Source organism: Papio anubis, chromosome 15 (assembly GCF_008728515.1).
Source record: "Papio anubis isolate 15944 chromosome 15, Panubis1.0, whole genome shotgun sequence".
Taxonomy (NCBI): Eukaryota; Metazoa; Chordata; class Mammalia; order Primates; family Cercopithecidae; genus Papio; species Papio anubis.
In genome coordinates, this window is record NC_044990.1 from 69,273,051 (window position 1) to 69,561,408 (window position 288,358).

The 288,358-nt window shown below is 36.5% G+C and overlaps 3 long non-coding RNA genes across 8 annotated transcripts; 1 reads left to right on the forward strand and 2 right to left on the reverse strand.

The window, feature by feature from the left end:
- Positions 1-12,308: 12,308 nt before the first annotated feature.
- LOC103879389 lies at positions 12,309-20,162 on the reverse strand. Of its 2 annotated transcripts, XR_639982.4 has the most exons (4): positions 19,586-20,162; positions 16,984-17,029; positions 13,776-13,853; positions 12,309-13,244 (listed from the first exon to the last, which is right to left on the reverse strand). It is a non-coding gene; the product is annotated as an uncharacterized LOC103879389 (long non-coding RNA). The 2 variants fall into 2 exon arrangements; XR_001897032.3 differs by lacking the exon at positions 16,984-17,029 and having other exon boundaries at positions 12,310-13,244; positions 19,586-20,161.
- A 1,019-nt stretch (positions 20,163-21,181) lies between these two features.
- Positions 21,182-242,746, reverse strand: LOC103879390. 5 transcript variants are annotated; one of them, XR_002518468.2, is made up of 10 exons: positions 241,124-242,746; positions 240,723-240,822; positions 212,231-212,297; positions 210,288-210,384; positions 203,080-203,214; positions 99,182-99,267; positions 35,336-35,434; positions 27,702-27,865; positions 27,471-27,583; positions 21,182-21,349 (listed from the first exon to the last, which is right to left on the reverse strand). It is a non-coding gene; the product is annotated as an uncharacterized LOC103879390 (long non-coding RNA). The 5 variants fall into 5 exon arrangements; XR_004178533.1 differs by having other exon boundaries at positions 26,940-27,583; XR_002518470.2 differs by lacking the exon at positions 35,336-35,434.
- Positions 112,198-128,118, forward strand: LOC108582948. The gene is made up of 2 exons (XR_001897037.3): positions 112,198-114,555; positions 127,474-128,118. It is a non-coding gene; the product is annotated as an uncharacterized LOC108582948 (long non-coding RNA).
- Positions 242,747-288,358: the final 45,612 nt, after the last annotated feature.

Below are 288,358 nucleotides of genomic sequence, written 5' to 3' on the forward strand. Positions count from 1 at the left end.
TCTCCACCAGACCTCAACCTTGACATGTGGGGATTATTACAATTCAAGGTGAGATTTGAGTGGGGACACAGCCAAACCATACCAACCATTGACTACAGAATTAATAATTAAGGCTTACCTTATAAATATTAACTATTATAAAGCACTTCATATTATTATCAGTAGAGACAGGCAATCTAGTTGAACAAAAATTTGGCACAATGAAACCATCTTCTTTTCAGTCCTATCCTTGGCATTAATTATCTGTGTGATCTTCAGTTGGGCTCTGTGATCTCTGCCTTGGGTTTGTCATGAGGATAATAATACTTAATCTACATGCTTCCTAGGAATGTTGTGAACAAAATAACCCTGGTAGCATAATTTGGAAATGTGGCAAATGATAAAATATAACATACATTATTGCTGGCATAATTTTACATAGTTAAGCAAATTTGATTATTTGAGTAATAATAGACAAACTTAAATATAGCTGCTTCTCTGCTGGATATGCAATTAAATTTGTGGTGAACATCTGAGAGTCTTTTTGCCCTTTTGGTACTTTGAAATTTCTTTCATACCTTAAAAATATGTAGAGCAGAAACTATTTTAAAAATTATTATTCATTATTTAAGAATTTAAGTTCTGAAGGTAATGTTGTTTTAACTTTAGTCTCAGGAAAACCTATTTATGATTGTTTGTCTCGACCTGCTAATGTCATTTAAGGTGCAAAGAATGAGCTGTGAGTTTGATTTTACATTAGTCATAAGAACATTACCTTGACATTTAAAGAGAAAGAAAACATTTTATGAGATTTCAGAGGAGCACTTAAAATATTGAAAGGTCTCCTTGATAGAAAAACAAAACGTTCTTCTTTTGTCTTTTGAAAATGCCCACATTTCTCTCCATAGAGACATATGTCAACGTATCCTACACAGATTGGGGTAAAGTAGCCCATAATTCTGCAGATTATCATTGGATTTTGCTGTGAACTCAAGTCATTCTTTATCTTGAGAGATAGACAAATAGGAAGTAATTTTCAAAATGGTCTGCTTTGAGAATAAGGAGATTAAACCGCTTTGAGGAAAAATGTAGATGAATCAACCTTTTTAAAGTGGAGTTAATTTACTTTAATGGGATTATAAATTTTGGGGGTGACTGACAGATATATTTGTCATCCTCACACAGTGGTTCATACGGTGTGAGCCATAGAGGAGTTCAAGTGGGAGGAAGATATTGCAATGAAGACAGGTGTCAGAAACGGTCTGAAAATCCATATGCATGACTATATACTGAATAGTTCGTTTTTCCAGTTTGTGCTGATACATATGTATATATGTCACTTTAAATATATATGAATTTGTATTCTATAAAATATATATGAAATACAAATTCATATGGCATTTATCACTATCAATTTTCTTAATCTGTGGCTACTAAAATCACTTACAGCAGCTGAAGGCCTACTTTTTTGAAGTTTAATGACTGTCAAAAACTAATGCTGATCTTAGCAACTGAGAGGATACAATACTTAACAAAGGAGTTGCCAATATCAATTTGTAAACAAAGATGAAATTATCATTCTTGAAACACATGAGGAAGACTATTCCCTTCAGTCTCCAAATCAGTGTTTTACATATTTAGTTTTAAAAGGAATAATCATTTACATATTCACTATGTTCACAGATACATAAAAAATGTAAACTAAATGTAAATACAACTATACACAAATGGGAAAATATTTTAAAATATTTAAAACATCAATATCAATAATGTTTTGGATGGTAAATTGTGTTCTTTTTCAGTTTCCTTTTAGAGTTTCCAATGATTTATATTAAAAAAAAAGTTGCTCTTATAACTAAAAAGAAAAATTGTAAGTAAGCCAAAGCACTCTACACAGTAAAAGGTGAATCTTTCTTTTCCCCATTTTGATTATTTTATCTTTCTTTAGATGGCCATAAGGACTTATACCAATACAATCCAAGCTAAGACTAGGAAATATTCAAATATTTATTTATTGAAGAATATTTATTGAGAAACAAATATCTGAAGCTATTGTTCTGGAGTATTTGGGATTAATTCAAGAATGCAATAATTGTGGTTCATTTACTTGCAGAATTTAAAGCCTAAAAGGATTATGGAAATTACAACAAACAACAGAATCAGAATGATAAAATCTAAAACTAAAGGAAAATAATGAACTATAATAAATATGATAGATATTTGATATGCTCTGTGTATAAAAATTTCCTAAACATTGATAACAAAATCACAGAAATTTCAGTCTTATAAATGGCCAGATTCAGGAATAGACAAAAACGTAGGTAATGAATGTGAACGAAGATGCCAATATTTAACTTTATTTTATGTGACTACAATGAAGCACAAATCTGTGCGTGTGTGTCTTTCTCATCTTCTTTCTCTCTCTGTCTTTTTCTTGCCCTCTTTTTCTCTCATTGGTCAAGATAAGGTTGACAAGACTGTGCTGGTTCCCTCACACAAGCTTTCCAGAATGCAATTTTATAATTTTTAAAATATATTAAAATGTTCGCTATAATATAAGAAAATAATTTTTCTAATGACCAAGTAAAAGTAGTCAGAAATTCAAACCAATATATTCAAGTCAAGATATTAATAATTATTTACACATATATAACACAGGTAATTTTATTTTTAAAATTAGTATACTCTTTTCCTATACAGTTTCATATACTGATCTTCTCCACGTTTTCCTGAGGCATTTATATACAGGGATGAGGAGGGTACAGGGGAGGAAGCTTTGAAAGACAGGGCATAAGGATTGTTAGAGCAGAGTTTATTATGTAACTTCCGGTATCCAAAACAGAATTTTTGAAGGTGCAGCAGAAAAATCTTTGAATGCCAGGCTTTGTGAAGGAAAATATAGTTTTTTAAATTCCTTAGGACATATCAAAAGTCAAGCATCATGGGAATAAAGGGACATTTTGTCACAGACCAGAGAAGAGCTCTCTTCTGCCCATGACTTAGCCATGAGGCCACAGGAGACAAGTGACAAAGTCCTGAAGTGATGCTGGTCACACCTTGTGGACCCATGCAGACCTTGAGAGACCCAGAATCTCTCCTGTGCCCTGTGAGGTCACACAGAATTACCAGCAGCTGAAGTCTAGAAGAAGGAAAAAGACACAAATGTCTGGTATGTGGTTTCCAACGACATGTACCAGAGTTTACCCCGAACTGCCAAGAGACCCTGTCATTCTTTAGTAATCATGAATCACATCCTAGACCAATTCTGTTATTTCACTAAAGAAACAATAGAGGGAGAACCCAAAAGATACCATGCAGATTTGAAGAATTATTTCCCAATTCAGTGAAAAACCATAAGCCCTGATTACAAATTCTTAGGCCATTGGAAGGCCTTGAAATGGACACTCATCAGTAACATTTACATTTGTTTCCAGGGAGTGATACCACAATCAACAATATTTTCTATCACTTTTTAGGCCACTCCTATTACTGGTTTGGGGATAATTCTTGATTGTACTTAGACCTTTTAGGGATTAGAGCTTCATCTAGAGAATTATCTTTTTATTTAAGGCAATATTGTACAGGTTTCCTTTTTACCTTTTTTTTCCTTTTGTAAGCTGTAGCAACCCATATTTTGTTTTACAGTAAAATGCAGGCAACCTTACCATGCTCTTTATTTTATGTAATTGTTAACATTCAAGTATGAGATACTTGAATACTTACTTTGGATGCATTTTTTTCCTATAACAGCAAGACATGATTCAGACACTTTATATTGCCTTCTCCAACAAAGATGTTAGTACTACTTAATTTGGAATTTAAATACCAGGATTTTAGCTTATGATGCTACAAGACTCTTCAGTCATGAATGTGTATATTGCTGTTAGATAGTAATGTTCAAATCTGCATTTGATCTCACAATTATATTACTCAAGCAAAACACATGCTTCCACATAAATATATTGTATCCTAACACACACATGAACTCATTCAAGTTCACCCAAAATTGCAGTATCATAATAAATTGACCAAAATGTTAAAATTTCATAAAGGAATAATGATGGAAAAGTCCATTTTAACTTCAGATGTGCCAACACTACTTTAGAGGGTATTTCTTATGCTGGTAAGTACTATACTTATCATCATGGTGCACAGGCTCTCTATTTTTATAAAAATCTTTGTATCTGTTAATGTCTTGGTTATTTTATAACATTTATATGTAAAGAAACAAACACTGGCAAAATATAAAATTTGATATCACTAATTATTATTAGGGTTACCACATGTAAGTTTTCATCTCTTTATAAGGTAAACCAAAGATGTGTCTTTAAATGATGAATTTGCCCCATTTCAGGAATGAAGTAGACAGTAGAGTCTGTCCTAGCATAGATTAATATCTGATGATTACAGAGCCCTTAGCCTTCTGCCTTGAGGGATGGACCTAATTTCCTCAAATTCACGCTTTGATTAAAAGGAAGATAAATGAAAATCATGTTCTTTTTTTCTTTCCTGCCCATTTCTAAACAGACATACACATCTAAAGTCCATTTATTTCTCTTACGTAAGTTCTCAGACATACCATGCCCACAACATACTGCCACCTTTCTTTCAGTCTACGGTAGCTCAGAACCAGTATAAAGAATGCACGAGCTTGTTCTGTTTCAAAATTAATTAGAAAAGGTGAGACTCAAAAACTTTCATTGAAGAATAAGCCAAAAAGAACTTGGATAAGAGAACAGTCTCAGGGGGTCCTAATTAAGAAAATAGGGATGGGTCAGAAACAGCTTGCTCTGTTTTTACATATGAAAAAGTTCTGGATTAGGAAGAGCCTAGGGACTTTGAATCGGAATACACTGGGTTTTATTTCAGTGCTGACACTGAGACGTGTGTCATCTCTGGCATGACTTGTAACCTCTCATTAACAGAGATATCTGACTCACAGGTTTTCAGGATTCCCTCAGACGATTAGCATAATAGGATTTTAAGAAACAGGATGTAGTACATTAGTGTAAGTCATCATTAAGTTAGAAAAGTTATGGCTCAATATTCACAGTGGATGGCTTATTTGCTTAGGTAATACTTTGGAGATAACTTGAAATTGCCTGTTATTACACTGTATTTTTGATAAATATATTCCTGTACATGTTCCTCTCCTCTGAGTTCATAGAAAATGATTGATTATACAAGTCAATTTACTTAACATTATTGACTGCTTACTGTATGTCAGGCATTTCGCTAAAAAAAAAAAATAATTTTTCTATGTAATACGATAACTAATTTTTTTCTCTATTTTACACATAGGAAACTGTGGCTTGGAGGAGTGAATCTCAGGGCACTATTTTTATATATTAAAGTGGTGTGTTTTCCCCTCACATATTTCTTGTTGCTTGGTAACTTTTTTCCCTATTCATCCACAGTTAGCGTATTTCATGCCCAACGCCTCAGGGATTTAAGACACCACGGAATTTTGTAATTTCTGATAATATCCATTTGTTTCTCAAACTGTAGTCTAAATACAAACTGTACTAAATATTATGTTAAACTCTTACAACATAAGAGAGTTGTAAAATATCTTAAATTATTTTATTTAATCCTCTGAAAAACACTGGGAGCCATAGGCTGTAATTATACATAATCTATAGATACCTTCCCCGCGACATTTTATAAAAATCTTATACAGACCTGAAATTTCTATCTCACCCAGGTCACTTGGATATTAAGAAATAAAGTGAAGTTTCAAACCTCTCTAACCAGCCTCACAACAAATGACATTGGAGACTAGAGGGAGTCTTCTCCTCTATACTCAAGCCTTTTAAATGAACCCAATTAAGGGTTAAAGATGAAAAAAACTCAGCATACTTGGAGATCCAGTGGTGAACCTGTGCACTTACAATGCCCTGGAGAAATTGCAAGAGCCCAGAGTTTCCTGAGCATGCTATCAAGCAGAGTAGAAAAAATGTTAATTTGGTACTTCTAGGCAGATAGATGGCCAAAATTTAACTTGTTGACATCATCCATTTGCTCCAGCATATCAAGTAAAAAATAGTATGATTTTTGCTGACCTAAAGGAAAACGTAGATCTGTGTAACATGCCACAATTCTGCTAAGTTTCAGAGCTCCGGGAGAGAACAAGATCTGCCAAAACTTCATAGTGCCTCTAAGGTCGGCGGAGAGGCAAAGGTGGGAATGGCAGAACAAATAAGAGATGTGGGAGGGGCAGAACCAGTCTGAGATTGCCACAGCGGTGACTTGAATGTACAGAAATCAGAAGACACAGTAGAACAACTCCAAAGACAGATTTTGTTGTTTGTTTGTTTGTTTGTTTTGAGACAGGGTCCCACTCTTAACCCTGACTGGAGTGCAGTGGCGTGATCTCGGCTCACCTCAACCTCCGCCTCCCAGGCTCAAGCAATTCTCCTGCCTCAGCCTCCCTAGTAGCTGGGGTTAAAGCACAAGCCACCGCACCCGGCTAATTTTTGTATTTTTAGTACAGATGGGGTTTCACCACGTTGGCCAGGCTAATCTTGAACTCCTGACCGCAAATGATCCACCCGCATCAGCCTTGCAAAGCGCTGAGATTATAGGCATGAGCCACCACACCTGGCCAGACAGGGTTTTCATGATGCTATTGAATCTTAGTTTCAGGGCTCCTAACTTGTCTAAATTACTCCAAGGACACAAGACGTGTTGAAATTAGCCCATTATTTTCCAATATCCTATAACTGAAGAATATGTGGTAAAAATATAATGTACATGTTTAAAGTGCACAACAAGTTCAGTGAATCTTGGCAAATGTGTATCCTCCTATAACCACCAATTCAGTTCTATGAAGCTATAGATCATGCCCATCACCCCAGGTAGTTCCATGGTGACCTCATCTAGTACATCCTACACTCAGAGGCAGTTACCTTTCCTATTTGTTCTTGTTTTTTCTAGATCGTTTTGACTATCCTACGTGTATGCATTTCCATATAAATTTTAGTAGCACCTTGATAATTTCTTCAAAAAGACTTTTACCTGGCAGGAATGAAACTCTACACTTTCTCTCCTTAGTAGTCAGTGCCTTGGCTATTTCTACTTGGCTCTGTCAGCCTTCAAGCTCTTGCTTTTTCTGAGAAGCTTGAAAGTCTTGCTCAATGTATGGACAGTTCAAAGACAGCCAAGAGTCCGAGAAGAGTTTGTGTCCAGATTTTTGACTCCCTCATTTATAACTCCCTCTTCTTTAATTTTTTTTCTCAATTTCTAGACCTTGAACTCTGGCCTCTGGCTTCTTATTCCATTATGATTCCACGATTTGCTTGAGCTCTATTTTATGGGAACTGTCTAGAAGGAAAAATGCTGGGTAGATCTAGGTTTCATGCAATCTCTCTCTCTCTTTTCTTTCTTTCTTTCTTCTTTCTTTCTTTCTCTCTCTCTCTCTCTCTCTCTCTCTTTCTTTCTTTCTTCTCTTGGAGAGAAAAAGGGTCTCACTAGGTTGTCCAGGCTGGCCTCAAACTTCTGGCCTCAAGCAATCTTCCCACCTCAGCCTCCTGAGGAGGCTGGTCCACCACTGCACCCAGTCTTTTTCTTCTTTCAAGCATCATGTACCCTTTGGTTTCTGCCTGGTTTGGATCACCCTACAGTGTCTTCAAACAGTTACTTTAAAAAAAAACAATAATAATTTGTCTGGAAAGCATCATTGTGTTTGGAAGAAGCTTTAATTTTCTATATAATATCCTAACATTTCCAGAAGCTAGACCTGTCATCTACTTTTTACAAATTCACAGAAATATTTTAGCTGCAATCGGTTAAGAACACTGCCTTTTTCCACACTGACTTCCTCTCTACCACACCTCCACTTGAGTAGGGTGGTATTAGAATGATTGCACGCATTTTAGGGACCTGGCAAAGAGAGTGAAATTGGCAATACATATAGTTTGAATTCACTGGCCTATATTTAGGTGATTCTTAAGTATACTATATTCTTGTTAGCCTTCTGTGAGTGAAAGACTTTCAGGAATATTTTTGCTACCCACTTCACTTTCTTAGCTGGTATAATAACCTGAGTGTATAGTGCCAGAGATTACCTAGCACTGGAAGTATATGGGTAAATAAGATTTGAAATGTGCAGAATCATAAGATATCATCTCTGTCAGAAGATTTTCTCTTCCAGTTGTACTTGATGGTGAAGTATATATACTTATTAATGTCATACATAAAGATAGATCTGTAAGAATCATACATATAGAATTTACCAGAACCCCTTTATTTGTAGGTGACAAACCTTTAGAACTCTAATGAACAGTGAGTTTTTCTTCTTGTGAAATCATATTTTGTGATCACAACTATCAATACAAAATATTAAACTTCCAGAGGAAAACACAAGTTACCATTTCCTCTGCATTAATTATATTTTAGAAATACTTGTTTTAAAAAGATAATGGGTTCCATTAAAACTGAGTCAAAATGGTAAACAACAAGAAGTGTAACAGAGTGAGTTGTTATTTCTCTGGAATGTATGCTATTCAAGCTGATACTGATCAGCTTCTTGACAGTTGTGAAATGCAATCATATATTTCTGCATTCTAAATATACATTTTCCCTTATATCTAATTTTATGCTCATAATTCTGTCTTATTTTAATTAAACCCTCCACCAAATGTACAATAATCAGTAGTTACAAAACCTGGATTCCCTCCCGGGTGACACAAATTTCGGTCTGTCTGCGTATGCAGTTGATATGATATGACAGCTGAGGATCCTCTCTCCCGCAAGCCTCTTACCTTGATACCACACAGATCTTCAGTGCTCAGAAATAACCATAAAAACCCTGCATTGCCAGGCACCGTGACTCATACCTGTAATCCCAGCACATTGGGAGGCAAAGGCAGGATAATTGATTGCTTGAGGCCAGGAGTATGAGACCAGCCTGGACAACATAGAGCAACCCATCTCTACAAAAGAAAAAAATAAAATAGTTGGGCACAGTGGGCGTGTGTCTATAGTCCCAGCTGCTAGGGAGACTGAGTTGGGAGGACCCTTTGAACCCAGCAGTTCCAGGCTACAGTGAGCTATGATCAGACCACTACACTGCAGTGTGGGTGACAAAGCAAGACTCTGTCTCAAGAAAAAACAAACAAAAAACCCTGTGTTAACAGAGTTCGGTTTTTAACACCCCATGGAATATTTATCATAAAATAAATTAACTTTAATTATAAAAAAGTAAACTTGCTTTTGGGCCTGAGATAAGTACTCATCACAGAGGCTTAACATCCACAGAACTAGTCAATAGTGGAGCCGAGTTTCATATTTAAGTCTTTGGGTTTCACACAGTCTTTAATATGGGAATAATGAAAATATAGATGTTGTGCCAACTACATTTGCCCTCTATTTGTATTCCTAAAGTCCTTTTGAATATAACAATATACACATGTGAGAATTCATAGTCTTGTGAGAGGAGATACTTTTGAGAAATGAAATTATAGCCTTTATTTTTTGTCTTATATAGCAAATACTTACCTGAGATACAAGCTATCTTTATGAGGTTTTTCGAAAGGTTAGTAAATCGTCTTTGTAACAATTTGATGAGCTAGGTATTGTTTTATTTTCTTTTGCAGTGTCAGGAGCTATGAAGCATTGGAGATTTTACCTTGCTTTCTAGTTAGCCTGTGCAGTTTCATAGATGCTGACAGAAAACACAAATATGAAGAGTCAGAGACAGAAAACTTCATTACTAATGGTGTAGCAGCTGCAAGAACTTCACGTTCACCTCAGTTTCGCTTGCTTTCCCCAACCCAAGTCCCATGAGGGAGATGGTTAGGCAGGGGCCAGGCAAACGCTGTACACACAGTGGGTTTGGATCAAAAATAAGTAGCACCAAGCTCAGTAAAACCTGTCTTATTAGGTTGGTGCAAAAGTTATTGCAGTTTTTGCCATCAAAAGTGCTGGCAAAAACCACAGTGATTTTTGTGACTGCAATCACACCTGCCCAAGGGTTTGGGAGGGAAGGGATCATGAATCTATGTTGTTCTAATCAGGAAACAAATCTGCCTTATGACCCACAGGGAGACTCTGTCGCTGTTTTGCAAGACTGTTTGCTTTCTAGGTATCCTTGAAAAGTTGCCAAGACAAAATCTGTCACTAGACGTGTGGGGGCGCCAGGAAGAATTGTCCCTTAACCTACAGATGAGGAAACAGAAGTTAGGTGAGTTTTCCATGATGTGATGCCTTCATTAGTAAGTAGTAGAATTGGGATTACAGACCTCGAAAGGCAGGTTCCAGAGCCCATGTTCTTAGTCCCTACTCCTCCTTCTTTTAGTACCTCTCCAAGTGTGAGCACGTGCATCTCTGAAGGCTGAACTGATTAATAAACTTGACTTTCTGTTACGTGTCAGTTACTAAAGGGTTTTTCTGGGGAGGGGGTTAGAGTAAAGGGTTCCCAAGGGAGATATTCTAAGCCTCCTTGTAAATCAGTAGGATTCTGTCACCTAAACACCTCTAGAAGATTTTCTCTTTTATTCCTCAAAATCCTAACAGATAGGGCTGCATCAGACTTACTTTCTTCTCTACCTAGGAGCATAGTCTTTGTGAAACTATTTTTCACACAAAGAGTGTTGGTTCTGCAAATAACACAAGCCTGTAATCCCAGCACTTTGGGAGGCCGAGACGGGCGGATCACGAGGTCAGGAGATCGAGAGCATCCTGGCTAACACAGTGAAACCGCGTCTCTACTAAAAAATACAAAAAACTAGTCGGGCAAGGTGGCAGGCGCCTGTAGTCCCAGCTACTCGGGAGGCTGAGGCAGGAGAACGGCGTAAACCCGGGGGGCGGAGCTTGCAGTGAGCCGAGATCCGGCCACTGCACTCCAGCCTGGGCGACAGAGAGAGACTCCATCTCAAAAAAATAAAAATAAAAATAAAATAAAATAAAATAAAAAATAAAATCTTGTTCTAAAAGGGGTCACTGGCTGTCCTTATAAATTAACAAGTAAACAACTAAAGACCAAAAGCAGTTGAATGAAATGCTCACAGCCATACATTTAGTAAGGAACAAAATCAGCATAAGAGAACTTCTGCTTTTTAACTTTAGTTCTGCATGCTTTCCCCCATACGGTGAAAATGAGCCTCAGACTTCTACATCTTATGTTGTTTTCTTTCCCCGAACTGTTTGAAGAGACAGTATCGCAAGTCTTGTTAAGCACTAAGGAGACACCCAAGAAAAAAATTAGAACTTGATAGATTTTTTTAAATCTAAGGACCAAGAGTATAAAAGTCCAGATGTAATTAATGGATTTTTAAATATCTCTAAGTTTTAACTGTACTCAAATTACTCACCAAGGCAAGAAACATTGTCTGGATCTAGTAAAGCAATTACAGAAACAAATACTTTCTCTTTAGTAAAATGAAAAAGTCCCAGGAAGAAGTCCTATTTATATTTATTTCCCTTGAGGCTTTCACCCCCCACCCCCTCTGGAAGTGAGTTTTAAGGAGAAATGAAATTTTGGGACTGGATGACTCAATTATGTAAATGCACTAATTATATATGGAACAGATCCTATTTCATATGTTTTCTTTTTTTTCTTCTCCTTCTAACTAGAAGAAGTGTTTTTAGATACATGTGTTGTCCAGGGTTCCCAGGGGGTGAATGTTCTACATATGTGCAACATTTAGAAATACAGTTCCATTAACTGTCCTCTATAGCTTTTCTAGGTATGGTTATTTCATAATAGGTAATACAGTTTTAGGACCAGTGAGATGCATTACTGAAAGTTTCCACAGACCTTCCACCTAATTTGAAAACACTACACTATTATAGCCTCATAAGTAGATTATTAGGTTTAAGTTTATGCTAGAGGAAGTTTAAAAGCTGGTATTCTTCCTCTACAGGGTCATGACTATCACCCTTCTTTAAAAACCAAACATGCGGCCGGGCGCGGTGGCTGTAATCCCAGCACTTTGGGAGGCCAAGGCGGGTAGATCACCTGAGGTTGGGAGTTCGAGACTAGCCTGACGAACATGGAGAAACCTCATCTCTACTAAAAATAAATTAGCCGGGAGTGGTGGCGCATACCTGTAGTCACAGCTACTCAGGAGGCTGAGGTGGGAGAATTGCTTGAACCCGGGAGGTAGAGGTTGCAGTGAGCTGAGATCGTGCCATTGCACTCCAGCCTGGGCAACAAGAGTGAAACTCCATCTCAAAACAAAAACAAAAACAAAAACAAAAAACCAAATGTGCTGCAATGAAGGTAAATTAATACCACTGTTTGAAGTATCATTTTTTAAATCAGGATACACTTGTGTATATATATCTATATCATATTAGATATTGATATATATCATAAATCTGTATCATATCTCTACCTCATATGTATGATTACATATGATAAAGCAGAACAGTAATGCCACTGTATGGTTATTTTTGAAATACTTAGTTTATATTTTAAAAGAATAGAAATATTCTTCTGAAAGAACTTTTGAAAGAGCGCCTAGGACTCGTTTCAAACGTTATTGTAAAGTAGAGGAAATTGGTTTTCAACGATCTCTATCTCAGTTCCTCCCTGTTCTTTATTCAATGGGCCCATGCTCTTCCTTTCACATTTTTCATTTCCTAAACTGAAACCTCCTCTAAGTTTCCTAACTGAATATGTTATAGCCAACTCGTATTTCAAGAATATGCATCACAGGAAGTTTTTATTTTGAAGGAAGAATAAAAAGCTTTAAATTGAAAGGACTACGGTCCAATATTTGTCTGTCCTGCAGGCCAAAATGTCCGCCCCTTCATGTTCTGCAAAAGTCTAGATAATGTTGGAAATTAAAAGTTTTTGCTTCAAGCTTTGATATAGTGTCAAATGACTTGGTTGGTTGTGGTCAACTTGGCACTATTGATAGACTTCTCAAAATCTAACCGCTTTTCTTAGAATTCCTCTCTTGTACTACAAATGGTAATTTGCTGATAAAAGAAGCCCATGAGAGATTTGCAAGATGGAAGTGAAACAAACGCCAGGATGTTCAGTGTCAGGGCAGAGGGATGTGGCATGCTGCCAGGGACTTCCGGCCATGGGGTTTGCAGCCTTCTTGAAGCTGTATCATTTCCTTCCTCCACTGCATGATGTCCTGCTATTGGAGTAAGCACGCTGTTACAGCACCTTATTCTGGCTGCAGTCTTCCTGGTTCTTCAGAATTTCAGCTCCCTCCACACTGGTGGAAAGCCTAATTCTACACAAAACTCCTTATTTGCATAATAGTTGTAGTGGTTTTGCTTTTCTAGTCAAATCCAGCCTGCAACAGCTTTCAGAGAAAAATTACAACATTCTTTGCATTACAACAAATACTGGTTTCATATTTCTAGGTGATACTAATGATTGAGACACATTCTGCAGAAAATATAAGTAATTTTCAAAAATATGTTTGGCTTTCCACATGATTTTGATTTGTAATAAGGAGCAAAACTAAAAACCCTTTTATTTAGGTGTTTAATTTCCTTTCCCATAAACATATAAAAATGAAGGAGTATAAATATGTTAAAAGACAGAAAATACTGTAAGCTTTCTTTTTTATGCAATGTATACAGATATTTTTAGATTTCAATATACAATTTGTATTAGTTCTATAAAACCTTCACATAAAAATGTTTTATTTTTTTACATAATTTCTAGATATTTTTTAATGTAATTACATGGAATTTACAGAATATATTTATACTTAGTTTCTAGATTTTTTCTAATGTATTCCTATGTATATTATATATATATAAACAGTATTGGATATATCAATATCATCTATTTCTTATTAAGCCAAAGCCAACAAAAATGTTATTACCTCACTAAGTGCTTTCAAACAAGAATTCTAATTTTACGTAACATCTCTTCTCTTCATTTTGCTGGAAGGAAATGATACCTAAAGAATTATTAAACTGGTGGTTAAGACGGTCATCACTGGTTAAGTTGAAGTGTGAATAAGAGAAAATGAAACAAACTTTATTTACTTCATAAAATACTAATTTAAAAGGTTTCTTACACATATTTTCTTAAGTATTTTATGCTTACCACCTTTTATCTTGTATCATGTTGTACACAAAGACAAGACAAATTAAGGACTGCATTTTGGAAACCTGTGCCCTTTCCAAAGAAACTGCCATTTGCAAAGACCATTTCATAATACATTTATCGGAAACCAGCAGGCATCAAGGATTTTCCTATTGTGGCAAACTGTGGGTCAAACTGACGCTTCAAAAAGGGCAGTCAGTATTGTATTCAAGCTGACCTTCTTTTGTTGCAATAAAGAATCTTGAAGCATTGTTAAATAAATAAATCCCACGTGCTGCTATTGACCACGAAGTACACTAGATAGAGTTCTCCTGATGGGAGAGCACATTATCAAAGTTCAGTACATTAAATTCAGAGCATTCCCCTTATGCTAAGGAACTAAGGGTGCAAACATGAAACTACTCTTTATGTTAAGTATCTAAGGCATCCTCACACAACAATGGTTTATCCAATAGACATTTTGCTGAAAGATGAATGTTTGCATGTCAAAATCAATATATTGGTTGCATATCAAAATCAATATATTGGTTAATATACCCATTTTCTAAAACCTAAGATAAAGAATACATAACATTTTGTCAAAAATTTTAATTCTACTTTTAATATTTAAAATGTTGGTCAAATTATAAAATCTTGACAATATGTCATGAAAAATTAAGTTCTTTATGCTGCCAGGTACTGACTCTGCTATCTACTCTCTACTATGCCTTTTATACTTGCACATCCAAATAGAAGTTGATCTGCAATTGGCTCATGATTTTGTAATATTTATCTCTAATTTTTTAATAGAAGAACATAATTCAAGTGAAAGTTTTTTCAGTAGCATGTTTTCTTGTTCATTGTTTGTTTTCTTTTTTGTTTCTGTTTTATAAAACCAGGTGCTTCTCTTAGTTACGCCTTTGTGAGCTCTCAAAAGCACTTCGTCTTCAACTACTAAAAACATTTGGTGTTTCAGCACTATCATTTCAACAAACTTGATGTAATCTTTGTCTTCCATATACTTAAAACTGTAAGGAATTGTTTTAGAACAAGTTTACTCTTGTTTTTTTTTAAAAAAAAATATTTTACACTTAATGTCTTTTTGAGAAATCTGTTGTTATGAAGTTTGATTTGCAAAAACAAAATATGTTGTTGGCATCTAATTTACTTTAACACTTCTTTTTTTTGTACTTTCTATGTTCTTCTTTAGACTGCATGGAAAATGACTTACCATACATATTAGGCAATTTTGAAGATCTTTCTCTTCAAAAAACTTTGGATGGCAGTTATTGTTTTAACTTTATTTCTTCCTCAAATAGGTGAAGAATTTTTAGTAGGACCTTCCTTGAAACACTCCTTGTCTACTTAAGATCAGTACAGTTTTTAAGTTATTTTTAAAATGTTAGGAATTAGAATATAATACATAAGCACTATAATTATTCATATTTTGCTTAATTTTTATAAACAATTTTTCATATAAAATATGTTCAGAATAAATTTAGCAGACATTATCTTTTAATTATGTAAAATAACTAGCAATCTATTATTCTAATTATTTAAATATTCTAAAATTTTTAATAGATGTTTTATTATTACAGATAATTATGAACAGAACCATAACTAAATATTATGTTATTTTATTCAAAATAGTTGTTATTACTTTAACAGACTAATAGAATTTCAAAACATAAAGCACATAAAGTGAATTTTTTACTGGAGAGTACATCTATAATTCTTACTTTTAAAAAGTGAATATTTTGTATTCAGGCCTTGTTTTTATTACTGACATTTTACTGATGACCTATGATGGTAGCCTGTGTGCTAACATGATCATTGATCACATACCAGCTCAGTAATGTCAGAAATGACAATAAAGTTGACATTTCCCTATTTTGTCTTCAAAAGGCTAAGGCTGAAATAGAAGCTAAATGGTAGATTTCAGGTGATTACCGTGGCCAGCGGCAAACGTGGCACATTTTATTATTCATATACACCTTCCACAAATGATCATAAGTGCTAGCATTCTGTGTGTAACATGTTAGTCTATATTCAGGAGTTACAGTAATAAACAAAACAGAGAAAAACTCATCCTTCATTCTGCATCTGGGGAAGAAGAGGCAAACAATAAGAAGTAAAGAATTAAATACCTAACATGGTCAGATTAAGTGTGAAGAAAAGTCAAGTGGACTGAGAGACTAGAATGAGAGGTGCTGTTTTAGAAATCATGGTCAGGAAGGTCTCTGAGGAAAGTATTACAGAGAAGATGAGGACTTAGTCATATAGGTCTCTCTCATATCACAGTTATAACGTTGCTAAAGAATGTCTGCCTCTATTTTTGAAGGAGACCCTGAGGGCCCCCAAAGTGATTTTATTTACCTACCCTCCAAATACAATGAAAATCTGTCTGGCTATTTCACAAAATGTAGACAGATTCGTGTGTTCATGGCTTAGACACTACGTTTCATTTATTGTGCTTTATATAATCTATTTAAATAAGCATAAAGCTATCGACTTTTTATGTTAGAATTTCTCTACTTAGGCAACTTTATTAATCTGAGGAAGCAAATTATAACCTGTCCATTTAAAGAAGAATTATTATGATGTGACTATGTTAGCTTTTAAGGAAACCAAATTACTATGAAGTGATGGGTAATGAATGCTGCATTTCCTTTCAGCCCTTAATGAGCCTGTGCAATGTTAGGTAAAAACTGGAATAGCAATGCATTTCATTTGCTATGAGAGAAAGAGGACTTCCACGTTTTCAAAACCATGAGAAAGGCTTTTCTTGCTTATTTCCCACAACCATTTCATCATAAAAATTTCTCCTAACTTGATCATCTCTCACTACCTCCATATCCAATCCATCTATAAATCCAGTATCGTATTCCTAAACACATTCCAAATCATTCCAGTTATCCATTTCGGAAATTACTTGCATTTCAGCCACCATCATTTTCTTCCTGAACTACTACATTATATTGAGTTGAGGGAGGCTTACTTACCATTCTGGGACTTGGACTAAAATCTGAAGTTGCAAACGGGAACAGTCTGGAACAAGTAATTATATGTAAAACCAGTGTGCATCATGCTATCATTGTTTCTCTCGTATTCCTATGCATTTCCTTTATCTTATGGTCACATATATAGCCAAGTCCAGATTTAGCTTAGTCAGGTGAATTGAGGGAAGAATCTGCCTAGGGCTTGGAGAAAACACCCACAGGGAAGAAAGACAATTGGTTTCAAAGGCTTGGTGAGTTCTGCAGCAGGAGCAGGAGCAGTTCCCAAAGAGGTGAATGAGTGCAATTTCCAGGACAGTTTTGTGGAGCACATAAGCATTGTTCAATAACATGTTGACATTTTTTAGGAGGGAAACCTAATAGAACAAACTTCAGACTTCACGTGGTTTAAAAAGTGGAAACTCTGAAAGTGTTTATAATTTAAAGAAAATGTTTATTTCTGTAATCAAAAGGCTAGTGAGGTTTGGGGACAGATTTATTAAGCAATATTCTAAATTTAGTGTTACTGTAAAGGGCAATCTGGGAATATTTAGTTCTTTCCAGCTATTGACAGAAATAGGCCACAATGAGAAATATTTATTTAAATGGGAGACCAAAGGAATTAGAGTATTCTATCAGTGCCTCTTTCATCTTCACCCACGAGTCTATTTCCTCAACAATTATATCCCAGATGATATGTCACCAGGCTCATTTTCCAGTCCCCTTGATTAAGCCAAGATACAACTCAGTGAGGCACATGGATTGAATTCTTTTATATCATTTGAGAGGAATAGCTTCAATTGGTCTCTCAGAGACCTATCAGCTAAATGCAGTGTCTTAGTGTCTTTGCCATGGGCCAACAGAACCTAAGTTTTAAACATAATTATAGAAGTTAGGCTTCAGATGTATACAAAATCCTAAAGAATTGGAATAATTTTGCTCTCAAGTATTTGAAAAATTTCATTTGATTGTATGTGATTTGTGGTTAAATTCTCTCCAGAATATTACTGCTTATTTTTTAAAAGTCTATTTTAGCATTCAACAGGAGTGCTCAATTAGGGAGGAAAATAATAAACAATAGTTACCTCAGCTATAGATTTTAAACCAAGGATGATGAATCACATAGTTTTAAAGATTGTAAAGTTTAATTTCCGTTGGTGATTAAGTATTACTCTTCAGGCAATTATATTATGCCAGTGATACACCATTCTACATCCTTAAAATAGAAATATCCTCTAACTTGATAAAACAGAATACATCTATATTTCTATAAACATGTTTTTTAAGAAAAGATATATGAAAGTAATAAGGATATTACCATTTGTACTAGGCAAAGGTGTGATAAATTATTTTGTTTTCTAAACACATGATAGTTTCTCTTTCTATAAACATAAAAATGGATAACCAGGCCAAAACATATAAAACTTAAATTTTGTGTTTTGAGTTCCAAAACCTCTATACTTAGATTACCTTTGTAGTTCAGATATATATTACAGACTTTTTAATAGGAAAGATGTGATAAACTACCCTCGGATTGTATGTGCTTGTAATGGCATTATTTCTATCTTGTTGACAAGTCTGCGCTCACCTTTCACAAAAGCGGAGAATGACTGTATGCATTTATCACAACTCCATAAAGTATATAACAGTTTCTACTTTGTTTCAATTAAGGGGGAAAAAGCAGACATATAAGTTTAGTAGGAAAAAAAAGCCCTCTATGTGTCCATGAATTCTAAGTTAGGGTGTCTGATTTTATAGGAAAACAATAATAATAATAGTAATAAAACAGCTTAACAGTAACAAAGATTCTCAGAGTTTTTTTTTTAAGATTGATGCTTAGTAAAAGAATTATAGCCAGAACAGCTGCAGGAAAATCTGGCACAAAGATAGTGCTCTGGTTAAGATATGCTCTATTGCTTTCTAAAACAGAAGGAATCACAGTGGCGTAAATGTACAAAAGATGAGAGGGTAAAGCACCTATATTACAGTCAATAACATAAAATGTCAATTCTTACTCAACCCTATTCAAACAACCATGCATGATTTCTCCTGAAATTACTACCAGGCTTGATGTTTTCTTCATTAGATTCCTATCACCACCTCTACATGGTGTTAAACCAGGGGTGAATAATAGTTGCCCTGCAGCATCATAAAGCGAAACCCCATGCTAACAATCTCTGTAACTACAGAGTGAGAACACTGATTAGCTGGATAGTGTTACTGTGAGGGAACTTAACTGGCAAACAATTTCTCTTCCATTTTCCCAAGCGATTAGAAGAAATAAAAAGTGATGCAGTTTTCACAGGGATTTTGTTGTTTAAAACATACATGAAACTTACTGTGGCCTTAAAGTTTATGGAAATATTTAAATGCTCTTCTGGGAAGCAAATAGAAGAAAGTCTTTAAAAGGAAAGCCAAGATTTACTTTGACCTTTAGCTGAAAGCTATTTCCCCAAAGCAATACTTTTGGAATGAAAAGGAAAATAATAATGATACTCTTGAGTTTTAGTTTCTGCTTCTGTTCAACTCGACCATAACAGTTATCTATTGCATGTAGAAAAAAAAATATCCCCAAATTTAGAGGTTTAAAACAGCAAACTTTCCTAACCTCCTCGTGTTCGTGTGAGAGCTATATGGCCACAGCTTAGCTGACTCTGAGTTCCTCATGAGGTTTTAGTTCAGCTGTTAGGCAGGACTGCAGGCATCTCCAGGCTAGTGTGCAGCTGAATAATACTCTTCTTCCAAGCGCAGACACATGAACAATGGTAGGTCCTGGTTTCTCACCACATAGAATTCTCCGTGGGCTGCCTGAGTGACCTCACAATGTGGCAGCTGGTGACGACAGAGAGAGCTCCAAGAACCACTCTCGACAGCAGCCACAGTCTTTTTGGAACCTGTTCTTAGAAATGACATCCCATCCCTTCTTCCATATTCCATTTTCAAGAAGTAAGTCTAGACCACATTTAACAGGAAACAATTACATAAAGGAAAGAATACCTGGAGGTCAAGATCATTGGAGGCCATCTTGGAGACTTCCTACAAGGTCTATGTTTCTTTGTTTACTTCTTTTGGCTTAAGAAGAATCAAGTTCGGCCAGGGGCAGCGGCACACGCCTGTAATCCCAGCACTTTGGGCGGCTGAGGCAGGCGGATCACCTGAGGTCAGGAGTTTAAGACCAGCCTGACCAACACGGAGAAAGCTCATCTCTCTACTAAAAATACAATATTAGCCAGGAATGGTGGTGCATGACTGTAATCCCAGCTACTACGGAGGCTGAGGCAGGAAAATCACGTGAACCTGGGAGGCGGAGGCTGCAGTGAACCGAGTTCACGCCACTGCAGACCAGCCTGGGCAACAAGAGCAAAACTCCGTCTCAAAAAAATTAAAAAAATAAATAAATTTTTCTTCTATCTAACGACAGGCAAAGAAACATCTTTTTAAAACTAGCACATCATGAATATAATATTCTTGTATTTAAGAGCACATGGCATAAAATGTTAAAGCAATCTTTAAAAATTCTCATTTTACTACTGTATAGAAAATATCCAAGTTATACTTTTTCTTTGCAGATATAAATAATAACTCTTTCAAGGAAATAATACATGTTCACATACACATAACTCATACAGGTTGTATCTGAAGCTTAGAAGGTAACTGAAGTTTGTTTATTTCAACTACGCCGTTGCTGGTTCTACGCTAGATTCTGTGAAAACTGTGGCAGTTGCTTCCCTGTGTACAACTATTGTCGGCATTGTGGTGAAACTTTAAAATAACATGCGTGACTAGGAAAAGGCAATAAGCCTCTTTAAAAAGGTAAATGTAAATTACAAAGATGTGTTGTTCTGGAAATAGTTCTGCAGAGACCTGTTATCTGCCACTTCCTACCTCTGACTGCCAGCAAGTTATGGAGCATTAAGTTAGTGCCCTCATTTCTAAAAAGAATGGCTTAGACTAGTAATTTTTAACTTTCTTTTCCCTTGTAAAATGTTGTAATTTTGTATCAAAATATACCAAAAGGTAAGAGAAAAGGCAATGATGTGAGGTTTGCTGAGCATCAAAAGATATGCTGACTCTTCGTTCTTTTTTAAAATTGTATTTTATTAAATATGGACAAATTATATTTGCATATACTTATGAGGCACGAAGTGATGCCATGATATCTATGCACACAATGTGGAATGATTGAGTCAAGCCAATTAATGTATTCACCATTTCAAATATTTATCATTTATTCCTCCTGTTTAACTGGAATGTTGTGCACTTGACACTGTACTTCCCACTCCCCAGCCTCTTGTAGCCATCATTCTACTTTATCTTCTATAAGTTTGATTGTCTTAGATTCCACAAACACATAACTGTCGATTCACCAAGGCTGAAATGAAGGAAAAAAATGTTAAGGGCAACCAGAGAGAAAGGTCAGGTTACCCACAGAGTGAAGCCTATCAGACTAACAATGGATCTCTCTACCAAAACCGTACAAGCCAGAACAGAGTGTAGCCCAATACTCAACATTCTTTTGTTTTTCTATTTTTTTTTTTTTTTTGAGACAGAGTCTGGTTCTGTCGCCCAGGTTGGAGTGCAGTGGCGCAATATCGGCTTACTGCAAGCTCCACCTCCCAGGTTCATGCCATTCTCCTGCCTCAGCCTCCTCAGTAGCTGGGACAACAGATGCCCACCACCATGCCTGGCAAATTTTTTGTATTTTTAGTAGAGATGGGACAAGAGAAGAATTTTCAACTCAGAATTCTATATCAGGCCACACTAAGCTTCATAAGTGAAGAAGAAATAAAACCCTTTACAGACAAGCAAATGCTGAGGCATTTTGTCACCACCAGGCCTACCTTACAAGAGCTCCTGAAGGAAGCTCTAAATTTGGAAAGGAAAACCTGGTATGAGCCACCATAAAAACAAACCAAAATGTAAAAACCATCAACACTATGAAAAAGCTGCATCGAGTAATGGGCAAAAATAACCAACTAGCATCATAATGACAGGATCAAATTTACACATCACAATATTAACCTTAAATGTAAATGGGCTAAGTGCCCTAATTAAAAGACACAGACAGGCAAATTGGATAGAGTCAAGACCCATCAGTGTGCTGTATTCAGGAGACCCATCTCACTTGCAAAGACACACAGAGGCTCAACGCAAAGGATAGAGGAAAATTTACCAAGCAAATGGAAAGCAAAATAAAGCAGGGGTTGCAATCCTGGTCTCTAATAAAACAGACTTTAAACCAACAAAGATCAAAATAGACATGAAGGGCATTACATAAATGGTAGAGGGGTCAATGCAGCAAGAAGAGCTAACTATACAAAATATACATGCACCCAAAATGGGAGCACCCAGATTCATAAAGCAAGTTCTTAGAGAGGAAAATGAGACGGAGGCTCACACACAATAATATTGGGAGACTTTAACAACCCATTGTCAATATTAGACAGATCAACAAGATAGAAAATTAACAAGGATATTCAGGTCTTCAACTCAACTCTAGACCAAGCAGACCTAATAGACATTTACAGAACTCTCCACTCAAAATAAACAGAATATACATTCTTCAAAGCACCACATAGCACTTATTCTAAAATTGGCCACATAAATGGAAGTAAAACACTCCTCAGCAAATGCAAAAGAACAGAAATCATAACAAACAGTCTCTCAGACCACAGTGCAATCAAATTGGAACTCAGGATTAAGAAATTCACTCAAAACCACACAACTACATGGAAACTGAATAACCTGCTCCTGAATGACTACTCAGTAAATAATAAAATTAAGGCAGAAATAAATGAGTTATTTGAAACCAATGAGGACAAAGACACAGTATACCACAATCTCTGTGACACAACTAAAGCAGTGTTTATAGGGAAATTTATAGTACTAAATGTCCACAGAAGAAAGTGGGAAAGATCTAAAATTGATGCCCTAACGTCACAATTAAAAGAACTAGAGAAGCAAGAGCAAACAAATTCAAAAGCTAGCAGAAGACAAGAAATAACTAAGATCAGAGCAGAACTGAAGGAGATAGAGATACAACAAGCCCTTCAAAAAAATCAATGAATCAAGGAGGTGGTTTTTTGAAAAGACACAAAATAGATAGACCACTACTAGCCAGAAGAATTAAGAAGAAAAGAGGGAAAATCAAACAGACACAGTAAAAAATGATAAAGGGGAGATCACCACTGATCCCACACAAATACAAACTGCCATCAGAGAATACTATAAACATCCCTACACAAATAAACTAGAAAATCTTAAAGAAATGCATAAATTCCCAGACACACACACCCTCCCAAGACTAAACCAGGAAGAAGTTGAATCTCTGATTAGACCAATTACAAGTTCTGAAATTGATGGAGTAATTAATAGCCTACCAAGCAAAAAAAGCCCAGAACCAGATGGATTCACAGCTGAATTCTACCAGAGGTACAAAGAAAAGCTGGTACAAATTTTTCTGAAACTGTTCAAAAAAAAATAGAAAAAGAGGGACACCTCCCTAACTCATTTTATGAGGCCAGCATCATCCTGATACCAACACCTGGCAGAGACACAACAAAAAAAGAAAATTTCAGGCCAATATCCTGATGAACATTGATTAGAAAATCCTCAATAAAATACTGGCAAACTGAATCCATCAGTACCTCAAAAAACTTACCCACCATGATCAAGATCGGGTTCATCCCTGGGATGCAAGGCTGATTCAACAAATGCAAATCAATAAACATAATGCATCACATAAACAGAACCAATGACAAAAACCACATGATTTTCTCAATAGATGCAGGAAAGGCCTTCGATAAAATTCAACACACCTTCGTGCTAAAAACACTCAATAAACTAGGTATTGATGGAATGTATCTCAAAATAATAAGAGCTATTTATGACAAACCCACAGCCAATATCATACTGAATGGGCAAAAGCTGGAAGCATTCCCTTTGAAAACCAGCACAAGACAAGGATGACATCTCTCACCACTCCTATTCAACATAGTATTGGAAATTCTGGCCAGGGCTATCAGGCAAGAGAAGGGTATTCAAATAGGAAGAGAGAGAGTCAAATTATATCTTGCATATGACATGACTATATATTTAGAAAACCCCATCATCTCAGACCAAAAACTCCTTAAGCTGAAGTCTCAGGATACAAAATCAATGTGCAAAAATCACAAGCATTCCTATACACCAATAACAGACAAACAGAGAGCCAAATCATGAGCAAACTCCCATTCACAATTACTACAAAGAGAATAAAATACCTAGGAATACAACTTACAAGGGGCGTGAAGGACCTCTTCCAGGAGAACTACAAACCAGTGCTGAAGGAAATAAGAAAGGACACAAACAAATGGAAAAACATTCCACGCTCATGAATAGAAAGAATCAATATCGTGAAAACGGCCATACTGCCCAAAGTAATTTGTAGATTAAATGTTATTCCCATCTAGCTACCACTGAATTTCTTCACAGAATAGAAAAATCAACTTTAAATTTCATGTGGAACCAAAAAAGAGCCCATATAGCCAAGATAATCGTAAGCAAAAAAAACAAAGCTGGCAGCGTCATGATACCTGACTTCAAACTACACTACAAGGCTATAGAAACCAAAACAGCTTGGTACGCGTAGCAAAACAGATATATAGACCAATGGAACAGATCAGAGGCCTCAGAAATAACACCACACATCTAAAATTATCTGTTCTTTGACAAACCTGACAAAAACAAGCGATGGGGAAAGAATTCCCTATTTAATAAATGGTGTTGGGAGAACTGGCTAACCATACAGAGAAAACTGAAACTGGACCCCTTCCTTACACTTTATAAAAAAATTAACTCAAGATGGATCAAAGACTTAAACATAAGACCTAAAACCATAAAAACCGTACAAGAAAACACAGGCAATACCATTCAGGATATAGGCATGGGCAAAGTCTTCATGACTGAAACACCAAAAGTAATGACAACAAAAGCCAAAATTGACAAATGGGATCTAATTAAACTAAAGAGTTTCTGCACAGCGGAAGAAACTATCAGCAGAGTGAACAGGCAACCTACAGAATGGGAGAAAATTTTTGCTATCTATCCATCTGACAAAGGGCTAATATCCAGAATATACAAGGAACTTGAACAAATTTACAAGAAACGAGCAACTCCATCAGAAAGTGGGCAAAGGATATGAACAGACACTTTGCAAAAGAAGACATTTATGCAGCCAAAAAACATATGAAAAAAAGCTCATCATCACTGGTCATTAGAGAAATGCAAATCAAAACCACAATGAGACAGCATCTCACGCCAGTTAGAGTGGCGATCATTAAAAAGTCAGAAAACAATAGCTGCTGGAGGGCATGTAGAGAAATAGGAACACTTTTACACTGTAGGTGGCTGTCGGTGGGAATGTAAACTAGTTCAACCATTGTGGAAGACTGTGTGGTGATTTCTCAAGGATCTAGAACTAGAAATACTATTTGACCCAGCAATCTCATTACTGGATATATACCCAAAGGATTATAAATCATTCTACTATAAAGACACATGCAAGCATATGTTTATCGCAGCACTATTCACAATAACAAAGACTTGGAACCAACCCAAATGCTCATCAATGTCAAACTGGATAAAGAAAATGTGGAACATATACAACATGGAATACTATGCAGCCATAAAAAAAAGAATTATTTCATGTCCTTCGCAGGGACATGGGTGAAGCTGGAAACCATCATTCTCAGCAAACTAACACAAGAACAGAAAATCAAATACCACATGTTCTTACTCTTAAGTGAGAGTTGAACAATGAGAACACATGGACACAAGGAGGGGAACATCACACACTAGGGCCTGTCATGAGATAGGGGAATAATGGAGAGATAGCATTAGGAGAAATACCTAATGTAGATGACTCGGGTTGATGTGTGCAGCAAACAATGTTGGCACATGTATACCTGTGTAACAAACCTGCACATTCTGCACATGTATCCCAGAACTCAAAGTATTAAATAAAAATATATGCTAATAAAGCAACTATTTAAAATTTTTAAAAATTGTTTATTGATGAATGTGCTCCTGTTTGTTTGTTTTTTTTTTTAGATTATAATCTGTGAACTGGTTAGTGAATCAGGGTATTACATTTGTAGTCAGGAACATTCGCCTGCCTCACTTGACCACTGGAGTGGTGGACAGACATCCCTTTCTCAGCACTGTCATCTAAATTGATGGACTGTTCTTTTAGTACTTCAGTTGTCTTAGGCAAGAAAACTAACCATTATGCCCAATGATTATCTGCATAGTATTTTAATAGCAAAATTTATGTCTGCTTTTCTCACTTTATAAAATTGAGTCTCTAGAAATTTTAATATTTTGATAGATGTCTTCTGCTCTGAATAAACTTGTTTTAAAGTGAATTTTGGAAGGCAATGGTAAATAAGAAATGCAGACCCTCTGTGTTTGAATGCCTTAAATATCTGTTTGGTGATTTGTTTCCTGCTTTTACATATGTATTTGCTTGTTTTTATTGCCTTGGTAAGGACTGAATTCTTTTAAGAGCTAAACGTAGGATAAAAGTTTGTTTCATTCTTTCCTAATATTAACCAAACTAAAATTTTCCATATTCTCATAAGCTATGAATCAAAACCCAAAACAAGCTCCCTGTCAGAAACCAAACAGTGCATTTTTATGTATGGTTGCCAAATAGTTGCTAATTCTATGAGTTTCTAAACCACTCTCCCTGGTTTGCTATCATTTATAAAGGGAAAAACAAGTACATGTGTTGTTTCCTTGAATATATTTGAAAACACATTAATGCTTTAGGGAGAGTAGTTTTTATATGTTGACATTTATTTCTTCTTTTGCAATTGTGTATTTGTAACTTGTCTTCTCTTATTTTTATTGTCTCACTAATCTTTCCCCGTAGCAGATCCTCTATACTTTATTAGAAATACTTGGCTTTTTCAGAAATGTACCTGTTATATCCCTGTGGAAGTAAATTGGCCTCAGTTGTCCTCTTAGCACATCAGCTTTCGGGGAATAAATTGGAGGCCCTAGAAGTGTTTCTTAACATGAATCTGATGCTTCAAAGAAATCTCTAGAAAACATACTATTTAGAAACAATCATGCTTAAATATTTGTAGTTAAAAAAATCCAGGCTTTCATTTCATATAAAAACTGGATTTTTATATTTCTGCAGTTAATCTGATTTTTCACTATATTCTAAATTAAATCTTTTTATGATTTACGCATGTAATTATACTTCTATACTCCTGAATATTTGAAAATAGTTGTAGTTTCCTCTGAGATAAGCATGGCATTGATTTACCTGAGAAATATATTACACATTACCCATTTTTGCCAAAATTTAAATGCCTTACAGTTGTGGAGACTCCTTTATGAATACACAAAGGTCATATTAGGTAATAACATTTGTTGACATTTTAGTTTCGCTCAGTATTATGTTATAATTACAGTCTTTCTAGAGTTGTGGGTGTTTAGCTAACCTATCTTTAGAGTAATTTTTCTTCAAGCTTTTGTAAATCTCTTTGTAGGTAGTGACCTCACTTCTAGATTTTCTTCTTATATCAGGAAATATTTCACCTCCCATAAATCATATCTAGAAAAATGGAAAACAAATAGTCATATTGGTTGGTGATTGTGAGTTTTCTACTAAATTTTATTAAATATCTGATCAATTATCTTTTTTAATGTAATCATTATAACATGTTACATACACCATGAGAATGAGAATGTGTTTAATTCTTTTTGGCGAGGAGAGTCTCTTTTTATATCCTCCTGGGATGCATAGAATTAAACATCTTTTAGACAAATTTCTCTCATTATGCTACTGTTTAATATTCTTATCCTTGGTTTTATGTAGGTTACAGTTCCTCTTCACCTAGAGAATAAATAATACCAAATTCTCAGTCACTGAAAACAACCTACAACCTGTATCCAAACCATCTTTTCTCCTGATTTTGTTTTTTAGTTTCTCTTTGTATATTTCATCATTCCTTACACAGAGTTAGCAAAATAAATTGGTTTAATAAATGAATTAATGAATCCTTTCAGGAATGAATAAATAACACTCACACTTAATCAGGTCAATATCAACATTCTAGAAAAATGAGTTCATCTGACATTTTCTAAGGAAGTCTTGCTTTTCCACTTCCCTCTCTCTGATCCTGCATCCCACAATCTCTACCTCTACATGATAGAATTCCAGTTGTTTTCCAGGTACAGCTCAAATGTCTTTCCTGATGTATCTTAGAAGCAATTTCCCCATTTCCTGAGTTCCACAGACCCTGCATTTCTCCCAAGAGGTGGCATTACGACTATAGTAAAGCCAGCTAGTGATTATCTGGCGCTTATTAGTTTCCATACATAGTTCTTTATTCATTGTTTTCAACCTCATGTAACCTTTACAAACTAAAAAAAAAGAGAGAAAGATACAAAGCTGAGGAAACTGGGGCAGAGAGTATTCATAAGGAATTGAATTTTGATTGGAACTCAAGAAGCTTGATCCACAGTATTATGATTATCTCTATATATAAAATTTATTTCTATGTTATATATATGATATACACATATATGCACGTGCGTGTGTGTGTGTATGTGTGTGTATATATATATATGCTCACAAAGGATCTTCAAATAGAATTGCACCACATGTATGATTTGAACTTGACCTGTGTGCTTCTTATGTATGGCCCGTCAATACTGTTGCAACACCAAGTAACTATCTCTTGGTTTTTCCAACATCTATCATGTTATTCAAGCCCAAAATATACCTAATTGTATGATGCCATTAGACCAATCTTGCTTCCTGTTTCTGAATAATTATCATTTTCTTCCTGACCTTTAATCTTTCTGAAATGAATAACTCTTCTGTCTGCAACTAACTTTAGATAAGTACATTCATAGAGGCCAATTTGTAAGATGAATGTGTTATAAACAAGTTGAAACGATAACAAATAGAAAGTTTAATTATATTACAACAGTATTTTAAAAATTATATTGCACATTTTATCTCACTATTATCAAAACTCTATTTCAAGAAGCTAATACATAGAGATAAACAGATAAATAGGCCTCTTACACTTGGAGAATTCCTGGTTTCCTCATCTAGGTTTCTATAGCTCATATTTCAATCACCTCACTTACCAAATTTTATTATATTATTTTTCATTTCGTGTGTATGTCTTTCTCCAGTCTGTGGGTTTCTTGAGGATGGTAGCTCTTTTAAATATAGATATTGACCCAGCATGGCATTTTCTTTTTTAAATTTTTTTTTTATTCTATTGGGTATATAACAGATGTATTTATGGGGCACATGAGAATTTTTATACAGGCATACAATGTGTAATAATCTTAACAGGGTAAATGGGGTATCTATCACCTCACTTACCATGTCTTTGTATTACAAAATTCCAATTATACTCTTAGTTATTTTAAAATATACAATAAATTAATGTTGACTGTAGTCACCCTGTTGTGCTATCAAATACTAGATCTTACTCATTCTTACTATATTTTTGTACCCATTAACCATTCTCACTCCTTCCACCCACAATACCCACCCACACGCTTTCCCAGCCTCTGGTAACTATCCTTCTACTCTCCATCTCCATAGCAGGACGTTTGCTGATGATCTAACCTAATAAAGCCTTCTCCCCTATCTCACTCTTTTCCTGCAAATTACTCTGTTATATTAATAGACCAAAATTACCTTGCTAATTTTTTTTTTGTCTCTTAATATTTTCTATATCCAATCTATCACCTCCTCCTTCTAACCTCCCATAAGAGCAGGAACTTGTCTTTCTCCACATTGAATTTCCTGGGCAGAGAAGTGGACCTGGCCCTCGGTAGGTGCTCAATATATACTTGTTTAATGAATAATGGATTCTCAGTAGTTCGTTTTGGAATTTCTGAGTGATGATTATAAAACCACAATATTTGGTTATAATATCAAGTAAACTTTAAAATCGCTTTCATGAAAGAAAAGTCAAATTGGGATCTGTTTTTTGCATCTTACATCTAACCTGATTTAGTTCTCTTCATATAGAAAGCTTCACAGAAATACTTGTTTAAATATTAAATTAGATAAATAAGTTTTTAAAAATCTAGTTGTCCCTGGTATTCACTAATATGGGTAAGTTTACATTTTCATCAATAAGAATTTGATTAGAAATGTTCCTAACATTAATAATTTGGTATCTTATCTCAATTGTTTTGTAATGAATGTTGTAGCTACTGTATCACTTATTTCCTCATTTGAATGGCATTTTCTGTAATAGTGGGGTTTTGTTTGTTTTATTTTCATAATTTTAGATCACAGACCACTTTGAGAGTCTGATGAAAGGGATGACATTTCTCTTCAGAAGAAATAAATATGTAATGATATACAGAAAACTTTCCATACAATTTCAGGTAGTCTCTGAGTTGCAGTAATACCTCTTTGCCAAACTGATAGCTTGTGTGGTTTTGATGGAAGATCAAGAAATAAAACATGCATATACCCATAGAACAGCAAGAAATAGTTCTATTGTAACATCATGGACTCTAGGGCGAAAACACACTCTAGAAAAAATATAAAATAAAATTGGACCAAGTCTCTGAGCTTCTCTAATCACTTACATCTCCCTCTGAGACCACCAAGACGACCAAGACTTCCAAACTTTAGGTTTGCCATGAGGAGGAACAGGGGAAGTACAGGAAGGGGTAGGATTTACTACCTGTATATTTTCTGTATTGCCCATTTCCTGGTTGGGTAGTCAAACTAAGTGAAAGTAACTGCAGCTGGATTCAAGAATTCCTTTTTGTCCTAAGCCTGGATCAATTCTGTGAGCCTGGTCTAACTCCTTTGGCATACTCCTAAGAATCTGTCTCATTGATTTTGTGATTTAATATGAGAGTGACTGGAGACAGTGTTAGGGATAAACTAACTTTTGGAACAGGAATTGCCTGTAAGAATTTTTGGCATTTGATGACCTGTAAGTGTTTACAGAAATAAACATGAAAGGTTAAAGTGTGGTTTGGGTTTTAGTTTCTTGTCACTCTTTATTACTCTGGAGGCTGAATGCTTCCATAGGAATGGTCTATAAAAGTGAATTTCATGTTTGAAGTAAACACATTGTAATTTAAAAGGACTCTTCTGAGCACCAGCACCAAGGATAATTCTCTTAGCTCATTCCCAGCCCTTGCTTGGACTCTGCCTGCAGTAGTACTGATGATAAGGAAGTGCAAACTAATAGGAAGAAGTTCAAGAAGATGAGAGACATACAGGAAACCAGTATTCCAGCCTAGTAAGGAAAAGAGCCTCTGATGAACAATCTTATAGGGAAATATTGAACTTGCACCAATTCCTGGACATTATCAGTGGGAATTAAAGAATGGTAGATTGTCAAGAAAAGTCTTGTATGCAATGAGTTTTACGGGTACTCATGATCTATTCTTGGCATTGGCGATACGTGTTTCCATTGTTGCTGATTAATAAACTCATTTCACCACCATGGATGTTCAGAATGTGACTTCATAACTGGAATTTCACCTCTTATCTTACCTTTAGGCAGAGGAAGTAATTGAGTGGTTGATGGACTTTTAAAACAGCAATGCAAAAACTGAAAGAGAAGGACTCTAATTTTGCTGGGACTTAATGAAAGATACTAATGTGAAGGAATAAACATGAGGGGTTTTGAACAACATTCTTCTAACTGCTATTAATTCTAGCTTCTTATTCCAATGGTTGCTACTATGGACATCACAAGGTTGTACCACTCTGCCCCACCTAAGAGAATGGTAGATTCAAGAGCAACAGCAAACAGTCTCCTTAACTGCAAAGCCATCTATTTCTACAATGCCTCATGTAAAGGTTTTCCTTTCTGGCTTTAACAACAAGACATTGTACCAGGGAGAAATGCGGACAAATTAATGTAGACTAACAGGAGAAGGCAGTGGTATAAAAAGAACAGAAACTTTCTAAGTAGTACACGAGCTCAACTGGTCTTTTTCTATAGTGTCTAGATAAAAATAAATCTTGTGAGGTCCCAGGTTGCTATTTCTGGCATGAGACCATATATCGTACCAGAAAAGTGGTCAGAGGGGATTGCAAAAGTCAGGGGGAAGCCTAGTTAACAAAAAGAGTGAGGACCACATCAGTTACATTCATGGACAAGCTTATCACAAGAGGTGTGCATTAGTTAGTTTTCACACTGCTGTAAAGATACCACCTGAGACTGGGTAATTTATAAAGGAAAGAAGTTTAATTGACTCACAGTCCTGCATGGCTAGGGAGGTCTCAGGAAGTTTAAAATCATGGCAGAAGGTGAAAGAGAAGCAAGCACCTTTTTCACAAGGTGTCCAGAGAGACAGCACAGGGGAAACTGCCACTTTTAAAATCATCAGATCTCATGAGAACTCACTCACTATCACTAGAACAGCATGGGAGAACCGCCTACATGATCCAATCATCTCCCACCTGGTCCCTCTCTCAACACATAGAAGTTGCAATTGAGATGAAATGTGGATGGGGACACAGAGCCAAACCATATCATTCCACCCCGACCCCTCCCAAATCTCATGTCCTTTTCACATTTCAAAACCAATCATGCCTTCCCAACAGTCCCCCAAAATTTTAACTTACTTCAGCATTAACCCAAAAGTCCAAGTCTAAAGTCTCATCTAAGACAAGGTGAATCCCTTCGACTTATGAGCCTATACATTCAAAAGCTGCTTAGTTACTTCCAAGGCACAATGCAGGTACAGGAATTGGGTAAATGTCCACATTCCAAATGGGAGAAATTGGCCAAAACAAAGGGGCTACAGGCCCATGGAAGTCCAAAACTCAGCCAGACAGTCATTAAATCCTAAAGTTCCAAAATCTCCTTTGACTCCATATCTAACATTCAGGGCACATTGATGCAAAGGGTGGGTTTCCACAGCCATGGGCAGCTCCATCCCTGTGGCTCTGCAGGGTAACTCCTAAGGCTGTTTTCATGGGCTGTGTCGAGTGCCTGCAGTTTTTTCTAGGCACATGGTGCATTCTGCCAGTGGATCTACCTTTCTGGGGTCCTTCATCTCACAGCTCCACTAGTCAGTGCCCTAGTGCGGACTCTGTGTAGGGGCTCCAACCCCACATGTCCCCTCTGCCCTGCACTAGCAGAGGTTCTCCATGAGGGCTCCACCCCTGAAGCTGAATCCTGCCTGGAAATCCAGGCATTTTTATACATCCTGTAAAATCTAGGCAGAAGTTCCCAAAGGTCAACTCTTGTCTTCTGTGCATCTGCAGGCCCAACAGCACATGGAATTTGCCAAAGCTTGGGGCTTGCACCCTCTGAAGCAATGGCCCAATCTATACCTTGGACTGTTTTAGCCGTGACTGGAGCTGGAGAAACTGGGATGCAGGGCATCAAGTCCCGAGGCTGCACAGAGCAGCAGGGCCCTGGGCCTGACCCAGGAAACAATTTTTCCCCTTTTAGTCCTCTGGGCCTGTGCTAAAAAGATACTACCTGAGACTGGGTAATTTATAAATGGAAGACATTTAATTGATCACAGTTCTGCATGGCTGAGGAGGCCTCAGGAAACTTACAATCATAGTAGAAGGCAAAGGAAAAGCAAGCACTTTTTTCACAAGGTGGCAGGAGAAAGAGAGACTGCAGGGGAAAGTGACACTTTTAAAACCATCAGATCTTGTGAGAACTCCCTCACTATCACGAGAACAGCATGGTGGAACTTCCCCCATGAGCTAATCACCTTCCACCAGGTCCCTCCCTTGACATGTGGGGATTACAATTTGAGATGAGATTTGGGTGGGGATGCAGAGCCAAACTGTATCAATGTGTGTAGTCCTACTAATATCCATCATATATTACACATATTGTAAGATACTGTCAGAATACAGATTAAGAGTTACACAGGTCAGATCGGCCTGGTTTTCATCACCATCCCAAGATGCATGACAACTTTAAATGCATCGATAGTGTTGAACCCCAACAAGTGAATCTTGACAAAATTCTCAAGAAATTGCTCAAAGAGATTAGGTCAAATAAACACAACTCCATACAGTGAAGAATGTGGGATGAATCCACTCATATTTCCTTTACTAGTTAAAAGTGTATTTCATTGTACCTAAGAGAAAAACCAAAATAACTACTAAATCATCTGGTAATTTAACAAGATAGAGGGTTATTTCTCTAACATAAAATCCATAGCTTTTCTGGTCCAGGAATGATACGATGTCCACTCTACAAAATCATCAGGAAACCTATGTCTCCTTCCAGCTCTCTGCTCTGCTATCCAAAAGGCTATAGCCCTCATCCTCATGGTCCAAGACCATGGCCAGTAACGATAACGGCTGGAGAACTGTCTTAGTTTGCTTGGGCTATCATATAAAGTATCATAGACTGACTGGTTTAAATAACAGAAGTTTGTGTTTTCACTGTTTTAGACCCAAAATTCTGAGATCAGGGTGCCAGCATGGTCAGGTTCTGACGAGAGCTCTCGTCCTAACTTGCAGAAGGCTGCCTTCTAAATGCATGGTGAAGTAGGGGGATGAGAAAAGAGCAAGCTCTCCTGGTCTCCTCTTACAAGAGCCTGACAGCATCATGAGAGCCCTACACTTAGGAGCTCTTCTAGACCTAATTACCTCTTAAAGGCCTCATGTCTAAATACCATCAAATTGAGGGTTAGGGCTTCAACATATTAATTTGTGGGGTTGGGAGTGGGTGAGGCACAATTCAGTCTATAGCAAGAATGCAGTTTCTGATTTGGGTGAATGTACTCACAGTCAAATAAAAAAATATAGAGAATAAAATTTTAGGGTACATCCTACAATCTCAGGAGCTAAAAAATGAACTACACTGATTCTGGAAGCACTGGCTTCCACACACAAGATGGCTAAAATCCTAACAGTTAAAGCCATGACCTTCCAACAAGCCTTTGATCTGATGTCAGTGGTCCCCAAACACAGTGGTCAGGAAAGTGTTGCCCATGACCAGATATGGCACATTGTTCACTTTTGTAAATGAAGTTTTAATGGAACATAGTCATGCTCATTTGTTCACTTATTGTCTGTGGCTTCTTGTGTACTACAGCATCAGTGTTGAATAGTGCAACTGAAACGCTTTGGCCCACAAAGTCAAAATTTGTCTAACCTTTAAAGAAATATTTTTCTACTCCTACCTTAAAGTATACTTTACAGGTTTGGGAATCTCAGGAGATGGCACAGAATGAGATTTGTGTGTGTATTTATTGTACAGTGTGGTCAAAATTTTTATCAAGTTCTCAAATTATATGTGACCTACTGATCACTAAAAAAGTTTGTAAAACCCCTATAAACCTTGAGGGAATACTGGATAAGAGATTCACTTACTTGTAAGAACATGCTGATATAGCCAGAAAAAAGACAACTGGCTTGTTAACTAATCAAGGAACTGTTTGGTGTCATGTAGATTAGTACCATAAAAGTAACCTATTATCAAAAAAAAAAAAAATTGAGTTAGAATGTCATGCGAGAACTTGGACTTCAGAGAGCCATTTGATGCCTTTGAAAATTTGTCTGCAAATACTGACATTTTACATTATTAACTAAAGCTGCAAGAAAACTCACTAGCAACTCTACTTCTGAAAGTATTTTCAATTGCTTTTGGATCACTTTAGCATTTCAAACATTCATGGAAAAATATGATATAAAAATACTTTCTTTGTGGTTACACTTATTTTAAATAATTTGCAACTAAGGCTGTTATCTATCCCCCATTCTTTTAATTTTGTTTTTAGTAACATAAATCTTTATTCACTGGACTTTCTGCTTGAATTTAAACAGCTTCATTTTTTCTATTAAGGCAAGATTCATATGACTGTTTCTTTAACAAGTGGCTTAAACTATTGAAATGAGAGATGCCAATATTGCCATTTCTTAGAAAATATGGTCTATGTCCTGATTATTTCAAAAGAAACATCAATTGTGCCCCAGAAAGGCATGTAGTGTGGTAATATTAAAGTTCAAGAAAGGAAGGTAAGGCAAGGTCAGGTTTACCTCTTTTTTAAAAAATTCATAGCCTTATTAAATGTATTTTAAGCTGGCATGAAGGGAGGTATTAATAGCTCAAAAAGATTAGGCCTTTGCCTGCTAAACATCTAAAGATCATTAACATAAAACTTACATAAAATTTATCATTTCTGTGGTATGATAGGCCAATCTTTCACTTTTATACAACAATCTCTTAACACCTTGAATTTGCATAACTTATAAAACTATTTTTAAAAGTGATTTCCCATCTATTAATTCACAGCAACCCCTGAGCATGGCAATTATGCTTGCTTTTTATGGGTTACATTTTTGAGGCCCAGAGAAGTTTGGTCTGATAGAAACGTGACTTGATGAACCAAACTTCCTAGTACTGTGCTCTTTTCCTCAACTATGCTCTTAGAAAATGCCTGTATGTCTGTATACAGAGTAACAAAATAATGGTCACAAGTTAAATAAATACATGCATTTGCCATCCTTAGGCAACAGAAAATACATTTATTCATTATAGACTCAGCCTTATAAACAAAGAAAAAGTTCAACTTACTGAAAGTGTTACTTACTGAATTCCAAGTTTCTTAACATTAACTTAACATTAACATTAAGTCCCAGTTATTAAACTAGCACAACTAACATATGATATCTGGGTCATTATGATTGAACAGATATATGAAGATTTTAAGTTCAAATAGTTATTTCTTCTAGTTTCTGTTTACTCTTAGTAAGCATCTCATTTTATTCTGTGTCTTCACTCTTCCAAGTATAACCATTGTTGATGGAAAGAATGAAAGTCACCAAATATAAACGTGATGATAGAACCACTAGGCTGAATATGTAAATCAGATCTATGTAAACAGAGGCTTTCCTTTAAGTAGTTGAGCTATGGTGACCTTGTTTTCTTTGTATTTAATTCCTCTTTCCAATTAAATTTAGTAAGTATATAAAATAGCATCTTTATGTATATTAGGAGAATAAGGTCAATTATATAATTAAGAACCAGTGAGGATTACGGAACCTTGACACTGCTTTTAGTAACTTTAACAATTTGGAATCAGTCTGAATTCAAATCAACAGTCTTATAAATAAGTCAGCTCTGTTCCATTTTCTCTTAGCATTTTTGTCATTATAATCATTGTTTGTTCCTACTAAGCCAATAACCAAAAATAATTCAGCTATTTGGTTTTCTGAGTAATTCAAAGATGTGTCAACTAATTAGGCTATTTGAAAATACAATTGTAATTAAAACAATATGTACTGAGAGGGAAATGTCGTGATGTTTATGGGTTTTAGGACACCTGTGAAGTCACTGGAAATCTGCAACACAATGGGATTCTGCATAATAAAAATGTTAGAATTTACAAAATGTCATCAAATGCTCGTGGCCCACTTCTATAAAAAACATGAATAATTCACAATACTATATATGGAATTAGATTTTGCTGCCCTGATTCCATTTAAATAAATGTGTTTATGAGTCACCAATTTCATTTGCCTCTACTTCTAAGTGGTGACCTTTCACTTATGAGCTGAAAAGCAGTCAACTCTGGGTATAGAATAAGAGAAAATAAAATACATTTAAATATTTATAGTAAACGTTTATGGTAGTATGTGCATTAATGATTCTAAACACATTTTTGTTTAGAGAAAAAAGATGTATAAAATCCCTTCACTCCACAAATATTTATTTAGAAGTTACCACGTGCCTATTCAAGCATGTTATGTGGTTTCAATGAAAATTAGACAATAAAATATGGGACAAAATATAGAAAATAAAATAATGTCCAAGGCACTTTAACTTCTTATATTTTTAAAGCATGCATTTACATAGAGAATGATAATTGAAAATATGTAGTGATTCTTCCAAATTTCTACCTACTATTTATTTGTGTATTCTACACAGTTATTAGCAAATATTTATTAGAATGATTTGACAAGACATATACTCAAAACAAGGGTAATTGTAAAAATAATTTTAAAATTCAAAATATAACTTATCTCTGACTGTATCTATTGTTTTTGTTCCCATATTTTATTTTCTTTGAATAACTATCTCAATTTCCTCCCAACTCCCTCTTTATCCCAATTTATTCTAGGGCTCATATCAAAAGCAACTCTGTATAATGCTCTGCAACTTTGCTGTTATATCCATCACAGAACTGATATCCCTATACCATGCATATTTACATGGCTGTTGTATGCTCCATAATATCAGAATAAACTTTTATTCCCTTGATCCATACAGTGCTTGAGCAATATTTTGTACATGATGGATATTCAATTAATGTATGTGAAGTCCCATGTACAAAAATCTGTGATGACTATCCACTGTCTACTGCATTTGACTTATCTAAGCAAACCAAACCCTCAGCAGCTTGGCCCCAGACAATCTTTCATGTTTCATCACAATCACTCCACTTCACAATTTCCTAAAATCCATGGACAGTATCAATTGCCTTACACTTTCTCACTTTGCTTCTCTCAAGCTGTTGTAATCTGTCTTGAATATCTGCTTTCCTATTTCATCGCCTGGCCAAATCCGTTCATACCTCAAGACCCAATCAGTCATCACCTGTTTTCTATAGCACTTATTGAAAGACACCCATGACCTAAAGTACCTCTCCTCTCAACATTTACAAGATACTGTGTGGAATCGGTGTGAAGACACAGCCTCATATGGTTAGTTAGATCCTGTCCTTCTCTCACTAGTTGTCACTCTTGGATACATTTTATAATATTGAAGAATTAGAGTTTCTTCATTTGCGAGTCATCTTTATAGCACAGGGTTATGGTGAAAGTTCAATAGTATTAAAATTATAAAGTGCCAATTTCAGTATTGACAGCAAGTAATCAAGTGTGCAATCAATTTTAGGTCCCATTTCACCAAAAGGGAGGCCTTTAGAGCTGATACAATGGTCACCTCTTCTTCTTATCATGTAAACATGGTTGAGAGCCAGTTCGGGGACCAGACTGCCTGGTGGCAGATCACAGCTCTGCCCTTGAAAAGTCAGACAATTCATTTAAGTTCTCCATGCCTTAAACTTTTGATATGGTTATTGTGAAGATTAAGCTAACATTTATAAAACCATTGGTAAAGCCCCTAATGTACAGTAATTGTGAAATATTAGCTATTATTGTTCTTATTAATTACTTAAACATAATATCATCTTATTAACTATTGTGTATTAGTCAACACTTTATATATGCGATTTTACAAAACAGTAACTCAGAATAACTTAGTGGAATGAAAAAGAGGGAAGAAGGATTCCTGGGCCTGGGAAAGACAGTGGGGGTGATGACAGGATGGAAGGGCCTCTGCTGATTCTACTGAGATTCAATGCCACCGTGATACAATGTGCACCATTTTCCATATACTTGCTTCTTTTTTGTTCATTTTATTTTTTCATCTAGTGTTACATCTTGCCTTTATTTCACCTATTGTGGACAAACCTCCAAGTATCAGGAAAAATATTTTAGGCAGCTATACTTTATTTCTGTCCAAGAAAAACAATTAAAGTTCTTTCGCTCAGGGTCCATATGCCAACACCAAAGAAGAGCTCATATTTCCACTTTCCAGATCAATCTCTGTTTGCTGAGGAATGAAATAGTCTGATTGTCCAGGTCCGATCATGGTGCTGAGTTCTGTTATTTTCAGTCCTTCCAGAACTATGTTTTTTTAAACAAAAAAAGGAAAAAGGGATCCTGTTTAGGCAAAAACAATAGATGTCTACTATATTTGCTTTCTATAACAGAGAGCAACCTGGAATGGAGAGAGCGCAAAGCCACCCTCACAATAAAGGTGGTAAGAGCCTTTTTATTCTCACTACCTTCATGCAGGGCAGTTTCTCCATGCAGAGCCAAAATGGTCATTGATCAATAGATACTGGTATAGGGTTCAAATACAGAAATTTCTGAGAGCATACTGTGATGGGTGTTATGCCAAGGAGGAGCCACTTGGCAACAGAATTGATGGTGGTATTAAAACAGGACAAGGAAACATATAAGGAAACTCATTGAAGGCTTCTGAATTTGATCACTTGCCAGTTGTGTTGGCTTCATTGTGGTGAAACACAAGTATATACCTGCAGCTCCACATTGTTTTAATATTTCTGATAAATTTGATCATAATCACATTTGTTCTGTCTAGAAGAAAATTCACATGGATAATATTCCTCGAAATTGAAGAATATTGAAAGAGGAACATCCTAGCCAGTATTAAAACATGTCACACAAAGAAGGAGGATATCCAACAAATATTGCATCAATAATGCCCAAAAAATGTTTTAACAGCACTGTGGGCTTTTTTTAAATATAGTAGATCACATGTTACTATATTTCTTAAAACAGGCACTCAATAAATGTGTTTTGTAAGGAGAATTTATTTAAGTTGGCTCTCAATATAGACAGAGCAGTTGAAAAATAGAATCCGATAATAAAATGGGTGGTAGGTATACCTGTAGAGATTCTGCTACATTTCACTAGTGTGAAATGTAATTTATTCTGCTGGAAGCATATCACATTAAACCAAAGGAAGTCTGGTATAACCTAGGTTGTAATTCCCTGTGAACATTTATTTGCTGCAGTAATTATCTCTGATTAGGAAAGCAACAATAAAAGTCCGCATGTTCTTATCAAGGATTCATGTTGATAGTTCTCCCAGTGGGAATGGCCATGACGGTGTTAAAATTATAACTGTTACTATGGACAGTGTAGGTATGTTTTATTTTAGAAAACACTAGAGTTAAAAGACTGTAATATACAGGAATTGTCCTAATTCTATCAACTTGTTCCCAGGGATCTCGTAACAAGGAACTAGTGTAAGTGCCAAAGACTGTTGCTGGTTGAGTAGTGGCTTTGGCTGCTGAACCTGGGCAGTTGTAGCCATCTGTTCCTCAAAATTGTTTTTAGAAAGATATATAAAACAATTAGCAAGTTGGAATTCTACAGACTAAGCCAAGAAAATGCAATTCTGCTGAATTGGGTGCAAAATAATTTCCATTTTAGATAAAAGAGAAAATAGAATGGAATTTATCAGAAGCTATTGTAGGTCAAAACAAACAAGTCAGTGGTAGAAAAAATTTGAAAGAGAGAGGCAGTGTTCTTAAAACCATGTAGGTAGTTAAAATACTTTGATACCTGTACCAAAAAAAAATAGAACATGGAACAATAAAAAAGAACAAGGCTAAAGATGTAAATAAGGCAGTTTCTGTAGTATTCACATTGTGTTCCCCAGAACACATTGCAATGAAAAGTCTTTATAAGAAGGTTCAGTAATGTCACTTGTGAGTCATACTTCATACTAAATAGGGAGACGAAATCATTGAAACAAGCTAATAAAATTCAGCCCATTTACAAACAAAGTATGACGTGTAATCCAATGTAAATCTGTGGGACAGAATGTACGTGGAGGCTGATACTAACTTTTATGTCATACAACACTTTGAATAATGAACTGCAAACTGAATGCTGAAGAAAAACCTTGAGGATACAATAATAAGTATCTTAAAATAAAAGAGAAAAAGAGAGTATGAGAGAGAGACTAGCTACCCAGCAGATATGTAGACAATATGGAAGGTACTATTAAGCAAAGGTGCATAAATCAAAGCCCAATGGACAGTAAACCCCAATGTGCCAAGAATCAGTAGCCTTGTACCTATATGGTATGGATGGATAGTTGGCTTATCAGGTTTCTCAGACACTGTAGTGTATGTAAAAATGCCATCACTGTAGCCTTTTCTGAAATCAGTTAACAAATTGTATTTAGGGTATTTCTTACTGTGAAAGATCTACTTCCTTAAAAGCAAAGCAAAGGAAAAAAAAAAAAAAAAGTATGTAAAGTCAGTTTCTCTAATGCCCAAGGAGTTATTTGGCTGGGCCCATCATTAGCAATAAAATGTAAAAGTATAGAAGTGGATTTCTTCTTATATGTTTATATGGTTAATTCTAGTAAATACGATAGATATAGCTAAAATACTTTTTAATAAATTGTATCATTGTTTTCTCTCTTACACTTCTCAGGAGCATTTCAAGATATTAACAAGTACCTTCTTTTTTTCCTTTTTTTTAACATTAAGATGACTGAATATGTTTTTCATTAATTGTGGCTGATGGACACAGTTGATCAAATCAACTCTTGCTATTTAAATAAAGGAACTATATAAAGGAACTTCCTATATAAAGGAACTAAAAATTTCTCAAGATCCTGGCACAACATTTATAGATGTCTGCCTATTCTGTATCTATGCCCTCAAATCATGTTTTAAAAGAATATGCTAAACTGAAAACAAATTGAATTGTATAGGTCCACATTATAACCACATTTTGAAAATTATACTTAAATCCTGAATAGGTTATCAGTGTGTTAACAGATAAAATCTGTTGGATGGTATATAACAATGATGACCTTAAAACACTTATTTTACATGTTTCTGCTACTTAGGACCGTATTTAGAATAACTAATCCTTAAATTCATGCAATTTTCTTGCTTCTGGATAAAGTCACCACTTATAGAGACTAAACCAAATTAGATAATGAAACAAACTTTTTTCACTTAGAAGTATTTAGCTTTTTATTTCTCTGGACACATATCTGTGTCTTCAAATCAAGATGAAGAAAAAAACATAAATTGTTACAGAATATATTCAACATTAAATATTTTAAGATTGTATTTAATGAGAATCTAAGGTTTCCTTATCAATTCCATGTTTGGGGTAAATATATTTTTAGGTAGCACCTTTATTTCTTCATTTTTTCTAATCTTTTTCCCATATTTTAGCCTGAGCATACTGCAACAATCTTAGAAAACACGATTTATTTCCTCAGTTGAGAGCTGACTACTCAAGAAGATTGAAGAAATATTTAAAATTTCATGGCTGTGGTGACATACATATTAAGAAGAATTTTTGCTTTGTCCTAAATGTATATGATAGTCATTGCATTAGTCTGTTTTCATGCTGCTGATAAACACATACCTGAGACTGGATAATTTATACAGGAAAAGGGGTTTATTGAACTTACAGTTCCTGGGGAGGCCTCACAATCATGGCAGAAGGCAAAAAGGAGCAAGTCACATCTTACATGGATGGTGGCAGGCAAAAAGAGAGCTTGTGCAGGAAACTCTGTTTTTAATTAATTAATTAATTAATTAATTAATTTTTGAGACAGAGTTTGGGTCTTGTTACCCAGTCTAGAGTGCAATGGTGTGATATTGGCTCACTGCAACCTCTGCCCCGCCCATTAATTATCCCACCTTCCCCCCATTCCCTCGCCACCTTTCCAGCCTCTGGTAAGCAGTCTTCTACTCTCTACCTTCATGAGTTCAACTGTTTTGATTTTTACATCCTACAAATAAGTGAGAATATGCAATGTTTGTCTTTCTGTGCCTGGCTTATTTCACTTAACATAATGACTTCCATTCCATCTATGTTGTTGCAAATGACAAGATCTCATTCATTTGATCACTGAATCGTACTTTGTGTGTATATGAACCACATTTTCTTTATCCGTTCATCTGCTGATAGACACGTAAGTTGCTTCCAAATCTTGGCTATCGTGACCTGTGCTGCAACAAACATGGGAGTTCAGCTGTCTCTTCAATATACACTCAGTAAATAGTTGTTGAATGAATCATTTAACATAGTAAATAAAACTGGAATTCAGGTGAAGTTCAATAGAAACTGTACAAATAATATATGAATTTTGAAAAACCAGGTAAAGAACACTGAAAAGAAGTGAAATGAGGATTTCAGGTGCAGGATTGCAGTCTCTCAACTTTTTTATGAAAATGCATAAAGGGAATAATACAAAAGGTCAATATGTTGGGAGACAATTACTTATAGGCTGTTTGCATTTTTGCAGTTCTTGTGGCAGCTTTTTTCTCCTAGACTCTCTTTTCTGAGATATTTGCATAGGTGTTGTCTTGAAAGATAGAGATAGTGTCTCTATTTGGAACCAAGAGCAGATTTGTTTGCTCTTTAGGATAATACAGATAATGTCTCCCTCCAAGGAAAAAGGTGGGCAGGTTTGCTAGAAGTTCCGTTTATAAGCATGGACACCTCCTAACCTTGAAATTCCTCATCTGTGGCACAAATTTTTATATGCAACAACCACCTAGGCCTTCACATTGACCCCCATGGGCTTGCAGGGGAAGGAGAATGATGCAAACCTGAGCTCATGCTGCCTTCAGGGCCGTAAGTAAGAAAGTTCACTATCTCTGACACAGGAATCTTGTGTCTTCTGCCAGTATATATAAAACTGTGGCAGTCTAACCTGTTGCCTTGCAAACTGAGTAAGTTTTCAGAATTTTCACAGTTCTTAACACAAGCATACACTAAGCTGATGTGCCCCCCAAAAAATTAAAAGTGACCATATAGTTATAAATCTAATGTAATTTACAATTAGTAATGCCACTGATTGAATGGTTTTTAAAACATAACACTGGGTTACACATTCCCCGTGTACTAAATCCAGTCAGCAACAACGACCCTCGCTTCTCCTATGTTCTGTTCTAATCTGAGTTTCAAAGGCTCTATTGATCTCCACATTCATACTGGAATTATTTCTGAGCACGTCAAAGCTCAAACTAGGATCCTTTCTTCCCCAGATTTCCCCACCAACTCTACCTTTTACAATTTGCTTTTAAAAATTCAAAAAAGAATTGTTATGAGTTAAATGTGTCAAATTTAGTAAAACTTTAAGAACCATGTCTAGAGCATTATACACACACACACACACACACACACACACACACGACTTAAATTTAAAATGAAGCATGTAACATTTTTTAAAGTAAAAACAGAATTTGGAAAGAATGAAAATTATGCAGTTGTTAAATTTTCTGAAGAAAATATTTGAAATCTGTAGGTATTTGTTAAATATCTACAAATTACATACCTCTGTCACACCATGCATTTGCTCTGCATAGAAATCTGAAGATTACCTAATTCTTAAACTGTCTTTGCTGTCATATAACAAATAGTTATTTACAGCCTTTCTGTGCTGAGTAGTGTTCTAGGTACTGGCCACTGGGCAATGTACAAAACAAATGCAAATATCTGCTCTCCAGTAGTTTAAATTCTAGTGAAGTGATGTAATATAGAGCAGGGGAAGGGACAGTAAGGGTCCCAGACAATTAACAAATACATGAAAAACGTGTAGTTTGCAAGAGGATGATAAGTGGTAGGGAACATTAGAAACATAGATGCAATTTTATAATGAATAGTCAGGAAAGCATCAGTGAGGTTCACTGGCTAATGAATGAAACAGAATTCTGTTTTTTGTTTTTTTTTTGGGGGGACAGACTTCAAAAAGAATAAGTGTAATAAATTTTCCAAAGTGCAGGATGACATCCCAGTTACGTTGTATTAGCTTACTAGGACTGTGATACAGTTCGGGTATTTGTCCCTGCCCAAATCTCACGTTGAATTGTAATCTCCAGTGCTGGAGATGGAGCATGGTGGGAAATGTTTGAATCATGGAGGCAGATCCCTCATGGCTTGGTACTGTCTTCCTGATAGTAAGTTGTTGTGAGATTTGGTAATTTAAGAGTGTGTGGCACCTTTCCCCTCACTCTCTCCCTTTCTTCCGCTTTCCACATGTGATGTGCCTGTTCTGCCTTTGCCTTCTGCCATGAATGAAAGCTCTCTGAGACTTCACCAGAAGCTGAGCATATGCTAGCGCCATGCTTCCCGTAAAGTCTGCAGAACATGAGCCAATTAAACCTCTTTTCTTCATAAATTATGAACTCCCAGGTATTTCTTTACAGCAATGCAAAAGCGACCTAACACAGGCTTCCGTAACAAAATATCACAGATGGGATGACTTTAACAACAGGAATTTCTTCTCTTACAATTTTGGAAGCTGGAAGTCCAAGATCAAGGTGCTGGCAGGGTTGATTTCTTTTTTCTTTTTCTTTTTTTTTTTTTTGAGACGGAGTCTTGCTCTATCGCCCAGGCTGGAGTGCAGTGGCCGGATCTCAGCTCACTGCAAGCTCCGCCTCCTGGGTTCACGCCATTCTCCTGCCTCAGCCTCCCGAGCAGCTGGGACTACAGGCACCCGCCACCTCGCCTGGCTAGTTTTTTGTATTTTTTTAGTAGAGACGGGGTTTCACCGTGTTAGCCAGGATGGTCTCGATCTCCTGACTTTGTGATCCGCCCGTCTTGGCCTCCCAAAGTGCTGGGATTACAGGCTTGAGCCACCGCACCCGGCCGGGTTTTCTTATAAGGCCTGGCTCCTTGGCTTGCCTATGGCCTCCTTCTCTTCCTGTCCTCACATGGTCTTTCCTTTGGGCAAATGCATCCCTGTTATCTCTCTGTGTATTTAACTTTATTCATCTGATAAAGGCTGGTCAGATTACACTAGGCCCATATTAAAGGCCTGTTTTTCACTTAATCATCTCTTTAAAGGCCCTGTTTCCAAATATAGTCATAGTCTGAGGTACTAGAGGTAAGAACTTCAATATATGACTTATGGCGGGGTTGGGGGGAGAGCACAGTCCATAACATCTCTCTTAAAATTTGAGAGAGATAGCTGGGAATTAAAACCCTGATTTTCTCTTCTTGCAGCACTACTCTCTGGAGCATAGTGAATTTATGTATCATAATTCCATGCTATGCTACATTACAGATAGTATCTGGTTTTCAGAATTGTTTATTGTGAACCCCTGAAGTGGCAGTTGCCCCAGGAGGGATGTGGCTTGACACATATTCCCAGTGAGGTTTGCTAACAAACATAATACGTGCTTGGTTAAGGGTAGGAGAGGTAGTTTCCCTCCCAGTCCCTGTCCAAAAGAGCACACCCAGTGCCTGGAGTGGTCTGGCAGCTGGCCTGAGATAGTCCAAGACCTCTCAATAGGACTGTTTGGCTACGAATGACAATGCTGCCTGCTTTCAGCCTTTCAAATCTAATTACAATGACTGATGGGACCCCATCAAGTCTTGTGGGTCTTTTTGTCGATTCCGATTTCCAAAGCAATTGATATTAAATTAGAGGCCAGTTAGAATGCAAAGTGGGAAGAGCAAGTCATAGCAACGAGTTTCAACAAACTGTTTTTGTATGCATTGCATACATGTTCAGCAAGCACAAAACTATCGTCTTTTCAAAGATGACAGAGGCAGTGACATTAATGAAGCATGAAAGTATTAAACTACAATGAACAGATTGGGAACTGCAAGGGTTTTAATGTAGATAAAACATAGTCAGGGGCACAGATCAAGAGATTAAGGAGGAAAATAGGGGTTGAGACCATCGAAGATTCTTTCAGGCTTACTAAGAACTTGTTTCCTACTTGGTAGTCATAGAATGTCAATTTAATTGAAATGCTTTGCACTAAAGAATTTGATGATTAAATGCATGTTTTTAAAAATGAATTCCGGCGGCCAAATGACAGATGACTTTAAGTGCTTACTTCTTTAGTACCCAGAGATCTTTCAAGATTCCGTTAAACCAAAGTACTAAAATCCAAAATATTTGTTTCATTGTGCCCTTTAGAGATAGGATGCTTACAAATGATTCAGTACAGGAAACAAGAGAATAAACATGAAATGTTAGTTCAAATGAGGTGTGCTTATCACATGAGGGCACTGGGCCTGAACCCTTGGTGTGCCTCCAATCTAGGGTAAATGAAGAGAGAGATTTTTCCGTGGGTGTATCAGGAGATGTATGCATGTTAAAGCATAGTGAAATTTGGGATCAATCAATTGTTCATCAATAGGAGAATGGATAAATATTTGTGAAGTGTTCATACACTTGAATCAGAGGTATAGAAATGTACAGGGAAGAGCTCAAAACACAGCATGGAATAAAAAATTAAGTTGCAAGAATAAGTTGCTTTGTACAGACTGACAGCATTTATATAACTTTGGAAAAACGTAATGAAACACATTACTTATAGAAACAGAATTTCAGCACAAACATGGTGTAATGGAACACTCATCAAATTCATCACATTGGTTTACTCAGAGTGGGAAGGTAGGGAAATGAACTTTGAGATACGAAAAAAAGGGATTCTATTTTATTTCTAAACTATTGCAAAAATGATAAAGTATAAATACAGTTAATCCTTCATCGTGAGTATGCACTTCTGTAAATCTCTGTACTTTTCTAAAATTGTTTGCACTTTTTCAAATCATCTTTCAAAGAGACTTTTTTTCTCACCTGTAATCCCTTATAATTATATTATAGTTTATATTTTTTCCCTGCACTTATTGCCTCATAACCTCCTTATGATTTAGATGGGAAAAAGTAAAGGTCTGTATTCTTAACTAAGTCTTAAAAAGATGAAGTGCCTTACCCCAGTGCTTCCTTATAATTATTTAAAAATGAGATAAAAGTTCAATCCCAGCATTTCTGACACCCAGGCAAGTGCCTCTCCTTCTCCTGCAAGGACTGTGAGAACTTCTACGGAACTCACCAGAATTGGTCAAAAAAAAAAAAAAAAAAAAAACTTAAATTTCAATGTGGCCCTTCTCTTTTCCATCTCTACAATTTGTTTTGTTCTAAGTATAATTGAGGGCCTGGGGCTCTTGAATTGAGGTGATATTTTATGATGCAGTAGATGAGGGTGAAAGCCCTGACTGGTAATGTCACCTCTGCCACATTCTAGCATCCTGGACATTGACAGGCTACTTATATATGCTCTGCCTCAGTTTTCTTGTAGATAATATTACAAAATAATAGTACCTTGGCATAAGATTATTGAGAATGAACTGGATAATCCATAAAATGCTTAGCATAGGTCCTATTAGAACTATCAATATTACAATTGTGGGAGAATAGATGAGCATTCTAGTGTCTAAATACAGCAGAATAATAAGGAGAAAGTCTTGAGCTTAATCTCTGGTTAAGCTAGTTTATGCTCTCTGTTAAAAGCTACCCACATAAGATGGAGCCAAACACACATTCAATAGATAGATTAGTAGAAACCCATACGCTGGTGCAATACAAAGCGCACATGTAAGTGAATGTGAACTTCATTTTGTATACATTTAAGAAAAAAATGACACTATGAAAAGAGGGAAGAAGAGGAGAGACAAGGGAAGTCACCCCACCTCTAAACAAAAGACAAAAGAAAAGAAATCTCATTAAGTATATTGGCCAGTTGATTTTTTTAAATGTTACAAATCTATCCTGTAGCATGTATCATAGAATGTATCCTAAAGACACATAAAGTCATATAAGGTGCAAACTCACCTTCACGTATAAATGTGGTACCTGAAAAAGCTGTGGCCATTGAAAAGAAAACAGGTTTTGAACCCTTTTAAATGTTTTAGGGACCATTATGTAAAAGGAAACAAGTATAAATAGCTCATTGCAGAACTGCAGAACTCATCCCAAATTCCTCATTAGAATTAGCAATGAAAATCCAAACTTGCAAATAAAAAAAAAATCAATGACATATTTTCACAGACGAAATCAATAGTATTTTTTTTTTATAAAAGAGGCTTTCCACATTGTTTTTAGTACCATTGTAGAAACAGTGTCACTTTTATCTCACTCTGATCTTCAAAAGCAGGTGACCTTGTTTGAATTTCAATAGAAAAATCTCTCATGAATTTACACGGCCATGTGAGCTGCATAGTGTTGATTGCAAAGATATAAAACCAAATAATGCCATAAAACAGCCCTTCAGGCACAATGACTTTTTAGACTATTTGAATAAAGATGGACTGCACATTGTTATGTACATGTAGTTAAACTCTCAAATTCAAAGAAAAGAATAAAGTCCTATTTAGGTTTCCAAGGCCCCAAAAATCATAACCTGTATAATAATCTCACAAAGCAAATTCAGCAAAGGAAGCAAAAATAAAGCACATCAAACTTGCTGAAAATTAGCATTTTTTTTGTTGTGTATGTATGCAACATTAAAACAAACACTTGTCACCTAAAATATCCCTTTTATGTAAGAAATATAGCAACAAATGTTTATTGACACACTGTGTTTGGGAAGAGTAAGCAAAAGTACTGCGATTTCTCAACTAGTTTTCTTCTAAGTCATGAAAATACAAGGTTAATAATAAGATAAAAATAAATGTTTTTAGCTCCCTTAGGAAAAGAAAAATATCACCATTCATGTGACTTCGTGATTTCTTCTGATATCTGTCATTTTTTAATTTTTGTCAGGTAAGTTCATATAATTGATGCTTCTTTGAAAGATTTGTGTGTTTTTAAATATGAATCATTGATGAGCTGTATTTTAATTACATTTATGTAATTAGAGTTTAATGTGTAATTCTAGTCAAAATTTTAGGATAGCTGAACTAAAGATGTGTCTGGATAATTCACATGCATTTCACCATCAGTATTACAAAACAATAACCACACAAATTATGTTGGTTTTCTTCCTTCCAAAATTTTTTGAAATAAGGGCTGTTTTGCTTCATACTCCTGGAGAATACACTGAATTGATTTTCTTTTACTCTGTAGCAACTGCAAAGAAAAGACATAAGAGATGTGCTGTTTCTTACAACTTCTTGTAAAACCAAAGGCTAATTTGCCTCTCTGGGATGCTTGTGTCTTTTTAAAAAAATAAGGGACTTGGTCTGTGGTAAGTGTTCAGTCTTTGATGCTCAATGGCACTAAAGTCCCTTCAGAGATGCTTTGAAGATGGGTCACTCTGGGAACAAAGGAAAAGCCAAGTCAAGTTGGTGGTATCCTGGAACCCCTGCCCACTTGAGCCAGAAGGGTTATGCTTGTAGTTCTTTTTTAAAAATGGATTTTATATCATTAGAATAAGTGATCCACCAGTAAAAAATTCTATTACCACTTTTCTTCATAATTGCTAAGCTCTTTCTAGCTGTAAGAATCTGTGAATTATTTTTTATAGTTGATGAATTTGTAAGTGAAGTACTAACAGCAATAAAAAGCTAATACATATAATACTTCTAAATGCAAGGAACTCTTCCAAGGGTTATAAAGAAGTTAATTCATTTAAGACTGACAGAAACTCTTTCAAAAACAGTTATATGAAGATATCCCTATGGAATATATCTGAAACCTTTCATGATATTTATTATCCATTCATATACAAAAGCTCATACAAATCTGTTAGAAACCTACCAAGACCATCTGAAACACTAACAAACTGACTCAAACTACATGAGCTTAATAATATGCAAATTTAAATTTAAACATATTAATTTACCAAATTAGCAAATATCAGAATGAGATAGTATCCCATTTCAATGACAAGTAGATAAAACAGTTTCTAGTTTCTGGTGAGAGTAGAAAGCAGTAAGTTTCTAGAAAGTAATTTGTCAATAAACATCAAGAACTTAAAAAATGTTATATATTGTAATACTTCTAGGAATTTCTGCAAAGGAGATAATCAGATTTATAACTATGTAAATGCATGGTTGTTTATTACAATGTGAAATGTAACCCCAAACTAATTTGAAAACAAATCTAAATAGGGAAATTGAAAGGTAAAATGTGCCTCATTTATTTTATAAAATAGTAAATTAAAATTAAGTTTGCTTCTAGGTTTTTAGGTTTTTTAGAATAAAATATAAGTGTCATGAAAATGAGGAGATATTTTGTATTTAGTAAGAAGGCCTCAGCTACATATAAGTGTACATCCATACACACACATTTGAAACAAAAATAAGTATGAGACTCCAAATTTACTGTTAACCACCTGTCAGCTGAGAGCCCACTGGAGATAAGATTAAATTTGGATTGAAAACCCAGTGTCGTGTCCTACACGAACTCACTGTCCCTCTCCACACAGCTTCTTTTTCAAATTTTGTACACTTCCTTCTCTCACACTTTACGTGTACTTCTGCTCCAAATATGCTGACACAGTTTTCACCTGCATCAAGTTAAACATGATGTTCAACACTCCTTCCCTCAAAAAACTTGCTTATAACATTCTGTGAGTGTATTTCCTTCACCAACATTTTGAAAGACCAGGGTGGAGTCATTTCATATTGTGCACAGATTTTACCCTTTCCCCTTCTATATTCCTTATCTCTTCTAAAACCCCTTCCAAAATGCCCTTTCTGAAATAACCCTTCACATATAGGTCGCTTCTGTTGGCTTGAGACCTCTGGAGGTTTCAACTTGACCTTAAGGGAGTTTGTTAAGAAATTTTGGGGGACAAATATAATAGTTTAGAATAGGAAACTTGACAGGTTTCCCAAAGAATATGCATTTCTTCACCTATTTTATTATTAATAGTAATAAACATTTTTCTTTAAACATTTTCTTTCTGTATTTAAATAGTAAATACAGCCTAATTTAAAGGAAAAATGTAAGATTGCTTCCTCCTATTGAAACTACTTCTGATTTTGATACTGCAAGCCATCTCTCCCGTTTGCATAGATTTATGTTACCTAAAAATGACATGTCTATCCTGGGGCTGCATGAACAGTTCTGGATCTCTGGGTATATGAGAGAATGAATTCTTACCCTCTACCCACCAACATTGCAATTCGAGTTCAAATTACTGAGCTCTCTTTGCTATACCCCAGATCCAGTCACTGTCGTTTTCTCTCTCTCTCTTTAACTAAGATCCAGATTGAATGATAGCATTTGTGTAGCTATGATGATAAATTTAAACTAGCAGAAAAGAAGAGCACCTTCATCCTTCTGTCGTTGGTCTTCCTCACTTCAGTATGTAGATCCCTTCAGCACCCAGCTATGATGACCTCACAATGGAATCTGCTACTCCCTGTTCTCTCTACCATTGTCTTCTATCCCCTCTTTTTTTTCTCTCTCTCTCTTCCTGTAAGAGCACAGCACCTACCTAAAATGCTATAACGTGTGCACATGCACGCACACACATCCGCACACATGCACACACACACGCCCCTACAAACAAACACTGCCTCTGGCATTTTGAAGGCTTCGGGTGGCCTAGCCATGCAGCACATTATTCTAGGATGTTAGTCTCTGTAGCCAGGTGAAGAAAGCTGATTCTCCATCCAAAGAGCTATTGCACCAAGATGTCAACGTTTGATAAATAACAGAGATGGATTATTTCCCTTAACATTTTTATTCTTGGATTCATACTTTACTCTTAGCATCTTATCACCTATGTCTACTTGGGTTGCCAGATAATGGGCCTGTAACAAGAGTTCATTCAGGATCCTCCTTCTCTGTTTTCTGACCTGAACTTAATTTCTAACCTCATCACTTTTCCTGTACTAACCAATTTGAGAAACATTTTTTTAAACACACAAGGACCAAATAATATACTATGTGCATGGGTTACTAGTCCTATCTAAACTATAAAAGATTAAATAAAGGACTAGGGATAGAGAACTTCTGGTCCGGGTATAAAAGCCCTGCATACAACCTCACCATAAGAGTGCCAGATTCTTCATCCCATAGTTAGGCTGCAATTTGCAGAAGAGACACTAGACTACCAGAGATAGCACATTAATAACTAGAAGAAAGGGTCTGAATCTCATTTTATTTAAAAGGAGAAGTAGTTGGAATGTTCTAGTTGATTTTCAGCAAAACTAGAAGGAAAAAGTAGGACCAAATGATACTTTGGGAAGGAAAGTATCCATACACCATGAACTAGAACTATTCTTACAAGAGTCATATTCAATCAAATCAGCGTCAACAAGGATATGACAGAAAAGGAAAGATCCCCCATTCTGTCACTTATCCCTTCCCCTCTCTATTCTTAGTAAGGGTGAAGAGAAATGCTAAGAAAATTTAAAAGGCAACTACATTCATATGGTGGTGAACCGTGTCTCGTGTTCTGATACTTACAGCTTTCATTCCCTTTTTTAACATCTCCAGATTCTCACTATGAATCCCTACCGTAAGCCCCTCTGAAAAGTCTCACTCTCTACTCACTCTCTAGTACTCCTCCTTTTAGAACCTGGTTTTCTTTCTAAGGAATCAATGCCTCAAGTTTGTCCCCAGTCCCATTATCTAACAGGTAGGAGGAAAGGAAACTCCACCTAGTTCCCTGTGGAACACGAATGTTGAGTGTTTAAAGTTAGCGTTTTGAGGCAGTATCATCCTGCGTCTGATGCTGAAGTCATCCAATGCTTTTAGTGTAGTACATCCACCAGGAGTCATCTATGTAAAGTAAGCCTGACACAGATAGAAAGGGAACATGACCACTGGGAGACATGCTTATTTCCCTGAGTTTGAAATAATAGATTTATAAAGAAACACAAGCATTTGGATGCTGGATTGTCTGATTTTTAAAATGGATGAATACGAAGAAAAAATGCTTGAGGGTTTCTGGCAAATTTTATCACAATAGATGACAGTGTTTAGACTAGACTATCTCTGTTTAGAGTAATTCTGTCAATACAAACCTGAACACCTCTAATCATTAGTCTTTCTACAATTGCAACTAACTGTTATCTCATTTGACTTTACAAGTACAGTTGATGCCAACTGCCAGTGTTTCTGAGGATTTATTTATCCAGAAAGGAAGTACTTTGATTCATAAAACCAATTTATATTTTAATTACTAACTTGGCAGGACACTTGGTCAAATTGCCAGCACTATAGCAAATAATATCAATAATTTAAATTACTGAAAAAATGGGAAGTCAGGAATTTATCAAATCACTAATTATTTATTGGTTGTTTATTTCAATTTTATTAAAATCATTAATAAAAAGTTCAAGTGCCATCAGAGCAGGCAAAAAAAAAAAAAAATGTGTTTTCTTGGCCAGGCACAGTGGCTCACGCCTGTAATCCCAGCACTTTGGGAGGCTGGAGATCGAGACCAAGGTCAGGAGATTGAGACCATCCGGCTAACTCGGTGAAACCCCGTCTCTACTAAAAATACAAAAAAAAAAAATTAGCCGGGCTTGGTGGCAGGCGCCTCTAGTTCCAGCTACTCGGGAGGCTGAGGCAGGAGAATGGCATGAACCCGGGAGGCGGAGCTTGCAGTGAGCCGAGATCGCACCACTGCACTCCAGCCTGGACGACAGAGCGAGACTCCGTCTCAAAAAAAAAAATTGTTTTCTTAAATAGTCTGGCATCCATCAGTGCCAACATTGAAGAGTAGAATTCAGTCTAAAAATACAACAACTCCAGACCATTTATGCTTGCTCTAGAGTAAGCAATGGAGTAAGCAAGTGAAATTGGTGCAGGTAACAGGTTCGGGTTTTGACATAACCATTAACTAATTCACACATTGTTTGATCTTCCATTAGGTATCAGGCACTATGTGATGCAAAGAGAGTACACAAATATATTTATGACAGAGTCATTTCTCTTGAGAAGCAAATGGCCAATTTCAGGTGAAATAGTCAATATAAGGTAATTATAATACTATGTGACCAGTTCAATAAAGGACATGTGACAAAAGGATTGTGAGGCCATCCAGGAATCTTGAGACCTCAATCTTGATACCATGTCTGAATTGTGAAAATCTAGGAATGGTCAGAAAGGAAAACATTAGCCTTGAAGAATTAGTAGGAATAAGAGAGAGAGGAGCACACCACAAAAATAAATGAAAATACAATCAAAGGAAAAAGGGTAAGGCATGGCATGAATTATTACTAAGCCCTCACACCATGGACACTCTTCAACAATAGAGGGATATTAGGAATCCTAGGAAGATGTCAAAAGTCCTCTGTGGACCTATTATCAATCCACTGACTTTGTTTTTCTTTTAAGATTATTAAATGGCTGTCAAGTATCTCTGAATAGCAAAAGAGGAAGAAATATGTTCAAAAGAGTAGATTCACAGCCCACAGCCTTAATACAACTCTTAGGATGTTTTCCCCAGTGATCTGGAAGAGGACAGATGTTCCACATGAAGCTGACTAATGTGCTAGAAGGGTATCCAAATTATCTCTAACACACAAACTTTGCATTAGTATCTTCAGCAAGAAAAGTTTTGAAGGATAAATTAAGTGCTTTTAAACAAGATGCATTCAGGAAGATAAACATCTGGTAAGTAGGAAAAAGACTTTTAGCCACATCACCATCAAAATAAAAATGAGAAAAGAACAAAAACAGGAAGAAGAGAGGAGGAAAAGGAATATGAAATATTAAAGTTGTATAATTTATAGTGTATATTTTTATATCTCATTTTATTATAAAAAATTCAGTAGGTGGACTTTTCAAATATAATCCCAAGATAGAATTGATAAGGAAATATAAGGTCAGAGATGTTAAATAATTTGTTCAAGGTCATACAGATTTTTTAAAGTGTCTGAAATAAGGCATCTACGAAAATCTCAACCAAATTATCTCCAATTTTCAAAACTGCTTCTTCACAAACATTTGTTCCTTCAGTTGCAGCAAAGATGAGACAAATGGTGTCAAATGTTTATGTCACAGAGAAATGGCTCCACACACATATCTTTCCATTTTTGTTTTCTCTAATGTAAATAATGTACAGAAATCCTAAGAACACAGAAAAAAAATCTTGAGTTAAATAAACCTGTATGGTTAGAAATGGACTCTCCAGTGCCCACCATTCTGTATGTGTCCTGCTGCAATGCAGCTGGGTCCTGGCAACAGTGTAGGGTTAAGAGATAGAATCTGGGGCCAGCTGGCCTTGGTTTGAACTTTAGCAAGTAAATTAAACACTCCACTTTCTCGTCTGCAAGTGGGAATATGTATAACACTATTCTTATAGGTTTTCTGTGAAATATAAATGTGTTACCTTATTTCAAGCTCTTAGAAAGAGTCGTTGCATTTGGTATGTACTATGTGGATTGGTTTTTTAATTATTTTTTTACTTTATTTCTAAATTTATCAATATAGGAAATAACACATTCTTACAGCTAAAGAGACTTCAGAGACTATGGAAAAAGTGACTATAGAAGCTTTTACTAGTGAATTGCTTATTCCAATTATATCTTTAATAGATGCCAATACGAAAAATAACTACAAGTAGAATCACTCTGGCTCAAGCAGACCAGATGTATTTTCCCCCAGAATGGCTCATCTTCAAGACCCTTCTGAAGAACTTTCAGGGGCCTTGAATATCAGATTGAAAACCATTACTCAAAACAAGACCAAGTCCTTTATTTAAAAAAAAAAAAAAAAGGATCGTCTCATAGAAATTGGCAAACTTGCCAAGCATCACAAAACAAGTTAGAATAACCTGTACCATAGTTCCCCACTTATCCATGGGTTTTTCTTTCCATGGTTTCAGTTACCTTTGGTTATCCACAGTCCAAAAATAGGTGAATACAGTACTAGAATTCAGGTTTCCTTGTGCTCAGTCTAACATCCCCTTTCCCACAGCATCCTATAGGTGTCTACACAAGCTCTGGTATAATAAGGTAACCATTATATATAGCAAAGGACTGATGAATGTAGATGTGTTACCACCTAAAGATGGATCCTGGGCCTGTATGTTTCCCTCCACTTCTATTAAATGTGGGAATTTAGTTATTATGACTAAAGCCACATTGTAAAATTAGGTGGAAAGTTTAACCCTTTTGGGGAAAAAAAGCCATTACATAAGCAATATTCTTTCTGTGAATAACATTACAAAACCAGTAAGTTAGAGATCATTCAGATATTCCTCTAGCATATTGAAACTACTCCATATAGACCATCTTTTAGTCACCTTTCTGATTTCTGAAGAGAACTTCTTAAGAATTGGATCACGGACATGGGTTTGCGAACCCACTCCTCTGAATCCCTTTAAAATTTTACCTTTATAAAAATTACCTTCATAAATTACAGGTGTGAGCCACCTCGCCCAGCCTCCCAAAATCCACTTTAAAAGAAGGTTACGGAGAACAAAGAATTAATAAATGTTTTAGGTAATGAATATGTTAATTACCCTAATTTAATCATTATACAACGTACAGATGTATGGAAATATCACATTCCACCCTATAGGTATGTACAATTATTATGTATCGCTTTAAAAATAAGTAAATACATGAAGTGAAGTGATGGAGGCTGGCTCTGCAAGGCTGAGCTCTACCGGGCCTCAGAAGAAGGAAAGTAGGACACACGTCTTTCTTTGCTTTTATGTGCAATTGCTTTCAGAACCACACACATTATGTCTATCGATAGTATGAAACTAAAAAAAGTTTTAGTGAGGAATTCATTCTTTTGCAATGCTAATTCTGTTTCAAGTAGCAAATCACTATGATTTTTCAGTAGAACTATAAAAGAAGAAAAGAAACTCTCCATTATAATAGAAGAGTGTATAATGTAAAGATAATTTTTTGTTATTTTTCTTACTAACAAAGGTATAAACTAAGTCAAGATCTGATAGAAATTTGCTTCACTGCATAATCTACAGGGCCATAACTCTTTTATCATTACCTATTGGTTTAATATTCAATATGTGGGATCACAGTTATTTTCTTCCCTCGTTGTTACAGCTCCATATTTTCTAGTTGTTTACCTGTTCTTAAAAAAATGACTTTGTCCAGCGACTATGAATGTCAACGTAGTTTTTCCTCAGTTATAAGTAGAGACACTGTGTTCTTTTTCTGTTTGTTTCAGCACTTTGCAGGGAAATCTAACTATTAAAAGTAAGAAAACCTATCAAATTTTCAACTTATAGAGGAGGGGTTAGAGATGCTTTAAAAAAAAAAGAAGTACTTCAAACATTATCAAAATTCCTGAATTATACTCTTTATACACAACAGAGTTGAATGGCTCTTCCTGAACAATAGGTTGACCTATGTGTTCTAGTCCTCATTTGTAATGCTATCAGAAACATATAAATGTGTTTTGTTTTCTATTGATTTGTTCCTCTTATCAAGAAAAGATTTATGCCTTGTTTTCTAAACAGCCTTGAAATACAAAGCGCTTTTTCTTTCCAGATATTTCAATAGCACCTTGTGTAAACCAAACGTCTTGGTTTCTTTAAGCTCATCACTAATATCAGTCCTTTTCAATGTCTTTCTGTTTATTTAATTTGTTTAATTTCCATTAAAGAAATTAAACAAATTAGCATACATCCACAAGCCAGAGACTTAAAAAAAAATCAGTCTAAACCTTAAGAAATTGGGCAACAAACTAAAAAGAACCAGGGAGATTGTGATGTATAAACTGCATCCGTACGGTCTCCCAAGAGTTGTTAGTGAATTGTGTGGAAAGTTGAATGTCCTTCTATTTTGAAAATATTTTTATAATGTTTATTTTCTATAAAAACATGAAAATGTTAAATAAACATATTTATAATTTGGCTTTATCAGAGTATACTAGGGAAACATTGATGTTCCAATTTGGGATGCCAACCACATTTTCCTCCCCTGGTGTATCCTCAGCTATGTGAGTAGCATGTTCCCTTCCTATGTGTGTGTGTGTATGTGTGTGTAGATGTGTGTATATATACACACACACACACACACATATATGTTCCCTTACTATGTGTGTGTATATATATACACACACACACGTGTATATATACATATTTTATATATAATATATAAATATATATAACAGAAACAATATAAATATATATTTTATATATATTTAAAGAGAGAGAATGTGTCAGAGTTGTTCAGAGAAACAATCAATAAGATGTAGAAAGAAATTTATTATAAGGAATTGACTCATATGATTACGGAGGCTGGCAAGTCCCAAGATCTGCTGGGTGAGTTGGAAAGCTGGAAACCCACAAGTGCCCATGGCTTAGTTTCAGTCCAGAGCAGGAAATAAGCTGATATCCCACTTTGAAGGCCTTCAGCTGGGAAGAAGTCTCTGTTACTAGGTAGAACTTATGCCATGTTGTTCTATTTAGGCCTTCAACTGATTGAATGAGGTCCACCCACATTAGAAAGGGCAGTCTACTCAGTCTGCCAATTCAAACATTAAACACTCAGAATTATATCTGACTAAATACCTGGACATCCCATGGCCCAGACAAGTTGATACAGAAAACTAACTGATACAATGTAAAAAACGAATAAATTAGAAGCAGAGGATCTTAGTGCATCCTTGTTCTCTTTTCGAGGGTATCTCTGTGTAGGGTTGTTGTTGTGGTCGTTGTACCTTTTCTTCATCAACACTTACTGCAGTGACATGCAGGGGTTGAAGGTGTGGATGCAGGGGTTGAGAGAGTGTGGAATGACATAAACAGGGTTTGCCACTAAACTTTAAAGAACTAAAGTTTAGTTCTTTAAGAAGTAAGAAGTATCATAAAACTTACATATTCTCAGGCTGATAGTCTTTCTTGCTGAATTAAATAAATAGAGCAAAGCTTCGAGGCAAATTTTTTTTTATTGTATTTTTTTCCAAATGATTCTGGTAATGAAAATATTACAGTTATAGGGCAAATAAACATTTAAACTGAAAACAAGCAGATGGGAAAGACCTCTACTTATTCTATGCCACAAGAGATTACTACTTATTCCCAAAGCTATGATCAACATGAAATGTGGGATTGGAGAGATTCTTCCAATGTAATTAGTGGTGCTCACAAAAGAATCACAACCTCCAAAAGAGAGAAACAAAGATAATAATCATGAAGTCATCATTTCTGTTGATCTCTCATATAAGCAAAAAGATTCTAATGTAATTTTCAAGGCATGGCTCCACACGGCCATAGTATCTTTTTATCACAAGTCTTGAAGTATCAGTTTCTAAAATGTTGAACACCCAAGGAAATGCATTAGCAGGAGTAGAAGAGTCCAGACCAGGGGTTGGCAATACACTGCTAGTAGGCTAGCCAGCTGTTTTTGTAAAAGAAGTTTTACTGGAACAGAACCATGCGTTTTCTTATATTGGCTATGCTACTTTCTCATGAAGACTGCAGTTGGGTAGTTGCTATACAATCTGTATGGCCAGCAAACGCAAAAATATTCACTCTCTGAGTCTTAAAAGGAAATGTGTTAGGGATGCAAATTATTAAACAAGTAATTTTTGAATGCTTTCTAGAAACTAGGTGCTAGAAATACAGAAATGGAGAAACAAAAAGACAAAGATCCTTGACGTTTTAGGGCTTACCTTCCATGTTCAGCTCATATCTATCATTCCAAAAGTTCAATATCCCCCAACTCCTCTCTTTTTGTTCAGCTTTACTGAGGTATAATTGACAAGTATTAATTGTATATATCTAAGATCTACAACTTGACCTTTTGATAAACATATACATTATGAAATGATCCCACAATCGAGCAAATTAACATATCTATCACTTGCATGGTTACTCTGTGTGTGTGTGTGTGTGTGCGATGAGAACACTTCAGATGTAAGCATATGTCAAGTACACATTACTGTATTGTTAGCTATAGTCACCACTCTGTGTCCATTAGATCTCCAAAGTTGATTCATCTTGCACAACTGAAACTTTGTTCTCTTCGACAAACAGCTCCCCACTTCCCCTTCCTCCATTCTTAGCAACCATTCTTCTACCCTGTTTCTATCCTTCCCGCCTTTTAAAAACACTTCATTGATTTTAGTGTTGCTCTTCATAATACAAAACTTCCTATCAGGCTGGACACGGTGGCTCATGCCTGTAATCCCAGGACTTTGGGAGGCCGAGGCAGGTGGACCACCTGAGGTCAGTTTGAGACTACCCTGGCCAACATGGCGAAACCACATCTCTACTAAAAATACAAAAATTAGCTGGGCATGGTGGCGGGCCTCAGTAATCCCAGCTACTTGGGAGGCTGAATTGTTTGAACCAGGACAGGGAGGTGGAGATTGCAGTGAGCCAAGATGGCGCCACTGCACTCCCACCTGGGTGACAGGGATAGACTCCATCTCGAAACAAAAACAAAAACAAAAAACTTCCCATCATGTGTTTTACTCCTCCTGTGAATTGGTTGCTACTCATGGAATCTTGTGAGACTTGAAAGCCTATAGTAGTGTTTTCTGAGAAATTTTTTTGTTAAGAAAGGGGAGACTAAATCAGAGGTGTGAGGTCAGCTTTACAACAAAAAGACTCGTGCACCACCTAGAGGCCGAACTGGGCGTCGGGATTAGTCAGTCCTCCATTGTTGACAGGGGAAATAATAGTGCTCAAAGGCCTGAAATGGAAGCTAATGGTCATACCCACTGCACCGAATGAGAATGATATAAGAGGGTGTGCAAAAATTATGAAGCACATCAACTGGTGCAAGGCAAAAGAAGCAACAAGTATTTGCCTTTAAAAAGGTCAAATAATGCATTATATTCAGATATATTTAAACTTAAGATAAATTCAGTCTTCTTTTCTGGTTTATCAAGATGCAAAACCCTATGTATTATTCAGAACTCCCATCATTTTGCTGTATGATTGTTTCTGTTTCACTCTCCACTTGGAAACTGTGAGCTGCTTGGGGGTATCAGAGAAGTTTAAAAACTTCTCTGGTTTTCAAAGCAATATTTGCGATGAAACCAGCACTCAAATTTTTTTTGAACCAAACCGAATAAACAGTGGCATTCCTGAAAAAGCAATGAATAGATGCTTAGTTGACTAGATATTTTCAAATGCTTTCAAATCCTATTTTATTGAAGGAACAAATAGGATTTTTTTTCTTTTTAAAGAAATGTTATAAAAATGTTTTTATAAACCAAAAGTCTAGTTTTGTGTGCTATGTGTCTGCCCATTTGAAATAGCATGTTGTCATTTGGAAATCCTGAGGGTCTTACAGATCTTAACCATTGCAATTACGTTGTTTGTCTTACAGTGTTTATGCAATCAGTGATATAGTTGGTTTTGCACAACTTAGAGAAGCACAACTTTGTCATAGTTGACTACCAACATGACATTCAGTAAAGAAAGTTTTTCACTAAGGAAAATGACATGCCCCAGAGAGTGTGGAGGCTGTACTTCTTTCTTTCAGGTTAGTGTGACCCATTAATATATTTCAGAGTTTCTGGTGCATTTAAAATTGGTTTATTAAATTCTTTTGCAAAGATAAAAAAATCTTCCAAAGTGTCATAATCCATTTTAAGGGAAAATTCTGAAAATTAGAGCAAGGGAGCCCCCTTGTGGACTGACTCTAATGCCATGTACAATAAATTATCAGTTAAAGCAATGATTTCATCAATATTTATAAGATAAATTTAATAGTGACTAAAATAGCAATACGGTTGACCATTGAACAATGCAGGGATTAGGGGCGCCACTTTTATGTAGTAAAAAATCTGTATCCATCTTTTGAGTTCCCCAAAACTTAGAACTAATAGACTACTGTTGACCAGAAGATATACTGGTCAATTTAACAAATACATAGTCAATTTAACAAATAAACTAGTATCTACACATGTTTTATGCATTAATGACATACCTAACTTTCTCTTAGTTTTCCGACTTTTTGGTTATGCAGTTCATCTGCGAGTTTTCTCAAATTGTCACAAATCTCCAAAAAGTTTCCAATATATGTATTGAAAAAACTGAATGTAAGTGGACCCATGCTGATCAAACCCATGTTGTTCAAGGGTAATTTATTTTCAGATGAACTTTATCAGAAATAAATTACAAATTATATTTTATTTGTCATATATTTATATGAGTATACTCAATATAATGCAAAGTAATTCCTAAAACCTGCCTGGATGAATCCTGAACTTGGAGAAAACAAACTGTCCTAGTGTTAAGTGATTACTCCAACAAAGCAGCCCAAAGGATTGATTCCAGAATCAATGACTGCTCATTCAAGAACTCAAAAGCGTAGTTGGCATTGGAAACCAAATATGTTTCTTTGCACGATTCTGAGTTTAAGCAAAAGTAGGTGAATTTATTGATGACTATAGTTTGTTTAACAAAACCAGTTATTTAAAAATGCAACTGCTTATATTTCTATCCAGAAAGCAGCTCTAAAGGATACATAAAAAATATATGCTCTTATCTTAGTAAAACTTTTCTCATCTGGAAAGTTGAGAATGGAAGAAAAGAAAAGTATAACTAGATTTATGAGCTGTGACATAGAAACAAATGCATTTCCTTTAGGCTAAGCTCTTCTATCTCACATCTCAGCTGCAGATCTTAAAAGCAAACTTCTTTAAAAAGTCTAGTTTTATATTTCCCCATCTATCTTTTTTCCCCATGTGCTATATTTGGACTGGAGAATAAAAATCAGTAAAAGTAAATAGTTACAAAAATTCCAGTCATTAAGTTATTAATTTTTTACATTTTAAGTACCAGTAAAAAATAGGTTTATTTATTATTATTATTATTATTTTGATACAAGGTTTTCTCTGTCACCCAGGCTGGAGTGCAGTGGCACAATCTTGGCTCACTGCATCCTCTACCTCCTGAGGCTCAAGCAATCTTCCCGCCTCAGCCTCTTGAGTAGCTGGGCCCACAGGTGTCTGCCACCATGCTCAGCTAGTTTTTGCATTTTTTGTAGAGATCAGGTTTTGCCATGTTACCCAGGCTGATCTTGAACTCCGGGGCTCAAGCAATCTGCCTACGTCAGCCTTCCAAAATACTAGGATTACGGGCATGAGTTACCTCTTCCAGCTAGTAAACAATCTTTATACACACTTAAAAACAAGAAGCCTGCATGCTCTAGTAATAGTTTATAAATTTATTGAATTCTTATTGCATTGGAAAATTGCCCAGATGTTAGTGGGTAGAAATAAAATATATGATTTATTCCATTTGAATGCAACTCCCGATCTCTATTACACACCTCCTTTGATGTTTTATTTCCTCAGGAAACTGCACTAGTTTTCTATGGGGTTTTATTTGCAACTTGTGATTGACATATAATAATTGTACATATTTATGGGGTACAACATGATGTTTTGATACATGTATAAATTATATAATTATCAAATCAGTCTAACTAGCATATCAATTCCCTTAAACATGTATAATTTATTTGTGATGAGAACATTCAGTAACTTCTCTTCTAGCTATTTTGAAATGTACAATACTCCATTGTTAATGCCAGTTATTTTACTATGCAATCGAACACCAGCATTTATTTTTCTTAACTAACTGTAACTTTGTATCCATTTACCAATCTTTCACCATCCCGCCTTCCCTTGTCCTTCTCCTTCTTCTGTTAACCAGGATTCTACCCTCTACTTCTATGAGAACAGCTTTTTAGATTCCATATATGAATGAAATCATGCCGTATTTGTCCTCTCTGCCTGGCTCATTTCACTTAACATGATGTCTCCCAAGTTTCTGCATGTTGCTGCAAATAACAAGATTTCATTTTTTGTATGGATGAATAGTACTCCAGTGTATATATATACCATATTTTCTGTATCCACTTATTCATTGATGGAAGTTTATGTTGATTTCATATCATGGCTATTATGAATAGTACTGTAATAAACATGAATATAGATATCTCATTGACAAACTGCTTTTATTTAATTTAGATGAGTAGCCAATGGTGGGGTTGCTGGATCATGTAGTAGTTCTGTTTTTCTTCTGAGTTTTTGATAATGGCTGTACTAATTTACATTCTCACCAGCAGTGTGTAAGTGTTCCCTTTTCTGCAGATCCTTGCTAGTGCTTGTTTGTGTACCTTTTGATTTTTTGATAGTACCCATTCTGACTGTAGTGATAAGATGTCTCATGGTAGTTTTGATTTGCACTTTGCTAATAATTAGTGATGTTGAGAACTTTTTCATATACCTCTTGGCCATTTGTATGTCTTCTTTTTTGCAAGAATTAATATTGTTTAAAATATCCATACTATCCAAAGCAAGCTACAGATTCAGTGCAATTCCTATCTAAATACCAACGGCATTCTTCATAGACATAAAAAAAATCCTAAAACTCATATGGAACCACAAAGCCCATTAATAGACAAAGAAATCCTGAGTAAAAAGAAGAAGGGTGGTGGCATCACACTTCTGACTTCAAAACATACTACAAAGTTTTAGTAACCAAAACAGCATGCTACTAGCATAAAAAATAGACACATAGGCTAGTGGAACGAAATAGGAGATCCAGAAATAAACCAATACATCTACAACCAGTGGATATTTGACAAGTGGATATTTGACATAATGTAGAAAGGGCAACCTCTTCAAAAAATGGTGCTGAGAAAACTGGGTATACACAGGCAGAACAAGAAAACTAGACCTTATCCTATTTCCTACCATATGCAAAAAGTAACTCATAATGGATTACAGACTTAAATGTGGGACCCCAAACTATGAAATTACTAGAAGAAAACATAGGGGAAAGCTTCATGACATTGGTCTAGACAAGGATTGTTTTAGATTAAACCTTAAAAGCACAGGCAACCAAAGTAAATATAGGTAAATGACATTACATCAAACAAAAAAGCTCTTAAATGGTAAAGGAAACAACAGAGCAAAGAGACAACCTGCAGAATAGGTGAATATTTTTTGCAAGCTGCATCTGATAAGGGTTTAATATCCAAAACATATAAGGAACTCAAACAACTCAACAACAGAAGAACTAAGGACCCTATTTTAAAATGGGCAATAGTTGCTTGTGGTTTTTTCCAGGTACAAAAATATGATGTTTAAAGCCACACAAATCCTCTGTGCACTACAATATTGTTATAATTTATTTCTGTTGTGGATTGATTTCTTTTTTCAAAAAAATATTTCTATGAGGGATAAGAGATAATATAATAGTGACAGAGTGACAGCTAAACTGTTCTGCATATGCAATTAATCTAAATTTGGAAGATTGAAAGCACTCTGAGGAACCGGGAGATACGAGCAGAGTACTGAGGGCTAGGAAGTAGATGCAATCAATCTGTAGTAGATAGGGGGAAATGCCTCTTAATATAAAATTCCTGGCTGTGGGGATGGATGGCCCAATACTCTTACGCACAATGGTGTCTAATTTTAATTAGTTATTTTTATTGTGTGATGGGCCACTTTTCCCACCACTAACGAAACCCCTGCAAAAGGTACCAAATCAAAAATGTTTTGTAGAAATGTTGTATTGAAGAAAGCATGGAAAGTGACCTGTTATACATGCAGTTTAGGGCAGAAAAGGACTCAGCAATGGGAAGTCCAATGCAACAGAACAAGAATCCAAAAGCAGTCAGAAATCCAATCCAAATATGACTATAAAAACATAAGCATTCAAAGGAATTATGGAGGATATACTGACTTCCTATAAGACATGGATACTTTCACAGGATAATCCAAGACGATAGTTGCATTCCACAATTACTGCAAGCTCCTATATGCTAGACTTGCCACAGCCTTATAATTTCTTTACCTACACTTCTCGCTCATTACCAAGCAAACATTATTTTAACCCACTAACTTAAAACGTGTCAGTAGCTTAAAACCACTCTTGAGATAAAGCCTCTGACTACACCTCTAGCTCCTTCACAACTGTGTCTCTGTAGTCTAGTCACTTTAACCTCTTAAGCTCTCTGTGTGCAAATTCCTTCATCCCTCAGAACCATGGTCTGTGCTATTATTCCAATGCTATCAGCTTTTGTTAATGCTTTTAAGCTGATGCTTTTAAGCCTTTTCCTTATACATCTCAGCTTTCTTTCCAAATAACAGGAAAGTTACTAAGAGCAAGGCATGTATGTCATAATTGGGCACGTTTTCAGTGACAGATCCATTTATTCCGTGTATCTCTGGCCCATTAAAGGATACATTCATTTTATGTATGTGCTCTCTCCTTTTCTTTTCTTTTCTTTCTTTTTATTTTTTTTCTTTTTGACAGAATCTCACTCTGTCACCAAGACTGGAATACAGCGGTATGATCAGAGCTCACTGCAGCCTTGAACTCATGGGCTCAAGTGATCCTTGCCATCACACCATCTACTTTTTTTTTTTTTCCCGAACTTTTTGTAGAGACTGGGGTCTATTTTACACAAGCTAGTCTTCAACTTCTGGGCTCAAGTAATCCTCCCACCTCAGCCTCCCAAAGTGCTGGTATTACAGATGTGAGCCACGATGTCCAGCTGTCTCTCTCATTTTAACAACATGAACAGAAGAGAAAAAAATTAATCTTCTGAAGGACTATCACTTATCATGTTTCTCTGGTGCTGCCACACCTTGTATATCTGCCTAGGAAAACAACATCACAGATGTCTTCACCTTACCAAGTGTTCCTTGTGAGATTGTCTTTCTTCCTCTCCATCCACAATCCAGGGTCCCAGGAGGCAGTAGTTTGTTCAGAAGCCCCATTTCATGAAGCCAGTTCAATCTACCTTGAATTGATAGATTGCCTCCCTTTAAACAATTTTCAAGACTAATTCCATCATGCCTTTTTGCCATGCATATCTGACTTCCAGAAACCAAAAATTCCCAGAGAATCTGTTGTATTTTACCACTTTACTCTTCTGTGTATATCTAACCTGAGCTCTGTAAAACTTTTCCACTGTTCCCTCTGAAATGCCTGTGGAATCACCAACAAGTCTCTATAATTTTCCTTCAAATATGTTTTAGTTTTTCTACCACCTTTTTACCTTAACTGACATCTAGCTCCCATGAGAATATCTTTTCCCTGCAGCCCTCTTGGGTGGAGTTGTGTTCATGCTTATACCCAAAATTGAGTTATGGCTTTAAGGATACATTTAGTAAGCATTGAAATGGAGGATATTGATTAGTATTGCCTCCAGGTGTCTTAAATATTTTCAGTATCTCTGATTTTTTAATGCCCCAAACACCAAATAAAATCAATGGGGACCCATAGTTGTTGTTGTTGTTGTTTTCCCCCTCAACTTCCTATGGTATGAAAAGGGAAGAAGATGTTGAATGCCTCCCAATCAATAATGCAATCTCTTAGTTTCTCTTCTACTCCACAATTATTTCTAAACTGAGTAGCGTTTTTGATGAGGTCTGGCATCTAGATGATGATGAATTTTTAGAGTAATATGTTTTTCTCCTCAAGTGGATAAAATTCAAGCAGTAACCTCAATAATTCCCCTTTTGGCATCCCAATACAGACTGCAGAAGAATAGCTTCCTTCACATTGGCACTGACTATACCAAATAAACAGTGGTTTCCACTTCAGATATAAGAAGGACACACTTACGTGGCACACCAAACACAACAATAGCAAAAGTCAGAAGAGTTAACACTTGAAAACTTCAGCAGCTAGCTGTTATTCAGAAGAAGATTGAAATGTACATGAAAACCAAAGAGGGATTATTAAAGAACTGAAATAATTAAGAAACACACCTATAGCAGCTGTCAGCACAGAGAACGACAGGTTAGCATGAAAGTTAGTTTGAAAACTGTAACTTTGAGTATGTAGTCAGGTAATATTAAATACCTACTATCTTCAAATTTGTTTAAATTTGCATCACCTGCCCTTAATTGAAAACTGGTTTCTGAGAGAATACTGTTTCCCTTCTGCCCCCTTAGGTAGAATCTAGACTTTCTTCTTACCTCTGTATGCCAGACCTTGAGGGTGGAAATATTGCCATGCTTGTTCCTATTGTGACTTCAAATCTTTTTCTTTGTCCTTTAAATCAGCGGACCCCAACCTTTTCGGCACCAGGGAACAATTTCATGGAAGACAATTTTCCACAGACCGGTGGGGGAGATTGGGTGGGGGAATGGTTTTGGGATGAAACTGTTCCACCTCAGATCATCAGGCATTAGTAACATTAGTATAGGGAGCACTCAACCTACATCCCTCACATACGCAGTTCATAATAGGATTCAAGGCCCTATGAGAATCTAATGGCACCGCTGCTCTGACAGTAGGCCAAGCTCAGGCGGGAATGCTCTCTGTCAGGCTGCTCACCTTCTGCTATGTGGCCCTGTTCCCAGCAGGCCCAGGGTTGGGGACCCATGCTTTAAATTACACATCGTCTTAAAGGACTTACTTTGGCTATAGCTCCCTGAAGCAATAATTAACAGACCTCCCAGTAACTCTTCTCTATTTGTTGAAAACATTAACTCCTCTTCATTCCTTTCTTTCTACCCATACTCATATCATCATTCTTGATAATATCAACAGGTGGGAAAAATTCAACAAATAATAATATCCAACACTTTTATCGTGCTTATAGACACTATTCTAAGAAGTTTATATAAATAAACTCATTTGATTGATACAAAAACCCTATACAGTAGGAGCTATTATCTCCATCATGTAAACAAAAGAACTGGGACACAGAGACACTCAGCAACTCACTTGTTTCCTTCAATAATAAGAAAAGGCAGGATTCGAACCCAAGGATCTGGCTCCAGAGTTTGTGCACTTAGACGTTAACATCCAGTTGATGGTCACAGCGATTTCTATTTGAATATAGTTGTCTTATATTTGCACACTTAGTCTCTCCAGGCAAAATAACATTTCCTTGTCCTATATTCTGCAAATTTAAGAATCCTCATATTTTGATTATTTCCATTTTAGATACTCAGTGCTTTCAATCTCCAAAAAATAGATCGTGCTATTTCCAGTGTGATAGAATCAAAGCAAACTAGAGTGAGGCAAATTTATCTGCTAATATGGACACTAATAATTACATTTACATAGCCTTAGCTTACAAGAACTTTCAACATCCATAGTGAAATAAACATAGGAATGCAAAATGCAGATTGCATTGAAGTTAATATACCAAATTTGAGCTATAACTCCCTAAATATTTGTTTAAGCTATGTCATAAATTTGCCTCTGTGATTTTTACCAGCCAGAATAAAGGGGTAATCAAAATATGCTACATGATTCACAGGTTCATAAGATTAAAGCAACTCATTTCTCAGGGGAGGCACAACCTTCAGTGAAAATGAGATGAGAAAGATGTTTCCCCAATGGTTCCAATTAAGAAAACACTCTGGATATCATAAACATCCACCTAACAGCAAAAATGCACAATCAAAGCACAGAGACTCACAGAGATAGTTTCTTAAAATATCCCTCCAAATATAGGGCAATGGGCTTGCACCAACATGCAAGTGAATAAAGTTCTCTAAGGGACTAATACAATGTAGTCTTTTAAAATGCTTTTGTTAATTAAATTGGTTTTATTAATTAAATGTATTTACAATTCTCAGGTCATAGTAAAACTCATGTTCGTTTTTTTAATTCAATATACCCTAGATATATTTCCTTCTCCATATATTCATTTCTGAAATCTAGATTTTGTGTGTTACATGAAAGACTAAGAAAGATTACTTCCAATTTGCAGAAGAGGAATAATTTTTTTGAGTCAGATAATGATTCTATTTCATTAAATACTGGATAGAATAAGAGACTTAAAGTCAGAGTACTATGTTTAAATAACAATGCACTACGTTGTAATTAAGACACTGGTCAGAGACCAAACTGGCTACGCTTAAACCCAAACTCTGACTGTTAATAGCTGAGTGAGTTTGGGCAGGTTTTCTTCTATATGTCACAACTTCCCCATTTACAAAACTGGGATAATATTAGTACATAACTTATATGGGAGTAATAAGAATTAAATGAGTTATGATATGTAAGGCACTTAGTATAGTGACTAGCAGAGGGAAAACTCTCTCAATATTAGTTTGCACTGAAAATGATAACTTTCACGAACAAGTTACCTCATTTTCCTAAATTTTCCCCATTTTCTCATTAGTATAATGGAGATAATATTACTCACATATAGACTTTTTAAAAATAAAAATTATAATAAATTACAATATAGAAGATGGCATATTAAAAGTGTGTATTTAGTTCACCCCCTGGTACATAAGAAGCTATTATTACTGTTATTGTCATTCGTTTTCAACAAATTTTATAACCTACTATTAACAAAGCACTTTACTAGTTCTAGAGCAAAGCAGGACATGAATCTTGGAGGATATTTTTTTCCAACTGATCTGTGGAGGAGGGCAGATAAGCAGGACTAGCAGAATTCTAGCAGCATGTAAAATGTTGGATGCTGGAAATAAACATCTGGGCTTTGCTTCGTATCTGGTCCTCAGGTGATTGCAGCTCAGAGTAAGGAAGCATATCATGGTCCTTCCCTGGGGTGTGGAGGCAGCTTTACTCTACAAGTCCAGTCAACTGGCTGTCTTGAGCATGCACAGGATGGTCTGGACAGCCCAATACCTGTTCTGGTGTGATCAAGGCTCCAGGTGGGTTCCAATTCAGGGAGGGGAAGGGTGGGTGGGGCAGAGTTCTTTTCTACCGGAACAAGCCATTTGAACAAAGCAGAGTCCTCTTGGTGTTGTCTCTGACTGAGTGGCTGGATGATCCGGAACTTTTGTTGACCACATTCACCCAGATTTTAAATCTCATCTGAGGCTCATTTGTGGAACATGAAGGAGTTTAAAAGCAACTGAATATAGCATGTTGGCACGTGCATGCATGTATTTGTGTGTGCCTGTGTGTGTCCATGTGCTTTTCAAAATGAAGTGCAGTTGGGAAGAGAATCCGGAGACAAGGGAGGCAGCCTCTGGTGTCAGCATCCTACTTTTATGCCATGCAGAAGAAATCAGTTTGAGGATGTAGCCTCTTGTTGCCAAGAATAACTGTGTTTGGAATCATCAGGGGATTCTAATTTTAAAATGACTATGGCTAGGCTCTAACAGTAAAGATTCATATTGAATAGACTTAGGAAGTGACTTGGTCATCAACTGTTTTTTTTTTTAATTTATTTTGTTTCCCATGTCTAATATGTAGCCAGTGTTGAAAATCAATGCTTCAGGCAACGAGATGCTGCACAAAGATAATAATTAGGAAGTAACATGATGTGATTTGCCTTTTTACAACGATCTGTCAGCAGTGTAGATTAGAAGGGGCACAATTGAACACAGCAGAATACAATTTATTAGAAACATCAAGTTGTTAGAAAACAATCTAAAACCAACAACCAGAAAACAGTTAATTGAGAGGAAATATACCTCCCACTCCATTTCTGCGTTATTCTTTATTGACTGGATAAACTGAATTGCTCACATGTCAAAGAAGACAGTTTATTTGTGTTTTGAATTATGTGACTCCTAAGGTCTCAACCCACTATGAAACACAGTGAATTTTAGTTCCTAGATATAGATATATGTGTGTTTCCTGTTGAACGTTAGGCTACATGTGCATTAAGTTTTATGTACTTAGATTTCCACACAATATATAAAATTATATTTTCATCCTTTTGAAACTGTTTATATGTTTATTAACTAATCACAGGAAATACATTTTTTTAAATCACAAGTAGCAAGAAGGATATCTATTTAGATGCAACCTGAACATGTTGATATTGTTGAATTATGGTATATTGAAAGGGTTCAAGAATTATATGGAGAGAAAGTTCCAGCACCAGCTTAATTATGGGAGGGTATTATATAAAATACCCATTATCTAAAGCCATACCTACTTTGATACATATACTTATTGATGTTTGGAAAGGGTATCTTTTCTCAATTTTTATTCTTTCCTAACCTAGCATTGAGAGCTGAAAATTTACCATTCATTCATTTGGATGAAAGAACTGTTTCAAATTCAATTGAATAAAATGTCAAGAAAGGAAGTGTGTTAGATACTAAAACCCTATTATTAACTGATTATGTATAAAATTACACCCAAAAGTAAGTAGGTCACTTTATGGGTTACACATTCAAGAGATAAGTTGAATGCACAAAGGGAAAGGTTAGAGAGGGCTATTGAAATAAACAATAAATAATTACAGGGAACATCTTGAGAGCAGAGAGAAAGGTGAGGCTGAAAAAGAAAACGAAATTAAACCCAAATTAAGAGGGTTCTAAAATCAAATGAGAGCTGTGAAGTTTTAGAACTAGAAAAACACATTAGGAATTATCTACACAATTAGTACAATTAGTCGGAATCAGTGGTGGGACTCGGACTTACAGCCTTTTCCATCCAGATTCAAAGGTCTTTTCTACTACTTGTGCCGCCTTTCCTGTGTATAAAATACTTTTTCTTGAAATATATGAACTCTTTCTCTCCTGACTCCCTGGGCTTGTGTCAGGTCAATATTGGTTATAAAGCTTTGAATTTTAGCAGAAAAATTTTCAGGGCTTCTCTGTCAAATAGATTCATGTCCAAACAATAAAAATGTGATGATCCAGTCTGTGTAATAGGAAAAACTATTCTACCTCAAGGCAAGATTTCCATCTTTGCCTATAAAGTAGGCATTCCTTCCCTTCAGAATTACAAGGTGCTGGTGAGGAGCTTCTGTTTCCAGAGCGTCTCACCTCTGTCTGCACATAACTGCTACCATTTAAGAAGTGCTTAAAAATGCCAAAGTTGGTTATGCTCCCAAATATTCTGATTTAAGTGGTTGAACCGTGTTTGAAAACCATTGCATGGGTGCACTTGAGAGAACAGATAGATAAGTCCCTCTGTCTATTCACCTGCACACAATCATCTCTTCCCACCTTGGGCTGAATGATCAAAATCTGCCCTTGTCTATCCTAAGAGCCTGATAAGGCTTCACAGGATCCTCCCAAGGCCTGGATTTAGAGGGTTGTGCTGGAAAACATTTGGCCACAGATCAAAGAATGATGTTAAATTTATTTACTTCTGGTGTGATTCATTCTTAATTTATCAGCTGAATTAGGACCCATTGGAAGGAAAACAGAGTAGTCAATGATTGTCTTTAAAGTCCATTTTTTAAGGTCTAAGATATAAGAGAAAAATATTTCGTATAATTGCTAAATAAGATGTCATTGTGTTTAACAATAGTTCATGTTCTTTAAGTTTGTATATCTAAGTCAAATATAGATGAAATTTCAGCCAGAAATAAGAATCTTTATCTTACATCAAATTTATGTATTTTTATACTAATAGACCTTAAAGCCATCTCTTTAAAAAAAGTCAAAATATATAAATGTAGTCTCTCTCACTACATATATGTACATATACATGCATATACGTATGTGTGCATATACGTATATACATATATGCACGCACGTATACATATATGTATATGCACACATATGTGTATACGCACACGTATACATATATACACACATATACACATATATACACACATATACATATAGGTATATACACACATACATATATGTATATACACACATACATATATACACACATACATATATGTATATATACACATATACGTATATGCGTATATACACATATACATATATATGTGTATATAGGTACATGTACATATATACAGATATACATATGTGTACATGTACGTATATACATATGTACATATATACACATATATGTACATGCACACATGCATGTACATGTGCGTATATACACACATACATATATGTACCTGTGCGTGCATACATATATACATGTATGTACATGTGCATATATACATGCATATATGTACATGCGTGCATATACACACATATATGTACATGTGCGCATATACACGCATATATGTACATGTGCGCATGTACAAACATATATGTACATGTGCGTGTATACATGCATATATGTGCATGTGCGTATATATGTACATATATGTACGTGTGCATATATACATGTACACATATATGTACATGTGCGTATATGCATATATACATATATATGTAGCGAGAGACTGAATGTCTTATTTCTCAATTAATAGCATATAAATGATATTAATATATCTAAGTTGGGCCTTCCAAAAACACTCGTTTCCCAAATAATCAAAATGAGCAACGGTATTATAACTAGCAAGAAATTATATAGAGAGCATTCAGAAATGGAAATTCGAATAAACCTATGTGTTGGTTTGTTGCGAGAAATCAGGTACCCCAAATGGAGGGACCAGCTGAAGCTGCTACAGAAGAACATAAATTGTGAAGATTTCATGGACATTTATTAGTTCTCCAAATTAATACTTTTATAATTTCTTAACACCTGTCTTTACTGTAATCTCTGAACATAAATTGTAAAGATTTCATGGACATTTGTCACTTCCCCAATCAATACCCCTGTGATTTCCTATGCCTGTCTTTAATCTCTTAATCCCATCATCTTCTTTGTAACCTGAGCAGGATGAATGTCGCCTCAGGACCCTGTGATTGTATCAACTGCACACATTATTTGTAGAGCATGTGTGTTTGAACAATATGTAATCTGGGCATCTTAAAAAAAGAACAGGATAGCAGCGATGTTCAGGAGCAAGAGAGGTAACTTTGAACTGGCCACCAGTGAGCTGGAAGGAACAGAGCCATATTTCTCCTCTTCCAAAAGCAAATAGGAGAAATATTGCTGAATTCTTTTTCTCAGCAAGGAACATCCCTGAGAAAGAGAATGCGCCCTGAGGGCAGGCCTGTGAACAGCCCTCTAAAAGCGAGCCGTCTTTTATGGTGGAAGCTGAAGGGATGAAATAAGCCCCGGTCTCCTGTAGCGCTCCCAGGCTTATTAAGTGGAGGAAAATTCCTACCTAATAAATTGTGGTCAGACAGGTTATCTGCTCTCAAACCCTGCTTCCTGATAAGATGTTATTAATGACAGTGCGTGGCCAAAACTTCATTAGCAATTTTAATTTCACCTTGTCCGGTGGTCCTGTGATCTCACCCTGCCGCCATTTGCTTTGTGATATTTTGTTACCTTGTGAAGTATGTGATCTCTGTGACCCACACTCTATTCGTGCACTCCCTCTCCTTTTGAAAATCACTAATAAAAACTTGCTGGTTTTACGGCTCGGGGAACATCACGGATCCTGCCGATATGTGTTGTCTACCCCGGACACCTAGCTTTAAATTTCTCTCTCTTGTGCTCTTTCCTTTTATTTCTCAACCCAGCTGAGACACTTAGGAAATAGAAAAGAACCCACGTTAAACATCGGGAGCAGGTTCTCCCAATATTGGTTTCCTTAAATAAATCAACAATTCATTTTTAATCATTGTTTGAGTAAGGTAGCGTTAAATTTTCTTAAACTTGACTATATTTATTCAGATTAATTTTACTTTTTCACTTATGTTTCAGTCAAACCCATAAACCATACCCAGAATATTTTATCAACAGGGCATCCTGAATAATTCATACTGGATAACAAAAGGGTAAATTTATCTCTCCATACACACACACACACACACTCACGCAACACAACACAACACGCATGCGTGCATAACATATATAGTCTATTCAGTAAATACAATTTGTATATTTATGGTCAATTTGAATGTGCTTGCATTTCCATGGATACATAGCCATCTATTATTCTAGAAAAATGGCAAACGATGCATATATGTGTACATATAAATGTGTGTGTGTGTTTATGTTAACCTTTGCTTACCGCATGCATCCAAGCTGTGTCTAGCAATGTTTTTAAATGGAGATTAAAGCATGCAAGACTTTAGTTCAGGAATTCTTATTTACTTTGGAAATAACATTAAAAGAAGAAAGGTGCCCTGGTTGTTGTCTTTTTCACTTGTAGTCACTCCACACTGACCGTTTCCAGTGTTTGTTTTATCATTCCTGCAATATAATTCTCTACAACAGGTCAATCCATTTCTCAACAGTAACTCAACCTTTAATGTCTTGCTGGAGTGCAGTGGCTATCCACAGATCCAATCATAGCACACCACAGCCTCAAACTCCTGGGCTCAAGTTGTCCTCCTGCTTCAGTTCCCTGAGTAGTTGAGACTACAGGCACACACCATTTCTTTTTTCTTTCTTTCTTTTTTTTTTTTTTGTCAGACTTTTTATTTTGCCAATAAGATGGTGTGAAATTATTCCTTTTTTTTTTTTTTTTTTTTACACACCATTTCTTGAAGTGGAATGGGTGTGCTCTGGCAAATCAGAGACCGCGATCTTCAATGCCTTCTGTCCTTTGGCTCCAGCAAAGTCTCCCCTCATGTGCTGCCTCCTTCTCTGCTCTTCTTGATTCAATCAAGGACCCAGATTACTTTCTGCCCTGCCAGTCAAAAAGTCCTCAAAAAGTGCCCATATTAGCCTGCCTTCCACAAATCCATAAATATCATTGATATAGTTTGAATGTCCTCTTCAAATCTCATGTTGAGATGTAATCTCCAGTATTGGATGTGGGGCTTGGTGGGATGTGTTTGGGTCATGGGGGCAGATTTCTCATAAATGGTTTCCAATCATACCCTTGGTGCTGTTCCTGTGATAGTGAGTAAGTGCTCATGAGATCTGGTCATTTAAAAGGGTGTGGCGGGAAGGGAACATCACACCCTCAGGCCTGTGAGGGGGTGGGGGACTAGCGGAGAGATAGCATTAGGAGAAATACCTAATGTAGATGATGGTTGATGAGTGCATCAAACCACCATGGCATATGTATACCTATGGAACAAACCTGCACATTCTGCACATGTACCCCAGAACTTAAAGTATAAAAAAAAAAAGAGTGTGTGGCATCTTCCCCCTTACTCTCTCTTGCTCCTGCTCTAGCCATGTGACTGCTTGCTCCTGCTTCAATTCCAGCAGAAGTAAAAACTTCCCGAGGCCTCCCCAGAAACAGCAGATGTCAGTGCCATGCTTCCTGTACATCCTGCAGAACCATGAGCCAATTAAACCTCTTTTCTTCGTGAATCACCCAGGCTAAGCTATTTCTTCATAGCAATGCAAGAACAGCCTAACACAATCACTCCACTTTCATTTTATGTGTATATAAACACACACACACACACACACTGCATCTTATTTAACAATGAGGCTGCTTTCAGCTATCTGTGACAATGAACAAAACATGAAAAATATGTTTGCTAAGGTGGCATTAATTCCAAAATGATAAACTACAGAATATTAATCCCAGTAAATTTCTTGGTGTGGAAGTGTAGAAACAGAGGGTGGGGATGAAGGAAGTTTCTTTAAAAGTTTGGGAAGTGTACAATCACAATATATAATAGTACATATCAAGAGTCCTGTATATTTCATAAACAAATATGTTTAAACTTGTAAATCTAATATATCCTAAAAGGACTTGTCCATAAATTTATTTTTGTCATCTAACACTACTAAGATCCTTAGGAGAAAAAGTTACACGTGTATTCTTGCTTCAGTTATATAAAATTGTCGCCTCTGACTTCATGTGTTATACCATTTACTATATCCCACAGTGCATCTGAACTAATTCACAGCCGACCTGGTTGGAGGCCTGGAGAAAATCGGCAGTCTCACATATAAACCTCCAGTTTACTGGGATGAGCTAAAAGAGTGTATTCTCAACAAAGTCTAGCAGGCTCAGTAATGTGGGTTGCATGTGGCTTCTCAGGACTCCCAGGTCCTCCTGGGCAGACGTGCTTTGTTGGTGGCAATGGCATTCCTCCTGTCCAAGGAGTTCTGCCTCATCCCCCTCCTGAGAAGGAGCTTGCCATGCTTCTTTCAACCATATCACTTGGAACTCCAGCCTCTAGCAAGCCATAGCAACTGGGAACAAAGGATTTAGATATCAGGTACAACTTTTAACTTGACTTCCAGTTTTTTCATGCTTCCTGGACCACAAATTATGTAACTATGACTAGGAGTCATGCGTGGCCAATCACAATGAAGCTACCTTGTGTGTAGAGGACCTGCCTGCAGGCCCGTGCAGCCACACGAGCCATGGTGTGAAGGTCTAGACAGAAGTGATCACAGCCAGTCTGGGCATGGCGTATGGCCATGTGAAAATATTCTCTGCAGCTTGAACCCAAGAAAAATATTGTCTCCCCTAATACCCTAATATTATTTTGTTGTTGAACACTATCACATTTTAGTATCATCTTCTCTTAGTATCTTCTTAGTATCTTCTTCTTAGTATCTTAGTATCTTCTTCTTAGTATCTTCTCTTTAGTGTCGTCTTCTCTTAGTCTGACAAGGAGCTTAGAGATAGGTTTTATTCAATTGAAACACTGTATTTTAGGTGCATGATTTTGGGGGAATTTTGTTTGTTTTTTAACGAGCTACTCAAATCATGTTTATCCAAAATTAAAATATACAGAATGCTAAGAAAACTGTGAGGTCTATTTTGAAACAGATAAATGAGAATGAAAGAAGTTAGAGTATAAATGTAATTTAAACATACAATATTCAGCAACTATCAGAAAATAAAAATTTATTAAAGAAATCTCCTATTCTTTCTGAATTTCTCATGCTAAGGAATAATGATTTTAAAAAAAAGCCATTTGACTTTTGGAATTTTATCCTCAGGGATAAAATTCAGAACACTACAAAATGATTTACATATGAGAACACTCATTGTGGCATTTTAAAAACTGAAATTAAGAAATATTAAATCTCTGATATACCTGTAAAATTGTTTTTGAAGAATATTTAGTAAAGTGAGAAAATGCTGACAATCTAGACTTGGATAGGAAGGCACATTGAAAATAACATATATAATTAATATAAATACCAATATCTGACGTTTGTGGAGTGCTTACTACGTGCCAGACATTGTACTGAGTATTTTTCTCTGATTACCAAAAGAAATAATTTATTTTGGAAAATGTAAAATATAGGCAAATAAGTGAATGGCACAATCCAAAGTACCCATAATTGTCCACATAGAGATAAAAAAAATAAAAAACTATCATGAACATTGACAAATATACCAGGAACTGTGGGAGGAAATTTAAGTGCATCCACTCAATTATTCCTCCCAGAAAATCAGTGATGTAGGTTATTTTTGTCATTCATGCTCATTCCACTAGATGACACTGCTATAATAATAATAATAATAATAATAATAATAATAGTAGGAGTTATAGCATATTTCCCCTCCTTGAAAAATAATACTTTTAATGATAACCCTAAAGAGCATTAATGAAAATTAAATTCATAATATCCACTTACATATTAAGTATGTTTAATATGTTTTAATTCTTTTGTAATTGGTAATCTATTTGTAGTATCTGTAGACTGAAGTGCCGAGGCAGTAAAACATCACAATTTAACTTTTATACTTTTTTATTTTCTTGGAATACAACGTACATGTCCCCATAGAAATGTTTACACAGTAGTTAGTAACTGGTTTCAGGCAAAAAAAAAAAAAAAAAAGCTATCAATTTATTTACTTATGAGTTCAGAAGAGGTATGCTAAGGAACTCTCTTCCATTCAAGCACACACACACACACACACACACACACACATGCACGCACACACACACACCTGTGGAATAAGCATCTCTCACTCCTCTTAATGCTGAATGAACTCGCCAAGGGCTTCTGTAACAGACATCCTCTTATGCTGGATTTGGAACAGGACGTTAGAGGAGAGTCAGGCTTGGACTGGCACTGGAAATGAGGATTCTGTCAAAGTAGGAGGGGATCTGGGTGCCATCTGAAGAGCTAAGACTCAACGCCTTGTCATACGGGCCTCCCATGGGCTCAAGGGAGAAAGGGAGAAGGGTTAAGATTTCCATGAGATGGATGAGAGAGGGCCTTCAGCTCCCAGGACTCTTAGCATGGAGGATGTTCACTAAACGGTAGGGAAACGGGACTCTCAAAACACCGGAACCAACTTATAGCAGCTGCTTGATCTAACATGGAAATAGCAGCTCAGACATTTTCACTGGTAAACATTCTGAAGAAATATGAAATTTTTTTAATATTAAGAGACCTCATCATCACATCTGTATTCAAAACATCTTTTCATTTACGCTGTCAGAAGATGATTAGAAATAAAATTTGAAGTGAAACTGTATATACTTTTTACCTAGTTTTATCATCCTTCTTTAAAAAATATTCTTGACTATATTCATTACTCTGAGCCTCTTCAACATTCTGTTTTATACAATGTAATCATACTATTGAATAATAATGTGATAATATGTGAAATTTACTACTTTTTGGATTATCTATCTAACTCTTTCTACTCTAATGTAATACAATTCTGTTTGGTTATTTAATATCACCACTTGCTCTCATTACCTGTTCATTGTGATTGTTTACAGATAATATTTAAGACATAGAAGCAGAAGAAAATGCTAGAATGTAGGACAATAAAATACTATTTCAAATTTATCATCTCTGTACTGGCCCCAAAAGAAGAATGGTACGTTTAACAGAAGAGAATTATATTACAAATCATGCTTAAATAATAAAAACCATCATTTGAGAAAGAGTCTCCTTCAGAACTGTACTTAAAATAATTTATTTGGGATGCAAAAGTACTTTCAATTGTCTCCATTCATCTTTGCAGTCTTACCTTCAAGAGCTAGTTACAAATCTCATTCTGCATTTTGTCAGCTACTTGAACCCAGTTCTCTCATTTATGAACTTGAACTTCAATTCCATATTGTCAGAATAGTGCATTATTACAGTGTTAGGAGTGTATGTCTATTTTAATGGAAACTATTTTATATTTATGATTTCAAATGAAAATCAATTATAAGTCCAATATAAATCACAAATTGATTAATGTGGTCTCTTGCCAGTTTAAGAGGCTTTTAAAGGCTCTGCTACAGATGGTTGACAGCAGTGTTTTGATCCGTAATTTTTTAGAATTTTTGGAACAGTCAAAACTGGGTATTAATGTTCTGTGGCAATGTTTTAGGCATTTTACAAGGTAAAGCATTCACTGTCAGGAGGAAATACATTCTGTTTACTAATTTCTTTTCCTATAATATTTTAGTACGGTTATCTCTACTGAAAATATATCATTTTTACTACTATTACTGCATTACATATTTTCATGAGTATAACTTAGTTCATGCCCCTTATTTGATTTTTCAAAGAGGAAAGAACAAGCTAGATTTCTTGCTTTGTTAGCCATTAAGAGAATCTTAAACTTGATAATAAATAAAAATATATCATTTTGTTAGAATTAATACAATAATCTCAAAGATATAATTGCTATAAGTGGAAATGATAATAATCATTTGATTTTAGTTTAATTAGAATTTATGCCCTTGAAAATAAAATGTGAAAAAGCAATATAAATTATTTTTTCTCTGAATTTTTCCTTTACAACTGTATATATCAATCATTATACATACTATCTATACATACACCTTGATTATTAATGAATCTAACATTTTTAGCTTTAGTCCCTAGAGTCACCCCCAGGAAGGAGATCTTGAAACCTTTCAATGATACCCACTTCACTTTTACCATAGTCCTTCACACAGTAATATTTAAACCTCTCAGTTTCCATAAAGCATAGTTGTATAAAGAGATCAGATCTGCTTACATGCTATGTCTAGACTGGCCAAATTTTCTCAACTTCTCAACTAAAATGTAAAAGAGAGAGAGAGAGAGAGAAATGGAAAAAGAGTAAGGGAGGGAGGGAAGCAAGGAAGGAAGGAAGGAAGGAAGGAAAGAGAAGGGATGGAAATAGGAAGGAAGGGTGATAATTTTACACATAACTCATATGGTTTTCATGAGAATTTAAAAGAAAATACAAAGAATCATTTATTTTAAAATGCCTTCATTGTTGATATGATTAAGCCTGTTATGTATCAATTAGGATCTAACCTCTTCCTACAAGGCCATTACCTTGAATAACTATGCACATTTAAGTACCTAATACAGTAGGAACTCAATAAGTAATACACACCTCTACCATTACTATTAAAAATGTACTGGCAAAAGTGTTTGAAATGCAGTGTGAAGCTCTGAAATTCTGCTATTGATGTCCTGTGGCCTGGCTTGCCTTATTGCCTTCCAACCCTTGTTTACTAGTAAATAGACCATCCCAAATCAGTGTAAACATGTGCCTTCCTTGGCAGTATTCTAGAACTATCTGAAAAAAATCAGAACAATGTAAAACTTTGGGTAGATTATTAAGATGAAATAAAACATAGGAAATAATGTAGACATTTATAAAATTTTAATATGTATTTTTTTGGTTTCAAAAAAAGCAACTCAAGTAAAATACCTATTTGTGAAAGGCCCTGACTGACCATGGTTAGTAGGACCAATGATGATAAATACTCTACAGTGCACAGTTATTCAAGGAAAAAGCCTGGAGAAAGAGGTTAGATCTCAACTGATACACAATAGGCTTAATCTGATCAGCAATATAGAATTTTTTTAAGATCCTGATCTCTCTTAAATCTGGAGTTAGAGTATTACTTCCTCATTACAGTTGACGTGACCAAAAATTACTACTCAGATCAATTAGTGAAAATATTTTTTGACAGATATTGCTAAATTTCTTTATACTGGGGAATGGAGGAGGAGAGAGAATGCATTCACTTGGAGGAATAAAAGTACTGTCCTTCACAACGTCCAGAAGCACAGTTCTCCCTCTCTCCCAAATGAACTAGCGTTGGTTATTGGGATCATTCACTTGAACTGTAGCTGAGGTTCCTGTCTGGGATTTTGAGACATGTAAGTATCTTACATGTGAAGCAAGAATTCCGGTACAGTTACTCAGCTATTGTTAATCACTATATCTTTCATCTTGCAGCCCTATCTGGATGGATATGCAATCCTTTGCATTTTCACTGAACTTCCAATTTCTGCTGATTTGGCACAAGAGGAATTTATTATAAAATGAATAGGATAAAATGACTGCCTACCTAATGACGGAGATTCCAGAAGTTCTGTATTTTAATTGTCATAATAGGCAAGAATTTAGCAGAAAGTGTCATCTTGTAAGTTAGGTAACAGGATATTAGATACAGTTGTCCCTTACTGCTTCTTGAAACCCTTGAGGTTGAATTTGGATATCTGACTCCCTAACACAGAGCATATGATGTATAGAAGAAAGTTCAAACATCAGATTATTTAGATTGGTTAAGACCACATACACAGAAAGTATTAAGTAAACGTGGCGACCTGAAAAATATATTCTGGGGCTAATCTAAGAGACTATGGAGTAAGGACATCTTGGTAACTAAGTCTACTTCTAATTTGGCAGTTCTAAGTTTAAGCGAGTACTGGGAATACTGAGGGATAAATGAGGATCACTTGTTCCTGAGAGCACTGTCCTGTGGTCAACCAGTCTGTGTTCACAATGTTTATTGTATTACACTAAGACCCGTAAGGTGTACCTGCCTACAATAAGATGGCTCCCAGTAGATGCAGTGAACATCTGCAACCATTTGTATACAAGCCTGGCCACAAAAGGAAGCCTTTGAGCTTTTTCAAAAGATCTGATATGGTTGTCGTTCACTCAGACTTATCATTTTTAATTGTGTGTTTACTTCTGAGGGCTTCATAGGGTGCCTATGAATTTAATCCTCTGTCTATCACTTAAAACAATGTGGATTTTCCTGCTTTATATCCCAACTAGCTGGCTTCTTCTTGCATCCTTTAAATAAGCAAACATACTTGGTGTACCTCAGTCATACATGTCTGGTCTCCTTCAGTGTAAAGCTCTTATTTACATTAGTAGAATACCTTGATACTAAGATCTCAGATTATTTCAGTTGATTCATTCAACTCCTAGAAGTGGAACAAAATATCTGTTTTGATTCCCATTTTAGATTGAGGAAACTCTGCCATAGATGATTAATAAAATTATCTGAAGTCCCCATGCAGGTAAGAGACAGATTAGAGATGTAAGAGAAGGTGTCATAACTCAACTCCAGCACATTTTTAATTATATCACATTGTCATACAACATAACTTCCAAACTTAGAACTTAGTCTATGGCATTGTTGTAAAGATCACAACTAATGATACACATGAAAGTGGTTTTTGCACATAAGACTATTCAAGACGCTTTGGTTCATAGAAAGTCTCTTGCCCTTGCCTCCAGCCCCTAATGAATAGTTTTGCGATAAAATTAGAAAAAAAAACTTCCTATTAAGGTCAATGTTATTATTTTCAAAATATTGAAATTAAAATATAACAATGACCTTTAATCTAAATAATTGTGTGGTGTGGCCAGGTATGGTGGCTCACGCCTGTAATCCCAACACTTGGGGAGGCCGAGGCGGGTGGATCACTTCAGGTCAGGAGTTTGAGACACGTCTGGCTAACATGGTGAAACCCTGACTCTACTGAAAACACAAAAAAGCTAGCCATGGTGGTGTGTGCCTGTAGTAGCAGTTACTCGGGAGGCTGAGGCAGGAGAATCACTTGAACCTGGGAGGCAGAGGTTGCAGTGAGCCGAGATTGCACCACTGCACTACAACCTGGGTGACAGAGTGAGACCCTGTCTCAATAAATAAATAAATAAATACAATAAAAAATAAATATGTATGTGGTGGGACCTGGGCAATGGGTGTTTTGAGAGAAGTGCATATAACTGAAGAAAACAGGAAAACAAGATAATGATAACATAATAAATATTAATTTTGGTTTAAGACTAGTACATTTAAAGGTAAAATTGAATAAGGCAAAAATAAAACTATATCAAAAATAAACTTATCCTGGAAAGTTCTGTTTAGAAAGAGCCAGTAGATCTGGATTAATCTAATAAATGCTGAATCTAAAGAAATGTACCTGGATACAGAATTTTGTAGATTGAGGACTAAGGAAAATGTACTATCTTCTGGCAGAAAGCCTTCTGAATAAATATTCCCAAGAAAAGATACTTGAGTCTATCCTTTTCTATTGGCTATCTTTAAAGCAGCCTTTCCCAAGACAAGGTAAGAAATAAAAAATGTGCTTAATACTATTAATTTGGCTTCTTGTATTTTAATCCTTTATTTCATTCTGTAAATCTAAATGTGAGTTATAGAAATGACTGTCTCCAACTCTTTATGTGTATACTAATGACAAGAAGAAACTACACCATATTCTCTAAAAAGTAGGTAATCTTGATATAGTTTATTTTTAGAACCTATTTTTTATTCTTGAATAATGTCTTAAAATTGCACCTTGGCACTGCATGTCTTCATAACTACATGCATAAATAAGGAGCCATTAGTTGACCTCAACCTTGAAGCTGACGCATCCCTGAACTTCAAAATTTGAAAACGAATACGTTTCTCATTGTATGTACCAGTTTGAGACAGATTTTCCATTATATAAAGCTGCATATAGCCTAGTTGGTCTGCAGTTTTTTCCCAAACGAGTGATCATTATATCTCAAAGCATGTGGTGCAGGCTAGACAGGAAGAGGCAAGTACCTGGAACTGTGAACCAGCTCTAGGTAGAAAGAGTCAATGACACCTGATGAGTTGAAGTAAAACTCAGCAGGAAGAATACAGACAGCAGATGGTAATGCAGGAAAACATTTGGCCTCCTGACTGCCCAACACAATGTAATGAAGGTGCCTCTACAGGCAGTTCTCTGAAACTCAGTGGAGCAAACGATAAATCTGTCACAATTTTCCGTCCCAGTTACAGAGCCAGCATTTAGGAAGAATTAGCCAATTCTTAGAAGGAGAGACAAATAAGAGCAAAACAGAAATCCAGCCTTAGAAGACTCTGGTACTAATTAGATAACAAAAGCAGGATTTTGGACGCTTGAAATAATGGAAAGGGGATGTGGAAGGAGAACCTGGTCTGAGTAAAGTGACAAGAGATGTAAAACTGGAGACAGAGTTGGAATTAGTGTAGTAGAAAGACTAACTTGCTCCTGAGTCTCCTGATTGTTGGAGCAACTTAAATCCCTCTTCACTAAAGTCAGGCTTGGTCCTAAGCCTGGAAGAAGACATAAGAATTATGTTGATGAGGTAATGTGTCTCTCAATAGAAAGAACATGAATAGATTTGGCAAGTGAGGAGCCAGTAGGTCCTAAAATGATGACATAGTCATTTGGATTAACTCCTGATTTCTTAATAGCCACTTGACTTTCACAAGTATAAACTTGGAACTTACTCCAGCTCTTAGGTAAGTGAGTTTTGCTTGGCTAGACTTTTCACAGGCATGTTTAGTTAATATTAACAGTATTACAATTTATTGTTGCAGCTGATCTCTAGAAGTCATGGACCTACAGAAATCTTAAGATTTAAAAAGGAAATTGAATCCTGAAAGAGGTGCTCAAGAGAAAATGAGGAATAATGTATAAATGAGGACACACATCATTTCTTCAATTTTTCCTATATGTGTTGAGTTCCTACCTAACATACTATAGCAGGATTGAGCAACTAAAATCACTAACATAAAAGTTTTTTTTTAATGTCTATATTTGGAATACCTTCATCAGAGGCCACCAACCTATAAGAAAGATAAGACAAAGTGACAATCTTTGTTTAAAAAATGTTTAACTTAATCTCTTTTGTATTAGTATTCAAACCATTTAAAGTTCAAGTTCCTATCACGGTTGTTTCTCCCTAACTTTTCCTACTCCCTAATATGGCATCTAATTTCAAGAAGAAAACGTGGTCACAGTTCATTTTCTGAGTGTAAGTCTCTGGTTTTGCTCATCCTGTGTACCTGGTATGGCTTCCTGCTGATGAATTTAGAGGCTGGTGAAAGATGTGGTATGTTGTCTTAGCACTGGCAGCCTGTGATTTTATTAGCTCCCAGGATCATAGTTATTTTCCCTGATTCATTGTCTCCATTTCTATATTAGCAGAAAATGTACTTCTCTGGTTCTTGGGCACCATCTTCATGGTTCCTCAGTTAAGATGTCTAATTTCCAACCCCACCTTCAGGGTACCCTGCCCTCTTGAAAATACAGCTTTGTGGGAGGCATGAAAGCTCTTGTCTCAGCTACCATTTTGCTCCCTCAGTGGTGTTACTGAATAACTTACAGATTGACTGTGTATTAATAGAAGTCAGCAGGGAAGTAACGTTATTTGTGGCTTTTTCACTTGCACACCCGCCTCCATCAGTGCCATAATATATCTGCACAGGTAGACAATATGAGTCTCAACCATGAGTGAGTGGTGAGAACCAAGACATAAATTTTGAGTATTTTGTCCTTTTTCTGTCTCCATTCCATTATGACTCCTCTGGAAATCATGCAAAGAGACCTAGCTTGAGTTTGCTGAAAGATTTAGAGATAGTAGGGATGAGAATTCCATTGTGCCACATTCTCAATCCTCTCCATGCTATGACTTAAATGTAAACTCAAGGTTCAAGTTTCTAAGTTTTCTTTTGATAGGTACACATGCTTCTAAGGGAGGAGGGTTAGAGCATCATCTTTACATGAACTGGAAAAAGAAAAAAAAATTATCTTCTTTCTCTTCACATTTCTTTTTATCAATCTCAAACCCCTTCAAGGAAGTGAAATATGTCTTGATTTCCTGAGAAGAAAATGTGCAGAAAGAAGACAAGAAAGACAGACAGCAAGAGTGTACTAGAACCAGAGAGAAAACCTGGTTCAAGCCATGTTAGTTTCCTAGCTGAATTCTTAAGCCTCTTGACTGTTTCTGCCTTTGCTTAGCTGTACAGTACTGTCAGGGTGAGCTTTCTACATTGAAAACCTCATCATCAACTTCCCTGCTTAAGAGTCTTTGAAAACCCTGAGAGAGAGAGAGAGAGTAAGAGAACGAGAGAAAGAGAGAGAGGATTCATATATATCAAAGATATCTGCATTTGATTTATGATGTTTATTTATAACATTCCTGAGTAGTCAAATGAACTCAAGTTACAACAACTCCTATTATCAAATTCACCAATGACTAAATGTTTGACAAATACACAGTATAATTTTAGCACTTATTTCGACTAATTACTTTCTCTTATAGTAAATTCCTATATTAGTAAGTTTCGTTTTATTTTATTTTTCTGATTTTTTATTCTCCTGTCCTTCTGTAGGGCTTTTAATTCTCAAACAATATCTCTCAAGGTCTGAGTTTCAAAATTTTTTTTTTGAGTTTCAAAATTATGTATGTATTGCCCTTATGTTATACAACTGAAACTTCAAACTTAATAAGCAATAACCAGAATAAATTTATCAACATACTCAAAACATTCTTTAAATTCAAACTTTATTTTTATCATGTAATTATCTGTAGCTAGTTTTTAAAAATTGTGTTGCAAGTCTTATACAGAAAAGTAGCAATTTTTTAGTTTGTTTTTTTTGTTTTACTTTAAGTTCTGGGATACAAGTGCAGAATGTGTACGTTTGTTACATAGGTATACATGTGCCATGGTGGTTTGTTGCACCTATCAACCCATCATCTAGGTCTCAGGCCCTGCATGCATTAGCTATTTGTCCTAATAGTCTCCCTCTCCTCGCCCACAACTCCCTGACTGGCCCCAGTGTGTGTTGTCCCTCTCCCTGTGTCCATGTGTTCTCATTGTTCAACTCCCACTTATGAGTGAGAACATGTGGTGTTTGATTTTCTGTTCCTGTGTTAGTTTGCTGAGGATGATGGCTTCCAGCTTCATCCATGTCCCTGCAAAGGGCATGATCTCATTCCTTTTTATGACTGTATAGTGTCCCATGGTATATGTATAGCACATTTTATTTATCCAGTCCATCACTGATGGGCATTTTGGTTGGTTCCATGTTTTTGCTATTGCAAATAGTGCTGCAATAAACATACATGTGCATGTATTTTTATAGTAGAATGGTTTTTGTTTCGTTGGGTATATACCCAGCAATGGGATTGCTGGGTCAAATGGTATTTCTGGTTCTAGATCCTTGAGGATTCGCCACACTGTCTTCTGCAGTGATTGAACTAATTTACACTCCCACCAATAGTGTAAAAGTGTTCCTATTTCTCCACAGCCTCGTCAGCATCTTTTGTTTCTTGAGTTTTAATAATCATCATTCGGACTGGTGTGAGATGGTATCTCATTGTGGTCTTGATTTGTATTTCTCTAATGACCAGTGATGACGAGCTTTTTTTCATATGTTTGCTGGCTGCATAAATGTCTTCTTTCGAGAGGTGTCTTTGTCCACTTTTTGAAGGGTTTTTTTTTTTTTTTTCTTGTAAATGTGTTTAAGTTCTTTGTAGATTCTGAGTATTAGCCCTTTGTCAGATGGATAGATTGCAAAAATTGTCTCCCAATCTGTAGGTTGCCTGTTCACTCTGATGGTAGTTTCTTTTGCTGTGCACAAGCTCTGTAGTTTAATTAGATTCCATTTGTCAATTTTGGCTTTTGTTGCAATTGCTTTTGGCATTTTTGTCATGAAACATTTGACCATACCTATGTTTTGAATGGTATTGCCTGGGTTTTCTTCTAGAGTTTTTATGGTTTGGGGTTTTACATTTAAGTCTTTAATCCATCTTGAGTTAATTTTTGTATAAGGTGTAAGGAAAGGGTCCAGTTTCAGTTTTCTGTATATGGCTAGCCAGTTTTCCCAGAACCATTTATTAAATAGGGAATACTTTCTCTATTGCTTGTTTTTAACAGTTTGTCAAACATCAGGTGGTTGTAGGTGTGTGGTGTTATTTCTGAGGTCTCTGTTCTGTTCCATTGGTCTATATACCTATTTTGGTACCAGTACCACGCTGTTTTGGTTTTGGTTACTGTAGCCTTGTAGCATAGTTTGAAGTCAGGTAACGTGATGCCTCCAGCTTTGTTCTTTTTGCTTAGAATCGTCTTGGCTATACGGGTTCTTTTTGGGTTCCATATAAAATTTAAAATAGATTTTTCTAATTATGTAAAGAGTGTCAAATGGTAGTTTGATGGGAATAGCATTGAATCTATAAACTACTTTGGGCAGTATGGTCATTTTCATGATATGGATTCTTCCTATCCATGAGCATGGAATGTTTTGCCATTTGTTTTTGCCCTGTGTTCTTTCCTTGAGCAGTAGTTTGCAGTTCTGAAAGAGGTCCTTCACATCCCTTGTAAGTTGTATTCCTAAGTATTTTTTTTCTTTTTGTAATAATTGTGAATGGGAGTTCATTCATGATTTGACTCTCTATCCTTCTATTTGTTGTTCGATAGGAATGTTTGTGACTTTTGCACATTGATTTTGTATCCTGAGATTTTGCTGAAGTTGCTTATCGGCTTAAAGAGTTTTGGGGCTGTGACAATGGGGTTTTCTAAATATAAAATCATGTCGTCTGCAAATAGAATTTGACTCCCTCTTATCCTATTTGAATACCCTTTATTTCTTTCTCTTGTCTGATTGCCCTGGCAAGAACTTGCAATACTATGTTGAATAGGAATGGTAAGAGAGGGCATCCTTGTCTTGTACCGATTTTCGAAGGGAATGCTTCCAGCTTTTGCCCATTCAGTATGTTATTGGCTGTGGGTCTGTCATAAATAGCATTATTTTGAGATACTTTCCATCAATATCTACTTTATTGAGAGTTCTTAACATGAATCGATGTTAAATTTTATTGAAGACCTTTTCTGCACATGAAATAATCATGTGGTTTTTGTCATTGGTCCTGTTTATGTGATGGATTAAGTTTATTGATTTGCATATGTTGAACCAGCCTTGTATCCCAGGGATTAAGCTGACTTGATCATAGTGGATAAGCTTTTGATGTGCTGCTGGATTTGGTTTACCAGTATTTTATTGAGGATTTTTGCATCAATGTTCATCAGGGATAATGGCCTGAAGTTTTCTTTCTTTGTTGTGTTGCTGCCAGGTTTAGCTATCAGGATGATGCCGGCCTCATAAAATGAGTTGGGAAGGAGTCTCTCCTTTTCAATTGTTTGGAATAGTTTCACAAGGAATGTTTCCAGCTTCTCTTTGTACCTCTTCTAGAATTCAACTGTGAATCCATCTGTTCGTGGGCTTGTGTTGGTTGGTCAGCTATTAATTACTGCCTCAATTTCAGAACTTGTTATTGTTCTATTCAGCGATTTGATGTCTTCCTGGTTTAGTCTTGGGAGGGTGTATGTGTCTAGGAATTTATGTATTTCTTCTAGATTTTCTAGTTTAATTGTGTAGACATGTTTATAGTGTTCTCTGATGATAGTTTATATTTCTATGGGGTTAGTGGTAGTATCCCCTTTATGATTTTTATTGTGTCTATTTGATTCTTTTTTCTTTTCTTCTTTATTAGTCTAGCTAGCAGTTTATCTATTTTGTTAATCTTTTCAAAAAATCAGCTCCTGGCTTAATTGATTTTTTGAAGGGTTTTTCTTGTCCTCTATCTCCTTCAGTTCTGCTCAGTTCTGCTTCAGTTCTGCTTAGTTATTTCTTGTGTTCCACTAGCTTTTGGATTTATTGGCTCTTGCTTCTCTAGTTCTTTTAATTGTGATGTTAGGGTATTGATTTGAGATCTTTCTAGCTTTCTGATGTTGACTTTTAGGGCTATAAATTTCCCTCTTAACACTGCTTTAGCTGTGTCACAGAGATTCTGGTGCATTGTCTCTTTGTTCTCATTGGTTTCAAAGAAGTTCTTGATTTCTACCTTAATTTCATTATTTACCCAGCCACTCGGGAGTAGGTTGTTCAATTTCCACGTAGTTGTGCAGTTTTGAGTGAGTTTCTTAATCCTATGTTCTAATTTGATTGCACTGTGTTCTGAGAGACTATTTGTTATGATTTCCCTTCTTTTGCACTTGCTGAGGAGTGTTTTACTTCCAATTATGTGGTCAATTTTAGAATAAGTGCTATGTGGCACTGAGAAAATTGTATATTCTGTTGATTTGAAGGTGAAGAGTTCTGTAGATGCCTATTAGGTGCACTTAATCCAGAGCTGAATTCAATCCTGAATATCCTTGTTAATTTTCCGTCTCATTGATCTGTCTAACACTGACAGTGGGGTGTTAAAGACTTTCACTATTATTGTGTGGGAGTGTAAGTTGCTTTGAAGGTCTCTAAGAACTTGTTTTATGGATCTCAGAGCTCCTGTATGGGGTGCATATATATTTAAAATAGCTCTTCTTGTTCAATTGATCCCTTTACCATTAGGTAATGCCCTTCTTTGTCTTTGTTGATCTTAGTTGGTTTAAGGTCTGTTTCATCAGAGAGTAGGATTGCAACCCCTGGTTTTTTTGCTTTCCATTTGCTTAGTAAATTTTCCTCTATCCCTTTATGTTGAGCCTATGTGTGTCTTTGCACGTGAGATGGGTCTCCTGAATACCACACACCAATGGTTCTTGACTCTATCCAATTTGCCAGTCAGTGTCTTTTAATTGGAGCATTTAGCCCATTTACATTTAAGGTTAATATTGTTATGTGTGAATTCGATCCCGTCATCATGATGCTATCTGCTTATTTTGCACACTAGTTGATGCAGTTTCTCCATAGTATAATTGGTTTTTGTATTTCAGTGTGTTTTTGCAGTGGGTGATACTAATTTTTCTTTTCCCTAGTTAGTACCTCTCAGGAACTCTTGTAAGGCAGGCCTGGTGGTGATGAAATCCCTCAGCATTTGCTTGTCTGTAAAGAATTTTATTTCTCCTTTGCTTATGAAGCTCAGTTTGGTTGGATATGAAATTTTGGGTTGAAAATTATTTTCTTTAAGAACGTTTAATATTGGCGCCCACTCTCTTCTGGCTTGTAGGGTTTCTGCTGAGAGGTCTGCTGTTAGTCTGATGGGCTTCCCTTTGTAGGTGATCTGATTTTTCTCTCTGGCTGCCCTTAACATTTTTTCCTGTTTTTGTCCTTTGAGAGTCTGATGATTATGTGTCTTGAGGTTGATCTTCTCATGGAGTGTCTTAGTTGTGTTTTTTGTATTTCCTGAATTTGAATGTTGGCCTGTCTTGCTAGGTTGGGGAAGTTCTCCTGGATAATATCCTGAATTATGTTTTCCAACTTGTTTCCATTTTCCCTGTCTCTTTCAGGTACTCCAATCAATCATAGGTTTGGTCTTTTTACATAGTCACATATTTCTCAGAGGTTTTGTTTATTCCTTTTTATTCTTATTTCTTTAATCTTGTCTGCATGCCTTATTTCAGCAAGATGGTCTTCAAACTCGCATATTCCTTTTTCTGCCCAGTTGATTCAGCTATTGACACTTGTGTATGTTTCATGAAGTTCTTGTGCTGTGTTTTTCAGCTCCATCAGGTCATTTATGTTCCTCCCTAAACTGGTTATTCTAGTTAGCATCTCCTGTAACTTTTTGTCAAGGTGCTTAGCTTCTTTGCATCGGGTTAGAACGTTCTCCTTTAGCTCGGTGGAGTTTGTTATTACTCACATTCTGAAGCCTACTTCTGTCTATTCATACATCTTATCCTCTGTCCACTTCTGCACCCTTGCTGGAGAGGTGTTGCAATCATTTGTAGAATAAGAGGCACTGTGACCTTTAGGATTCTCAGCATTTTTTCGTTTATTCTTTCTCATCTTCATGAGTTTTTCTAGTTTCAGTTTTTGAGGCTGCTGACCCTTGGATGGGATTTTTGTTGGGATTTTTTTGTTGTTGATGCTGTCGTTTTTGCTTTCTGTTTGTTTGTTTTCCTTTCAATGGTCAGGTCCATCTTCTGTAGGGCTGCTGCGGTTTCCTGGGAAGTCCCTTCAGGCAATTTTCATCTGGTTCACTCCCATCCTGGAGATGTCACTTGAGGAGGCTGGAGAATAGCACAGATGGGTACCTGCTCCTTCCTTTGGGATCTCTGACTTTGAAGGGCACCTACCTGATGTCAGTAGGAACACTCCAGTATAGGGTGTCTGACAACCCCTGTTGGAGGGTCTCACCCAGTTGAGTGGCACAGGGAGCCTGACCCATTTAACGAATCACTTTGACTGTTCCTTGGTGGATGGGGTGTGCTTTGTTGGAAAGAAACCCACTCATCTGGACTGCCCAGATTCCTCAGAACTAGCAGGAGGAAAGACTAAGTCTATTGGTCCATGGAAACTATGGCCACCCCTCCCTCTAGGGTCTCAGGTCCAGGGAGATGAGAGTTCTGTCCCTGAGACGCTGGCTGGAATTGTTGGAGTTTCTGCAGGGAGGCCCCGCACAGTGAGAAGGGATGGGTTAGGGTCAGTCCTGAAGAGGCACTCTGGCCGGAGTCTCCCACAGCCAGTTTGTTGGGTTGTGGGAGATACCTCTTGGGACCAAGCCATCCAGCCTCCCTGGCTCCAGCAGAGCAAAAGCACAGCCTGGAACTACAGAGATGGCTGTCACCCTTCCCCTCCCCTGCGAGCTTAGTATGTTAAGCAGTTATCAGTCCTAGTCTTGGCTGCCATCCCTCCTGCAAGGAGCACAAAGTGCTTAGACAGCAGGCAGCCACAGCTGTGGTGCTGGTCGTCCTACCCACTGGGAGCTTGACAGGCTTAAGCAGATTCTAGCCTAGTTGCTACTGAGAATCTGTGCTGCTCAGTGGTTGGGACCCTATGCCTCGGTGGCATGGGCTCACGAGTTGGATCTTCTGATCCATGGGTTGCACAGTTCCGTGGAAAAGGCACGATTTCCCAGGCTGGGTAGCAGGTTCAACCACTGCCTCCCTTGGCTGGAGGGTGGGGGGTGCCCTGACCTGTGTTGCTCTCAAGTGGGCCTCCGCACTACACTACTCTTCCTTCCGATCCATGGGTCACACCAGCCACCTAGTCAGTTCTGATGACAGAACCTATATACCTCAATTGTTGGTGCAGGATTTGCACACTGTTATGGTTCTTTTCTATAGGAGCCTGCAATTGCCACTGAATCTAGTTGACCATCTTGGCCACTCCAAAAGTAGCAATTTTTTACATCACCGTTCAATATCCCTCAGTCCTATTCCACGGTATATTCAGTTTTTCATTTTTTAGCTTTTTTTATTATTTGCCTCCATGTTTTCATAAAATATGCTTATACAGCTATGTCTGGTATTTTCAATATTGTCATGTGTCATTATTCCAAATTATTTATAACATATTCACTCTAAATATTATTTTTAAAAATGTAAATGGTTCTATGGCTAGTACCGTTACTGGTTGGGTTTTCTGTTACTTGTAGCCAAAAGCAATCTAAAATGACACATGACAGCAACAGTATTTGGGAAATTCCTTCTCCTACCTAGCCCCTTCCTTCAAAATTTAGCTTTCCAGACCCCTCTTCCTGTGAAGTCTATGCTGTCACCCGTATTATCCTACACACACACAGACACACAGACACACACACACACGGTTTGTATTTTCACATACCACCACAGGAATATATCAATGCTCTCTCTTCATAGTGTTAAAGGTATTAACCGCTTGTCTGATTTTCCAAATAAATTGTCACTACTAAACAGTACAGTCAAGTGTCCTTCAACTGTTTATTATTATCAAGAATGATGGAGAATTTTCATAAATTATTCGGTACATACTTACTAAGCCAAATTTTTCAGTTTCTGGTTCTATTGTTTATTAATCTTTGATTGTATGCTTCAAACTACTTGAAAAGTGCTTCCCACTTATAAATACCAACTTACTATGCAAGAATCTCAGTTCAGGAGAGTAGTAAGCGGGCAATCTATTCAGGGCTACATCATAATCTTGAAAAAGAAGTAAAGGTAAATGTACACTTTGAAAGTTACCCCTACCAGATGATTCTAATATGCCTCCATAACCTACTCCAGATGACAGTCACTTTTCTAAACATACCACCGAAAGCTTTCTTTTGAATCTGCGACAATAAGTATTTATTATAAATTATTGAATCCTAAATGCTTATTTCCATAATAGTTATTTTAGTTAAACTTGAGACATATATACAAAACAAGGCTGAATGTCTCCAATTAGATTACCATGCACTTCAAACCCAACATGTTCAAAACTTCTTATGAAAACTTCCTGCTTTTCCTTGAAATACTGTCTTAGTCAACAAAACCATAATTTAACTAGTCACCCCACTCGGAATCTTGACGATCCTTGTTAGGCTTCCCTCTTTCCACCAATCACTATGTACAATCTGTTGCCAAATTCTAGTTCAATGCCATCTTCTAAATCTCACACAAATCTATTAAATCCTCTCTAGTCTCAAGGCTAACGTCTTGGCTCAGGACATGTCAGTTTCCTAGCTGAATTCTTAGGCCTTCTGACTGCTTCTGGTCTTGCTCTGCCGTGTGGTGCTGTCAGAATGAGCTTTCTGCAATGAAAGCCTTATCATTACAACTTTTCCCCTTAAAAGTCTTTGAAGACACTAAGAAAAAATAACTCTCGGTTTCAGCCCTAACTCAAATTCCAAAGCGTTATCTCAACACAGGCTGATACAGGTGAGGCAACACAAGGTGTCAACACATGAACACCAGTTTACATTTGCCTAGGTGTGTTAGTCAAGGTTCTCTATAGGGACAGGACTAACAGGATAGATGTATATATGAAGGGGAATTTGCTAAGGAGTATTGACTCACACAGTCATGTGGTGAAGTTCCACAACAGGCCATTTGCAAGATGAGGAGTGAGGAAGCCAGTCTAAGTCTCAAAACCTCAAAAGTAGGGAAGCTGACAGTGCATCCTTCAGTCTGTGGCCGAAGGCCCAGGAGCCCCTAACAAACCACTGGGGTAAGTCCAAGAGTCCAAAAGCTGAAGAAATTGGAGTCCAGTGGTTGAGGACAGGAAGCATCCAGCATGTTAGAAAGATGGAGACCACAAGACTTTGCCAGTCTAGGCTTTCCACGTTCCTCTGCCTGTTTTTATCCTAGCTGTGCTGGCAGTGGATTAGATGGTGCCCACCCAGTTTGAGGGTGGGTCTGCATCTTCCAGTCCACTGACCCAAATGTTAATCTCCTTTGGTGACACCCTCACAGACACACCAAGGAAAACTACTTTGCATCCTTCAATCCAATCAAGTTGACACTCAATACTAACCATCGCACTAGACAACTTGTTTTTCATTGTGGAAAAAAATATACCCTCTCTGAAAGTGACTGAGGTCAGCAATGTGAATAATGTTGAACCCTGTAATGCTTGCACTTCTACTGTCAGGCTTCCTTTGTGCTTTCTTGTATGCTAGCTCATGCTCACGCCAAGGCTGCATGTGCTCATAAGCAAAGAGAGTGGGTGTTGAAACCCCAGATTGGGATTGTTGCTGTTTCTTCATCTGAGACAAAAAGACAAAATTCATTCTAGATGTTACTTCTTATAAGCCACTCCAGAGGTTTGTGTCTCTCAGGTGTATTTCAAGGTACTCTCTACAACAGTGAGGGAGAACTCACTGCCTCTCCACTCTTTTCTCCACTCTCCATATAAAAAGATTCTGCAAACCTTATTTTCTGAGCCTAGAATATCTGTTTCTGTGAATAGCCCCAGTACTAACTCAGGGTTTCAATACAGAAGGTTTTCAGTCATATAACCATAAATCCCACATTGTTTAATTCCTATTACTGTAGGTAACTACATCTGCGGAACAACTGCTTGTGGAATATTCAGATTTCTTGGATTTACCAAATGAATTAAAATCATCAATCTAAAAGAGTTCTATCTTTTTCTTCAAAACAGACGTTTCTTTTACATGAATTGTGACACTCTGCTTAGGGCTTTACTCTTGACATACACTGACTTACGATAACCTAGCAATTAATTATGGCTACTCCTATGTTAACTTCGTTTATTTTCTTTCACCATAGCTACATCATTCTCATTCTCTCCAGCTTCTAGGCATCTCTTCTCTTTATTTTCTTTCTGTTGATGGCTCATCCACCCAATAGTGACTTTTCTTTTTATGATAATTGGATTTTTGACATGAAATCAGACATTGCTTTTAACCCCTGAAAAGCGTTCCCTTGCATTATTATCTGTTCAAATTTAGATTAATAATGCCACCTATTCTTAAAATTATATCAATCATTATAAAGTTTACCCCCAAAGAAAAGCTTTTCAAAGTTTATAAACAAACAAATGACTATTATAATGTTTTTATAAATGATGTGGCCCGCTCTCAATTTAATTTCATTTTCTATAATTATTTGCTGCACTTTAGATATGGTTTTATTGTATTATTAGGCAACATTCTATTTTCTTAAATAAAGGAAAATGTTAAAAACAACCTAAATTGAAAAGGCAGAATATCTCAGAGTATTATTCTTACCTCTAAATTCTCAGCATTTCACTGTTTGCTGTTGGTCAATTTCAGGGAAAACTCAGGTCTACCATTAATTCAGTTGGACCCATTGCCTGGAAAGAAATAGAGCAGTGTCCTTTGAATTCATGGATTGACTTCAAGATGTCTATGAATTCTTGAAAATTACATGAGAAAAAGTGACTATTCATATGTAAATGTTTACCTTAGAATGATAGCATATAGATTTCAACGAATTCTCAAACGTGTTCATTAAAAAGAATAATTACCACTGAATTCTCTATTACAAATATTACTTGGACAAAGTAGTTAGGATTATGTTAGACAAACATAAATATCCTTCTTAGTTTGGGCTTATAGTATATTTTCTATGAGAATATTAACAGGTACCAAAAAAGCCTCTTTTTAAAATAGTACTGAAAAATAACATTAAAATTTCCATGTCAAAGTCTAAATGGATTTAGACAGATTCATTGTTTAAAGTAACCCATGCTGAGGAAACTGCTATAAATATCTTGTCTTTAAAAAGTTGTAAAGCTCCTTGTCGAAAATCTAATGTCCCAGTAAGATTCTGATGTTTTACACTGTGAATTGTTTATCCTTTTTCAAGTTTTTTTAAAGTGGTATATATTTTAAGTGGCATATATTAGTTTATACATTTACAAGTTTTTTGTTTTTTTTTAAAATATTTTAAGTTCTGGGATACATGTGCAGAACGTGCATGTTTGTTACATAGGCATACATGTGCCATGGTGATTTGCTGCACCCATCAACCCATCGTCTACATTAGGTATTTCTCCTAATGCTATCCCTAGCCCCCGATCCCCTGACAGGCCCCAGTGTGTGATGTTCCCCTCCCTGAGTCCATCTGTTCTCATTGTTCAACTCCCACTTATGAGGGAGAGCATTTGGTATTTGGTTTTCTGTTCCTGTGTTAGTTTGCTGAGACTGATGGTTTCCAGCTTCATCACTGTCCCTGCAAAGTATATGAACTCATCCTTGCTTGTGGCTGCATAGTATTCCATGGTAAATATGTGTGCCATTTTCTTTATCCAGCCTATCACTGATGGGCATTTGGGTTAGTTCCAAGTCTTTGCTATTGTGAACAGTGCTGCAATAAACATACGTGTGCGTGTGACTTTATAGTACAATGATTTATAATCCTTTGAGTATACACCCAGTAATGGGATTGCTGCGTCAAATGATATTTCTGGTTCTAGATCCTTGAGGAATCACCACACTGAATTCCATAATGAGTGAACTAATTTACACTCCCACCAACAGTGTAAAATCATTCCTATTTCTCTACATCCTCTCCAGCATCTGTTGTTTCCTGACTCTTTAAAAATTGCCATTCCAACTGGCCTGAGATGGTATGTGGTCTTGATTTGCATTTCTCTAATGACCAGTGATGATGAGCTTTTTTTCATATGTTTGCTGGCTGCATAAATGTCTTCTTTTGAGAAGTGTCTTTACCCATTTTTTGAAGGTTTTTTTTCTTGTAAATTTGTTTAAGTTCCTTATAGATTCTGGGTATTAGCCCTTTGTCAGATGGATAGATTGCAAAAATTTTCTCCCATTCTGTAGGTTGCCTGTTCTCACTTTGATGATAGTTTCTTTTGCTGTGTACAGGCTCTTTAGTTTAATTAGATCCCATTTCTCAATTTTGACTTTTGTTGCCATTGCTTTTGGGGTTTTAGTCATGAAGTCCTTGCCCATGCGCTTATGTCCAGAAGCGTATTGCCTAGGTTTTCTTCTAGGACTTTTATGGTTTTACATCTTACATTTAAGTCTTTGATCCATCTTGAGTTAATTTTTGTATAAGGTGTAAGGAAGGGGTCCAGTTTCAGTTTTCTGCATATGGCTAACCAGTTTTCCCAACAACATTTATTAAATAGGGAATCCTTTCCCCATTGCTTGTTTTTGTCAGGTTTGTCAAAGATCTGATGGTTGTATATGTGTGGCATTATTTCTGAGGCCTCTGATCTGTTTCATTGGTCGATATATCTGTTTTGGTACCAGTACCATGCTGTTTTGGTTACTATAGCCTTGTAGTATAGTTTGAAGTCAGGTAGTGTGATGCCTCCATATTTGTTCTTTTTGCTTAGGACTGTCTTGGCTATATGGGCTCTTTTTTGGTGCCACATGAAATTTCAAGTAGTTTTTTCTAATTCTGTGAAGAAAGTCAATGGTAGCTTGATGGAAATAGCATTGAATCTATAAACTACTTTGGGCAGTATGGACATTTTCATGATATGGATTCTTCCTACCCATGAGCATGGAATGTTTTTCCATTTGTTTGTTTCCTGTCTTATTTCCTTGAGCAGTGGTTTGTAGTTCTCCTTGAAGAGGACCTTCACATCCCTTGTAAGTTGTATTCCTAGATATTTTTTATTCTCTTTGTAGCAATTGTGAATGGGAGTTCACTCATGATTTGGCTCTCTGTTGTTTATTATTGGTGTATAGGAATGCTTGTGATTTTGCACATTTATTTTGTATCCCGAGACTGCTGAAGTTGATTATCAGCTTAAGGAGATTTTGCGCTGAGACAATTAGGGTTTTCTAAATATACAATCATGTCATCTGCAAACAGGGACAATTTGACTTCCTCTCTTTTTAACTGAATACCCTTTATTTCTTTCTCTTGCCTGATTGCCCTGGCCAAAACTTCCAATATTATGTTGAATAGGAGTAGTGAGAGAAGGCATCCTTGTCTTGTGCCAGTTTTCAAAGGGAATGCTTCCAGTTTTTGCCCATTCAGTATGATATTGGCTGTGGGTGTGTCATAAGTAGCTCTTATTATTTTGAGATACGTTCCATCAATACCTAGTTTATTGAGAGTTTAGCATGAAGCGATGTTGAATTTTATCAAAGGCTTCTTCTGGATCTATTGAAATAATCATGTGGTTTCTGTCATTAGTTCTGTTTATGTAATGGATTGCATTGATTGATTTGCACAGGTTGAACAAGCCTTGCATCCCAAGTATGAAGCCAACTTGTTCGTGGTGGATAAGCTTTTGATGTGCTGCTGGATTCAGTTTGCCAGAATTTCTGGGGAGAATTTTTCTCATCGACGTTCATCAGGGATATGGGCCTGAAATTTTCTTTTTTTGTTGTGTCTATGCTAGGTTTTTGTATCAGGGTGATGTTAGCCTCATAAAATGAGTAAGGGAGGAGTCTCTCTTTTTCTATTGTTTGGAATAGTTTCAGAAGGAATGGTACCAGCTCCTCTTTGTACCTCTGGTAGAATTTGGTTATGAATCCATCTGGTCCTGGCTTTTATAGTTGGTAGGCTATTAATTACTGCCTTAAGCTCAGAACTTGTTATTGGTATATTGAGGGATTCGACTTCTTCCCGGTTTAGTCTTGGGAGGGTCTATGTGTCCAGTGACTTATCTATTTCTTCTAGATTTTCTAGTTTATTTGCGTAGAAGTATTTATAGTATTCTCTGAAGGTAGTTTGTATTTGTGTGGGATCTGTGGTGATCACCCCTTTATTATTTTTTATTGTGTCTATTTGATTCTTCGCTCTTTTCTTATTAGTCTGGCTATCAGTCTATCTATTTTGTTAATTAAAAAAAAAAACAGCTACTGGATTCATTGATTTTTTGAAATACTTTTCATGTCTTTATCGCCTTCAGTTCTGCTCCAGTCATAGTTATTTCTTGTCTTCTGCTAGCTTTTGGATTTGTTTGCTCTTGTTTCCCCAGTTCTTTTAATTGTGATGCAAGGGTATCGAATTTAGATCTTTCCCACTTTTTTCTGTGGTTATTTAGTGCTATAAATTTCCCTCTAAACACTGTTTTAGCTGTGTCCCAGAGTTTCTGGTACACTGTGTCTTTGTTCTCACTGGTTTCAAAGAACTTATTTATTTCTGCCCTAATTTCATTATTTACCCAGTAGTCACTCAGGAGCAGGTTGTCCAGTTTCCACATAGTTGTGCAGTTTGGAGTGAGTTTCTTAATGCTGAGTTCCAATTTGATTGCACTGTGGTCTGAGAGACTGTTATGATTTCCATTCTTTTGCATTTGCTGAGGAGTGTTTTACTTCCAATTTTGTGGTCAATTTTAGAATAACTGCTATGTGGAGCTGAGAAGAATGTATATTCTGTTGATTGGGGTAGAGTTCTGTAGGTATCTATTAGGTCTGCTTGGTCCAGAGATGAGTTCAAGTCCTGAATATCCTTGTTAATTTTCTGTCTCATTGATCTGTCTTATATTGACAGTGGGGTGTTAAAGTCTCTCACTGTTATTGTGTGGGAGTCTAAGTCTCTTTGTAGGTCTCTAAGAACTTGCTTTATAAACCTGGGTACTCCTGTATTGGGTGCATATATATTTAGAATAGTTAGCTCATCTTGTTACACTGATCCCTTTACCATTCTCCGTCTTTTTTAAATCTTTGTTGGTTTAAATGCCCTTCTCTGTCTTTTTGATCTTTGTTGGTTTAAAGTCGGTTCTATCACAGACTAGGATTGCAACCCCTGCCTTTCTTTGCTTTCCATTCGCTTATTAATTTTTTCACCACCCCTTTATTTTGAGCCTATGCGTGTCTTTGCACCTGAGATGGGTCTCCTGAATAAAGCACACCAATGGTTTTTGACTGTTTTTCCAATTTGCCGGTCTGTGTCTTTCAGTTGAGGCATTTAGCCTGTTTACATTTAAGGTTAATATTGTTATGTGTGAAATTGATCCTGTCGTTATGATGCTAGCTGGTTATTTTGCACGTTAGTTGATGCAGTTTCTTCATAGTGTCAATGGTCTCTACAATTTGGTATGTTTTTGCAGTGGCTGGTACCAGTTTTTGCTTTCCATATTTAGTGCTTCCTTTAGGAGCTCTTGTAAGGCAGGACTGGTGCTGACAAAATCTCTCAGCATTTGCTTGTCTGCAAAGGATTTTATTTTTCCTTTGCTTAGGAAGCTTAGTTTGGCTGGATATGAAATTTTGGGTTGAAGATTCTTTTCTTTAAGAATGTTGAATATTCGCCCCCAGTCTCTTCTGGCTTGTAGGGTTTCTGTAGAGAGATCTGCTGTCAGTCTGATGGACTTCCCTTTGTGGATAACTCAACCTTTCCTTCTGGCTGCCCTTAACATTTTTTCCTTCATTTCAACCTTTGTGAATCAGATAATTATGTGTCTTGGGGTTGCTCTTCTCAAGGATTATCTTCGTGGTGTTCTCTGTACTTTCTGAATTTGAATCTTGACCTGTCTTGCTAGGTGGGCAAGATGGTTGAATAGGAACAGCTGTGGTCTGCAGCTCCCAGGGAGATCAACACAGAAGGTGGGTCATTTCTGCATTTCCAACTGAGGTACCCGGCTCATCTCACTGGGACTGCTTATACAGTGGGTACATCCCACGGAGGGTGAGCTGAAGCAGGGTGGGTGTCCTCTCATCTGGGAAGCACAAGGGGTCAGGGAACTCCCTCCCCTAGCCAAGGGAAGCTGTGAGAGACACTGCCATGAGGAATGGTGTGTTCCAGTCCAGATATTACGCTTTTACCATGGCCTTCACAACCCACAGACCAGGAGATTCCGTCGGGTCACCAGGGCTCTGGGTTTCAAACACAAAAATGGGCGGCCGTTTAGGCAGACACCAAGATAGCTGCAGTTTTTTTTTCATGCCTCAGTGGTGCCTGGAACGCCAGCAAGACAGAACTGTTCACTCCTCTGGAAAAGGAGCTGAAGCCAGGGAGCCAAGTGGTCTAACTCAGTGGAACTCACCCCCACAGAGCCCAGCAAGCTAAGATCCACTGGGTTGAAATTCTCGCTGCCAGCACAGCAGTCTGAAGTCGACCTGGGATGCTTGAGCTTGGTGGGGGAGGGACATCTGCCATTACTGAGATTTTCCCCTCACAGTGTAAACAAAGCCTCCAGGAAGTTTGAACACTGCAACTCAACAAAGCCGCTGGAGCCACACTGTGTCTCTAGATGCCTCCTCTCTGGGCAGGGCATCTCTGAAAGAAAGGCAGCAGCCCTAGTCAGGCTCTTATAGATAAAACTCCTATCAGAGCACCTGGGGGATGGTGCAGCTGTGGTGCAGCTTCAGCAGAATTAAATGTTCCCACCTGCTGGCTCTGAAGAGCGCAACAGATCTCCCAGCACAGTGCTTGAGCCCTGCTAAGGGACAGACTGCCTCCTCAAGTGGATCCCTGACCCCCGTGCCTCCTAACTGGGAAACATCTCCCAGCAGGGGTCAACACTCATGCAGGAGAGCTCCGACTGGCATCTGGCAGTTGCCCCTCTGGGACAAAGCTTCCAGAGAAAGGAACAGGCAGCAATCTTTGCTGCTCTACAGCCTCCATTGGCGATACTTAGGTAATCAGGGTCTGGAGTGGACCCCTAGCAAACTCCAGCAGACCTGCAGTAGAAGGGCCTAACTGTTAGATGGAAAACTAACAAACAGAAAGGAATAGCATCAACATCAACAAAAAGGACATCCACACCAAAATCTCATCCAAAGGTCACCAACATCAAAGACCTAAGGTAGATAAATCCACAAAGATAAGGAAAAACCAGCGCAAAAAGTTGAAAATTCCAAAAACCAGAATACCGCTTCTCCTCCAAAGGGTCACATCTCATTGCCAGCAAGGGAACAAAACTAGATGGAGAATGAGTTTGACAATTTGACAGAAATAGGCTTCACAAAGGTGGGTAATAACAATCACTTCCAGGCTAAAGGAGCATATTCTAACCCAATGCAAGGAAGCTAAGAACCTTGACAAAATGGTTAGAGGAATTACTAACTAGAATAACCAGTTTAGAGAAGAACACAAATGTTCTGTTGGAGCTGAAAAACACAGCATGAGAACTTTGAGGCATATACAAGTATCAATAGCCAAATCTATCAAGTGGAAGAAAGAATATCGGAGATTGAAGATCAGCTTAATGAAATGAAGCATGAAGACAAGATCAGAGAAAGAAGAATGAAAAGGAACAAGCAAAGCCTCCAAGAAATATGGGACTATGTGAAAGACCAAACATATGTTTGATTTATGTACCTGAAAGTGATGGTGAGAATGGAACCAAGTTGGAAAACACTCTTCAGCATATTATCCAGGAGAACTACAGGTTTTTACAGGTTCATTATCCAATGTGATCCACCGCTACCGAAGTTGACAGGACAGACATCATTTTCCTCAAAAGATGTAAGTTTAAAAGTTTAAATGGCTTCTATTCATGATTACAGCATAAGTAAATTATGGAGCAGAGTCTCATATCAAGGACTTCTAATATCAAGTGTAGCCTTTTTTTCCTCTATAACCACTCTGTCTTCTTAGACAGAGGAAAAGAAATTATTTTTATTATTGCCTCCAGGAGATACACACAATCCCTAACATTTTATTAAGAGAATACTCAAAATAGAGAGATAGCTATGCTTCATAACATATGTTATCATAATGCAATGAGATGGCATTATGAGATAATTTAAAAAGTGACTATTTTACTTATTTTGACATCAGTTATTAGCACATGCACACACAACTTTGAGAGAGAACTTTAAAACTTGTATTAAAACTTTATTTTTTCACCAGATTTATTTAATATACTCTGCCTTCTTTGTGATAAGCCAGGATCATTATTTTGATGATTTTTGCTTCACTAGGCTGAAATTCAATAATGGGCCGTGAAGTTATTAAATAGAAAGGAACTCTTTGTTCCCCATAGCAAATGTCTGTAGATTGAATTACAGTTGCTGATTTTATTTCTCCTCTTGTTTTTCTTTCCCTACCTGTTACATCTTAAAGTTTTATTTTGTTCTTTTGTCCTCAGTTTCTCCTATTTGCCCTATTTGCTTCTGTTCTCCTAGTGGATTTCTAATAGACTATCAGCAGTTACCTAAGGGGAATCCAGATAACCAAACTTGTATCAGTTAACTTTGTTTCATATGCTTAGACATTTGCATCCTTGAGACCTGAAGGTAAAGTTCATGAATTGCCATGAGACATGGTTTTGTACAATTCTTGTTAGTTGCCAGTGGTTGCACTTATGGAATATTAGTATTATGCTGTATCACGCAGAGCTTAGGATAAATAACCCGTAGGAAGAGTCACACAGAATGTCAGAGGAAAGGTTACATTCTTCATTCTAAATGGAGTGTTTTTCTCTGTCATCTTCTGCATAGAACTCTTGCATTCTTTTTATGGCAGATAAATGAATGAAATTTACACATTACTCCATTCTTTTCAATAAAACTGTGGAATGGTTGCCATTTCAGCTTACTCTGTATTTCTTAGAGTTGGGGATTGGTGATATTAAAGTTTCTGGATTGATCTACAAGATAATTCCTCTATCATATTGTTTATATTATGATAGGACACAGCTTATTTTAGACATAAATGAATATTTGTCATGATAATTTCCCTTTGTTTTCTTCCCATTTTATATATACATTCCATGTAGTTGGTAAGCAATAGTAAAAATTGTTTTTAAAAAGCAATAACATCTTACATAAGCAGAATAAGTATGAAAAAGGTAATAAAATCTACATGAGAAACAGGACACATTTTACTTTACTTTTTTATCCTTCTGAAAATATTTATGGTGATTATTAAAGGCATACAAACGATTTTACTCCTACCAAAGTTTTTTGCACACACCTTTAAATTGGTATTGCTCAATATATGTAAAAGAAAACTGTCAATTCACTTATCATTATTCACTTTAGTAAGCATAAACCGTCTAAAAACAGGAGGCATATAGTCTCTGAATTATGAATCTGAAGGAACTGAAATCTTCAAAGAAATAAACATATTCATTTTGTTATTATTGATTTCTGTTAAATTTCAATCTGAATCATTTCTCGGATTTACAGTTCTTCTAAAGCAATGATGAATGTGAATATAGGTATATGCTTATAACAGAAATTTGTGAGCCCTGTTGAAATGAAGTCCAGAAGTTGTACTTCCAAAGATGACTGTCTTCAAGCCAATTACTTCCTGCCAGTTTGGTGATCCCTGGTGCTGGCTGAGAGGACAGAGTCTAGCATCTGCGGCAAATAAGCAGCCCGTAACTGCAGGAACTCCCTGATAGGAGGAAAGTGAAAGCAGCTAACACAGGCCACTGAAGGAATCATTTCCTCTATGGCTTTGGCCTATAAATGGTAATCTTTCAGTTTTGTTGTGCGTTGGTTTTAATATACAATGCCCCGCTGAGCCATATCATAGCCTGAGACAAAAAGATAAATAATACCGATCACATCTTTATTTAAAAATGTATTAGTTTCTTGATCACTTTTTGTCTTTTTCAGTAATTTTTATTTTTTAAAAAGATTGCATTAAAATCGTATTTATCTTGATTGCTAAGTTTTTATGGTGCCCTAAACTTTGCACCTGAGATGGGTAATTCATAGTATTTGTTGTATTGGATCAATAACCCTGTCCCAGTATCTTTTGGGTGAAGCCTAATAATCTGTTTTCTTTTTTTTTTAATGGTTTTAGAGTGTGGTCACTGGACTGCTGCCTCAGAGGCACAAAGGCACAGAATCATAAGCGCTTCATTTGCCTCAGCCTAGACGCACCACATCTTAATAAGAGAGCTCCTCATGTGTAGTGATCAAGGTTCCTTTTGTATGTCTTTTGAAGCCTAAGTCAATAGGAAGAATTGAGTAGATTTTTATTAAGTATATATTGGCATCGCTTTTCATCTATCCTTATAAAACCTAGAAAAGTGATATTCAAAAACTGATCCCCAAAAAAGTCACTGCATCTTTTTTTTTTTCTATCTTTTTGCTAAGACTTTTCAAACTGGCAACACTTTCAGTTTGAAATAACAATAAAAGCAAAGAAGCCAGGGGCAAAAGTGAAATGAAACATACGCTTTGCTATTAGCATAGTGTGGATATCAATTACACACAGTCAAAATTTTTGTTGCAAACACTTTATAGTTTGTTTCTTCATTTTAAAATATGTATTAAATATTTATTAAATACCCATTCTTTGGTGAGTATACAAATAAACAAACATATATTAGGAAATAAGAAACAATGTAAGCTTAGGTCTGGTAATGTAATGCTTGAAAAATAACCCCAGAGGAACCATAAAATATTTATTAGCTTAACACCAAGTTAGATAGTCTAAACTTTCTAAAGCTTTATGGCATCTCATTAATGCATGGAAAATTTAACTGTAAATCCATTATTCCCAATTTATACACTGAAGGTAACATTTAAGAGTCAAAAATCTTATACACAAAACAAATGCAAAACTGAAAAAGTTTCATATCACAAACTTGAAAAATCTTTTCATGAGTTACAGAGCAACTCACTAGAGTGTAGTAAATCATAAAGAAAAATATTGGTTAAAATGGGTATGTTTAACAAAATATGAAATACAGAGACAGGGAGATAAACACCAATGCTTTTATCTCTTTCACATTTTTACATTATAAATTAAATGTCAACACTTGGGTATCAGTTGATTTGGGAATGCTTAATGTGCTACGGAAGAACTAATTATGAAGTCCTTGGGGAAACTGAAACTTACCTAAATCTCTGGGAAATCCTAAGAAAGCTATAAACTAAATAAATATTATTACAGCAACAATTCATGCATTAACAAACCCTAAATATTATTTATCTACATTTCCTCCTCCTTTCCCTCATCCACTCAATAAAAGTATAAGCGATATAGGCACATACAGGAGATAGAGACTGTTATGCAACTCCCAAAAGATTAATTTAACTTACAGCAATGATTTATTGAATCCCTCCTCTGTTCTTAAAACTATGCTAGTTATCAGAAAAGACTCACAGATGTGTGATATCTAACTCTCCAAAATTTCATCACTCCTCTTTTATGACTCAGGCCTAGCCAAGTTTAGAATAACAAGCTGTTAGGGTCAGGCTGTTTGAATTTAGGACACAAGGCAAAAGGAATCTTTTCCCTTTCATAATTGGAAGTACACACTCCCAGCTGTTAAGCAATAATTATGTAAGTAGGTAAAACCAAACTCTGGATCATTAATTTATATCTGGGATAGACAGAATGATTAGTAAATACCAATGCATTAATCTGTTATAGTATCTATTGCACATTCATAATTGATATGGTTTGGCTGTGTCCCCACTCAAATCTCATCTAGAGAATTGTAATCCCCACATGCCAAGGTGGGGACAGAGTGGGAGGTGATTGAATCATGGAGGCGTTTTTCCGCATGCTGTTCTTCTCATAGTGAGTGAGTTCTCACGAGATCTGATGGTTTTAAAAGTGGTAATATTCCCTGCGCTCGCTCTCTGTCTCCTACCACCTTGTGAAGAAGGCGTTTGCTTCCTCTTCACCTCCTGCCGTGATTGCAAGTTTCCTGAGGCCTCCCCAGCCATGTGCAACTGAGTCAATTAAACCTCTTTCCTTCTTAAATTACCAAGTCTCGGGTAGTTCTTTATAGCAGTGTGAAAACTAACAAACACGATAACATATTTTCATTGTTTTCAGGAGTGTTAGGTCTCCTTCAGTTTCTCTTCTCCAGCATCTCTCATGTTGTTATTTATTTGCCTTCATCTATTCTCATTCTACATGCTGTAACAAGAAGGCCATATTCACCCCAAAGTTCTCCTGTTATCTGTAAGCCATAGCCTGATCATCCCCTCAAAATATTTCCAGCAGAAAATTCACATTCAAAATCTAGGTTTTTATTTACAAAAATGAAATTAGAAGTTAGAACCATCTCTACAATTCAAAATTTAATTCATTATCTTTTCCTTCCACTATGTTCTTTATCTGTTTTTTCCTACTCATCAGTGACACACATTCTCCCTCATCTCTCAATCCAGCTGCATTCTTCAGTCTCCCCAAAACTATGAGATGAAGGTGCAGAGTTGGTATCCAAAAAATGTGTTCAGAAAAATGTGTAGATATACAAAATGATGGCATTGTGAACTTAATTTTGTTCACTGACCTTAGTAATAGTTACTTACCCATACAGCTAAATTGTCAAAAATAATTTTAAAACTTTATTTACATGAATGTTTACATGTGGCTTATAATTTTTTACTTTTAAAAATCTAAATGTTTATTGAACTTAAAAAGGTATCAAATAGGCAAATATGCTTTAAAAGTATTGGCAATTTTTGTGTAAAAGTAATACAGTCACTTATATTGTCACCTATACTTTCCATTTTCAGGGCAGCCTGAATTCTAAAGATCCTTGCCAAGTACCAATTATATTTTCTATTGCCGTTAGCTAATCATAATTTAGTCTTCTATTAGGAAGTCTATTTAAGACTATTTAATTCATTACTATGTACTTAATAGGGTTTAGTGCATGGTCAATTCTGCATTTTACTTTGTGGTTTTCTACCTTTGTTTAACTAAGTCTCTGTAATCATTTTATTCCATTCCTAATAACATCAAATGGGTAACTGTACAAAGGGTATGTTTAGAGTGTGAAGCTAATATATTAACTTTAGCACCTAATTCTCTCTAATGATTAACTGACAATGAAATTTCTTAAGCAGTTTAGTAATCCTCAATGAGCAAAACAACAGTTTATTTGGGTGAAGAAGGTGGAAAAAAAACCCTTCCTTCTCCTCATCTTGGATATCTTACTATAAAAAGAGACTCACTACAACATAAAACTTCACCAATAAAGCCTAAAGAGCTTTACCTTTCCTATTCAAGGGGAATGTGCATAAATATTACACACAAATTTCTTAATAAAACACATTTTTTCCCAAAAGGATATCACATTATGGGATAGACTTCACCTGAAAGCTACCCTATTCTCCTAATAAGTGAGTGGCTTTTAAACACAAATTTTCCTCTCCTAAACTTTACCAACTCTGCCACCATAACCCAGAGATAAGAGATTAAATAAGGAAAAAATATGGAAATCAGAGCATAGAACTCTAAGGAGACATTGTATGAAAAGGAAAGTACATGTCCTTGAAACCATTATTGATAAAGATCTTGTACTTTGAGGAACAACTTGGAGTAAATTTATTGAGGAACACACTGCTCTAATAAATAGTAAAATAAGGAAGTAATTATTTACTTTTTCGGGGGGTGACTCAGAATGAACTTTATTTATTTATTTATTTATTTATTTATTTTTAAATTTAGATTCAGGGAGTACATATGCAGATTTGTTACATGGATGCATTGCATGATGCTGAGGTTGGGCACCTAATGATCCCATTGCCCAAGTAGTGAATACAGTACCTGATAGGTAATTTCTTAACCCTTTCCCCCTCATCTCGCTCTCCCTTTTTGGAATCCCCAGCATTTATTGCTCCCATCTTTGTGTCCATCTGTACCCAATGTTTTGCTCTCACTTATACCTGAAACACGCAGCATTTGCTTTTCTGCTTCTGCCTTAATTCATTTAGGATAATGGCCTCTAGCTACATCCACGTTACTGCAAAAGCACTTTGGAGATTTCTCAAAGAGCTAAAAATAAATTACTACTGGGTATATATGCAAAGGAAAATAAATCATTCTACCAAAAAGAGACCTGTACTCATATGTTTATCACATCACTATTCACAGTAGCAAAGATATGGAATCAACACAGGCACCCATCAATTGTGGATTAAACAAAATGTGATGTACATACACCACAAAATAACACACAGCAATAAAAAGGAACAAAATCTTTTGAAATAATCCTTTAAATGTCCTTTTGAAATAATCGTTTAAATGCATAGTGTTGAACATAAAGAGAAAAGGAAAGGAAACGAATGATATAAAATCACATTACGAAAGAGCATTCAAACAAAAGCAGATCAACAGAAATTTTTCCTTAGGCACCCATGGCTAAGAGTTTGATTTTTCTTAGTGAGCAAGAATTGAGGCTAGCATACCCATAGTGTAAAATGTGCTTAAGCGTCTATATAGTCATTTTATATGCTATTATTAGAGTGTGGTTCATTTCTTTTTAAATAATTTTATGTTTTTCTTATAAATTCAACATTTTAGTTCTCCAAATGGGAAAATCAGATAAATAATACATACTTGTTGAATGCTGGCTCTCTGAAAAAAAAAAAAAAAACCTGTTAATCACACAAAGTTAGATACACACTATCTCAGCAAGGGAGAACACTACCAAAACAGTTGTAGTAACCTCTCAGAAAGAGAAGAACAAAGTCAGGGTATCAGTAAGACTTGGAATCTGATTTAAGGCAGGTCCTTCATTAAGTGTGGTAGACATGGGATGGGGAGAGGAATGGGCTTGATTAGGATTAAAGATTATAATATACTGGTTTAAGATTGGTGGATGTGGCAGGGCTTGAAATTTGAGGTGAAGGAGCTTCAAATACTTTGGGCGTAAACAATTGGTTGATGTTATCTTTTCAAGAGCTTTAACAACTTGATTTTCATTTAAATGGTTTTCACTATACCAATAAAGTTACTTTTAATCTTTATCTTCCTGGGCAAAGTTTTCAAGATGTCAAAAGATGTAAAGAAATTAGATCCACTTATTTACACAGAAATAGTAATGCAATAAGCATAAAATTCAAGACGTAAGTGAATACTTTAAAGATAATTTTGCTAACAGACAATATATTGACAGGAGATGTGAGTTAGCAACAAAATTGAAAGAGAGGGAATGATAAAACAGTAAGTTATAATGGAAATGGCTGATAAAAGAAAAAAGTATAAAGTCAGTTTCAGAAGGTAGTGTTCAACAGAAAAAAAAAAGAAAGAAAATATGAAGAGCAAAAAGCTATTATTATATGTTATATTTTGCCAGAAAACCCAGGACAACCCAAATCCAATAAAATAATACTGATTCAAATAAGTTCAAATAGAAGAAAAATATTAAAGCATATTTAAAATAAAAGGTCAGTGGAAAGAATTTGAACATCACAGCAAACTAAGTGCATGTATCTTTTATGCCTTCTGCCTAAATTCTCTTGAAAAGAAAAAAGGTACTTTAAAATGTATAAATCTATAGTAATGCTGAGCAGCAAGAAATAGTGCCAGAAGTGTAAGAAAAATATTGAACAATTCTTAACAAGAGAAAGCAGACAGGACTGGATTGGCAATCAGCAAGACTAAGAAAAGTCTCATGAAGATATGGTGTTGGAAAGAGCTGCTGTGGAACTGGGGATATTGTGAGATGTACCTCAGCATCATAATCAGAAGGGTTCTTCAGGGCTCTATGAGGCTTATTTGAGAAAATATCTTTAGGGAAGCTGGGAAAACCAGCATCTCTCCTCTTGTGCTATTCTGCTAAGCTGAGTGCAGCCATCACATTGGCACACAAGCTAAGGCAGCCAGTCCTGGAGCCCTAAAGCCATCCAGTCCTGGAGCCCTAAAGGCTGGGCTATGCAGCAGGTCATCGATAGTCAAGAGTGAAGAACTCTCTTCCAGGAGGACACCTCTCAGGAGATAAACCATGGTCATGCCACTTCTGACAGCATATGTCACTCCTCTGCCCAAATCACAAAAGGTAATATGAAAGAAGAACCGGCAAATACAAATAGGTTAATTGACATCTAAACGAATAAATAATCAATAACAAACATGAAACATGAAATAAAACCTATTTAAAAGTCGCTCAATTGAACAAAAACAATAAACAAACAAAAGAAAAAAAAAAAAACACAAGAGAATCAGCACCAAAGCAGTAGAACTAATAAAGCAAACTGAAAAAGACTGTAGCATAAGTAAAATTAACATTCTAGGAGACAGTGTGGTGGCTAAGGCAGGAGGACTGCTTGAGTTCAGGAGTTCTAGGCTGAATAAAGTTATGATGGCACCACTGCACTCTAGCCTGGGAGACAAAGCAGGACCCCATTTCTTAAAATAAATAAATAAGCTAATTAAAAAAATTCTTAGGAGAGATTAAAGGAATTATCACATGCACAATCTATTACAAAAATAATTAATTAAAGGTCATGAAAAGTAAACATATAGGTTTGGAGGATGAGCAGAAGCTATCTGGGGTTAATTTAATGGCAAAATAGAAATAGCTAAGGAAGAAAGTTGTGTTAGTATTAAATAAGCTGAAAAATCATAATCAGAAGGATAGGGCCAGTCACAGTGGCTCAGGCCTGTAATCCCAGCACTTTAGGGGGTCAAGGCAGGTGGATCACTTGAGGCCAGGGGTTCCAGACCAGCCTGACCAACACAGTAAAACCCTGACTCTATGAAAAATATCACCCCCAGAAATTAGCTTGCTGTAGTGGTGCACCTGTAGCCCAGCTACCTGGGAGGCTGAAGCAGAAGAATCACTTGAACCTGGGAGGCAGAGGTCGCAGTGAACTGAGATCACGCCACTGCACTCCAGCCTGGGCAACAGAATGAGGCTCTGTCTCAAAGGAAAAAAAAGGATAAAGTGAAAATTATATGAAAGAATTATTGAGAGACAGGAATAGACCAGGAGCCCAATATCTTTTGCTATATTTTGGATGTTTTTTTCCCTTCAAATATCATGTTGAAATGTGATCCCCAATGTTGGAGGTGAGGCCTAATGGGAGCTGTCTAAGTCATGAAGGTGGATTCCTCATAAATGCTTTGGTGCCCTCCCCATGGTAATGAGTTACCGAGAGATCTATGGTTAAAAAGAATCTGGGATCCTCCACCTCCCTCTTGCCCTGTGATACACCTTCTCCCCCTTCACGTTCTGCCATAAATAAAAGCTTCTTGAGGCCTCAGGAGAAGCCAAACAGATGCCAATGCCACGCTTTTACTGCCTGCAGAACCATGAGCCAAATAAACGTTTTTTCATTATAAATTACCCAGTCTTAGGTATTTCTTTAAGCAACACAAAATGGACTAACATGCCCATCTAAGAGACGTCAAACAAGATATCAACAGAAAGAAGTTGAAAAAGATAATTAGAAGAAAAAAAAAAGCACAGAGAAGAAGATATATGAATCTTTTAATTGAATGGGCACCAAAGCCATTCCATAAAGAAAATTAATAAAACCTAAACATAATGTGATGGAAACTCTGAACGTCACAGATAAAGGGACAAGGATCATATTGGGAAGACTCTAACTTCTCATTCAGCAATAATGAATGCTAGAAGAAAGAGAGACTATTTTAAACCTCTAGTGGAATATGAGCATAGAGTTCTATTACCAGCCAAATTTTCATGATTAAGAGAGAATAAAAAGATTATTTTAATATACAAAACCTCAGAATGACTGCTTTCCATAAACTATGAAAGAAAATCTGAAGTATATACTCCAACTTTGTAAAAATGGATTTTAATAAAAATAAAGACATGAATTTAAAAAATTAGTGTACCAATAAATTATTGTCTTATCAAAAAAATTATTAATTATTATAAAAATGAGAATTTATCATTGGTATTCAAAATATGCTCAATCTGAAAAGGAAAGAGATAGAAAAGTAAAATAAGTGGAAATGTGCTACTTTTTTGTTCATTGGGAGAATAATATCTAGGCATGATAGGAAAATAAATAAAATAAATTATTAAAATAGATTCTAAAAGACTGTGAGATATATATCCTTCTTGATATAACAAAACAAATACAATAAAATTTTAATAGAATATAAAAAGTCTGGAAAGAAAATCAATACAGAAATATGAATAATAAAGAGTAAAAAGTAAGATTTGTTCCAGTCAACAGTGATTATAATAAATTCAAATGATATAAATCTCCATCCTCCAAGATAGTAAACATCTAGTTGGAAAAAAAAATTTAGACACAAGCTAAAATTCACCTGAAGTTAAAAGATAGAGTAATCAGGTGGGGAAAGAGACTTACTTGGCAAATTCTAGCAAAGTCAATCATGTCCGAAAATATTAAACATATAAGAAATAAAACTCAAAGAAATGCAATAAATCAAAATAAAATGAATAGCTACTTTCACATTTAGTTAGAAATATTTCAGAGACTCAAAGAATCATGAATGGTTTATGTCAAGGTTCACCCACTCAATTATATAGCAAAATATTTTTTAATTAAGTAGATAATAACATAAATTATGCAGGAAGGATATACATGGGTAAAAATGGTGGGCATGACAAGCGTTTTAAAACACCATAAAAGCAACACAAAATGATTAATTGATTCATATCTAACTTATTGGAAACCAGTGCACAAATAACATCTGAATTACAAAGTTACAAAATACATGAAGTGGTCAGGCATGGTGGCTCATACCTGTAATCCCAGCACTTTGGGAGGCCAAGGCAGGCGGATCATGAGGTCAAGAGATTGAGACCATCCTGGCTAACACGGTGAAACCCCGTGTCTACTAAAAATACAAAAAAAAAATTAGCTGGGCGTGGTGGCAGGCGCCTGTAGTCCCAGCTACTTGGGAGGCTGAGGCAGGAGAATGGCATAAACCTGGGAGGTGGAGCTTGCAGTGAGCCAGGATCACGCCACTGCACTCCAGCCTGGGTGACAAAGCGAGACTCCACCTCAAAAAAAAAAAAAAAAAAAAATACATGAAGCAAAAACTAATAAAACTCAAGGAAAACTGAAATATCCAGAATTCTAGGTGGAGATAAGTGTAATATTCTGGTAACTGTGCAAAGGAAGTAGATCAAGAAGAAGAATGTGATCAACTATGTCAAATGCTGCTGATAGTTCAAGGTGAAAACTGGGAATTCACCCTGAAAATAGCTACAGGAAGGTCATGGGAACCCTGACAAAAGCTACTAAATTGTGGAGAATAAGCACGAGTCGGAGTGAGTTCAAGAGAAGAGTGGAAGCAGAATTAAATTAGTATAGAAAACTTTTCGACTTTTCCAAGGAGTTTTGTAAATAGAAGCAAAGTAAAGTGATGCTATCCACAGAAGAACTGACATTAAGAGACCCCTGAGGGGACAAATAATAAGAATAGGATTATGAGTAAATAAAATAGTATCTTTTAGTTTGTTTCATGATTTTTAATAGACATATAATTTTAAAAATCATTAAGACATAGTGTGTTTTGTTTCTGCTTTTGCTTTTTAAAATAATTAGAGAAACAGGTTGTTTGTATGCTGATGCAAATAATGATGTGAGAGGGATTTGATAATAATTAACATACAAAATCAAGTTGCCACAGCAATGATTTTAAGTAGATGAGGAAGGATAGAATGTACTGCACAAGTGGATGTGTTGCTGTTAGAAACACAGGGTTTAATAATTGTATTAGAGGGAAATAATTGTAATAGAGGGAAAGTGAGGGTACTTCATCACAAAAAGAAGCCTACAGAAGTCCTAGAGCTAAAGAATTTGATGAATGAAATAAAACTACAAGTAAGGGCTTCAACAACAGACAAGACCAAAAAAAAAAAAAAAAAAGGAATTTCTGAACTTGAAGACAGGTCTTTTGAAATAACACAGGCAGACAAGAAGAGAAAATAATAAAAAAGAATGAAGAAGCTTACAAGATTTATGGATTTATGGGACACCATTAAGCGTACAAATATTCATATTATGGGCATCCCAGAAAGAGAAAAGACAGAAAAAGATGCAGAAAACATATTTAATGAAATAACAGCTGAAAACTTTCCAAGTTTTGGTAAAGAGAGAAACCTTTCTTCTTTTTCGATATCTTTCTTCTTTTTTAGTGTATGCATTTACAGCTGTAAATTTTTCTCTTTATACTTCTTCCACTGCATCCCGTAAGTTTGTTACGTTGCATTTTCATTTTCATTTGTCACAACATATTGTCTAATTTTCCTCGTAATTTTTCTTTGACCCATTGGTTGTTTCAGAGTGTCCCTCATTTTTCACATACTTGTAGATTTTCAGGTTTTCCCCACACTATTGATTTCTAGTTTTATTCCATTGTGATTATAATATGCACTTTGTATTATTTCAATCTTCTCAAATATGTAAAGACTTGTTTTTGGTCTAACATGTATTCTGTCATAGGGAATGTTCCATGTGCTGTTGAAGAGAATATATAGTCTGCAGTTTTGGGGTAGAGAGTTCTGTGTATGTCTGTTAGATCCAACTGGTCTATAGTGTTGTTCAAGTCCTCTACTACTTGAATGATCTCATGATTGGAAGTGATCTATTAAAGTATCCTACAATTACCATGCTGCTATTTTTTCCTTCAGTTCCGTCAAATTTTTCTTCAAATACAATATTAAAATTTTTGTTGAATGGTATTTCAACCTATATAAATGGGTATTTCTGCATTTGGGGTTATGATAGATTTTTTTTTTTTTTTTTTTTTGAGACGGAGTCTCGCTCTGTCGCCCAGGCTGGAGTGCAGTGGCGCGATCTCGGCTCACTGCAAGCTCCGCCTCCCGGGCTTACGCCATTCTCCTGCCTCAGCCTCCCGAGTAGCTGGGACCACAGGCGCCCGCCACCTCGCCCGGCTAGTTTTTTGTATTTTTTAGTAGAGACGGGGTTTCACCGTGTTCGCCAGGATGGTCTCGATCTCCTGACCTCGTGATCCGCCCGTCTCGGCCTCCCAAAGTGCTGGGATTACAGGCTTGAGCCACCGCGCCCGGCAGATTTTTTTTTATCATAATGATGAAGCAGGATATTTTCCTGACCCCTTCATGGGACTTGTGACATGAGTGCCCCATTTTACTCAGCTTTCCACTCCTTGCGGGTGGGAGTTCGCAAGTGAACAAGGCAGGAACTGGAGTACACAAGCACTGGAACCAGCTGGCCGCTTTGGCACCGGCAGAAGCGAACTCCAGGCACTCTGACCTGGAGTTCCACCCTCACGGGAGGGGAGCATGCAGGTGAGTGAGTGCAGGAGCTGGGCCAAGCACTTTTAGGCACCAGCAGGAGCAAAGTTGATGCAGGTCCCATGGCAACATCTAGAGGAGGTGCCTGTGACTTCTGAAGCCCCGGTAGGGCTGTTCCAGTGCTCTTTCAGCTCTGCCTTCCACAGACGGCTTAAGTTTTAACAGCTTAGTGGACCCTTTTGTATCCACACTTGCTCCTGAGCTCTTGTCTGGCATCCAGGAAAAATGAAGTTGCAGGAACAAATTGAAGGATGGTAAATGTGGGGAATTTTATTGCTGGCAAAAGTGGCTCTCAGTGGGAAAAGGAGCTGAAAGACGATGGTGGGAGTGGGGAGGTGTGCAGTTAATCTTATCCTGAAGTCCAGCCATCTCTGGCTGGATTCTTCTCAGGAGTTATGCTGTCAAGCTGTCCCTCTGAAGTCAAGCCACTTCTCTCTGATGTCCAGCTTGTTCTTCCTCTCTGCCAGCTGAATCTGGGGTCTTTATAGGCACAGGATGGAGTTGGGCGGGGCCATGGATGGCTCAGGAAAAGGCAACATTCAAGTGGGGAAAAGGGATATAAGTTCTCACTTTGGGCCATGGTCTCAGGATTTCCAGCTTGAGGGTGGGACTTTGCCAGGGACCTCATCTTTTTCTGCATAGAATTTCTCTGCCTCCTGTCACTATTAATAAGATATCATGAATAAAAATATTTAAGACTTATAAACTGTTTTGGAGGCTAACTGAAATAATATTATTAATGGTTTCATAGGTTGCAAGGATGAATTGTAGAGAAAACATTTTGTGCATTCATCATGCATAATTCATGCGAGAACTTACTTTACCCTAGCTCTACGCTTCCCTCTGCAGTAACTCTTCTAGGATAACACTCTAGGCCTCTTGCTCCATCCTTATACACATGTGTTCCATGGGATAGGAGTGATTTATCTGACTGTTGAATTTGGAAAAGTGGGCTTTGAGGGTTAGTCCTTCTCCCAACTTTCTTTTACAAATGAATGTATCTACCCCCTGGAGCAAATATTCTTTTTCTGCATGCCATAGTTTTTACGAGGTAGGTACCTACAGGATAAGCTAACAGAAGCACTTCAGTCCTTTCTAATTTTGGACAACACAACTTGAGTTCATGCAGCTTTATGAAGAACTCCTTCATAATAGAACTGGAATTTGAACCCACTTGAGTGGCCTTATGGCTTGGCATCTTAGTCATTAGGCTACACAGCATCTGTGTTTGTGTCAGGAAGTTGTAATGAAGACCCTATATGATAATGTAACAAGGAAGAATTTTTTCCCCTTGTATTTAATGTTAAGAGTGTAAGAGGATCTCTGTGGTGTAACTCATCGTATTTTTTGTTTACTTTAGCTCTAATTTGTGTGTAATTATGCTGTAACACTTCTTACCACACCAAGAGAGAGGTCTGTTCTACTAAACTTAATACTTCAAGTTGCAGGAAAATACTAATTGAATACACATAATAGGTCAATTTTAGAGAATGGATAAAGAAAGATCAAGGATCAGAATGTAGCAGAAGAAGGGTTTGGAGTCAGTCAATGAAACCTTATCCATTACTCCTCAAGGTGTTTAATCTACACAGAGCCATAAGTAAACTAGAAATCAATATGAAACAAGAGGAAAGGGTGTTTCAAGGGAAAGGAGACAAACCACTGGAGAATAGAGACATAAAAGGTAAGAGAAAAAAAGGAAAAGAAAGCCAGTATTCAGAAGGAGGCATTGGATAACTAAAGGATACAGATTTTATCATGAGACCCAAAGAAATACGGCTTTAAAAAATTAATCAGAGAACAGGCAGTCAATGACCCTGTTTTATCCCGCCCCAGTTAAATAGCATACTGAAAGTGATTTGGTCATATTCAGAGAAGGAAAGATCAACCACACAGAGCTGATCCATATATCAAAAAGAAGCCAGAAAAAATAGAGCAGTTTTATTAGTAAAGAGTATAGTATTTCAAATTTTCTAATAAATTTGTCTCAGCAAAATTTTAAATGAAATAAATGTTATTTTGTTCCATATAACAAAAAAGAGTATTTCATAATATTTTCAAGGTTAAAAAAACTTTAAGGTAATGATTAGTTTGATACCATGGGAGTCAAATTTTTTAACATTGATATTGATGTGGTTAATGAACTATGCTTCTCCAACTTGAGGGTGCAATTCAAGCTAGCAAATTCCCACAGGTCAATAAGGAAAAGAAATATCTACACCAGCAATAAAAACAACATTTCTCATTTTATGTTTACAGGGTTTTTACATCATAATGAAGTTTAGATCACACTTGCCCAAAATAAATGATTATGATGCCAAAGCTCAGCGGCAAGGAAAGAACCAAACAATATGCCTAAGTTGTTTTCTTATTCAACTGATTTTGTAGAATGTGCTAGACCCGAAAATAAGCTCTGCTACTTGCCTTCCTGAAAATATGCCACAGATTAAATATTTTCTTGTGAGCTTTTAATGAAAGACTGGTTTTAATTATATTCACTTACTATGCAAATTAGGTTTGAGTCTGCCCATTCATTAATATCCTATCTGGGATAGCAAAATAAATACACCGCCTAAATTTTATTAAACATGCTTAGAGGTCTGAGATATTACAGAATGTGAATTTTTAATTATGATACAAATTAACAGATTATCTTATTGCTTGATATAATGGTTCTTGTTACCTGATGTAAATACTTGCAAATATCGCACATATGCAAGGTTTCTTTCTTTTGTTGACATTAACAAGAAAAATCTCTTTATAAAGTTCATTTTCATTTACAATTGCAGATAAGTCCTGAACGTTTTTCCTCATTACATGCAAATCATTAATCACACAAAATGAATGCAGCATCACTTTTTGTTCTCCAGAATGATGGGCTTTGTGATGAATACGTATTATCATAAATCTTTCTAAAAGAGTTCCTAATAGCATCCAATAACTTGCAACATCAGTGAGTAAAATGTAAAGTACACTCTCTTCCACCAGCTTTTATATCTGAAACCATCATCATCAATTTTCACAAGGACAACTTAAAACACAAAGATCCATATAATCAGCAATGCAAAACACATTTCTCATATTCTACTGTTTTTCTCATGAACAAGATTTCACAATGCCCTTTGTTTCTCTGTTGTTCCCCTCCTCTTCTAATATCATTAAGCCCTGATGCTCAATAATTAGTTCCTTGTGCCTTGGTGAAACAAATTTTCAGTAATTTTTTGCTCAGATCCAGAGCATTTTCAAACATTAAATCAAAGAAAAGATGAAAAAAATTATTTTGAACACTAAGATATTTTATGATTGTATGGCATTGTAACGATTTTAAGTGCACTTCTTTTGAAAATTTGAACCTTCCGCTGACCATTTTTGATGGGCTTAAATAGTAGGATTTAGGATATTTACATTTACACTCACCATGAAATGAGCCCAGTTTTCTCATACCACCTAAGCAGTCCTGCCTGTGCTCATTGCCTAGGAGAACCTGGATTCAGCATCCTTGTGAGATTATTCAAGAGAATACGGTAAATATTCATAGGTCAAGACAGAAAAAAACAGATATTTTTATAGACCCAAGAGCAAATAAAAACAACCTCATAAAAATGTATTATATTCGCATTTATTAAGCTGCATGTTGGAGTCTTCTAAAATCAATTTCCTCTTACAAATTATCTAATTTTGACCTCTGCGTTTAAAGTCAAAATATTTTTATAAAAGGCACAATTTCCAGGAAACATTGAGATCATTTAAGGCATGATATGGAAGACACGTTCATATAAATGCCATCTATTGATTTTTGTTGTTGTGTTTCCAACTTGAACTAGTTACAGAATCACCATGAAAAGATAAAAGTGTCACGCTCAGTGACTCATGCCTATAATCTTAGCTACTTGGGAGGCTGAGGTGGGAGGATCGCTTGAGGCCAGGAGTTTGAGACCAGTCTGGACAACAAAGTGAGACCCTTTCTCTAAAAGAATAAAAGATGGAAGTAAAATTAGCCAAGTGTGGTGGCGTGCACCTGTAGTCTCTGCTACTCAGGAGGCTGAGGCAGGAGAATCATTTGAGTCCAGGTGTTCAAGGCTGCAGTGAGCCTTGATCTCAGCACTGTAATCCAGCCTGAGTGATGGAGTGAGACCCCATTTCTAAAAAAAAAAGACATAAAAATGTCAGGTTCAAAAATTTTCTACAGTTGAGATGCTTAGAGCAAAATAATTGCTGAGTCTTCTTTCTACTGGGGAAATATTACGAATAGAAAGTTATTCAAAACTCTCAAGTGTTTTGTAATTATTATAAAACAGTAACAATTTTCTGAGTGCCTATAACTATGATCCTAGCACTATTTTAAGCTCTGACTCCAATGACCTCTCCAAATCCAGATAATATGTGAGGTAGGTTTTTAAACTCCATTTTATAAATCTGCAAAATGAACCTCATGGCTTATATAGTTATGCCATACTAAATAATTGAGCGAGGAAAAAAATCAGAAATCAGCTTCGTCTGTCTTTAAACCCAGCTTCTTCCATCATATGCCTTTGTATTGCTTATCTTCATTTCTCTTTGTTTTAAATTTTAAGAGGTGGTTTTAATTTCCTTCTACAAATAGACATGAAAGGTTAACTCAGATATATAGTGTAGATATAATAGCTCATGAAGATATACAGCTGACGAGTTCATAAGGATCACATCACAGTGGATATTTTGTGTGTTTTATAAAGGTAATCTTTACCATTATATAGAAAATGATGTTGAAAAATTTATACTACCACTTTCAATGTCATCACTTTTTAATATACTAAAAAATATGTAATAAGTAAAATTGATTTAAATGTATTGTATTACAATTAATTTGTGTCTGCAATTTGTATCTTCAGTTGCATAAATTTGTATCTTCAGTTGATCATAAAGATTTTCCAAGGAACAGTGAATTACAATAGGTATTACTAATATCATTTTCTTATCTATAATGAAATATGGTAAAATGTAATTTGAGATCTTTTAAAAATACATTATAATACTACATATAACATTATATGTGTGGATGAGAATATACATCATTATATGTGTGGATGTGTGTATATATATATATTTATACATATATGAGATAAATTTGAATTTTGGAAATTGTGAAAACCTATTGTGTGTCTTGTTCCGCAGCTCAACTCATCCTTCCAAAGTCATTCATTAAGGTACATGTGCTTACTGCACATGCTGATTTTAAAAACAGTTAAAATTAGTTATTATTCTTAAATATATTATGAACAAGGTATATTGCTAATTTAGCTAAAAATATTGCTATGTTATGAAATCAAATGTTTAAAAAAATAATTTTAACTTTTATTTTAAGTTTAGGGAGTACTTCTGCTGTTTGTTACATGGGTATATTTCGTGATACTGAGGTTTGGAGTGCAAATGCGCCTGTCACCCAGGTGATGAGCACAGTACCTGATAAGTAGCTTGTCAGCCTTTGCCCCACTCCCTGCCTTTCCCTCTAGTAGTCCCCAGTATCTATTGTTTCCATCTTTATGTCCACATGTACCCAATGTTTAGCTCCCACTTATAAGTGAGAACATGTAGTATTTGGTTTTCTGGTCCTGCATTAATTGGGTTAGGATAATAATGATCTCCAGCTGCAAAGGGTATGATTTCATTCTTTTTAATGGCTGCAGAGTATTTCATGGTGTATATGTGGCACATTTTCTTCATCCAATCCATCACTGGTGAGTACCTAGGTTGATTCCATGTCTTTGCTATTGTGAACAGTGCTGGGATGAACATAACAGTTCATGTGGGTTTTTTTTTGTACAGTGATTTATTTTACTTGGTGTGTATACCCAGTAATGGAATTGCTGGGTTTAGTGGTAGTTCTGTTTTTAGTTCTTTGAGAAATCTCCAAACTGCTTTCCACAATGGCCAAACTTATTTACATTTCCACCAGCAGTGTATGCATGTTCCCTATGGTCTGCAGCCCTGCCAATATCTGTTGTTTTTTGACTTTTTAATTATGGCCATTTTGACTGGTGTGAGGTGGTATCTATTGTGATTTTAATTTGCATTTCTTTAATGTAAAATCATATCCTAAATTGATATTAGTAATAATATCAACAACAGTAATTATGTAATGAAATAAGAAAAAAATGGAAACTTAGTAAATATATAGGTTTTGAAACATCAGGAACAAGATCTTATGAAGTATCATACAAGTAATACACTATGGTAGTGATAATAATTAAGTGGCAAAATCTAAACAGTTGATCGATTGTCACTCAGGGAATAAGTGCTGTTGCAAGTGCTATTACGTTTCTACTCCTGGACAAGGTACTTGAGGGTCTATCAATATGTTAACGATCTCTGTGAAGTAAAATGGAAGCAGTTTCCACTGGTTTCTTCCATCTAAAATTACCTAGGCAGGGATAAGAGTAGAGAAGTTGTACGTGTGCTTCTTTATTCTCATGAATAATTGAACGATAGCCTTGGGTGGATTTGCAATATGCAACTCAGTTTAAACTGTCTGAAACTCTTCTCAAATTTGTTCACATACCTATCTGTAATGACAGAGGAGGGTGGGCACTTATCTCTAAGTGTTGGAAAATGGGGCCCTCTGAGGCCCAGGAAGCATTATATCTATCGCAAATATATACAATTCTGTATTTGTAATATTTTACATTTGCTTAATTTAAACACAAATTTTAAAATATCAACTAAGCCTTAATCTCTTCTAACTTCATTATTGACACTTTGGAAGAATACATCTATGAAAATTCATAAGTGAGAAGTATGATCTTAAGGTTTATTTTCAGATATCGTAAAGCCTTGAAATTTGGGTTTTCCAATGTTCATTGATTAACCTTAGTTTTTATGATTCTGATACAAAATGTAAACATTACAATGTAAAAATGTATGTTTTCAAAATATGAAGTACTCCTGAGGATATTTTGGATTTAGGGGTAAAGTTGTACCTACCTTGTTGAATGACATGTTTTATGTATATGGACTTTATTCTGAATTATTTGACAGAAATTGTTTCTAAAAAGTCATCTAAACTCAGGGAAAAATTACTAAAATATTTATATAAATACATTTTTAAATGAGATCTACAGGCATATTTGAAATCCACATAACTTAAGGTCAACTAAGTCATTTTCTTGTTTTCAGATTTTAGTTGATCGTGGTGCTATTACGGGGATACTTGAGGAGGAACTGCAGATTATAAACCTTAAATTTTCTTGTTTTAATATATATTTGTTTTACTATTTTTTTTCATTTTGGAGTTCTCCATGATTCACGCTTATAAAATAATTTTTCTTAAAAATGTGTTATTCTAAGCACTAGTCAGTGGCAAATGATAGCATTGAGCTATGCTAGTACTCACATGTAAACCATGTTTATCCTTTAAACTTTAAAAACAGCAAAATGTAGCCTTTTTCCATGCTTTTGTTGAATTCTGTATTTTAAAATGCTAATGAGACCATTAAATCTGTTCATAATTTTTAGGTGTTCTGATGGATATTCTGCCTAGGAGATTATTTAAATGAACTAAGTTGTTTAATCTCCTCTGTATTTAAAATAGTAGACTGTCACCAAAATATAATTTTAATTTCTAGTGTATCCACTGAAATAAATGCAGAATTATACCACTCACAGCAGGCAATAAGGGGGTTGTGTTTTTCATTTTTTTTTTTTCCTTTCCAGCTTCTAAAATATGGGAGACCCTCATTAATTCAACCAGTCGTTGAACACCTGAAGACTCTCTGCTGGGTCTTGGAAAGAAAGAGATGTTGCTTGTCCTAAAGAAAAGCCCAGTTTACTGGAGAAAACAGGCAAATTCCAGACATGGAAGGTTACCTAACAGTAACTTACCCTGTTACACAAGATAGGCATCTCACATGATGTGGCACTAACATAAGTCTCATGGAAGTTGGAAACTGAAATCAGAGAAAAGCTGGCCCACTGTGCGTGGTAGTTCACTACACAACGAACAGGACAGCACACAGTGGACATAGAGGAAGGCCATTTCACACAGAGGAAAGGAAACCTGAGCTTTCTGCCAAAGTTCAAGGAAACACATTAGCATTTTGTTTTGGAGTAATGGGGCGAATGATGTGATATTATTTTCATTTTAGAAAAGTTAGTAACAGTTGCAAATAGCTTGCAAGAAAGAAGCAGGAGCCAATGAGACCAACCCAAAGTCTGTTATATATCAAGTAGAAATGGCAAGGACCTGAATCAAGAAGTGATAGTGGGAAAGAAGGGTGCTGAGGATATATTCTGGAAGAGGACTGGATGGCCAGTTTAGGCAGGGAAGAAGAGTGAATAAAGAATGTAGGGTGTCCTTCATTCTGGCTTGGCTAATGGGGCACATGGTGGTTGTCTCCACTGAACTGGGATAAAAACACATTGAGGGTCTGTCTTGTAAGATCTCATATGATGAGCTTCATTTCAGTCATGGTGAACTGGACGTATTTGTAGAATATGCAAGTGGTCTGAGAAGCCCAACAAGAGGCTGGATGCATTGTTATAAAATCAAGAAAAAAGATTTGGCCTGGTGGTATAAATTTGGTAGTCATAACGGTGACAACTGTAGCCAGTGACATCGCTGAGATATACAAGAGACATTATCAAATGGGAAAAAAATGAGGGCAGATAGCAGAACCTTAGATGACACTACATTTAAGCTCTTGATAAAAAAGAATCAACTGTGAAAGAGAATGGAATGTATGGAAGCTCTTTTTTTGCACCCGCCAGACACTTCTTCCCTGAACAAATGAACACTGTTAGCTACACAGACTTTCCAAGGAAAGGTGTCCATTTATTTCAGTGATGCTGTCATTGCTCAAAACACTTTATTTGGTCCTCTTTCATCTTACCTCCAGACCAGCAGCATTTTCTTTTTAATATCTTCAGTGGTGGCAAAGCTTTGTTTTTTGACAATAAGTGTGTTTTTTTAGAAAGAGCTCGGATGTCAAGAAGATGTAACTACCTAGTAATGATTCTTATATTATAAACTGAGTGTGAAGGCAATTTCAATGAGAGGAGTTATAAAAATAAAAAGCCATGTTTTAATCATCTTCAAAAGAGTATACATTCTGCCAAACAGACTTTTCTGAAAAATGTTTAATAAATTTATATTATATTATATAGAAATAGAGCCATGCCTTATATATTACTATCTTAAATAATCTGACCTCTAAATATTTCTGAATCTACACAATTTAATGTGGCTTCTATTTTTTATATAAACCTGTCAACTGTCTTATAGAGATTAACGACTCAATGTAAATGCAGACCTTATTTTAAAGTTGTGTTAAAATTCTTACTTGCCTTTACATCTTTAGACATTACTTTATTGCTTTTGCATTACCAGCTAATCTTAATTTGCATGAGTTGTCTATTTTATAAAGACACTGAAGAGTGGATATGTCACCTGTTCTAGTAGTTAATACCGCTCAGCAACCTTTTTTTCTTATTTCTCCTTTAAATTCTCTCCATAGCTGTAACTTAAAGGCATTTACAATATAATTTGTGGTCAGCAGGGCACACTGTTTTCAGCATTTTGGGAGGCCAAGACGGGAGGATCGTTTGAGTCCAGGAGGCCGAGACCATCATGGGTAACATAAAAAGACCCAGTCTCCACAAAAAAAATAAAAAATTAGCCTCGCGCAGTGGTTTGCACCTATAATTCCAGCTACTAGGAAGACTGAGGCAAGAATATCACTTGAGCTTAGGAGGTTGAGGCTGCAATGAGCCATGATTGCATCACTGCACTCCAGACTGGGTGACAGAGCAGGACCCTGTCTCAAAATAATAATAAATAATAATAATAATAATAATAATAATTTGTGGTCAATTGAAAATAGATTTATTTATGCTGGAAACACTAAAAAACATAGATCACCCATATTATGTTTCAAGATAACAACAAATTGTGTTCAATGATGACAGTAAAATGGAGTGAGTTATGGTATCCACTTTTGATCCGCTAATAAAACATAACATGTTTGTGAAAGCACTGTACTGAATGACCCTAAACCTGTAAATAAACTAGTTAGATAACCAAGGTATTGTTTTCCCATTATCATGCAGTATCAAAAAGTTTTATGGATGATATTTAGGACTCCTGAAATTTAAGGCACAAGCTTAGATCAGGCTTATAATCCTGGTGCTCTAACCTTACACTCTTAGCACATAATCTAGAGTCTAGATATTGCTATTATGAAAGTTCATTACACCATACAATGGGCTTCTTAATTTTGAAAAGTTGTAAAATTAATTTCTAGGAAAAATATCTATTCCAATTTTTATTTTTGCCCTTATTTTATTTTGTCATGTAAACATTGATGGAATTCAGCTTATTAAACATTATTAAACTTTTTTTAGTATATGACTTCAAATGTATAATGTATCTAGGACCTTCTCATTAGTGAAAAGAAGATTGCTAAATATAAGATTTAAGTTTAATAAATTGCCTGGTAATTTTATCATAAAGCTTAGATATAGCATGTTCTCAAGTCATGAGGGATGTTTAGCCTTGTAAATTATTCTTGATGGGTTGAAAGATTAGACTAGTTTAGTGCTAAAACCCCTACCAACTCCATGATGTTATTATCGCTCCTCAGATTACTTCAGACTGAAACTGTTAGTATTCATTTCAACCTCTGCTTTTTTTCCAAAACCCTGTGTTAGGATACCTTATACATTAATTTAACTGTCATGCTTAAACTCTGTGAACTTTTGGATTACATCTAATTCATCTTTTTGCCCTCTTAGAGCACTCAGTACAATCCTTTAAACTCTCTCCTGCCAACCCCTTTTCACAAACACATGCAAAGAGAAAGGCAAAGAATGAGTGAGATTCTGCTGCCAGTTACTGGTGAGTTATATTTTCTCTAAATCACTGGATACTTGATTGTGATAAAACTCCAAGTTTCAGCTTCTTCTGCTGCACACTTACATGTTTCTGGACCTGTCATGACCTGTGACTTCCCTTCTGGTTGTCTGTCTCTGTGTGTTAGATGTTATTCCACAATCTATTCTATAAATTAAACTATAGAAATTCCATAGACTATTCCATAGTCTCCTAGAATTTTTCTAACACATCATAATATGTTACACAAAAAAATACTCCCACTACACATGCTAATCAGATGTACAGCCCTTCAGTGACTGTATAGGTCATCAGAGCCAACAATTTAGGTATGTTAGTAGGGTCAAAGTGTCTGCCTCCATATAGTCGTCAAATGAGATGCTATGATTAGAAACATCCTGTAGACATCTGCACAATGCAACGACGAAGGAATGAAACTATGTGGGATGAAGATATTTGGTACTCGTATTTTTCTAAGTTGAAAATCATGAGGTCATGGCTTATTCACTACCGAATACGGAATGGAGGAAAGTGAATGACTCAGCACATTTAGGTTTGCATGTGAAGTGCTTAACTCCAGGAACACTAAATTGCAGAAGCAAGTCATTACAGAGACAGCATTTTTAAGGTTTCTTAGGTCAAACAATTCTAGCCCTTTGATAAACAAGTAGCAAATGGGATCTTCTAAAAGAAGAAATGGGAAGATGAATAAGGCACCTCCTATTTGTCAAGCTTTTGACAGAATCTCACCTTATCCCCAGGCGGGAGTGGAGTGGCGCGATCTCGCCTCACTGCAACCTCCGCCTTCCGAATTCAGCCATTCTCCTGCCTCAGACTCCCGAGGCACCTGCCACCACGCCCAGCTAATTTTTGTATTTTTAGTAGAGACAGGGTTTCACCGTGTTAGCCAGGATGGTCTCGATCTCCTGACCTCGTGATCCACCCGCCTCAGCCTCCCAACGTGCTGGGATTACAGGCGTGAGCCACCACACCCGGCCTGGGCTTAATTTATTTATGCCTTTGGTCATAAGGCAACTCCACTTTTTGACTCTCCTTGTCAAGTCTTTCTGACAAACACTAATCTGATTTTAAGTCGCAGTTCATTAATTCGTGCCTTCTAGGAAGGCTTTTCTAATTATCACTCTTACACAAAAGTTTAATCAGTTATCCCTTCATTTTATTCCCATTGTACCCTGCACACACTTTTATGGAACAAATTTTTGTCGTATTTACTGTCTTTTGTATGTCACTTTTATACTCAAGGTGCCCTGGGGATACCTCTTCTTCATTTTTATAACTGAGCATCTGTGTGTCTGTGTTGGTGATTAACACGTGGGCTTTTATTGAATGTTGAATGAACACAGAATACACATGTAGCAGCGCCTTCAGGCATATAATCTGGAGCTAGACAGTCTTAACTGAAATCCTGCTTCTACCATTGCCATTGTCTGATACTGTTCAAATTAATTTCTTTGTGTTTCAGTTTTTCCTCAGTAAAAGTAAGGTAATAATATGATCTTTCCATTGTTGTGTCGGTGTTATTTTCAAGATTAAAGAGAGCATAATAAGGTTTTTAAGGGAGTAATTGTTAAAAATCAACATCTCTATCCAGTTATTCGGTGCTATTATAAATCTATGTCTTTAGATCAGACTTAAAGACATAATTGCAAATGGCAATAGATCTGATCAATAGGTAAAAGTTGCAGAGAACTGGATAATTATAATTATATTGCTCAATTAATGCATTCAGAAGTAAATATATAAGTTAAATGACAAACTTATACTAAAAATACAATTTGGGGCCACAGATTGGATGGTTCAAATAATTTTTTTTCTGGTTTGTTCTCTGTTAGTGTGGAATTCATTCCTTTTGTAGTAGAATGTATCCCAATACTAACAGATATGAAAGAGTTAAACCACAACCCTTGAACTACAAGGTTAAAAACTTAGGATTTTCTCCCCATTCACTGAAGCTGTAGACAGGAAACAGTCATAAAAGAAAGGAAAAGTGCTTGAGTAATGGAAGAAAGTTATTTGGCCTGGAACATATCATTTGTTTTTTCCTGTCTAACATTAGGGTGTTCTTTTAAAAAAAAGTTTCCAAGGAACAGCATAAGCTTTCATAGATATTTTCAAGCATTCTAGGGAACCTGAAGAAAGTCACTTGAGAGTTTACTTCCTGTAGTTTCTGCATTATGTGAGTTGCTTAACAGCATTTACGAATATAAATAAAAATAAGAAAAACAGATATAAATATATATTTGTCTATACATCTAAGAAAGAAAGGTTGTTACATAAGACTAAATTTGGGGTAACCAAAAAAAGGAAAAAGGAAAATTTTCTATCCAAGGCATAAGAGTATGGACCAGGCAATGATACAAAAGCAAAGAGAAGGCTTTAAAAAAGAGTGAAGAAGCAAATGAGATAAGGACAGACCTGCCACTCATGTTTCTCGGAAATATTTCCCCAATCCACAGGTAGGTTGGTGGTTAATATTAGAATCACATTTTAGTAATAACTATGTATTAGCCGGAACATAAATGTGAGTGTGAGGACTTAGGTTAGCCATTGCCAAGCTGTCAGTCTATGAAAGTCAGCATAGATTTTGATAAGTTTGCATTTAATAATTTTTTTCAGTCTTACATTACAAAACCCTTTCTTAGATCATTAAAGGTAGGTTTTAAACTATGGCAACAAGCGTTATGTGTGTTCAATAGTTATGCTTTACAGTTTGGTTTCTAGTAGGGGCCAAATTTTACACTCTGAACACCTAGTTTTAGAATAGCTAGAACTTTTGGTTTGGTACCGAACTTTTGGTTTGGTACCAACCCTAACATTGCATATAATAGAATTTATTTCTTGAAATAAATGAGTATGTGAATTTAAAATGTGAAAGGAATTTGGGAACAGTAATCAATTTACTTCACATATATCACTTATTTGAGGTAACAGGAAAAATTTAAAATAATTATTTTGACACAAATTGTTCAATGCAATGAAAATAGCAGTGCTATGGATGTGGCCATTGCTTGTATAATATTTCTTTTTTTATTACCCAGGATCCATTGATTTGTACTGGATATAAAATTTCCCCATCTGTTTATGTCAACAAACACAGTGCAGAAAATATATATATATATATACACACACACACACACACACACACTCAAATTACTAATGTTCATGTAACAGCACTATTAATATTAAAGCTTTAAGGTATGCTCATTCTAGAATTTCCATTTTATTGTCTCATTCTCATCAAGTATGATGATGATTCTTGAAGTTCTTGAGTCACTGGCATGCTACAGGTGACACTTTTGTGCATGTGTCCTATGAGTAAATCATCCAGGTAGAGAAACCCTCTTAACTGTGAGAGAACTGTACAAATTACTATAACAAAACTTTATTCAATGATTTCTTTTTTAAAACATATAGTTTGAGAGCAACTACCCAAACCTATCATCTCGTAGCTGTGTTTCTCTTAATTAATTAGAAAAATTATTACAGCAAAAATTTTTAAGTTACAAAATCAGGGAAAATATCATCCAGTTCTCTGCCTTTTGATTTGACTTACTTATCTCTTAAGTTCAAATAGTTATTGAAATTGGATTCAGTATATGTCGCTCAAACATTTACTGTTTTAAAACTCTGGCCTTACTGAAAGATTTCCAAAAGGCAATTTGGATTTCCACTCACTATATCTCTACGACTAAAGTCTCTCCAGTGAAATATGAAATGAGGATCTGGAGAGAAACAAAATTCATTTTATTATAAATTAAATATTTCATGGGCTGCTCACGACTAAATTGAACTAAATCTTATCTAATTTTTCTGTGTAGTCGAACAAACTAGACTTTAATAAATGATCAAAATGTCTTGCTAAAGAATTTGAAGAGTTTAAAACACAAATGTAAGAAATTGATAAACATATTTAGCATCAAATTAAAAATCTCTCTTTGGTGTTCAGTTTTCCTAAAATAAATCGTATCGTTAAAATTATAATTTTCATGTGTACAAGCCAGAAGGCAATTCTTGCTTAAAGAGCACAAAGTTTAACAAAATCCATTGAATCTATTTAGGTTTTCATGCTTTGTAAGCATTCTAGAGATTATTCCTTTTATTTCATAAATTATAGATATAGGTGGATTTAAAGTGCTTTTTTTCTTTCTTCTCTGTTTAATGAAAATCAGGAAATGTAGAATGTGCCATGATGAAATTCTTCATTTGGGGGGAAAAAAGCTAAATCTAATATGGTTTGATCCATTTGAGGAATTTGCATTGGAATGATGAATTACTACGTTAAATAAATTCTGGATTTTATAGCTATAAGCTCTTATATAATGATAGAAAATACTTTAGGAAATCTGTCACCTTCAAATGCATTAAAACGTTTATGGATGCTACTCCTAAGAGAATGATTCAAACGTTTTTAAATAAAGATGTACCTAACACTTCAATAGCATGAATAGAATCCGAATTTAGGAGCAACACTGGATTATAAAGAAATGCCCACTTACTCATCTCCTTAAACATTGGCAACATTTTAAAATGGCAATTCCAATTATATATAAAACCTTTCCTGGCTTTTGAAATCATATATGATATCACAATCATCCAATTTCCAATAAGACATTGTATTTCTTTCACATACCTCTCACTTAGCATTGTGATATGTGCTTACGTGTGTATCTGTCTCATCTGGTCTTAGGTATTATATTGCACCTCCTCAAACATGAACAGTAACATTTATCTTTTTTTATACCTCGCGGTGTGTGGCAGTGTCCTACCTTCAGCGAATGCTCAATAACTTTTCCAGCATCAAAGACTGGAGGAAAAAATTATCAAAATTCTGACTGCTTCCCTGGAGAAAATGGAATGTAACTCCCTGGTAATAATCCTCCACATCTAAAGTAAGAATTGAAGCAAAATAACTATTCGACTAGAAGGAACCCAAACAGATAGAAAAGCCCTGTCATTCACCTCCAGAAGTGCTGTGTGTGCCTCTGTGTGTGTGTGTGTGTGTGTGTCCCACTCAACTAAGGAGTTTTTTTTATTCATAATACAAATAACCACTCTCCCCACCCCATGGTTCTTTGTATTTCGACAAGATGGGGAAGGCTGGTGGTGAAAAATCAGAATGTGTGTATTTTGAAAAGGTTCCTTGAATGAGTCTAAAGTCCATAACTTCTTCACTTTGTCCTAGAAATTTAACATATTACTAGTTAATTAATAATATGAAAATACTACTATGTCTCCTATTAAGAACTAACTGAATGCAGATTGTCTAGAAGTAATCCAGTTTTCCTGTGGATTCTTGTGACCTTGGTCAACAGTGTAAACCTTCAGTGTATACTAATGGAGTTATATCCTTGACACGTACATTGATAGAATATACAAACATACACTATTAGAATGGCATGTAGTATTTGTAGTCCTCATCTATCAAGGTCCTCATGGCTATCTACAAGGTAAACCCATTGGAGCAGATATGGTAAAAACTCACAGGAGAAGCACCCGAGTATTACAATATGAATGAAATCAAATATAAAAATATTAAAATATTTTGATTTAAACATAAAAAAATTTAAGAATGCAAAGAAAACTATATGACCCCAAAGAACAATGTTAAAATAAAGGTGACACAAACTTTGATTCAAATATGAATGAGATTTTGGTCAGATTATCCCACCAACTGGCATACTTAAAAATTCATGTTTAATTTCAAAACTCTTTTCAGTTTTTGTGACTGTACAATATCTGTTCAAGATACTTATGTTAACAAGTCAGTCAGTCAGTCAAATAAACAGTCAAAAACACAGAAAAGAATTTGAATATATTGATTAACTATAGCTCCACAGAGGCTATGCTAGGTGCCTTGAAATGTCATGTTTCATGTAATCCTACCAACAAGTTAAACAAGCCCATTCTCTAGATGAGAAAACTATGGATCCAGGGAGTTGAAATACAGATGCACAATTTCATTGACCTAATAGCAACAGACTCAAAATTGAAAACCAAGTATGAATGCTCTAAAATTTGTATTCTTTTCACTATTACTATATATCAAGGATTTGCATGTATGGTCCATAGGCCTAATCTAGACTGCTTTACCCTGTGAACTAAGAATGGTCTTACATTTTTAAATAATTTTTTAAAAAATACAAAAGAATACTATTCCCTGACACACTGAAATTCAGATTTTAATGTCCATAAGTAAAGCTTTATTGAAACACAACCACAACCATTCATTTAAGTCTTGCCTCTGATTGTTTTTGTTTTTTGTTTTTTTGAGACTGAGTCTCCCTCTGTTGCCCAGGCTGGAGTACAGCAGCACGATCTCGGCTCACTGCAGCCTCCACCTCCTGGGTTCAAGCAATTCTCCTGCTTCAGCTTCCCAAGTAGCTGGGACTACAGGCGTGTGCCATCATGCCCAGTTAATTTTTGTATTTTTAGTAAAGATGGGGTTTAACCATGTTGGCCAGGCTGGTCTCGAACTCCTGACCTCTGGTGATCCACCCACCTCAGTCCCCCAAAGTGCTGGGATTACAGGCATGAGCCACCACGCCCAGCCACCTCTGGCTGTTTTCATGTTACAGCATTGGAGTTGAATAGCTGCAACCGAGATTGCATGGCCTACAAAGCTGTAAGTATTCATGGTCTGGCTCCTCACAGAAAAAGTTTGCAGACCCCAGGTATATATTTTTACTTCCCCATTAATGCACGCTTGTGGTCATAGATGTGGTCTAAATACAAAGTGTATCCACACACAAAAAAAAGACCATTGATGTGTTTTAAACACAAAGTGTATCCACACACACAAAAAAGACAATTTTATTCCAAAGCTACTGATGAGTAATACTTTTAAAGAACAATAATGCGTCAGAAGGACAACTCCTTTCCACACAATTTAGAGTTCATTGGCTTGAAAGCTTCTTTGAAGGCTTGCAGCACTTAATACATGCATGTATTAAATCTCTCAGGTTTACTTGGCCTGAGTGTTGTGTAAGAGATCTTGGAAGCAACTTATCACAGAAGAATTTGTCACTGATTATCTCTTTTTCAGATGTGTTGTGGAGCTAAAGTGAAGTCAAGGGTGATAATGCTGACAGGGTATTTACCAAGTGGTGGAGAATCAGCCAGCTGGTGATAAAAGGATTTGTAGTCTCTGCCACATCATGCCCTTTTCTGAAGCCCAATCCTATACCCCACCCCACCCCAGCAACCAGTTTCTGTGGAGTCTAAAGCTTATAAAATTTGAAGGACCCTCTTTAAGAAAAAGAAGACAAAACTACAAATACAAAATTAGACATATGGTCTTGGAGGAGCTCGGGCAATTGAGGGATCCTGAGATTTAAACTTCATTAGTTTCAGGAGAATAAACTTTTACCCCTGCAGAAAAGAGAGAGGGTGGAGGCACCAGAGAGAGAGTGGCCATATTCATCCACATGCTAGCCAGGCAAAAACGTCAGTTTAATAGATTCCATTGTAAAGCAGAGTTTGCATATTTCAGTAGCATCCTGAATTAGGAAAGCACATTTCATATAACTTCAATGTCTTCAGCAAGTAAAGTCCTACTAGACTTTTTTTTTAAATTTTCTAAAAAAAATTAAAAACCCAGCTGAGGAAAAAACAGCTATACTAGCTCAAAAAACAGATGGCTGCAGAAGTGTAATTCTTCCCAGTTTCACTTCAGTCCACTCCTGCTCTGCTTTCTTCTAGTTCCTTTTGAGGTTTAAACTCAAAACTACAAACTAAAGCAGCTGCATGCAATCTTCTGGACTCACAGTGTGTCCAAAGCTTCAGAGAAGCAACCCTGTCTCTGGACAGCCCGACTCCCTTCGCCCACTTCAGAACAAGTGCCAGTCATTCCGTGAACATTTCCTATCCTCTTTTCTCTACTCACTTCCAGATTTTTTCCTTCACTTTCTTCACCTTTGATTCCAGGTTTCTTCCAAACACAAAAAGGTTTCTTTTTTTGTGGGAAGTAGTTGACTGACACTAAGGGCCGAAGCCAGAATAAAATAGGAAAGAAGGGACCAGATGGTGCGGAAGTAAGAATTAGTCCTAGGTCTGGGTGGAAGCCAGATCTGAAAAAGCAACAGAGTTGGAAGGTCTGAAGTAAAAGACCCCAGTGATGATCCTGCTGACTGAGATGGTCACTGTTACCGCTAGGAAAGAAGATGAAGGGTTTCTGCTGCTTACATGCCTTTGAGTGAAGCAAATGCTTTCAAATGTCAAAGGGAAGCATGGGATAAAGGAAAGATGCAGGCTGAAGACTTGACGAGGATTTGGCCTGAGTACCACTCTCTCTATTACCAGCTATGTAAGCTCTCAAAAATCAGTTCTTTTAAAATTGATAGATTATTGGTAATTATTCCTCCCAGAGATAAATGTTGTCAATAAGAAGTGAGACAAAGGGTTTGGAGGGCTCAGTGCCATTCCTGGTATAATGATATTTGAGGACATTAGGTACCACAGCTTTCAGAATGCTACCTTTCCTTAGGAACCTCTCCAACCAGTTACCTGGCATTCCCAAGCTTTCCAATTTACTTCCTGAATGCAGTCCTAAACACCCACCCAAGGTGATGCTAGAGACCCGCCCTGCCTCTCAGGATTCTGATCTGTGCTGAGTATCTTCCATTTACACCCCGATTTAGAACTTTTCTTGACTCCTTCCACCCTGCTTAGCACTCTGCTGGCCGCATTCCCTTGCTTGTTGAGTTCACCACACTAGTCAGCATCAGCAGGAGATGGAGAGTGAGACGGTGTTTACTCCCCCAGCAATCTTACTGCTCAGAACTATTCCTCTGTAACCACGGCTCCCGATGGGCAAAGCCTCTTGAGCTGCTCCAGGTCTGTGTGGGCTCCAGCAGTGACTCTATTTCCTCCTTTAGTCCCTTCGACTGCTTCACCTGCTATTCTTTGGACACCTCCCTCAATATCCATTTTTGTTCTCTCAAGCAGTCCCTTCATTGCTGCCTACAACTTTTAAACACAGTCCCTTCCTTAAATTACCTGCATTTGAACCATCAACTAAATTCCTCTAATTGGAACCCAGAGTTTTGATTGTCATCTGTAGTTAGTAATATGGTATTTGGGGAAATGTGTTCATAAATAAGTTAGTTTGTAGCAAGCTAACCAATCACTGTTGACCAGGAACTGTTTCCTTCTTTCTCCAAGTCAAGATTTTCCGAAACAAACAAACAGACAAAACCCACACATCCAACCAGAAAGGAGTCCAGAGGAAAGAGAAAGGACACCCTTTTAAGGAATAAAACCCCCAGAGATTTTCACTGAGGTCACAGATGTTCCAGGCACATCCTACTGTCTTGGAAAAATTTATCTTGCAGGAAAACAAGTTATATGTTTTATTCAATGGCATAATAACATATAACCTGCTTAGTTATATGTGATATATGAAAAATAATCTGTCCTTCACTAGCTTCACTATATAGAATCACTACATGTTTGGTTTTTCAGAAAATTCAATTTACCCTTCAATGAGATGAAATTGTTTTAAATTTCACAGATGTGAAAATACTTAAATTATAAACATTATCAAACCTCATTTGAAAACTCATTTTTATTTTATGAAAAGGAGGACTTCGATAACCATAATTCTTACATTTTCATACATACTAGGAAACAAGAAATGTTAAAAAGGAAAAGAAAAGACATGTTCACAGAATTACAGTTTATAATATCCAGGAGTGAGTCTAACATAACAAAAAGATCAAGAATGTAGTGAAGTTCTATTATCATCTCTCTCGTGATACTAAACATGGCAAGTAATTTTATATTCAAAAAAAGTTTGCAATTTCCAGAGCCATAATTAATAAGCAGTCTGTTTGTAGCTGCTAAGAATGCCAAAAACACTATTTCAAGATTCAGATTCAGAAGAGGAGAAATGATTTTGCTCTTGACAAAGGGTCCTAATTTAGTTATCTTTCCCATTCAAATACTTCCTTTGTCAACCTCGTCCAGTAATCTAATCTAAGTATACGTTGGCAGGCTTCCCTTGTGCTTTCGTGTGCATTTCAGACATCAACAGGGAGGAGAGAAGAAAGAGCTAGTATACATGCAAAGCCACCAGTCCAATGTCAAGTAAAACAAGAAATACTGAGACTTCCAGAGAAGAAGTCATGTTTCAGTTGAGGCCACTGCACAATCCTAGTGGGCACCAACAGACATGACAGCCCTGGATCTGAGAGCAGCTTTGTACAGCATTCCCTGCAGCACTTCCATGTAGAAATGTAGGCTGTGCACAGTTATGCTGACCACCTAATTGAGGACAGAACAATGATGTCATCAAGAACATCAATAAATTTTCTTGTAGGACAATGTCTGGAGAAATTGGAATCAGGGAAGATGAAAGAGGTTCTTTTCTTATGCATAGAGTAGAACAAACAGGAAAACAACATGTAGTAGTGTCCATTGTTGCTCATGCCCAGTTCTTTCGCTTGTTTGAAAACTACAACTAACTACATTTTTGCTTGCATATACAGTATATGCACTCTAACCATGAGATCTGAATTGAATTGAATACTTTTGGTTGTAAAACTACTATGGACTTTCTCTCTTTTCCGTATGTCCCTGTTTATGCCTGTATGACATTTCAATGCTAAATTAAGAATTATGGCATAATGTTTTGCTAATTTTCTAGATGTCCAATTAAACCAAATAGTTTATCACTATTGGTTACAAATGTTGATGTATTATAACACAGAGGTTGTAAAATAACATTCTTTCCAGTCCATTGACAGGGTTTGTACAGTTTTAACAATTAAGTCTTCATTTAAAAATTGAGGGATGTCATTGTGGAAAGTAGTGTGGTGATTCATCTAAGAGCTAAAAACGGAACTATCATTTTACTCAGCAATCCTATTACTGAGTATACAGCCAAAGGAATATAAATTATTCTATGATGAAGACACATGCATGTGAATGTTCATTGCAGCACTATTCACAAGAGCAAAGGCATGGAATCAACACAAATGCCATCAATGACAGATTGGATAAAGAAAATGCGGTACATATACACCATGGAACACTATGCAGCCATAAAAAAAGAATGAGATTATGCCTTTTACAGGAATATGGATGGAGCTGGAGGCCATTTTCCATAGAAAGCTAATGCAGGAATAGAAAATCAAATACCACATATTCTCACACATAAGTGGGAGCTAAATGATGAGAACTCATGGTCCCAAAGAGGAGAACAAAAGACACTGGGGCCTACTTGAGGGTGGAAGGTGTGAAGAGAGAGAGGAGTTGAAAAAGTAACTACTGAGTACTAGGCTGAGTACCTGGGAGACAAAATAATTTGTACAACAAACTCCTGTAACATGAGTTTACCTATATTACAAACCTTCACATGTATCCCTGAACCTAAAATAAAAGTTAAAATAAAAAGTCAAAAACAGGCAAAAAAATGAAAAAAAGCTCAACATTGCTGATCATTAGAGAAATGCAAATGAAAACCACAATAAGATACCATCTCACACCAGTCAGAATGGTGCTTATTAAAAAGTCAGGAAACAACAGATGCTGGCGAGGCTGTGGAGAAATAGGAACGTGTTTACACTGTTGGTGGGAATGTTCAACCATTGTGGAAGACAGTGTGGCAATTCCTCAAGAATTTAACCAAAAATACCATTTGACCCAGCAATCACATTACTAGGTATATACTCAAAGGAATATAAGTCATTCTACTATAAAGACACATGCACACGTATGTTTATTGCAGCACTATTTACAATAGCAAAGACATGGAACCAGCCCAAATGGTCCATCAATGATAGATTAGATAAAGAAAATGTGCTGTATATACACCATGGAATACTATGCAGCCATAAAAAGGAATGAATCATGTCCTTTGTGGGGACTTGGATGAAGATGGAAGCCATCATCCTCAGCAAACTAACACAGGAACAAAAAACCAAAAACTGCATGTTCTCACTCATAAGTGGGTGTTGAACAATGAGAACACATGGACACAAGGAGGGGAACAGCACACACTGGGTCCGTGAGGGTGGGAGGAGGGGAGGGAGAGCATCAGGACAAACAGCTGATGCATGCTGGACTTAAAACCTAGATGAAGGGTTAATAGGTGCAGTAAACCACTATGGCATGTGTATACCTGTGTAACAAACCTGCATGTTCTGCACATGTATCCTGGAACTTACAGTAAAACAAAGATTTTTAAATAAGACAGAAAAAAAGAAATAATACACAATGGAGGGATGTCAAATAATTTAAATTTCAGAGTTTTTATAAAATCAGATCTCACAACACCGGGTCTCCATTCTTCTGAGACAGTAATCAGCCTGAGAAAGGTGGAAGCCAGCATTCCCTCTTCTTGAAAGCTTCCTTTGTTTTGAGGGGCACCACACCTTCTTTGTTTTCTTCTTGATTCACTGGTGGTTCTTCTCCCATCATTTTGCCTACCTCCTCCAACTTTAAATGTTGTTATTCCTCAGGACTCTGTTCTAGGTCCCGAAGAAGGTTCTTTAGGTGTTTGTTTGTTTGTTTGTTTGTTTGAGACAGAATTTCGCCCTTGTTGCCTAAGCTAGAGTGCAATGGCGGGATCTCAACTCACTACCACCTCCGCATCCCAGGTTCAAGCAATTCTCCTGCCTCAGCCTCCCAAGTAACTGGGATTACAGGTGCCCACCACCATGCCCAGCTAATTATTTTGTATTTTTAGTAGAAACAGGGTTTCACCATGTTAGCCAGGCTGGTCTCAAACTCCTGATCTCAGGTGATCTGCCTGCCTCGGCCTCCCAAAGTGCTGGGATTACAGGCATGAGCCACAGCGCAGGGCCAGAAGGTTCTTTTTCTTTTTTTTTTTTTTTTTTTTTTTTAACCTTAAATTTATTTTTTTTTTAATTTATTTATTATTATTATACTGTAAGTTGTAGGGTACATGTGCATAACGTGCAGGTTTGTTACATATGTATACTTGTGCCTTGTTGGTGTGCTGCACCCATCAACTCGTCATTTACATCAGGTATAACTCCCAATGCAATCCCTCCCCCCTCCCCCCTCCCCATGATAGGCCCCAGTGTGTGATGTTCCCCTTCCCGAGTCCAAGTGATCTCATTGTTCAGTTCCCACCTATGAGTGAGAACATGCGGTGTTTGGTTTTCTGTTCTTGTGATAGTTTGCTAAGAATGATGGATTCCAGCTGCATCCATGTCCCTACAAAGGACACAAACTCATCCTTTTTGATGGCTGCATAGTATTCCATGGTGTATATGTGCCACATTTTCTTAATCCAATCTGTCACTGATGGACATTTGGGTTGATTCCAAGTCTTTGCTATTGTGAATAGTGCTGCAATAAACATACGTGTGCATGTGTCTTTAGAGCAGCATGATTTATAATCCTTTGGGTATATACCCAGTAATGGGATGGCTGGGTCATATGGTACATCTAGTTCTAGATCCTTGAGGAATCGCCATACTGTTTTCCATAATGGTTGAACTAGTTTACAATCCCACCAACAGTGTAAAAGTGTTCCTATTTCTCCACATCCTCTCCAGCACCTGTTGTTTCCTGACTTTTGAATGATCGCCATTCTAACTGGTGTGAGATGGTATCTCATTGTGGTTTTGATTTGCATTTCTCTGATGGCCAGTGATGATGAGCATTTTTTCATGTGTTTGTTGGCTGTATGAATGTCTTCTTTTGAGAAATGTCTATTCATATCCTTTGCCCACTTTTTGATGGGGTTGTTTGTTTTTTTCTTGTAAATTTGTTTGAGTTCTTTGTAGGTTCTGGATATTAGCCCTTTGTCAGATGAGTAGATTGCAAAAATTTTCTCCCATTCTGTAGGTTGCCTGTTCACTTTGATGGTAGTTTCTTTTGCTGTGCAGAAGCTCTTTAGTTTAATGAGATCCCATTTGTCAATTTTGGCTTTTGCTGCCGTTGCTTTTGGTGTTTTAGACATGAAGTCTTTGCCCATGCCTATGTCCTGAATGGTACTACCTAGGTTTTCCTCTAGGATTTTTATGGTATTAGGTCTAACATTTAAGTCTCTAATCCATCTTGAATTAATTTTCGTATAAGGAGTAAGGAAAGGATCCAGTTTCAGCTTTCTACTTATGGCTAGCCAATTTTCCCAGCACCATTTATTAAATAGGGAATCCTTTCCCCATTTCTTGTTTCTCTCAGGTTTGTCAAAGATCAGATGGCTGTAGATGTGTGGTATTATTTCTGAGGACTCTGTTCTATTCCATTGGTCTATATCTCTGTTTTGGTACCAGTACCATGCTGTTTTGGTTACTGTAGCCTTGTAGTATAGTTTGAAGTCAGGTAGCGTGATGCCTCCAGCTTTGTTCTTTTGACTTAGGATTGTCTTGGAGATGCGGGCTCTTTTTTGGTTCCATATGAACTTTAAAGCAGTTTTTTCCAATTCTGTGAAGAAACTCATTGGTAGCTTGATGGGGATGGCATTGAATCTATAAATTACCTTGGGCAGTATGGCCATTTTCACGATATTGATTCTTCCTATCCATGAGCATGGTATGTTCTTCCATTTGTTTGTGTCCTCTTTTATTTCACTGAGCAGTGGTTTGTAGTTCTCCTTGAAGAGGTCCTTTACATCCCTTGTAAGTTGGATTCCTAGGTATTTGATTCTCTTTGAAGCAATTGTGAATGGAAGTTCATTCATGATTTGGCTCTCTGTTTGTCTGTTACTGGTGTATAAGAATGCTTGTGATTTTTGCACATTAATTTTGTATCCTGAGACTTTGCTGAAGTTGCTTATCAGCTTAAGGAGATTTTGGGCTGAGACAATGGGGTTTTCTAAATATACAATCATGTCATCTGCAAACAGGGACAATTTGACTTCTTCTTTTCCTAACTGAATACCCCTGATTTCTTTCTCTTGCCTAATTGCCCTAGCCAGAACTTCCAACACTATGTTGAATAGGAGTGGTGAGAGAGGGCATCCCTGTCTTGTGCCAGTGTTCAAAGGGAATTTTTCCAGTTTTTGCCCATTCAGTATGATATTGGCTGTGGGTTTGTCATAAATAGCTCTTATTATTTTGAGGTACGTTCCATCAATACCGAATTTATTGAGCGTTTTTAGCATGAAGGGCTGTTGAATTTTGTCAAAAGCCTTTTCTGCATCTATTGAGATAACCATGTGGTTCTTGTCTTTGGTTCTGTTTATATGCTGGATTATGTTTATTGATTTGCGAATGTTGAACCAGCCTTGCATCCCAGGGATGAAGCCCACTTGATCATGGTGGATAAGCTTTTTGATGTGTTGCTGAATCCGGTTTGCCAGTATTTTATTGAGGATTTTTGCATCGATGTTCATCAGGGATATTGGTCTAAAATTCTCTTTTTTTGTTGTATCTCTGCCAGGCTTTGGTATCAGGATGATGTTGGCCTCATAAAATGAGTTAGGGAGGATTCCCTCTTTTTCTATTGATTGGAATAGTTTCAGAAGGAATGGTACCAACTCCTCCTTGTACCTCTGGTAGAATTCAGCTGTGAATCCATCTGGTCCTGGACTTTTTTTGGTTGGTAGGCTATTAATTGTTGCCTCAATTTCAGAGCCTGCTATTGGTCTATTCAGGGATTCAACTTCTTCCTGGTTTAGTCTTGGAAGAGTGTAAGTGTCCAGGAAATTATCCATTTCTTCTAGATTTTCCAGTTTATTTGCGTAGAGGTGTTTATAGTATTCTCTGATGGTAGTTTGTATTTCTGTGGGGTCGGTGGTGATATCCCCTTTATCATTTTTAATTGCGTCGATTTGATTCTTCTCTCTTTTCTTCTTTATTAGTCTTGCTAGTGGTCTGTCAATTTTGTTGATCTTTTCAAAAAACCAACTCCTGGATTCATTGATTTTTTGGAGGGTTTTTTGTGTCTCTATCTCCTTCAGTTCTGCTCTGATCTTAGTTATTTCTTGCCTTCTGCTAGCTTTCGAATGTGTTTGCTCTTGCTTCTCTAGTTCTTTTAATTGCGATGTTAGAGTGTCAATTTTAGATCTTTCCTGCTTTCTCTTGTGGGCATTTAGTGCTATAAATTTCCCTCTACACACTGCTTTAAATGTGTCCCAGAGATTCTGGTATGTTGTATCTTTGTTCTCATTGGTTTCAAAGAACATCTTTATTTCTGCCTTCATTTCGTTATGTACCCAGTAGTCATTCAGGAGCAGGTTGTTCAGTTTCTATGTAGTTGAGCGGTTTTGATTGAGTTTCTTAGTCCTGAGTTCTAGTTTGATTGCACTGTGGTCTGAGAGACAGTTTGTAATAATTTCTGTTCTTGTACATTTGCTGAGGAGTGCTTTACTTCCAATTACGTGGTCAATTTTGGAATAAGTACGATGTGGTGCTGAGAAGAATGTATATTCTGTTGATTTGGGGTGGAGAGTTCTATAGATGTCTATTAGGTCTGCTTGCTGCAGAGATGAGTTCAATTCCTGGATATCCTTGTTAACTTTCTGTCTCGTTGATCTGTCTAATGTTGACAGTGGAGTGTTGAAGTCTCCCATTATTATTGTATGGGAGTCTAAGTCTCTTTGTAAGTCTCTAAGGACTTGCTTTATGAATCTGGGTGCTCCTGTATTGGGTGCATATATATTTAGGATAGTTAGCTCTTCCTGTTGAATTGATCCCTTTACCATTATGTAATGGCCTTCTTTGTCTCTTTTGATCTTTGATGGTTTAAAGTCTGTTTTATCAGAGACTAGGATTGCAACCCCTGCTTTTTTTTGTTCTCCATTTGCTTGGTAAATCTTCCTCCATCCCTTTATTTTGAGCCTATGTATGTCTCTGCGTGTGAGATGGGTCTCCTGAATACAGCAGACTGATGGGTCTTGACTCTTTATCCAGTTTGCCAGTCTGTGTCTCTTAATTGGAGCATTTAGTCCATTTACATTTAAGGTTAAGATTGTTATGTGTGAACTTGATCCTGCCATTATGATATTAACTGGTTATTTTGCTCATTAGTTGATATAGTTTCTTCCTAGCCTCGATGGTCTTTACATTTTGGCATGTTTTTGAGATGGCTGGTACCGGTTGTTCCTTTCCATGTTTAGTACTTCCAAATGTTTTTGCTAAGCAAATCTCAATCACTCATACAATATATGTTTTATATATTATGTACCATGCTTCCCCTTATCTTTAGGAAATATGTTCCAAGATGCCCAGTGAATGCCTGAAACCATGAATAGTACCAGGCCCAATTGCCATCAATCAGAACACATTTCTGTTCATGTCTTCTACCCACAGATGTAATGTCTTTTCCATTAACTAAGCACTTATTGCACAATGTGTTGGAAACTTTTGCAGTCTGACATGTAACAGTAAAATTAGCATAAATTTCTCTTCCCTTCTTCACAATTTTACAAATAAAAGATTGATTCTCACAGTACGATTTAGCAACCTACGCATGAGATTCTTTTTTCTTTCCTTATAAAGAAGTTTCACCTTTTCACTTAAAGGAAAAGCACTTTATGGCTTCTTTTGGCACATTTAAATGGCCTGCAGCACTACTCTTGGCTTTGGGACTATGATGAGGTAAAATAAGGATGACTTGACCACAGCACTGAGACACCACAAGTCAATCTGATCACCAAGCAGGATGAAGTGAGACAGCACGCGATTTCATCATGCTACTCAGAATGGTGTGCAATTTCAAACTTATGAATGGTTTATTTCTGGAATTTTCACTTTCATATTTTCCTATTGCAGTTGACCTGATGTAACTGAAACTGCTGAAAGCGAAACCCTGGATAAGTGGGGGACTAGTGTGTGTGTGTGTGTGTGCGCGCGCGTGTGTGTGTGTATGTGTGTGTGTGTGTGAGAGAGAGAGAAACAACCCAAAACGTTCTATTTCCAAAACAGTCCATTTCCACTGTTCTTCTTTCCTGTCCTCTCTTTTTCTTGTACACTCATCTTCATTTTATTTCTGGAATGAATCACACCATTTCCTGTGACCTGCTATTTGAAAGGTTCTTCCTCTTCTCCCTTACGTTTTCCCTGCTTATCGTTCACATTTCTCTTTCAGCCTAAATTTTATTTTTCTACAAAACTTTCCTGACCTAACAAAAGATTATGTCTTTCTATTATCTACTTGTACAAGAGCCTGAATATCCCCTTTGTTGCACTTATTAGGACCATAACAAATTATTTGCTTAATGGTAATTTTAATTAATAGAGACTGTAAAATACATTCAGGCAGGTCCTCTTAGTGCTTTTCACTGCCTTCGAATTGAGCAGTCTTTGATAAATAATGTCCTCATAATAAATATTTATTGATTTTGATATGAAGCTGTTCTTGACTTAGGTATTAGACTAAAAGTTACATGAGATCTTTTAACTTCCCTTTGAGAAATTCAGTAACCTCTTTCTTTCATATCAACCTTAAGGATATGCCAGATAATTTTAAATAAGTGGGCTGGTAAAGTGATTAGGGACCATGCCTAGTGACCCTATTACACTACTTTATACGTAACACATTATTTTAGCCTGAAAAAGTTAAACATATATAATTCTAAAGACTACATTATTGTAGAATTAACAAATATCCTAAATCTGTGGGCAATAATTATGAAGTACTAATCACTTAGAGTTTCTGTTAAAGTAATAATTATTTTAATTAATATTTTTCCAATAAAGAAAAGTATATTTAGAATGTACATAATAGCCATGTTTTAATCAAGCAGTTTTATGGTGAGTTCACAATATTTTATTTTTTTAATATGAAATAAATTGAGTATGTGCAATGTTTTCGTCATAATCTTAACAGTGCAAATGATTTACCACCATATCCATGGCCAAGGTCACAACTGCCTCCAATTACTTATTGCAAGAACTAGGACAAACATAAGTTCATGCTTATTATATATAGTTATTTGTTGAACTGGGGATCTCTGGGCTTCTTCAAAACAATAAGGTACAGAGCAAAAGAGTTTGGCATCTTAAGTTATCTGTTGAGCTGAAAGCTGTCATCTCTTTTCTGCTTTTGCCTAAAGACCTGGAACACTAGCGTGTTCACTTGGCCAAAGACAGATGGCTACCCACACATTCTCCCCAGGCCTAACACTTGTTCTCCCAATACCAACCACCCAAGGAGTTTGGCCCACCATCTGCGGATCTGTGTGGCCTCTTTCTCACTGTATGAATTCTATGACAAGTGACCGAGTGGCTTTACACTGTGCATTCTAGGATCGTTCTTTTTTGGTCTATAAGCACTACAGGCCACCATCTGTACTCGTCAGGGTGGGCCACGTCAGGCTGCAGTAACAAACACCACGCTATTCTCAGTGGCTTAACACAAAACATTTTTTTTTAATCTCACTTATCTTGAATGTCCAAATGGAGCAGCACTGATTTCAGCTCATTGTAGTCACTCAGGTTGATGGAAGTTCCATTTCAGGACTTGCCACTACAATCTCTACACTTGGGAAAAGGGAGTTCAGAGTCATGTGCCTACAATTAAATCTTTCTACTAGGAACTGAAACACTTCGCTTCCGCTCTCATTTTGCTGGCTGCAGCAGGTCATTGGTTGTGCCTAACTAACTGTAAGCATGGTAGGCTATGGGGAGGGGAGTGAGGAAGTGCAATTCAACCATGTGTCCAGAGGAAAGCCAGAATATTGGTGAACATCCCTCAGAAGAATAGTGGGAAAAACAACATTTTGTAGTTTAAAAAAAACTAATCAGAAATTATGTATTATACTTCTTTTATACTTTCAAAATAAAACAGCTTGCTTTGAAGAAGAGTATGATGCCCACACAGCCAAAGGAAATGAAATAATGTCTTTAAGGTATTATTTCAAGAAACTGGGGGCCAACTTTATCAAATGCTGCTGAAAGTTGACATAAAATGAGACCTGATAATCAGCCATTGGATTTAGCAAAGTGGCTCTCCCTGATGACCTCACGAGAGTTTTTTGGGGGAAGTGATAAGGAGAAAGCTTGATTGAAAGGGATTTCTGAGAGAACGAAGTAGAGGGATTGAATGCAGTAAGTATAGGCAATAATTTCAAGACACTTCACTCAAAAAAGTAATGGAGAAAAGGTAAATAGTTACAGAGGAAGTAGAGTCAAGATAGTTGTGCTTAATGTTTTCTAAATGGAAAAAAATAATAGCATGTTTGCATGCCAATGGAAATCATCCACAGAGAGGGCAAAATTGATAATGTAGGAAATACAAGGAAGTATTTCTGGAATAATGTCCTTGGATTGGAAGTTAGGGAAAAGAAATATTGGCTTTAGATGATAGACCATTCTGTTCATCCACATTGACTGGCTTATGAGTATATGAGCACAAATGCAAGTGGATGAATAGACATGTTCAGGCCAACTCTTAATATTACTTTCATAAAATAGAGGCAAGATAGTACTTTTTCTCCATATAAAAATGTTCAATATTTCACAATGTCAGGTAGAATTAGTGAAATTGTGGAAATATTCAGTGATTAAAATAATATTTATTGAAGTCATGCTTTCTGCCACATATTTTTCTAGACACTGGAGGTAAACTGGAAACAATGTTCCTGCTTTTGCAAAAGTAGGGATAAACCCAAATACATCACAGGACACATAGCAAAGCCAGCTTTCATAGGGAAATCAGGAGTCAGGTTCAGAGAGAGCAGGCCTCTGGTCCACCATTCTCTCAACATCTACAGAACCGGGGTTCGGGGAAGGGGGTGGCTTGAGGCCTTCTAGTGACTAACTTGAACATGCCATTCCAGATTCATCTCTCACTCTGCCTTTGCACACATACTCAGCTTCAGTGACAGCAAATCTAACCACCTCAGGCAAAACTACACCAACATTGCCAAGAGTACAAGTCTCTTTTTTTTCCATACTCTCTCCTCAGCCTCAAATACACATTTCCCCTTCTCATAGCTTACCAATATTTTAAGACCCGTAAAAAATAGCACCTTTCCAGCACCTTTTTTCCCAAATAAAATGTATTATCTTAAGGTTTACAATATGTTACTCATTGTACACATTATTTATTTCTTCCAAATTGAAATCATTGATTCCATCAACATTTTCAGCACTAAATATTGAGCAGGCACTGTGCTAGGTACTGAGGTTACACAAAGGAAAGACAGTCTCTCCCCTCATTAAGCATTTTTCCTGTGCATTTTCCCCACAAGCTCATTAACACCTCGTTCATCTTTGCATTCCTCAGTGAACATCCCAATGCATCTTCAACATGTAAAGTGTTGAACCATATCTTGGTGTCTACAGATGGAAAAAGGGATCCTAAAATATATTAAGTGCTATGTGCTAGGCTTTGTGTAAGTAAGTGCTTTTATACAGTCTATCATTCACATCAAATAATTAGAACAATTTAGAATAACTAGCTTTCTGCTATGAAAATGCTAACCATTTAGAAAGTAGCCATGAAGAAACGGGCTGAAAAATGCAATTTGTGGACAGATGCAGAAAATCTTTGAAAAACAGGTCTCTGGATTAAACTGAAAAAGTTTGGAACAATGAGGCTTAATAAGCTGCCCTTGCTAAACAATTCTTTTTTTTTTTTTTTTTTTTTTTTTTTGAGACGGAGTCTCGCTCTGCCGCCCAGGCTGGAGTGCAGTGGCCGGATCTCAGCTCACTGCAAGCTCTGCCTCCCGGGTTCACGCCATTCTCCTGCCTCAGCCTCCCGAGTAGTTGGGACTACTTTGTATCTCAGTGGACAATGCAATCCCTTTTCTGTACACTAACTTATTTGTTTCCATGTTTTTAAACCTTATGTATATGCAGAAAAAGTTCTTAAGAACGTTTATAAACCTTATATTTTAAAGAGGTAATAGTTGTTGCGTCCATTTTCAACATAGTTACTCCACAAAAACAAAGATATAATTAGGTAATTATATCTTATATTTATAATACTTTATCTGGCTTACTGCAGGGTCCAATTGCAGATACTTTTCATAATACAATGCTCAAATAAACTTCACATATACTCTTATTAGTGTGCTGTTTTGAAAGTGATATTAAATCATTAGAAGGGAGGTCAAAATTCAAATACAAGTCATTACTGATTATCGCACTTGAATAGCCAAATTAATATGCTGCAGGCATTACAACCTAAATCATAACCCAATTGAACTGATTATAAAGAGGCACTGATAGATGAGCTGTTTTAATAAGCATTTATTTATGAATTTGTTATCAGAGTTTCTTCCATTAAAGTAAAATAATTAGAATGCTGAATCAGATCAAGATGACAGAGGTTCCAAGCAACATCTTTTCTTTCAGAAGAGAATACGAGAGTGTTTGGAAGAAAGTCAGGCAATGTTCTTTAATGAATTCCCTTTCAAATTATTCCATTGCTCAAAGAAAGACAGTTATTTAATAAAAAGGCTTAGCTATAAACATCAGTCACAGTTTCATTCCTTATATGCAAAAAGGCAGTGAGCAGGAGCTATATTTCTACTTTGACATTTAGGACTTTTTGTCTTGAAGCAGCGGCTATAAAGTTGAGAGGGTCATTTTGTTGTAAGCACCCAAGTGAAAACCATTATTTGATTACTATTTGTTAATGAGTTATATTAGAAGCTGAGCCGAAGACTGAAAGGGAAATTCATAAAATCACTTAATTCCTGGGATCTTTGAGGTCACCAGGACTCTGAGCCTCAAAGCTGTCCTACGGATGTGTACATGCAGATTTCCCTGTCACGCCCAGCTGCCACAATGACAGACGCTGTGGAGATACACAGATGGCACTTCAATCTCACCATGATCTCTAGTTATCCTTCATCTATTTTCCTCCTCTAACCCATGATCCAGAACTCAGATCAACATGCTTTGTGGCTCATTGATGTTTTTGCAATTGTATAAAACTACAAATATTTGACCAGTATTCTATTAGAAAATAATTATTTGATCTCCTTTCAAAAGTGGAAAATGTTATCCAGTTTTTGAAATATTTCTACAGTTTTATATTTTGATATATCAAGGGTTTCTAATAAAGTTGAGTCATACCTTAAAGGCTGACATTTCAGTGTCATTGACTTACTACAAAAGTATATATATTAAATGTCTTTTTTTTTTTTTTTTTTTTTTGAGATGGAGTGTCATTCTGTTACCCAGGCTGAAGTGCACTGACTCTATCTCGGCTAACTGCAACCTCTGCCTCCTGGGTTCAAACAGTTCTCCTGTCACAGTCTCCTGGGTATCTAGGACTACAGGCATGTGTTACCACACCCTGCTAAATTTTGTATTTTTAGTAGAGATGGGTTTTTTTTTTTATATTGGACAGGCTGGTCTCGAATTCTTGACCTCAAGCAATCTGCCTACCTCAGCCTCCCAGAGTACGTGAATTACAGGCTTGAGCCACTGTGCCCAACCTAAATTTCTAAAAAATATATATCTTAGGGAGTATTATATGTAGCACACACATATATATATCTATTATATTCCTAGTGATATATGTTACATATATCATATATATATGGGGATATATTATATATATATGGGGATATATTAAAAAATGAGGTTTGGATGTGTGTCCCCACCCAAATCTTATGTTCAATTGTAATCTGCAATGTTGGAAGTGGGACCTGGTGGGGTGTGATAGGATCATAAAGGTAGATTTCTCCTGAATGACTTAGCACCATCCCCTTGAAGCTGTCCTCGCAATAATGAGTAAGTTCTCGTGAGATCTTGTGGTTTAAAAGTGGGATACCTCCCCCACTGCTTCTCTCTTGCTCTTGCTCCAGCCATGTAAGATGTCTTGTGCCCCCTCTGCCTTCTGCCATGCTCGGAAGCATCCTGAAGTGTCCCCAGAAGCAGAAGCCACTATGCTTTCTGTACAGCCCGCAGAACTGTGAGCCAGGTGAACCTCATTTTTTTAAAATAAACTACCAAATACAATACATATATTTTCCACTCTCCCCACACTCTGCTTAAGAAAGAAAGTTAAATAGATTTGAAGGATTTAATATGTAACTGTTGCTATAGGAGTCACAAATCTTGAAATTTCTCCTCTAATGAAAGGTTTAGTGAGTGTATCCTCCAAATTAAATTTTTCTTCTGATAGACATGTGAAAAACCAAATAGCAAGTAACCAACACAATGTATATGGACTTAAACTATTTTATTCATTTCATGTTAAGATTTAATTTTTTAATTCAATTGTCATTATTTTGTACATTGCAATTTGTGTCACATGATCAATTCCCCAAATGACACCAGTAAGCATGAACCTCAGAGGTGGAAGATGGGTGACTAGAAGACTTCACCAATCATCCTACACATAGAAACACCAAATTTAACAGTTATCCATACAAAAAAACACCTTCATAAGAACCAAAAATGAGATGAGCACTCACAGTACCTGGTTTTAACGTCATATCGCTGAAAGAGGCACTGAAGAGGGTAGGAGAGACAGCCTAGAAACACCTACAGCACTCCTCCCCCATGCCCTGGCAGTAGCCACGTCGCACAGGGAGAGAATCTGTGTGCTTGGGGGAGGGAGAGCACAGTGATTGTGGGACTTTGCATTAGAACTCAGTGCTTCCCTGTCACAGTGGAAAGCAACATGGGACAGAACTCAGATGATACCCGTGGAGAAAGCATTTAGATGAGCCCTCACCAGTGGGGAATTGCCCAACCCAGTGGTTAGAACCTGAGCTCTAGTAAGCCTCGTCAGTGTGGGCTAAAGTGCTCTGGTGTTCTGAGTAAATGTGAAAGGCAGTCTAGGCCACAAGGACTGCAATTCCTGGGCAAGTCCTCATGCCGTACTGGGTTTGAAGCCAGTGGACTTGGGGCACACACAACCTAGCGAGATACCAGCTGGGGTGACCAAGAGAATGCTTGCACCACCCCTCCCCCAACCCCAGGCAGCACATCTCACACCCCTGAGAGAGACTTCTTCCTTCTGTTTGATGAGCAGAGAAGGGAGAGTAAAGAGAACTTTGTCTTGCAACTTGGATATCAGTTCAGCCACAGTAGGACAGGGCAGGACATGAGGCAGAGTCCTGAGGCCCCCAATCCAGGCCCTAGATCCTGAATGACAGTATTAAATACACCCTGGACCAGAAGGGAAACGGCTGCTTTAAAGGGAAGGATCTAGTCTTGGCAGAATTTATCACCTGCTGACCAAAGAGCCCTTGGGCCCTGAATAACCAACAACAGTATCCAGGCAGTACTTGCTATGAGCCTTGGGTGAGACTAAGAGATGTGCTGCCTTCAGGTATTACTGAGCAGATTCCCAGCTGTGGGGGCTATGGGAAAACATTCCTTTTACTTGAGAAAAAAAGGTAAAGGGAACTTTGTCTTATAGCTTAGGTATTAGCTTGGCCACAGTGGGGTAGGGCAGCAAGCAGGCTCTTGGGATCCCTGATTCCAAGCCATGGCTCTTGAATGGCATTTCTGAACCTATCTTGGGCCAGAGGGGAGCCCATTGCCCTGAAAGGTGAGACCACGGCCTGGTAGCACTAACCACAAGTTGACCGAAGGGCCCTTGGCCTTGACTGAACATCAGAGGTAGCCAGGCAGTACTTGCACTGACCTCAGGCAGTAGTGGCCATGAGGAGGCGACACCTCTGCTTGTGGAAAGGAGAGGGAAGAGTGGGAAGGACTTTGTCTTGTGGCTTGGGTGCCAGCTGAGCTGCAGTAGAACAGAACACCAGGTAAATTGTTAAGGTTTCTGACTCCAGGCCCTGACTCCTGGAGGGCGTCTCTGGATGCATCCAGGACCAAGGGAATTCAACACCCTAAAGGGAAGAGCACAAGCTTGTCTGGCTTTACTACCTGCTGATTATAAAGCCCTAGGGCCTGGAGCAAATATAGGCAGTAGCCAGGCAGTGACTACTTGGTGAGATCCTGTGCTGTGCTGGCTTCAAGTCTAACCCAGTGTAGAGCCAGTGGTGATGGCCATAGGGGTACTTTTGTCACCCAGCTCCCGGTTCCAGGCAGCTCAGCACAGAAAGAGAAACTCCGTGTGTTTGGGAGAAAGTAAGGGAAATGGGCAAGAGTCTCTGCCAGGTAACCCAGAGAATTCTTCTGGAACTTATCCAAGAACACTGAGGCGTTACTTCTGCGAGTCAGCAAAAGCCACCATGTTACTGGGCTTGGGGTTCCCCCTAATGCAGATATGGATTCAGTGACCAAAAACTTAGGTCACAGCACCCAAGTTATCTCAAATACCTGGAAAGCCTTCCCAAGAAGGACAGGTACAAACAAAACCATGCTGTGCACACCATAATAAATACCTAACTCTCCAATGCCCAGACACTGATGAACATCCACAATCAACAGGATCATCCAGGAAAAAAATCGACCTTGCCTAATGAACTAAATAAGGCACGAGGGACCAATCCTGGAGAGACAGAAATATGTAACCTTTCAGACAGATAATTCAAAATAGCTGTTTTGAGGAAACTCACTGAAATTGAAGAAAACACAGAGAAATCATTTAGAATCCTATCAGGTAAATTTAATGAAGAGATTGACATAATTTAAAAGAATCAAACAGAAATTCTGGAGTTGAAAAATACAATTGACATACTGAAGAATGCGTCAGAGTCTCTTAGTACCAGACTCGATCAAGCAGAATAAGGAATTAGAGAGCTTGACCACAGGATATTTGAAAATACATAGAGGAGACAAAAGAAAAAAGAAAGAAGCATACCTACAAGTGCTAAAAAATAGCTTCAAAGGGTAAATCTAAGAGTTACTGGCCTTAAATAGGAAATAGAGAGATTGGGGTAGAAAGTTTATTCAAAGGGATAATAACAGAGAACTTCTCAAACCTAGAGAAGGTTATCCATATTTAAGTACAAGAAGGTTACAGAACACCAAGCAGGTTTAACCCAAATAAGACTACCTCAAGGCATTTAATAAACTCCCAGAGTTCAAGGATAAAGACAAGATACTAAAGGCAGCAAGAGAAAATAAATAAATAACATGCCATGAGTTCCAATGTTCCTGGAAGCAGACTTTTCAGTGGAAACCTTACAGGACAGGAGAGAGTGGCATGCCATATTTAAAGTGCTGAAGGAAAAAAGCTATTCTCTTAGAATAGTATGTCCAGCAAAAGTATCCTTCAAGCATGCAGGAGAAGTAAAGACTTTCTCGGGAAAACAAAAGTTTGAGATTTCATTAATACCAGACCAGTACTGTAAGAAATGCTTAAAGGGAGTTTCTTCATCTGAAAGAAAAGAACATTAAAGAGTAATAAGAAATCAACTGAAGATACAAAACTCACCGGTAATAGCAAGTACACAGAAAAACACAGAATGTTATAACCCTGTAACTGTAGTGTGTAAGCTACTCTTACCTTGAGTAGAAAGACAAAAAGATGAACTGATCAAAAATAATAACTACAATTACTTTTCAAGACATAGTGCAATAAGACATAAATCGAAATAAGAAAAAGTTTAAAAGTGGGGGCATGAAGTTAAAGTGTGGAGTTTTCATTTCTTTTCTTTTTGGTTGTGTGTTAGTTTGTTTATGCAATCAGTGTTACATTGTCATAATTTTAAAATAATGGGGAATAAGACACTATTTACAAACATGATCCTCAACTTGACATACTGATCCTGCATTTTTAAAGTAAACCATAAAACTGAAACCTATGATATTGAATTTTTATAATGAGTAGCACTTGGTTTTAATAACAAAAATAAGACTTCTTACAAGTGATGTAACTGAAAAGTTACAAGAGTTGACTATGTTTTTGTAAAGAAATTGACTAAGTGGGAAAGGGGAATTCAATGAGAGGTAGGTGGTAAAGTTACTAGGAAAAAAAAACTATTTCCTCTTTTCATCCCAATGAGTTGGAATTTTTTAATAAACTGTTTATAATTATATAAAATAAAACTAGTTTCTCACCAGTTTGGTAAATATCAGCCAGTGGGAATTTTGGGTCAGATTATATTCAGCAAATGGAGAAGAGGGGAAGTCCCCAAACCTCTAGAAAGAAATACAGGAAATAAAATATCTATTGATTTGTGTCACATTACTAATGAATACACTGTGTGTTTCATTAGGCGTGAGTGTGGCAAATATGGTATACAGTTCTTTTACTATATCATTAAAGGTGAGTAAGAGTTCTTTGCTACATAGCTAAAACCTAAGCATATTTCTCTTTCATGTTCAGTCTTAGGATAGCAATCTCTTTGGAGACTGGTTGTCTGAAATTCTCTCTTGCATGACCATTCAGGCTTAACCATAATCCAGCTAAAGCTGAGTCATTGATTGACACTAGGAACTGGGGCAGACAGATGAATTTCTTGGGTTTAAAGTTTAATAGAACAGATCTTTTGATCTCTGATTCTGTAAGGAATCTGAAGTTCATTTTTTCTCTCAGATTTCTTTGCTGCTAGTACATCGTCACATATAGATCTCATTTTCATGAGGAGAATGTAATATAGTGAGGTCTACATTGCTAAATGAATTCAGTGATTTCTATTCATGTTTCATGGGAGGTTAACGTGATCACTATCCTTTCAGAAGTGCTTAATCTAGCCAATGCAAATGTGATATAGGTTCTCTGAAGATATAAAGTTGGGCATGATGTTTTATATAAATATAAATGAGACAACGATCTTATAATTCATCATGTACTCTCTTATTTCTAAAATGAGCACAAAATCATTTTTAATGTGAACATCAGAGCCTGAAAAATAAAAAAAAAAAAAACTATGTATTCTTTATTTCTTAGATTCCAGGATTTTTGCTTATATCTCCTACTACAAGTCCCTACAATAGCTGAATCAGTGGAGGGAGAGAAAATACAGCAAGTTATATTCCCCACAGTACAACTCATATGATAGTGCCAGCCAACTCTCAAAGATGCGACCTCAAGACTGGTATAATCTAGCTGGAATTTCTTTGATTCTGCATGTTTATTGAAGTCTCATCCTGACTAGCATAGAATTATTCACACACACACACACACACACAGACACTCAGAGTTTTTGGTTCTTCCTGAGGCAAGTGAGATTGTTGTGCTCTTTGCAATAATACAGCATCCACTCCAGTTCAAAACTACTTAAAGTGGAAGACTTGAGGGTGTAGAAATGTAAACAGCCAGTATTGCACTGTATTTTATTCTGTGTAGAATCTTGTTATAAAGCTCTGTTCTTCCAAGTCTTTACCAGCAAATCAAGAAATAAGATATATTTGGGCACTTTTGAAACTTCAATCATATTCAAAAACAATTTTTGATATAAAAACTTAATAAAACTGGCATGAGAAAACAGTATAAAATTCCAAACCTTAATTTCTCTCTGTGCATCATCTATGAGCTTCCTCTTCTTAAAACATGTAGTATTCTTTGAGCAAAAGTGATCAAGTATTTGTTCTAACAGAGCTTTTGGGAGAGTGCAAACTGCTGATAAGGCCAATAAAGCTGAGCTTTTAACCTTTTTGCATTTCAATTGCATAATCAAAACCTGATGGTGGCATATCACACACTCAGAGATCGCCATGGGCATTGCACAGAAAATGAAAATTAGTTCTAAAAGCCTTTTCATTCTTTGTGGCATTGGATGCTCCTCTCCTGGCTGTGTATGAAAGAGGATCAAACAGAAAATGGAGAAAAATATTATGACCGCGGGTGAGAGCAAAACCCAGAGAAAACTGGGAGCATTGAGGGTTGAAATAGAAGAGTAAGCCGCTGTAATTAGCTCCAGTGTTGCATGAGAATAAAACACAATGCCACTTTAAAAAATATAAACAGGCAGAATGCCAACTGAGATAGTGACTAGTGCTGTAACAAACCTTGGCAAACAGTGAACAATACTAAAGCAAATAGCACTTGTGGATACAGGTTTGACATCAATTCCATTGGCTACATTTTTCATAAATTATCATCCATAATAAAAGTCATTCCACTATATTACTCTTTAGGTAAGATAACATTTAATACCAAAGACGGTTTTAAATAAAGGCAGAATATCATCACACATCCTCCCTAAACAGACACATAAGGCAATTTTAATTACTGTGTGTTTGGGGAAGAGTGAAATTTCCTACATTTCCAGACATTTTCATTTTAAGAAAAACAGTGAAAGGGTCACAGAGGTAGTGACAGGAAACCTCCCCGATGCTTAGCATTGATTTCTGTCCTGGTTACAGCCTGATTTCCTTATTCGTTTAAACAATATGACTTTGCAAAAGTGTTAACTTAAATTAAAACTTGCCTATGCATTTTTATATGTACACACTTTAGGTTATAACTCTTCCAACATGAAACTATGAATTATTATAGAAGATTTCACATTTTATTTGCTCATTTCACTGAGTTTTGGTGAAAAGATGCTCAAATCATGTCAGTAGTAGGCACAGGCACACATATACTGTGTTAATAAGGCCCTTAACACATTTAAGGCAACAAATTCCTTAAAATATTGTAACTTGGTCTTCTTCCAGATCTGTCTAAGACAGACACGTGGAGAACGATATCTTGGAACTACCACTTTATTATCTCAGTTTTATTTCTTTTTTACCCATGGAGTCTGCAAAGCTGTTAAGTTTTTGCAGAAAGCACTATTCCTATCATGTAAAAGCAACATGAATAGAGTCCCATATTTTCTAAGGATTGTGTTCTATAGGGAGAGCAAGACCAGGGAGTGACTTTTTCAATTCTCCAATGACATTTTGCCATCTTCTTAAATCACAAAATGAATCTGTAGTCATGATTGAGTCTGACTCAGAGATAGAACTCTGGTACATGAGTGAAGAGAAAGCCTCTTTTTTGAAGTTGGGAAACTATGAATCTCCAGCTATTCCCATCCTTTATTTTTCTTCTTTAACTTATCAGCAATTGATACATATATTAGTTAATTAACAGTTTCCTCCCACTAGAATGTAAGGATCATGAGAAAAGGAATTCGTTTTTCCCACTACTGTATTCCCAACACCTAGAACTCATTGGAGGTGTTCCAAAAATATGTTGTTAATGAGTGAATGGAGAAGAATCCAAAACTGATAACTTGACATGCCTTCCTTATACAGGTGCTTCCACAAATTTTTCACTTTTTGAAATCCGCACTTTAAAAATCCACAAGATACCTATAAATGTTATTAGAATGGCTGCTTATCAGTCTTTATTCTTGTCCATCTCTCTGTTTTACCTTATATAACAATGGACTTTCTTTGTAAAATTTTATTCCACTTAGTCATATTCTATCACCCTTTGTCTCCTTTCAACTATCTGAAACTCATTCCCGTGTCCTTTACCAGATTCATGATAGGACTAATTGTGGATCTGCCCTGAGCAGGGACTTTGCTATATCACCCTTCTCATCCTGGATCATCTCCATAAGAATCTTGTTCATCTTCTTGGCTTCCACGTTCACAGTTGTTTTAATGACTTTAAACATTTAAGCAATGTTTAAAGTCTTATCTCTATTGACTTAGCTCTAAAATTCTTTTTCCTATAAGAAACAACATGGTGGGAATTTCTCCTTGTATAACGCATTCAATTTTTTTCTCCCTAGAACTACATATTATTATTCATGGACCTATTACTTTTCTTCTTATTGTTCCTAAGGCCCACAAATTCTAATCATTCACTAAATTCTATTCACTTTTTTGTAAAAAGAGAACTAACTAATCTCTTGCTCCCATTTCCCTGGCCTTGGGATGTGGTGCCTGGGAACTTATAACAGCATCTTTCTAGACTTCTGGCTTTGTTGCTGCTCTCTGTACTCTTTCTAGAACGATTAGAGCACTGTTTCAATCATACAACTCCTTTACTGATTATAAAGACAATTTTTATGATGACTAGAATCTACATTCTTGGCACAGGTTTCAGTGCCCATTACAAAGAGGGTCCCAACCCCCCTTAACAGTTTTTCCCATAACTGTCTTTCAGGAAATGTCATCTGTAGACTACCCAATCTACTTAATTGTGTTTTTCTATCTACATATTTACTAATAATAGTACACCACTATGAAAAAGTATTCCACAAATTTACATCTATTCAAATCTTACCTATTTTTCAAGAGAAAGTTCAAATATAATTGCCTTTATGACCTCTAGTAAAAGCCCCCTGACTAACTGTGCTGGAAATGTTATGTTTTCTGGATACCCTAGTATGATTTTATCACTCCTTCATGGTCTATACTTTACTACTTGGAGTGTGCATCATCTTTCCTTGGATGTTTTCCTCCTGTCTCCTACCAGATTAAAATTTCTTAAGAGCAGATCCTGTTTACTTCTCATCTATTTAGTTCCTTCAGTGCTTTGCACATAAGATACATGTGTTCAATTAACGTGGGTTATTATAAGTAAGTTGCAATAAAAGGTCCATCTATTATCATGTGTAATTCAATGGCAGAACATGAATTTGCGCTGTTCCCTTGGTATTCAGGCATAAAAATGAGTTGTATACACTTACACAGAAAACCAAGACTAAAACCTCTATGGCATTTAATCCAAAGGGAAAAATTACACAACTCTAATTCTTTTGACATATGCATCATCATATGATTCCTGTTCCAGTTCTCTGTTCTCTGACAATTTTTAAAAGTCAGATTTTTGAGCAGTTGCTCAAAAAGTTATATTTAGGTCCTTCAATTTTGTAACGTTCCCAATGGAACTGTACTATTATTAACTTCTGGGATTTCTAAAATCCTCCACGTACTTAATTTTTTTCTTAATTCCTTGCTCTTTGAATTTCCTGATATGATTTCATGGCATTTATAGCACATGCTAAGTGTATCATCATCCTCTATAAATCATCTATGCTGGAGCACATGTTCCCAGTACATGCAGAAGCATCTAGCAGCAAGGGAGGTGATGCCTTCAAGGCCTCTCTCAACCCCAAGCAGAAACTTAAATTGTGACTCAAGCAGCAAGATTGGATTTCATGTATGCGTTTCAGCTGTCAAGGCTGACTTTCCAATATATTTAGCTCAGTCGAATTTTTCTCCATTAGCATTAGATATCTAAAAGCTCTAGTTTCCCTTCTAAAAATAGGAAGGTGCTTGCTATACACCTTCTCTCATGAAAATACTACCCATAAAGATGGAAGGGTCATAGAATTTTATCTAGTGCAACCTTGTGCAAATAAGTGCCTGCCACAAGACACTAAATTACTGATTTGGGGCAGAGGAGTATGTTTAAAAAATTTTCAGCAGGCTGTAGTGCATAAAATATCCTGAAATCTACAAAAAATTCTTACTATATTATTATGCAAATGTTTTTTTCAAATATAAAGTCTAAAATTTTACTAATATTCTGATTTGCAAGTGTAAATTGAATATTTGGAATTTTTTAAATTTATTTTTTATTAAATTTATTTTTTAATTGAAAAATACAAATTTCATATATGTATTGTGCACATGTTTTGACATATGCATACATTGTGGAATGGCTAAAAAAGCTAATTAACACATGCAATGCCTCACGTACTTATTTATTTGTGGTGAGGATGTGTAAATTCTACCGTCTTAACAATTTTTAAGTGTATAATACACTGTAATTAACTATGGTCACTGTATTGTACAACAGATGTCTTCAACTTATTTCTCCTTTCTAACTGAGATTTTATATCCTTGAACTGATATCTCCCCAAGCCCCCTCTGTCATTTTTAAGATTTAATAAACAAGTGTTTACTTAGTTGTTACTATTCACCTCTGTATTTACTATCTCCCTTTTTAACCGCCCCCTGTGTTACATTACAAGTTGGCTGTGTACAGGTGTTAGTTGGTGTCTACTTGTCCGACTCCTCATATTCCTTTACTTTGTTTCAAAATATTTATTTGTGTTTTGTTCACTAGATGACAAATATCTGACGATTTATAATTGCATCTTATTTGTCTTTGAACCTCAGCACCTAGGGACATTTAGAACGTGGTTGGTGGTAAGTATCAGTTTTCTAAACTGAACTGGATAGGTGTTGGAGAGAAAAAGAGCGACCCTGTCCCAGAACTTCCTGAAAATCTGTATTCTACAGTTCACTCCTGACTTTATAAGCAAGTCCTTGATTCCGCAAGTCTGTGATCTCCCTTTAATTCTACCTCTTCTGTCAACTCCAGCTGTTTGCTCTCCTCCCACAGTTATCCACGAAGTTAATAGCTCATGCCTCCAAAGTACACTGCTAATGGCAAAAAGAATGGTTGGGCTTCTCACCTCTTTTCCTTAAAGCCTCTACTTACTTCACCCTATGTCCACATCTATAATACCTCAGAATAAAAACAAATCCTTTCATCATTACCAAACTAAGGCTGTCAAGTCCTTTTCCAGACTCTTTTATAATAAGTATTGACCCATATCAAAGCATGCATGTTATACAGGTACAAAGAAATCTCATGATTTGGAGGAAAAATGAGAACATTTTACATACAATCTATGTTTATTCATATTATCTTAATGGGCAAATCATAATTACATTCAATTATGCGCATAGAGTGTGATGCTTTGATATATGGATACAATGTGGAATGATTAAATAAAATTAATTAGCATATCATCACCACACTCAACATTGTTTTATGGTGAGATACTTAAAATTTACTCTGAGTTATTTTGAAATATACTATACATTATTATTGACTGTAGTCACTGTGCTGTGTAATAGAGTTCAAAACTTATTCTTCCTTTCTCTCTGCATCTTTGTACACTTAGACCAACAGCTCCCCAATATGTACTCTCCTCTGTGCCACACACATTGTGTATAATGTAGTTAAACCACAGTCTACACACAACATGAGGATAGATAATTACATTTCAACAAGGGGATTTCAAAAACATATATAGACTTTCTACATAAATATAATGTATTTAAGAGGAATATTTCATAATGTTTAAACAGTCAATTCAACAGGAAGAGAGTATGTTATAAATTTGCATAAATTTAGTCACACCAGTTAAAAATACATAAAGCAAAAAATTGACAGAAGGAATATTAGTGATACATCTAAATACTTATTTAGAAATGTTAATATACTTCTCTCAATCTGATAGGACAAATAGGAGGAAAAAAAAGCAGGAAAATATGGATTTGAACAGCACAATTAGAAACAATCAAATGATAACTTGAAAAACCACAAATATTTAGAAATTAATGTATTTTTAAAAACTTTTTTTAGCAATGTAGTAATACAGGGAATTTTAAAAATTCTGATATTGGGTGTCTCTCTCTCTCCCACACACATACACACAAACAAAGACACAGCAAAAACTAAAAAGCAAAAATAATTGTAATTTACAGGTTTTTATTATTTAAAATCTTTATTTGAAAAATATTATTGGGCCGGGCGCGGTGGCTCAAGCCTGTAATCCCAGCCCCTTGGGAGGCTGAGGCGGGCGGATCACGAGGTCAGGAGATCGAGACCATCCTGGCTAACCCGGTGAAACCCCGTCTCTACTAAAAATACAAAAAAAAATAAAAAATTAAATAAAAAAAAACTAGCAGGGCGAGGTGGCAGCTGCCTGTAGTCCCAGCTACTCGGGAGGCTAAGGCAGGAGAATGGCGTGAACCCAGGACGCGGAGCTTGCAGTGAGCGGAGATCGTGCCACTGCACTCCAGCCTGGGTGACAGAGCAAGACTCCATCTCAAAAAAAAATATATATATATATGTATGTGTATATATATATATATTATTAAGGAGATGTTCAGTAAAAGACATATTTAGACTTATATGTTGCCAAATAATTTATATTGAAATTTAGCCTACAAATAATGTGCTCATTTCACCAATTATCTCATTGTTCAGTGATAAAAATTAAATACCATACTGTTTTGGATATTTTCCTTTTTCGCATCTTATATTCAATTTTAACTATTTGCATAGACTTTCATGTCTTTGAAATTCTAGCTAAGTTAAACTAACATTTCTACCAATTTAAAATTTGTTCATCACTGTAATATTATGTTTCAAAGTTCTTAGAAATTTCTAATTTCTCCTCTAGTATTGTTTTCAGTTTTACTTAAGATCTATAGACTCACCTAAATTAATGGAAATTGAAACATAATACGTAAAGAAAATGAATTAACAATTTCAAATTTAATAATTTATGAAACAGGGAAATTACTATTGTGTATGAGGTAAAACATTATTTGTAGTTAATTTTAAGAGTAGAATACCTATTTAGATATTAATTTCCCCTAATTTTCCCTAAATCCTCATAAGTGACACAACATCAGCATATGTATGTTAACGAAGACTCAATTTCTCTCTAATATACATTAGATAACTTCAGAGCAAAGAAGAAATCATAGAAAGTTTATAGGTACAGGCCAGGCGCAGTGGCTCATGCCTGTAATCCCAGCACTTTGGGATGCCAAGGCGAGTGGATAAGCTGAGGTCAGGAGTTCAAGACCAGCCTGGTCAACATTGTGAAACGCCCTCTCTACAAAAATACAAAAGAATTAGCCGAGCATGATGGCAGGTTCCTGTAATCCTAGCTAGTCGGGAGGCTGAGGTGGGAGAATTGCTTGAACCTGGGAGGTGGAGGTTGCAGCGAACTGAGATCGCGCCATTGCACTCCAGCCTGGGCGACAGAGCAAGACTCCGTCTCAAAAAAGAAAAAAAAAGGAAAGAAAGTTTATAGGTACAAACGTGGAATCAACACAATATTCAGGCTATCAAGAAATGTCTTGATCCAGAAGCAGCCTTAGTGTGTCATTGGCAGAAAAGAGTGGGGTGTATGTGGTAATTTTATACTTCTTGATTACCCAGATATAAATGTACAGAGCCAAACATTCAATGAGGATAAAGAAAAGTATTAGTGGTGAACTAACCCAGGCAGGCATCATCTTGCAGTTGGTGTGTTGCAGTCTTCCTCCTGCCATAAAACTGGTACTTTTAGCCTCTTTCTTATTATTAAAATATATAGCTTTCATGCTATATTGGAAGACTTCCAAAGAAAATAGGGATTTATTCCAATCTAATCTCTACTCAAATTTATTAAACCAAGGACTCTGTAAAATGATTAAAGTTTTAATACTTCCCAAACTTATTTTACCCTAAACTGCCCAATGCCGTATGACTTTTCAGGGTCTCCTACAGTATATACCCCTGCCTCATTTGTACTGGGTTTAATTTATCTAAATTTCATGTATTCATCGATCACTCTTTCCAGTGATTGAAAGTATTGAATTTATTCTATATTCTTCCACTAAAATGGAAGCTCAATAAATGTAAAATGGTTGTCAACTTTGCTCAATTTTATAATCCTAGTAAACAGAACAATACCTGGGATACAATAGCTGTTTGGTAAATATTTATTCAGAAAACATACATATAAAATAGTTAAAAATAAATTAGTTTTAAAAAATGATGAATTAAATTCTTACATTTGCTTGTGTGTGTTCCTTGATCTTTCTATTCTCTTCCATAACATACTAGGTATATACTAAATATGATGTATAATTTTTTAAAACGAGCCAATAACATCTCTGGGCCTCAGGGAGATCGTAATTTAGTTACTCATTATAACTAACACTCAGATGAATTTTTACAAATTTTTAAACATTGCTTAGTTTAGTTCATGGCAATTTACCTATGAATAAAGAAACAATAAATATGATTTCTACCTTATAGCTATTATGTGCTTGGTTTCTTAGAAAATCTGTAAACACCTTGGATATTTTATCATTAGCTGATTTTAAAGTAAAATAAGATTCCTCCTTTTGATGCACAGTAGCAATAGGAATGCCAAGAAAAAGACATAGACTACCTGAGGTGGAAGAATAAAGATACAGTGTGTTTCTTTACTAAAGAACAAAGTGCAGGGTCAAGTACTGATCTCAGAATGAAATCCTTACCAGGCATCCAACTAAAGTCTGAGCAAAATTAGAGAGAAAATCAATATTTCACCACTGAGTATTTTTAGAGTTTAAAATTATAGGACACAGAAGACTCTGACAGAGAGCAAGTGAATGGTGCACAGTGTGTGTGTCTGAAATGTCTAAAAATGCTTCACTTGACAGCGTTCTGCAAGGGGTTATCCAGAGTAGCCAACTTTGATCACTGTTTTTAACTTGTCTTTTCTTTAGATTTGAACACAGAGACAAAATGTTGTGTCTTTTGAAGGCAACATCTACTGAAACTTACACACTTGCATTAGACTCAATTTTTTAAAAATATTTTAATTCTATGCATTGTCTGTTCACTGTAAAGTAATTTTAAAAATGCAAACTGGTTCAAAGAAGAAGTTATCCATTATTTAAATAATTGGAAACAAGCACAGGTAATATAATGGGTATACTCACTGATTCAGGTGTGTTATTTCACAAAACAGACTGAGGATCTCAAATGAATTTACTGACATCATAAACAGAATTTTAGGCTGTAATTTTCAATGGCATTATAATATTTTATTAAATGGAGTGTGCTATAATTTATTTCAACAATTCCCAGCAATTCCATGGGACATCGAGTAGATGTCCAGTGTAGTGCTTTCATAAGCTACCTTGTGATAAATGTCCTTCAAGTAATTTTTTGAAATTTATTTTCTTACAATCTTAAATTCTAATCAAAGGGAGGCTAGAAGTAAAGTTACTGATATTTATGATCAACTCATCGTCAGAGAAGGTAAAATTATTTATTTTCTCATCTGTACCAGGGGTCACCATTATATTATCATTTGCATTTTGAACTATTTGGGCTACACATGTTTATGCTACTGGCCAATTATTATTTATACTTTTATGAATTGTCTGTATCTCTGATGATAACCTCTATTATTTGTTCCAAATATTTGGCCCCTTCTTTATATATGGATTATACAGCTATACCTAATACCATATGATTTTTCAAAGCCTTCTGCAGAAATTGTATACATCTCTGCCTTGATGGCATTGAGAATAGTTAATCCCCTCTTACGTGAACAGACATGACGTTGTTCATGTGTGAGTGGAAAGTTAGAAAGCCATGACAGACATTCACAAACACTCTTGCTATATTATTTCTGTGACAACAATGGCACATCCCAAATGGAAGTTGCTTCTACAGTCTGAATCCTTGGGTTAAATAACATAGAACAGACCTATATCAGCCCACAGAGACCTGAAGTTCCACTGTAAAACGTTATGGTAAGCCATAATATCAGCTACTGCAGCAAAGCTGATTAATACAATGTTCACTGATAAATTTTCAGTTGGAAATTTCTCTTTGTTTTACTGTTATTAATAAATATTAAGACTAATACCTCATCATTTATTATAAATCTTGCAAAAATTTCCAACCTTATAATTCATATTTTGAATATTATTGTGCTTAAATATCCATACATACAAGTTTAACTTTTATGTAGTCAAATCATATCATCACTTTTCTTAATTGTCTTTCAGTTTCACTATTATCTTTAGAAATGCCTTCTACTCTCCAAGTTTATATAATCCTTGGACTCTTTGCTACTTATTTTAGGATTTAATTTTTTATGTTTAAACTGTTGATTCATTAAAAATTTAGGTTGTTTTTTAATATTGTACCCATACTTGTTTCCAAATGATTATTCAACAATCCAAATTTCACTTTTCTCACTCATAGGTGGGAACTGAACAATGAGATCACTTGGACTTGGGAAGGGGAACATCACACACTGGGGCCTATCATGGGGAGGGGGGAGGGGGGAGGGATTGCATTGGGAGTTATACCTGATGTAAATGACGAGTTGATGGGTGCTGACGAGTTGATGGGTGCAGCACACCAACATGGCACAAGTATACATATGTAACAAAGCTGCACATTATGCACATGTATCCTAGAACTTAAATTATAATGATAAAAAAATAATAATTAAAAAAATTAAAAAAATTTAAAAAACAAAAAAACAAATTTCACTTTTTAAAAAGTAAACTTATTTTAACTGATATTTTATTTTTAAATAATATTCTGAAATACTCATTTTGTTTTCTAGATGACATTTTTACACATATACTGGTCTCCATTTTTTACCCTATTGTCCTTATTTAGTATCAGCTATATGTAAATTAGTATAGATAGTAGTAACATAAGTTGGAAAATAGACTTCACTTTCAGGGAGATGTTAATGTGGTGATTAATAGCAACAGTTAATGTTATTTAATTTTTAATTTTAAATCACACCTACATGAACCAATCTTAATTTAATTCAGTTTGTCATAAATAGTTTAGAAATAAAACCTTAAAAATATTATTTTAATTATACCACACATAAAGTAATTAAAAATTGATAGTTATATCTTAAATTTTATAAGGGTTATAAAGCTGACTAAATTATTTCCTGGACATCACCTCATTTGATGTTTATGACCACTGTGATAGATAGGAAACTGAAATGATTAAAGCAAATCAATTTACCCAAATTAAGTAGCCAGGCTGAAACGAAAACAAACGCTCTTCAGTTCCAAATTCTATTCTCTTTGTGGTATATCATGTTATTTGTTATTTAACTGACACTTCTCTGGGAAAATTCATTCTGTGTTTCAGATGGAGATACCCAAAACACCTCACTCTTCAGATTGATGGTATATAAGATAGGATATGCTATGGTATGTAGCAACTTCAAAACCTTAGCATTTTATAACAAGATTTTGCATCTATCTACCTGCCTATCTGCCTACCAGCCTCACACTGTATATCCTTTACATGTTGTCTACATTAAGATAATTTAAATGGGCCAGATGCAGTGGCTCACTCATGGAAGGAACGCTTGAGCCCAGGATTGAGACTGCAGTGAGCCGTGACTACACCACTGCAGTCCAGTCTGAGTGACAGAGTGATAACTCATCCAAAAAAAAAAAAGATTTAAGTGTATACTTTTCTAAAATAATAAGACTCTAACATGTAACCGACAAATAATAAAAGAAACAATTAAAAACTGCAACTACTGTGGATAAGTGGATGGGAAACAATGAACAGTATTTTCTTCCATCTGGCAGGTATTTGATTCTATTGCATATGAAGAAATAGAAAATCTTCAAGTTCTTCCCACAGGCTTCTCCATGAATGTTAATACCGGCAGGCCTTGTTTTATGGCACTTTGCTTTACTGTGTTTCGCAGATTATATGCTTCATACAAATTTAAAGTTTGTGGCAACCCTGCCTTGAGAAAGTCTATGAGTGCCATTTTTCCAACAATAGTTCTCCAACGTTGTGTCGCTGTATCGCATTTTGGTAATTCCCACAATATTTCAAACTCATTATTGTTATATCTGTTATAGTGATCTGTGATCAGTGGTCTTTGATGTTACTATTGTAATTGATTTGAGGTGCCACAAACTGTTTCCATATGAGACAGAAAACTTAATCAGTACTTGTTATGTGTGTTCTCACTGCTCCACCAACTGGCTGTTGCCCCATCTCTCTCCTTCTCCTCAGGCCTCCCTGTTCCCTAAGACACAATATTGAAATTAGGCCTATTAATAATCCTATGATGTCTCCAAGAGTTCAAGTGAAATGAAGAGCTACACATACCTCACTTGAAATCAAAAGCTAGAAATGACTAAGAGTGGTGCGGGAGGCAGGTTGAAAACTGAGATAGGCCAAAAGCTAGGATTCTTGCACCAAGCAGTTAGCCAAGTTGTGAATGCAAAGAAAGCATTTTTGAAGAATATTAAAAATTATATTCCAGGGAACATATGAATGACAAGAAAGCAAAACAGCCTTATTGTTGATATGGAGAAAGTTTGAGTGGTTGGAACAAAAGATCAAATCAGTTGTAACATTCCCTTCAGGCAAAGCTAAATCCATAGCCAAGCCGTAACTCTCTTCAATTCTGTGAAGACTGAGAGAGCTGAGGAAGGTGCAGAAGTAAATTTTGAAACTAACAGAGGTTGGTTTGTGAGGTTTAAGGAAAGAATGTGTCTCCATAACCTAAAAGTTCAAGGTGAAGTAGCAAGTGCTGATGGAGAAGCCGTAGCAAGTTATCCAGAAGATCTGGCTAAGACAATTGATGGCTACGTTAACATCAGATTTTCAATGTAGATAAAACAGCCTTCTGTTGGAAAAAGATGCCATTGAGGACTTTCATAGCTAGTGAGGAGAAGTCAATGCCTGCCTTCAAAGCTTCAAAGGACAGGCTGACTCTCTTGTTAGGGTTTAGTGCCGCTAAACCTTTAAGTTGAAGTCAATGCCTATTTAACATTCTGAAAATCCTAGAGCCCTTAAGAATTAGGCTAAACCTACTTCGCCTATGCTCTGTAAATGGAACAACAAAACTTGGATGACAACACATCTGTTTATAGTGTGGCTTACCGACTATCTTAAACCTACTGTTGAAATCTGCTGCTTAGAAACAAAAAGATTTCTTTCAAAATATTACAGTTCATTGACAAAGCACCTGATAAACCAGGAACTCTGATGGCAACAGGCAAGGACATCAATGTTGTGTATCAAGCGTCCTAACACAGCATCCATTCTGCAGCCCGTGGATCCAGGAGTAATTCTGACTTTCAAGTCTTATTATTTGAAAAATACATTTCATAAGGTTATAGCTGCCATAGATAGTGACGGATCTGGGAAAAATAATTTTTTCTTTCTGGAAAAGATTCACCATTCTAGATGTGATGAAGAACAGTCATGATTCATGGAAGGAAGTCAAAATAGCAACATGAGCAGGAGTTTGGGAAAAGTTGATTCCAACCCTCATAGGTGACGTTGAGGAGTTCAAGACCTTAGTGGAGGGAGTCACTGCAGATGTGGTAGAGATAGCAAAAGAAATAGAATTATTAGTGGAGCCTGAAGCGATGACTAAACTGCAGCAATTTCATGATAAAACTTTAATGAATGAGAAGTTTATTCTGATAGATGAGCAAAGAAATGTGTTTCTTGAGATAGAATCTACTCCTGGTGAAGATGCTATATGCATTGTTAAAATGACAACTAAGAATTTAGGATATTACATAAACCTAGCTGATAAGTCAACAGCAGGGTTTGAGAGAATTGACTCCAATTTTTAAAGAAATTCTGCTGTGAGTAAAAGACTATTGAACAGCATTGTATGCTACATAGGCATCCTTCCTGAGAGGAAGAGTCAATGAAAGCAGCAAACTTCAATGTTGTCTTATTTTAAGAAATTACCACAGTCTTCACCCTGGTCAGTCAGCAGTCATTAACACTGACGCAAGACACTACACCAGCAAAAGATTACAATGCACTTCAGGCCCAGATGATTGTTAGCCTTTTTCAACAATAACATTTTAAATTATGTTACGTGCATTGCTTATTTAGAGATAATGCTGTTACACATTGAATAGACTACAGTATAGTAAAAACATAACTTTTTTTTTTTTTTTTGAGACAGAGTCTCGCACTGTCACCCAGGCTGGAGTACAATGGCGTGATTTTGGTTCGCTGCAAGCTCCACCTCCCGGGTTCAAGCAATTCTCCTGCCTCAGCCTCCCAAGTAGCTGGCATTACAGGCACCCAACACCACGGCCAGCTAATTTTTTTTTTTTACTTTTAGTAGAGATGGAATTTCACTATGTTGGCCAGGCTGATCTCGAACTCCTGACCTCGTGATCTGCCTGCCTCAGCCTCCCAATGTGCTGGGATTACAGGCATGAGCCACCACGCCCGACCCCAAAAAATAACTTTTATATGCACTGGAAAATCAAATAATTCGTATGACTCTCGGTTGCAATATTCATTTTCTTGTGGTGGTCTGGAATGGAACCCACAATATCTTTGAAGTATGTTTGCATATTCCTTGATTACTATGAGATACCCAGCTACTCAAAAAGTACCTTACCTGTGCGATTGAAGATCTATATGACCAGTTTTACACTGGAATGTCCCTGACTCCTTTTAGAAATAAACATTGTGGGTCAGGCATGTGGTGTGTGCCCATAGTCCCAGCTACTCAGTAGGCTAAGGTGGGAGGATCCCTTGAGTCCAGGAGTTTGAGGCTGCAGTGAACCGTGATCGCAGAGCTGCTGCACTCCAGCCTGGACAACAGAGTGAGACCCTGTCTCTTAAAAAAGAAAGAAGTGAACATTATGTTTTGTTGATCTCACACCTGATTGCTATAGTTCTGTGCAACCTACCAGGTAACACAGGAAAATTCTGTTCTAGACTTTGCCTCAAAGAGGCAGTGCCCCTTCGTGAACATGTAGATGAAATAGTAGTGCCATTGTTTTACGGTTCACCAATTCACCTGATGTAAAAAGATGAGGTGGACTTGCTATGTGAGTTACCACATGGTAAAACAAATCACACTGTAACAATGTGTATAAACGTGGGATCCCTGAAGGCATAGAGAAAGGTGACCCCCACAGCTCAGCAAGCAAGGAACTACTCTATGGGTTGTAAAAAAGAGTGAAAAGAAGAAGTTTGTTATCATCATTTATCTCCCTGATGCCTTCTACTTAGACATTTAGCCCACATCCTAAACTGATTAGAAATGTGATCACTTTACTACATAATCATGGATATCACATAGTGATTGGCTCCATATGTCTCAGTTATTTCCAACAGCCACCATTTTTGCATGTTCAAAACTAAAATCCCTGTTGGCCCATAAGTTTTCTTCCTCAGCTTTGAGAGCGTGAATGTTCCCTGGAACAAATCATGAGATCACAGCCTAGGAAAAAAGAAGCAGCACAAAGAGGGCACGATGTATAACAATTACCACTCCATTCCTAGTTTCCCCAAGTGTTATGTTCACAATGCTCAGTCAACCACTAACAAGAAAGGAAAACCGTGGCACAGGAAAATAGAGTTTCTTCCTTTCTTTAGAGAGAAAATGACAGTTTCATTGACCTAAAATCACCTACTAGCACATCTTGGACTTACTTCAGGGTCCTGAAGGTGGAAAGATTCAGAAGCAATAGTAGTTCTTCATTTCTCTGAATAGAAATAAAAACACTCCAATTTTCAAAGATGAGAGGAGAGTAATACAGGAAACAATCCACTGTGTCTATTACCCGAGAAACACCTGACTCTGTCTCAGAAATAAAGTCGCTGAAATACAGAGTTCTGTCACTATATTTTTTAAAAGATTGATACCAATGTGAACTTTCTTCTCGTTCTTACCCTTTTATCTCTAGCATTGTCTTCTGAAATGAGAGGCTCTTTTGACTCAGAGTAAGTTATTAAGCTCTATCTTGTGAGTCCATCTTATTTGCCACATTAATATGCTTCATATTCATAAAAGAAAGTCAGTGAAAGGTATTCTTCTAGTCTTATATAAACAGAAGTGAGTCATGGCCTCATACACTGAAGTATGAAATATGCAAAGCAAATTGCACTATGATAGTAATTTGACTAAATTAACTTTGTTATTCTTTTTTTCTTGAGTTAATGACCATAAAGAGCTTGTCTGCAACAGTGATTGTTTCATATAAACATTAGATAGAAAAGTGTTCAGTAATGTTTTAAATGAACTCATAGATGTATCTACCATGTCCCAACATGAGCATATTTCCATAGAACTATATTTCAGACAGTGTTATAAGATAAAGCTAATGGGAAGATATCATTTGCAGTTCAGGGAATCCATAATGGATAATGAAGAAATACACTTTGAACATATTCAAATTTCCTAAAGATACAATTTGTAGTAATTCTGCTGAAACACAATAATTAAAACTCTGTGTGTCGGAGGGTGCTAGCTGATTATAAAACTTATTTCCTCTTCTTCCTGGGCCACAGCTAGATTAACTTTCCCCAGTTCCCTTGAAATTAGATGTGGGCATGTGACTGACTTCTAATGGAATGTGAGTAGAAATGGTGTGTGCTTGCTCCCAGCCTGGCCACAGAAATTTCCTGTGTGTTTATAGTCTTTCCTTTCTGTTGCTCCTGAAAAAAGCAGAACCAGAAAATGAACGGGCAGAGACAATGAACTATGACCAGGCTGGGGGCATGAAAATAAAGCAATGTCTTTTAGGGTCCAGTGGCAAAAACCAGAGACTCCTCTAATATTTCTGTATGGAAACAGATTTATTACAAGGAAGGTGATGCGTACAACCTAGTTAGAAGGATTGGGTGAACAGAAGTCATGGGGCTTCTATTAGATTTCAAGCCATGCTACTGCCATTGTGAGAGATCAGAAAACTGCTGCTGCCACCCAGAGGTGAAAAAGCCTCCTGACATAGCTGCCAACTCTCCAAATGCCCACAGCCCCGAAGTCTGAAACCAGGCAGCAGAACACTGACCTCAACAGTAGCAAAAATCCGTGTCCACAGAAGTCTGTTTACCAACTGCCACCACTGAGGGAGAAAAAACCACCTTTGCATCCTTTCACCTTACAAATTTTCCATAAGTACATCTCAGTGCAAAACCGAAATCAAACTTGAAATCTGCCAGCCAGGGAGTCACAGACTGGGAAATACAGTTCCAAGGTTAGAACTGTAGAGAATGTTTCTCTTTATTGCAGAGGATAGACGCCAAAGCAAGGTCCTTGCCCCGGTGACCACTTAGAGAGTAAATGTCAATATGTTATTTTGCCATGGAAGAATACGATGTGCCGGTCATAGATATATAACAAACCGAGAGACCTTCATAAATAATTAGAAAGATTTAGGGGAGGAGAGCTAAGGCTCTGCTTTTATTCAAGTGGGAGGCAATGAGCCAATATTATAAAGATGTTTGTTTGAATGAGACTATTCTTTTTTAGTCACATAAACACAAAACCTGGAGAGACTTTAATTACACACAGTGGGTTACAATGGACTCAGCTCCATCCCTGTCTTTTCTATGATTTCTATGACTCAACGTTGAACACACACCTCTCTGTTACACATTTGGGACTAAGTCCTGGTGGGATGAGTTTGTCTAGAGCAACAGCATCTACCCTTTCTTAGATGCTTGCTGGAAAGCTGGACAAATTCCTCTAGCTTCTGAAGAGAAAATATTCTTTTCCAGTGAGCTTAGGAAAAGGGCCCAGCAGAAGGTGCTATAGAATAATAATTTCCATTTGAATATATGAAAGAAGAAACAGACACAAGGTTCTGGAGGGGAGGCAAAGGCTACAACCACTAATAATCAGTATTTCTTCTGTGTCCCCTATTCTTCTGAAAGGGCTTTCTTGTTCTGATTTAAAAGTCAGGCCAATAGTTTTCTTTGACATGGCATTTAGTGTGAGTAGTAATTCTCCTATTCAGTTTTACTATCTTTGAGGTAGTTACTCTTATTATCTTCATTTTACAAGTGAGAAAACAGGCTTAGAAAGGTTAAATAGCTTGTCCGAGTACTCTATTTATGTGAGCTACAAATTACATTCTTTCTAGAAGTATAGAACTGAATTTATAAGCTCTTCCAGCTTATAAGGTATAGAAAAGTATACTTAAAGCCAGTGTAATTTTTCTACAAAGTTTATCTAGCTATATCAAAGGATTATAGCCTTCATTGATTTATTATTATATGATGATCAAATTTTATCAAGTTGAAATATATAGAAAATAAAATTATTTCACAACTCCAATCTCAAAGTAAAAACCACTCAACAATTTGAAATACAGAGGTAAATATGTACGTTTTAATTAACAGAATACTGTTATTCATAAACAGTTATGCTGTGTTTCTCCTTTTGAAAAACAATCTCCTTTTGAACTGAATTCTTTTTTTCACTATCACAAATAATGTTGCAATTGATTTTGAATTTTTTTCTAAGAAATCAGTTTCTGTATAAAATAGCCATTGCATTTTATGTTTAATATTTAATTATGATACATGCAAAAATAGGTATACTTTTTTTACCCAAACTTAAGTAACAGGAGTAAAATATTTGTAATTTAGTAACCAGACATTTGCCTGCTTATAACCAGTAAGTTAACTCTTTTCCCGTTTGCCCCGAGAATACTCGCCAGCAGCACTTGCAGCTGCAGAGTTTACCCCGAGATAACCTTACCACAAGGTATCTCACTTTTATTATTATTTTCACATCTCTCTAGTATATTGACTTTGAAAACAAAAGACATTATTCTATTGGTAGCATTCTGGTTTTAGTAGTAGTGTTTCCATTTACAAAGTATGGTAATTCTCAACTGCTGAAAATGTCAAATCCTAGAAAACATAGCATTCTTGCTCATGATGTTAACATCGTTCTCGAACAGTTGTTGGTTGAAGATTTATTGGATGAATCCAATGCTTCCAAAACAGACTATCAAAGAGCGTGTTTATGTAAAATTAAATGAGCACTGGCAGCGGGCTGCACTGTCTTTTTCTAAATGGGAACATAAACTACAAAGTGCAATTTACCTTAATGACTCAAATAAGGCAAAAATCCCGGGATGAACTACAGAAAAATAAAAGGATTAAAAGCGAGAGAACTGAAGAAGTCATCTGTGTGCCTGATTACTTCTCTGTCTTTACTCGATCAAATCTTTTCATTCAATTTGTTAGAAATATTATTTTAATTATTGCTACTACTGAAAATAAACTTGTCTATTTACTTCAATAGTTGTATAAAGGTACTATATGCACGAGTAGCAACATTATCATGGTCAATCTATCCTATCTGGCAACGCAGTCAAACACATTTTCATGAATTAAATTTCTATAATAATTGCAAATACAGAAGAAAACATGGATCCAGTAAAGTGGATTGATTAGGTGAAAGCATTTTCTAGAATAGACTAATGATAAAATGATACTATGTATTATTTACTCCCAGAGAATTTTTCTATATCAATATTTTTATTACATCTAACAGATAATATAAGTCTCTGTCTTCTTGAGAATATCATTTTCAGACCCTGTGCATACTCACATGGTACACAAATCTTAATAATTGCATGACTGAAGGCACACTGGGGCGAATTTAACTAATCTGTAAATTGTCAGAAGAAGCAGGACAGTTATGAGAGAATATGAAGATAAACAAATGCACAGTTGTATAGAAAAATGTTTAGATGATTAGATACATAGATAGATGGATGGATAGGATAAGTATATGGTATTTGAAATTGAATATTTGTATATTTCATACACTGTCATAAGGGCTTTATGTAAATTATGCTTCTTAGCCTTTACAGTAATCCTATGAAGTCGGCATCTTAAATGAGATGTAATATTTGAGACTTGAAGCTGAATTGCAGATGCTCTCACACTCAATAAATGACACATTCAGGATTCCAACGAATTTGAAACCACAGACTCTCACTTATTCATGCAGTATAATCCAGTCACCATTATGTGCCAGCACCATTCTAGGCATCACTGATAAAGTGGGAAACAAAACAGACCACGATTCTGATGTCCTACCTCTTATATCGTACTGAGGAGAAGAGACAAAAAAAAATGTAAAGTACATAATATATTAGGAGCTAATGGACACTGTGAAAAAAGTAAAAGCAAAGTGAGGGAAAAGATCAAGTTAGGGCGTCTAAACACTGTTTTTTGTAGGAAAGAAGATGTTTGAGTAGAGACCTGAATGGAGCCCAGCACTGTCATCAGGGTATCTGGATGCAGGACATTTCTTGCAAAAGGAAAAGTTGAGATATTCCCAGATGGGTGTTTGCTGGATGTGTGAGAACAGTTGCAAGGAGATCAGCATTTGCTAAAGAGGAATGAGTTGGGTGTGTTGCAGGAAGCGGTGAAGCAGCAAAGATATTAGGGAAAGACCACACAGATGTTCATTTGGGATTTTATTCTAAGTGATATGGGGGGGGGTTATTTGAGAACTGTGGTGAAGAAGATGGTAGAGCCCACTACAGTGCTAATAAGCTGACTCTGGCTTCCATAGGGAGAGTCGTCAGTAGGAAGGAAAAAGAAGAGACCAAAGAAGAGGGTGATTCTCAACCCCATCAAATCCAGTGCTTTTTAAAAATAACAAAGATTAAGGCCCCCCTTTTTTTTTTTACCATTTTAAATAAATCTCAACTACCTGTACAACTGATTATCAAAGTAAATCAAAATTTAACCTAGGCATGGTGACTTACATCCATAATCCCAACACTTTGGGAGGCCAAGATAGATCACTTGAGGCCAGAAATTCAAGACCACTCCTACCAACACAGTGAGATCATCTCTCTAAAAATTAAAACAAAACAAAAAGATTATCAAAAATTGAAATTCCTATTTATAATACAAATGAGCAATAAATGAAAAATAATTTTTTAAAAAATCATTTATTTTAATGTCTTTTTCTGCAAAAATAATGCATTAAAAAACAATAATGAGTGATCAGATTTTGACACCCATGTGTATGTGTACCATAAATGTGAAAGCTAAAAGGGCTGACCAATCCAGATGTCTTATATTGGCAAATCAAGGACAAAAAAACTGCATGGCCAATAATAATGTCATTGTCTGAAGTGACGAAAATAATCCTAGTAAAGTTTCAAACAACACTTAGTATAAACTTTTAATTTACACAGCAGTTATGTTCCTGAAGAATTCCACATATTTTAGAGGGGGAAACATGGGGCCAACTACTTTATGTTTGTAAGTAAAATAGAATGAGAGTCTAGGCTCAGACATGACCAAGAATGTGAGGCACTTAAAAGTCAAGCAGAGTGAAGGATAATTATTTTTTCTGGTAGGCTTTCCTGTGCATCACTAGCCCCCCTACTCAGTAAAGGATTAATATCTTCTTCAACTCCTCTGATCAATGAATACAGCCCCATAGGTTTTGAAAGTGCTTCCAGAAGAAGGTATTGCCCATTTTAGAATGACTGAGTCAGGAGACTAAAGCAAAGGCCAGGTGAAAAGGGAATCACACTGAAGGTGGTGATCAGTGGCAGATTCAGGATATGAAGTCAGAATTTACAGGATTTGCCAGTGACTGGATGTGGGATGTGAAGGAAAGAATGGTATCAAGGATGATTCCAAGTATTCCAGTTTGAGAAACCTGGAGGAAGGAGTTGCTATATACAGAGACAAAAGTTTATGACTACGTTAGATCACTCTCCATGTGTGATAATTACGAGGCTATTGGGAAGACCCCTTCTGACCATAGTACTTTCTCACGTGCTATACCTAATGCCTGGGAATAGTAGAAATCTGGTTAATTATGACAAATGCTTTTGACTATAGTGTAAATTAGATTAAAATTTCCCACCAGACTATTCTTTTAATATTCAGTTGAAGCAAGGACATTGAGGGAGAATTTTAATAGGAAAGAAAAAAAATTCCAAATATGTATTTCCACATGAGAACTGATCTGGTTAGAGCAAAGGACTGATAATGAACATTGAAAATTGGCCTGAAAATGTGAAAAGAAATTTAGAAAGGAGAAGTAGATGAAGAGTAATGATAAACGTTGCCTGCTTCATTATTTTGCCTACTACAGGTCATCACCAATTATGTACCCATGGCCATTCTGACGAATGACAGGTAAGTTTCACTAAGCACCAACCCATCTGCAGTGCAAGAAAAATAACTAAGTTGACTTCAAATTAAGAAAATAGGAAAGGACCAGGCGCGGTGGCTCAGGCCTGTAATCCCAGCACTTTGGGAGGCCGAGGCGGGTGGATCACAAGGTCAGGAGATCGAGACCATCCTGGCTAACACAGTGAAACCCTGTCTCTACTAAAACTACAAAAAACTAGCCGGACGTGGTGGCAGGCACCTGTAGTCCCAGCTACTCGGGAGGCTGAGGCAGGAGAATGGCGTGAAACCGGGGAGGCGGAGCTTGCAGTGAGCTGAGATTGCGCCACTGCACTCCAGCCTGGGCGACAGAGTGAGACTCTGTCTCAAAAAAAAAAAGAAAAAGAAAAAGAAAAAAGAAAAAAAAAAGAAAATAGGAAAAAGTGTCCCAGTTTTCCCAAGAAGTCTAATGGATGGGGCTACCACCCACCTCTTACGGAGAGTGGGAGGTCTGTTGTACATCATGACTCAGTTGTCTATGAGCTCACTGTCTCTTTTCCCTTTAGGAGAAAGGAGGTTACTAAACTCTTTCCTTGACCTGCCCTAGGACCAAGCCACAAGCATATTTGAAAAAAGAAAACAAGCCCAGGAAAGTCTTTCTGGGTTTTTATCATGTGCTTCCCTCTGAAATTATATTTTTCAAATATAAATTCTGAATAAGAGAAAATAATGGAAGTCCATGTTTAATTCCAGTGTTGTCTCAATCCATTCCCCTACAGAATACACTCAAGTAATCCATGGCATTTTTTCTCACTTGAAAACAAAATCTGCTTTCCCTTCATCTTCACTGGGTGAGTGTGATCAACATAACAATATTGGCTGTAAAAGGGGATCCCTTGATGGTGAGACAACCCCAGAGCTTGAAGCAGCTGCAATGAAAAACAGGAAAAGGCATGATATTATCCTCTGTCAAACAGAAAAAATAATGTGTGATTTTGCAGTTTATATCCTGTGCTACTCTTTGACAAGCACGATGTTGAACTGCATTAAATATTAATTTGTATAATGCAGTAGTCATATAAAACTAAGCATAAAACACAGCAGGGGAAATTGCATTTTCTTACAGTTAAGACTATTGTTACAGTCTTCTGATACCTCATGCTGTCATCCTACTTAGTAGATTGATGTTTATTTTGCCAGCACACATCGACTGCCATCAATAGCATTGCTAACTTGTCTACTGTTATGTTGTCCTCAGAAGTAGTAAATCTTGCCGACTGCAAAAGGGTCTTTAGATTCAAGGACTACTCATAATCTCTTGACATGAATTTAATCAAAATTCAGAAATGCCACATGAATGTTTGCTTCTAGCAAATAGTTTATGTTAAGCCTAGGCAGAGCTTTGGTTTTGATCTACAGCTCACTTCATGATGTAAGGCCAGGGATAACTTAACTCCAAAGTGTCATGCTCCTTTGTTTTCAGATGTGCCATCTGTACAAATAAATGCCTCAGTCCTCTCTTAAGTCTTACTAAAGAAAGGTATGGGCCAAATAGGCCCATTTCCCCTTACCCTACCCATTCCCAGCTTACTCTTTAATCTTCTTGTTCTTGTCATAAGTCATGAAACTATTATTTTGATTTCATTTTTTTTCCAGAACACCTACAACATTGTTCTACAAAACCTGCAAGTCATGAACACATATTATTTAAAGGCAATTTCTTCCTTCCTTTTACATTTGGTTTTGCTCCTGTCTTTTTTTATTTTTTGCTCTCAATATCCATTCAAATCTATAAAACCAACTCTCACTACCTCCACACCCCCTTGCAAACTCTTGCCTCGGGCATTCTTCTATAGAGGCTGATCTTCAGACTCACGGCTGATGAAACGCAAGATGTCACTTAGAAGGAGATAGTTACAAAGCTAGTCAGACTTCAGATACTGTGTCATATTTCTCTACCTTCTTCCATGCACTTTTGCCAAATGTAGCCTTTCTTGATCTTCATGTCTATTTTAAAAGTAATCTCAAAGTCTGAGACTCATTCTTAGCTCAACCCTAAGGAAAGAGAAAGAATAACGAATAGGTACAGAATTTCAGAAATTCAGAGAAGAGAGGTTACTTTGATATCTTTGTTTAAAATCATGCATGCAGGAAGGAGGGCTTCAGGAATGGAATTCTGGAATTAAGGACATTGAAAATGTCTACGGAGTTATAAATTCCTCATGAATTGCTGAACTCCATCTAGATTTTGAAGGACCAGAGATAGACTCCATTTTTTTTTTTTTTTTGGCAAAACTCAACCTATTATTTGCAAACAGTTATAATGCCCTCCAATCTTTAATCTCTCTAGAGAAAAAAATGCTTTTTCCACCTGTCACTAACATTCATCTAGATTTTTGCATTGATTAATGATGATATATTTTGCTTACATATCACATTTCTGAAAGTGACTGTCTCATAAAAACACGTGTGATTCAAAATAGCAGACTTCAACCACTGTGCTTTCCCAAGCAAGAAGAAACTGAGATAGCTCCTGTGCTATGGTTTGAATGTCTTTCCTAAATTCAGGCATTGCCAGTGTGATGGCAGTAAGAGGCAGGGCCTTTAAAAGGTGATGAGGCCACGAGAACTCTTCGCTCAAGAATGGGATTAAGGCCCTTAAAAAGATGCTGCACTGTGTTGGGTTTTCTTGCCCTTCTACCTTCTGCCACGTGAGAACACAGTGTTTCTCCCCTCCAGAGGATGCAGCCCTCACCTTACTACTGAATCTGCTGACACCTTAATCTTGGACTTCCCAGCCTCCAGAACTCTGAGAAAATTAATTTATATTTTGTATAAATTACCTGGTCTTGGGTATTTTGTCACACCAGCACAAATGGATTAAGACACCCTGGTTTCTAAAAGCCTCCCTGGGGATGTTGATCATCATTTGTCTCCATTTAAAAAATCACTGATATAAACACTTCTGGAGTGTTTAGGTTCAAAAGTTTAACACTAGGTTAAAATATTTCTGCACTTTCTGCCATTTAATTGCACTCTTTTTTAATTGGAAAATTTTGCAATTACCCAGACTCTTCTTATTCATTTGAAAGTATCTGCAACAGAAAAAACTACATGAGGGAGGGGCCAAAATGGACAATTAGAAGCAACTGTGTCCATGGAAATCACAGAGGAATGAAACTGACAAGTGAATTCAGCACCTTCAACTGAAATATCCAGGTTCTTGCATTGGGACTGACTAGGTAAACAATTTGACCCATGGAGAATGAAAAATGAAGAATGAAGAAAAGCAGGGTGGGTGACTGCCCACCTGGAAGCAGCATGGGGGCAAAGGAACCCCCAACCCCAACCAAGGGAAGTGGTGAGCGATTGTGTGACTTCACCTGATAAACCAGCCTCTTCCACAGATCTTTGCAACCCATGGATCACGAAATCCCCTCATGAGCCTGCACCACCAGAGTCTGATACACAGAGCTGTGTGGAGTTAGGACAAAGCAGCCACTCACACACACACAGAAACCTCCCGGGATGGAGATTCCAGAGGAAGGAGCAGGCTGCCATCTTTGCTGTTTCAAAGACTTCACTGGTGAATCTCCAAGTACAAGGAAAACTGAAGCAACTAGAGTCTGAAGCAGATCCTCAGGAAACTGCAGCAGCCCTATGGTAGAGTGACCTAACTGTTAAAGGAAAAACAAACAGAAAACAACAACAACAGCAAGATCAACACAAAAAGAACCCACAAAAACCCCATTCAAGATCAGCAACCACAAAGATCAAAGGTAGGTAAGCCAACAAAGATGAAAAAGAATCAATGCAAAAATATTGAAAATGCAAAAAGCCAGAGAGCCTCTTCTCCTCCAAATGACAGCAACACATCTCCAGCAAGGGCACATAACTGGGCTGAGGTTGAGATGGCTGTATTGACAGAGTAGGCTTCAGAAGGTAGCTAATAATGAATTTTGCTGAGCTAAAGGAGCATGTTGTAACCCAATGCAAAGAAGTTAAGAATCATGATTTTAAAAATACAGGAGCTGATAGCCAGAATAGCCAGTTTAGAGAGAAACATAACTGACCAATAGAGCTGAAAACACAACATGACAAGTTCACAATGCAATCCACAAGTATTAATAGCAGAATAGAGCAAGCAGAGGAAAGAATCTCAGAGTTTGAAGACGATCTTTCTGAAATAAGACAGGCAGACAAGAATAGAGAAAACAGGATGAAAATGAATGAACAACACCTCCAAACAATATGAAATTATGTAAAGAGAAGGAACCTACAACTGATTGGTATACTTAAAAGAGACAGGGAGAATAGAACAAAGTTGGAAAACATACTTCAAGATATCATCTGGGAGAACTTCTCCAACCTAGCAATACAGGCCAACATTCAAATTCAGGAAATGCAGAGAACCCCAGTAAGATACTCCATGAAAAGATCAACCCCGAGACACATAATTGTCAGATTCTCCAAGGTCAAAATGAAAGAAAAAAATGTTAACGCCACCCAGAGAGAAAGGCCAGGTCACCTACAAAGGGAAGCCCATCAGACTAACAGCGGACCTCTCTGTGGAATCCCTACAAGCCAGAAGAGATTGGGGGGCCAATATTCAACATTATTTTTTATTTTATTTATTTTATTTTATTTTATTTTAAGTTCTGAGATACATGTGCAGGACATGCAGGTTTCTTACACAGGTAAACATGTGCCAGGGTGATTTGCTGCACTTTTCAACCCATCATCTAGGTATTAAGCCCTGCATGCATTAGATATTCAATGCTCTTAAAGAAAAAAAATTCCCAGAATTTTATATCTGGGAAACTGAGTTTCATAAGTGAAGGAGAAATAAGATCCTTTTCAGACAAACAAATGCTAAGGGAATTAGTCAGCACCAGGAGTGTCTTGCAAGAGCTCTGGAAAGAAGCAATAAATATGGAAAGGAAAAACTGTTACCAGTCACTACAAAAACACGCTGAAGCACACAGACCAGTGATTCTATGAAGCAACCACATAAACAAGTTTGCAACATAACCAGCTAGCATCTTGATGAAAGGATCAAATTCACACATAACAATACTAACTTTAAACGTAAATGGGCTGAATGCCCCAACTAAAAGACAAAGAACAGCAAGTTGGATAAGAACAAGGACTTAGGTATGCTGTTTTCAAGAGACCTATCTCATGTGCAAAGACACACATAGGTTCAAAATAAAGGGAGGGAGGAAAATTTACCAAGCAAATAGAAAACAGGAAAAATCAGGGGTTACAATCCTAGGTTCTGACAAAACAGACTTTAAACCAACAAAGATCACAAAAGACAAAGAAGGGTATATATAATGGTAACGGGTTCAGTTCATCAAGAAAAGGTAACTATTCTAAATATATGTGCACCCAATTCAGGAGGACCCAGATTCATAAAGCAAGTTCTTAGAGACCTACAAAGAGACTTAGACTCCCACACACTAATAGTAGGAGATTTTAACACCCAACTGACCATATTACACAGATCATCAAGACAGAAATTAGCCAAAACAAAGGGGCCACAGGTCCAACACAAGTATAAAACCTGGCAGGGTACTCATTAAATCTTAAAGTCCCCAAATAATCTCCTTTGATTCCATGTCTTACTTCTAGGCCATGTAAAGAGTGGGCTCTCAAGGCCTTAGGCAGCTCCACCTTTGTAGCTCTGCAGGATACAGCCCTCATGGCTGCTTTCATGGGCTAACATTGAGTGCTTGTGGCTTTTCCAGATGCGTGGTGCAAGCTGTTGGTGGATCTACCATCCTGGAGACTGGAGGACAATGGCCCTCTTCTCACAGGTTCACTAGGCAGTGCCCCAGTTGTGATTCTGCGCAGGAGCTCCAACCCCACATTTCCTCTCTGTATTGCCCTAGTAGAGATTCTCCATGAGGGCTCTACCCCTGCAGACTTCTGCCTGGGCATCCAAACATTTTCATACATCCTCTGAAATCTAGGTGGAAGCTCCCAAAGCTCAGCTCTTGTCTTCTGCATACCCGTAGGCCCAACACCACATGGAAGCTTATAAGGCTTTGGACTTGTACCCTCTAAAGCAATACCCTGAGCTGTATATTGGCTCCTTTCAGCCACAGCTGGAGCTAGAGTGGCTGCGACACAGAGCACTAAGTCCTGAGGCTGCACAAAGCAGCCAATTTCTCCCATCTGAAACAGGAACATTTATCCAATGCCTGTACCTGCACTGTATCTTGGAAGTAACTAGGTTTTGATTTTATAGGCTTATAGGCAGAAGGGACTTCCCTTGTCTTAGATGAAACTTTGGACTTGAACTTTTGGTTAATGCTGGAACGAGCTAAGACTTTAGGGGACTGTTGAGAAGGGATAATTATATTATGCAATGTGAGAAGAACATGAGATTTGGGCGGGGCGAGAGGCAGAATGATATGGCTTCACTCTGTATCCCCAACCAAATCTCATCTCGAATTGTAATCCCCACTTATCAAGGGAAGGACCTGGTGGGATCATGGGGGCAGTTTCCCCCATAGTGTTCTCATGATAATGAGTAAGTTCTCACAAGATCTAAGATTTAAAAGTGGCACTTCCTCCCTTCACTCTGTCTCTCCAGCCACCTTTTGAAGAAGATATTTCCTTCCCCTTTGCCTTTCATCAAGATTGTCAGTTTCCTGAGGCCTCCCCAGCCAAGTAGAACTGTGAGTCAATTAAATTTCTTTTCTTTATAAATGACCCAGGCACAGGCAGTTTTTTATATATCAGTGTGAAAATTGACTAATACACATTCCCACTCCATTTTCTAATTTTTATTGGTTATTTCTTAACATTAAACCAACTTCCTGAGCATGAACCCCCACAATTAAATTTATTTCACTTCAGCAGATGTTTTTAGTATTCCCACTAAACGCCAGGTACTGTCAAAGACCCTGAGAACACAAACCTGAAAAAGTATTCACATCTGCCTTCCAGGAAGTCACGATAAATTGAGAGAGAATGCCAAGAAAAGGAATAACTAAGATCCATTAAGAAAGTGACCTCTTACATCCATCATCTCAAGCATGGCATACTAATTCTCCCTTTTCAAATGCACAATTGCCAGTACTATGTTAACAATACAAAAATCAAAAGTTGCTCATTTGACCTTGATAACCACTCAAATTGTATTCCCTCTCCTTAAACTGCCCCCTCCCTGGCACACCCACACCAGATTTCTCCACTGATGACTTTGTTTCATCTCCTAGGAGACCTCTTCAAGAAGAGCTAAAAACCACTGCTCAAAGAATTCAGAGAGGACACAAACAAATGGAAAAACATTCCATGCTCATGAATAGAAAAATCAATATCATGAAAATGGCCATACTGCCCAAAGTAGTGTATAGATTCAATGCTATTTCTTTAAGCTACCAATGATGTTCCTCACAGAATTAAAAAAAAAAAAAAAGAAAACTATTTTAAAGTTCACATGGAACCAAAAGAGCCTGAAGAGCGAAGACAGTCCCAAGAAAAATGAACAAAGATGGAGGCATAATGCTATGTGGCATTAAAATGTATACTACAAGGCTACAATAACCAAAAAAGTGTGGTACTGGTACAAGAAAAGACACATGGACCAATGGAACAGAATAGGGAACTCAGAAATAAGACTGCACACCTATAACCGTCTGATCTTCAACAAACCTGACAAAAACAAGCAATGGGGAAAGAATTCCCTATTTAATAAATGGTGCTGGGTGAACTGGCCAGCCATATGCAGAAAATTGAAACTGGACCCCTTCCTTGCACCATATACAAAAATTAACTCAAGATGGATTAAATACTTAAATGCAAAACCCACAACTATTAAAACCCTAGAAGAAAAATCTAGGCAATACCATTCAGGACATAGGCACAGGCAAAGATTTCATGAAAGGCCAAAAACAATTGCAACAGAAGCAAAAACTGACAAAAGGTATGTAATTAAACTGAAAAGCTTCTGCCAGCAAAAGAAACTGTTATCAGAGTGAACAGACAACCTAAAGAATGGGAGAAAATTTTTGCAACTATTCATTTCACAAAGGTCTAATATCTAGAGTCTACAAAAAACTGAAACAAATTTACAAGAAAAAAACAAACAACCCATTAAAAAGTGAGAAAAGGACCTGAACCAACACTTCTCAAAAGAAGTCATACATATGGACAACAGATTTTTTTTTTAAAAAAAAGCTAAAACCACTGATCATTAGAGAAATGCAAATCAAAATCACAATGAGAAACCATCTCACACCATTCAGAATGGTGATTATTAAAAAGTGCAGAAACAACAGATGCTGGCGAGGTTGCAGAGCAAAAGGAATGCTTTTACACTGCTGGTGGGAGCATAAATTAGTTCAACCATGGTGGAAGACCATGTGGCGATTCCTCAAAGCCCTAGAGGCAGAAATACCATTTGACCCAGCAATCCTATCACTGGGTATAATCCCAAAGGAATATAAATCATTCTACTATAAAAATACATGCATGCATATGTTCATTGCAGCACTATTCACAATAGCAAAGACATAGAATCAGCCTAAATGCCCATCAGTGAGAGAATGGATAAAGAAAATGTGATACATATGCACCATGGAATACTATACAGCCATAAAAAGGAATGAGATCATGCCATTTGCAGGGACATGGATGGAGTTGGAAGGCATTATCCTCAGCAAACCAAAACAGGAACAGAAAACCAAACATGTCCTCACTTAGAAGTGGAAGCTGAATGATGAGAACACATGGTGGGTAACAACACACTGGGGCCTGTCAAAGGGGTGAGTGGGAGGAGGGAGAGTATCAGGAAGAATAGCTAATGAATGCTGGGCTTAATACCTAGGTGATGGTATGATCTGTGTAGCAAACCACCATAGCACACATTTACCTATGTAACAAACCTGTACATCCTGCACATGCACCCCTGAACTTAAAATAAAAGTTGAAAAAAAAAAAAGACAAAGAGATAGAAAAGTATATGCTATTATTATTCCCTAAAACAACAAAAATCTACTTTCTAACATGTATTATTTCAACACTATTTCAAATGAAATAACTCCCAGATATAAACATAAAGTTAAAAATTGAAAATCCACACTAGAAGTTTAAATCTAAATCAAGGGATCCAGTTACTGGCAAATCATCTCATGACAGCCTATGAAATATACTAATCACAGGCCACTGACTCAGTGGACATTCAATAAATAACAACTGATGAAGTTGAAAATATGTTGCTGCAAGTTGACTTTCAGTCTTAAATAACCACTTGCAAAACTCCACTTGAAAAATGTCCTGAATATAAAGAATATTTATGAGTGACAGCTCTCTTCATCCCTTTCATAGAAGTGATTTAGTTCTGGCAGATAATACTGGATCTCCAATATTGAGGTATTCATGTTTAACGTCCAATATACGAATAAACACCATATATAGGCATTACTACTGTTAATCAGAAAAGTAAGTAAAATGTTAAATAATAAAATAGATTTTATCTGTATTCAACAAAATTTTAATAAGAAAAGTAAAAGTCAAGAAACATGATCTGGTGAAATAATTTCAACAAAAGGCAGAAAATGGAAACACTAAAATTACAGACATAAATATGTAAGATGCCTTGGGAGAGTGGCAATGAAGAAGAGTAGCACTCCTGGCATATACACCATAGTATCTGAATTAAGGACTACAGCTCATAAAAGGGGACATTTGGTTACAGTATAAAAAGGAAAACCTAATTAGGCTTTGTGAAATATTTGAACAGTTTCTAAAATCAAGTTATGGCTTTTTTTTTTATTAAAAAGGCTTTAAGGATGCCTTTAAAAATGATGACAGTGAAATGTTTAGGCCAGTTTGCTGTAAACCTGAGTAAACTCCAAATGCCCGAGTCTTCTACTATACTGCAGCAGCTCATCGTTAGGTTTCTCAAAAGTCCAGGGAAGGCTACGCTTTCTCATGCTCACTAGCAAACTAATATATTTGTTTACATACGCAAATATGATTTCAAAAAATAGGTCTTTTTTCTGAAATCTCTTACGGTGTTAAGTGATTTTACTAGATGTGATTATGTCTAGTCCACAACACAATTCTACAATTATTACAATGACTATATTAGAAAATATACCTGCTACTATACTGGGGAAAAAGAAAACAGACATTAAATGCTTATGAAATGATAATATTTTAGTTTTTCTTTTATTCTGCAACGATCTCTACATTAAATGATATTCCTTTTTCCTTTCAATTTGAATTTTTTGTTTTTTTTCAGATGAGGGTCTCACTATGTTGCCCAGGATAGTCTCCAACTTCTAGCCTCAAGCAATCCTCCTGCCTCAGACTCCCATCCCAAAGTGCTAGGATTAGAGGTATGAGCCAATGTGCCAGGGATAATTTGAATTTTTAATAGTGAAGTTTTACATTTTTGTCTCATGTTTTTTAGCCATTTGGATACTCTGATCTGTAAGTTGTCCTTAAAGAGTCCTTGGAAACACAGCACTCACTTTGAAAAGGGCACCTTTTACGAGATGTGGTCCCCCTTGGCTTTTCCCTATGGTAGTTGCTGGCACTCAGCAGTAGGTGGGTTTCAGCTGGGAGGTGCAACCAGCTACTACACTCACAGAAAGGTGACGCATGACTAGAGCGAGCCCTATGCTGAGGGACACTAAAATGACCTAGTCAGTTTATCTTGGTTAAAAATCACAGAGTTTCAGCCTGTGGTTCCGTGAGAAGCAGAGCAGACCATCAGTAAATGGTATTCTTGATGATCTTTGTATGTTAGATAATAATAAATTTTCAGAATAATAGGTTTTTCTTCTCAGGTTGATGAAATCCAACACCTAGACAATATCTCTAATTTCCTTCTTGACATTCCTATATAGATTGTGAAAGGGACTGGGCTTTTTCTCATTAACACTGACTGTACAAAGCAAGCAGGGGCTTCTACTTCAGGTATAAAGAAAAACCACATATAAGAAGCATCTAGCACAACAGTACCAAAGTGCTTAGGTCATAAGATTTATGTGTCTGTAGAATTTATATCCAGCCATTATTAGCCATTATTCATAAGAGGCTTGAAATGTACATAAAAATAAAAGAGAGGCCAGGCGCGGTAGCTCAAGTCTGTAATCCCAGCACTTTGGGAGGCCGAGAAGGGCGGATCACGAGGTCAGGAGATCCAGACCATCCTGGCTAACACGGTGAAACCCCGTCTCTACTAAAAAATACAAAAAAAAAGAAAAAAAAAAAAAACTACCCGGGCGAGGTGGCAGGCGCCTGTAGTCCCAGCTACTAGGGAGGCTGAGGCAGGAGAATGGTGTAAACCCGGGAGGCGGAGCTTGCAGTGAGCTGAGATCCGGCCACTGCACTCCAGCCTGGGTGACAGAGCAAGACTCCATCTCAAAAAAAATAATAATAAATAAAAAATAAAAATAAAAGAGAAAAAACTGAAATCCTTAAGAAACAAACCTATAGCAATAGTCAGCATAGAGAATGGAAGGATAGACACTGGTTTGAAAACTGTTAATTCTTGCTAGTTATGCAGCAGCATTCCCTAGGGTTAAAAAGACTAAAACACAAGAATCATAAGCAGAAGAACCCCAGAAAGTCCCATGATCATTGCTAACCTTTGGGTTAGGGGTATCAATTTTAATAACTTTTGTCATTAAAAACTTATATGGTTTTTGTGTTATATCATCATATTAGGAAAAATAATTCAGTATTAGTATGACAACTGGTTATATTGTCAACAATATTATCTTATTGGAAAATGAAAGATCATCCAATTGAGTATCTTTCTAGCAAACTGATGACTAAAATCTCAGAAAAATGTCATATTTGTAAATCACACACTACGTTGTATGTTAAGATATTCACATTCTCACACACACACACACACACACACACGTATGTCACAGAAATCTGAGACTATCCTATGCTATTTTGAATGCTCCTTCTTGCTCCTCCAATGCTATGCTCTTCTGTTTGTAACAGAGCATATAACTGAAATATTCTCCTCCCCACTCTTTGTCCACTTAGTAGAATCATGATCTTTCTTTAAGATTCAGCTGAAGTGATTTATCCTCTATGAAGCACAACATAAGCCCTTTATCATGATGCGTAGGATGGTGGCCACCCTCAACCCCATTTCCATAGTCTTCTCTACTGCTGTGGCATTTCCCATAGAGTACTGAAATTTGTTATAGGAAACTCTGTGTAGAATAGTTGCAAAAATGGTTAAAAGCACAGAGGAATAGATCAGTGAAAAATCCAGATATATGACTTATGAAAATATCAGCTGTATAGCTTGAATCAAATCATTTAACATCTTTGAGCCTTAATTTCTTCATCTTTAAAGTAGAGACAAATATGCCTGCCTTACAGATTACAATAAAGGTTATGTGAGTTCATACATATAAAACATTGAATAGCATCGCTCCTATGGAAACAAGGAATTATAGTAACTGTTAGGAGGAGGAGGATGAAGAAGAGCATAGTAATGTTCCATTATCTTCTAAAATAGAAGATAAATTTCTATTTTATCTAGCAATTGATAGGTAATCATTAACATATCTAAAGGAAGGAAATGACATGATAAATGTTACCATTTTAGACATATAAGCAACAACCTGGAAAACAGATTGCAAATATTTTTATTCTATGGCTATAAATGAAAATATTTATTAACTTCAGCTATGTGTTCTCATTTCTATTACTGCAGATTCGAGGAAAAAAATTGGCATTTTAAATAATTATTTTAAATAACATTTTTCTTTGTTTTGTTCTGTTTATTAAATATTATTCAATCTAAGATTGGCATATATTTCCCTTGGATATTTTATACTCTCTGCCATATATATTTTTCTATTATGTATATGTGAAACAATGAAGAGTATGTCTATGAGGTTGAAAGTTCATTGAAGTCCTTTAATCACATTTTTAAAACTAAGTAATTACAGAAAAATAATGTAGAATTGTAAGAATTTTCTAGTTGATATTCACAGAGGAAGAAATCTTGACAAGAATAGAAAGGTCTTTGGTAGGTCAGTTGAGCATTAAACATTTTATTCACATTTCGGCATTAGGAAATAAAAGTTATTAACTTTCTTGCTTTTAGATGCACTTAATACTCTGTAGAAATATTCTTGAGCCTCAGAGGCTATTTACCTTTCTTTGCAATGTACACATGTGTCAATCTTTAAAGAGCTGGAAAATTTGAATAACAAATCCTCTAAAGTAAATGGCATAGCATGCTTAAGTGTATCAGTTTGCTAACATGTATTTAGTCTTTCTCATTACCATTATTCCTGCAATAAAAGGAAAGTGTCAACAGGGAGTTGAGATTTAAGTAATTTTTAAAAACAGAAAGGCTAGTGATTCTTATAGAGAAAATACCATTTTTATTAAATATATTAAACACAAAATATTGTATTACTATTCTTTGAAGCTGAATAATATCACTTTGCCCAATTAATAATATTTTAATCAATCAGGGCATCAAACAAATTTTTATCTATAAGCAGGTCTTGTGTTAAACAGGTAGCTAAGATCAAGAAAATAAGTCCTTACCTAGCTATAATGTGACCATAATAATAATAAAGGTAATTATTTTATTTATTAGAGGATTTGAGGTGGCTTCACAAATAGTACAGAAATCATAGAGATATTTTGCTCGCTGGAAGTGAATTCGAAAAGGAAGCTGGAATGAAGATTCAGGACTGGAATTCTATGTATTTAACTATCTAAGCGTTGTGTCAGTTAGAAGGAATGCTTGTCATCTATGAAAGCAGAAGGAGTCACCAAGGCAAATGTTGTTAGTGCCTGTGTGCTCATTGTCTAGGGGAGCAAGAGCTTGAAGTGTCCTAGAGCCACTGACAGAGATAAACGTAGGTGACTATAGCCAAAGAAATTCAAATATTCTGATCTCCCAAATTAACAATAATATAAAAATTAGTGAATTGGATTCATCAAAATTAATAACTTTTGCTCTTCAAAAGTTAACATTAATAAAAGAACAGGTCATAGACAAGGAGGAAATATGTGCAAAACATATATCTAATAAATAATTTTTATTCAGAATATATGAAGAACTTGTAGCTCAATAAGAAAATGAAGAACCCAATTTAGAAAAGATTAAAGGTAAATAGACATTTTACCAAAGAAGATATATATTCACACAAAAAGATGTACATCAATCATCATTAGAAACACAGAAAATAAAATTACAATGAGATACCACCACACACACTAGATTGGCTAAAATCAGAAAGACTGGTAACACCCAGTATTGGCAAAGATAAGGATAAACTGCAACCTATTTGTATTGCTGATGAGAACATAAAATAGTATAACCATTTTGGAAACAGTTTAGCAGCCTTGTAATAAGTTAAACATACACTTACCATATGGGCTACAAAGTATGAAAATAAATATTTACACAAAGGCTTATATGCAAATATTTATAGCATCTGTATTCATAATAGCCAAAGAATAGAAGCAACAAAAATGTACTTCAAATTGCTCAATGGATAAACAAATGGTAGCATATCCATACATTGGAATAATACTCAGAAATAAAAAGGAGAGAACTCCTGACTTATGCAACAGTATGGGTGAATCTCAAAAGCTAAATAAAAGAAATCAGACACAAAATATTATATATTATAAAATTTCATTTTTTCAAAACTTATAAAAAAAAACTACTTAAAAAAGGTAAAAACTATAGAGACATAAAGCAAGTGAGTTAACAGGCAAAGGGATGAGAATGAGGATTAGAAAATGGCAGGAAGAAATTTTCTGGGAGTGACAGAAATGTTCTGAAACTGAATTGTAGTGATGGTTGCATATCTTCATAAACAGTAAAACTCACCAAACTATACACTTAAAATGAAGGAATTATAGAGCTGTAAATTATCCCTGAATAAAGCTGTTAAAACATTAATAAAAGATGAAAGCCAAGGAAATCTCTATTTTAGTCTTATAAAAGGAATAAATATTATATAGAAATTCAGAGGGCATAAAATAATTTTAGAGAATGAGGAAGTTTAAGTGACAATGTGCAAAACATCAAACTACAAAATGAATCAACAGCTGGCTATTTTCTAATTCCATCCTCTAACTGTTTCATTCTTTTTAAACTATAAGAGACCTTGCTGAACTAGTCGAGATAATGCAGTATTTTTTATTAACTCATCCTGAATTGAAAACTAATTAAATAGATTCTAATAATACCTGGAAGGCAATTTTTAGATGACATGGCAAAAGCTGAACAGAAACAGTCACCAAAAAAAATACATGTTAATAATCAACTATTACAGCTCTGACTCATGCATTTCATCACATCAATCGCAGTATAAAGTATAAAATTTAAAGCCCATTTTAACAAAACATGGCTGAAGTCAACTGTGATCATTCAACATGGTGTAGATAGTACAGTACAGGTGCTGCTTCTGATAAATATAGTTTGCTTAAAAATCTGTGAATTTGAACAAAATTTCCATAACTGGATTTTGAGATCGCTCATTCATATTCCCATATCCCTATCAAAAGATCTAATATAAAATTCATTTCAATATATAATCCCTATCAAAAGATCTAATATATAATTCATTTCTCTATAATTAATGTTTTAATTTTCTTTCTTCTTTATTAATTAACTTTTTGAGAACATGTCTTATGTATATTTATATTACTTGTATATATTATCGTAAAAATATTTATAAAATCATTAGATTCTTAAATAAATAAATAAATAATAGGAAAAAGAAAAAATGCTAGTGCAAATTCTTGGCAGTCCCATTATCGTTTGCCTGCTCATAGTACATACCTACTGATGGTAAAACTTGAATGAGCTAGGCGATTGCTGCATCTATTTATCAGCCAACCCAGACTTTCGTAGGATTCTGTTGAATGAAAATACAGTGTATGTGAATCAGAAACTCATGGAAACCAGCTCGTTAGGAGACAAGTCTCCAGAAGTGTTTCAGGTTTCTACAGGTCTTGCAGAAAGGCACTGCTGCACGTAAGCAATAGACTATCTTCTCAAGTATGTCTGGATAGTGAATAGCCTGGGAAAGTGAGTAGAAATAGTTTAGTTTCTCTCTCTCTCTCTCTCTCTCTCTCTCTCTCTCTCTCTCTCTCTCTGAAGTTGGGATTTCTTACTGCCCATAAGAAAAGATTCAGGTTGCAGCTTCAGGGTCTCCATCTTGTAACATATCCCACTGCAGCTGCAGGTAATACCTGGCCTTTGTTGTGTAACTCTGTAGGGTCAGGGGCTTGAAGAATTAGGGCAATGCTGATATTCAGACTGCCAGATTGCTGCGAGTAATAAAGTCTTTTGTCTCTGACACAGTAGTCTCCTATATTCTGTCAGCATCCATAAAACTTTAGCAGTTTAATTTATTAGGTTGCAAGTAGGGTAAAATCACAGACCCTTCAGAGTTCTTGACACAATTTCACTTTAAACTTTCCTTACTTGGTTGTCAACTCTGTATCACAAGCAGAAAAGCCTAAATTTATTTTGGAAATAGAACTGTGCAATACTATTTAATTTGGTCAATTTAGCCAAAATGAGACATAGTAAATTCATGCTCAATAATTTTTATTTTACATACTACTTTGATATTACTTTGCAAAATAAACGTTTTACCTAGAAAATGTTAGTTAATAAAGATGTATATAGTTAATACAAAACATTAAAGATTAAAATGCACAAGGAATATAGTAAAATTATCCATTGATTTCAAATTGTTCAATCTTTTTTTTAGACTACTAGATTAATTTCTTAATTGTGTAATTTAAACATCAAACCCATATATTTTTCTAAAGATTAAGGATATGCATTCTACCCTAAAATCTAAGCAAAACTTAATGTTCATTAATTTAAAATTTATCCTCACTGTAATACAAATTTAAAAGCATGCCATAAAATAATATAATAAAATTACTACAATGTGTCTTTTTCTAGTTTAAATAAATATTATTTTGATAAACTAAAAGTCTTACAGGGTAGTCTTAAGAAGAGGCATCAATGCAGGTACAGCCTTCTCATTTAAAGATTGCAGGTTGAGAAACTTCACTGTGACAAGTACTTAGCAAAACAGTCATTATTAAATCTGCTTTCTGGGTTCAATCAATAGCCATTGATAAAATGCCTTCAAAAGAACATGTATCATTTTGTGCAATTTTGAAAGTGCTACTTTTGATAATGTAACAGTGTCCTTAACCTTTTTGGAGGAAAAACTGAGTGCATTATTGTCCTTATAATGACAGCAATAGCAATTATTAAACTGTATTTCTAGAAGAGCAAACTTATTTGTTTTCATTGACACCTTAGTATCAGCACAATCACTTTGCTTTGAAGGAAATGAAAAATGACTTTAGAATGTCAGAGCCTATATATAGTTCATCTCTGATAAGGGCTTTTTCTTTTAGGACTTAATACTAAGGACACTGGTTTGGAACATTCTTAAGAACTCTCTTGGGAAATTACATAAACATGACACACACACACACATGCACACACACATGCGCACACACACAGAGAGAGAGAAAGAGAGAGAGAGAGACAGGTGCTCTTTTAAAGAGCTCAATGTAAACTGGTTAACTATACTAATAATTAAAGACACAAATTACATGGGCAAATACAGCCACAGCTGAAATATATTAAGCTTCGTATTAAAAATTATTATGTGGAATCAATACCTTTCTAAGTTCTTCAATAAATACATAGATGCTATGGAATGAAACAAAAGAGTAAATATAATTCTGAAATTCTATATAATAATATTACATTCTCTTTTTATGCTATCTATATGTTTGATATAAAACTTTATAGTCCATATTATGTATGTTATTGTTTTTGTTTCTTATCTATAAATCTATATGCTAATGCAGTGATGCAAAAAGAAAATATAACATTTGCTACTTTAAAATTTTTTATGAGTTTTGTCCTGAAAATTGTGTTTTGATAAGAAAACATATCCAAAAAAAAATTCAACTTAGCCAATTCATCAGCCATTTCATGTATAAATAAATAAATCTCTGCATGCATATACATAATTGGGAGGTTTAATACAAAAATCACTTGGGAGAAGGAGGCTAGAGGAATGTGAGCCTGAGTTTTATGACAGAAAAATTCAAGATAAATTATGCTGAAGACCCACACATAATGTTTTTGTTTTACCTTCTCATGTTATTTTTGATGCTGATTACATTTGGTCTAAATGTACAGATTCTTAATCAAGGTCTTACTATTTTAGGTAGTTTACTAGATTTTTTTTCTTTACCCCATTTGCCCAGATTTATGAAAAAGAAAAATGCAGCTGAGTTTAATACTAAGGTGATATAAAAGCAATTGGCATATCAACTATAAAAAACAAAGTTTTCCTCAGCATTTAATTGTATAATTAGCTACACTGAATTTACTCAAAGAATATAAATTCCTGTCTTTGACTTCCAACTTTTCAACCAGTCCTAGCTAGGCAAGAAAGAGTGAAGAGGTTCACTAAATATAAGCATGGCATTATTTTTTAGAAAGGCAATCTAGTGCAATGATTACATATTTGGTATGAGGCTTTGGCATCAAACAGATGTAAGTGAATCTAAATCCCAGCTCTGCCACTCATCGTCTGTGTCAACAGGAAGTTACTCAACTTCTGTAAGATTCAGGGGAAAAAATAAACTATTTAAAATCAATACTGCCTGTAGGCCCTTCTGCCATTAGGAAGTTGTCAGACTGGGAGTGGGAGGCATCATTCATATTAAGGGGGAAATAAATTTCTAAACTGCTTCGTTCAACTTACCTTGGCTGAGAGAGAATGGGGTAAGAGAAGGCTGACCTTTCATAATCTTTGTCAGTTCTTCTCTGATACATCTAAGGTGACACTCAGAGTAGATGACTGTGTCTTCAACAAGAACGTAAACACATTTTTTGGATATGCGAATGGTAGTCCAGATCCTAACTAGGAGTAGAAATGTGAATTGTGCTGCCTGATCTCAGGACTTTAGATTTCATAAGAAAGCCCCAATGAAGCAGTTTGTATACTTTTATATAAACTCCCAAAGAGAGAGAAACATGAGATTTAAAGTGAGTTAAAGGACGAAGCAGCAAGTTGGGAAGAGCAAATTTTACAGTATCTAGAAAATAAGATGCTCCAAGAGGAATTTGGGACCATCAGGCATCATGTAGAGACAGAGATGTCTCATAGTTAATTTTTAAATTGATATCCTAATTTTCTGCTATATAAACATCCTCCAAAACTAAGGTAAATCCATTTTGTATAAGTACTGTGTAAACTTCCACCTGTTGCTCCTGCCTCCAACTGTCCTTGGAGGACAGTTCTGAGTGAGCCTAGACAGACTGACCAGTGCTCCTCTGCAAGATTGCACCCCCTTCCTGGGCATTCTGCCCCAGGGCCTTCTCAAACGCCACAACAGTTTGTTCATTCCAATATAATCCAGACCAGAATGCAAGACAGTGTGCACAGCCACTTCAACCTTCAGCCAATGTGGGCAGAAGATGGCAAATATATGCTCAGACTCCTATCCTGAGAAAGGACCACTCTGGCAGACATTCTGCATGCTTCCTGGTAAGCTCTCAGAGGGTGGAGCCCTCGCTGCTCACAACAGAGGCATCAATAGCACATCTCATGGGGGCCTGTCATCCTTTCTGACTCACTCCTCTCGCTACCTCCAACCCCTCTACCAAGGCTTTGTCTGTCCATGCATTTGCTTGCAACAAACCAAGATGCTTTATGAAAACTGATTTATGTGACAAACAAGGGGAAAGAAGCTATCCCTCCCTGAGCCAGTACAGAGCTGAAAGGGCCAGCAGGCTGTGGAAGAGAGAAGGCTGAGCAGAAACACAGACTCCACGCTGGGACCCTGAGGAGCACGATAATTCCTGTGTGAAGTAGGATAAGAAGCTTCTATCAATCTTTTTTTCTTGAATCAATTTTATTTATATCTCAAATGATAGTACAATCTTAGTTAACAGATACTTAAATCGTAGGTACATGATACATGGAAAAATAATTTAATAAAGCTGATTAGTAGAATTTAATATTCTGAACCAGTTTATTATGGTCAAGATCTTCAGTTTCAGTTTAGCTTTGATGAATCTCGGGTTCCATGGATATTGGACATAACTTTTAGTGAAGTATCCACCAATTGACAAGTGGCACATTTTGAACCTTAGAGACATTGTATGAGTTGGTAACAAACTATTTTTGAAAATTTATTTCCTAAAACTCACATTCACATACTATACTTCAGTCAAATATTACCTATATACACTTTGCATTTTACCATTCTCTCTATTGAAATAGCCTTCATTCTCACCTCTCATTTCCCCAAAGCCTATACATCATGTACTGTCTGGAGGAGTACATGGCCCATGAAATCTTCCTGAACCATACCAGATTGTAACTAAAAGTTTCATGGTAGTCACTCTCTGTTATCTCTTGATATATTTGTTAATATTTTTCACTTTCTCCCATGTCACAGGATGCTACTTATGCTTCATTTATCTTTTATTTACATATGTTGGGGTTTTGGTATACAGTCCAAGATTGTATCTGATCACTTCTTGGTCCCGTTCAAAATGCTGGACATATTTCTAATACAAAGGATGTTGCTATCAGCTTTCTCATTAACCTCCAAAATTCTGTGTGTCCCATCCTACAATCCATTCTTTCAAACATTACCAATGACAACACATCTTATTCTGAAACTGAATTCTGACACTTGTTCCTAAAACAAATACCTACCTGTCGTCAACATTTCACTTTCACCCAGGTTCTTCTATCTCTTCTTATTCACAGGATTATTATGTGTACCAGTTTGTCCAGAGCATCTCCAGTTTAAGCCTGTTGTACTGATTATTTACAGTGCCTGCTGCTACTCTCAGAAGTTTCCAGGTTTGGAGGATAAATTATATAGTCACCTTATCTATACAGCTTGCAATGAATTTCTGCTTTCCCTTCTCATCTGTGCTTAACCTATTTTCACACTGGATTGCATATTTTACCTCCACTATTTCAGAATATACCATAATTTTTGCAAGTGAGGGAAATTGTCACATAAAATGATGTAACGTAGTCAGTTTGCTCTGGGCATAGAGAAAGACTTTTCTGTGACCAACATTATAAATATCTGAGCAGTATTAACTTTGAAAAGCAGACACAAACCAGAATGGGTGGGGAGAGAGGTTGCATTTGGCACAGCTTCAAAAACATCATTTCAGAAAGAAAAATCCAATTCAATTTTCAGAATGACTGGTTAAACCGATCCATGACAGGTCTATATAATCAATATCTACTGCTACTTACCTTGGCAGCGTTCCTGGAGAGATCATTTTTCTAAATTGTCCTCTTCTCAGCCACTTTCCATTGTGTTTTATGCAAATTATTTTGGCTTGTCTACTGTATTTCTTTCTTTCTTTCTTTCTTTTTTTTTTGCTTCCACTGCAATAAAGAACATAAGCAACATATTGCATTGCATATGAAATAATAGGTATTTTTTAATCCCTATATGCATTTTATTTCTTTGTGCAGTCAATTTTAATATTACTCTAAACTATCAGAGATGGGTCAAAATATTTTCCCATCTTCATAGCGTCTTGTAGATAATTCTAACCCAATGCTAAAAACCAAGTATTTCTATCTCTGTTATCAACCCCACTTTTACAAATTGTCATGCACCCTCCTGCCTTATGATGTTTCCCTTGGAGAAATCAGTGTTTTCCCAGCCAGCAAAGTCTTTGGCAGCAGATATAGCCACTGGATAGAAAACTGTTGATCCTCTCCAAAATACACATCTGACGAGGGCCCTCTGTCAAAGGATAAGCACCTAGTTAATTTGGGACTTAAGAGAAGTGGATCAGGAACCACTTTCACTTCTCCACTTAAATATACCCTCATATCTCTCAATAGCTTTCCATTGCTATGAGAGCAAAATCTAAACCTAGAACTGTGACTGAGAAGTCCCTGCCTGGCCTGGCTGCAGCCCACCTCTCCAGCCCCATCTCACGGATTCTTCCCAACATCCGCCATGTTCCAGCTACACAGGCCTCAAGTAAAGCATGACACTGGATAAGTTCTCTAATTTATGAGACCATTCCATCATGTATGTATCTGACCATTCCATCATGTATGTTAGCTCAGTTGTGTATTAGAATCCCATGGGGAGTTAAAACAATACTAATGCCCAATAATTACTCTAATATGGGGGAAAGGGGAAAAAGGGATGGTGAAGTTTGTTTTTCTCTTATTTTAATCTTGGGCTGTGAAAGTGAAAATATAACCAAAAGCTTATATTTTCAGTGATACCCAATTGTACTGGGTTGAATAGTGGTCCCCCAAAAGATATTCCTAATTGCTGCACACTGTTGACTTTGTCATCTAGTGATGACATAACAAAATGCCATCCATTGGATGGCTTAAACCAAAGACATTTATTTTTTCACAGTCTGGGAGGCTGGAAATTCCAAAAGCAGATGCCAGCAGATTCAGTTCCTGGAAAGGACACTCTTTCTGGCTTGCAGACAGCTGCCTCCTAGACGTGTCCTCACATGGCAGAGAGAGAGAGAGAAAGGGAGAGCAAGCTCTGGTATCTCTTTTTATAGGGGCACTAATCCTATAATGAAGGGCCCACCCCATAATCTCATCTAAACCTAAGTACTTCCTAAAGACCCCAGATCCAAACACCATCACATTGGGGCTTAGGACATCAATGTATGAATTTGAAGAAGGAGAAAAATTCAGCCTACAGCCGCAATAAATGTCACCTAAAAGGTTCTTTGCAGATGTTAAATTAAGGATCTTGAGAAAAGATTTTCCTGGATAATCTGAGTGGGCTCTAAATCCAATGACAAGTGTCCTTATAAAAGAAAGGCAGAGGGAGATTAAATACACAGAAGAGAAGGCTTGTAAGCACAGAAAGAGAGGTTGGAATTGTGCAGCCCCAGCAGCCCACAGAAGTTGCAGGAAGCAGGGAATAATTCTCCCTCAGAGCTATCAGAGGGAATGCAGTCCTGCCAACATCTTGATTTTAGACTTCTGCTGTCCAAAACTGAGAGACAATAAATTTCTGTTGTCTTAAGCCAAAAAAAAAAAAAAAAAAAAACTAATGCCCATGTTCTATCCCGAACCAATTAAATTGGTATCTTCTGGAAGTGAAGCCCTGGCACTGCTATTATTTCAAGCTCCTGAGATAGTAACTCTGCCATGTAATCAAGTTTGAGAAGAACCAAACTAAATAGCTATTCCTTCCAGAGATATTTTCATTTTAATTAGGGTTTCTTCCTTCTAAACAAAAATAATCTTGACCTTCTACATAAATATTGTCCAATATCAGATGCTTTATACCGGAGAATATATTAAAAATTAGGTATAGTGATAATATATATTAGAGACTTACAGCTCCTTTAAAATCTGTTGTCACTTCTATTATGATGGGAAAGGATTTTTTTATACTTGAAAGATAGACTGAAGTCACTATGGAACAACGTAACAGTTCTACCTCTTCATTTTACACTATAAATAATAATTCAAAGTTGTCCTGCATAGTAACATCAAAAAGCTGGGTATTTTCTTTCTTTTGTGTTATAATTTCCTATAATTGGTTCCTATTTTCATACCGATCAATAGTGAATAAATCTAGCCATACCATGTGAAATAATCATAACCTAACAGAGAAATACAGGCCATTCATCTAACCCTAATCCTTTCTTTTTAACCTGCCATCAAAAGGAAGTGCAGAACGTCACCTCTTCATCTCTATTTCTTAAGGAAAGAATTACTCATACATATTGTTAAATTGGCTTCGTCCCCCCAAAAATAAATGAGAGATGAACTGCATTGAGCATAGGTACATCACTATGCTCAGAAAGCCATTTGCTTGCAAGAGGAAATTAATGTAAAGCGGTCTTACAACATTACACGACATTAAATGTCTATAATCACTTTATTCTGCTTAAGTTGTATGATGTGTTCAGCCAGCCTTCTCCTTCTACAATCTCCCCCTAGGAAAACTCATCTTCTTTCACAACTGCAGGGATCACTTCAAAACTAATAGCTCTCAAATCCCCATCTCTATCCCCGACATCCCTCCTAAGCTCTAGAGGCCATATGGTGCAGTAGTTAAGTATGAATATAGAGACTTTGGAAGCAGAGTGTCTACAGGCAACTCCCAGCCAACACTCTTAGGCCAAATTATTTATGTTAAATAAGTTTCACTTTCCTCATTGTTGAGAAAAATGCATGCATCCCAATGCCTGGCAAGAAGGAAGTACTTGATAAATGTAATATTTACTATAATTATTATCATTAGGCCTAGCCACACAGATGTCCCAGGGAGTCATTTTGTATTCTCCCTTCTCCCTAATTTCCCATTTACTGTTTTTGGCTTTATTGAAGTAGAATTGGCAAATAAAATTGTATATATCTAAAGTGTACAACATGATGATTTGATATATGTATACATCAAAAATGATTAGCACAATCATCTTCATTAATTTATCCCTCACTTCAAATAGTTATCTTTTGGGGGGGAGTAAGAATGCTTAAGATCTACTATCTTAGCAATTTTCAGGTAGACAATTCAATGTTATTAATTATAGTCGCCAAGTTGTATACTAGAACCTCCAAATGTATTTAACGAAAAGTTTGTACTCTTTAACCAACATTTCCCCACTCCCTAGCCACTGGCAACCACCATTCTTCTCTGTTTTTCTATGAGTTCTACTTTTTTAAAATTCCACAAATGTGGTAGATAGATGATAGATAGATAGATAGATAGATAGATAGATAGATAGATAGATACATACATACATACATACATACATAGATATAGATGCAGACATAGACACAACTATAAATACAGATATAGATATAGATAGATGTAGATACCAAGCGTGATCCAACCTCACTGTCTTCGCATGTGCTCTACTGTTTACGTGACCCACCCTTTCCATCAGATAACTGCATCGCCCATTCATTATTTCCTTTTGTTCTTTGTTCAAATGTTATCTGTAGTGTAGGTATACAGATTTATACACACACACACACACACACACACAATGGAATATATCCGGCCATAAAAAAGAAGGAAGTGTTAACATTTATGACAACTTGGATGAACTTAGAGGGCATTATGCAAAAGTGAAATAAGCCAGACAGAGGAAGACAAATACTATGTGGCACCACTTAATTTTAGTTGTCTTATCCTGTTGTTCTACCTCTGCAGAGACTCATTAAGTTTCGTCCATCCTTGCTCACATGACCTGAATTTAGGTTATCATCTCTTTGATATTGAGACCTCCTTATAACTGGTCTCTTAGGCTCCAAACTCTTGACCTTACATTGCTGCCTAATTTCTTTCAGCAACACAGATCTGAACTGGAAGTGTCCCTGCAACACACTCAAGTGCCTTACTTAATACATCATTCAAGGACTTTCAAAACCAGCCTCCAACCACCCTGCCCACACTCACCTTCCCTACACTCCTCTCATGAGGTTCTCAGTCTCACTCTAATTATGACAGATGATATTAGTGAGTCATCCACTTCTGTGGGAATTCTCAAAATAAATGTAATTATCTGATGACTGCCTGTAAATCTACCCTCCAAGAAAACAAGGTAAAATGCAAGTGAGAGTAAAATTATTAAATATGTGTATGTATGTATATTATATACGTATATTGTGTGTGTATTTATATATATAATCTTAACGTGTTTCTGATTCATAACTCTTAAAACAAATTATGTGTAAACTGGTACTTTATAATTGGTTTTAAAAGGATTACTAGACTTGTACCTCTCAAGCAATAAGCTTTTGGATGACTATGTTATGATGGGTAGTGATAGCCAACAAATTAAATTGAAATTAAGCCAAAAATGCCGCGGTGATTCATTCTAGTGTACCTTTGTTCTTTCAACACTCTCACCAAAACACCTTATACAGTACTCCACTACCTCCCAGTTCTTGAATACCAAAGCGCATGGTGTTCCTTTTGTTACCTAGGCTTATCTCCCTCGTCTGCCTGGTAGATCTACTTATTTCTTCCACTCTCGGTTTAAATAACACTTTCCTGTCTCTCTACCTTTTATTTTAGGTTCAGGGGATACATATGCAGATTTATTACATGAGTAAATTGTGTGTCACTGAAATAAATTAAAGGCAACGGAATACTGAAAATGAATAAATATTACCCATTCTTTGAATGTTCCTTGACCCCCTGGAAGATGAGGTGCATGCTCCTTCATATATCTGAACTCAAGATGACCTGAAAACTGTGCTGAAATTCTGAGATTCAGTTCCAGGCTCAGGTTGGATGGATCCCTCAGCTGCAAATTGCAGCATCAAGGTTAATCCAAGAAAAACAGCATAGGAAAGGCGATATTTCACACAACTGAAGTGACTGCAGAGAGAAAGTCTACGTATAAGGCAACTGAATAGAAATCACAACTTCAAGTCAGACAAAGAGTGATCAGAATATACATAGGAAGACTGAACCTGCAGAAGTTATTTAAGGTGCCAGATTACAACCATCAACTCTTCTTACAGGTCATGGGAACCTTCAGCCTAGAATGCAAAAGAAGCTCTCAGAGGCCACCCTGGAACATCACTGCAATCTATACATTACCATTTAATGAAAACTTACAATATTTTTTCTGAGAAACACTGATTATTAATAGAGAAAAAATATCTGGGTGAAAGAATTAAATGTATATGGAGGAACAGTGAAAAGGAAAATAAAAGTTAACATATACTGGTATGGTAAATGGGAAGACAGAAATATATGGGCTATCTTTAATTGCTAACATAATTTAGGCGTGTTAATGTATGTAAATTTCAATATAGTGTCAGGAACCACCTAGTATTTCTAACTTGAAGCTAGAAAACTGTGTTTACATGTTTCTAGGTAGAAAATAGTTTATCCTATTACAGAGCCTATCCAATTTTTCCATCGTGATTCAAAATAGAGTTAACGTAAAAATTTCAAAACCAGGCCATAATGAGGCAAATTTAAGTTAAAACAGCAGAAAGACAACTCTGCTTCCCAGTGGCGAACATTTCCTTCATTTCCTTACATTTAAAAATCCGATTTCTATCTATTTCAAATGCAGTGATCTCTGTTAATATTATCCTTTATATTATTTTAAGTAAATACAAAAGGTTTACATAAAAATTTCAAGTTGTCAAATATCAACCTCATCAGAATAAATGAAGAAATGAACCCTACATATGATATGCACATATTGATTACAAAGATAGATGATAGCTAGATAGATGATAGAGATTGATGTTTACTAACCAACTTTATTTTACAAAAGCATTTCAATTAATTGCATTAATGTTAATATCTCAGTTGATTCCTTTAGTAAAAAGTAATTTGTGCTTCTATTGAATACAAAGGTGGCAGCAAGAGGAGCCTGGAATCTGTCCTGTGCTTTCCCAGCCAAATCACATGCCCTAGCTCACAGCTCCATTCTGGAAGAAACAGCATCATTTTCTATTTCACACCAAGGCTGACAGCAGATTTTATAGTTCTCTGAAAACATAAGTGTCTGCATTCCTTTGAATACAAAACCAAATACATCACATAACACCTGATGTGTGATACCCCCTAGCACTGAGAGGAAATATTCAGTCACCCATGCATGCGTGCATGTATGCATGCATAGAACACATGTTAATTAAGCCCCCATTCTGTGCCAGGGCTCATTCAGGCATTAGCAACACAGCCCAGAGAAATCAGAAAGAAATCTCTGTTCTCATAGAGCTTACAATCTAGTGAGGAGAGACAGAGTGTAAACAGATTAAATCAGTAAAACACAAAAGTAGCAGCCAGAAAACATAAACATAAACCAGCAAAATAAATGATAAGGAGGAATATAAGGAGACCCATAAATAATAAGGAAAACAATTAAACTAGTTTTGCTAGGGCACATGACTTGGCTGGAGAATAAAGTAAGAAAAGGGGATAAAAAATATAGAGAGGCTGGGAAAGGGTGGCCACAGAAGACCTACACCAAAGATAACATCTGAACAAAGGCCAAAAGGAAACTGAATGGGGCATGCAGTCATCTGGGGAAAAGAGCAGGCCAGGTAGAAAGTAAAGCACATGCAAAGACCACGAGGTGTGATCATGCTTGGTGAGTTGGACAGTTAGTACTACCAGATGTATGCAATGCTTACAATATAGACAACGTTTTATACAATATAAAACGTTCATGAATGTTTTACATAGAACAATCCATTCAGTCCTCACACTTATTATATAGGGGTTAGCATGATCCCTGTTTGATATGATTTGAATGTGTGTCCCCTCCAAATCTCATGGTGAAATATGAATCCCAATGTTGGAGGTGGGTTCTCGTGGGAGGTGATTGGGTCATGGGATGAATCCCTCATGCATGGCTTAGAACCATCCCCTCCATGATAAGTGAATTCCCACTCAGTTAGTTCAAGAGAGATTTGACTGTTGAAAAGAATCTAGAACCTTCCCTTTCCCTTTCTGTTGTTCCTGTTCTCACCATGTGACCTGCCTGTTCCACTTTCAACTTCTGCCATGATTGTTGAGCTCCTTGATGTCCTCACCAGAAGCAGATGCTGGAGCCATGCTTGTACACCCTGCATAACCATAAATCATTTTTCTTTATTAATTATCCAGCTTCAGGTATTTCTTTAAAGCAATGCAAAATTGGTCCAACAAACCATTTCATTGATGAGTAAAGTGAGACATGGTAGATAGGTAACTTGCTCAAGTTCATGCAAGGAGTCAGTGGATGATTCAAACCCAGGCAGTTTGGCCGCAGGGTTTGTGCCCATAACCACGCTACTGTAGTGTGTCCTACTCATTTCATAATTTTAATTCCCAGTAAATGCAGATCATGGACATATCTACATTAAACAATAGAAAGGAAAAATTTTGATAATCTAGTAAAGTCTATTATTCCAAAGGGCCAACCCAGAAATTCCACAGCAAAGTTAGTATCCATCTACTATTCCTGTGGTAATAAGCATTTCTGCTGGCATAACGTAAGTTTTTCTCATTGGTTGAAGCATTTAAGTGCCATAAAATTCTAAAAGGAGTAACCTTAACAAACCACTCAATTTCAATTACTATGATTCTAGGTTGTAGCTAAATTAATTGCCTACTTTGAAAACATTAGACAGGTAAATAGCAGAATAGTTAATAACAGATTTTACAACTAGATTTTCTGAGTACAGACCACAGCTCCATCGTTTATGATGTTAACAAGTCACTTAACCTCTCTGAGTCTCAGTCTTCCTCTGAGAAATGTGAAGAGTAATAGTCCCTACCTCATTAGGGTTGTTGTGAGGGTTGAGTTAGCAGTACTTGTAGTTTTAAAAAAAAAAAAAAAAAAAAAAAAAAGGCATAAAATAAATGTTACCTTTATTATTACTTCAGTGTCAGTGTAGTATACTAGGCAAGCAAGGAGCTCTTGTGGTAAGCTGTATGGATTGGAATCCTAGATCAACCCTTTCCCAGCTATGTGACTTGGGCAAGTTACTCATCTGTAAAGTGGGGACAACAGCAATACCAACTTCATAGTATTGTTGGAAGGATTAAATGAGTTAATACAGGTAAAATGGTTAGCCAGCACCTGGTACATAATAAATGCTATCATTTTGCTGATACTAACATTATCATTATATGTTATTTAGATTTATTAAAGGAAGTTGTTTTCTTTTCATTTTCATTCAAGAAGGCAAGACCACACACTGATTGTTTCTTAAATATCATTCTTTTTATTGTGCTCAAGCATAAAAATGTTACAATACGCTTTTCTCTGTCTCATTAGAATCCAACAAACTGAAAAGCATAATCCAAGAATTTAAGTATCCTACTAAATTATTTAGCCACTTCTTTGAAAAGCATGCTCATGGATACTTCCTTCCCTTGACTCATTACTAACCTGAAAATTCAGGTAGATTTAATTTCATTTTCCCCATCTGCGATTACCATCATCTTACCAATAGGATGTTTTCAGTATTCACTCATGTTTGACAGTAAAACCCTGATAACATGTCAAGATGCATGGCACGTGTAATGTATTTCTTCATTATAGGATAGTTCAGAGCCTCTGCTTAACTGTATACAAGGGAAAAGAAATTGAACCACAGCTCTAGTGGGCCATGCTGATGACAATTACTATTTGTAGTGAACATGTTGTGCTTACCAAGATTTCATTACTGCACCTCAACATCCAAACTGTCCTGGGATTGCCTTAGAGGTCCTCAGACATATTAGTCTACACAGTCTTTTTACACAGAATATTACCTTTACCCCAACGCAAATGGCAGGAAAATCTGCCAAAAACCTAAATTGTTGTGTGATCAGCATGGTTGGCACACACAGCAGAGTTGGCCAGACAGAATAAATGTTGCAACAAATATGCACTCCTGATGCTGCCCTATAAAGGAAAACATGTTGGCCCTCTTTCATGCTTACCGTGAGTCTAGAGCCCAAAGGTCCACACAGAAAATATCCAATGTGTGCAAAGTTCCTTGAGATGTCACTGAAAGAGTATTAAGAAATTCTGAATATAGGAATTCCACCTCAGACTTCATAATAGTTTTAGTTACTATGATGATCTCATTTTGAGGATTTTTACCCAAAAAGTAATACTATTAGGTGAATTCAAAGCTGATGTGATTATTTTGCCTCATTTTAAAAGTTTCAATAAAGATTGTCATTTCCTATCTCCACAGAAATGTTTTTAAATCTGAAATCCAACTATTCTAAGTTAAAGAGTGTAGCAGAAATTACCAACTGACATTATCATTTAAAAGTATCATTGACAACACATAACAAAAAGGCTCAACATACAAAAAAACCTTTCTGGTATTTATGAGAGAAGATTCTTTCTAACAACCAGGAGAGCACAATTTTTACAAAGTTAGGATAACTTGTTTCTGATCAACATTTTTCAGTTATTTCCTAATACCTATTCCCCTGAGGGTCTGCAGAATCTACTGCAGAGCAATGATATTTAACCTCTTTTGATCTTTCAAAACTTAAAAAGTCTTAAAACCATAGATCCAAGTTATGAATAATATACATATAGGAAAAGTCTGCATATGATAGCACAGGTTGATTCCAGATCTCAGAAAAAATAATTCTATATTCCATGAGTCATGGATTTACTTCATTCTTTTTAATAGTTTAAGAACATTAATCAGAAGGCATTTGCCGTAGATTCCATTTTGTCACATTATGGCTACAAAACATGATGTTTCTGAATACAATTTATAAGAGTGATTGAATTACCTTACCATCTCTCTGGTTCTAGAAAGTAAAAGCATTTTCTGATTCTTTATGTGTTTAGCATTAGAGTCACTGTGACAATTTTACCATGTAAAAGGGTTCAAGGTTTCCAAAATCATTCTAGAAAGACAGTTTACCACCTTTGCTTTTATCCCTAGTAACTGTTACCAGCAAATTAGCAATCTTGTCTAAAAAAAAAAAAAAAAAAAAAAAGTAGGGGGTGAGGGGCTAAAATACAGCATTTCTGATGGCACGAGAAAACTGCTGAAATTAGGAAGACTTGCCATATTCTAGACTTTCTCCAGTATATTTAAGACATTCATTTATCTAGAATTTTTTCATTTTATAATTAACTCGAACTGCAAGCATGAAATATCATATAATGTATAGTAGAGAAGGAAAAAAATTCTCAATTTCTACAATGGCTCAGAAAATTTTGGAAGAACAACTATTCCCAGGGTTCTAGGCAGAAACTAGAATATGAGTCTTTTCTGCTCAAGGATCATCCAAGTTGTTGGGGGAATAAATATTCTCTACTGCATTAGAGATTCAATTTCAGGAGAGTCTAGGGCCACAGCCCTCTCAAAAACACCTGTTTTTCAATCTTACTCCCCCCTTCTCCATCTTTTTCCCTTTGAGCCAAATGGTTAGACCTTTACCTCATTTCAGTCTGAAAAACTGCTTTCACATCCATTCCTACACACATCTTACAGCTTGGATTTCTCTAGATTCTTGTTCTTGAAGTTTATAGAATACACCTGCAAATCAGAGAGCCTTTTTATCTCAAGAGCCTAATCCTTATAAGTGAAAGTCTGACTTTTAAGATTATTTTTCTTCAGTACTCTTTAAGCATGGTGATTTTGAAAGTCTACTTTACTGAAGTCTTTATCATTCCTTATTGTATTTCCACTGGAGACCCCTTGAAGCACTCTAAGTAATGAGTATTGCTTTAAGTTAAAAATACACCTGTTACGGAAAGATTTGCTCATTGTCTCCCCCCAGACAACATTCATATATTAATTCCCTAAACCTCAAGTCACTGTGTTTGGAAATAGGGTCTTTAGAAGGTACATAAGGTTAAATGATGTCATAAGAGTATGGCCCTGATACAAAAGGATTGGTCTCCCTATATGAAGAGGAGGACACGAGATACCCTTTCTCTATGCACTCACATCGGAAAGGCCATGTGAAAACAAAGCAAGAAGGCAGACCAGGAAAAGAACCCTCACCAAAAACTCAATTTGACAGCACAGTGATCTTGAACTTGTAGTCTCCATAACTGCTAGAAAAAAAACAAAAAAACAAAAAACTTCTCTTATTAAAGCCGCCTAGTTTGTTTACAGCAGCCTGGGCTGACTAATACAATCCAATAAAATTTCAAAAATATTAACACATTCTAGTTGACATCTACATTTCTTTTAGTCTAAAACTGAATTTTTTAGTTGGGAACTGTGGCTCACATCTACAATCTCAGCTATTTCGTTTGAGACTGCAGTGAGCTATGATTACACCACTGCACTCCAGCCTGGACAACAGAACAAGATCCCATTTCTTTAAAAAATAAATAAATAAATAAATAAATAAATAAATAAATAAATATGTTTAAAGCCCAAAGTACAGGACTATTTCTATATATTGGCATGATGAGAGGAGAAGATTTCTTTCTAGAAAAGGTTCTTGCTGGTTGGGCCGAACTTTGAGTTCTTATAATTTTTGGCCTGAGATATTTCAACAGGTGCAGATGTCAACCTGCACACTTTTTGATCAAATATGGTATAGTGGTGAGAACCCATCTCTAGAAGTAACTAACTAAATAAATAATTTTAAAAGACTATTTTTCCCTATAGATAAAACAGTATTGTAAAATCAGGGATGGTTCAGGTGGTTCAATTATTTCAACTCAAACATTTCTGTTCGCTGACTGTTAAAATAACTCTAGAAACTGGCTTTTAGAAATATTGAATTTTATTTTAAGCCATTATGCCATAAACTACCAATTTCAACTCAAAATGCAGTCTTTCATTCCCATTTCAAAATATGTGTTATTGTACAAAGAGGAAAATTGACATAGTTCCTGCCATCAAGGTGTTTACAGTTATACAAAAGGACAGGTTTAACCAAATAACTACACACTTCCCATAGATTCGAGTGTGTTTGGTAATCCACACACACTATATCACATTTACTGGCACCCAATTAATGCATGAAGACTAATAGGAGAGTCACCTGAGAGTTCCTTGTTTCATAAAGTGCACAGAAATATATTTAATCTTCTCAGATGTACATGATGCTACAAAAATGCATTGAGGTTATATTTTTGGAATCAGTGTTTAATATGAGAATGAATAACAAAAAGGCCAATAGAACTGAAAGGATTAATCTATAAAGAAAGATTGAAAAGATAAATGTCAATAGTGAAACCAAATAAAAACTAAAGGAATATGACAATAGCGATAAACGCAAAGTGTTTAGAAAAGAAAGAAACCTCAATAATGAGCCAAAAGTAAGAAAATGATTGTTTGCCTAAAAAAATGAGCACCAGCTTTGTTATTAAGCTAGAGATGAAGTCAAAGCAAAGGCTGCATGAACTCAGAAATGAGGGAAGAAATTCCAAGGACAGTCTACGTGGTCGCTAAAGGGAAGGTAGCTATTGGCCATTTTATCCGTTCATGGTTATCCCTACTGAGGACATTTACCTTGGTAGAGACACCAAGAGAGTTTTTTAATAGTTCAAGAAATATATATATATATATTTTTTTACATATATATATTTTTTCCTTTCTAGACGGAGCCTCGCTCTGTCGCCCAGGCTGGAGCGCAGTGGCCCCATCTCCGCTCACTGCAAGCTCCGCCTCCCGGGTTCACGCCATTCTCCTGCCTCAGCCTCCCGAGTAGCTGGGACTACAGGCGCGTACCACCATGCCTGGATAGTTTTTGTATTTTTAGTAGAGATGGGGTTTCCCCAGGCTGGTCTTGAACTCCTGACCTCAGGTGATCCATCTGCCTCGGCCTCCCAAAGTGCTGGGATCACAGGCATGAGCCAGCAAGCCTGGTCTCTGCAATGGTTTTTAAACCATGTTCTAGGAAACCATTGGATAGAGCTCTACAGAGAATAATGGTTCCACAATGTTGGATTTTAATTAGAATTTAAAATCTACATTAAACTATTTTTAAGCTAAACACACACCTACACCTGTGCACTTAAACACAGTTTAAAAAAAATAGAGTCAGATAGTCACGGGTTTAATTTCTGATTCTACTATTTACTAGCTGTTTGACCCTTCAGTTATGTACTTAATCTTTCTCATTCTCAATTTCCTTATCTAGAAATACAGATCATTATAGTACATATCTCAGAGTTGTCAGCAGGATTAAATGAGATGCTACAGGGAGGCAAGACAGCACAGTACCTTCCAGCATGGTTCCTCCAGCAATGGTTCTCTAAGTGTGTGCCACAGACAAGTAGCATCAGCTTCACTCAAAAACCTGTCAGAAATGCAAATTCTTTGGGCCCACCTCAGACCTACTAAGGGTGGGCCCAGTGAGTTGTGTTTTAATAAGCCCTCAACTAGATTGAGAACCACTGTCTTAGATTCAGACTTCTTGGTTTGAATCCGAGTCTTGCCATTTCATAACTTCATAACCATGGACAAGTGACTAAACTTCTATAATTCATGTAAAGTTATTGAAACATAATAATAAATGTTAGGTGTGATGAAAGTGTTTAGGACTGTGCTGGATTCACTGAGTAAATGTTAGCCACTAGTAGGGGCAATTATTATTTTTATCATTTTTTATTAATGTGAATTAATATAAAATCATCATTCTATGCCATTGTGAAACAGGGTCAGGTAACATTTAAGCTGTTACGTTCAAGTTGAAAGTAAGAAAAAGGAAATTGAAAGCTGATGGCCGCCCATAGAAATTTCTGTGTAATTTAAAAAGCAAGACCTGTAGAAAGGTGTCGAATATATATGTATTTCAGTTCCAAAGAAGTCACATTTTCTTTTCTTCATATGATCAAACTTGTTGAAGGCAGACATGCTAAAAATAAAAATGATTCACCATGATCATTCATGCAGTTTTAAAAGTCAAAGATTAGAAAGAGCCAACGTTCTTTCTAATCTGCTGATTTTATTCCTTTTGTAGTCCAAATGTCCACACATTACCAGACTTGAATGCTAAGTATGACACGTCATTATTTTTTTCATCTTTTGTGTCTTGTAAAAGTTCAAAGAAAGGCGAATGTGCCCATATGCATATGGCCTGGCATTTCGTTCTTTATTGCTGTGATTAAAATTTAAAAAAAGAAAAGAAAAAGAAAAGAAAAAAAAAAGATTGAGGATTAAGATGCAGAGAATGGAGATGTTCGTGCTTGGGTGAGATGGTCATGATTTCGACAGCAAGCATCTGCTTCTTTACAGCCCAAGGCCCTGGAACTTCACAGCAATCTGATCATACCATCTGCAAGCATGGGAAATACTTTCTAAGTGCCTTATTTTCTAGCTTATCATATTTCTTGTATTTTGCCATTTTTTATCTTTTTCTTAGTAATAGCACACTAAAGTTCATAAAGTCTGGAGTTTTCTCCACGGGAAGACATTTAAGTACTAATTCAGGCTCCTCTTTTCTGTGATATGCAAAACTACATCTTTCCTAAGACTTTGTCCATTTTATCTACATTTTCAAATGTGTTGACTTAAAAGTTCATAAAATCTTTACATTATCTTTTAAAAACATATAACATCTAAAATTAGGCTTCCTTTTCATTTCTGGCATCAGTTATTTGTGCCTTCTATTTTATCATCTTGATCAATGGTATCAATAGTACCATCAATCAAATTTTGTTCATTTTGTAATCTTTTCAAAGTACAACCTTTTGGCTTTGTTTAAAATTTTTAGTATGTCCTTATTTCTATAACATTAATTTAATGTTTTATCTAAACTTCTGTTATGTTCCTTTTATTTGGAATTGCTTTAGAATTTTAAATAACAATGAAATTAATCATTTGATTAATTTTAGACTTTTTTTTTTTTTTTGAGACGGAGTCTCGCTCTGTCGCCAGTCTGGAGTTCAGTGGCGTGATCTCGGCTCACTGCTACCTCCGCGTCCCACGTTCAAGTGATTCTCCTGCCTCAGCTTCCCAAGTAGTTGGGACTACAGGTGCGTGCCACCATTCCCAGCTAAGTTTTGTACTTTTAGTAGAGACGGGATTTCACTGTGTTGGCCAGGATGGTCTTGATCTCTTGATCTCGTCATCTGCCCACCTTGGCCTCTCAAAGTGCTGGGATTATAGGCGTGACCACGCCCGGCACCTAGAGTTCTTTTCTAAATAAGCAATGTTTTGGCTTTTTTCCAATAGTTTGACATAATAGTATTTGCAGTATAATTTTTCAGAATATTTTGTATCTATCATGATTTATGCTTTGAACATAGATTATTTTGAGCTTTTAATTCCAAAGGATGGAAATATTATATTGTATTATTGATTCATCATTGAATTATAGGTTTATCCTCCAGTTGTCAGGATAGCAATCTTTTTAAATGTGTGGAAACTGGCAGTACGGTCAAGTTTTGTATAGACAACTTTTATAAATGTTCTCTGTTTCTGAAAAGAAGGTGCATTCTATAGTTATGTGATATGATGTTCTGTATGTGTCTCTTAGATCAGATTTGTTAATTCCATCTTATAAATCTATATTTGTTTTACTGGTTCTGCCTGCCTTTATCAATTAATGAGAAATAATTGTTAAATTGTACTATCGTGATTGTCAATTTGTTAATTTCCACTTTGTTTCTGACTACATTTTCTTGATGTATTTTGAAACTAAGTTTGTAGATATGTCCAAATTTACAATTATTTTATGTTCCTGAGAAATTGAAATTGTCAATACTATAAAATGGCCACTTTTATCCTGAGTAATACTATGGACCTTAAATTCTATTTTGTGTGATATACAAATAAATACACCAGGTTTCATTTGGATATTGTTTGTATGGTTGTCTTTTCTACCCTTTTGCTTTTATCTCTTATATTTATATATAGCCTTTCACACAGCTTTATCAATTAGATGTGTCTTTCATAGTACTTTTCATTCAGATGGTTTTACTTAACAATCTTTCTAAATTGAGCCAAGTAGACAATTTACCTTTAGCATCTTTACCAATGTATTTGGATTTAAGTTTACCATCTACCGTCTTACTGTGAGCTAATTGTTCTGCTTTTTGTATGTTGTTCTTTTGATCCTTTTTTTCTTTCTTTTGGATTAATGAATGTTTCATCTTTTTGTTTTTCCTCCAATAGTTTGGAAGTTACATAGTCTGTTTATTCCTTTTACTAATTTACTTATAAATTATCACATGCATGTTTATTTTTCCAATATGAATCAATAAACAATTTGTCTCTTCCTGGAAAAAACAAGGACTCAACTTTATCTCCACTTATTCCCACTCCAACCTATATATTATTGCTGTCATAAGTTTTAATTTTTATCAATGTAATCCACCATAACATTATTACTATGATTTATATTTATAGTCAATAATCATTCTGATTTACCCAAATATCGGCCCACTTTGATTTTTCATTACTGCTTTGTAGAACATATACCTTCATTCTGTTTCCTGTAGCAAGTATCTACTGATTGAAAATCCTGTCAGTTTTTTTTTTTTTTATCTGAAAACATTTTTATTCTTGAAATATTTTTTTGGCTATGAATTAATGGATTGCAAGATTTTTTTCTTCAGTATACTAAAATTTCAACCCACTGTCTTCTAGTTATCATTATCGCTGATGACAAGATAGCCATTGACCTATTTAGAAATCCTTGGAGGTAATATAGTTTTTTCCTACTTTGGGTGACTTCTAAGATTTTTTTTCCTTTGGTGCTCTTCAGTTTCATTACAATGTGTCTAAATGTAGCTGTCTTTGCTCATACTTTCTGAGATCCACTGAGCTTCTTGAGTCTGTGGATTGGTGATATACCAGTTCTGGAAAGTCACTAGCCATGAGACAGCATTCACTCTTTCTTCTTCTAATTATGAACTAATTAAACCTCCCATACCACTTAACCTGTCTCTCTGTGAAGTGTGCTCTGGGTAATTTCTTCTGATGTTTCTTCTATCTAATTCTATCTACATCTGTATGTAGTGTTTAAATCCATGTATTGAGTTTTCAATAAATGTTATCGTAATATTTAATTCTAAAAGGTATATATCCTACCTTTTCAAATTTGCTTCATCAATTTTTATATTATTATTTTCTCTTCATATGTATATACACACATATATATATACACATATACTTTTTATTTCTTAAGCATAAAAACTATTTTCTAATCAGTGTCTCATAATTCTAATATATTATTTTGGGATCTACTTTGGCTTTCCTTTTTTCCTGCCAATTCTCTCATTGTACGTGTGTGTGTGTTTGTGTTTTTGACCAACGCTGCTTATTTTGGTTGAAAGTAATTCTTTGTGGGGAATTTTTGATCCCTAGACTAAAAGAATGACATCTTTCAGATTGGATTCCCATTTGCTTCCCCAGAACCTAGTGAAACTGCAAGTCTGGGATTTTTTTCAAAATAACTTCATGGCTCCAATCCAGGATTTTTGCACAACACAGTTGATGTAAATCTGGGCTACGAAACTGCACAAGAATGATCTAATTGTGGCTACTTCTCAAAGACTTGTTTTCTCCTCTGATTTGTTCAGCACCAAGGGAGCTCTTTTTTGTAGGCTCCTAGGTGCAGGGTATGGGGCTTATTGTTAGCCAGCTCTTCCTGATAATATGGATAGGCCAGTGTGGAGTGCAGAGATTAGCAAACACTTTTCATCATTAACCAATGGGCTTCAAAAGTCATAAAGATGGCTGGGCTCCATGGCTCACACCTGTAATCCCAGCACTTTGGGAGGCAGGTGGAGGCTTTGACCTAGGAGGTCACTAGGTCAAAAGCAGCCCAGCCAACATGGTGAAACTCCATCTCCACTAAAAATTAAAAATTAGCCAGGCATGGTAGCATGTACATGTAGTCCCAACTACAGGCTGAGGTGGGAGAATCCCTCAAACCCGTGAGGCAGAGGTTGCAGTGAGCTGAGATCTCACCACTGCACCCCAGCCTGGGTGACAGAGCCAGCCTCTGTCTCAAAAAAAAAAAAAAAAAAGCAAAAACAAAAAAAAGGAATAAAGATGATATTTTGATCTCTTATCCTTCTCCTGTGATTTATTTCCAACTCTTTTCAACTTAGATCAGAAAGTGTATACTTCACCTTTTATTTGTTTATATCTATTTTTAAATGAGCCAGTCTTATTTAATATAATGAGATTTTTACAGATGTGAAATATAAGCACACATATTCTTTGTCAGAATGTGATTTTAGTCATTATTGTTTGACACTATAGTAGGAATAATTCACATAATTTCTGCCACATATTGACACACCAATGCACTCATTCAACTAACATTCGTTGAGTTTCTGCTAAGGACCATTGCTACTCAGAGTGTGGTTTGTATTTCTTAGGATCTTCTTAGAAATTTTGATGGATTAAGTCAACTTCTGATGTTTAAGAAAGCAAAATAAACATTGAAGCATAAGTTGGGGTTATGATAAACGTGATCTAAAACACAAGAATTAAAGTATTATCATCATGCATTAAATTTTGTAGGAATCTGAATTTCTTAGATTTTTTGATATGGTTCAAAACTAGTCTGTTTTTGAAAAGAAGACACAAATAAAGTTGAGCTCAAGCCAGAATATCTAAAACCGCTATGTGATAACAAATGAAGTGTCTGCATTAGTATTTAAAAGTACCACAGTTTTACACCTTATGATCTCCCCATTAGTTTGTGGCCCAGGAGAAATATCAAGAGTACTTTAAAAAGATTTCCTCAAAACTTACTTTTAAGGCCTGTGGAACCCTTCATACAACATTTGGATAAACAGAAAATTCAATGAACAAAAGGTTATCTCAACATAAATTCTACTGAAACCTACTGTAGGACCTAATTTCAAAGCATTCAATAACATAATTGAAGCAGTAATTACCTGACTTCAGGATGAACAGTTGGAGGCATTCATTTTTTTCCCCAGCATATCACATAATTTTTACCTAAGAAAGCACCCTTTACATTTCTAACAACAGTTTTGATGGATAGGAACAAGAAGCATTTGCACTATAATTTTTCAGTGCATTATAATAAAGTGAATGTTTTCTAAATGTCATAGTTTAAATTTCATGGGGCGTGAAATCTCCTTTGAAATGAAATTTAAAGCCTTTTTCAAATAAGAAGACTAATCTTACAGTCTAAAACACTTTATATCCCCAGATATTATTAACCTTGGAGGACTGCTTGCAAGATGATAATACTTTCTGACACATTAAGATTAAATTTGTCTTTATATAATTACGTTAAATAATACATTTAAAATAGATAAGATTGCAGGAGAAGTGTTATGTATGTGCAATGGTAGGATTGCCATTTGCTAATAACAAACTTTACTCATCATTTACATGGTAATGTTAACACATATTTGAGCAGATCACTTCTAAAGAAAACTATTTTGGACTAATCATAGTGCTTAATATCAAAAATGATAGCATCGCACTATAGCCTAAAAAATAGATGGCGTTAACTTCCTAGACTACTTTCGAATTTGAAAAAGCACACAACTATTTACTATTAGTAAAGTGCAAAATCCTTTTTATATAATCAGTGCTATTTGGGTGCACCCCAAAATGTTTTAAAGTGATCTACAATACATTAGTTATACTTTAAACTGCTTGTTTCAACACTTTGTTTTTAATTACAAGTAGCTGTACATGAAATCTTTTGCAAGAAGGATGTATGGTGATTGGCCGTTTTTCTCAGACATTGGCTATCAATGCTAAAATCATTTCAAATATGAAAAGCAATGATGCAATAATATTTTTATCTTCTTTGAGGCCTTGAAATCTTAATGATAATGGAAAGTATTAGGAATCTTTTATAATTTGTATTCCTTCATCATACATCTAATATCCACTTCCATTTTCAGATCCTAATGTTTTAAAATATGAACAAAGAGAGTAAGTTAGACATGAAAAAAAATCATAAATACTGGCTCATCAATCTCATATTCTTTCAAGAGAAAAAAAACAAACTTAAATTCATCTAGGTAACCACTATTCCACGCTGATTGCCATCTTCCACCCCTCTGTGCTGGGGCTTTGGCCCCACCTGGTGGTTGGATAGGAGAATGGATGACCCCATATTTCATCTGAGAAACGTACGCACAGGCACAGCTTCCTTTATTTACGTGCTGGTTTCTGTTTGTTTGTTACGTATTGCCCATAATTGTGTTAATTCCAATATAGTAAGTCTTTGTTTTATCCAGAGATACACTTCTCTGTAAATCCCTTTAGTTCTTCCTTTCTCTTGGTGCTGCCTCTTGCCTAACAAAACGTTTCTTTTCCTCTTAGTATCAACTGCATTATCCATCTCCTAAACTCAAAAACTTTCACTTGAAACCAAAAATGGGCCAGGCGCGGTGACTCATGCCTGTAATCCCAGCAGGTTGGGAGGCCGAGGTGGGCGGATCATCCGAGGTCACGAGTTCTAGAACAACCTGGCCAACATGGTGCCCCCTCTCCACTAAAAATACAAAAATTACCGGTGTGGCGGCGGGCGCCTGTAATCCCAGCTACCCGGGAGGCTGAGACAGGAGAATCCCCTGAACCCGAGAAGTGAAGGTGGCAGTGAGCCAAGATCACGCCATTGCACTCCAGCCTGGGCAATAGAGTGAGACTCTGTCTCAAAAAACAAAAAACAAAAACAAAACAAAACAAAAGGCATGGCTGATGAAACACAGTATTAGTATTATTAACAAGACGAATCAAGAAGAAAAACCACACAGTATATTTTAAGCCCTTCAAGGAATTTAAAATTTCCCTCTCAGTCCTCATAAAACTGATGGCCGCTTCTAAATATACCAGTACTTCTCAGTGCCAGGATTTAAGGCACACAGAGACTTTTTCTTCTCTTCTTTCCCCCCATGGTATATACTCGACTACGGGGAAAATTGGGATAGGGTGTGTGTGCGTGTGTGTGTGTGTGTGTGTGTGTGTGTACCAGCTTTACTCTCTTTCGTAATATTCAGAGCATAACTTTTATTAGAGAACAGTCTCCAAGTTCCAGTAAACCAACTTAACCTATGCTTAAATTGGATACTCCTTATATTAAAGCTTTTTATCTTTATTCTGTTTAATTTTCCCCAGTAACAGAACATTTTGTTTAACACCCTGAGCACAAGGACTGAAACAGCAGTCAACAATAGAAAATGTTTATGCTAACTTACTCCTCCAAAAGAGTCACTTGAACATTTTTAATGTTTTAAAATGTATTAAAATATTGATTATTCCCAGGGTAACTAATGCTACATCATAAATTATCTTTATTCAGGCCAGATAAGACCCAGGAATAAGAGGTATATGGATCCTCTAAAATGAGTTTATGTAATTAGCAACTCCATTCAAGGCTGCCATTATCACAATATCATTCATATTGTAGTCATTTGAAATGCAAACTATATGTACAACTAATCTTTGAACCAAAGAACAAAATCTTGCCTTTAATCATCTAAACTTGAGTATTTTGAATTTTGTCCCCAGAATTGCTTTACAGAGCATTATTTCTGATGGAATTCCAGATAGGGTTCTCAGATGATTGCTGAAATGGCTAGATATCATGGGCTGGAAAGGAGTCAATCCAAATAGTTGATTTTATTTAAATTTTCAGGATAAGAAGAAACTATTGTAGTAATTATAGTCACAGAATGCTCAGTTTTTACTGGTCTGTTTCAATAGAAGTATCCCTGAGCTAGGAGGATGATTTGAGCTATTTACAGCTTTTGGTGTTTATTCAGCACTTAAGTTTATGAAGCACTTTCATCTTATTTCATTAACTATATTTCTGAATTCAGCCCTTCTAATAGATTTTAATATTCCAATATAACTTTTTAAATTTCACTATATAAATCTATAAATCAAGATAATAAAAAATGTTTACTCTAAGAAGAATATAAATTTGAACTATTGGAAGTTACGTTTACTTTTTTTGTTGATCTTACTTATATACATTTCCTCATAGTGTTGATTGTGGAAAATACAACTATGATGTATAGAATTAAAATTTCCCAGTATAGAGAGGTAAATATTCAGGATCCTGAAACTATTGCTATTTGTAAGTTATGTATTCTGGAACCTCATTGTGTTTCATGTTTCAAATAAAACTACTTTTGTAAGAGTTATCACTATCACCAAATAATATTTCTTCAACATTGTTACAATAATTGTTCCTTCATTAACTAGATATTTGCATAAAACCTTGATAGAAGATGCTAATATAGTACTGAGAGCCACGGATTATTTAGAGTGCTATTTGTAACTACTGAAATAAAAAGTACAAAGTTAATATTTGACAGCCATTTAAAAGCACGTCTCAAAACACTTTTGTTTTAAATAAAGATAAGCTCATTTTAATATCTGCAACATGTTACAAGACTCAGATGAACGGTGTAAGTTATTATTGTCACTTGAATGCTTCAGAAACTGTACAAAGGGATATTACATTTACTAGCTTTTGAAAAACACCGTTGAGACATGACCTATCGTGACATGTTTCCACCACATATTTGTCACTCATCTGCTTTATGCTTAGCCAAATTTAAAAGTGAAATATGTCATTGGAACATAAAGGCTCAGAGTCAGACTTTTAAAGTCTGAGCTGTTCAAGGTGAACTGTTTTTAATTTCCAAGGCATCTTTCCTGCAAAATCAAATAGAAACGTACTCTTTGACCATCACTGCCCACAAAATAGCTATTAACTTTTCTAGTAGAATTAGCATAATGCTGTCTTTAGAGATTATAAAGCTGGCTGTTAATTGCGACCCATCACCCAGATAACTGACAGAATTCATCAGTGTCAGTAGCAGTCTTTCCACACCCCTCCAGTTCCTCTCCAAAATACCCAAAATGTACATTGTGGATCTCTAAGACAATTCTCTTTTCATTCCTAGTAAAACCTAAAAAAAAAATAAAAGAAAAAAGGAAAATCTTAATACGGCTCTCTTGTAGAGTGGCTGAATGCCTATAACATATGTTCTCTGTCTTATCAGAATAAGGAAGGCTTTTTAACTAATGCTGAAGCTGCTCTTGCCTATGAATAGTGTAAAAGCCAAACAGGATGTCAAGAACAGATCTCAAAATCTTTTGCTTAATATGATATCTATTTTAGGCTCCTGAAAATATACATACTAATTAATGGAACCAAGTAACAGACCTAGGAGATGTTTAAAAGCCTATGACAGGCAAATGTGATTGGAACCTCATTAAGATTAAGATTATGCATTGATGACTGCAAGAAGTGCTCTCATTGGCCATGACTTGAAATTTCATTTCTACTGGAAGTAACATACACTTTCCAGGAATTACTTGGGTAACATCTCTTTCCACAAAGTAATTACCTTTTTATGTTTTGACATGGATGGCACTTGTTAATGGCAAAGTCTTAAGGTGTTACAAACGCATAAATCACTGTCAAACACTCTCAATTATATAATGTGGGGTATTTTTATACCAACATCACCATCACCAAAAAAGTACTTAACAAGTTACTCTGCTAAGAGAATTAAATAAATGGCTTTTATTAAGGAGGATTAACATATTGAAAATAATAATAAAATTGCCAATACACAGAAAAAGGAGCTAAGAACAAAAAACAACATACTAAGTCAAGGAAAATATTGAAGAGTAAGCTAGAGCTAAGTGCATTCTGAAACTGACAGTAGGATGTATTTGGTGATAAGGTGAAATTATGGTGAAGTTCAAAGCTAAAGAGAAGCTGTATTTTGTTGTACTGCTATCTATGATATCTCAAGTGGATGCTATTTATATGGAGTTTCTGTTCATCTATTGACCTGGTCTACCAATGTGTATGACTAGAAAATAAAATGGATAGCATGATGCAAGTAGCAAAATGTGTATATTGAATTTAAAATGCATTATCTTTATGAAGAGAAGATTATTTTGCTAATTGTATTTTAATATGAGTTGGCATTTCCAGAACACATAACGCTTATTAAAAAGGAAGATGCTTTAAAACATGCTAATACCACCCAAATGTGAAAGGCACAGTGGAATTTGGTCTGTCATCCCCTCCCCCACCACCATCACCACAGACACACATGTGACTGAAAAATTTGGACCTTGAATCCATCCCCCATTTCACAGAGACTTTATTGCACAGAATACAAATACACCTCTCCTGTTTAAAACTATTTGCTGTGAACTCAACCTATAGCAATCTGCCAGTGCGATTTGTAGGAGCAAATGGTCAAGTTTAGTATACAACTCTTTTCCATATAATTAAGCATTTTCTCCTCTCATCCCAGAGGAATCGGTGTCAGGATTGAAACTTTGTTATTAGTGATCTGGTCATGCCATTAGAAGCTTAATGGGCCTCACATTCTCTGATGAACTGAGCCCACAAGTCTGAAGAAGCATCAAAGTCCCTGGGTGGGCAGAGAGTCAGCACTGGGCAGTCAGAGATGGAAGACAGATAGGGAAAATCAACTTAAGAAATGAAAGAATAGGGAGGGGGAAAGAAAGCAGAAAGTAGTAACCTAGATGGGAAGAGAATAGAAACAAAAGAAATGTGTATTTTGTATATTGTGGAACATTTGCCTTTGTGCTACCAGCTGGGATGAAGAACTTTTAGAGCCTTGGCAGAGTGTTCAGATGGAATGTGCATTGCTATAAGAAAAGCCCCAAAAAGTACTTCCACTGCAAAATTCTGCAGCAGCAACAAATAACAACACTGGCCACCACCATCTAAGTGATTACTGTGTACTAGACACCAGAGGCAATATGCAGACATGTTTTCTCCTTTCCAGTCCTTAAAACAAAACTATAATGAAGTCATTTATGCTCACTTCATAGACAGAGACCCAGGGGTAGGTCATTTAACTGATTTACCAAAGGCAACAGAGCTCTTCGGTGCAAAAGTCTGAGATGCCCACTTCCTCCACTGCACCATTTTGACACTTATTTACAATATCCTACATTTGAAGTATCTCTGATACAGTAAGTCAATGTTTGGTCACTGCTTTTAGGGCACAAAAAAAAATCTGATAACCAATTTGATCAATTCTGATTTTCTGATTAATAAGCATTGCTTAACCTGCATTAAATAGCAGGCTCTAATTTGGGGAAATGGTTTTTCTACCTCTCCAACCTTGAATCACTGATAAGGGCAGGGGAGAGTGTTTCTGTTCAGTTTCTCCAATCACAGGATCCCCGAGCCACAATGGTGAATGCAGAGATGGCCATGTGACCCAACAGGGGTCCAGTGCTTTTTTCTATTATTATTCTCTTCCTTTTTTTATTTTTTTTCTAAGTTGAAAAGTGTATTAGGGAAATATGAGAGGCAGATACAGCCCCGTGACAAAAAAGAAAACTATGAAAATGTCTCTTCAAACCAGCTGTGGGCCTGGCATTGAATCTCCCCCAAAGACAAGAAGCTGGCAGGTTAACAACATTCTCTGGCAGGCACTTTCCCAGGGCATGTCTTAGCCAGGACTGACCCTACCCTCTCTTTCCAAAAGTGAAGGGGGCAAAGATTGTTTATAGAATCAATGCAGAGGCCAGGAGAAGAAAAGTCTGAGAGAGAGAGGAGGAGAGTAGGAAGTTCTTATTTATTTACCTAAGAAGTAGGAGTGGAGGACTTTAAGTAAGAGGCACAACCCTTTGGCTTTGAGTGCCTCAAATACATTGACACATAGTTTGATAAAGTGTCACTGAAAAGATAAAATGCCTGGTGTTGTTTCCAAAAGTTCTCCTGGACTTCTTCCCACATGCTAAATCACAACCCCAGATGTACCTGCAGGCCCCAAAGGGGAGGGAGGGAGGGAGGGAGGGAGGGAGGGAGGGAGGGAGGGAGGAAGGAAGGGAGGGAGGGGAGAGAAAGCCAAGAATAAGTCTTATGGATCTTTAAGAAGACAGGACGTTGCTGAAGGATGCCAACTCTTTCCCACGTGGGTCTGTGTTCCATAAAGTGACTTCAAAGCAACAGCATGGGCCAGGCATGGTGACTCATGCCAGTAATCCCAGCACTTTGGGAGGCCGAGGCTGGCAGACCACAAGGTCAGGAGATCGAGACCATCCTGGCCAACGTGGCAAAATCCCATCTCTACTAAAAATACAAAAATTAGCTGGGTGTGGTGGCACGTGCCTGCAATCCCAGCTGTTTGGGAGGCTGAGGCAGGAGAATTGCTTGAACCTGGGAAGGCAGAGGCTGCAGTGAGCCGAGATCATGCCACTGCACTCCAGCCTGGGCAACAGAGTGAGACTCCATCTCAAAAAAAAAAAAAAAAAAAAAAAAAAACACAGTGGGGTCTTTCAGAGGACATTTTTATTTCTTATAAGCTTCTTTAAGTATAGATTATAAAGAAATTAAATTTTTGTCATGAATAAAGATTGGTGAGGGAAGTGGCTATCCTAATTTTATTTGCATGTACTACTTTAGTCTTGACACTTAATACTACTATGATTATCGGGATCTTTCCTTTATAAGGGGAAATAACATCATTTTGGACAGGTTTGTCCCAGAAGAGAAAATACAAATTACCAATAAACATTTAAAACTATGCTTATTTTCACAAATAAAGAAATCCCAGTTAAAATTAGATGCTGCTTTTAATGAAACTTTAAGAAAATTTTAGTTAAATTAAATACATCTAAATGGAACCTTCAATAAATTATAAAAACACTAACTTACACATCCAATAAATATATATTAAGTGCAGACTATATGTCAGACATTCTGTACCCTGGGGAAGTGGGTAAGAAGTCATACAAGCCCCTAATCTTATAAAGTTTACATTGTAGAACAGAAAGCTAACCACAAACAAACAAATGAATGACATAAATTTTGAAAGTTCTAAGTGCTATGAAGAAAATAAGAAATAGGGAGGAGCTAAAGGTTTAGGTAGTCAGTGGGGTGTGTACCTTAGACAAGAAAGAAGATGACACTGGAGCAAAGACATGAATGATGCGGATGAACCAGCCATAAAACACCCAGGACAGGCCATTCCAGACAGAGGCATCAGCAATGGTAAAGTCTCCAAGGAAAGAACAGGACTGGCAGAACCAAGGAGCACAACCAAGCATTACCAGGATGTTTCCTTTGTTAGGGGAAATGAGATTATTTTGAATGAGTTTATCCCAGAAGAAGAAATACAAATTGTCAATAAACATTTAAAACTATGCTTTTTCTCACAAATAGAGGAATCACAGTTAAAATGAGATGTTGTTTTTAATGAAACTTGAAGAAAGGAGCAGGAAGATGACGAGTGTGAGTACTATATGGTGAGCAAAGGGAAGAGTGGTAGAAAACATCAAAGATGTAGACAAAATTGGATTACTTATAGCCTTCTGAGCCACAGTAAGGACTTGCAACTTATGCTATTCTACTTATAATGGAAGGTCATTAGATATTTTTTGTTAGGAGATTTACATGATCTGTTGTTGCACCTTAGGGGAAAAAAAATCATTCTGGCATCTGTGTGGAGACTGGACCATAGAGAGTGAGAGGTGGAAGCTGGGGAATAAGTGAGGAAGAAGTCTTCATAACAGTGGATGGTGGCTTATATTAAGGTAAAAGAAGTAGAAATTGTGAGAAGGGGCCAGATTTGAGATATAGTCTGAAGTTAATGTAGTAAATATGGGTAGTGAGGGAAGAAAGAAAGGTCACAATGACTCCTCGGTCTTAGCCTTTGTAAGTAGGTGAATGTCAGGTGCTTAAGTAAGATGGAGGACATCGAGGGTGTAAGCAATGGGAGTAACAGAACCAAGAGTCATATTTTGTATTCGTTAGGCTGAGATATTGCAGGGAGTAGGGGGTGGGAATGCTGAAGTTAGAGTGAAAATTTTGGAGAGACCCTAGTATATACAAATTTGAGGTTCAAGTAAGAAACCGAGGCTAGTGACACGCATTTTGAGGGACATCAGATAATAGAAAGGGTTTTAAACCATGAAATCTGGTGGAATCAGCAAGGGAGAGGGCATACTCACAGAAAAGAAACAGATCTAGGATTGAGTCCTAAAACATTTCACTATCTAAGAGGTCAGAAAGAGAAGACACCGGTAAATGATGGAATGCAAATAAGTAGCAAAGAGAAAAATTAAAACAAAAAATGTGAGCCAGGAATGGTGGTTCACACCTCTAGTCCCAAAGCTTTGAGAGGTTGAGGTAGGAGATTCAGAAACCCCCATCTCTACAAAAATAAAAAATAAAAAAATTAGCCAGGTGTGGTGGCACACAGCTGTAGTTTCAGCTACTTAGAAGGCTGAGACAGGAGGATCACTTGATCCAAGGAGTTGGAGACTGCAGTGAGCTATGATCACACCACTGCACTCTAGCCTGGATGACAAAGGGAGGCCATGTATCTAAAACAAACAAACAAACAAAAAAACCTACAAATATGTTTAAAGTACAAAGGAAGGGAATATTTCTATGTACTGTAATTATGAGAGAAGACTTCTTTGTAGAAAAGGATCTTGCAGGTTGGGTAGAATTTTGAGTTCCTGTCATTTCTGGCCACAGATATTTCAAGTGCAGATGCTAACCCACATATTTTTTGATCAAGTATGGTGAGAGCTTTATAATTCTTCAAGAACTTATTTTCACTTCTTCTATGGTCTCTAAAGCACATTTAAGGGGTGGTCAAGGAATGGCAAACTCTTTGGAGTAGGTATTATATAGCTTCAGACTCACCTGAAGTTTCTTTGAATTTTCTAACAGACTCTTCAAAGATAAAATAAGAAAGTGCTCTTGTTTATTTTATAGCATATCTTTCTATCACATTTTTATTTCCTTATCTATATGCTAGAGTGTCTGAGGGAATCTTTTAAAAGTCCGCCAGAAGTCAAGTTAAAAGACTTTTGGTCTGATACTAGATTCTAGTCTCAGACTTCTCTTTAAGCTCAAGTTATAGTTGTTCTGAGACTCTCAGCACTGTGAAGAGAGAAGCAGGTAAAACTCAGGGTAGATAGAGCAGGAGGCCTCAGTCAGTGCAACTTGAGAAAAACAAAAATTCACACACACACATACACGCACACACACTCAAAATCTCCCCAACAGACATAAACACCTGCTTTTAGATTACACTGTCAGTTAAAGCTTTATTTTCAAAATCATTAGCACCAGATGAAAATGTGTTACGTAAAAAATGAAATGAACACAGGCAAAGCCACACAGTGTAGACAAAAATCCATTAAAGGCAAAGATGCTGAGATTGGGATACTCTGCGGAGAACAATTTACAAGTTTAATTCACCATCATCCTATTATTTCATAATTATTTTGTATCTTTCTCTAATTTAAAATTCTTATTTTTTTCAAACATGGTTTACATACCATTGTGCCTTTTTTGAAACAAAAGAAGAAATGTACTCAGAATAAACTCAATAGATAAAAGATTTTTATCACAGATACTAAATTGAAGCACTTCACGGGTTAACAATAACACTTAAATAAGGGGTAAGCAAACTATGGCCCACAGGCCGAATGTGGCACACCATCTATTGTTGTAAATAAAATTGTGCTAGATCATAGCATGTCCATTCATTTACATATTGTCTATGACTTCTTCCATGCTGCAGTGGCAGAGCTAAGTAGCTATGACAGAGACCATATGGCCCCAGAGACTAAAATATTTATTACCTGTCTCCTTTCAGAAAAAGGTTGACAACCTCAGCCTCAGAACCTCTCTCACTATCCATATACTTCTATTTTAGATACAGCTCTAACAAGTGGTATTACTTATTCTCCCAGACTGAAAAAGAAAAGGAAGGTGAACAAACATTTGAAAATGAAAGACTTAACCTTCCTTCCTCCCTTTTCCTGACAAACACTAAGCTAAGAGTTTGAGTTCTTATTAGAATAATTGGTTCAAATTTTCATTTTTGAAACTAAAGGTACAGCCATAAAGAGATATGTGGTTCCTTCCTAACCTGCAGAAGTCTCAAAAGAGTACTCATTACAATCAGGGAAAGAGCTGTACACTACCATGCAGTATCAGGCTACTGACTGGCTCTATGAAGACGAAGGGCCTTAAAAATTATGAAGCAGTTTGAATAACATTTATCTTTCTTCTCCATACAGATTTAGCCTACTGCCTATGTTAATTAGTTTTATTCTTGGCACATGTGTAAATATGTCCTACAATTCTTATCTTTACTCCTTGAAAAGGTGAGAACAGAAACAGACACAATGAAACTCAGGAAGGTGGAACAAATTCATGAAGACCAGATTTGAAGACAGCATGTGTCTCTAGGCTAGATTGCCACAAAAAGCCCCTCTCCTTGGTTTATTGTATAGACCTTGGGTATTTACAGTCAGAACTGAGGATTCTGCTAAAGACTCATGGCATTGGTCCTGTTTGAGTGACTTGCCTGGAGAAATATATAACGGGACGAGGCAGCTGGATCCTTCAGTTAAAGTACTTCACTGGGTAAATCTTGAACATCCTGAAATATGGGTAGGGATGTACCGAAAGAGAATAAAAGTAAGATCTTTAACGGAAAGAGGTGAAAAGGGGGAAGTCAGCATAGAAATTAAGGATATGACTGTGCTTTGGATAATTTTTCTTTAGAATCCCAAGAAAATCGTATTTCATGCACAGTTTTAACCATTTCTTTTCTTTGTTCTATAGGGATAAATTGTGAAAGACTTTTAAACAGAATAGAAAGATTGCTGGGTATGTTCAATGGAAAAGTAAGCATTGTCTAGCACACCCTTCAGGATTACGTAAATGTATGTTTTTGTTTCTTTCATTGCCTTTGAGCTATTTACAGCTTTGTAAAATATGGATAACTATGCAAATTACTTCTGTCCATGTACGTGCAAATAACTCCTGTCCAGAAGGACAATTGATTTTCCTCCTTCCTCATTCTTCTATCACCCCATTAAAAAAGACACTTTTGCATCTATTTGTAAATTCATTTCAGCATTTATGATTAATCTTGATGTGTGTGGCATCCTTCGAACCAGTTGTAACATCCCACTGGATTATTCTTTAACCAATGAGATTAAAAACAATAATATATTCCTTTTACATTTACATTTATGTAAGTGTCGTGCTTTTGTATATTTTTAAATATACTTTAAGACTTTAAGAGTGGTAATCCTGCTTTTTGTTTTTGCTTTTTTTTTTTTAGACGAAGTCTTGCTCTGTCGCCAAGGTTGGAGTGCAGTGGCACAATCTCGGCTCACTACAAGCTCTGCCTTCCAGGTTCATGCTATTCTCCTGCCTCAGCCTCCTGAGTAGCTGGGACTACAGGTGCCCACTGCCACACCCAGCTAATTTTTTTGTATTTTTAGTAGAGACAAGGTTTTACCGTGTTAGCCAGGATGGTCTCAATTTCCTGACCTCATGATCCACCTGCCTCGGCCTCCCAAAGTGCTGGGATTACAGGCATGAGCCACCGCGCCCGGCCTGGTAATCTTATTTTAATAATTCCAACTCTTCAGGAAAACATGGCTATCTACCTGTGCAACCTGTAGTGATGAATGAGGGAAGATAATTTAAAGGACAAGGCAGAAAAGGTAAAACTGCCTACCCATATTAACCTCTTGATTTGTTCTCATGTTCAGCCTCTAGAGAGGGACTGAAGTTTCCTACATCTATGGGACTGAGCGGTGGAGAAGCCCACAGCAGGACTGGGAGCTTCACATTGAGAAAGAATACACCACACTTAGAACCAACCGTCAAATGGACAGCTCTGGAAATACATGAGGGACAAACTTCAGATTGCCCTGAAACATTAGAATACAGGAACTGCTAAGAGAGGGACAGATAGGGAAGTCTTGATGAGGACAGGGAAGTACATTTGTGCTTGAATTACACATGGATTGAGAATTATACATGTGCTCTACTAAGTGGTTTCTGGGCTCTGATTTAATCTTTATTAAAAGTGCCTAGAGTAAACTTGTTTATCCCTTATGCAGATTTGGAAACTGGCAATCAGAAATATGTAAAATCAATTAAATCCTAACCTGGAAGTAAAAACAAAGTCACGATTTCACAAAGTAACAGCACATCCCTCATTCCAATACTATGTACACGTTATGCGGGGCTTCCACCAAACTTCAAGAGTTCAGCAGATCTGTTCCATATGTACTTCTGAGCACATTATTTTCACCTGTCATGCAATGCCAGCTATCTGCTTATCCACTTCCTGTGGTTTCAACTCCTTGTGATAATTTACCCTGCAAAGCCTCCAAGCCTTCAAAACTCCATGACAGTATTTGCTCTTGCTGCTCGTACTGCCGCCCTCCTTGTCCCCTTGCCAAAGCCTCACTGTGCATGTGTTGTGCTGCACCCAATTTGTTCTGCTGGGTCAAGACACTCTGCACTAAATGCAAATTCTAGCGCTAGTTATGGCACTGGTGTGGAGACTGGTACCAAGGCTCCAAAGCCACATAAACTGCAGCTACTGCTGGAAATGTGGATACTCACGAAAAACAGTATCCGTAACTATGTGGAAAGTGTTCTTCTGAAGTTGGATAGGGTCTTCCACTTGTTACAGTAGGTAGTTAGCCATACACGGGCAGGGAAGTAGAGCCTCCCCTCAATCCTGCCCACGAACTGTTTTTGTAAAGAAAGTTTCATTGGAACACCTTCATTTATGTATTGTCTATGGCAACAACAAGGACAGTTGATTAATTGCCATAGAGACTGTGTGACCCTCTACAGAAAATGTTTGCAATGCTTCCCTCCAGAGATCAAGTACAAGTACGAAATCTGCATTATCCATGAAGGACTTATCTGGAAACCTCTAAACTAGCCAGCCTTGGCAAGGATTCTCATGGACATACTTTGAACTGATAACCAGGTAAGTAGCCTTCTGGAAACAAAACTCCATGATAACTTCTTTCCATATTCAAGTTTATCCCACCAGGTTGCAAGAAGGTTCATTGCTCGCCTCTTTACTTTAGATCAATTATTTCTTGCTATATGCTATTTCCTATCCAAAGGTATTTATAGTAGGGCAGAAACTTGTTCTGAAAATTTTTCCAGTTAAATATACTGATACTGCTAACTTGAGTATTTTCTGCAAAAGAGAGTAACTGCAAAAGTTAAAATAGACAGGTTCTAATGTGAAAATAGTACCTCTGAACTGAAACTACCCTTTTCTCCACTTCTGTGCCTCACATCCTGATGCCAGGGCAGGGCTTAAACTCTGTGGCAGACATAAGGCTTCTTCTTGTGAATATTTAACTACATGTAAAAATGACACTTAATTTCATCATATATACATATAGAAAACTTTTTTTTTCATTTTTCAAAAACTTTTCACCACTGGTTCAATAAACAACTGACTGGATTGGAATTATGAGTGGCAGCTTCCAGTCCTGGCTCTGATAACAAAATTGTATTGTAAGAATAGCTTCATTTGGTGTGAAGGGAGGGGACAGTGTGGATTAAAGACAGAAACACTGAAAATCCAACCTATGTTTACACAGGGAAGAGGAACAGCTTGAGGGAAGATCTAGGGGTTGGGTGATGGTTTCAGAAAAATATCTGACATACAATAAATATATGTGGAGCAATTTGTTTTTAACACAAAGCTATAATGTGTAAAATGTGTTAGTAACTGTATTACAGCTTATATTTTGCCATAAATTGCATTGCTTATATTCATACTAGTCATGTCATAATATCAGATAAAACTGATTTTGATAGAACCAAAAATTTATTTGTAGAATAAATATATTTCAGAAAGGCAAAACAGCTCTTCCACTTGATCTGGTACTACTTTTAAACCTCCACCTTGCATTTTGTTTTTCCTCGTGGCTTCCCCAAGCAATCGTAGGACCAACAAACAAAAAGTCATTGACCTTTGCCCACAAATTTTACTAATAAGCCCCATCAGTTTTTCTTTAGGACCAATTATATGATTTCACCCCCTCTTTATCCCCTTCTCCTTCCCCAATGTGGTGTTTTTTTGTTTTGTTTTGTTTTGTTTTTTAGAGATGGGGTCTTCCTCTGTCGCCCACACTCAAGTGCAGTGACATGATCACAGCTCACTATAGCCTCAACCTCCTAGGCTCAAGCGATCCTTCTACCTAAGCCTCCAGAGTACCTGGTACTATAGGCATGCCCCACCACACCTGGCTAATATTTTATATTTTAAGTAGAGACAGAGTTTCACCATGTTGCCCACACTGGTCTCTTGCTCCTGGACTCAAGCAATCCTCCCACTTCAACCTCCCAAAGTGCTGGGATTACAAGTGTGAGCCACTGTACCCAACTTCAAGACAGTTATTGTTGACTGAAGTTGTTCATAATTCCATTTAAAAGGAAAAAGAAAAACTTTATATTCCAGAATTTAATAAACACACATAGTCCAAGTAACAGATGAATGTAAATTATTTTTAATTGTTTTACTCAGAGCACCATCTACAAAAATTAAAAAACAGATTGCTTCACATTTTTAAGAAGGAATAAAGATTGGGGAGCCTTATGGGAAGGGATTTCCTCAGGAGGGGTTTAAGTCACACTGCCACCCTCTAAAGACTTCAGGTTTTGTCCATGCTAAGCTCTTGTTAAAAAAAAGTGCTCACGATTCTTCAAAGAGCTAAAAGAAGAACTACCATTTGACCCAGCAATCTCATTACTGAGCATATACCCAGAGGAATATAAATCATTCTACCATAAAGACACATGCATGTGAATGTTCATTGCAGCACTATATACAAGAGTAAAGACATGGAATCAACCTAAATGCCCATCAATGACAGACTGGATAACAAAAATGTGGTACATATACACCATGAAATATTATGCAGCCATAAAAAAGAACAAGATCCATGTCTTTGGCAGGAACATGGATGAAGGTGGAGGCTTTTATCCTTAGCAAATTAACACAGGAACAGAAAACCAAATACCACATATTCTCACTTATAAGTGAGAGCTAAATGATGAGAACTCATAGACACAAAGAGGGAAACACCAGACACTGGGGCCTATTTGAAGGTGGAAGGTGGGAAGAGGGAAAGGAGCATAAAAGATAACTATTGGGTACTGGGATTAATATGTGGGTGATGAAATAATATGTACAACTAACCGCCATGACACGTGTTTACCCATGTGACAAACCTTCACATGTACCCCCAACCCTAAAATAAAAGCATAAAAAATTCTAAAAGGAAAGAAAATGTTCAACATTGTTCATTTAATTTGTACCTTATAAAAAGTTGAAAATATTAATATTATCATACCCTACTTCATATTTTAATACTTCTTTTTACTTTCTTTTGGTTCATTTTCTTCCTAAACTATTTTTTTTTCTTTTTGTCAAATAATTTAAGAGGTTGCAGGTAAGAGCCTATGCAGAAAATGGCATTTACAGATCAATGAGAACTTTGCCACAGATCAGATAAAGTAATAGTTCAAGCTTGCTTTGTAAAGCACCTGCTACAAAGTTTACCTGCTCCCTTTTTTGAGGTTGCTGATAGTCATCGATCACTACTCTGGTTGGTAGATATCCTGTACTATCTTAGGCCTGTCATGACTTATTAACATGCAGATTTCTTCTTAAACTGGGTACTTAAAGGTCCTGTAGACATAAAAACAGAGACTGCAATTGTCACAGCAGATTTTGCTGCGTACTAAAGATGTGTGCTTTTTACCTACTTTATGAAGGGCCTCCCTTTGAGATAGCTTCAAAACAGCTTGCTTTTACATGTACAATTTTAATTTAAATTATTTCTAAAAGTAATAACCTATCTAACGTTTTGGTAAAAGTGATTCTGACAATAAAAATGATCAGTGTGATGAAATCCTTTCAGTAGTGAAAGTGTGGCTGACTTATTCCTGTAGCCACACCCCAAAGGACAACTGATGAATGAAGACTATCTACCCATCTCTTCAGTCTCTTCAGAGACCCTGGAATATGGAGTCAATGAGCTGTGGGGAGCCAAGTGAAACAGCAAGGTCAAGTTAAAATTAGGAAGAGCACGATAGACCAGGCTCATGAATAAACACCTAAAGGAAATTATTTTGCCCAAAGGATACTGAAAAACTAAACATGGTTCGAGATAGAAGCCTTGCTCCCAACGACAGTTCCCATAAGCCCTGACTATACTCAGCCAAACTTTATAATAAACCTCCCTTTTTGTTTATGAAACCTTGAGCAGGTTTCAGTTCCTTACAATCAATGATCCCTGTCTAGAATAGATATTGGTACCAAAGACACAGTACCAAGAAAGAGTCTCAAAGGTTTGAATTTGCCCCTTGTTTTGAGAAAGCAAGGAAGGAAAGGCAGGAAGAACTAGGAAACTATCTGTAGGATACAGTGAAACTCGCTGATTTATTTATTGTAAACTGGTGGGATCTAGATCAGACCGCTGAAAAAATACTTCTGAGTACTTGGTAGCAGAATATAAGGTAAGTGTAGATATTCCTTATGGCATCAAATAAAGTTTTAGTAGGGAAAGTTTTGCTGTGGTCCATGGTGGCCATGCTGAATGCAGGCAATGAAAAGCAAGATGCCTACACTAGTATAAAGGCATATAGGATTGTCATCAGCAGAAAGAAAAAGGGGTCAAGGGTAAGGACAGCTAGATAATGGGGGAAGGTATAGTATTATGTCTTGTGTGAAAACCACCTTTCAGAGATTCCCAGAACAATCACAGACACGGGGAGTGAGGGTTTCAAATGGATCAGGAGTCAGAGAAAAGGCATTTTAAAAGCAGGTAGAGTTATAAAGCGGCCGCCATGAGACGTCTCATGACTCTATATATAATCTCCTGATCAAATTTTAATTTCGTTTATCTATATATATCCTCTTCTAATTATTAAGAGTAAATTCTTTCAAAATAAAAAAGGTAATTAGGTGCCTGTTAAAAACAAATCAGGATTAGGAAGGCTGGGTTCTATTCCACGGTATTTTGGAGAAGATGACAAAATCATAGGGAAGATTAAGTGACATAAATTGGAAAAGTAGGTCAAACTTTGGTGTTACATAAGAGGAAAATAAGATGAGACAGACATAGGATTAAACCTTATGAATAGTCCTGAGACATCAGCTGGTAGGAAACTTCTCTTTTTCTTGTAAGAGTGCATGAGAAAGCAAAGAGACAGGGGGTAGGAGGAAGAAAGTCATGAGGACACAGAATTATCTGACAGCAATTCAGAAGACAGAAATATGAGGCAACAGCATTCATTAGTTTCCAAATATGCTTTTATAAATCATTGTTCTCTACTCTGTGACAATTCTAAATACCTGACATCTGAGGAAAATAACTACACTGTTTGACATTGCTCTTCAATCTTTCTCTAAAGTGAAATTTAAAAGAAATAACTTTTTTCACCCTCTGATGATTCAAGTAAAATGATTACAGGGTATTCACATTGCTACTTTGTACTAATAAAATCTGTCTTCAAAAGTTTAGATTTCTCCATTCTTTTCATTGAATAAGATAATCTCTCAGTTGATATTGTTCAAATTGGGTCAGAAGATAAACCTTGACAAAAAAAAAAAAAAAAAAGGAAAAGAAAGGACTTTTATTCAGGCTCTGACAAAATTTACTATATTTGCAACTATACATAAAAGGAAGATGAAACCCAAACTTACAGTTGCACTTTTATATAGCCGTCAAGAAACACAAATACTGCCACCCTGTATCCGATGACACTGGAGAGAAAAGTAGCTCCCAAATGATGTGAGGTTAAATCTACAAAGGTGAGGTGAATTGTGAGGGTAAAGCATTTAGCAGGTGAAACCAATCAACACAGACAAGTAAACAAGGCAGCACTGTCATTTTACTTTCTCAGTAAAAGGTTTATACTGTCGGGCTTTGGGGACAGAGTTATCTTAATAATTACATCAAATGTTCGATTCACTTTGCCTGTCCACAAGTTGCTAAGTCACCATTTGACACGAATCAGATGGTTGATTAGTCTAAGCAATCTCAGCTCAAATCTTCACTTCCCTTTGCTTTTATGACACTGTATTGTTAATACCTGCTCACTTACCTGTCCCCTCCACCTGTCTGTAAATTCATTGAGTACCAGGATTGTATCTAATGCAGTGATCCCAAGAATGTGGTTCTGGCACCAGCAGCAACAGCATCGCCTGGGAAATTATCAGAAATCCAAATTCTTAGGTTCCACTCCAGTTCTGTTGAATCAAAAATTCTAGGGTCGCGGCCTAGCACTTTGCTTTAAGAAGTCCTCTTGGTGATTCAAGTACGCATTAATGGTGTTGAGAATCACTGGCAACGAATCACATTTTGAGAATCACTGGCAACGAATCACATTCAGATACCAAGCACAATACCTGGCACAATGTAGAGTCTAGCAGGGAAAATTAGGCCTACGGGGAAACCGATCTTTTGCTGCAGTCAGCAAAGAGATTGAGATACAATCTTCCATTGTGCTACATGCCATCTATCATATAGAAAAGGGAAACACTGTCCTATTTACACTATGGACCTATGCTGCCCCTTTCTAGGATATCTGCAATATTTTTAAAACTGCTAGAGATAGTAATACCTATTGCTTTGTGCAGGAATTAATTCAAATCAACTCCATTTTAGATTAGAGGCATTAGAGAAAGCTTCTGATTTAGATAACAGTTCTTCGTGGTCTCATAACACCCTGAATTGCAGTAGGGCATTTTCTAGATTTTCTTCTTTTCTCCACTGGGTGCTCCTGGATGGCAATGTGCTCATCTCTTATACCTCAGAGCCTAAAACTGTAAGTAGCAGGTAGAAGGTATTTAATATATATTACATGAATGAGTGAATGAACCCTATAAAATCGACTTTTTCACTTTTTGATTATTTAGTATGGATGTTTATAAATACTTCTGTAATAAACTCAGTCTTCAGAAGTCCCCCAGTACAGATGCAGGTTGGAAGATAATAAGCCAATTCACATTAGCTAATACTATAACCAAAGTATTCAGTCACTCTTTGCTGAAAAAATAAAACATTCTGGGACTCCGGAGACTAGAAATATTTTACTAAACAGGATTATTATTCCTAATTGTGCCCATTCTCTTCAAGATGAGCAGCTTCTTAGAAGTAATCGGCCAAGAATCAGAAAACAACATATATGACTGGGCATGGTGGCTCACGCCTGTAATCCCAGCACTTTGGAAGGCCAAGGTGGGCGGATCACAAGGTCAGGAGACCAAGACCATCCTGGCCAATATGGTGAAACTCCATTTCTACTAAAATACAAAAAATTAGCTGGGCATGGTGGCAGGTGCCTGTGGTTTGGAAGTTTGATGAGGACATAGATTCCATCAGTATTGTTCACTACTATATTCACATGTAGATATTCTGTAAATTTGTGTTAAATTATTGAACAAAACTCTCTGTTACAGATAAGAAAGAAGAGCTGGGCATTCAGAAATTGAAAGAGAGGCTAAAATGAGTAGCAAAGAAATAGAGTGGCTTTTTAATAAATCTTTTAGAAACAAAGATATGAGACTCTACTGCTGTGCTTTGGAATTGCATTTCAGTGGTATTTGTATTTGTGAGATGGGAGGAAGCTGAGGCATAAGTAAGATGGGTTAACAGCATGTATTTTGGCATAAAGCAGAGCCAAGACCCTAAAGCCAAGGAAATTGAAGAAGAGATGAAAAACACCTTAGAAAGTAAAAAAATAAAATAAAAAACAATATAAGTCACCCAAAGGTTTGGGAAAGTCAAATATTCAAGTAAGTAAAGAAATGAGAAAAGGTACAAAAGAACGTAGAAAGTCAAAACCAGTATCAGAACACTGTTGTCATTAACTCCAAGTAACAAAATCCAAAAAAGGATTCACAATTAGATCGAGACCAAGGCACAGAAACAAACACCAAAGAGCTTTTCTGACTGAATACTGTCTTCAACAAAGAAAACAATTACATATATTTCATTGAAATTGAAGTGGATAGAGTCCCTACCACTTTCTTTCATATCAATATGGTACATCAAAATTAATAACATAGATTTGTTCTAATGTCAGATGTAAAAATCATATAGGTAAGTTCTCTAATGCCATTCTCCCGACAAGGACTAAGTTCTTCACACCTGATTTTTTCTTTTGTTGAATTTTTCAAGATTCTAATTCTCAAGATAGCCTTATTTTAAGCTCATAACTTTATGTTATTAAGAAAACCTTGAATAAAGTCACTCACATGACTCTTTAAGAATCTCTATGGGATTAAACAATGGATAAGTAAACATCACAGATTCACCAGAAATCTGTAAAAGAAAATCAACATTTCTTCTGGACAAGAAAAGACAGTAATAATAAGGTACTGATGTAGAAGAAAAGGCACAATAAGTTGTTTAAGGCTGCCCTTCAAAACCAAGCACTTTGAGATAATAAAATGCCTAGTCGAATAAGTTAATAGCAAAAGATGTCTACAGTGGATGGAAAAATGCCAGCTAAGCTTTGTTATAAACATATGTAAGATAGTATATTAAGCAAAAAGTAATCCAAATCTCATTTACAATCTAATTGGGTCTGAGCTATCAGCAAAACTCAGGAAACAGAGAGGACTTTGTAGATTGACAATCCCTACAGGCATCGATGTAATGTGCTCCTTTTAGCTGGCGCCTTTAAAAGAAAGTCTTCCAAAACTCCACACTGAAAAAAGTACCCAGGCATGCAGACCCGATTCAAAAACTAATTCCTGAACTGCCCAAATCAATCTCACAGCTCATCTAGTCTTGCTCTAATTTCCCAGCTATGAACCTCAGTATTTATTTTCCTTTAAGATATTACTTTAGCTTTCAGATTTGATAACCTATGCAATCTCCAGGTAAAATCCCGCCCATCTGCCCGCTGTAAAGCATCACCAGTAAACTTCCCAATATTAATACCTATTCTGCCTAGATGTGGCCCTTTGCCCTGAGTAGTTTCCTACCAAGGGTAGAGCCCCTCACAGGGAGGACAGGCCATGAAATTCTGCTAGGTCAAAAGCAGAAATAAAGCAATGGGCATCATTATCAACAAACATTGTGGGGATTTTCTCTCTCTCTTTTTTTAAGTGAGAATGCATCTCATTTCTATCATGCAAACATAAAGAAAATCAAGGTTTGCATTGCTGAATTTTAGTTGTATGCATACTTTCCATGTAGCATAAATGCCAGGAAAATTATCTGAATTTTGCCTAATTTATGTTCATTTCACATGAATATAAACTTCACCATGTCCATTTCTCTGTGGATACAATTACATCGCTGTATAATGTCCTTGGTTTAAATTACACCATCGTCAAATTAGCAAGAACATAAACAGACAAGAACAGCGATAGAATTGTTAAGATATGTATTTTCAAAGCTACAATATATGCAATAATATGTACGTGCTTTGAATACACTGGTATCACGTAACTGAAAAACAGCTATCGAATGTGAATATCTTTTGTCTTTCCATGTCTTTTAACTCCCACTGCAGAACACCACTATCTAAATACCTGATCCTGATGGTTTATAATTACAAAATGCCATATGCCTTTCTTTTCATTAAAATGATTTCCATATTATATTCACTTTGTTTTATAAAGATGAAAACAAGGAAGAAAGCCTTGTTGAAGAGACTACAAGATGAGCATATAGGCAGGACTTAATTCTACATGATATCACACATTCCTATGAACTATATTTTTATTCTGCAGAGTATCAGCAAAATCTGTTGGAATCAGAGGTGTCTGTGATGGAATGCTACAATTCCCTTTACATCCACGGTGCCCCAAACACAACAAAGGCAGATTTTTAAAACAAGTTGAGACCATTTGTTCATGCCTTTTACATACAAGTTTTCTAACTTACTTCAATTTTGTGCACGGTATACTTCTGCCATCTACTGGAGCAATGAGATAGTATAGTTGCAATCATCTTTGCAGCAGTAAGAATCAAAACAGTAGTGATTAAACCAGATTAACCAGACCCTTTAAAGATAATTTCCCAGGGATCTAATACACAGAGAGGCAGAGAAAACCATGTCTTTGAAGATTTCTAGGACAGATACCTTCAAGCACTAGAGACCTTCACAGATGCTTGAGAACCTCTTCTTTGTGGTAAGAGTCTCTTTCCAAAGGCTCTTTTGAGATGCAAGGATGCCTGTTTCAAATATGTAACATCATAGGGAGACAAAAGAAAACCATCTGGATTTCCAAAGGCTGGAGGCCTAGATAACAGAGGGGAAAACGCATAGTCCAATGTAATCATTAACATTTTCAGTAAATTAATTTTGGTTGAGGATTCGTTCTGACTTTTTTCATAAACAAGATCAATCTGGCAATTTCTCCTTTATTTGATAGGAGAAGGTTTCCCATGGTCTTCTTATATTTAGAGAATACTTTAAAATTTTCACATTATTTTGAATTTATAATCGTATTTTGACCTAATTCTCTAAGTTCGGTATATCCAACCTTCTTACCATCATCTGAGAGGTAAAGAACGGAAGTGTAGAGAATTTGGAGCAGGCAGACTCGAAAAATGCCCTCCTCCGAACACCACCTCCTAATATCCACATCCTGGGGTAATCCCCTCCTTATAGCTGTAGACTGGAGCTGGATACTTGCCTCTGACAGTCTCTCCTCAGCCAAACTATGGCCAGGCTCCTCTGAATCCTCCTCCCAAATAGGCCTAGATTTGGGTTCCTTGCTTTGCCTGATTTTAGCAAGAATTCTGTCAAGTTCTTTTAGCCAGAATCCTTCACTCTTGTTATCTGATCACCCTCAATAACTGATCAGATTCCTCATCCCCCACAACCCCACTGGTGATGCCTGATCATCCTGGCCTGGCATTAGCAAGAACTTGTTAGGTTGGTTCAGCCCCTAATGCCCCCTTACCCCTGATGCTTCCTGTTAGTAATTTTCCATCCACCAACCCACCCAACCACCCTGGTCCTTGGCTATAAATTTCCACTTTCCCTTGTCGGATTTTGGAGCTGAGCCCAAACTCGCTCCCTTACTGCAAAACCCCATTGCAGTAGTCTCTATACCTATGGCAGGAGTCCTGAATAAAGTCGGCCTTGTCGTTTTTACAAACATCTCGAGTAATTTTCCTTCTTTAAACACCTCTAACAAATAAAAACATATATAGCGAAGGTGATGAACAGAATTGTCACTTCCGAGATTAGGTTATAAAAGACAACTCCTATCTTGCCGCTCAGTCTTTTATCCCTCCTCTTTCTCTCTCTCTCTCTCTCTCTTTCTCTCTTTCTCCTGCTTTGTGGCTCTCAGGCTCCCTCTGGCTGTTCTCACTTGCTCACTCTGATGAAGCCACACCTCCATGTTATGAGCTGCTTTGAGTGCCATGAGTTGGCAAGGAACAGAAGGAGGCCTCTGACCAACAGCCAGTGAAAAATGAGGCCCTCTGTCCAACAACCCTCAGGAAACTGAATCCTGCCAAAAATCATGGGAGTGAGCTTATTAGAAGTAGATCCCTCCTCAGATAACTCTTGAGGTCACTGAGGCCCTGGCATCACCTTGATTGCATTGTGATGGACCATGAGCCAAAGAAACCAGCTAGGTCACATCCCGACATCTCACGCATAGAAACCAGTACCTCATAAATATGTTTTTCATTTTAAGCTAATAAGTTTTAGAGTAATCTGGCATGTAACAGTAAATAACTATGGCAAGTATATTAAGTGATTTCCCATAGATACCATCCTGGCTACTTACATAAAGGGAATCAACAGTTTTCACATATCTCAGTAAGTCAGTAATAGGTCTTACCTTGGCAAATCAAAAATTATGAAGGAATAAGAGAAGAAACAAGTGATGCAATGCAACAAAAGTACTGAGCACCTAATTTTTAAAGACCTAGATCAAATAAGGGAAAAAAAAAATTCAGTATTGTAAGGGAATAACACAGATAAAGATGAATCAATAGAACAATGATTAGTGCAATGGATATAAATAATAATTTCAATGTAAAGAAGGCCCAAAGAAGAATATGTTCCCGAATAAAGATCAGGAAAGACTTTATTGGACAGATAGTTTTTGAAATAAGATTTCCAGGATGTTTAAATGGGGAGAGAAATCTGAATAATTATTAAAACATGAGAAAAGCTACAGAAGGGAGAAAATGTGACATATTCAAGAGTAAAGGATTCATACGTGCAAAGACACTAAGGAATAAATCTGCAACTGTCACATGGGTGATTAGAGAGCACTGAATATTGGGTCTGAGAAGTGTGTTTTTAATTCTGCAAGGATCCACTGAAATTTTTTGAGAGGTAGAAGGCTTTGACGAAATTAGTAACTTAAAAAAATTATTTTATACGAAAATGAAGGATAAGTCCAATACTCTTGGGAAAAATTGTAAAAGACTTTGAAATGGACCGAAAAGACTACTGGTGACTTCAGTGGCTAAACACGTGTGCTGAGAGCAGGGCTCCGTCACACTAGGAGCAAATCTGGCTGGAGGCATGCTTTTATATAGCCTTTGAACTACAAATGTTTTTCATATTTTTAAAACATTGTAAAACCAAACAAAAAAAAGATGAAGAAGTGATGGAGACTGTAAGTGATCCATAAGGCCTAAAATATTTATTATCTGATCCTTTACTGAAAATTTTGCAAACCTCTAGTCTAGAGGAACGCCTTTCCAGTTTCTAAATCTAAGGGTTTTGCACCTTTCATAGTCTTTTGAGCTGCTTAGAAATTCTGCAAGTTCTCAATAATTGGTAACAGTGCAAAAAGTTCCTGCCTATAAGCATGCAAATAATTTGTCTGATAGAGAGACATTTTATTTCTTTCCCTTATTTCAAGGTCCCTGACCCTTGTAGAAAAAGAGTCAGCTTCACTTCTATCTGTAAAATCGTTTCCTGACCTACATGTTTCTGCTTTTTGAATTATCATTTGAACTAGTTGTATAACATCTAACTGGTTACCTCATTAATTCATGAGCTAGATAAAAGCTCTGACATGTGTTCATTTTATATTTTTTATGAGAGTCAGGATTTGGCCTTTTTACAAATTTATCTTCTAACAATATGATAAATCAGAGCCAAGCAAAGCCATCTCTGAGACCCACATGTCTTAATGTGGTATCATTAAACGCTATTGAGCTCTGGGTACCTCTAGTTAATTAAGTTCAGTGTATTAGTTTGTTTTCACACTGCTATAAAGAACTATCTGTATTTTCTCTCCTCCTTCGTTCTCTAATCACCTCTTTAGAACAGGATATGCCTGCCTTCCCCTAATGTTCTTCCTTCCTTCTTACCTCTTTTAGCACTCATCCTTCTCCTATGAGAAAACTGCTTTTTAAAAAACCTTTCTACTAGCTCTTTCTCAATTGACTTTGACAGTTCATTAGAATCAAGTCAACAAACAACTATCTTTGCTCTACAGCAGGACGGGTATAATCCTTCATTCCTGAGTGAATGATATTTGGGTGTTTGGGATGGTGGTGGTGAGATACTTAAATTTTCAATGATGGAAGATGTTTATTTTCTCTATTACAAAGTCTGAATTAAGTTACCCTGTTCCTCGTGGGTAATGGCAATGGGATTAGGGGAGAACAAGGTGGATAAAGAAGGCATTATAAAGGTAGAATATTTGTCAATTGACATTTCATAGGATATACAGGATGAAATGTAAGAATTGGTTAAAATACACTCCAGTATATCAAGCCTGGGCCGTTGGTAGCAGCATTAACAAACATGGAGAATTTCAGTCAGGAAACCAGTTTGAAGGAGGATGGTTAGAAAGATTATGATGTGGCTTTTGTCAATGTAAAGACCAATTATAATTGTAGTGGTCATTATAGAAAAATGTCAAAATAGTGATTGGGCATATATTCATTCTTCAATGCACAATCTCTATGTTGAAATTTCTGTAATTACTTGTAAAAGTAATTCTCATCTGTGCCACAGATAAATCATGTGGCTCTGTGTACTGACTTTGTCTTTTTCACTTAATTCTAGAGTGAAAAATTTTCTACACTTTCATCCCTGGATTTGAAGAACAAAGTATATGTTGTTATATTTATGATATTTAGAATAAAATTTTATGAAATATTTCCTATTTTTAAGAAAACTACTTCATCTAACAAAATGTGATCTTCTATTAATCTCTGTGGGTTGTAATAGCATCACTGATAGTTATTAAGTGGGTCCATGGATAATCCATCTCCAAAAGATCAGCCTGTAACTTAAGGAGATTTTCTTTGTTGGAAACTAACATCTGTGGGTAGACAGAAAAAGTCATACTTCATTTACTTCATCAGACTAAACTTATATTGTTTTGTTGCAATCCAGATGTTGAAGAAAGAGAAGATATGATTTCTAACTTATTTTTCCAATATTGGTTATTTTGCTTTTCATCTGTGGCCAGAAAGGAGGGTGAGAATCCTAAATTTTTAAATACCTCTAAAAATAAATGAGTTAGTTAACATTTTTAAACCTATTTAAAAGCCTGATTTTATCTAGCTTAATGAACCAAAAAAAAAAAAAAATCGGTTTCAGAGTTAGCATCCCCTCTTCCCGACTTTCCTTCACTATTTTGTACAAACTACAACTTGATTTTTAATGAAGTTATTAAGTTTTTTAAGAAAATATATTGTATTCTGCCTCTTGGCAAAACTATGGAAATCAGCACTCAGCCAAATGAAGAATATGATTCCTAGTTTCAGGACTTGCTTTAGGCAAAATATGTCAAGCAGGCAATCTCTCCTTGCTTTTATGGAGACCAGGGTGAGAATCTGACAGGGTAGAAACCAGAAAACACATTACCCTCAAACTGAAATATTGTTTAGGCCCCAGCCATGCCCTATTTCCTCTAAGAAAACTAAGACCCATACACTGTGTGACAGTTAATTCCTTTCAAATAAATTTGTTTTTGTGCAGACCCAGTGGTGAACAAAAGATTAATCTTCAAGCAAAATACCAAGAAAAAGCATAAACATACTTATTTTCTACCTGTTCTAATGAATTAAACATTCCTTTTTGGAGTAGAAGAAAGCCTTCACTGCTTTTGAATGGCCTGGAGCTAATACAGTGATGTACACTTGATTTTTTTTTTTGTTAAGTTGATTTATTACAGTTCTTCATCATGACTGAGAACCCACTTCAAATTAAATTATTTCACTACTGTCAAAACTAGAATGTACCAAACAATATTTAAAATGCAAAAAATTTTCAGATGAAACCTTAATGAGTCATTAATACTATTTTTTAATAAAAACTTTGTATGCCGAAGCAAAGTACTAAGGATCTCCTTAGAGTTTTGCATGCAATTAATCACACATATATTTTCTGAGAAAATAAATCTATGTAGTTTTTTAAATTATAGTATTGAAGAGTCTTTTTTTTAATTGTATGCCATGGTAACTAAAATTTAAATTGTCAGTAGAACACACAAATATTTTGAGTACTAAATCTAACTATTTCACCTGTAGATACACAGGTCAAAGCCTTTTAAATTTCTAAGCTGGCTAATCTTCACTAACCATGCTGAGATTTCTGTCCCATGCAAAAGAATGTTTTATACTATGGAAACAAATACTGTAGTGCATCAGAGGCATGCCTTACACCCAAAATCAAACATACTAAACATGAAGTTTTAATTATCTGACTTATATGATCAAAATCAATTAATGAACATATTTTAATATTATCAAAAATCAATAAATGAACACATCTTAATGAACATAGTTGGATTTGTCTGCTTTTTTTAATTTGAAGTGTTATGGTTGCTCAGGCACATAAAAATGTTGGCTAATTTACTTATGAATTAATTATCTGTTTAGAATAAGAGTTGAACAAATACAAATATTTTGAGATTACAAAAAATGTAGACATTTGGTTTTTGACTAAGTTTTGTTGGGAGAGTAGAAAAACATGTTTTGTTTGACAACACTTCCTTCAAATTTGAGTTTTGTCATTATTGGTAACTGACCTCTCTGAGCCTCAATTTTCTCACCTATAAATGGGGCAATAATATAGACAGTGCAGACTTGACAGGAAGGGCTGGTCAAATAAAGGAATAATCATATATAGTAAATTGTTCAATGAACAGCAATTTCTTCTTTGCTGATAACTACCAGGTGGCAGTTTGACATGAAATGACCTGGATCAACATACTTACATATGAGAGAAATATTTCTTCTGTTTTCTGACTTACATTCTTGGAAATAAAATAGTTTTCAACAGATCAGGGAACATTTCAACTTCATTTACTTCCTTATTTTTTTCTAGAGCTGACTGTAATTACAAAATGCTGGTGCATTCAAGTTGTCACCTTGCATTTCCTGACACCGACCACCATGGCCCACGACATGTCTACTCACCAGACAAATAATTTTAAGCAAATTTATTTGGCTGTGAATTAACATTTATCAATTACTATGTGATGGCTAAAGCTAGAATTACAAGATCACCTCTCTCACAATTCACTCTAAATATTGGAATTAAAAAATTAAGCATCTCTATAATTTGGTGTGTCAGAATTAAAATAAGTAATCACATATCCCCAACTTCTTTAGTACAAACAGTTTATGCTTAGTTGAGCTAAAAATAGAGAAGCCTGGTGCCTTAGCAGAAAGATCATGGAGCTAACAAGCAAAAGATGAGTTTTCAGCCCATCCTCTCAAGCTGCTAGATTCTGTATATGTCACTTAGAACCTTGGATTTGCAGTTTCTTCATCTACACAACAAACAACAAAGCTGCCTATCCTGTCTACCTCACACGGTTATTAAGAAGATAAAATATAAAAGCACTTTTAGATTTCCAAACTGCTAAGCACAAGTGTAAAGCAATACTTGATTTCAGTTAACTCAGCATGAAACTTCACTGTAGAGAATATGTATATATCTGTTCCCATTCCAGAAGAAAAAGAACAATACAATATTTGGCCTACATGGCCAAATATCAGCAAGAACTACTTTTTGCCAAAAAACAAATTTGCATTGGGAGGAAATGAATATCGCCTTGTGTGCATTGCCTAGCAGACTTTTATGCTTTAAACGTGTTTACCTCACGACGAGGGAGAGTAAAGCAAAATGCTGGAAAAAGAAGAAAAGATTTACTGCAAAAGAAAAGTAAAATGCAAATAGAATCATGAAGGAGCAAACCGAGACCAATTTTTCCACTTTGATGAGAGTTGACCTTGGTCATTGGTACATCAAACTAGGAAGATTTGATTCTTGAAAAACACTCACCACTGTTTTCCTGGCCAGCAATATCTAAGATTTAACCACAAGGTTCTAAGGAGGTAATCCAGACTACCTTGCTAGTAAAAAAAAAATAAAGATTTGATCCTAACAAACAAACACCTAATTTCACAATTTGAGGAGTGTTATACTTAGGAGTGAATCCACACAATTTGTTCATCCCATAAATGTAAAAATCCTAAAAAATATTTCTCAAATTGAAAGACAACACTAATAGTTGTTTGGGAATAAATTGTACATACAGTAATGGAATTTTAAAAAGACATTCATTTCTACCCAAATTTACATCCAGAAAGTTATTTTCTAGTTTCTCATACAGGATAAGTGTAAAAAATATATCATAATTAAGATCATATGTTCAAGAGAATCTAATAAAATATAAACCAAATCAGATTAGAGACTAGTCTTTAAATGCCTAGAATAAATCCCAGATCTCAGAGTAGATATAGGAAATTAAAGAATGGAAGAAGCTAACATCTCTGGTCCACTTACTACGTATGTACCTGGCCAGTGCATTGGATTTTGTAGACATTTCATTGAACACTCACATGCTTACAAATCTATACAGTATTTATAATTCCCTATTAGAGATGAAGAAACTGAGGTTTCAGAAGTTTGCCAAATGCTACATAGATGGTAACTTATGTTGTCAGAATTTACATATCAAAAAGTCCATCTGTGGTCTTTAACTTACTGATTTTTCATGGCTAGGTTTTCATTTCAACCTTTCACTGCTAAATAGGTTTAACTGCATGACGTATTCTACTACAAATGTAAAGCTTTTTTTTCAAGTTTATCAGAGCCAATTATACTACTAAAAAATAAGACAACCCAGAATGCAAAATATTTCTACAAATATACAATAAATAAAAATTAAACTAGCAAATTAACAATTACTCTAGCAATTGTTAAAGTCACACAACCTAAAGGGTTTGAGATATCCAACAAAAGTATGTAACCACTTTATTATTTTCAATTCTGTTGATCCTTTTGATTTTACAATACTCTGCAGTAGTTTTCCAAAGGTCAAATAATTTATACCTCCAACTGTCATAATTGCATAGGAGCCCCTCCAAGTAAGGCCAAGCTAGTTAACCAGGAATCTTCACTCTGGGACGGTAGCTAGAAAAGATCTTCTAACATTCCTTCACCTAAAATGTTTATTTCAGTTAAGGAAGAAAAGAAAGTGCCTAATTCCTAAGACCCAAGGATTAAACAATCTCATTGTTTCATTCATCATTACTGACCCAGTTTTAGGACTTCATGTACTTCGAATATGGACTTGAGGAAGTCCAGCAGCCAGTCCTTATGGCTTTAACTCACAGACAAATCAAACAAGTAGAAAAATACTACAGAAGTGACAGTTATGATTCTAAGACATCTATGAGAAACAGCCTAAACCTTTCGAACCAGTAGGCCCAGGCAAAAATGTCTGAATTATATTTAATATGACAATTCTGAAGACATTTTATTTTGGCAACAATTTTAAACTACTCTTGTTTACCAAAGATTACTAAAGTCACTGAGCTAAAATGCATTGAGTTAGTTTTTAAATTTTTTGATAAAATATTTTATTTATGTGCTTATTTTAAGCCAATTAATTAGAGGTTTTAAAATGTATTTTGGTACAGAAGTATTATACATACATAACACATAAAAATATATAGACATAGAGACATACACATAGAAGTAGATGTTATAGCTTTATATGATTTTCTTATCATGTCTTAATTTTTTTTCTACTAGACTGTCAAGCCCTAGACAACTGTTAGCTAGGCAATCTGAAATTTTTACTTAAACACATACATGAATGTTCATTGCAGCACTATTCACAAGAGCAAAGACATGGAATGTTCATCAATGACAGACTGGATAAAGAAAATGTGGTACATCTACACTATGGAATACTATGCAGCCATAAAAAATAATAAGATCATATCTTTTGTGGGAACATGGATGAGGCTGGAGGCTATTAACCTTAACAAACTAATGCAGGAACAGAAAACCAAATACTACATGTCCTCACTTAAAAGTGGGAGCTAAATTATAAGAAATTTAGAACACAAGGAAGGAAACAACAGACAATGGAGTCCATTTAAGTTTGAAGTGTTAAGAGGACAGAGGAGCAGAAAAGATAAGGTGCGGCCGGGCGCGGTGGCTCAAGCCTGTAATCCCAGCACTTTGGGAGGCCGAGACTGGCGGATCACGAGGTCAGGAGATCAAGACCAACCCGGTGAAACCTCGTCTCTACTAAAAAAATACAAAAAACTAGCCGGGCGAGATGGCGGGCGCCTGTAGTCCCAGCTACTCGGGAGGCTGAGGCAGGAGAATGGCGTAAACCCGGGAGGCGGAGCTTGCAGTGAGCTGAGATCCGGCCACTGCACTCCAGCCTGGGTCACAGAGCCAGACTCCATCTCAAAAAAAAAAAAAAAAGATAAGGTACTTGCCTTAATACTTGGGTGATGAAATAATCTGTACGACAAACCCCCATGATACTAATTTACCTATGTAACAAACCTTCACATGTACCCCCAAACCTAAAATAAAAGGTTTTTCTTGTTTTTAAATGAGATCAATTAAAAAATCTAAAAAAAAAAAAAAAAAAAAAAAATCCCAGCATTCCACTCAGTTCTAATTTAAATTTTCTATAACTCATTACAAGGTTATGAAGATTAAATAATACCAAATGCTTATGTGATACTGACTAGCGTGCACCCATTGCTCTAACTGCCTTCCATATTTATACTTGTTTCCTCTTCACTGCAACTCTGTGGGGCAGTTTCTCCTACTGCTTTCATTTGATTGTTGAGCAACTGTATATAACACAGTGCTAGTATCTTGTCTCAGAAAAAAATGAGATTGGATTCTAGTCGGTCTGCCTCTCATTGAATAAAATAATAGCTTGAAAATTAAACTTGCACCACTGACACCAAAAAAAAAAAAAAAAAGACATGACTTCCAGGTTAAAATTTACATTTCAGAGACACAGAACTTAGATATAAACACTATTATTTGCTGAGACAAGAGAAAGGCTTAACAATAAGGCCCAGTCAGAACAAGATTGTCAGGAAAAGTATCTCAGACTAAGGTAAGGTTCTTATGTAGATTTGAAGCCAGTGTCTTTTTTATCATAAAAGTTTGTAGAAGCTTATGTGTATAAATGAAGCTTTTTAATAGATGTAAATGTTTTTACAATGAGTTTTAAAATTGTCAGCTAAATTTTAGAAAATGTCTTTGAGAGTAATCTAATTAGACAAGTGGTCTTTTTAACTTAGCATTGGTGGTTTTTTCACTAGATTACTGGCTTCAGGGTAGAGTTCTTTAATAGGGCAAAGAAAGCATTTTTAGTGTTCAGGTCCTAATATTTAAGGAAGGCAATGTATCTAGATCTTTAAAAATCAAGCATCTCATTTTTAGACTGAATTCCAGTACCTGAGAAGAGAAAAATGCCACTAGAATGGATTGTACACAGTTTCACGGTGTACCTCACTGTAAAGACATTCCCCCAAGGCTGCTGGTGGCCCAACAACAGTCAGCCCACTCTCTGATCAGCCCATCCTCCATGGGAGTCTTATTCCTCGGTGGTGACCACCCTCATAGCCTCTGAGTGTTTAAACCTGTCTTTTTATCCAAACATGCAAAGGAATTGTAGTAACAACCATATATTGTAACCACTGTCAACTACCTCTAAATCTGTAGCCCTTGCCAATGACCCACCAGTGGTTGTTTACATAGTAGAAAGTAATCTCTGGTACCCCTAAAATCTAAAGAGATGAGGCAACGTAACGTAAAAGAAAGCAGAGTTTTAGACTTGTAAAGCACCTCTCCAGTACTCCTTAGGCTACACAAAAAGACAGAAGGCCCCAAAAAAGGGAATGAGTGGTACCGTTTTTATGTTTCTTAAATAGCCTGAGCTACTAGAAGTCTCCTCCAGATGTCTTGATATGGTGCCAAAGACAGTAAATAGGAAAGAGGATCTTGATTATCAGCTTCTAATTAAGCTGACCTCTAACCATAAGGTTCTTTAAAAAAAAAAAAACTTTTTAAATTTTTTATTATTGGATTTTAGCTGGAACAAACAACTGATATTCCTGACTTTTGAAATTTTTTTAACCAGAGGTACCTTTCCAACTGATTTACTAAAAACAATAAGCCAGGGTTATGACTTAACCAAGGACACGTAAAGTATCTCTAAAGAGGTGGAAATAAGTCCTCACAAGATTCAGAACCTCACAAGATTCAGAACCTCACAAGATACAGAACCACCTCAAAGACAAATCAAAGAAAGTAAAGATTCCCTAGCCGCAAATGGACTACAACTCACGTTTCTGTCTGGCCTTATATTTTAGGATCTCAGTTCTTCAGCTGAGCACCTATGCATGAAGGCCCAAAAGCTCTGTATACCCTGCAGAGGGGGGGGAAAAAAAAAAGACAAGAAACTAAAAGCTGTCTGTAAAGGGAATAGGGTAAATAATAAAAAGGTACTCCAGAAGGTTAAGAGTCACATAAATAATTTAAAACAATGGGATCAGTTCCCTGACCTGGAATTAAACCTGTACCACAGTCATGTAAGCACAGAATCTTAGTCACTAGAACACAGGAATTTTTTTTTTTTTTTTTTTTTTTTTTTTTTTGAGACAGTGTCACTCTGTCACCCAGGCTGGAGTGCAGTGGTGTGATCTCAGCTCACTGCAACCTCCACTTCCCGGGTTCAAGAAATTCTCCTGTCTCAGCCTCCCAGTTAGCTGGGACTGCAGGTATGTGCCACCCCGCCCGGCTACTTCTTTTGTATTTTTAGTAGAGATGGGATTTCACCTTGTTAGCAAGGATGATCTTGATCTCCTGACCTCGTGATCCACCTGCCTTGGCCTCCCAAAGTGCTGGGCTTACAGGCGTGAGCCACCGGGACCAGTTACGGTGTTCTTTTAATAAATCTGGTAGGGGATCCAAAGCAGGCAATTTGAGAAAGAAGTGTTTCCTTGAGAGGTCATAAAAGAGGCAATTCCAAGGATCCACACATGCACACACACACACAAAAATGTACTCTCAGAAATAGGTCAAGATGGCTAAAGACTCTTGTCACCACAGACAACAGTTAAGGATCATGTTTGTGAATATGCTGGCTCTGGTGACCCACACAGTTGTAGGAGGTCACCAGTTAAAGACCTGTTCATCTGTGATGCCAAGAAGGCCCTCCTGAGATTGAACTTTCCCATGACTTACCAGGTAGCAAGGGTTGAGGTGACAAAAATTCCCTAAGAATGGGACGTCTTTAGACAAACTCCCTCCAGAGCAAAAAATTGTCAATTAGAACTGTAAACTAACCAGGCTGCAGAGCCAGCTTGCGCAATTAACTTACACGGGTTTTAGGTCCATGTACCCTCTGGTACCCCTCCTTATGACAGAATAACACGGAAAGACAAAGACAAAGGAAAAGACTATTTGGGGAAGGAAAAGGAATCAAGCAATATGAGTATTTATACCCAAAAGTACTAAAAGCACACCAGAGTTGTTACACCCAAGACCAGTCACAAAAATCCTTCCTTTCTCATGAATCAAGATTTTGCAGGCACGGTGGCTCATGTCTGTAATCCCAGCACTCTGAGAGACCGAGGAGGGGAGATCACCTGAAGTGAGTTCAAGACCAGTCTAGCAAACATGGTGAAACCCCATCTCTACTAAAAATACAAAAAAAAATTAGCCAGGTGGGTGGCACGTGCCTGCAATTCCAGATACTCGGGAGGCTGAGGTAGGAGAATTGCTTAAATCCAGGAGGCAGAGGTTGCAATGAGCTGAGATCGGGTCACTGCACTCCAGGCTACGCAACAGAGTGAGACTTGGTCAAGAAAAAAAAAAAAAAAAAAAAAAAAAAGTTTTTGCAGAGGAGATAAACAGCAAACAGTGATTTTTTTTTTTAATATCATAAATAATCTTTACCTTTCTGTTGACTTCTCAAGTCCTAGCTTCTAGAAAAGCAGAGTGTCTTTGGTGTTTTGCTTACTATGTTAAAGCTGCAGGGGCCAAAGGAAGGCTTTCCTTTTGCCCTCTGAAGGTTTGTTGACAAATCAAGTCACAGAGCAGGTGAATAGGAGAAATGGTATAGGAATGTATTAATGTGCTCTTGAGAGAGAACCACAGAGTGATTACCCGCTTCTTGAAAACTGAAAAGTCTCATGGAAAATATCTTACTCCTTCATCAAGGAGTGAGAACAACTAGATGAATAAAACAGGACCGTCAACCACGTGGAAGCTGAATAAAACGGGACCGTCAACCACATGGAAGGCTCAAGAATCCAGAAAGACTCGCCCAGGCATAACTGTGGAGGGAAGGCCTCAAGGGCTGGTGTTGGTACCAAGGGGCCAGGTCCCTGCAATGCTCCAGACAGAGAAGGTTGTGGTGAGAAGGGAAAAGTGGAGGCAGAATGTGAGTAGGGGGCAGGGAGATACAGGGATTACAGGGATCCCTGTTTTACGATCTCAAAGCCTTTATTTATTTATTTATTTATTTATTTATTTAGAGACAGAGTTATCACTCTGTTGTCCAGGCTAGAGTGCAGTGGTATGATCTTGGCTCACCATAACCTCCACCTCCCGGGTTCAAGCAATTCTCTTGCCTCAGCCTCCTGAGTAGGTGGGATTACAGGCACGTGCCACCATGCCCAGCTAATTTGTGTATTTTTAGTAGAGATGGCATTTTGCCATGTTGGCCAGGCTGGTCTCGAACTCCTGAACTCAGGTGATCCACCTACCTCAGCCTCCCAAAATGCTGGGATTACAGGTGTGAGTCACCATGTTCAACCTTGAGAGCTTTTGAAGTTTTTGGAGACAACAGTTATGTCTTCAGATTAGTCTTAAAAAATGTAGGGATTCTCATTTGCATTTGGAGTTTTCAAAAGTTTTGATTAAAGGAAAGTTTATTACTATCTTTGAGAGGTCTGGACCCCTCTTTGTTTCACTGCGCACATAGTTTAATTTAGATGTGTCCCTTGGGTCAATTTTTATCCAGCCTTAATCTTTAAATGTTACCTTTTAAAAACATCAAAGTACCTGATGGTGTTTGATCAGAGACTGAGCCACTGAGCTACACTGATGAAAGCTGTCAGAAGCCGTTCTCATAGAACCCAGATTACCCACAGCACTCACGTTATGAAGGCATCCGTCAAGTGCAATCGAAGTGTGAGTACCTGCAAAACTGAACGTGAACACACTTCGCCAAGACTGACTGGACCCCTCAATGTGCAAGCATACCCCACAAATGGGTACCCTGTGGAGTACCTGAAGGAGTTTAAAGTATAAGAAAAGTCAAAATCCATGTTCCCACCCAATTTTCTTTTCTGCTTCAGGAAATTCTATTTTATCTTTAAGTAATATAATTTGGGAATCTGCTTTCCATTTTATTGATACCCTCTTCTGATCCAATCCATGCCTACAGGCACCACCCATGTGCTGATGGTTCACAATGTACACTTCACCTTTGCTGAGCTCCTGACTCATACAATCCACCTTCCACTGGACATGTCAACATAGCTTTCAAAGCACTTCAAATTCAATATTCCTAAAACTTAACTTGTAATCTCCCCAAAAGCCTATTCCTGATACTCAAATCTTTCCATGTATCGTTTCCAAAGCAGTACACCTAGAACATTTTCTCAAACCTGACCACCCTCTTACTCTTTACAGCTAAACCATTTCCCAAATCCTGCCTGTTCCAACTAATGTATATCTCGAATCCATCTACTTGACTCCATCTCCATTGCCACTATCCTAGTCCAACTCACTTTTATTTCTACCTCGATCACTGCAATAGTTACTTGATTGGCTCCACTGTCTACCATTGTATGTTGTAATCCAGGCTCCCTAAAGAAAATGAAGTATCCAAGTCCTCATCCTAAAAATGGGAGATCTGGGATCCAAGTGGGCTGACCTGATTCCTACCCAATGCAGCTTTGAAGGCAGCCAAGTTCAAAGAACTCTCACAGGTGCCAGTGCATTGTTCCAGGTGGCACAGAAAAGGAGCTTGGGGTCCCCTCAGATCCCATCCTCATCATCAAAAAATGTTCATAACATACAGCCAGATGCAGTGGCTCACATCTGTAATCCCAGCACTGAAGGAGGGTCGCTTGAGGCCAGGAATTTGAAACCAGCCTGGGCAACATAGCAAGACCCCTTCTCTCAAAAAAAAAAAAAAAAAAAAAAAAGGTTAGAAATTAGCCAGGTGTTGTGGCTCATGCCTGTAGTCTCAGCAGCTTGGTGAGTTGAGGCAGGAAGATCACTTGAGGCCAGGAATTTGAGGCTGCAGGGCTATGATTTCATCACTGCACTCCAGCCTGGACAACCTGAGAGCAAGACTCTGTCTCAGAAAAAAAGAAAGAAATCTTAACAAAAGACCACAAGATTTGTGAAAGAAAAAAGGGAGAGTTTCATTTAAAAAAAAAAAAAAAAAAAATTATCTATAGATTGGGGAGACACAGCCCTTGGTGTAAAATACAAGTGTGGTCTGAGGATTCAGGGAAAAAGATTATAAAGGCAAAAACCTCAGGGCAAGAGTGAGGAGTCAGGAGAGAAACAGTGTCTCCATTAAAGGATATTTAAGCCAAAGTCATCAGTTTTTCTTAATTGGCTCATTCCAGGTGATCCCTTCATGGACAGCTGGGGAATTTTCAGCTGTCGTCTATCTCAACACTAATAGAAACTGATTTGGCTTGATTGTTGAAAGGGAGGGCCTGCAACACTTTTACAACATATCTCTGAGAATACAGAGCATGTGACCATTCCCTCACCCAGCCGTATTACCTCTTCTGTTTTAACTCTGAGATCTCAGTTAGGTAAAAGGAGTCAATGCACTCTGTTTACAATGCACTGCAGTCACAGCATTTTTTCAAAACTAATTTGAAAACAAAAACAAAGCTTCTGAAATTAAAACAAAAGTATTAACTCTTGAATCAAAGAAGAACTCAACATCCAGACTGAAGAATATGTAAAAATATCAAGTGGGAAACAAATCAAAACTTGTAAAATTCAGCAAAACCAGTGTTCTACTATATGAAAATTCATAGATTTTTATCAACTGTATTAATTAAAAAGAAAATACTGATATAATAGATGTTCCAGTTTTAATGGAAATATTTCTTTTATTTTTTTTTGAGATAGGGTCTCGCTGTGTCGCCCAGGCTGGAGTGCAGTGGCCGGATCTCAGCTAACTGCAAGCTCCCTCTCCTGGGTTCATGCCATTCTCCTGCCTCAGCCTCCCGAGTAACTGGGACTACAGGCGCCCGGCACCTCGCCCAGCTAGTTTTTTGTATTTTTTAGTAGAGACGGGGTTTCACGATGTTAGCCAGGATGGTCTCGATCTCCTGACCTCGTGATCCGCCCGTCTCGGCCTCCCAAAGTGCTGGGATTACAGGCTTGAGCCACCGCGCCCGGCCTGGAAATATTTCTTATGTTTTACCAGTAAACACAATGCCACCTCCTGATGTAATATGTATGTTTGTTCTGTTTCACCCGCAACTGGATGGATGCACTGCAACACAATTCTGAAACTACCGAAAGTTAACATCAGACTCCACAGGCTTAAAGTTTTGGTCTTCCTCAAGACTGTTCTTCAGACTCCACCTGCATTTGGGCGGCTCCTAGGCCACCTGGCCTTCCAAGCGACTATAAATTCAAGCATTCTCATGACCCCTTCATGTTCGATAATTTGCTAAAACAACTCAGGAAAGTGGTGTGAAAGGAAAATAAATTTGGGGGCCCCCAAACCACTAACCTAGAGGGAAAAGTCAAGCTGGGAACTGCTTAGGTCAAACCTGCCTCCCATTCCATTCAACATCACCCCTCTGCTCACTGAGATAAATGCATATCTGATTGCCTCCTTTGGAGAGGCTAATCAGAAACTCAAAAGAATGCAACCATTTGTCTCTTATCTACCCGTGACCTGGAAGTCCCCTCCCGACTTGAGTCATCCAGCCTTTGCCTTGAGTTGTCCCACCTTAACATATCAAACCAATGTTTATCTTACCTATATTGACTGATGTCTCATGACTCCCAAGAATGTAGAAAAACAAACTGTGCTCTAACCACCTTGGGCACATGTTTTTCAGGACCTCCTGAGGCTGTGCCATGGGTGCACGTCCTCAACCTTGGTGTAAGGTGCATGGATGTGCTTTGGTCAAAGAATAGGCCAAGGCAGATATCCAGGCCTGCATGACTCAGTGAGTTTGGTGCACAGGCGCACACCTCCACTTGTCATATAACCTATTTGTGTAAGTTCATTCTTGGCTCTGAGCCACTATTGTCTGTAAAAGGTATAATTGTCCTGCTAATGCTGTACAGGAGCTCTTGGGACTTGGCTCAATTCAACACGGCTTACCATGGCAGGCATGGTGGCACCCAGAGAAAGAGAGAGAGAACCAGAGCTGTCCGTCTTGTAGATGGACAGACAGAGTCACAGCATGGCTTGCACTCGTGCCCAGAGAGAGAAAGGGTTAAGTTGCTGACCCTGAAGGCAAGGGAGAGCCACTGGGCCATCCAGCTGCAGGCTTGGGGACAGTAGGAGCCACAGGGTCAGAGCAGACAGCTGAGATATAGGTGAACAGTGTGAGAAAGCTGTTGATGAGAGTTGTTGCTGAGTAAAATTACCTTTCACCTGCCTACAACCCTGTAAGTGTTCTTTCTGCTCATCTACCCACTCCCCTCAGACTTCAGCATTGGCTGGACCCAGACCCCGAGATCTGACACTTGGCAACATAAGTATTCTAAATTAACTGAGATTTGTGTTCACAGTGATAGACTTATTATTAGAGGCCTTATAAAAGATACATATAGGGTGAGGCTTGGGTGGGAGTGAAGAGTTTTATGTAATCGCTACATGGAGTCAGGGCCATCCCATCAATGTGTTTTCCAACCAGGAAGCTCTACTGAACTCCTTTTTGGAGTTTCATTATGTAGGCAACTGAAGAGGTGTTGTTTATCTGGGGTAATACCCAAGGTTCATTGTCTCACATGAATAATATTGATTGATGTCTCATGACATCATCAAGGACATGGACACAAAAGGAGTGAGGTTAAGAGTGGAAGTTTAATATGTGAAAGAAAGAAAAGAGCTCTTTCCTGCTGCGAGAGGGTCCCAAGTGGGTTTTCCGGTTCCATGGTGAAATGCAAGGATTTTATAGATGAGCATGAGGAAGTGGTATCTGATTTACATAGAGTATGAAAGATTGGTTGGACCAGGTGTGTCATCTGCATATGGGCATGAAAAACTGGTTAGGGCTAGGTGTGCCATTTACATAGCACGCAAAAAGGTGTTCATTCCCACCCTAATCTTTTATTATGCAGATGTGTTCTCTACCTGGCCAGTGCCATGCTGCCTGTTTCTTTACTGTACACATGGTAACAAAGAAAAGGGAAGATGGAGCCTCCATGTTGAACATTCCTGGCCGTCAGTTAGCCCTTTTCTACTGGCACAGCTGCTGGCATTCCCCCATGAAAGCTTCAAGCTTGCCTATCTATGTTTGCAGCTCAATTTTTCAGGCTGCTCTTTGTTAGAAAAGAGATGATTTGGGGGTTGCTTTTTTTGTTAAAAGGGAAATTTTGCTGAGGACTCCTTTACTGTCACTGTCTGCCTAAATAATTTCTTTCTATCTCCTATATCACAGTCATGGGCCATGTGATTAATGAATTCAATTTCTAGCCCCCATCAGCTCCCTGGAGGTCAGGCTAGCTCAAAATTCCTAACCCTCTGGTCATGTAATTGGTTTTTGGTGAAGATACCTCATTCTGAGGCTATCTGATGACCCTCCTTGAGTCACAGTTAGCCTAACAAAGACATTCCTATTGCTCAGTAAATTCCAAGGGTTTTTTGAAGCTCTGTGCCTGAAACCTAGGTAAAATAAATAATATTTTCTTTATTTTACATAATTATATACTTTATTGATATGTACAATGCCTGATGATGTCAAGGAAATGTCTCTCCTGAACCAAGCAAAGTCTCAGGAGGAAAACAGGTAACATACTGAAATTAGGGTAATTTGGTTTTAACAAAGGTACGACTTATTAAGGTGAGGGTGGGTATCAATGAATGAACCTCAAAAGATAATTCAGTAAACTTGGTATTACTTAAAGGCTAGAAGGGTCAAGGGGTTGAAGCCTTTACCAGGTCTTAGAGGAAGAGAGTCATTTAGAAAGGCCACTCAAGGGGAACAGTGTCATTTCCTTGAGAGACACAGTCAGCCAGAAGCAATACTTCAGAAAGGGAAACAAGAACTAAATATTCTGACGTCTTACCCTTGATCTCCTCATGGGGGACAGGAATCTCCATTGGCTGAACCTAGCTGGACCCCCAAAATTGAGACTGTTCTTTGATGGGGTTCATACAGGCCAGCTTCCTAAGGGACAGAGCAAGGTGAAGAAAGATTGAGAGGAACAAATGCAATATATCCAGCATTGCATGGAGCATGGGTGTAGAGTTTTACGTGACACTATCTCAACATCCATGGAAAATGATCTCCTGTGTTTGCATTTGGCCTATTAATATGGTAAAAACTACCTAAAATTAAAGCATTCTTAGGTTTCTAGAAAGAAGCTCACTTAATCATGATACATCATTTTCTCACATGCTGTTGGACTCTATTGGTTAATTTTACAGATTTTTGCATCAATATGCATAAGAAAGAGGCTTCTGTAATTTCTTTATTTTCCCTGATGCCTTTCTGCCTTTCTTTTGCATAAATAAGGATTTATAAAAAGTGTTTCCCAAACACAAATATAAAAAAATACCAAACACAAAAAGGTAGAAACTCTGGTATCCACCTCTAACAATACAAATAACCAAATCTTGGAAGTTTGAAAATTTCTCTGGCTTTCCTTCCCCACCAATAACCCCTTAAGGAGAAATGGTAAGGATAGAGAGAGATTCTGCGGGGATCATAGATCATTTTATCTTTCTTCTTATACTTATAGGAATGTTCCACAGAGCAGGTAATTCTTTGACTGGTCTATGATATGGCTAATAAACATTGCCCTTTCTTTTACTCTTTAGTTCTCTCTAGGCCTCAATATTAGAAAAATTGATTATCCTAATAAACAGGCAGCTCAATAACATTATTTTGAAATTGCTTAATATTAAATTAATCTGTAAAAAGCTGCCATACAATTTCTGGTAGTATTTGTTACTTCTCATCTGCTTTTACAGAAGAACTTTAAAGGTTGCTTCCAGAAAGGGAAATTCAGCTAGTCTGTAGCTTTGGTCAATTTGACCTGTGTGTGTGTGTGTGTGTGTGTGTGTGTGTGTGTGTGTGTGTGTGTGTGTGGGTAGGGTGGGGGGTGGGGCTGTATTTGACCAATTATGTTAACTACAGCATCTTAAGGAACAAAAGTGTATGTGAGAAAACACACATACACACCACCTCACCTGCCTACTGATATTATTAGACCACATCCCTCCATTTTTTTCTCTCTTCTCTTCAAGCCACATACTTAACAGATCATTGGTAGAAATGATAACTGGCTTCTCTGTACAGAAAATGAGTATCTCTAATCTTTAGCTCATTGCTGAAAATACGTAGATGACATTTGAGTACTTATTTTTCCAAGTAGTACTAAGACAAATTCAAGGATAAATTTGACTGGCAAGCAGGGATGATATTATGTGCCTCTCATCAATCTAAAGTTGTAATTGAAGGCATCAGATGCCTCTACTATGAATAGTTTGACATCTTCAACTGTATTTGTACAAATCAGTAGAAAATATTGCTCAGCGTGTCCACTACTGACTATATAATAGATATTTCAATGTAGGATGTATATTTCAAAATCTTTTTATGATATTTTAGGGACATTAAATTTTCCTTGGAAATAAACTTGATAAGAAATATTCAGGACCATTCAACAAATAAATGGACAATGACATGTTTCCATATAAAACCAAACAGCTAAAATAGTGCAGACTATTTCTCACTTAAAAGCACTGCCATATATACTTCTTCATTCTCTCTATATTCCCACCCTTTACTTTGGTGAATGTTAAAAATACAACTAGCACGTAGATCAATATTGACTCTCCTAAATGTTCTCAGAGTTTTCCTCCAAAAGACATGCACACGTTGCAAAAGCCAATGTGTGTATAATTTATTACAGTTCAAATATTGGGCCATATATTCTTGGTTCTAGTCAAACACTATAGAAATATTTAATGGTAAAGATAAACCAAGCATGTCTATCCAGTCACATTCAACTGAAATCGATACAGTGTAATGATGATTTAGAGTGCTTCTTAGTTTAACTTAAGTAATTTTCTCTTTTTTACTTTGAGATTGTAAATCTGACTAATTGCTTCCCACTCTCTAGAACTGCTTCTTCTTGCTAAGTATAATTGCTACGTCTGGATTCCCCTACGCCCAGAGTAATTTAACGGAGGGCTTACCTACTGATCTCATTATACTTCCAGCTCTGATGCATCAAGCACCATGCTGTTATTTACCTACTTCAGTATACTTAATAAATTAAATCCAGACCTTTCAATGTACTCCTTTATGGCACAAATATCAAAATTTAGTACGGGTAAGATTAAACTATTAATAATATGCATTTTACTTCTTCCACAGTGGAATATACATTAGTTGTCTTCAATTTGGCCACAGAAACACCAATAACAAAGAAAAAGTAATAAGCCTATTTGTGAAATAGATGAGTTTGGGAAAAGAGTATTCTAGGATAATGGAAAAGTGATTATATTCTATCATTGCTTAATCAGCTCTTAACCAAAATAGGGTAATGCATTGACGATAAACAGGAAAACAAGAAGATAAAAATAGTAAAGAAAGCAAGAAAAATTGCTACCCTGTACTAACACCCATTGTAAAGCCACTTATTTTGATAATCACAAAGAATTGCCTTCTTAACTAAGCCCTAACAAACAGAGTTGATTTTTTTCACTTAGACCATATTATTTCAGTCTTATTAAGAAAACCAATCCAATTTGATGAACTTTTTGTTGCTTTGCTCCTGTGCTCACAGCTGGAGGGAGGGACAATCCACAGGCTCTTGTCAGTAGCAACTCTCTTCTTTGAAGTTTGTTAGGGTTATAGTTTCTTCTAAAGATTTTATCTTTTGACTGTTTTCTCTCCAGTAAAGCCATTGAGCACATTCATTTGCATCGGCAGAGGCTTCACTCACCTGGAACCATCCAAGAACAAGTGTTCTCATCTTTCTTGCTTATCTTTGGAGCATTTCTCTGCAGATAATGTGCTGATCTCTCTGTAGCACACACTTCTTAGAAAAGCAGGTAGAAAAGTCTGCTCTGAAATTTGAATGTTAACTAAAGCACAGCTTTTTCCAGGGCAAAGTTCTCCTCCAACAAAGCTTTGGGACACAGTACGGAAATGTTGTTTATTCTACAAAGAACTCTTAAGTGCTAACACAAGTGGACATTTCTATTTTGGGTTGGTGTCAATTTAGGTGGAAAAATAAAACAGAACATTTTGGGAGTATTTTTGAAAATATAAAATACAGTCTATCAGAAACAGTCCTCTGTAGCCTACAGTTAGGAGATGATATGGTTTGGTTGTGACCCCACTCAAATCTCATCTTGAGTTGTAGCTCCCATAATTCCCACGTGTCATGGGAGGGACCCACTGGGAGGTCAAATCATGGGGCAAGTCTTTCCCTAACTGTTCTCGTGGTAGTGAGTAAGTCTCATGAGACCTGATGGTTTTATAAATGGGAGTTCCCCTGCACGAGCTCTCTCTTGCCTGCCTCCATGTAAGATGTCCCTTTGCTCTTCCTTTATCTTCTGCCATGATTGTGAGGCCTTCCCAGTCATGCGGAACTGTAAGTCAATTAAACCTCTTTGTTTTATGAATTATCCAGTCTTGGGTATGTCTTTATTAGTAGTGTGAGCATAGCCTAATACAGGAGGTTCCTTGATGGATGTGAAACCAGGTAGTAAAGCATTTTGTGTCCATATCAGTTATCTATTGCTGAGTAACAATGCCAAAACTTGGTTACTTGCATTGATAAAATTTATGGCACTTACAGTTTGCATGGGTTAGACATTTGGGGGTGGTTTAGCTGACTGGTTTTGGCTCAGGTTCTCATGAGGTGACACTGGCTAGGTCTGTATTCATCCAAAGGCTTGACTGGGGCTCAGGAATCCTCTTCCAAAATGGGTGACTCCTGTGGCTGTTAGCAGAAAGCCAACACTCACATAGGGTTTTGTTGGCAGAAATCCCTTGCTGGCTTTTGACAGGAGCCCTCTGTTTCCTGCCACATAGACTGCTTCATAGAACTACTTTAATGCCCTCATGACATGGCAGCTGGTTCCCCACAGGGTAAGAAATCCAAGAAAGAGCATAAAGAGAAGGTCACAATGTCTTCTGTCTCAGAAGTCACACACCATCACTTCTGCCATTTTCTATTTGTTTTAAATGAGTCTCTAAATCTAGCTGAGGGAAAGGAATTGAAGGGAAGAATATAATAAATTTTGCACCTACTCACCTACAGTTAATGAATGTGCTTTTCACTTAGTAATACTTCGACAGCTGAAACAATATTATGGTGGACAGATTTTAAGATGAGCTCCATGAATTTTCCTTCTCGTCTTCATGCTTTTGTGTCATTCTCTCTCCTGAGTGTGGGCAGAAACTGTGACCTGCTTCCAACCAATGGAATGTGGGAAAGGCCATGAAATGTACATGAAGATTACAGTGCCTGTCTTGCTAGGTCCCTCTCTTCTTGTTGCTGGCTTTGAAGAAGCAAACTGACATGACTCCCACCACCATGAGTTCTCCCTGGAATGAGGAAATGAATTATTTCATAATCTGAGTGTGCTTGGAAGCAGGTGCTTCCCCAGTTGGGCTTCCAGGTGAGAATCCAATCTGAGATGACACCTTGATTGCAGACTTGCAGAAGATTCAGCTAGACCATTTCCAGATAGTGAATGTGTGTTGCTTTAAACCATTAAATCTGTTGTGATTTGTTATGCTCCATAAGAAACTAATACAGTACTGAAGTTAGGGAAGCCAAGTTTGACCTGTTTTTTAAATGTTTTAAGCCATAGTACCTTGAAGAAATAAGTCACCTCACATCTTAGCCTCAGTGTCCTCATCTGTTTCACAAGATGGTGGTTTTAATACGATCGAGAATAATCCAATCATTTTATGTCATGAAATATTACACGTGAGGTCAATAGACAAAGAGGCTAAAATAGATCTCTTCTTATTAAATAGGGAGAAAGATCCTCAAATATCTACCCTCCCATTTTATAACCCAGTAGTTATGAGAAGCACAGATTGCATATTTTTAGACTGGATTACTTTTAAAGTGTCTAGATTCTTCTAGCCTAATCAGGCCATGATTTTATGACAGACTTAAAAGAGAAAAAAAAAGGGGAAAGATCATGAGCACTCACCAGGTGGACAAGAGAAATTTCAAACATATAGCATAAAATTGTTCTTACCACCAATGGCATGGCCCCTACCACTGCCCACCATTTCCCCTTTCCCCTTTATGCATGTCTTTCTGAACTATGTGGCAGACCAAAATAGAATGGAAGTTCACTGCTGTATTAGTCAGTTTTCACGATGCTGATAAAGACATACCCGAAACTGGGAAGAAAAAGACGTTAAATTGGACTTACAGTGCCACATGGCTGGAGAGGCCTCCTAATCACGGTGGGAAGTGAAAAGCATTTCTTATGTGGTGGTGGCAAGAGAAAAATGAGGAAGAAGCAAAAGCGGAAACCCCAGATAAACACATCAGATCTCGTGAGACTTAACCACTATCATGAGAATAGCATGGGAAAGACCAGCCCCCTTGATTCAATTACCTCCACCTGGGTCCCTCCCATGACATGTAAGAATTCTGGGAGATACAATTCAAGTTGAGATTTGGATGGGGACACAGTCAAATCATATCAAACGCTATTACTGCTCATGGCTTTGACTTACAAATAAATTGTATTTCAAGGTCCTGTGGAGTAACATATACTGTTAAATGTAAAGCAGCCAGAAATTTACTCAAACTCAGTGAAAGGTATTAGTCAGCTGTGTGTGTGTGTGTGTGTGTCTGTGTGTGTGATTTCGGGAGAGGGATTGATAGCGTAGGTAGTAACAGGCTTATTAAATTTTACCATTGCCCCCAACTACATCTATGCCCTTTGCTAAGGGAGTTTACAGTTCCATTAAAGTTTAATGTTATATTCCTCTATCCTTCTAATTTGGGCTTAGCCATGTAACCAACTTTGGCTAATGGCATGAAGGCAGAAGGAACAATATGACAGTTCCAAGACTACATTTTGAAATACTTCACATCTTATCTGTTGTGCCTCTGCTACTTCCATATGATAGGCCACACTGCTAGTAGCCACTTTGTCCAAGGAGATTAAAAGACACACAGGTAAAGCCACCCCAGGCAACTATGCGCCTTCAGATAGAAACAAAGGTAACCAAGCTGGTTAGCCTGAGGAAGGGCTGCTAAATCAAGCCCACCTAGATCAGCCAAGTCTACTAACCCACGGGTCTTTCAGAATAACTGATTACTGCTTTAAGTCATCAAGTACTAGAGTAGTTGTTATGTAGTATTGGAATGTAGCTAACCTATACACTGAGCAATGGTGCTAGGAAAGAATCTTATGCATATTCTCTATCTTATAGCTAGCTTCTCAAAATGCACTATGTTGCATCCCTTACACGTGCTAATAATTTAAACTTAACAACTTTACCACTGAAAGTGTCCATCTGCCTAACTAGTGACCCTATAACAGAGAAGGACTGGTAAAATTGTTTTCTATTGGAAAAGTGTAAACCTTGAAATTTTTAAAAGACCAAGGACAACATTAAATTGATAGTGTAAATAAAGAGAACTAAGATCATTATGGTATTCTAAATAGCTGATATCTTTAGTTATACAAAAGCATTCCTATCAAACAAGAGGTTTTAGGATATGAAGGTTGTTTCCTGCATATACATTTATCATTGCTATATCTTCCTGGTGGATTAATCCTTTGCATTATGTCATATTGCTTTCTGTCTCTGGTAATTTACTTTGTTCTGAAGTCCAATTTATCTGATATTAATACAGCCACTCCTGCTTTCTCTTGATTAATATTTGCATAGTGTATATATTTTTCATCATTTTACTTTCAGTCTACCCATATTATTATATTTGGAGTGACTTTCTTACAGCCAGAATACAGCTGGTCCTCTGGATTCACAGGTTCTGCATCAGCAGATTTAACCAACTGTTGAAAAACCCCTAAAAAATAAAAATAACAGCAACAGTACAGCAATAAGAAATAATAGCAATTAAAAAATAATACAGTATAACAACTAATCACATAGTTTTTGTATTATATCAGGTATAAAAAGTAATACAGAGATTATTTAAATCATACAGCAGGATGTGCATACATTACATGCACAATCCTCAGATTTTGGTATCCAGAGGCACCCTTAAACAAATCCAAAGATACTGAGGGATGGATGCATAGTTTGATATTTTTTATTCATTCTCTCAAACTCTTTTAATGGGCATATTTAGATTATTTGCAGTTAGAAAGTTATCAATATATTAGGGTTTGTCAGCCATTTTATTTTGTTTGTTTTGTTTAAGATCTCTTATTTTTATTTGTTTTCCTTGTCTTTCCTTCCTATAGGTTACTTAAACATATTTTGTAATTCCGTATGAATTTTTCATAACCTGAGTATGCTTGGAAGCAGGCACTTCCCTAGTTGAGCTTCTAGATGAGAATCCAGTCTTAGATAACACCTTGATTGAGCGTTGCAGAAGATTCAGCTATAGTGATTTCTCTTTAGTGATTTTTAATACACCTGCAACATTCTTTTTAGAATTCATTCTACATAGAATTCCACTATGTAGATACAACAGATTTTATTTAATTAGCCCCATTCTGCTCCTTCTTCACAAACATAGCCTAACGGACTTTATCTGACACTCTGATTTCAGACCTTTTTCCATTACGATAATCACTACATTAAGGGTTTTCTTGTCTAAAATAATATTTACAGTTGATTTTTCCCAGTGAAAAGTGGTAATATTCTAGAAAAATGTCACAACGTCCTTGGGTCTCAACTTTCTCATGTGCCATGTTACCCACACAAATAAACCTGTATTTTCTCAGACCATGCTACCTGTGAAATAAAAATAAAATCACATTAAAAGAAATACAGAATTGCTTTACCTCTGACAGCAGCCTCTATTATGGAATTTTGAAATACCCCCACACATATTTTTCTCAGTGGCCCTGGGCATGCCTCTTGTGTCAATTAATACAGCCTTCTCTGTGAAATGTGGAAGGAACTATTTTTCTCCTCGTTTCTAGCTGTAGTTTCCTGAGGTGATGTGGCAGATCCATCTGATGCCCCTTGAGCCGTCTGAAGGATCTTTAATACTGCTGGTGCAATTTCTCCTGAAAAGATTTTTCTATGCAATGTGGTCAAACTATGTTGGAGATCTTTTGGTATTAAAAATAGAATTACCATTTTCTAGTGGAGGAATTGTTTTATTCTTTAAGAATGTGTATATGTGAAGCAATTCAGTGGGCAGTTTTTGTTACCCAGCTAACTGAATCGATTTATACATATAGTCCTCAAATGGTTTATGATTAAATAATTAATCAATTTAACTATCATAGTTCCTGTATCTTAAACTATGAGTTTCATGGCCTCAATCAAAATTCCCATATCATTTTTTCCTCAATGCAGCAGGCCTATGAGTCATTCATAATCAGATACATAATTGGTCAAACCAATTAATCAGCAATCATTTACAAAACAATTAGAAAATACCAACTCATTCAAGGAGCAATAGATTCAATGGCCTTGTATTACAGTTTGACTATATCATCAAAATGCAGCAGATGCATTGTTACATTTCCTTTAAATTGGTAAGAAGTCTGTATTCAAACCATTAAATTAGGTGTTAACGCTCTAATTCAAAATTCTTCAGCTTAAGGGCATTGAATTGTATCTTCTAACAGTGTAAAAGATTTTTTTCCAGGTAATTTTCTATTCCATTACCATACGTGATGCACAAGAGCATAGCTACACATCAAGCCAGCTTTTGGGCTGATAGGTTTTTACCGAGTATTTATTGAGCATATTATTCTATGTTGTAAGGCACAGCGCATCATGCAGATTTTTTTCAAATTTATTATTATGACTTCCCTACAAAAGGCGCATCTTCTTTTATAGTAAGAAAACCTGAGAAATTCTGACCTTTTCACCCAGAGAATCAGTATCTAAAGGCAGATTTCTTAAGCAGAAAGTCCACTGTGTCATGCATTTCCCCATAAAAAAAAATGTTCATGTTGTCCTCAGAGCAGCAGTCTGAAAGAACAATAAGTCTTGTACAAGCTTACATTTCATGGGTAACTTACATTAATATGATGGCTGGCAAGAGGAAATGGAAGCTTTGTAGTAATATATATAAGTTTCTATTTGTTTAAAAACAGTCATGAAATTTGCATGTGACATTTAATTACAGACATCATTTAAACATTCTTAAAATGGTTCAATGCTGAGGCTTCAGGCTGCAGCTAACCAAGTTGAAAATCGTGGCTTGGCCACTTACTAGGTATTTGAACTAAGACAAGTTTCTTATTTATTAGGCCTCGGTGTTCTTCATCTTTAAAAAATGGTCTATTTTTAATACCAACCACATACATTTGAGAGATGACTAAGTAAGATACTGCAAGTAAAGAATTTAACAGAGTTTTGTTTAGTTAGGGCAAAATAAAGATTAAATATTGTTGTTGTTATATCTGCAGGCTGGTATATGGTTAGCCTTGCTAGTTAGTACACTTTCACTGTAACTGTACCAGAAAGCATACTTGAGAAATTAGAAGAAAAAAATCAAAATAAATAAACTTCTAGGTACTAAAAATCATGCAAGATTTGTTGTTTTATTGCTTGAGTATCGATGGTATAAAAATACAGTACTCAAGAGCCCACATCATCTGTTTAAAAAAAAAAAAAAACAGAAAACACTTATTCCATCTTTATAAATAGACAGGTAGCTCTAGGAAGAGAAACCACGCAATAAACACTAAAGTAAGCTTTAGAAACAAACATTGAAATCTTCATTCTCAGTTTAACATTTTCCAAAAGCACATCGTTTTATTTTAGTCTTCTGAAATAGAATAGTACCAAGTAAATTTAAAACGTGCCTCATTTCTGCCTTTCTAGATGCCATTACATTTGCTTACGAGGCCACTTCTTAAGTTAAAGAAATAAAACATACACACTGCTTTCTAGAGCTTAAAATTATGTCTCTTTCCATTAACACCCATCTCTCCAGCAGAGGGAGCAAATAAGTGTTTGTATTTTCATTTCTACCAGAAGAACTTCTTTGACTTACTATGTGCTTTTGTAGAAAACATTTTGAATGCTATATTAAAGAATAAATTTGTAATAAGAATGTATTTAAGTCAACTCAATAGCGCATACTAAATGTTCATAAAATATTCCTAGGTGTAGGTCTTATGCTTTTCATTTTGCTAAAGGCACTACATCCATGAAAATTTAATTCTAAATATTAGCCAAACAAAGAAAAATTATTTTTAAACTCTAGAAATACTAAACTACATACGGCACATTTTAAACAATGATCTATTCTAGAGTTTTTTAAATTTTTTCTTAACTCCCTCTTAGAAATCTAATAGTAGTAGAAACATGCCAAATAAATGTTGGAAAAAGATTGTTACATATCTTGGGATATGCTATGTGTGTGAGTTAAATGTGTAATATTAAACTCACATTGGATTACAATGATTTAATTACTTAGACTTCAAAATCATAATTTTTAGGTAGTAATTTCTCTTAGATTTAGTTCCAAAATCATTTCAATAATTTGTAAATGGCTTTAAATTTTGAAGTTAATAAAATAAAAACTCTTTAGTGAGTTTTTTTATCCTCTCTTATCTAGTTTTTTTTTTTTTCCAGAATTTTGGGAATAATGAATTAATAGTCTTAAGAACTAATGACTACTTATTCTGAGAGACCCTAGTAAGGCCAGAAAGCTTATAGGCTTTAAGGATAAATTTCCATTCTTAAGGAGAGCTTTATTAAATGTGTACCTGATGCATTTAGCATTTACGGATTCTTAATATGTATCCTGGAACTAGGACTGACATGTTGAATTTCTTAAGTTAACTGTTCCATATATATATACATATTTAATATATATAAAACAAATTATTATATAACAAATCTTGTTTTAAGTATTTAAAATAACTCTAAAATTTAACTTTGGTTCTGGCACTGATACTTGGAGACCTTAAGAAAGTTGCCTACGGTTGCTAAGATGTATTTAACCACAGCAACTCTGCAAACAGCCTTGAACACTGCAGTACTCATACTGTACTTCTTAGTTCCATGTTAGTTACAAAGGTACGGTTGCTAAGATGCAAACAGCCTTGAACACTGTAGTATTCTTACTGTACTTCTTAGTTCTATGTTAGCTACAAACATCTCCAGTCTGAGACCATCCCTCAACATGACAGAATGTATTTGGTATAACATGATATTATCATATTCAGTAAGAAGGTTTGCCAGGACCCCCATATCCTGGCTTCGTTGTTGTTGCTGTTGTTCTTGAGAGATGATTTCTACTAGCTTATCCCAGTAAATGTGAATAATAATGCTTTCCTTTTCTATTCCAAATATCTATAGGAATCTCCGGAGATTATTTCAATATTTGTTGAATCTCTTGCCTCATAACTCATGTCTTCTTTATGCCTGAGAATACATGCAAGGCAGAGAAATGTTTCTCTTCTCAGTGAGTGCCACCTCCATACCTCCAGTCCAAGCCACAAATGTGGTTAAGTCCTGAACACCCCTTCTCCCTCACCAATGTGGCAAAGTAATCAAATACATTGCTTCTACCTCTTAAAGTCTTCCAAATCGATTTACTTCTTTTTCCTTTTCTACTGCAAAACCATAATCAGGGACACTATCTCTCAACTTGTGTTTCTAAAATAACCTACAGACTGGCTCATTCCAGTTCATTTTGCTCACTACACCCAAATTTATTTCATTAAAAAGCAAATATTATCATATTATCCTGTTTCATTCCCTCAACAATTTCTAAATACCCTTGGTATAGAATCTAAACTTCTTCACATGGCTTAAAAGAACCTTAACAACTTGGACTTACCTAATTTTCCAGTGTCCTTTTCTGCCACTGCTATATGCTCTAGGCAAATGGATAATCTATTTCAATCTTTGGACTCTTATCAATGCTTAACCTAAGTCAGGGTTACTCAACCTTGACACTACTAATATTTTGTTTTGAGTAATTATTTGATGTGGGGAGCTCTCCAGAGCATCGTAGGATGTTTAGCAGCATCTCTGGCCTCCACCCACTTGATGACAGTAGCACTCAGTCTCCAGTTGTGACAGCAGAAAATGTCTCTAGATTTTTCTGAATGTCCTCTGGACAGGGGCAGTGTTATTTGCCATTGAGAACCACCGCCCTAAGTGAACTAGCCCAACCCATGATTTTATATGCCAAATATCATAAGCAAGGGTACTAAAAGATCCCTCTCTCTCTCTCTCTTCTCTGTCTCTTTCTCTCTCTCTCTCCTCTCTCTCTCTCTTTCTCTCTCTCTCTCTCTCTGTCCCCTCAGTCCAGCAATAAGTAGTGCAGTGGTGGTATCATAGCACCAAGATTGTCAAGAACCCAGGTTCTTTATTTGGCTTCATCAAATTAAAAATTAAGAGTTTTTCCCTCATCTACATGTTCTAAGATGGTTTTCCACCACTGTGTCCATATTCTGTCCAACAAGAAGATAAAAACCAAGAGAAGTGAGATGAATATGTTCTCTCTTTTCCAGAGCACAACCCTGAATGCACACATCACTTCTAGCTGCAAAGGAGCCTGGGAAATATAAAAATCAAATTTTCATTGCAAAAAATATGATATTAATAAAAACAAATAAATGAATCAGTAAACTGCATATCAGGGAACAACAGTTTTTGCCACATCCTGATCTTTTGACCACCAAAATATCTGGTGTGCATCTTTCTTGTCATAAGAAAACTACATTCACCTCTTGTCCAAAGGAAAAAGAAAAAGAAAAAAGAAAAAGTCCCAGACAGGTACTGCACCCAGATCAAAGTCCAGGATCTCTGAGAGATAGTCTTCTCCATAAATTCCATATGTTGTTTTTCCTGATTAGGAAACTATGAATGAAAAAGAAAGTTATATGTCCCCCATCGTTATTTACACATGCTCACAAACTCAATAGCAGATAATGTTAGGAACAAGATAATCTCTGGCGCATAGCAACAATCAAATTTTGCTGGGAAGACTGCTACCCTGACAGATGTGTGGTTCTGGGCTGCATAAGCCCATCTGGCAGCCCCGAATTCCTGTACTCCTAATTTTATATTCAGGAGCTTCTTTTTTGTCCTTATTCTCTGTGACCCTATCAAAAGTAGGAAAGAAAGGGGTGTATGCTTTTCTTATGGGCAAACCTTTTGCAGTCTGTTTTCTACTAAGTAGGTTTGGGTCTTTGAGGGTTAATTTAGAGCTGAAATCATCACAGGCTTTTCTAGGTCAGGCTTCTGGTTTCTTTGCTGATAATAAATATCTTGTGTTAGTATCTCTTACCAAATTTCTACAAGTTTTAAGCCTGAAGAGTTTTACTTAGTAGCCACTCTGCTGTTAAAATTTCCCTCCTCTCTCGATTGAATTCTGACTCCCTTTAGAACCTAAAAGCTTCAGGAGGAACCCAACCTCTATAATCTGATCTCTGTTACTGACTGTCAAAAATACACAACAGGAGAGAACCTCAGGGTCACAATCTTATCTCCTATTAAAACTACCTGCTCGGAGCCAGCCATCATCACCGCTTCGATTGGGGGAGATATATAGTTGGTAATGGTTGTCTTTTTCAGCTCTGCAAAGCCCAAATTACTGGACCTTCATTCAACATAGAACATGAGATTCTTGTGGCTATTTTTTTCTGTCTTCACCAGCATCTAACACCCAGTATGAATCTTAGCAAGTGTTCAGTAACTGATTTTCAGTGAACTTTAAACATTCATTACCTCCACAAAGGATTTGAAAAGAACCAAATGAGTTGCAGACTTGGTGCAGGATGTTTGGAGAGATCTCTGTGGCAGTAACTGCTAGGAAAATCCTACAGAGGGGGTTGGATTTATGCAGAACTTTCCATGTCACAGAACTTTTCAAAAAAACGTTAGTTGTATTATTTAACCTTCAGATCAATCCCACCAGATGATACATTGCCAGTTTACAAATGACAAAACTGAAGTTCAAAGCTTTCTCCCTACTGCTGCTCAGTCAGTAAGATAGATAACTTAGATTCAGATCCACTTCTTCCAAATTTCTAAATCTTCGCTCCTCTCGTTTTCTATAACTGCCACTTGTGATTAACAGGCCAAAGGGAAATGGGGAGAATATTCTAAACACAGGGAGAAGCCATGGTCAAATTACGCAGAAGGAAGAAAGAAGAATGTTTCTTTCTTCTTTCTGGATAAGAAGAGAATTATGTATTTAGGTCAGCTTGGATGGGGCGGGGGGGTGTTGTATAAAAAAGAAGAAACTAATGAGAAGTTAAATTGAAAAAACCTTGACTTCAAAAGGTATTTTAAGTATTTTGATAAGCAATGCTCCTTGAATGTGCCTTCATTTTGCTGAATTTCAATACAGAGTCAGTGGTGTAATAGCAAGTGTTCATTTTATGAATACATATTTTAATGCTTGCCCTCTCCCTTTTATGAGATAATTATTGTTTGATTATCTGGAAAAACGGCATGCTATTGTTCTTGCTACATTAAAAGAAAAACTTAAAAATCTGTCTTATTAAAATAAAATTCACGGTTTGCCATTTATTTCCTTTATTCATTTTATTGCTACTGCTACAAATAACATTGAAGTAAACAATGTTTTTCATTTTCTTTGAAAAATTCTTTAGGAAAAGTTATTCTATTCAATCTCAGAGGGTAGAATAATGGCTTGTTTTTCCTCTGAATGCCTTTGTCTAACATAGGAAACATAAAAGAAGCACAAATGAGTTGATTGTCTTGGTACCCATTTTAGGAAGCTCGTTATTAGTAAATTCATTATTATAGAGGAATTTCAAAAGAAAAAAATAGGGTATTTGAGGGTCGCTTAATTAAATAAATGGATCTTGGTAATAAGACTTTTTTGGAAAGATAATGTATTTGTCAGACTTATTTAGACGAGTTTATTTAATAAATATCCCCAGGAGATGTTAGTTCCTCTTGTATTTAATCATGATGGGTTTCTATACATATCCTGAGGATATTAGGGAATTTCCTGTTCTGTTAATGGGCTGCTCCAAATTTTCTTAGTTTCAGAACTGACAGAGATCTCATCCCAGCCTTAATGACTATTTAAAGAATACTGACTGGAGTAGGTGATTAGCAACAGGAAATAGGATTTATGTAATTGAAATGTATCTCGGGTCAAAAGAGACAGAAAGGAGAGAAGAAAGATTGCAAAATCTAACAGTTTTTAACTTGCTATTGGAAATAAAAAACTGAAAAGGGATATCTCTGCTCTTAATTAGTGTTATCACTTTGCTTCACTTAAATCTCCATTTTAACCCTACAGTTTTTAATACTAGCTCATGTAGGCAAAGCAATTTCACTGTGCTTTCAAAGTGGGCCAGTCACCATAAACCAGTAAAAGTCCTGGAATTTATAAAATAGATTGAAAGAATGTATTGATATGGTCATCCATCGAGCAATTCACCAATAGCACATAATCACACGTGGCATTTTTCAGCGGAACACCAATTATCTAAAACCATGTAAAGCAAACAAATACGTTTTGTTTTCATATATACATAGTTACAAGTCAAATTGCAGGGCTAAACTTTGACCAATGCAGTGACAATATAAAATTTATATGATCCAAAAGTGGAAAATAAAACACAAGAAAGTAATAAGGTTTATTATAAGTGTGGATGGTAACATGTTGAGAATAAGTTCAGACTAGAATCAAATCAAATTCAAATAAGACAATGCATGTAAAACCACTGGATGTGCTCTACAGCCTTCGCAAACATGCATTAAATTGTCTTCAATCTTGTTCAGGTTCAAGCAGGCACATATAAATAGACAAAATAATACATGAGAAATCATCATTGCTTTTATTTCTCAAATTCAATCATTCAGATCCTTTGATGATCATTCTGGTAAGATGAGAGGTAGGACACAGAATTTCTACAGCAACTGAAGTAATAAAAAGAGCAATTCAAGGGCTTTTCTCATGTTCTGCCATTGAGATAATTTGAAGGAAAAGTGCAGGCTAAAAGGACTCAAGGTGGGATTCTCCCAGCAAAATGCAGAAACAGAGACGGCCAACTGCAGGCAGGATATACTAATGGAACAAGGAGAATTTCAGGTGTGTGTCAGACCTTTTTAAATCCTCCTACCCTGCTTGCGGGCAATGACTTTGATAGATTATTGATAGATTATTTAATCTCTCACAGTTTCAGTTTCTTAATCTCTGCAAAACCAAAGTGACCTCGTGGCAAACAGAGAACACAAGTTAGCATTTTCCTCTTTTGTTAAGCCTGCCCATTATACCACATATGACCACCAGAAGACATCTATTAATGGAGCTAACCTGTGTATGAGACATACTGCAGTACAATTGTTAGCAGTCTCCCAAAGTTGGAAAAACAGGAAAATACATTTATGAAGGTCCAGGGTCTGGGCTGGGTAACTTTAAGGCAGAGAAATGCCAGAAATGGGCAGTGTTTACTTTGATTGCTAAACTTAGCAGTGAGATGATCTTGAAGGGAGTCTTGAGGAGCAAACTGTTAGTCTTGACAAGTTGTTTAGGTCTTTCCTGGTCTTATCTTTCAGGAGCCAGTAATTCTGGAGCATGCAGATAAGTTATTATTGCTCGGTCCCAGCATTGTTTAACATAGGGACAGAGAATTAGTTAGGCTCAATTGTTGAGCCTCACATAGCAATTTTGCCTTCAACAATAGAGTATCTTTTCTAAAAAATTATTTTTGTTTATCTAATTGCATTAAATCGTGACTCCACATCAAATTAACTTACACTGTGTAATATATAACAGGGACTTCTTATTCCTGATTTTAAAGCAAAAGCTTTCTGTAATTCTGCAATGCACTCTTGAAACTATGTAATAGTTTTACAGTTTTCATGATTTCTATTTCTATTGTTTTTAACCTTAATTTATTCCTTCTAATGCCCTTTTTTAAATGTTGTAATTTCTTGCATTGAGTGATTAAAGATTTTGATTATTTTTGTTTATTATACCAATGGATTTATTTATGATAGATTTTTCCTGTGAGCACTGATTCAGCTGTAACCATAAGTTCTTCATTAATTGTATTTTGCAGATTGTCATAAATTTGATTCCTTATGACCCAAAATTTCTTTAAAAGAGTTGTTAAATTTTCCTTTGGCATAGTAGTATTTTTTTTAACTTTTGTTGCTCATATTTATTATTATTTTTAGCTAAAATTATACCCATGGTTTGGGAGAGACCAGGAGTGAACCTTCAAGCCCAAACTGGTCCAATTAATTTGTTCCTTTCTTGAGGAAATGAGGAACTGGACTAGGGAATGAAACAAAGAATGACTTAAACAAGGAATAGGAAACACTCAGAAAGACTGGCATTGACTGAACTTATACACAGAAGGAGAGAACAAATATATGCATGGAAAATATCTACTGGTTACTTTTAGCCCTCTAGTCTCCAGCTTAGGCTGTTCTTGGAACCCAACTGAAACTCTGACTTTGGATTTCATGAAACACCTCTGTAGCACCATAAACACAGCTCCCATTTTACTTACACTGGCCTCAGGAGATTTCTCTTAATTTCAACCTGAAAAGACCAATAAATATACAGTGGAAATGTTTCTGTTGTTACAACAATTAACAGTCCAGCAGATCAAATAAAGCCTGGGCCAAATAGAAGATATCACGTAGAACTGGCATTCAAAAAAGAATTTTAAGGGTTGTAAGAAATTCTGCGAATCAAAACTTTCCAGCAAGACATTTAAATCTAGAAAATTAGCCAAAGAAAATCAAGGATAAGTAAAAAACATATATACAATTAGTTTGTAGTCACATTATTTATCATTGTGAAGTGTCCCAAAATTGGAAATCATCTACATGTTCAATATTATGGAATTCATCAAATATTATAAATTACTTGACATTCCTATAATTTTAAAAAATTGCAGTGATAAAAGTTTTATGCAGATCTACCTACCTAAATATGGAAGAATTTCTGTGAGTAATCAAAGGAAATAATGCAAATCATTTTGTAAACGTTCCCATTTTTACAAGAAAGGATGTGTGTGCACACATTTGTGTATGTGAATTGAAAAATATTGGATGGATATACAGCAATATGTTATGAGTTATTATTCCCTGCTTGGTGGACTAAAGGTAATTTTACTAGCATTTTTAAAAATTGGTATTATTTATAGTAAACATATACTATATAATTATAAGAAATAACCTATTTCATCTTAAGACAAAAGAAAGGAATGTATGTGACCAAAGAAAATATTTTTTGCTGAGAAGAAGGCCATAAAAACTCAGGCATTATGAGATAAATAGGAAATGGAGTCAAAGGTCAAATCTTCAGGCACTGGGAAAGACCTCATTGCCAGGTAATGAGAAAGAACTACTAAGGATCAGGTTATTTCTCTCTTAGTAACTGCTCTAGACAAGTAAGTAGGGCAGTCTGGTAAAGGGTAGAAAAAGAAGTTCATGTTTGATAAATAGATTTTTATTATTGAAGATCCTGAAGAAAATGTTTAGATTTTCTTCCTGGGGAAAAAAAAAATGATAGGAATGCTTTGCTGTGTTGTCTTAGCAATTTACATCACTTTAAATTAACTCAGCAAGTCATCCTTTGCCCTGTGCAAATATTCCAGGCGTCCTTCTGTATTTCCTTTGCCCTTTTCTCAGCCCTGTTCTTTGTTGTATTGTTCCAATAGGAACCAAAGCAAGGGCCTCCTGAGTCCTCTAGCTTGTTATTTGGCTGATCAGAGGCCTGGCCGGAAAGGGAAGGAAGACAGAACATGAGACACAGTGTCCACTCCCCGGGCAGGCTTCCCGCCAACTTCTCTTCACACAGCATTTTTATGCTGCTTCTCCTTACCCCTTCCAATCTAAGCGTGACATTCACAACACAACCAGTTCTGCACTGATCCCCCATGGCTTCCTAACCCTCTGCCCTCACCTTACTAAATAGCCCTTTGATGAAACTCTTCTCAAATTACCCAGTGTGTAACTAAGAGAGTATAACTGGATTGTTTGCAACACAAAGGATTAATGCTTGAGGGGATGGATACCTCATTCTCTATGATGTGATCACACCTGTATCAGAACATCTCAAGTACCCCATAAATATATACACCTACTATGTACCCACAAAAATTCAAAATTAAAAGATTTTTTAAATAATATAAAGTTACCCAGTGTGGTGGACCATCTGCTTCCTGCAATGCACTCATCAATACAGACATTAGTCTGTAAAACAGATGAGCAGGACCTACCGCCCTGTTCTTTATACAAAATGACTTCATTAACTAATATTCATCAGCTTCATGGTTGCTCGTGGAATGTAATTACAAATGGACCTGCAGCGGACCTTGTCAGTATTCTGCCCGTAACTCTCACATCTCTTTGCTCATGTCTTTCATTTTTATTCTCTGAGGCAGCACTTGCTCTCTTTGTCGGAGGCCTACCTCCATCTGCCAGAACCCTTCTGACAACACACAGGAAAAAGCAAACATGCCTAGAAATGTACATACCCCCATCATGACTCATGGTGCAGTTGTAAATACTTCAGCACCCTCGTCTCTGATGGGGACGATTCTAAGAAGTGACTGGCCTTATCTCCAGATCCTCTTTGCTGGATTGAGCCACAGATGTTTTCCATGGAGTCTAACTATGTAATGCAAGCTTGCTTGGATTTCTTCCCTTTCCTTCACTTCCTTTCCCATCTCTGTTTCAGGTGCCCGTCCATCTACATGTTTTTCCTGGATATATTTCCTAATAAACCGTGTTCACCCAAATCCTCATCTCACGGTCTGCTTCAGAGCAACCGCAATCTAAGTCAGGAATCATATCACATCCATTAGAAAATAGTTTTTTTTAACATAAAATGATAGCAAAAATAAAAAATCTCATATAACCATTGCAAAAAAAATAGACATGTCTAAAAGAAATGCGTGTCAGATAAATTTAGTTTTTTGATCAATTGTGATTTAATACAATTAATTTTTGGCCTGGTATCAATTTTCTAAAAAGCGCTGCTCTGGGGAAAAGTGAAAGCATATCCCTTTCTCTAACGTATTTTTAATGTTGAGATATTAGATTCTAAAACACAGACTCTATGGACTCTAATGAGATCACATTACCCATTGCTAGTGGGTGTGGCACTGACAAGGATAAAGAGATAGCATTCTGCTGGCCTTTCAGAGACCTGGAAAGAAAGTAGTAGGTGCTCAGTGAACTAGTTACACTTTGAGAGGTCTGCTGATAACCATTTGTCCACTTCCAGGGACCTCTCAAACCTGATTCATCTTCAACCTCACCAGGGGAATACAGTCCTCTTTGTAAAATCAGAGTAATGAATGGAAAAGAGACCAAAAAGATACGGTTCATTATCTTCCCATTTCAGCCTTTACCTTGACAAATGAGGTGACCAAGCACAAACATGTAGGAGGTTTACACAAAACCATTCAGCTGGTTAGTGGAAGGGCAGGGACTTAGATCCACGTGTCCAACATTCTAGCTAAGCAAGTTTCTTCAGCTGATACTACTGATTCCACTTTTGAAATTATTCAAATATCCTTCAAGAGTCTGAGAGAAATGCACATTTAATCTTTCACAACTTTTTTTCTTATGTAATTATTGCCATTATATCAGAAAGCTAAGTGCTGATTTTATCAATTACCAAAGTTGATTGAGGTTGGTTCTTTGTGAAGTCATTAGAAAGTTTACCTTATCAATTATGAACCTGACTTCAAGATGAGGGATGGGGGATGTGGGTCACCCTCCTTTTTCTCCCAGAAGGACTGAGGTGTCACCATCCCACTTCTAGAAAGGGAGCCACGTGTCACCAACAAACCAACAGTATTAAGGAGAATGTTTAACATAAAAAGTCATGTTTTATAACAAAAATGTAGAACATTTATTCAAGTCAATAAAAGGAACAAAACATTGAACCAGTTAATGTCTTCTCTAATCATTTCTTTTTGTTCATTTACAGGGTAGTAATGATTATTTTCTCTGCCTTAATTTCTAAGCAATTTCTCAATTTAGAATGAATTAACTGGAAGAATAGTTGCTTCTTTCTACACATACAGAAGATGGTACAGATGTAAATAACTTTTTCAACAAGATATCTTGATAAATCCACGTACCTAAACTATTTCCACTGGTACATCATTACTACATTTTTCAACATCTAATAAGCAAACATAAGATCTGAAAATGAGTTCTCCCTGCGTACTTGCATCTATTACAACGAATATTGTATGTGGTTTGGGTTTTGGCTGAGATAATTGTGACATATTTATAAAATTCATTCTAAAAAGTTTCATGCATGCTAGTGGCTATTAGTTAAAAGTAGGAATACACAGCACATGATGGTCTCTTCACAGAGAAATGTCAATAATACAGTTTAAAGATATTTCACAAATGCATTTAAAAGGTGTCAAATTATGTTTGTACTTTTGATCAGTTTAAATAGCATACATATCTTAAATCTAGGTTTTTAAGTCTTTTGTAAAGCTTCTTTTCTAAGAGAAGAGAGGTGCCTATTAATGGAAGATTTTTAGTCATTTATAAATTAAAAAGCAGAAATGTTACACTGTCCCGTAAAAACCTACACATTCTATTTCTGTAAAATTTGCTTCTACCTATATGCCAAACTAAAACTATTTGTCAGAAGAGATTATGGAAGAAATAATTAATTTTGAGAAAAAACTATTAGTGTGAACAAAATAATGCTACTTAAAAAGCTATTGCTTCATAATTAGAGCCATTCTGCACAAATCTAATTCATGTTTGTTGTTTTTGTTACACGTATACACAAAATTATCTTTGAAATGGACCACTTACCATCTCTTCCGACATTAACCCAACCAGCAGACTTGAGCCTAATGTGAGAATTCAAACCAAATTCACCTCTTACCAGCTGTGTGACCTTGGGCAAGTTACATCACCCCTCAGTTTTCTCATCTGTAGAATGGATACGTTAATGAGAGTAACTACATCATAGCATTGCTGTGAGGGTTAAAACGAATCAATACAAAGAAATATTTAGAAGTACGCCTAGCACAGAGTGACATTATATATGTTTTTACTATTATCGTTATTCCCAGTCCACAGGAGGCACTCAGTAAATATCTGTTAAATTCCTCTGCCAAATAAAACAATACATAGCAGCCTCGATCAGATAAAATGACACAAAATATTCTCACATTTATTAAATACATAATTTCTGAGATAGAAATTCAGAAACTCTGTTCCAGAAACTGGTATTTACAAGGCCAGGAACCGTTTGTGCAGTGTTATCTGTAGGTCTCTGAGAACACCATATCCCTCCCACAAACTGTTTTACGGCCTGAAGCCCAAACAGTACTCCCTTGGCTAAATCTTTGAAGTCCTTTTAAAAGGCAATTTTTAAAAAGCAGAAGAGGTGGTGTTACATATTAAAACATAACCATTTAGGGCCGGGCACAGTGGCGCATGCCTGTAATCCTAGCACCTTGGAAGGCCAAGGCGGGTGGATCACCAGGTCAGGAGATCGAGACCATCCTGGCTAACATGGTGAAACCCCGTCTCTACTAAAAACACAAAAAAATTAGCCGGGTGTGGTGGGGGGCACCTGTATTCCCAGCTACTCGGGAGGCTGAGGCAGGAGAATGGCGTGAACCTGGGAGGCGGAGGTTGCAGTGAGCCAAGATCGCGCCACTGCACTCCAGCCTGGGTGACAGAGGGAGACTCCCTCTCAAAAAAAAAAAAAAGAGCCATTTAGAACAAGGTGAGGTGTATTTGAACACCTACTGATACTTTAGTCGTACAGTTTATTAGATTAGTCAACTAGTTTTAGACACATTCCGTGGGATGATATCAGTGAAAGAACAAGGATACTAATGGGAGAGTTCTGGAAGGACTCTGTTATAAGGTGGGAGGAATAAATTGCCTGTTTAACATTTTTTCAGAGGCTAGTACACCTCTGTCATCTTAAAATGCCATCAATACTAGTTTAAACAAGAATTTTCAACCTCAGCATGTATGTGGTAGTGTGTCTAGCTTTTGAAGTCACTGACAAAAAGATCTGATAATGTTCCATGTTATGACACTTCCATTATCTCACAAAAGAAAGACTTTCTTGCTTTAAAAAAAAAAAAAAAAGTGGTTCCAGACTTCAAAGCAAAAGCTTGTCTCCACCTAACACTGAAGGTTTCATTTATACTGTGTGCTGAGTACAAACTGCAGTGCAAAAGTCAGCCTGGATCTGTCAGCGACACAATTAGGAAACCTCACATAGGGTCACCAGGACACAGACTGCTGCTATGTAAATTTAACCTGCTACATTCAAAGGTGGAGGAAGAACTTAGAAACCACTGTTGTCCTATAAGAAGCAAATGGCACCGATTTTCAGTACACACCTACTGCACTAATTCCAAAAAGTTCACAATTCCTCAGTATTACTTTGAGTTCCAGGATCTGGGTTAATACACTCAAGGCATGCATTATAGCAGGGAATGAAGGTTGGAATATAAGTAGTATCCCATCTGATACTTCTATGGATTAACATTACATATATTTGGAGTGGTGGATCCATAATTAGCATTCTTCTCTTTCCTTCCCAAGATCAGATACGATAGACACAGGAGTCAGACTGATGGAAACGAATGCGCCACCTCTCTTACTGGAGGAAGCTAGCTCGGAGGACACATGGCAGGTGTGCTGACAGATGGCTTGCTGACACTCATGCGAATTGAACTTTCACACACACCCCTAACCCCAGGATATGGCAAGAAGCAAAGTCAACTCCACC